At 40.7% G+C, this 288,358-nt stretch overlaps 5 protein-coding genes across 8 annotated transcripts in view; 2 read left to right on the plus strand and 3 right to left on the minus strand.

Moving 5' to 3' along the window:
* Positions 1-16,980: 16,980 nt before the first annotated feature.
* On the plus strand, positions 16,981-28,468 carry RNF138 (ring finger protein 138). 3 transcript variants are annotated; one of them, XM_058807831.1, is made up of 7 exons: positions 16,981-17,330; positions 18,195-18,360; positions 19,857-19,972; positions 22,746-22,814; positions 23,303-23,408; positions 24,201-24,308; positions 25,684-28,468. In XM_058807831.1, exons 1-7 carry the CDS (start codon positions 17,218-17,220, stop codon positions 25,750-25,752), a joined length of 747 nt encoding a protein of 248 aa, XP_058663814.1. In that variant the 5' UTR covers positions 16,981-17,217; the 3' UTR covers positions 25,753-28,468. The 3 variants fall into 3 exon arrangements, with proteins under 3 accessions (XP_058663814.1, XP_058663824.1, XP_058663830.1); XM_058807841.1 differs by having other exon boundaries at positions 22,749-22,814; XM_058807847.1 differs by lacking the exon at positions 16,981-17,330 and adding an exon at positions 17,424-17,654.
* Positions 28,469-40,996: 12,528 nt separating this feature from the next.
* MEP1B (meprin A subunit beta) lies at positions 40,997-67,355 on the plus strand. The gene is made up of 18 exons (XM_058805833.1): positions 40,997-41,001; positions 41,286-41,431; positions 42,562-42,613; positions 42,716-42,791; positions 46,809-46,827; positions 47,013-47,063; positions 47,162-47,203; positions 48,188-48,268; positions 49,183-49,300; positions 53,125-53,303; positions 54,764-54,982; positions 58,089-58,241; positions 58,973-59,188; positions 61,478-61,945; positions 63,481-63,663; positions 64,107-64,368; positions 66,043-66,244; positions 67,186-67,355. The coding sequence occupies exons 1-18, from the start codon at positions 40,997-40,999 to the stop codon at positions 67,201-67,203; spliced, it is 2,490 nt and encodes an 829-aa protein (XP_058661816.1). The 3' UTR covers positions 67,204-67,355.
* A 20,789-nt stretch (positions 67,356-88,144) lies between these two features.
* Positions 88,145-187,701, minus strand: GAREM1 (GRB2 associated regulator of MAPK1 subtype 1). The gene is made up of 6 exons (XM_058804092.1): positions 187,540-187,701; positions 164,949-165,089; positions 110,379-110,509; positions 99,890-101,068; positions 94,707-94,873; positions 88,145-91,301 (listed from the first exon to the last, which is right to left on the minus strand). The coding sequence occupies exons 1-6, from the start codon at positions 187,658-187,660 to the stop codon at positions 90,389-90,391; spliced, it is 2,652 nt and encodes an 883-aa protein (XP_058660075.1). The 5' UTR covers positions 187,661-187,701; the 3' UTR covers positions 88,145-90,388.
* A 7,329-nt stretch (positions 187,702-195,030) lies between these two features.
* On the minus strand, positions 195,031-227,158 carry LOC131563850 (ras-related protein Rab-10-like). 2 transcript variants are annotated; one of them, XM_058814032.1, is made up of 6 exons: positions 226,953-227,158; positions 220,986-221,046; positions 217,749-217,887; positions 209,466-209,555; positions 204,551-204,652; positions 195,031-195,407 (listed from the first exon to the last, which is right to left on the minus strand). In XM_058814032.1, the coding sequence occupies exons 1-6, from the start codon at positions 227,110-227,112 to the stop codon at positions 195,333-195,335; spliced, it is 627 nt and encodes a 208-aa protein (XP_058670015.1). In that variant the 5' UTR covers positions 227,113-227,158; the 3' UTR covers positions 195,031-195,332. The 2 variants fall into 2 exon arrangements, with proteins under 2 accessions (XP_058670015.1, XP_058670023.1); XM_058814040.1 differs by lacking the exon at positions 209,466-209,555.
* Positions 227,159-259,564: 32,406 nt separating this feature from the next.
* Positions 259,565-288,358, minus strand: part of KLHL14 (kelch like family member 14) — a 56,412-nt gene continuing 27,618 nt past the window's right edge. The window contains exons 3-8 of the mRNA XM_058818412.1: positions 274,172-274,261; positions 269,638-269,716; positions 263,385-263,575; positions 263,064-263,222; positions 260,174-260,331; positions 259,565-259,705 (exon numbers count right to left, since the gene is read on the minus strand). Of these exons, the coding sequence (XP_058674395.1) occupies positions 259,565-259,705; positions 260,174-260,331; positions 263,064-263,222; positions 263,385-263,575; positions 269,638-269,716; positions 274,172-274,261 (818 nt within the window). The remainder of the gene's footprint in view (positions 259,706-260,173; positions 260,332-263,063; positions 263,223-263,384; positions 263,576-269,637; positions 269,717-274,171; positions 274,262-288,358) is intronic.

Below are 288,358 nucleotides of genomic sequence, written 5' to 3' on the forward strand. Positions count from 1 at the left end.
GTTTAGACTCTCTGTCACTGTAAATTTTTATTTTTTTTTTGCAAAAAAAAAGTGATTGAAGTGGAAGAGAAAAGCAAATGAGAAATGCTACTCAAGAGAGTTATAATATTTTACTAATGACATTATCAAAAATGCTCTTGGGAAACATTATAGTTACATATTCCTTTTATTCTCTGTGCCTAGAAAGTTTAGTGAAATATGAAACTGTCCAAATAGCCTGTAAAATCTATAAGGTTTTCTCATTTTAATATATCTTTCAACCATAGTGCTTGTTGAATTAGATCAGCATTAAAAATAAATACTATTTATCTTAGGAGCCATCATGCATATTTTAGTCTATGATATTATTCAACATCTTAATTGCTGCATTATAATTTGAAGCACAAAGGAATGAATTCTGATCTGAATTATATCAGAAGCCACTGGATTTAGTGTGCAAGACATGATTGCTCCTATATTTTTGTAAGGATATAGGCCTCAGCTTGGGAAGAGATGGGCTCAAATTGGATAAAAAAATCAGAGCACTCCACTCCAGCAGCTTCCAGCAATGCATGATGCAGACGCATGAGAGAACCATCCTCGCTCCTGAGAACTAGAATTGAATGCATAATTATTATTTTACTGTTTGGAAAGGAAGGGTAATGGAGGAAGGAAAGGAGTGCAATAGATTCAGCATGACAATACTGGTTCTCAAATTAGAAAGCCCTGAAAGAGGATATAATCACTTTTTCTTCCATGTCTTGTGTCCTGTACCAGACATGGCAAGGTAAAATCCAAACTTTCCAATCACTTCTAAACAGCCTGCTTAATTTTTTTACATTTATTAATTCTGTTTAATTCAGAAAGGTATTTCACATTCCTAACTTTTTCTACCCCAGCTGGTAGGAGATTTCAAAATTTCAACTCTTGTCCCAGTTTGAGGGGGAAAAAAATTAATGAGGTAATTTCTTAAGGAGCAGGAATTAACTGTTAGTTCTACACCTACAATACTTCATCTAAGTCATCTTATGCTCCTGAGTTGAGCCTGGCAAAGAGGTGTAATGTCACTAATCTGAGTGTGGTTGCTGTGACTATGCCCTTCTAAGGCAATTTGAAGTTTTTGTAATAGCTTGCTTCCCCTTTCCCTCCTATTCATGATTCCCCAGGGCCTCTTTTCACTCACTTGGTTCACTTTCCAAAAGCCCAGCCTGGTGAATCAATCAAACTGTCCAGATTCCTCAGCCAGGCACCAGCTCAGGCCTGCTGGTTCTTTCCCAGGAAAAGTTTCTTCAGAGGAAATTGCAGGGAAGATGCACAGAAAAATTGAACATTTGGACAAGCATGCATTCTCGCATGGAGGAAAATAATTTACTCATTGCAAATAATTTCTACTTCAAATTGATCAGGAAAGCAGTGAGTGCTTTCACTCCCCAGTCAGGCAATAAATGCTGCATGGCAAAACAATAGACAAATCTAGAAAGCTAAGCCAGCAGACATGGGTCACTAACTTGTAAGGAAACACAGGATGGAGAAAAAACCACACAGATGAAGAAAGCTGGATTTGGAAGGACAATAGTGCAAGGAAAAGGCATTGGACTCAAATCACAGTTAGATGAGGATAACAGGGCAATACTCTGCAGGTAAGTGAAGGACAGGCAGGAGGGAAGGTCCTCTTGAGGGTGGTCAGTGAATCTGTGTGGAAGCCACAGCAACAGATAGGATCAGAGCTTGAGGCAAATATGAGCAATGGGGAAATCAAAATACCGAAGGAAGTTTCAGAAGTTTTCCTAAATGTTGATACCAAAAAGTAAATTTTGGGCAATGTATTGCCACATTGCTGTGAAAAGTGATTTCATAAATCAACAAAAGGATTTTGTTAATTTATGAAATCACTTCTCTTAAAATCCTAGCCATTAAAGATATCAGTACTTACATGGCTCATCTTTTCAGCCATCTTTTCTTATTCACAAGGGTTTTCCCTGGGGGAACTATAGTTTCTCAAGGTACAAGCAGAAGCTAGAGATTATACCATGATTTTATAAAACCAGCTTCATGTCAACGCATGCTTTCATCAGGCACCATGTGTCTACTTCAATTGACCTTACCCAATTAATTAATTGTATGACTCACTCTAACAAAGGTTAAGACATTAAGGTTTTAGAAAGTTACACCAAATAACATACTTGTCACAGATTACTTTCTCATATAATAGTGTCATTAAAATCAGGTAAATAGATGAAGGGTCATGATGTAAATAAGCTTGCTGAAATTAAAATTCTCATTTGAAGGCAACAGCACTGCTGCCTGACACGCATGGTGTAATGTCTCCTTTTTGGGAGTAGGAAATCCTTGCCTCTTTCTGACTTGCATAAATGACAGGAAACTCATATGAGGAAATCCTCTACAATCTTAGCATTTTCAACTAGGGCAAGGGAACAAAGAGGAAAGGCAACTTGGTGTGCTCTTTTCAGGGTCAACATCCCTTGCTGTGCTTCAACGTGTGTCCTCAACTGTAAAACCACAGCTTCTGTGTGGGTGGGAAAATGCCCTGTGGTTTAACAGCAGTGCTCATTATATGCATGCCCAGGTTACACCAGAAGAATGTATCCCTGATCCTGTGCTTGGGAAACATTGCCCTGTTTCTCATCCCCTTCCATTATCCCCTTGTCCTTGTGCAGATTATTTGTGGGCACAGGTTATCTGATATATGTTATGCCTTGGATAAGAAAAATAAATTAGTCAAGTTGCACTAGCGGAGTTTCTTTCACTTGCTCTCCATTTAAGAGCAGTGAATCCAATGCAATAAATATCCTATTTTTCAGTTTACACTGTTGTTTTTCTCATCAGAAGTAATTTGGCTTCTTTGATAGCAGAGCTACCAGGGAAGTGCAAGATGCTTCTCCAACCTGCTGCCAGGTTGTGTTCAGCCACTAGTTAATCTTCCAGAAATATAGCACACATTTTTTCTTCCCCTGGATATATGAGATTGCACTTGACATTTCAGGATCTGCTTTCTCTGAATGGGTCCAATTTATCCTGGAATGCAGATTGTGCTGTGCAATCTACATTGCCATCATGATTTATCTCTTCATCTCTGCTTCCAGCATCTGCAAATACAGTCACTGGGTGGTTGTGTATTTGTTTCCACAATGCCCATAAAAATATTACCTATGGTAAGGTCAAGTATGTATGTTTCTGATGCTTCTTTGTAAGATCTGCCATACAGCATTTATTCTTTCCCAAGTACCTCATTTATATTATGTAATGTTATTTTATATTAGTTGGAAGGCCATGAAAGACTAATTTAAATACCCTATAGAAGTGTATTACATCAGCACAGTTACAAAACCCAATTATAATTGAAGTTCATCAGAGTACAGCCTGAATTGAGGTTGCCAAGTCCTGTTTCTAAAACCAAATTAGTGAGCATCAATATATTTCTATTGATGGTGCTTCATATTTTACATTTTATATCTGATGGGGTCAAACATGTGGTTTGAGTCCAGCACTGGAGGACTTCCATTGCATGCTCAGAATTATTAACAATGATTAACAGCAAGATAGAAGACTCTTCAGCTAGTTCATCTGAGGTTATTTCTCTCCCTTCCTTTTAGAATATTTATTTTTTTAAAGAATTTTTATTAATGCAGTTTCAAACTTACATTTGCGTTTTGGCCTAGCAAATTATCCACAATCCTGATCAGATGTAAATACATCCTTTCAAACCTTACCAAATACTGTAGCTAACATTAGCACTCCCCTATTAATTTAGCACCAGATCTTACCTGCAGCTTTACTTTCTCTTGTTTCTACTGTAGATTTCCTTCTGTTGTCCCTCATTTTACTAGGCTTGAATTTTCTTTGGATTTGTGTGGTAATTTTTATTGACATATTTATGTTTGCTATCTACTTCGAACTATTATCTTTCTTTCCTTTTCCAGAAAAGGTTTTAAATAAAATTGTTCATTTTAATATTTCAAATACTGCTTAACAGCAAGTAATGAAGTCTTCTGACACACATCCTAATTTTCATTAATACTGTTAATTTTCTCATCTAATACCTTCTCTGTTTTCCTTTTTTCATAACTATTTTTTTTCTAGGAAACTTAAAACCAGGCATATGTAGAACTTATTTGTGTGTGTGTCCCCACATTAAATGCAAACACTCTGTAAATGCCTACTCAGCCGTAAACACGTGCACATGTAACAGAGCTTGGCTGAGCCTGTTCTCCCTGTGACCTCACTTGATGTAATTGGTTGTGAGCATTGTGTCTCTCTTCAGACCACCACAACCTTCCAGCCTGGTGCTCATTTCAGCCCTTCTCACCACAGTCAGGTTTCCGTGTGTGCCATCTATTGAGAACTGGAAAAATATCATCAGTAATCCCTGAAATCTCAAATGCAATTTTGCCACTGTCTGCATGAGACTTCCATTCTTCATATCAGCAATGACAATGCCATTTCTGTTTTCACATATTATTGACAGGCACTTAAGGGCTTATTTGCTGGGTATTTTAATGTTGGTTTGTTACTCTGCTCTTTTTTTTTAACCTCTTTACTTTTAACCTCCCTGATTTAATGCTTTCCATATATTATTAATTCTCACATTAAGTCAGATTTTAAATGCGTGTGTGATTTACCAGAAGAAAAACCCTACAGATTTAGTCCCTGATTGATTTTTTAAATAATCCTAGCACTTAATTATCTTAGAGTGGCTAATGACCTTTTATCACATTAGATTATTAATGCAGTCATATGCAAAGAAATTGAATTTGGGTGCAATTCAGATCTAAATCTTAACCAAGTGACACCAAATGTAATGCACTAATAGACAAAATTAGAGTCCAGCCAGTGGCATGGTATTACTGTTTTCCTCCTGATTTATTGGATACTAAAAGAAACCAGTAGCTGTCAGAGGAAATTCATTAACTTGATTCTGACGGACAAGATTGCACATGTGCTGGAACATACTTTGTTGCAGTTTCTATAACAATGCATGCTGCTATCCTGGTTTTTGTGGGTTTTACCTATGATGACATACAATTCTTAGATCGGCTTTTATTATTCATTGGGGGATAGCATAGGAGTAAATAGCAAGGACAGGATTTCCTGTTCTTCTGCTGTCATTACATGTTTGATTTAGCAAGTTAATAACATGACTGTAAAGGCTGTTTATATGAGATAATAATCACTGCAGAGTTTGGGTCCAGAAAATGCTGATAACTTCTCCAAAACCAAATCTGTGATGGAAATTTCCAAGAAAATCACTTTGACAGGAGATTACTAGTTTTACTGCAGGCCAGATGCAAACCGAAAGATAACTGAATGTGTTGATGCTTTCATCTTGGAGGTGCCAAGTCTACTGCATTTCCCATTTTATTTCTTACTCAAAAGTGGGTCATACTTGACTTTGCTTCTGTAAAAATATCAAACTGTGGAAAATACATTGGATACTGGAAAATATAATAATAAATTGCCAGATATTATTTTTTATGATTCTATATTCAAATTTTCCCAATAACAAAGAAAAAATAATATTCTGTCATGACAAAAAAGACACTGCCCAAAAGATATTGCAACCTTTTCCAACTGTATTTAATAGGGCAGATGCAACTTTTAGCCAAATGAGAAGAAGCTAGACAGATCCCTAAACATTTAAATGCATTACTGAATGTATCATATATATCCCAGTGCCTGCAGAAATAAGTAGAACACTACTTTGTTCTTTGAGTGTTCACATGCCTGAGGACACCTAGAAGGAATCTGCCTCTTTTTTTGCTTCATTACAGGCAAAACCAACCCAACACTTGCTTTGGTAGATTGCTTTGACAGCTGCATTAAGGTCACTGTGTGATGTTTGTACATGTTCAACTCCTACCATGATTTTTGCTTGGCTTCAGCACTCATTTCCACTGTTGGCAGAGAAGCTTCATGCGCAGGGATGAATGATGTGAGAGAATATGACAAGAAAAATCACAGCTTTGTTTCCACAGCCCAGCTCCTTGAGCACCTTAACTTCCTGCTAAAATTAACCTACATTTGTTAGCCAACACAAGGACATGTCTCATATGTTTTGTTGCCCTATCTTGTCATTTGCCACAGACATCCCCATCACAGCTATCATAAGAGTACTGGGTAAAGAAATAACAGGCTGAAAACAGAAATTAGAATCCTTCATAACCTTTACAAATAGAGCAAAATAAATTTCTCTGAAATATCTGTGGTCATTGTTTATAACATTTAGCCATTAAGCCTTTCCCTATTTTCTTTGACAGAGGTAGTTGATGGTCCCTCATGCTGGCACAAGGAATGTGGGCCACAGCTGCCCACACCCGAGGAAACGCCTTCTCCAGTGCTAATGGAAATGTATTTTTAAAAGTAATCGATGACTGAATCATCAGCTTTGAGATAACCTACCTCTGCCTACCACTATTCAAATGCCTTGTCAGTTACATCTGTGCTCAACAGTTGCTCCCTTTCCCAGCCTGACACTTGGCACAGGCCTCCTTCTGCTGCTCATGGCAGGCAGAAGTGTCACTTAAGCGAGTGCTCAGGAGTTATTCCAGGGGGAGAAAAATGAGAAAAAAGGATGAAAGTTTTCCTTGCATGTTTCTGAGCTCCCTTGTTTCCAGGATCACTCATTGGCCTCAGAAGCTAAGTCGGCTTTGCAGCGTTCCTTCCCCACAGTGATCCAGCTAAGCAGTTGGGCCTTTTCCGCTATTCATCCGGCAGGGCTTGTTTTCACTATTTATGCCAGGTGACAGATTATGGAAAATTAGGTGCTCCTGAGCTGAGACACACAAATATATGCATGCATGGCTAAAAGTACAACTGTTTAGAGCAGCCTCAATATCTCCTAGATGAAGTAATGTATTAGCTTTTGTGGGATTTGGGAGGTGTGAGGCAGCCCCTGGCTAGAGATTCATGGCAATTGTTTGGAGGCCAGGCAGGAAGGGAAAAATGTAGGGCTTTAGCAGTGTTCAGAGTCACTATCCTGAGATACTTAGGTGTTATTTAATCTATCTGCACCGCGTTAAGTTTTGTTTGTTTGTTTTATGTGTTTAGGTGCAGTCTGAGAAAATAAAGTGATAAATTGAGTTAAGGGTGGAGGGGTTTTTGTGGCTGAACCTGAACTTTTTGCAAATTGCTTTTATAGTCAAGGTAAGAAATCACTGGCTAACAGCATAAGACAATTTGCATATAATGCATGAGTGCAGTTGTTCTTCACCAATCCTTTATATCAACTTTTTTTCCTACTACTGACAGTTTTAGAGGGAGGGTGAACAAACTGGCAAAGGGTAATCTGATTTTATATTCTGTTACATTAAAAGGGGAAAGCTCTCAGACAGCACTTGTGAACCTTGTACTGGGTTATTTATAGAAGATTCATCTGTTCCTCAGGGAAACAAAGAAACCTTTTCAACCCTGTCTAAAGTACAGGAATGATCTAAGTTAAAACCTGCCTGCGGGCAAACAGTGTGTAACAATTCAGAGTTTATCCTTGGACAGGGAGCATGTCGGGTCTCTGCTGTACCCTATTTGCACCTTGTGCAATCATTTATACTTCTGTGAAATAACTGCAAAATACCACCTTTTGTCTGACTTGGACTTTGATTGTATTTTATATGGCTCCGTGGAGCTATGGATGATGGTGGCTTCCAAAGAAGAGATTACATCTGAAATGCTCCTGTAGATCGATCTCAGGCTGTTAAGTATGTTAGAAATGCTGTTGCAGAGTGCTCTGGCAAGCTTGGCAGGTTGTTTGACAGTGGTTTACAATGGCTGCCTCATTATCCAACCCCACTCCCTGCCGGAGCTGCCGGAGCTGCCTTCTACATTGCAGAGCTGGTGGGAGCAAGGTGGACTCTTGCCTTAGTAGCTCTGGTGCAAAGATTAGCATTTTAGCAACGGGGAAAACAGGTGGATTCGCTCTAAAATGGCCAACTGAGTAGAAGTATCTGAGGAAAAGTCTGTGATACACTGAAGGTTACAGTGTGGTACAACAGCTTCTTCTAGCTCCTCCAAAAGCCTGAGGGGCTGCTAGTGAGTGAGTCAATATGCGTCCTTTCTTTTGTCCTTCCATGCAGCCCCAGGCTGTTATTTTGAGCTTCAGATCCCTATCTCGACATGATAGAAAGCAGTAAGCAAGTGTAAAGGAAGGCCTTTTCCTCTCCCATTAGCATCAGGAGTTTTCAATAGTGCACATAGCAGCAATGTTTTTTCTACATCTCTGCAAGAAAATTCACCAAAGCTTATCCATCATATCTGACAAATTTGACAAAAGCTGAAAAAAAGCTTTCAAAAGCAGCTGCAGTGACCACTAATTCAATCTGTTGTTATTCCTAAAACCAGAGACATGGCTCAAATGTTCCCAGAGGCAGGTATGCCTTTCCCCAGTCCAGACCCCGAGATGGTTAAATCAAGGAACCACTTGACACACAACAGCCCAAAGCTTCCCCTTCAACTGCTGCCTAAAACCCCGAACGTAACTCTTCATCTCCTGACTTCATCATGTGCTGGAGAAATTGCCTTGTCTCAACAACCTGGATAGTTAATAGCTTATATCATAGAATATCCTGAGTTTAAAGGGACCCACAGGGTTATGGAGTTCATGATCCTCTGCACAGGACAGTCCCAAAATGGTTGTCTCTTATAGGAGCAGCATGAAGTATTCTGCTGGTTCTGGGCTCAGGAAGGCTTTAAGTAAGCTGTTAATGTGCATATTTGTGACATTGTCCAGCAGCAACACTACAAAAATGAAATCATCTTTGCTGTGATGTCGGGTTTTCAATCACTAACTGGAGGCTTTGCCTGGCCCATGGGGAATGAGTTCCTCACTTCTGCTCTCAGTGAATCCTCACATTCATTGTGCATTTTGGTGCTACCAGGAGGCTCAGCTTGTCTGTTTTCAGCTCTTTGCTTGATGCAAGCAGGACCAATTTGCACAACCTTAACAACATATTCTAAGAAGAACAAATATCCTGCATGTTACACCAGGGATGTCATGTGGTCCAAAATGTTTACTGTTTTTTATACACCCTGCCTTATGGAAAGCCTATTTTAAAGCATTTGGTTTTGTTTCTTTCTATGTATAGATTCTGTCATTTCTGTATTTCTGCAGGTTTAAATAGTATGGCATAGATCTGTCCTTACTGTTGCACTTTTCTTCCTTCTGCAGGAATTCCAGCCACTGATATGGCCAAGACAGAAAAGCACATACCAAAACTGAACAGAATGCAAAATATGGCTTTGCAGCCTTGAACACTCACTGCTAAATAATTCCAGAGATGTGTCCATGCATGAGAACTAACACTACTGAAATCCCTTTTTAATGACAGGTATAAACAGAAATTACACCAGCATAATGACGGAAGAATAAGTTTTTGGAATTCATCAAGCTGATATCTAAAAGAGCACTAAAACATTCTGCCAGTGCCATTGTAAATCTTAATCTCAGACCTAAACCTACAGAAGCTGAATCTTCTTGACCCACTACATTGGCTTTGACCAGATAAGACACAAAAAATACCTCATAATTGTGCTTCATCACAAGTATAGTAGTCCATTGTTATATAGAGGTTCTGAGTTTGTGGAAATCAGACAGCCAGTAGCAGCAGCAATATCAAACCCCTATTATCCTTAATGAATCTGCAAGAAAGTTTGGCTGAAGACTACATCGAGGTCAGAATCAGGAATAGTTTTTGCTTTTAGTGCAGTTGGTCTAGATTTTCATCACAAAAAACAAGCCAAATGTGATCTGGGAGGGTCCTCCTCCCCAAACTAATTTTTTTTTCCTTTTTGCCTTCCAGATTTAATTCAAAAATATTAAGAGCCAATATAGTGGACAAATAAATTCACCACAAACTAATAATCATTTCACCCAAATGGACTTTACTTTTACAAGTTGAATGCTATTATTATATAACATATTAGTGCAATATTGACCCAGTAATAAAATGCTTGAGGAACTGAGCCTGTAGTCAAAGGAGAGCCTTCCCTAGGTATAGCCACAATGTTGTAATAAGGTTTGAACTAGAATATGTTGAGTAATGATTTAGCATGAATGGGTCATGGTATAAACCATAACAAGCTGCTGCTTCTCGCTGCTTAGGTATGTCTGAGTAAAATAAAACCTCATTTAAGAACTCAGGAAAAATACGTAGAAAAATACAGACCTATACAGAAGCTTGGGCTTGCTGTAATAAGGTAGACATCAGTGTTGAAGACTTTTTAAAAGCACTTTTAAATTTGTTATCTCAATTTAGTGAATTCAATTTGATAGAAGAACTCTTTGTTGATTTTGTTCTGTTTTGTTTTGTTTTAGTTGGACTTGTTTCTGTTTCATATAGTTCAACATTAATCCTTTACTAATATTTTTAAATTATAATATTGGAATAGTACTTCAGATGCATGCTATTTTTTGTGCATGACTACAAAGCAATACATTTTACTGGCATTTAGTAGTTTGATAGACTTTAGCTCCACATAACCTGCTTTTTAGAAACAACCATATTTTTAAAAGTCAGCAGTTTTTGCTGGTTTTCGGGGGGGAGAATTATGTTTACTTTCAAATAAAACTCCTTGAAAATGCTGAATAAGACTGATCATAATCTGAATGTAATTGACCGTCTCCTAAGAATTTATTCTTCAGAAATAGTTTTGAATTATGAAGATTGGCAGCTCTTCTTATTAATATATAGTATATAGAAATAATATATATATTTTGAAAATATATGCGTGTTGTATATCAAAAGTTCAAATTCTATGTTCCTTTCATTCTCTTTCAGAGCAGAACATGTTAGAGAATTTGATTAAGTGTGTAGCCATTCTAAAATTACTCAGGTCTTGAAATTCAATGGCCTTTAGTTTTGTTCATTAATGATAAGAAGCAACTTTGGTATCATTATTGAAATGTTTTTGTTTATGAATTTAAAGTGCCTATACTCTGCTGTGTAAATTCCTAAACTACATGCTATTCAGGTTGCTGAAGACAGACTTACTTCCTTTTCAGTTACTGTTCTGATGCTCAGAAAAACTTGAACATTTGTCCACATACATTTGAAAACTGGACTGAGCTGAAAAATTGTCTCCACCATGCAAAAGGACCATGCTCTGTACTGAAAAATGAGTAGGAGTCCTCTGCTAAGAGGTGTCAAAACTCAATGAGCACTCCTGAGAATTGATAGTTTGGTCAGGCCTGCTCCAAGAATATCACAGCAATTAAATTATGCTTTTAGAAAATGCCTGTGGTGGTAGTGATCAGTATTTTCATCTGTGCTTCTCTAAGGTCATGGATAACCATAACATAAGTTGAGTGCTTTTCTGGATCGATATCCTGACATGTTGGCACAGGGAACTGTGCAGCATCCATTAGCAAGGCTGACCTCTTGCCAGCATAGCATACATCAGGTGCCTGCTACACACTCATGCTGCAGTCTGGCATGGCAAAAGAAGGATCCTTATGATGTCTGGCCAAGGAAATTTCAATACTTCTTTTCTAGTCTGTAGTAACAAAAATGTATCAGTATCCACTAAACACATACAACTTCTTATTTGCAGATCCTCTTTTCCTTATTGCCCATGCAAAGTTGTTGAGGGTGAGCTAATGGGCTGTGCCTCATGCACCACAGATCAGAAGGGACAGCAGCAGTAATGCACATAAGCATATTATTTTACTGAATTTGCAGATTAAACTGATTAATTCTAGCAACCATTGCTGATAGGAAATAATCAAGAAAGCGTATTAATTGTTTAATTGATTTTGACAGCAGAGGACAAATGTACCTATATTTTTTCCCACTCCCCATCTCTCCTAGACAAGCAGGTATGCACTTAATATTTAAAATTTTAGCACTCCTATCATTGTAAGTGCTGCCTGAACCACTGAAAATGTGTAATAAGTCTTATTATGGTTACAACAAACAGTTACTTACAGCCAGGTCAAAGAGCATTGTTCAGTGACCCACCTGATTTTAAATCCAGCATGTGCTATTTCTACTGCCCTAAATCAGATTTGTGTAGCATTCCTTCTGTATTCTTATCTGGGTTTTGTAATCATAATTTGAAAACTGCTTATGTGGTCTAATGTAGGAGTCTGTCATAGTGGGAGGGTTAACATTTTTTTCCCTAAGTTTTGATAACTTCACATAAATGACTCCATTCTGAAGGTCCATGGAGGCTGCAAGGTCTTACTGCGACTCCATTTGTAGGTTTGAGGTCAACAGGGTGTAGACTTGGATCTTGATAAATGTAATTTACTTCTCTGATCATTATTTGCCATGGCATTTTAGACTCTGACTCTCACATCTCACAGAAGAGGTCTTTTAGAGAGGTTACAGACTCAAGGACCTGTAGACAAATCAACCAGCACTCCCATTTCTCACCGTGGGTGGGATGGGGGAACACACTCTGTTCCCTTTAACACTGCAGCTTTATTTTCACCACTTTAAACATGATCATATAAGAGACAGAACCCCAAGTAAATTAAAGGAATTCACACAGAGTCTATACAGTCTGCACTTTTATATGAGTTAATGCTTTTATGTGTACAGTATACAGGCACACTGGCTTTTACAGCAGCCTCTATTTGTCTGCAGCTCCATTCCAGGAGCAGGCCAGTCTTGTGTGTATTGAGGATGGCAATGCAATGCTGGAGGTAGATGACAAACAGCAGCATTTGAGATGCAACAGGACCAAACAAATTGGACCAAATCACCCCCCTAAACAGTACTGGGTGTACCACCTACTGCCGAGGGCTGCACGAAAGTTTCAATTTAAAATGCAAGATGAGACTTAAAATAAGCAAAGTTGGTTAAATGAAAGCTGTTTTGAAAGGATAGCAAGGAGCAAATATTCTATTTATAGTAAGAAAAAATTGAACCCTGTTCGAGAGAATAGACTCTTTTAACTAACCTCTGTTCTTACTGTGCAAGTTTAAAAAAGCATGTCCATTTTTTTGCATGCACAGTATAACACAGTATCTTTCAAAGATGCTCTTGAACTGTAAAAAATTAAAATTCATGTTCATTCATTGAAGCATATACAGTGATTAAAGTGGCTTTACTCACATGGTAACATATTAACAAGGAAACTGGCCTCTACACTTAAGATTTTGGAATCAGAAAGCGGGTCCTTTTTGGCAAGAGAAAGGCTCAATGTTTCATGTGCCTAGGAAAGTTGCTTTCCTCTTCTTTGAGAATTGCCCTCACAAAAGAAAACTTGGTCAGAAAGATGGACAGTGTTGCTCCAAAGGTGTTGCAGTGTTGCTTGATATGGTGGGAAGATCTGTGTAACTAAAAAACCATCTAGTCTGCTAGAGCAAAGTAGCCTAAAACATAGGGGAAAAGATAGTTGATTTATGGCTTCCTGGACACCCAGAAAACTTTTTACATGTATGAAATAAACTGTAAGAGTGTTGCCCTTAGTTTTGTCTGTGGCTGCCAGTGTTTGCAGATACATCTGGCAAGAGCAAAAGAGATGTCCTTCCCCTTGCACATGGCACCTTTTGACCTCTCTGCAGTTACACAGCTTTGTCTCTTTCCCCTTCTGCTCACATCCGTCTTTGTTCCCACAGAACAAATCTCTGCATTTTTCATATTGGCAAGTAGATGCACTGTTCTTGCACCAGCATTGTCAAGAAAGCAACAGAACAATAGTTGTACAAAAATATTTCTACAAAGTTGTGCAAAGGTGATCTAAAATGTACTTTTTGAGTGGCAATTTACCCCTACAAACAGTAGTTTACAAGCAGTTCTAAAAGTTTTCACTGCTGAGATTTCATTTCACAAAAACATTTTATCACAAGGAATAAAAAGTTGGAAGGGCCATTGGTTTAATTTAATCTAAAAAGTCTGACTTAAAATGCTCTCCTTCAAATAAATGTGTTTCATAAACTTCAGCTGCCTGATTTCTCTTTACATGTTTTTTATGTGAATGGCAAAAACTACGAAGGATTTACAAGGCTTGTGCCATGCTCTATATTGCTCCACGGTGCACCAGTTGTCAGCTCCAAGGTCACAGCTTTATTAAAGGATCAAGATTTACAATAATGTTAACAAGAGCATGAATGCCTTCACAGACACCTTCCTGTAGTTTACTTCCCTGAAGTCACCTGCACAATTTCTCCCCCTGCCAAAGCTACTAATCAATAAATACTGCAGTCTCCTGAAGAAAGTTCAAGTGGATCTATCATATTGCTTTAGTAATAAATCTTTGTTTTTGTTTAACACCTGCCTTCAAAAGACATAACCTTCTTTACCTGCAGTAATTAAACTTCCTAACAGTCTTATTTAGTGATTAAAACCTGCTCCCTTTTTAAAGATTGAGAAACTGAGGCATAAGACTGTGAAGTCATACAAGAATAGTAAAAGATCTGGAAGCCCATCTCTGCTGGCCTCCCATGTGCTGAGGCTGAAGGCCATGCTGCCTGTACCCCAATGGCAGTTGTGCAGCATCTCAACTGAAGCTTCTGTAATTTTTCCTTTTCATGTACTGTCACAGCCTGTCTAGGTTGTCTCTGAAGGTGTGGTGTCATCCTCACAGACACAAGCATGTACAAGAAGCTTGTGTCTGCAGGCTACTTAGCACTTAAGGTGCAGCTCTGTCTTCTTCTGGCCATCCCTGCAGTGCTGATGTGGTTACTGCCACCAACTGCTGCTAGTCACCCGCTCTGATTGACTGGTCTGGCTGCCTGTTCCATTCCATGGAAGATAATCAATCACTTTAACCAGTAGGGGGTTTGCCAGCCAATGAACATCCCAGATAACCCTTATCAGCAGGGATGAGAGCAGGATAGCAGTAACCTCTGAGCTAGCACAGCCATGGTTACCAGAGGACAACTTACCACAGCATCTCAAATCCCAGGCATGTCTTCTCCTGGGAGATCCCTGCCCAAGGAGTTCTGCCTTTTCCACCAGATTTTCTCCCAACCTGAAGTATGAGCAGCAAATATCCCAGCCCAGGCAACTCCTTTCACTTTGGGCCAAAGGCTTTGGAAGTGCTTCCCTTGAGACTTTCAGAACTCTTGGTACTTAGACGCATGCAAATTTTGTCTCCATGTGGTCTAATAAGAAGGTATTCAGGCAGTGACTGGCTTTTGTTGTGCTGTGTCTGCTCTCCCTTAGGAAGATGCTAACATTAATAGGTAATAGTCATTGTGACAGATATAGAACAAGAACATCCTTCACAGAATCACAGGATGGTTCATCTCTCTCATCTTCACCTGGAGAAAGACCTCAGCTTCAGCTTCACTCCCTGCAGGTCCCTCTCCCCTCCAAACCAAGAGCCCCAATGGTGTCATGGGCATTGCCTCTTGCTGCTGACCACTAGCAGCTACAAGAACCAGCTCTGATGGATGCCTAAAGCATTTAGGTTTTCATTTGGTTTTGAAATGCTGGAGTCTGAAAGCATATGTGAACCACAGGTCCTAATGTTTTGCACTCTCTCTTTCCCACAAGTCTAACCCCAGGCCCAAGAGAGAAGGGGATCTTCCCACCCAGAGATCTCCTCTGAACATCTGACTGTGGTACAGACAGCTGCAGTCAAGGACACAGGGGAATTAAGATCCATTTTCTCTCAATCCTGGCACTGGAAGGTTGCCCAGAGGAGTTGTGGATGCTTCATTCCTGGAAGTGTTCAAACCCAGGTTTGGATGGAGCTCTGAGCAACCTGGACTAGTGACAGGTGTCCCTGCCCAGGGCAGAGCAGATGGAACTACATTACCTTTAAGGTCCCTTCCAAACCAAACTATTCCATAATCTCTGAGCAAAAAAAGACAAGGCCCAATCTGAATCTTAGATTTATTATGATTACAACCTTCACAAATTAATATTGTTGATATAGTCTCTTCAAATCTGTTTATTTTAAAAGCATTTTCAACATTTTAGTTTTTGCTTATATGCCAAGAGTTATTTCCAGATGAGGTCAGTACTAGATGTGCTTAACAGGTCCAAAGTCTTCTCTACCTGGAGAAGTCTGTGGGCATCAGTATAGAGCAGATATTCTTTAAAGTTCTTATTCTGGTAGAAAAACACAGTCATACAGTCATACCACTGAATTAAGTTTTTTGGTTTGTTTTGGTTTTTTTTGGTTTTTTTTTGGTTTTTTTGTTTTTTTTTTTTTTTGTTCAGGATCATTCAGAAGGCCTGCCCCGACTCTCAGTAATGTCCCTAAAACTACCCCTTAAAATCACCGCTAGTGCCAGTCACAGAATTCCAGCATCAGTTGGGTTGGAGAAGACCTCTGAGATCATCAAATCCAACCTACGACCGAACGCCCCCAAATCAGCTATAGCACAGAACTAAGTGCCACATCTTTCCTTAAACATCTCCAGGAAAGCTGATGCCATCACCTCCCTGGGAAGCCCATTCCAATGTTTAATCACCCTGAAGAAATTCCTCCTGATGTCCAACCTAAACCTCCTCTGGCACAGCTTGAGGCTAATTCCTCTTAATCGGGAGAAGAGGTCGATCCCCACCTGGCTACAACCTCCTTTCAGACGGAGAGCAATAAGGAGCCTCCTTTTTTTCAGGATCAGCAACCCCAGCTCCATCAGCCGCTCCTCACTGGTGCTCCAGACCCCTCACCAGCTCTGCTGCCCCTCTCTGGATTCGCTCCAGCACCCCAGTGTCCTTCCTAGATTAAGGCCCCAGAACTGAACACAGATTCGAGGTGCGGCCTGACGGGTGCCGAGGACAGGGGACTGGACGATTCCACCCACAAACACTGCGGAGCCCGGCGCTGCCGCCGCGCAGGGTGCCGAGCGCCGCTGTTGCGCGGAAGAGCGGCGGGGCGGGCGCAGCGCGGGGGGCGGAGCGGAGCGGGGAAGCCTCACGGACAGGGCGGAGCAGGGCCCGCGTCGTAGCGGCCCCGCCGGGCCGGGAGGCGATCGCCATGGAAACGCCGGCCCCGCCCCTGCCCCCCCGGGTGCCGCCGGGAGCGCGGCCGGAGCTGCCGGGTCCCTCCTCCCCGGGCAGCGCCAGGTAGAGCGCGGGGCGGGGGCCGCCGGGGCCGGGCGGGCGGAGCCGCGAGGGGCGGCGGGCGGAGCGCAGGCCGGGCTCGTTCCGCTGCCCCGCCGCAGCTCGGCCCGGATCTCACCCGGCGCCGGTGCCCCCAGCCATCCGCTCTCGGACCCCCGGCAGCGCCTCCCGGGAGCGAAGCGGGGCCGGGCTCTCCTCGGCCCGCCAGGGCGGGGCTTGTTCGTCGTCCCCGATCCTGGCGGAGAGGCCCGTACGTGTTGCCATGGCCGAGGGGGCCGCGGCGGCCCCGGCGTGCTTCAACGAGGATGATTTTTACTGCCCGGTGTGCCAGGAGGTGTTCAAAACGCCCGTGAGGACCGCCAACTGCCAGCACGTGTGGGTATCCCGACCCCCCGCCCCTTCCCCAGCCTTTTCCTCGATTCCTCCGGCTCTCCGCCTTGTGCTCCTCGGCTCCCCCCGCTCCCGGCGCACGGACCCTCGGCCTGGAGACGCTGGCGGTGGGGATGCGAGCCCGGTGCTGCTGCAGCCTCCCCTCGCCTCTTTCTTTTGTAGCCTAAGAGGACCGGTGGTTTAGGAGGAGCCCCCCCACCTCCCCGGGTGTCTGCTCGGCGCTGGGGGAGTTTGGCTGTGCTGTCTGAGCCGACTCGCGGTTTTTAACTTCATGGTTTTCCCCGTTCCTTTTCGAACAAGGACGGTAGTGTGAGTTGTTCTCTCTTTTCAGTTCATCTATTCAGCATTTTTTTTCCAGAGGGACGTTTGATTACAACGTGCTACTTTGTAGAAAAGCAAAATAGCTTTGGCAGCTGGTGCGTAAGGAAGGAGGGCTGCAAAAGCTGGTGACCTGAGGTCTCTGGAAACGCGTGCTGAATGAAGCTTTGCAGTGGTTTTTGGCTCCGCTTAAGGACAATAAACAGGAGTTACGCTGATAAGATTGTCCAAAATCACGTGCTTGCTGCACCATTTAATATCTCATTAGTGATCAATCTGGTATGCAGCTCGGTAATGCCAGTCAATAAATAAGAAGAGTTTTATCTAGAGTGCATTGCCAAGCTCCCCTGATTTCCATATGCTTCATCGTAAGCACCATTGTTTCTTTTAAATGTCAAACTTGTATTTGGTAAACTATTTCTCTGATACTTCTCTTTTTTTTTCCTGACAATCGTCCAGCTCTCTTCAAGGACAAAGTATCCAACTCTGTATATTTTGCTAACCTGTGTTTGTGGTAACTTTTCAATTTAGGTTTTGCAGGAAGTGCTTCTTGACAGCTATAAGAGAAAGTGGAACACATTGTCCTCTCTGCCGGGGGAGCGTGACTAAAAAAGAAAGAACGTATCCCAAAAGGGCTCTAGATGTTGAAAACAGTATGAAGAAAGCTTCTGGGGGCTGTAGATGCTGTGAGAAGCAGGTAGAGTAAAACTTTTAAAAAAGTTGAATAAATTGTTTGTGGTTTTGTCCAGACACGCCTTTACTATGTGTCGTTCTCATCTTGGAGCTGAAGAGCCTATAGCAATCTGAGCTTAGTTTTGTATGGCTTGTGCATTTACCGGGCATGCAGTGCCTGCTAGCTGTAGCTAACAGGTGTAAACTGAAAGAGCATCTTGAATTGTCAATAAAGGCATTTTAAGTGGAGTGCCAGTTTTTCCCTGAAAAGATGGAAAAAGTGGATATAGCTATAAAACTGGCAAAAGGAAAGTTAAGGAGCTGAACATGAAAAATGCAGATATATGGAAAACCTCAGAAAATCTCAGTATGGAAATGTAATTGAGATTGAGCTGCTATAAAATTTAATTTAAAACTGAAATATGTGAGTTGATTAGTTGCAGTGCCCACATGATCAATCATATGTAATTTCCTCCTTCCCCATCAGTCCTTTTACATTCCTTTCGTTTCCTTTCTAAAGGGATCATTATTTTTGGAACGCTGGGTGAAATCTTGACCCTCACTGAAACCAAGAGTTATGTCTCTTTTGATATAAACACATGTGGGATTGCTGCCATGCTTTTTGTTTCTAACAAAATGCATCAAATCCAGGTAGTCTTTATGTTGGTTTCATTTCACTTGGGACTTCTGCCAATGTGAAGATCAGGACTAATGGAACCCTCAGCTGCTTGCATTGTTCCATATGATTCATTGGGATGAAAAGTGGGGAGAAAGAAACTGATAGCAAGTTGGTAAACTGGACAGAAGAACCAAACAGAATAACTGTAATGGAATTTAGGCACAGGCACGTGAGATATGATCTTGTCCAGCCTCTAGACCTGTGAGCACCTTCTGACAGTGCTGTTGGACCTGAAATTCAGGGGCATGTCCAACATAGCTGTCTTCTGGCAAATATAAGCAACTCATTCTCTTAATTTGAATTAAAGGTCGATAGCCAGCCTTAAGTTGGTGATCATTCACCTGTTTGTTTCCCTCCCCTGCCAATGAGTAAATGAACACGCCTAATGCAAAAAGGAAATGTTCCTTGCATGAGGTAACAGGAGGCCAGAGAAGACTGAAGGAGCAGTGGTACTTATCCCATCCTCACCGCCACTCTCTGTTCTAGCTCATCACCTATTGATCCTTGGTCTGGGTGGTGTAGTTCCAGTGACTTTGTTTCAGTTAAATGGTGTTTTCTTGCATCTTTTATCCCTGAGAGAGCTCTCAGATGTCCAGCAGTTTGAGTGGCAGTGTTCTCAGTCTCACAGAGTGACACTAGCTCTGAGGAGAGAGGAATTGGAGATGTCCTGTTGGTGAAGAAAGTGTTCATGCTCAGAAGGGAGACACAAGTTCTGGTTGCTGCTGCACAGGAGGTCTAAATAATTCCTGCATGGATTGCTTTCTGTTGGCAGAATTCTCTCTTCCTTCTATCTATTCCTGGATTGTTTATATGATTTCAGTAATTTGGCATTTTATTTTCAGGTTAGATTTTCATGGATGAGACAGCATTATAAAACATGTAAGAAGTATCAGGATGAATATGGTGTTTCTTCAATTATGCCAAACTTACAGATTTCCCAAGATGCAACAGGGAACAGGTAATCAGGGTGTTCTGTGTGTAACAGTGCATCTTCTTTCCCCACCCCCTCCCCCCATGGAAAGTATTTTTTTCCAGGGCATTTCTTCTTTTTTGCATTAATTATTATCCATATCTTGTGCTTCAGAATAGGAGTTTTTCCAGGTCTTTTTCTCTACTCTTAGCAGACAGAAGAAAACTTTTCTGCATGATGGCTTTGAAATGTCTTCTAGAGACTCTCCTGAAAAGTATTTAATATTTGTAGTTTGCTTTCCTTGCCTTGACAGCATTTGAGCAGTTTACTTTGTAACATATTTAATAATATTTACCTCTGGAGAACTTCCTGTCTATTTTTATTCTCCCTCCCCTTTCCTAAGTTTGTTTAAGTGGGTATCCTGTTTCAAAACATTACTGTGCAAGCTTTTGCCTTCTGATTGACTTTATTTTGAACAGATTGCTTAGGAAATATATAAGGAATTCCACTATGTTACACACCATAAAATCAAATGACACTTGCCATTTGTTTTCAGGCAGTAAAGCTAACCTTTTTTTTCATATATTCTCACTGATGTAGGAGCTGGGAATTTTGGGTTATTTTTGAAAAGCTTTTTATATGTCCATTCCACACATTCCACAGAGCTTTATTATATATATCTTTTTTTTTTTTTGCCATTGATTTTCTATTTTTAGTAGTCTGAAGTTCTCTGTGCTTGGTTTTCAACCCATCAGTTTATTGAAAGTGGAAGCTGTTACTGGAATTAGCTGCAGCAATGTTTCACTGAAGTGTCTGCATATTCTGATATCACTGTTTATGCAGTTTGCTACAGTAGAATACCTGTGATTGTAATATCACAGAAGTATAAAAAATTTACCATTACTGTATTTGTGACTGTAAATATTCGTGTTCTTAGCATGTCTGTACAGTTGCTTCTGGCTTAGCTACAGGTGCATATACAGTCAAATTTACTTTCTAAAATGTTCTTCTGCTTTACCCTTCCTTTAGGAAAAAGGTTTATTTTGTGCTCAGGATAGGAAAACGTACCTTGCTGTAGTTGAAAGTTGCAAATTGTTTGTGTGAATACATGGCAGTTAAAGGCCTTTTACACCTTCCTAAGTCAAAAAACTTAGAAATTGCTATCTGTCTTACATTCATATACTTCATAATGATTTCATAATACTTGGCTGTCACCTTCATTGCCCATCTTGTTGACTAAATGTTTGTTGTATTATATATAATTTTCCTGTGAAGTTGTGTAGTATACAACCAAGCATCACCATGGTAGTTACATTATCCAGAGAGGTCCCAGTTGATTGGAAATTAGCAAATGTAATGCCCATCTACAAGAAGAATCAGAAGGGTAATCCAGGGAACTACAGACCTGTCAGACTGACCTTGGTGTATCAGGGAACATCATGGAGCAGATCATCCTGAGTGCCATCATGTGGCATGTGCAGGACTACCCAGGGATCAGGCCTGGCCAACATGGGTTTACAAAAGTCAGGTGCTGGTTGATGAACCTTGTCTCCTTCTATGACAAAGTGACCCCTGCATAGTAGATGAGGGAGTGACTGTGGATGCACATTTGACACCATCCCACTGTATTCTTCTGGGGAAGCTGGCAGCCTATGGCTTGGACAGGTGTACTCTGGGTGAAAAAAACTGTGTTCATGGCCAGGCCCAGAGGGAGGTGGTGATTGAGGTTACATCCAGTTGGCCCCTGGTCACCAGTGGTTCAGTTTGGGGTCACTCCTGTTTAATACCTTTTTTGATGATTTGGATGAGGGGATTGAGTGCTCCCTCAGTGAGTTTGCAGATGACAGCAAGTTGGGTGGGAGTTGATCTGCTGGAGGGCAGGGAGGCTCAGCATGGGGATCTGGACAGGCTGGATCAATGGGCTGAGGCCAATGGTGTGAGGTTCAACAAGGCCAAATGCCAGGTCCTGTGCCTGGGTCACAACAACCCCAGGCAGTGCCACAGGCTGGGGGAAGTGGCACCCTGGCCTGTATCAGAAATCATGTGGCCAGCAGGATCAGGGCAGTGATTGTCCCCCTGTACTCAGCACCAGTCAGGCCACACCTCAAATCCTGTGTTCAGTTCTGGGCCCCTGAATCCAGGAAGAACATGGAGGTGATGGAGTGAGTTCAGAGAAGGGCAGTGGAGCTGGGGAAGGGTCTGGAGCACAAGTCCTATGGTTAGTGGCTGAGGGAGCTGGGGTTATTTATCCTGGAGAAAAGGAGGCTCAGGGAAGACCCCATTGCTGCAGCTACCTGAAAGGTGATTGTAGTGAGGTGAGGGTCAGCTTCTTCTGTCATGTCTTGAAATGAAAGAATGAGGTGAAATGGCCTCACCATTTAAGTTGCACATGGGGAGGTTCAGATTAGAGAGTAGAAATTTTTTCTTTTTTTACTGAAAGCATGGTCAGACATTGGGCTGAATTGCCCAGGGTGGTGATTGAGTCACTGTCTCTGGAGATGTTCAAGAGATGTCTGGATGTGGCACTTGGGGATATGATTTAGGGGTGATTATGGTGGTGCTGGATTGATAGTTGAACAGATGATCTTAAAGGTTTCTTTCAGCCTTGGTGATTCTGTGTTCAGTTCTGGGCATACCTTGATCCAAAGGAAAAGTTGTGAGGGTTAAGATATGTATCAGGATATGTATCATTGTGTGTTGCCTTGAAATTCATGGGACTTAATGTGTATTCCCCCCCACCATCTCTGTTACTGTTAAACTTTTAAAATGTTGATAGTTGAGTAAAATAATCTCAAGTTTATTATTTTTCTTTCATTTAAAGTAGCAGGAGTGATGCTATACCTGATACTGGCGAGGTGGCTAATAATCAAATACTTCAAGGAGAAACAAGGTAGGTTGCTTACTTGTCTGTAGTTGTTATTAAAATAGATTCTGATAGTTGCAGTGAAAACTTCTGCTAATGCAAAATCCAAAACACAAAAAACCCACACAAAAACACCAGGAGCTGTATTTATAGAATCCTGTAGTTTCTTGTACACTTGTATCTGTTAGAATTTGGGTATTTTAGTAGTTTCCTGAAGGATTTGAAAGGTGTTACAAGAAAGCAAAACTCAGGTGTAGCTGCAGTGGGAACAAAAGAAGCCCAAGTCTCAGAAGAGTGCATTTAGGCATGCTAATTTGCAATTAGTAAATTCAAAATTGCAATGTGGTAGTAGCACTGGGACACCTTTAGATCTGCTAATATGTCAGTGGGGGTGTGGGGGTTTTTTTGTTGTTATCAAAGCAAGGGAAAACAATCATAGCTTCATTCGTATGCTTCCTTAACACTACTTCTGAAACCCTCTTTTCTGTTTAATGCTTTTGTATTTCTGTTTACAGTGGACACCCAACCTTCAAATGCCCCCTGTGTCAGGAGGCCAATTTTACCAGACAGCGCTTGCTGGATCACTGTAATAATAGACATCTTTATCAGATCGTTCCTGTGGTAAGTAGAGCTGCTCAGGTGTGTTTCTTAAGCTACTTTCATTGTAATTATGTGGACAATTTTAACTGTGCAGTCGCTATTCTATATCTGTAACAATCACCGTGGTTTGAGAAGGACAGACAATATACTTCACGCAGTGCATTTAAATTGAGGAGTGACTTTGATGTGAAAACGTTTCATGTCCAGCCTGCTGGTTCTAAGACATTTCTGAGTTAGTTGTCTTATTTATCTTGGTGTGAAACAGGCTCAGTTTTTGAGCCCGATGCTTAACTCTTCTTTATTTAGTAGTTCAGGTCTGTTTCTATAGAATCCCAGTTGTAACGTAACTACTGTTTCATGTGAAACCTACAGTTACTTTAAAAGTAATCCAAGGTAACCAAAGGGTCTGCAAGAGAAAAATCTCTTTGGTTTTCTATTATTTTCACCTGTATAGGGCTTGTTATTTTTTCTTTTGGCTTACTTGATCATCTCAATTGTATGAAAAATCTCCCAAACAATGAGTAGGATGCAGTAGTTAATTTCTTTTCTAAATTAACTCAGACAGATATGATAATCTTTCACTCCAAAGAGAAACACTCTAGAAATCTACCAAGTTGAAATGTAGTTTATGAATGTTACACAATTGAGGAAAAACACACTTAGCAGCTTGATTTGATGTTAATGTCTTACTGTATTTTGATAGTGGATGAGTAATAGACTAGTTATTCCAGTAGAACATGTCTTTAATGCATTCGGTATTGCCAATAACATTTTTTTTTCATTCTGTATCTTCTCTTCCCCCTCCAAATTCAGATCTGTCCTATTTGTGTATCTCTTCCTTGGGCAGATACTAACCAGGTTACTAGAAATCTTGTTAGCCATCTAAATCTAAGACACCGGTTTGACTACGGAGAATTTGTGGTAAGCTTTTTCTTCTTTGATGTGTGGAGGAATAAATGGTAACTTTTTTCCTAAAAATCAAAATGCCAAATAAAAAATTTGTACCTAACGTGTTCTGGACATGCTGTGTTCCTGTTCTTTATGGAACTCATAAACAGACAGGTCTGCTTCTTATCAATATGAAGTGCTACTGGGAATAGGTGTTGTCAGTAGTCAAACTGCTCCAAGATGATGAGTTAAGTATTTGGCTTAGTGTTCTCAATCTGATCTATTTATTTCTTTTATTCAGTTTATTAGAACAGTTTATTACTGCTATTTCTGGGGGAAATAAAATAGATGCTACTCTTTTTATGGACATTATTGACCTTTTAATGCAGAAATTGTGAAGTTATATTCTCAGGACTTAATGTGCAGCTTGACTAGCTGGTATTGCTGCTACAGCTTCTCTTCCTGTATGTTGTGAGAGAGACCGAAAAAGAGATGTGTCACTTAATCAATGTTTAGGTTGTCTCTTTTCAGGCTCTCTTTGAGTAAATGACCTTAAGTAGATGGAGAACTACATAAACAGATGTAGTCAGTAGCTGATTCGTAAATCAAGCCAACCATTTGGGTTCTGCATGTGGGATCAGAGAGCTGGAGAGTTTGTGGCTTTTTCTACAGAGTTTGACAGGCTTTGGGGTGTGCAGCTGGTATAGTATTTGAGTCACAGGCAGCCTCACTGGGTCAGGTTGGCAAAGATTGTGTATCTTGTCCTCTGAGCTGAGTGAGCTGTGATAAAGGCCTGAGGAGCTCGGGTTTGATAGTGGGGATTGGGCTCTTCACTGTGAGTACATGTATGATGACCTAAAACTGGTGATAGGAATTCTGATTTGGGGAGACTGCCAGAATTGCACTTACAAGGTTCATCACTCTGGCATATTAAGAACCTGGAGGATATTCCTGCAAAAAGTAGCAGACTCTTTGTGTTCTGTGTTTGCTTTCCCATTTTAGGCACTGTGTTCTCAACAATCTATGATTAGTGTTGTCTGGGGATCCCATTTTGGTTTTATTAATGGAGGATGTTGTGGCTGGTTAGAAGCCCTGTTAAAAGAATTGTGTGACACAGTCAGCTTTCCTGAGCTGGCTGTTCTGTGATGCAGTTGAGCCTGGGAGAGAAGATGGACCCTTCTGCTTAATGAGCTTGTCCCACTCTACTGATTCTTCTCCTGTCTCATATGTCTCTTGGTACTTGGTTCAATAAAAAGATTCTGTGCAATATAAACAATGATCTAGTAGCATAGAGTCTTTGTCTGGGTCCCATTTCCTATGTAATAACATAGCAGATGAATGATTAAACTAATGGCTATGCTATATCTTGAGTATTTGTCCATTTTGATGATGTTTTCATTTTGTTTAGAATCTTCAGCTTGATGAAGAAGCCCAATACCAAAATGCAGTTCAAGAATCCTGTCATGTGAACTTTTAAAGTAGAATCCCCTTCATCTTCGTACTGATTATCTGAAAGAAAAATTACTTTATTCTGTTGGTGATCCGAAGGGTATTTTAATAAAAATGTTTTTCAGTACCCACTTTTTGGGCTAAGCTTCTTTTCACACTCATAAGGACTTCTGATAAATGATTTTGCTGAAACTCGGGCTTGACATCTTGACTGAGTTCTGCCCCTATGGAAGTAGGGACATTTTTGGAACTTCTCACTCTTGTCTTGATTTTCTCTAACTTTTACTACTCTGTTAATTACATGTTCATATGATTAATGTAGGATGTTTTAATTCAGCAAAACCTACTTTGAAAGTATCTTTAGAAAGACATGCAGTGATACTCTGTTGCACTGTTGGGTTTCTTCAAGTTCAGCTGTCTTCTAAGGTATCTTATGAGATGATAATTTATTTTTTTTCTCTTCCTGCCAAGGACAGGCATTTGTCCTGCCAAGGACTAATTTTATTTTGATATTGTGATTGTTTTTTACTATTGCTAAGTGACTGAAAATAACAACAGCTTAAAATATTAAAAAATTGCTTTTCTACTGATCAACAATGCAGAGCAGGGCTTTTTTTTCACTTTTCATTGAGAAAGAATGATGCCATTGCCTAGGAATAACTAAATCTATTTTTTCCTCTTTGGGAATAACTAAAATAGGATGCTTGCTTACTAATGTGATGAGGCATATTATCTGTACTCCTAAGGAAGATTACATATTTTCTGAGCAATTCAAGATGACATGCAAAAGGTATACTATTTTGGCCTATACCTGTGACCAGGTCTTGCTGGAGTTTTTTAAGAACTTCTAGTTTTGTATTTGGAATTGAAGTTTTGGTCTGTCCTGTCTTTCATGAAGGCTGTGTAGCTAAATAACTAAACTGCCTTCACACCTACAAAAACCTTTTATTTCTGTAAAGCTGTTTAAAACTTGTACATCTCCTGCACCTAAAGGCCTCAAAAAACTGTTGAGAAGAAAAAAACTTACTCTAAAATAGTGACCAACATACTTTAAGAGTTCCTGTTCTAGATTTCCACCTTCCCAGCAAGAACATTGTTAAAATTGGAAAAAATGCAAATAATGCAATTTTGAATTTAGATGGAAAATCCATTTGTAAAAACTTTAGGATCCTTTATGTTAGATTGAGAGGGAGAAGGGGAAAGAAGGCTGCACAGTATATGTTTTGGTGTTTTAAATAGTGTTCTGAACATACACCTGTTTGGACTAACTGCATTCTGTGTTTCCATCACCCATTGTCAAGCTATTGTTATTAATGAGCATTGCATATGTTGTGGTGGAAAATATCCCCAGTAATTTTTTTAGTCTAGATGGTGCTTTATGTGTCGTAATATCAGTTGTGCAGCCAAAGTACAGTCTGCTTCTTGTGCCCTGCCTCCCTGTTCCTCTCCAAACAAAGGTTTTGATTATTCTTTAAATGCTGAGATATTTCATATTCCAAAACTGGTAAGGTTGAAATGCCTCATTTTACAATGTAATGTGTTTCAGAACTGAAAGTTCTAATTTACTGAGTGTTGGAACTAACCCACAATACATTTTAACTTGCCTTTTCTATCCTAATTTTGAGTGTAAAACGTTACTAAAGGCATTGCTGGCTAAAATTCAGAGAAAGTTGTTTATTTCAGAAATAGCTGTCTATTTCAAAAACCTTGTTTGAAGCTTCTATACTTTTTTTATAACTACATTTTTTGCATTTTGTTACTGTCTCACTACAGTATTTTGACAGCAGACCACACTTGGAACTTGTATTCCAATTTCCAGTTTGCCCCCATACACTGTGTATTCTCACTTGTCTGTCATCTCTAGTGCTTGTGTGACCACATTGATTTGGAGTGGTTCACTGAGCCAACAGAAAAAAATGTAGATTTTTACTACAACTACAAAGCCAACTATTAAACAGTGCCCTTATACAGAAAAGAACGTCAAGGTACCTGATGATGAAGTTTTACCTTTTTAAAATAAAACCACATACTATGGTGATTTATTACTGCATACATTTCCTAAGGAGTTTAACAGTTAGATGTAAGTCTAGTTAACTTTTTTAGATTCAACAAAATGTTTATATGATCTGGCAATAAATGCCTACAGCCAATACAGATTCTGAATGCCTCATGGATGCTGGAACTAGTTATTTCTGTTACTTGAATATATCTTGGGAATTACGAGTGAGATGACATCTGTTTTAAAACTCTGGGAAACAATGTTTTCTATAGCAATAAATAGTTGTCACTTGATGCATAGTTCTGAGCATTTTAGTCATGTTTAAATGTTGAGAGACTTGAGTAGACATTTTAAAGCAACAAGTGTGTATTAATGCAATACAAAAAAAACCTTTCAAAACGTTTATCCTCTTTATTTAAAATCTGTATTGGCAGGTGCTGCCTTGCTTAAGATTTTGTACTTTTAATATTAAGATATTGCATCCAATACATTCACTAGGTAAACGTTTAATGAAAATTAAATTATTTGAATATGTTGCTGCTGGTCATGATCTTTCTCACTGAAACTCAGACATGCTCAAAAAGCTGTGTATTTGTGATGGGTGATGCCCAAAACATGAAATCTTTACTAGAAGATTGCTTCTTAACAATGTTTTCATGTTCATGTTGCATTATGTATGGTTTCAATATGTTATGTTTGAATTGTACCTTCTGGGTTTTTTCCTATTAAAATATTTTATTTTCTATTTGTCTTTTTGTTGCATAATAAAGATGATCAGTTCCCTTGGTGCTACTTCTTCCTTTTCAGAGGCTTTCTAAAACTTAAATATATGATCAGTGTATGTCTTCACACTTTGAGTTATTGGAACAGTGTGTATGCTGCTGAAATGATGAGATGTGACTGGTGATGCATCTGTGAGCTGAGACAAGATACCTTATATCATATCTTGGGTATTTCCAGCAAGCAGAAAAGATTGTAGGTTGGCCCAAATCTGGTTTGTGCATATTTTCTTGTTTCCATGTTTGTTTGTTGCTGTTCTATGTAATGTAAATAGAGAAATTACATTCTAAAAGGAGACAGAAACAGGTATGTAACACTTGGGGTCATGAACAAACCTTGTTATTTAAAGGTTTTCAGAGAAGATTTAATGCTTTTCTGAAGAAAGGATTACCAGTAAATTTGGGCAGGTTACAAGTTTTAACCAGCAAAGTGGCAGCTAGATGGTTTCTCCTGCCCTTTGTTGTGCTGAAAAAAACTGGTTATTTCTTGTGCTTTTGCATTCTTAGGACACACAGATACAGTAATAAAATTGACTTAATGTGTTCATTTAAATGACGGAAATGTAACAAAACTATGTAAATTTCCTTTTTATTAATTTATTCTTTCCCCATATAATCTAATTTTCTGATCTCTAAGTAAACCACTGTATCTCCTGAATCTCTTTATTAGCCCTTTGTTGGAGATTTCATTTGATTTGATTTTATTACAGCAATTCATATTTCACTACTTAGAGAGAATGCATGTGGTGTGTTTAATTTTCTTTGGCAGTGTCTTGGTTATAGGATACTTGAGCTCTGTAAAACTGCCCTTTGTTCTCCAGCCTTAAGCCAGGGCCTCTTTCCTGGGGAGAGAGGGGGATCTTTGTGCACCCAGTTCATCTTCTGACAGGTAGTTGGGACTAGAAGGCTTTCTGTGTTTGGGAAGCATTTCTGGGCCCCTCTTTTTTAGATTTGACTTTTGAGTCTAGTGAGATTTGAATGAGTGTCTGTGACTTTGCTATAAAAGAGTGAATGGTGTATTCTGTTATATCCTTTGTTTTATGCAGAAACAGACACCAACTCATGAATACTGTTAGGGGATGGGACAGTGTTTACTATATGTGGTAAAGTGCACATTTGTGAAATGACTACTTAACCTAGCATCCTTTAAGGCTGCTTTATTACAAGATAGAAGAGCCACAAGAATGTCTGATGAAGACATTTTCAGGTTTCTTTTAGAATTGGAGAAACAGGCAATTAAAGGGCACAAAAATGACATAGTCTGTTCTCCATACAGTGTACATTGTAAATCATGTTTCTTTTGTTTTCTGTTGTGGCTGTATTTGGAAAAAAATGAAAAAGGAGACAAAATTCAGGGTGTCTGCAATGAGGAGGCATTTCAATAATGTTAAAACTTGTACTTCCCAGGGAATTGCCAGACTTACTAGGGTCAAAGCATGGGGGGTTTTGTCTCATGAGTAGAGTAGGTCTGTACTGTTTCTTATATTTCTCAAACTCTAGGTCTGCTTTGGGAAGAACCAGTTTCACCTCTTCATTTTCCAACTCTAACCAGCCTTATTTTATCTGTAACATTTTTGTGGACATGATCAGGAAAGAGCTAAGAAAGTGAATTTTACATTTATTGCCTCACCATGACTCACACTGTTAGGAAATTGAGGGCAAGGAGGGAGGGAGGAGCCATCACTGCTGAATGCATTCTGTGGAGTAGCATTTAATTATATTTCAAATCTGTGCCTTAAAGTACTCTGTATATATTTTAGAGGCATTCCTCAGCACTGTGAAGCTGTAGGTTATTTCCCAGGGCTTAGAGACAGAATACTTTTTATGAAATTGCTTAATCTTACGAGGATGTGTAGTCACTGAGAAAAGTGCATCTCGCTATTAGTTTACATTCTTTTTCTACTGTTGTGTTCCTGTCACTCGTTTTTTCACTGAATGGCTTGGGTTAGAATGAACCTTAAAGATAATCTCATTCCAACCCCCTGCCATAAGCAGGGACACCTTCCATTGGACCAGGTTCCTCAAAGTCCCACCCAGCCTGGCCTTGAACACTTCCAGGGCTGGGGCATCCACAGCTTTTTTTGGGTAACCTGTTCCACTATTTTCCTCTCTGTGCATTTCCCTGCAGCAATTCTCATAAATATACACTACCCATTTCCCTTCCACTCCCTTTTCTCTCTGTTAGTAGTCACCAATTGAATTGCTTGATAATAATATAATTGCTACAATTATATTACTTGGCTACTGTAAATTATTGTTTCATATTCTGTATGTTTTATAAGCTCCTCTGGCTGTGCCCTTATTATGGGGCCTGTGTGGGCCACAGGGGTAAATACAGTAACTAAGAAGCTTAGCACCAATAATTTATGGAGTTCTTCAGGCATGTTTACTTCTATGGCTGGAGGAGTTTATGTTTCTCAGAATGTGTTTGCACTTGGAAAGAATGGGAAAGTCTTAGCAGATAGATTTTGTTGTGTTTGAACACATTTTAAAGTGTTTCCTTTGTTGATTCCTGCAGGAGGAGGATCTGGTTTAGGATTGGAGAGATTTAGAATCAGGTTGAAAATCAAAAAACCTTTCACAAGCTCAGTTCTTTGATGGTAATAGTACCCTTTTTTGCCCAGAAAACCTTGTGTTAGGCTCTCTGGTTTTGCAGGTATGGACTGAAGCATGTGGGATGTCTTTTTTCCAGGGTAACTGCTGTGGCCCTACTGCCATAGAAGGTGAGATTCATGTGCCATCTTACTTGTGACTCTGATCAAACTTGAGTAGTTTCTTTTTTTTTTTTTTTTTTTTTTTTTTTTTTTTTTTTTTTTTTCTTTTTGTCTTTCATAATTCAAACCACCAGAGGGCACTGAGTATTTTTGGGTACTCTCTAAACAAGTATTTAAGGGTGCTAATTCAATAAGTAGTTGTACTACAAAACACTATTAGATACGGAATTTCTCTCCTGATGTTTCATAAAATGCAATTAATCTTTTATGGATTTGGGTGGGGGGGGGGGAGTTAAGAGGCTGGCTGGGGTCATTCCATTCTACAGAAAGACTACTTGCAACTTACTTTAAAATCTTACAGTTATAGGTTTACGTATGTTGTTTTATCATCTGTGGCAAGTTAGCAGCGTTGCCCCCTGGCCTCCACTCTGGGAAGAATGGAGCGCTCCCCTGCTGACCAGGAACACTGAATGTGACACGTTCCTGCCAGCGCCGTGTACTCGCAGGACCTCTCCTTGCCCGAGGGCGTTCGGCAGGCTCCTCCCGAGCTCGGGCGCTGTAGTGCAGGCAGGAGGCACACGGGGGCAGCTGGGGACTGATGCATTCCGTGACGGTGACAGTGACGAGGGGCGAGTGCTCGTTCCCGACTTCTGGCTTTGTGAGACTGCACACTTATCATCGCCCTTACTGATTCATTCCATCGCCGCGGTGCTGTGAGGTCTGCCAGGCGCCCCGTCCAGGTGCGCTGCCTTATCCCTTCTTAGCGCTCCTAATAGTCTGGGGCTGGGACAGCCCTCTGGAACGAAGGGAGGAATTGTAGCAGCTAAGGCTTCTGTTGCCTCATGTGAGAAAGAATGAAGTCTCCCTGGAGTGTGCTCTGCAGTGGCATGATAGTGGCCGGCCACAGTCCCCTGAGTGGCTGCTGAGCAGGGACAGTTTGTTTCACACGGTGATCTGATTCATATTTAGCATGAAATGTGTTTGTGTAAAACCATGTCAGACGTGATTCAGCACCCTGGGAGAGGGAGGCAGGTGTAATCCTGTAGTTATTGAGTAGTTATTTAGTTTATGAAATACTGTTTTCTTGCACATACAAAAAATGATGGTTTAAGTAGGTCTGAAGTGACAGTGGGCAGGAAGGTGTGCAATGTCATATCCAAGTTTCTGCCATTTGCTTTTAAACATTGTTTTTTAATTTACCCGTAGCTAAGCAGTGCGAGGAAGCTGAAGGTCTGCTTCATTTTCTTGATAAACTCTTAATGAAAGCAAACCTGCCTTGTTTGTTCCTCTGCAAGCAGTTGGAACACTTGTATTTGATATCTGGTGTAATTTTCACTTTTTTTCATTACATCCCACATGACACTTGATAGGTTTGTAAACACTGGAGCTTCCTAACTTTAAATATTTAGGTGTTGAACTTGTAGCATTCTGGATTTCTTTGAGGGTCTGTTATCTTACAGGTTTATCTGACAACTCTTATCTTCATTGCTGCTTTTTGCCTCATCAGCCAAGGAGATAACACTGCAATAGTATCTCTATTTGGGAGATTAACCTAAAAAGTGAACCCAATTTGTGCAAGATAACGTAGGAAGCTTAAGACAGGGCAAGGGACAATCCACTATCTGACAGTAATAGACCATCTAAGTATCTTCCTGCTCTTTTCACATTTGAACTATAAGCACTGCTGTGAGTGGAACACGTAGTGTTCTGCAAACCAGCACTTTTCCTGTTATGTAATGAATCCGTATCACTTGAAGCTGACACTGAAACTTGCCATCAGACAGGTATCCACCCAAATGTCAACGAGCAGTCGTGAATCACCATTGTTTGCTGAGCAGTATACAGATGGCAAAATTACCAAAACATCTCTGCTGCCTTACAGAAGATTAACAAAATTATTCAAATATGAAACTACCTACCAAAAATTCTAAAAAATCACTGTATGTATGGAGCTAATTTTACTTGGGTTTATGATTCTCAGTAGTTAGCAGAAATTGTGTTTTGCAATTAAGTTCCTTTGGCTTTTGAAAGAGCATTCTTGCTCTCCTCCACTCATTTTTCCCAATCTCTCTGTCTCCATTATTGTCTCTTCCCCAATTATTACAAAGCTTAGTAGCTTTACAAAGAGGAGTAAAACAGGTGATGCTTCCCATCTGCACTGGAAGATGCCTGATTAATGTTCCTTCTTCTGCATCAAGGCAGGGGAAAAGCACTGCAGTATCTTTATTGCTGTGCTGTGGAAGAGCCCACATACAACAGTGCCACTAGGAAGGCAAGATGCCATGATGTCTGTCCCAGGGAACATACAGTCTGCTCTGGGCTGCTCTCCATCCTTCTGGTGCTTGCAAAGTAAGCTCAGCAGGAGATCCAGGCAGTCACTTGCAATAGATCAGCAGCAAGCTCCACAGCAAGTTCTGGTGTCTTTCATTTTCCTTGTTTCTCCTAGCAGCATGAGAGTCTGTGGGGAAAGAAATGTAATTGACTGGCAAAAGCTCAGATTTTGCAGGTGTCTCTTATAGTTACTCAGGGCTCATTAGACATCTTAACACTCATAAAAGTTATGAAACATGTTAGAGGCAAAGAATTGCAAGAAAGGAAAAAGCAATTGACCAGTTAAAGACCTGTTCATCCTCCTTTGCATTTAATGTTTTTATTTTTCTTCAAACTCAGAGCTTGCAATCAGGATACTGGTGGTCTACTTGTAGATCAAAATGTTAATGGAAATAGCATTCCTGAATTCCACAGATCCCTGACTGTGCCAAGAAAGGATGTGCATTATTTTGGCTGTCATATGTTAAGGAAACTTCTCAGCCTGACCATTCACAAGACTCTCAGGCATCTCAATCTGCAGCTTGTAAGCTGAGCTACCTTGACCTCAACATATATGCCCTGGTAGCTGTGGAACAAAGACCTAATCTAAGACTGCCATTCTTTTTGTTCTTATGAAAATGCACACTGTCTATTTAAGTAAGTTGCACCACTCTTTCCTAATTAATCTGAAGTAATACTCAGTTATTTCTTGTTGTGGACCTCAGTCTTGGAGGTAACACACAGTTGTATTAATCTGGTAAGAAAAATGCAAGTTCTGTAGGAAAATCCTGAAGAAAAATAAGGGGTAGGTATATTGTCTGAACACAGACATTAAGTCAGTAATAAGGCAAGATGTTTGCCATTGTAGAGAACATGGTCACAAAAGCAGATAAGGTCTGCTCCATGGTTAGACAGAAGAAAGCTTCCTGAAGACTGCCCCTGTATGAATTACTTTCATCTCAACATAAAATAGTCTCAAAAACTATTTTGGCTACTTACTGGATTGCACTGAATTTTCTGCCAAGAGCTTCTATCTTAAAAGTCCTGATGTTCTGTAATTAGTATAGTATTTATTTTACCATTGCATCTTGTTTTATTTTACCAGATGACCGGTTGAGGTGTCAAAACTCTGAGTTTATTTAATGAAACAGCAATGTGTGTTAGCATATAACTTTCATGCCTTCTCTCTTTGGAGTCACTAAATGCCAATTCTCACACCTGCTCATATTTTCTTTAGGTAACTCACTTTTTAGCCAGTCCTGAAAGCAGCAGTGGTCATGACATGGAGGTTCATATAACCCTTCATTCCTCTACCTACTATTGACAAGAATTTGGTGCAAGCTCCTAGAAGTGGTTGATACATCTTAGAAGTGGAGATGGGGAACAGAGAGCAATTGTAGTGATTATTTCCATTAAAAGGGGAGCAGAAAAGCAGAGTGTTAGGCTTTCTTCCCAAATCAAGTAGTAAGACCAAAATTGGGCTATTTCTGTTGAGTTCACCCTCTACGGAAAGCCCTTGTAAGTGACTATAATCAAGAAATAATGGATACAGTTTTTCAGTTTTGATCAGTTTTGACCAGTTTTGAAAAGATATGACACTGAAGAAAAGACAATGAAGAAAACCTTATTGTTTAACTGGTGGGAACTTGACCCTTAAGAGAAACAATGTATTTGGTCAATTGATGGGAACATAACCTGTGAAAGAATAATATACAATGGAGCTGTTGTTAATATGGAGGTGGTATCATGAGCTGTTGTGGCCTCATCTCACACTCTGGCCAAGTGTGAGATGATGTTGTAAGTAGAAAAATTCCACTCCAAGAGGAGGAGATATGAGGTGTGGTTCTGGGGTGCAGGGGCTGAAGAGGACAAGATGCGTGCATTTTGATCCAGGGGACTTCCTGAAGGTGCAGTGCCTGCCTGCCCCACCCACCTGAGCACCATGCTCCATCTCCTTCTCCTGCTCAGCAGCTTTCCAAAAAATCCAGGGGTTGGTATGTATTATTTGCTATTGCGTGTAATTAAAAAAAAAAAATCTGCTTTGCAATCTGAGTTGGGTTTCAGGGGTTTTTGTGCATGGGCATCCTCCAGAACCCATAACGTTAATGGTGATGAAGATGCCCAGAGAACAAAGAGTGATGTAAAGAAAGGACAGGGCATGGGCAGTGGGGCATGTGGTTGCACCAACAAAGTGAAATGCACAGCTGTACTGAGAGACACTGATCCATGTTGTGTATAGCATATGGGAGGTCAAGACTTAGTCTGAATACCCAGCTGTGTATGGAAACTTAGCAATGTTTTTCTGTGTCCAAGTAATCACTGTTATACACTTGTGGTTGCATGGTGTATTGTAAACATAGCTCAAGTACATTTCAGATTCTGCTCGGAAGAACTCTTAGTCCTTTGCATTTGTGGTGTCTCTGGATGATGTCTCAGATTTATTGCCCTCACTATTTATGTTGTTATTATGGCCTAATGTGAGTGCATTGGTAAAGATGTTTCACAAAAAGGACACTTGAGCCTTGGCTCCACCGGTGGAGAAACTGGGGTGGACACTGGAACTCTGGAGCACATTGTGGGACAAGCTAGGAATTTGTATTGTGGGATCTCAGCACCTCAGGACGGAGGTGCAGAGTGGCCGAGACCACCCTCGGGGGGCTCGGGAGTCCTGGAATGTTGCCAGAAGTGTCTGGTGCCTGGACTTTGATCCTACACAGGAGACGACACCTGTATGAGGATAGGAGGAATTCACTGGGTAAATGGTGAAGGGATAAGTTAGTTAGAGTGTAAAACACAGGGTTTAGGATTTCTGTACAGGGGGGTCTAAAGAAGTAAGATGGAGGAATTGGGGCGTGTCCTGTTCTTCTTCTTCTTCTTCTTGGCCTCCATCTTCTGTGGTGATGGTGGCACTTTGGGATTGGTCATTACTAAAAGTGCACCGGTTAATAAGGGTAGAAGGTATTGGGGAAAAATTATAAATATTGTACACGTAACTTCAGGTATAAAGATAAGTGACCGCCCCGGGGGCTCGCAGTGTGCTCATGGCTGGCTTGCTGTGCAGACCTCTGTTGGGCTGAAAGAAAATCTTTTAGATAAACAATTAATAAACACTGAGACTGAGAAAAGATCAGAAGTCTCTCCTCGTCCTTTGAAGCGCCGGGCTCTTCAAGGCCATCCCTGGGCCTTTCCAGGCCACCTAAACAGCCGAGAAACCGACATTGTATGAGTATTGAGCCCAAGCCATGGGAAAGATCCCATGGGAGTGTTGAAATATTGGGGAAAGTTTGTGCAAATCTCCTCAAAAATGCTCCAAAGAGCAGCTTTTTCATGCTGGATGGATGGGTGAATGTCTGTTATTTGCATACAAAGTTGCAGATGAAAAGAATAGAGAGCTTGAAAAACAGACCAAAAAGACAAGGACATACAACAGCTGAGGGTCAATATAATGTTGCAAAGGCAAGTGTTTGTAGCTGCTGCTGCTGCACTGCAATCTGAGATGTCAGTAACCTAGGCCTGTAAGTAAGGTTAAGCTTTAAATTATAAATTAGTTTAAATGCTGTTAAGTGTGATTCTTCTGTTAAATGGTTACAGTTGAGGTGTAACTTAGGTTATAAGTTCAGTTAGTCATAAGTTGTGTTGTTCCTTTGTTAAATTTTTAAGTTTAAAGTATAAGTTAAAGTACTGTTGAGTGAGATTAAGCTTTTAAGCCATATTCCTTTTTATCCTTGCCTCACTGTTCTTTTGTCTCACACACACACACACACACACACACACACAGTTTCTTGTTTAATTCTGTTTTGATTGGCTTTTATGCTTTTATTTGGCTTTGTTGTTGCTTGTTTTAACTTGGGGTGCCTTAACTGTTCTGTAAGTAGTAGAGTGAATCTTGTCAATAAACCTTGTCATGCTGTCATTTAATATTAAATCTAGATTTTGCTGATACCTTTGCTGATGATTCTTTAAGCAATCTCTAACTCTTATTCATAACCTTGGATGCTGGAGATTGAAAGAAATTCTGGGTGCTAAGCCCAAATTTATTTTAGAGAATGCATTTAAAACTTATGCACAGGATACTAATTTGCTAGCCACAGCTACTCAGGGATGTAGTATTAGATACCCCACAGAAAATGCATAACCAGGGCTTGAGTGTCTGTATATACCTTGTGAAATTATATACAGTGAATGAAGGAGGAAGGAATGAAAGGGTGGTTATTACTGGGGACACTGACGCTCTGATGCGAAATCCCCGTTTGTTACCATGAGAAATAGACTGATTAAGACTGCTCCCTCAACATATAAAATGCAATAAAGACCCTTTTGATTAATGAAACAGGAAATTCTCTGGATGAGATAATTGAAAAAATGCAGCAGCTAGGTAATCTTGGGGAATGGAACCCCTGGGGAAGTGCTGGGAATCGAAAAAAACCTGCCGACTGGGCTTTTGACACCACGTGGTGGCCACAGGCCAGAATTAAGATTCCAGGAAGAGATGCAGAAATCCAAGCAACTATTCATTATTTGTTGCAAGCAATTTTTTTTTATATTTTGCTTTCAATCCTGCATTAGTAGCAAGTGGATTTGTAGTGTTAAATTCTCTATATACACAGCACAAGAGCAGTCTTAAAAGTTGCTATTTTTTATGTGTTTTTCCAATCAAAGTGTATAATGTAATTTGTGTTTCAGTCTTTTGGAGTGGAGGTTTCCTTATATGAATCTTAAAGTATGTGCTGCAAGTTCTGAATTATGACAGAAAAGAGTGGTTTTTTGCAATGGTGTTGGAGGTTCTGCTGAGCAGAGCCTACAGAGTACAGGTTGGGCTGTGCTTTCTTTTGGGAAGTGCTGGTAGTGAGCTGCCCACAGAGCTGCCCTGGTGCTTTGGTGTGAACAGACCTAGCTGATTTCCTTCAAAGAAGAACTAGAGAACAAGGTAGCTGGGTGACCTCTACCTGGGAAATTGTCAAGGAGCTAAGCACAATGTGAACCTGTCCACTGAGGTCCTGGAGTGATATAGTTCTTCTCCTAAAAGATGTGATGTCATGCTGGGATATTGCGGGATACAGAGCCAAATACCTAGCTCCTACAGCAGTTTTCTGGAGTTGTTAGTGCTTCTAATGTATATCACCAAGTTTCATCTGGTCTGAAAAGTATGACTTTTGCTGTTTCCATAGCCTTGATCATTAGCCTATCCACAAGGACAATAAGGCTTAGAGCAGCATAAGAAAATTAAAAAACACTTGCCATAGCTTGATCTAACATTTTAATAATATTACTTTACTTATAATTATCACTTTAAGTAATTTTCATACTATTTCTATTTTTATGATTTGTAATATTATACTGAAGTGCCTTCACTATTGATTTAAAACAAAACTCAGTTCATATTTCTCACCATTGTTGAATAAAACTATTGTTCTGGAAGTTATCTTTCCTCTCCTTCACAGTGTATGCCAATATTGAAACAATACTCCCTATTGTCCCTACTGACTGTCCTTTGGTTATCATTGTGGGATGGTTTTGGCGCATATGGGCTTGATGCCTTTGGATAAAACTAAAATCCTCCTGATTAAAAGCCTCTTTGTGTAGAGGAAGGGTGAGAAAAGCAGAGACATTTTCAGATGTATATAGTTTGTTTTTAAGTTTATTTTGCCTTTGTTTCAGCGGAGTCATTCTATAGATGCACTGTTTTAAACAATAGGAAAATTAACATCCACTCACTTTAGGCATTAGGGACACCACTCCTTCTACTCATTTGCTCCCCAGTGGAACTATTGGGTCAATTTTCTTTTGAATTATGTCCTCCCTATCCATTCAAGGTCCTCTGCAGTTTTACTTTTGAGATGCAAAGGTAGAGTATCAACCCCTCGTGGAACATGGTTCTATGGCTGCTGAGGTGATAGCAGCAGAAGCAAAGCAGGTTCCTATTACCATTCCAGAGGAACAGTGCTGCTGCTGAGGACCTGCTAAACACTTCTGCCAGTGGAAGTAACAGGTGGGAGTGAGAGAAGGGGTGAGGAGGTGACTTTTATTCTGCTTATGTTTTAACAAAGTACTTCAGACTCAGACCCCCCTTGGAAAAAACATCTGGGTGACTTTGTCTAAGACAACCAGACTTCATGATGCCTTAGCACTGCTGTGGCTCAGAACCCATTTGCAATGTGTCTGATCTGTGTACCTCTCACTGCCCATGAGCTGCAACATTTATATAACAGCCCCCCTGCATCTGTGGCCTGTCCGGCTACTGGATTCTGGCAACAACTGTCCTGCCTTAGGAAATCCCCTGCTTTACCCTCAGAGGAGTTGTGGACTTTAGGCACCTTGAATGCAGATAGTTGTACCACCTTTAAATTTATTAGCACAAGAAATAGCCTTATAACTTGGTGGGTCAATGACACCATTATTTTAAAATGCTTCACGCTGGTATTATTCAACCACAGCACAGCTAACCCTGAGTTTCAGTACATGTACGCAACTCCCACAAGGTATCCTCTTAATCTGCAGGGTATGAGCCTAGGCCAGAGTGACAATGGCAATTAAATTTCCACGTTAGTTAAGAAAACTAACCCTCTTATCTCCAAATATAACTACTTCAGTATGGATCCAACGAAACCAAACTCGCCACTGTCGTACTGAGAGCATACATGCTTTTACTCCTGGCTACAGAGATACAGCTAAATTCTAGAACACTACCAACACAATCACTGCCTCTTCGTTGGCTCCTGGGGTTGCAAGTGCACAAGCCCTCATGAGCCTGGATGGAGTTAGTTGTTGGTTAGCAAAGTTTAGCAATACTACCAGCACAGCTATATCTGATTTGTTAATTGATGCAAACATGCTACACTACAAAATCAAGCAGGAATTGATTTTTAACTTTTAACATATGAGAATTGGTGTGAAGATTTTTTGAATACGTATGTTGTATAAACTTAAGTGACCCTTCTAACTCTGCCCATGCACAACAACAGGAATTATGGACACTTACTCAACAACTTGTAGAACACACCAGTTGGAATCCGTTTGCTGGAGGGACATGGGGTTGGAATTGGTTGAAAAAGGGATTAATATTACTTTGTGCCTTACGTACTGGGTTTCTATGTATTATTTGTTGTATTTCTAGTTTACTATCGTTGAACTGATCTTTAATAGATAGTATGTTGCATTGTACTGTCGTTGGTATGGTGGAGTATCGACGTGTTCCAACCATGGACCACATGGTCGCTCTGTCAGGGACCAAAGTCGTATTCAAGGCCCTGCCATATTTTTTCTGCTGCTGGGCATGTTGACCAGATAATGAAAAAAAGGCAATGAAGAAATCCTTATTGTTTAACTGGTGGGAATTTGACCCTAAAGAGAAACAATGTGTTGGGAACTTAACCTGAAAGAAGAACAATATACAATGGAGCTGTTGTTAATATGGAGGTGGTATCGTGAGCCGTTGTGGCCTCATCTCACACTCTGGCCAAGTGTGAGATGATGTCGTAAGTGGAAAAATCCCACTCCAAGAGGAGGAGATATGAGGTGTGGTTCTGGGGTGCAGAGGCTGAAGGACAAGATACCATTTGATCCAGGGGACTTCCTGAAGGTGCAGTGCCTGCCTGCCCCTCCCACCTGAGCACCATGCTCCATCTCCTTCTCCTGCTCAGCAGCTTTCCAAAAAATCCAGGGGTCGGTATGTATTATTTGGTACTGCGTGTAATCAAAACAATTCTGCTTTGCAATCTGAGTTGGGTTTCAGGGGTTTTTGTGCATGGGCATCCTCCAGAACCCGTACCAATCATCTCCCGGCAGCTGGAGATGACAACATGCAGAATTCAAGGGCTGCTGAACTTGCAGAAGAAATCTTGACAAAAGAGCTTTTTGACCTACCAAACAACACTGATTTCAGAACAATTGACACCATCAGTATTGGTGAGTAGGGAATTATAATATTTAGTTGCTTTCATAGAAAAAGAACATACCGTCATAAGAACAATAATATCTACAACTGCTGCTTCTCAATGCATCAGTAATGATGTAACAAGTATGGATCTGAGCAGCTATAAATGGCTTAGGTGTCCTCATTACTAGATTAGGATCTTTCTTTCTTATCAGCTCTGATAGTTAAAATACAATGCAACATACTATTAATTTTGATATAATAATTTTGTGAGTCTGAATTTACAAAAAAAACCACTTTTGTGTTGGTCTATACAAGTAGTTGGTCTGGCAAAGTAAAAGGTTAGGAAAGCCTGACCATACAATTACCACAAGAACCTGCAGTTTAACCATAAGAAGAAACTGTGGCAATCCCAGCACTCACTGACAGCTAGCAAGTAGAAGAGATGGTTAAAGTTGAAAGAAATACCCAAGAGTCACAGACAGTGGTGACAGTACAATGTACTGACATTTAAAAATTAATTTTTAAATGGAATCTTTAAGTAATCCAGAAGGATGCCATTATTTGCACTAGTGATAAATGCAGTGTCTCACATCTATCAACACTAGAAATAGCTTTGCATTTTCCAAAAGCAGGCTACTGAAATTATGTTGCTGACAGATTTTTTTTTTATGCACACACATTTCTCATTTTCAATTTCTGTCAAGAAAATGTATGATTATTAATATATTAATATCTTGTCAAGAGTCCTGCTAGTTTTTTGTTGTTCAAAATGTTTTAGTGCCAGCTTTATTCTCTGAATCACAGAATGACTGAGGTGGGAGGACACCTCTGGAGATCTCCTAGTTCAATTCCCCTGCAGTTGTGCTGCAGGGTTACCTGCAGCTGGTCACTCAGATCTCTGTCTGGTTGTGTTTTGATTGTCATCAAGGAGACAGATTCCACAACTTCTCTGGGCAATTTGTGCCAGTACTCAAAAACACAATGAGAAGATTTTTTTTTCTTAAATTTAGATGGAATTTCCTGTGTTTCAATGTGTCTTTCCCCTATATTTCCTTTTTCTTATTTCTATTTCATCCTGTATTTCAATTTCTCTCTGACACTTTTTCTCACAGCAGTTCTTAAAAAGAATTAAAATGTTTCTTTAGTACTTGCTATACAGTAATGGTGTACTTACTTGATAATGATATGCTTACTCAACAAGAAAAAGATAGGTAAGGTGAGTTCATTGTTGTTGAGAGGACAAAGGTTTTGATTTATGATAGTTACTATTTTAAGTACCAACTTGGTGTAAAATTCTGTCCACACAACTATAGACTGGAGAACAACATGGGCTTGTTTTCTGTGCCTGGGCTTCTAACCTGCCTTCTTCTTCAGGTGGTCTGGAGTCTGGTAAGAAAACAAAGAATCTATATTCTTTATATGACTGAGAAAATAATGCAGATAGGATGAGATTGAGAGGAAAAGACTTATTATTTTGAAAAATCAATATAATTCTGTTTTTGTCTGTGTGGGACAGATAAATGATTTCTGCTTCCTGTTTCCTTGGGGTTTTAGTGTTGCTATTTTTCATAGATTTGTCAATACATGGAAAGAGATTACCTTGTGTTCCCCAACTAAGCAAAATGTCCATTAGTATTCCAAGTTACCAGAACAACAAGTCTGAGGTTAAAATCCAGAACTGAAATTTATTTCAATTGTCCATGTCTGAATGTTTTGGCTTTTTTTTGGTTGTTGTTTTGGTTTTTTTTTTTTTTTTTTTTTTTTTTTTTTTTTTTGTGGTTATTTTGGTTTAGTTTGGTTTTTGGGTTTTTTTGGTTTTTTTTTTTTGCTACAGCACAATATAATTGATATTGGAATTTATGCCTTTTTAGCCCCTGGATATACTTAGAAATGACTGCTCCCTGTTCCTCCAATCCAGCTGAATTTTTTCAGGTCAAAAAGTAACGGTTGAGATTTTGATATTACCTGTGTTTTTTAGTGAAATGTAGCATTTTGCTTATGTTGGGAGGCTTTGTTGTAGAGGTCAGGAACTTTTGGTGAAGCACAATATAATTAGCTCAGAGAACAAAAACCGAAAGGTTCATGAAGGTTTGTTTCAGCTGTTCGTATCTTCAGGGCAATCTACACAGTAAGGCAATACTTTTTATGACACTACATAAGTGCAGTAACATTATCAAAGTTATAGAGCATAACCACCTGTGGCAGCCTTGTCTTCTTCCTCTCCACTGACACGTGCTCATATGTGCCCTAAATTAAGCTCTCAGCCTCACATTCCAAACTTTCCCATAGTCCTCCTGTATTCCCCATCACTCCAATTCCATCCTTCCCAACTATGCCCTCTACCTGTCCCTCTGCCCCAGTCTTTTGGAAACTCAAACCTCAGTCTTTTTTAGATTCCACAGCAGGCTTTTTTAAAACCTATGGTAGGTGATACAAGTGTTACTAAGATGCAGAAGTTACCTGACATCAAAATCTTGTCTCTTGTGAGGGAAGGGCTTCTGACCACCAGGGTTAATTATGTTCTGTGGCCAGGAAGAGCTCATTTCAAATTTCTGGATGCCAATACTAAAATAATATGGTCTGGAAAAATCAGTGGTAAGTTAGGTGTCTCATCCAAACTAGATTAATAAATTCCATCTGAATAGATGTCCAGGCTAGGTGAGGTGGATCATCTTATGGTGATGCCAGGGCATCATGGTGGTGTCATAGATATTCTTGGCACATAAGAATTATCCATTTGTTTCTTGATTGATGACTGAGTCTCTTTACCTGATTTTTACATGATTACAATAGGTGAGATATTTCCCACTTGTCCAAGATGCACTTGAATTTTTTGTCAGTTTACTGTGCTCTCACAAGTGGTTTAACCAACCATTAGAATGTCTTAATTCACATGTTGTCCATGTCCAAAACTAGGGACTGATATTAAAAATTATCAGTATTTTGTATATGTGTAGATTAGACTAAATTAGATTCCTCTTTGGCACATTGTAGCTAACACAACCTTCTTCTGCACAAGACTATGAACTGTGTATTTGTTGTGTGTTTACAATACTTTCACAGCCTAGAAATGGCATCATATATTTTGTCAGGCTGGTATTAAGACCAAAATCACTGCCATGTGAACAAGTGATATCTGTATGCAGAGATGAAGCTTTTGAAACAGAGTATTTTGCAGTGGAGATTAACAGGAGGAAAGACCTAATTCTGTTGGTAACACAGTAGCAACACCTTGAGAGAATTTTAGTTCAAGCGAATCATAAAATTAAATTTCTGGCCTTTCTATTTACAATATTTTTTTCTGACATTTGCTGAAGCTTTTAAAAGGCAGTAATTTCAGATTAAAAATTAATCTTTCGTGTGATAGAAGGAATTCCTTCAGTATAAAAGATTCAGTGGCAGTTTTCAGACACTGAGGACCAGCCTGGACTTCACTGAATTGCTGCATTTGATATTGTTCAGACATGGACTCATATTTTGATTTGTGCACCAAAAATACCACTGTACTTGGCTACTGATCTCAGTTTGTGAGTCAAAAAACTTCCAAAATGCAAAGTGCTGAAGCAGGGCTGTTCCAGGACAAATTCAGTCAGGAAACAGATTCTGCTCAGTGTTTTCTGTAGCTGACCTGTCAAGGATGGTTAGACTGACCTTGGTCAGGGTCAGGTTTGGAGTGGACAAGGACATACGTGAGTGGTAGTTTGATTAAAAATAGAAAAAGGAAGCAGGAGAAGCTGATTAAAAACTTTGGCTCTTTATAGAATAGTTAGCTACTAAATGTTTGCTGTGCCAGCAGATACCAGTTAGGAATTGTGTTTCTTAAACATAGAAATTATAGCCTCCATTTGGTTTGGCAAAAAATTATTTTCATCTCTTAGGCAATGAGATTAAATGATCAAAATCTGACAAAAACTGTGAAGCAAGACCTTGAGTGAATTTTAGTTCAGGTGAATCATAAAATGAGATTTCTGGCCTTTGTATTTACAATATTTTTTTTCTGACATTTGCTGAAGTTTTTAAAAGACAGTAATTTCAGATTAAAAATTAATCTTTCAGTATGAAGCTAAACTGGGACATTCTGACAATTTCAAAGCTTTCTTTCTGAACCTTGAAATTTCATGGGAGGTAGGATTTTTTTCTGTATTTGGTTAAAATTTTTATATGGAGTCAGTTCTAGGGCTCACAGTTGTTTCCCTCAAAATTGTTCCCATCATTATGTGTTGAAACTTAGGTCTAGAAGCACATGTACATTTGAATCTCTCTTGAATATTCTGGCCATAGGGTTGTCTTACACATTGTACAGATACTAGAGATTATCACAATTAATGTTTCTAGGTACTACATGGACTTGATTTTTGCTGCTTTTCAGTATTCTGATTTTGTTTTGTTCATTATTTCTACTGGAAGTTGCAGATGTTTATCACACTGGAAAAAGAAGTCCTACACGCAAAGCTGCATGTACAGAAAATAAATTATTTATATGCAGGAATAAACATAGGGGGAATACTGTGGTAAAACAAAAAAAGTAAAAATCCCACACTTTTTTCCGGAATTGCTGTTACATTTCTTTTAGAATATAAGGATGTCTTTTATCTTCAGTTTGTGAACTGCTATTCAAACATACAAGTACAAGACACCCAGGAACAATTGCTTAGAAAGGCTGTTCATGATTTTACTCACTATGTGGGAAACACTTGTGTAAGTATGTCCAAGGCAGTCCAAAAATGAAGTGTCCAGTTAAAGAAAAGAATTAAGATTACATTCTATAGGCATGTTATGGCAAGGAAATTGTTCCATGTATATGTTATCATATGTCACTTTATCTCATTATGGTCTGTGGATTCTCCATGTTGCAAAGGGAGTGTTTGAGTTGTTATTACTCAGGTAAATGGAGTCCAGATAGGGCACTGAACTGGGGCTGAGGTGACCTGGGCTGTGTACCCGGCCCTTCAAAGCCTCGCTGGGTAACACCAGACCACTCATTGTCTCCCCCAGTCTTCACATTTGTGATGGGAAGTTCATCACAGATTCCATTGGCTTTGCCCAGCTGCTGACTAGTAGCAATACTTGATTCCACAGAAATAATGGGCTCCTTTTTTTCCCATTTGTGAAGGACACAAATGAGTTATGGGAGAAAAGCAGCTGTGAAACCTCCACAGGAGCAGTTCTGGCTGAATTACTTGTTGGGCACCCTGAGGTGGGGAGGGCACGGAGCTGCCACACCAGCAAATACAGGTTTCCAGTCGAATGAGGAGGCAGTGGGTGCAGCCAGTCCAACACAAAGCAGTGTGCTAAGTGCTGTCAGTTGAGCTTGAATCACATCTCTAATGCTGTTGACAAAGTAACGCGAGCTGCATTTCATTATCTGCCTTTCTAATAATATCTTTTTTTCTTTCCCCTCCCCAGCCTTCTCCAGAGACAACTGGTGAGTTCTGTTTAGAGATCTATTTGTATGCACAGGAGGCAGTCAACAAAACCAGCTGCTCATAAACATGGCTACGACAGACACAGATTTATAATTACTGTTATTGTTATTGCATTAATTTTCACACTTCATAAAGATAACAGCAAGGGCTAATGTCCTACCTCACTTGTCTTTTTGTTTTTCAGAAATAGACCTAGATGGAGGAATTGATCAGGACATCTTCGACATAAATGAAGGTTTTTCAAAATTCAGTCTCAATTTTTTAAAAATAATTTTCATTATAGTAGTCACAGACCAATACCATAACTGAATGATAATCTCCTTTTCCCTTTAGCTTTAGGACTGGACCTTTTTGAGGGAGACATCAAACTTCCTGTGGTGAGTTCAAATATAAAATACAAAGCCAAAAATGTGTCATTGACTTAAATGTAAAGTATCACTGGCATGGAAATAATAGATGCATCCTGCTCTTACAAGCAATAAATGCTGTTTATGTAATAATAAACTGAAGATGATTGGAGATGGAATTCTACAAAATGTCATAGACAGTGAAGGAGTCAACATCATTTGCAGAAACATTATCCAGCATGAGATCCCATCAGTGATTAGATCAATATTATTAGCTTCTTGTTTCCCTTTTTACATTGTCACTTTTAAGAGATTAGGCAGCACTGATCATCATCCAGGCAGGTTTGTATAAAAAGAATTCTTTGTTTATCTGTACAATATTCTGAGCCAGTTAAATTTATTGAGCAGTGCTGCAAAACCTTCATCCTGTAAGTAGATTGGCTAAAACTGATGAAAAATTTAGATCCCTAATATCACATTTTAAGGCATCTGGCCAGCATCCTCATATGATCAATGAAAAAAAATTACATTTACATCTCAAAAATATCTAGTAGGAAACCCCCAAGGTGTCTTGCACTCTGAAAGTAGTCTGAAAATAGTGTTTTACTCTCCCTTTTGGGAGATATGCCGAATATGTCTTTGAAAGCAAGGACAGCACTTGCTAAAGGTACAGAAACAAATGCTGGCATTATGAAAAATTACAAAACTATTAATCTCTGTACAGTTTTCAGAACTTTAGATCTTAAGGCTTCCCATAGGAGCAGAAGCTCCTGAGTACATGCATCAAAAACTTGGGTAATTTCTATGGAGAAAATGCAGCAGAAGTTGAAGACACCAGTAGAAGGGCATGAAGGGACTTCAAACCCAAACCTCAGACCTCTGAAAAATCTTCTGAGGGTTTTGATCTCCTTGTTTTCCTTTATGTCTTACTTGGAATTGTAGGTTTGCTTCAGCACTATTGTAGTCCCTGATGCTAAATCCCTTTTTACTGAGGACTGCATGTTTTCTTTCTGGATACAGGATCGAAACTCCATCATTGGTGACAACTATCGGTGGCCCCATGTCATCCCTTACGTCCTTGAGAACAGCCTGGGTACGGTATTGCCCTTCCCACTGTCTGTATGTTGTGTTGGTTGAGCTGTTCAACACAGGTTGATAAAGCTCCTATGGTGTCCTTTCCTCTCTTCATCTAGAGCAGGCCCTTTCCCACAGCAGGAGTGGGGCACAGTGTGCACAAACAGGATTTATAATCTTGGTATCAGAGCTGGCTCTCACCTCCTTTCTTGAATGATTACCCTGCTATGGCCCAGCAGATGGTTTTGGTTTTGAAAACTTGTGTCTGAGATGTGAAACTCTACAAAGCAGAGGTGAAAAGAGGGCACTGAAGATATTTTTAAGGAGAGGAAGCTTACTTGGCCATTTATATAATTTCCAGCAGTGAGGGTAAAATGACATTCTGACAGACAGTTGGCAATGGTACATTGCTAAGTCCCCTGTGTGAGTCAGAGACACATCATAATTTGACCCCATCCTTTAAATCTTTGTGTTGAAACTATACAAGTTTCTTAGAGGAGATAACACAGATATAATCTGAAAAAATCAGGTCCTGGAGAAATTCAATGAAGGATCTGTAGCCTGCATTCTGTACTAGGTAAAATTTGCAGTCTTAATTTCCTGTATATTTAATACTTGTTTACATAAATCCCCAAAAAACAAATGAAAGAACCTACAAAATTACCCCCCCCAATATCCTTCTATATACTCATAATGTCATATTTGATAAAGTACCAAAGAAAAATTACAGAGGAGAAAGACAAGAGCAAGATACAGTGTTGCAAGACCCTGATTTATGTTTTTTAGGTCCCCCCATTGATTTTAATCCGAGAAAAAATCCGTTTATTTTGATCAAAATTGCTGGAGCAAGAGCCACCCTTGAGACTTGCTCCATATGCATAATAGTAGAAATCTTTCTGTTCAGTATTGACAAGAGCACTGTTTGCTTTGCAGAAATGAATGCTAAGGGAGTCATCCTCAAGGCATTTGAACAGTATCGACTGAAAACCTGTATTGACTTCAAACCTTGGGAAGGGGAGGAGAATTACATATCTGTGTTCAAAGGAAGTGGGTAAGAGAAGCAATTAAAAATAACTTTAATTATGTTTGCTTTCAGACTATTCTCACGGCCAGTATTCAACCTAAAACTCATATATCTGGTCATAACTTTATGTTTTTGTTGTCACCATTTTCACAGCCTTGATATTTATTCTTAAATATAAGAAGACATGAAGTCCTATAAGAGATATTTTACTGGACATGGTAAAAGATATCAGAAACAAAACAATTGTGTTCTTGACTGATCTTTAGATATATGGAGTATTACTTTCAGGTAGGCATTCCTAGTATACCTTGGCTTCTAGGGGAAAAGAAAAACCAAGGAGAAATATGACAGTTCTCACTGTGGGGCAATGAATTTGTTTGAATGTAACAATGGAAATGCACTTGAACAACTCCACATAAGCATTCAGATAAAAGAGCAATATTTTAAACTCTGTGCAGCACTGAGATATTTTGCTAATATTTTACTTTATTTACCTCTTTTGATGAATAGTCATGCTATTTCATCTTAAATATTGCAAAATAAGACTCCAGTAAAGAAGTCAAAATTGCCCCAACTTCTTTCCTTCTAAGACATTCTCTGTCAAAACAGTGCAACAAAAACAAATATATTGTTCACTCTGTGCTGAACCATTTCTCTTATAGAAAAGGAGAACAGGGAGAACTTGATAGCCTGGTGAGGAAATTTGCTTTCAGAAATTCATTTCCTGATATGAGAATGCATTCATAAATGGGAAAAGATTTTCTGATAATAAAAATGTTTCTCTTTCCCTTTGGCTTGTTCTGACATATTCGTAGCAGATAATTGTTTCAAAATTTCTTTGGTGTCTGGCTCTTTGTATTTGCTGCTGTTCATGCTGTACACATGACACTGAAACTCAGCTCTAAAAGATGTATAATTGGAGACTCAGGGAGCAATGCATTTTCCTGTGCTAATGACTCCAGCTTTTTGAGCTAAATGGAAAACTCATGTAGCTGAATTTTGTAATCCTTCATCCCCTAAAATATGCATTGAATTTGCTAATAATTGTACCTGAAAAAGAACCACAATATTTAGCCTATGGCAAGTAGGAGGCCTCTGTGCAATGTTTCATTTATATGTCTATTAAAAATAGATGAGTCATGGTGATGAAGAAGATGAATCCTTCTAGTTGGATAGCATATCTTGCCCTCACTGTCTGGTGTGTGGCTTGCCCTGAAGTGTTTCCATCACCTTAGCTGACACATCCACAGCAGAACTTTTTAAAAGATTGGAGCTAAATGGTGCAGTCTCCTGAAAAGGTCCATCCAGTTTCAGTGAGTCATCTTGGGTTGTACAAAGAAATCAGGACTGACCCTGAATGAACTGCCTTCATTTCAGGCCATTCCTTACTTCTGGTGTAATGGGTGCAAGCTGGGCAAACCAACCCATTTTTGCTCCGCTGTTCCTAATATTTTGGAGTTTTTAAAATCAATTAAGACTCTTCTATCTGCTGACTAAGGACCTCAGCCCAGAGGGTACAGTGCAGAGAGGCACACAAAGTTCCTGGCAACATAAAATTTTACCACTTCAACTAAAGGTTGATAAATCACATCTTTGCCTTTCTGATCTTGGCTTGCATCTATAAAAGAGAGGAATGTGGGGGAACTTTTGTATCAAAAGGATTTGAAATAAGCCATAAAGTTCTCATCTGGATTACCCTTTTGAATTCAAATTAAGTCAGCCACAAAAGAAGCCAGCGGTCTTTTATTGTATTGACTGCCCTGTGTGAAAATGCATCTGTAGTCTCTGGTGTATGTAGAGAGTGTATCAAGGCCCTGCCTACTACTGGTATTATGTTAGCTCCTGCCTGTGTGCTGGGCAAAACATGAGGTGTGTAATTGTGAATTACAGAAATGCAGGATAATCAGATGTGGCTGCAAAGTTCACTGAGGAGTCTGGAAACCTGCAATGGAAGTGCTATTTCAGCTTACTGTTCTCATGAAGAGCAGGATTAATTCAGCAGGAAAACTAACATGGTGTGGTAGGATCAAATGATTAACAGACCAGGGGGGATGAATATCATCTCTAGTATTTCCACATGGATTTTCATGGAGCACTGCTGGGAGGCTGCTTCAGCTCTTTGCCACTGTTGCACACGGCAAAGGGAATCCATGCAGGAGTAGATTGACACAGATCCCTGGCTCTCCAGCTTGCTGCTGGTAAGTCAGGGTGTCTGTGAGCTGATATTGGTGATCTCTGATACTGTGGGAAGAAAATTAGTAGCAGGACATTAGTATAAAAATGTGCCTGAAATTAGTGGCATCACTGCAACTGATGGCGTGTGTCTATTTGCAGCCCCAAAAGGAGGATGGTGGGGTTAGTCAGAGCAAGTATTTCCATGTTCCTCCAGCCTCTGATAGCAATGCAGGAAGCATTGAGTCACAGGCAACACAGCTCTCACACACCTGGGGAAAGCTGAGACTTTCTTCTCCTTTCTCCCCTCCAGAAGACACAGGATTCTATGTGCCCATTGCTCTGGAGTGCCATGTCCCACTCACCTCAGCTTTATTCTCAGTGCAGGGTGGCACAGACTGTGTATTTGCCCCCTCTGTGGCTGTTGGGTGACAGTGTTGTAGGCATCTGGCAGACCAAAGGCAGCTGCACCTACTGTCATTTGGGTGTTACTTCTGCTAAGTGTCGTGGGTGTGCCTGCTGTAGCCTGCTGTGCACGGTGCAGCAGCTGTGAAGCCAGAGGTGGCTTTGGTAGGAGGTGGACCCAAGCCTGTGATGGACTTCTTCTGCACGACACAAGAATCAATATGATCCTGTTCAAGGAAAGACATTGAAATTACAAATGCTACATGTGCTCCCTAACAGGTCTCATGTTGTGATTTTAATGAGTAATCAATAGGCAAGGCCTGTGTTGCTCTGTGGACAATGAAATACTGGGGAATATGTTGCACTATTAAGTCACAGAGTTTGAAAGCACATAGTGTGCTTGTATTTTTAAATTTCTGGGGTGATAGGATTGCAAATCCTATGCATATTTTGTGCCCTATTAATTTTATGTACTTCATTGGGTAAGTATTGATTTATTTGCTACATAAAATATCAATTTAAATGTAGCTCTCTGTGCCTACTAGTTTGTGGACATGGGGTGCCATTTTATTGGCCTGTGCAGATAACTCACTAAATTCTTTCACCCTTTAATATAAACTTGCAGCACAGCTGCAGTTTTGCTCTTACTTGGGAGTGTGTAAGAGCAGCAAGTGCTCTAGCATGGCAGCTCACAGAGAGCCAGAAAGAAAAGGGCTTGTTAAAAGTACTGTCAAATCCATCAGCCTGTCAGAAGGTAAACACAGCATGGAGAAGCACACCTTGCCTGGCAGCCACAGCCCCATGCAAAGTAAAAGACCAAAATAGTACAGGGAAAAGCAGGCATAGGAGACAATGTGCATGAACACATTTCTCCTTATGATAGGGACATGCTTGAAGTGTGCTCACAGTCACATGTTGTGGTCTAGCTGAAAATTGTTAATTTGCAGTAATTTAATTGCTCTAAATTATGTGCTCACAACCTTTGATGTTCCGGAGTACCAAAGAAATCATCCTCAGTTTTCTTTTGTTGCAAATAGCTCAACATTTTTCTTCTAATAGAGCCAGAGACAAGGACCTTCTTGTTCATCGAAACAAATCTGAGAGGAAGGGGTATGATAAGGAACAGATGAATGGAAAAGTGCTCTCTGTAACAAAATGTGACTTCAATGCTCAGGTTAAAACTATACCTATTGAATAGACTAGTTTTGAGGTTTGCATGGCATGGGGAGGGTGTGTATCTCACAGAGCCCTCTCTCATTCTGTGTCAATGACAGCTGCTGGTCGTCAGTGGGAAACCTGCAAATGGGCCTGCAGCAACTCTCCATTGGAGCCAACTGTGACAGGATTGGGACAGTCCAGCATGAGTTCCTGCACGCCCTGGGATTCTGGCACGAGCAGTCTCGGTCTGACCGGGATGACTATGTGACCATCGTCTGGGACAGGATTCAGTCTGGTCAGTCACTCCTCTGCTTTCCTCTCAATCTCTGGTGCTAGCAGCTTGGATGTGGAACATCCCTTCCAGCCATCTTTTGGTGGTCATGCTGTTCTCTCACCTGGACTTACTTTCCAAAGCCAGTATATCAATAAATTAGATATAAAGGGACCTCTGCTTGAAACATAAATTCTCATTTGTTCTTGCTGTTGTAATTCCTTGTGCCATGACAGTTTCTGAAGCTCTAATTAGAGATCTGTATCCTCTTATGCTACGTGTTGTACCACAGGGCAGCAGAAGAGGAAAATTTAGTTTGTTTAAATGAATACTCTAGAAATATACTTACTCTAGAAGCCCTTAATGAAATAAAAATAACTAACCCCCCCCAGTCTGAAAAATCCAGTGTGACCAAACCCAGTAGAAAATCACCAGTGAAAACATTGGTCCTTCTCTTTCTGCCTGTCTGCTACACCTGGTGCTGGCAGCAGAGCGGAGAGAGCAGAGTGTGCAGAGGGTGGGCAAGCAGGAGAGACATTTCAGGGTCTGTGTCACACCAGCAGTTACTTTAGAAATGCAGCTTGTGAATTGTAAGTGTTGGTATATTTGGCACAAGCCTGAGACATTGTTAATTTGCTCTGTTAATTCCTCAGGACTTTGCTCTGTCTCTGCTTCTTTAGCTTGTTGTTGTCCTCTGTGACTTTCAGGCTGTTCAAAAACAGAGTTATATACACAGACTTGATGTTTTCCTAACATAGGTAGACACAGAAGACTGAAAAACTGGGTAATGATTAAATCTAATGCATTCTTATTTAGTCCTGATCAATAGTCAGGTGCATATGCAATTATATATTACAGAAAATTACTTAGACTCTGTTATTTGATTTCCATTATATTTTGCTGACTCTTTAGTGACAAGCTCTACTATTGTGAGACATTTGAAACTGCTGCAATTTTTTTACACTGACCAGAATATAGTTACTGTATTTTGACTGATTTAAATTTTGACTCCCCATTGGGTAGTAAGCAACTGGTTCTTTGCTCATACTCCAGAAAACATCTGTAAAGCTACATTCTGGAAGTTTATCTGATGACAACTCTAAATTGTTTATTATTACCTAAAATGACGAGCAATTGAACATCAGAGAATACAGATTAGAAACAGTTGCAAATTGCAGTAATTTGAGTACTGAAACACTCTCCACTCTTGGATATCGCAAGCCCATCAAAATTTATAAGTTGTTCCACAGGAAAAATTTTCTGGTATCAAAAGATTTTCTCCGTCCAGCAGAAGTCATTAGTGGCTGAAAGAGGAAAGTAAATATCCCTAGACTGGAAATAAAAGTGTTTTACAGAATAAGTACAAGTAAATTACTACAAAAATATTTTGAGATGTGATAGATTCTCTGTCACTGCAAGTCTTTACATTAAAATTTGATTCCCTTGAGCAACAGGCAATCTTTCCTTTCAATTTTGCCATTTAGGTAAAGAACATAATTTTAATAAATACGATGATAATAGATCAGACTTCCTGAATGTTCCCTATGACTACAATTCTGTGATGCACTACAGCAAGACTGCATTCAAGAATGGAACTGATCCCACCATCATCACCAACATACCAGACTTCATTGATGTCATAGGACAGAGAATGGATTTCAGTGAGTACGACCTGAAGAAACTAAACCGGCTCTACAACTGCAGTAAGTGTCTCCATTTATTTTATATTACTTGAAAGAATCATTTGAAAGAAATGAGGGTGATACATACATGTTGGACCCATCCAGACACAAGTGAAAGAGATGCTAACATATTTAGAGAAGTGAATTGTATTAAAAACACCAGAAATAATGGTACAGCTAGAAATAGCATTCCTCCTGCAGAAACACTGCTGAGTAGCAGAGGTTTCTGTGCAATTTTATCTGACCTTTAGTTAAAAACCAGCTTTGCTCAGCAGCTGACTTTTGTTCATCCCTTGGGTGGCTGTTTAAAATATGAGCTTCTGCACAAAGCCTTTTGTTTTTTCCCTGCATTATTCCACAGCTGATGCTCAGACACTGCTCAGAAATGAGCATCTTTGCTGCGGCTGTCATACCTACTCCACTATCATGGAATCTGTGAGACAGATTTATGCCTATTCATATATACCCTATCCATGCAAATAGGGCACAGATGCCATTCTGAATAAAATGCAAGCTTTCTAAATTTTCTTGTTAAGCTTCAAACCCGGTTTCTTAAAAAAGTGGTCAAAAGAGTTATTTTGCTTAGGTGGCATTTATTTTGCAAAGCTGAAGGAAAGTAAGAGACAGAGAAATCTAGATAAGTCCATTATCAAACTGGAATATAATTCTGTAATTGTTGCTGCATTCAATGTGCCCTGACACTCAGAAGACTTTTACAATATCCCAAATAGTGAGTATTGGCTTACAATTATATTTTAAGCCTCATAATGCAGATTCCTTAAACAATTATCAAACTGGTTTAATAATGGTGCAGTTTTTGAGCATAAAATTCTGATGAAAATATTTTTATTCACATAGGTCTAAATTGAACACACACACACACACACACACACACACACACACACACACACGCAGCCTTATCTTCTAGCACTTGCTACACAATCACTTAGGCATTATTAAAGTGCTTACACTAAGGATGTCTTTCACAGAGGATGGGGTCCCTCTTCCTCTCCATTAATCTTATCTATTTTCCATCATTCTTGTGCGTTACAGCAATACTTCATGATGTGTTAACTTTATTCTTAACCCACAGGCACATTCCCCAAATGAAAAAAAGCCCCAGTCCTGCTGAAATCAGTGACAAAACTTCCAGCACGTTCAGTGCAATCAGGACCTGCCCTGCTCCCCAGTCCCTCTCTTGGCTTCATGTGATGTGTGTAGTGTGGATGATATTTGCAGAGACATAAATATTGTCAGATCATCCACCGCTGCCAGGGAGGATGGTGTTTCACAGGTCTCAGCCCTCGCCCACACAAAAGATTACTTCATTTGCTGAACATGATTTAAGGAAACGTGTAAGCAAAATTTCTGCTACAGGCCCATGTGGACAGGAAATTACATTAAAAATGTAACTCTTCATTCCTAAATAGAAGAAAACAACCCACAGCATAAGAAATACTGACAGATTGTTTAGTGTTGCTCCACTCTGTAATTCAGTGCTTTCTTTGAGGCCATGTAATAACAGTAGATTTTAGTCTGCTTTCCCCTTGGAGCACACTGCTCAACAGAGCGGACCATGAGGTTTCCCTCAGCCTCTGCAAGTTGGGACTTGGCACTAATGCCCCCTGTGTTTTCTTCTGAGTCCAGTCTTTAACTGCATACCAAACAAGTGTCTGCCTTTGGTGCAGACAGAATTCACAACCTGCCTCACTCATTGCCCCTTCACCTGTTTAAGTAGGAACCTCAGAAATACATCATAATCTACTGAGTCTTGCTTTTCTGTCTTGCTGGCATTCATGTCAACTCTCCATGCCAGCCAGCACTTTCTACTTAAGGTCATTCAGTTACTTCCTTCCTGTTTGGCCAAATAAATTTCATGTTTTGTTTTGTATTTTGATTTCAAAGAGTTCTTTCACCTAATAATTCTCCATTTTTGCTTACCTTTCGCCAGCAGTTAGCATAACATTTGCTGTGAAAGCCTCTTCTTAGCTCTTACAGCATTGTACTGAACTGTATCTTAAAAAAAATCTGCCATACACTTCTGACTACCTTGCAGCCTCTAGAGGGTTTTTAGCTTTCTGTGAGGACAGCAGTAGAACTGTCTATATCTCATATCTCAGCAGTGGAACTGGTTTGGCAGCAGCTCATACTTAAGTGCTTCCCAGAGCTGCAGCTTAAGTGAAGCATTTGGTATTTTATTGAGGTTGAGTTTTTGTGATACTCAAGGTCTTTCTTTTATGCAAGGAAACCTTTAAACCTTTGAGCCACAATATTTTATATATAGTTTTAAAAGTATTTAATTAACTTGGCTCTTTTCAAATTGTGGCTGGTATTACACATGAGCTCAGACATGGTGCAACAAAATAAGAACAGGGATAAACCTGGACTGTGCTATCTCTCACCTCTCCAGAGTTTGCTTTAGACAGAGAAAATATTTCATATGGTATTCTCCCTTTCATATTTAACTGCACAGTCTTCCTTCACCTAATTTTTCCCTTGTTACATGAAAGATATTGAAAAATTTGTATGACAAGAAATATCCACATGAAAGGTCCCAAATATACCTTTGCCAAATGGGTTTTTTTGTTTAGTTTGTTTGTTTTTGTTTTAGTTTGTTTTTGTTTTTTTAATTCTGTGTTTGGAAAATCAAGGTTTGTTTATTCCAGCCAGATAGCTTCTGCTTTTCTATATTTCAAAATAAGCACTCCAGCTGATACATTAGTGAGTTTGTATCAAAATCTGTGGCCATGTGTGGGCTGGCCCAAAGAAAACAGAACAAAGAATGGTAAGTCTCAGGATCTTTTGACTATTATATGATGTGTGGATTGGGTTGATATTAGTGTTCCTTTTATAAATAAAAGACATGATATGATAATTAGCAGATGCCCTCCTGTATTTGCTGAGGGCCCAGAGTGTTCCTGACGACATCTTATTAATGTCAGTGTTAATCACCAAGTGTTTTGTGCTTTGAGTTCCTGAACATTGTATGTATCAATGCTGATGGTATTTGAAGCCACTGATTACTTGGTGTTTGCATTTAGTCTTTCTCTGCTTATTGTTTTGGACCTTCAGAATTAAAATGTTTTATGTAATGGAGATTCACAATTTTATTTTTTTAATGTCATAGCCTCCTCCCTAAGTTTCATGGACACATGCAGTTTTGAACTTGAAAATATATGTGGCATGATCCAAAGTTCAGATGATAACAGTGACTGGCAGCGTTTGTCTCAGGTTCCTGCTGGGCCAAATACTGATCACACCAATATGGGAGAATGCAAAGGTATGAGAAAAAAACTCTTATCTTTCTGGGAGGAGTTTTCTGCAGAGGCATGAGGGATTCCTTCAAGATTGGCCTTGTTATCTGTTTATTCTTTGACAAACTGCAGTTTATTTTTTAACTAAGCAGCATAAATCTACATACCTAGGGACATCATGTGATATGTTGATTTTCTGCTTATTTCAGAGTCCTTATCTCTTTTGATCAGTTTTTTTGGTCTTAGTGTCACATCCTGTCACGTGAGTTATATAAAGCATTGAACCTGTGATACAGGCACACCAAATAGATTGCTGCTTTTCTCAACAATTGCTCAATAAGTCCTTGGACAGAAGTAGGACTTTGAAATGTGTATTATCACGGCTGAGGTGAAAAATTAATTGACAATCTAGCTAAATGTATCTCAACCTGTCAGAACAGTCCAAGAGTTCAGGAGTTTAAATCAGTCCTCCAGGGTGTCAACTGTGAGTAACTGGGTAAAGAGTAAAACCCCATGGTTTGGGTACAGTCTCCTAGAGGTAATTAAACAAGGACAAAAGCTGCAAAGAGAATAGTTCTACCTTTGGAAAAGGTGAGCAGGTAGCAGTCCTCAGTCAGAGATTTGTACAGGATCTACCTAACCCTGACCTGACTGTATCCTCTAGAGTTATTACAATACAGCATTAAGAAAGCCAGTACATCAGGAAAATTCTGTTTTCTCTCCCCTCTACTGCTCATTTCTTATTGACTTTTGGCAGATTCTGGCTACTTCATGCATTTTGACACCAGTGCTGGAGGAGAAGGAAGCACAGCTGTCCTGGAGAGCCGAATTCTGTATCCCAAAAGAGGTTTTCAGTGCTTGCAATTCTATTTATACAACAGTGGTAACGAGAATGACTGGCTGAATGTCTGGGTCAGGGAGTACACGTCAGCCAATCCAAATGGCACTCTGAGATTCATCAAAGAGATAAAAGGTATGGAATAAAATTGCATTTTGTTTTAATCTATCCCCAGTATTTTTCAAAGTACTGGGGAAAATTATTGTGGCAAAGTCACTCATTTCCTAGTACTGTTCTTTGGCTTCTTCTCTATCTATGTAATTGATTCATTGCTGCTGAAATTATACCTGATGGATCCTCAGTCAGCTGCTTTCCTATAATATAATAAATTACCACAAATTTCAAACTCTTGTATTATCAAGATAGTTTTCTCGCCAAACTAGCTAAAATTCCATGAGCAATCATTTTAACTGTTCTAGAATTGCTGGTATCAATAGCAGCTGATGAAGTCAGAATATTAGAGTAAATTACTATTAATAAGAAAATCTAATACAGAAATGGAAAGCATAAGTGCCCTGGAATATCTAAGTTAAAAAAAGAGAAATAAAATTTAAATGACTTAACTGAAATATATGAGCAACAGATCATGATTTGAGCTGTAGTTTGAAGAAGACTAAATTCTTGTGGTTTTGGGAGCCTATGGCCTACACAATGATCAGCTGAGGTCAGCTAATGGACAAGAGCTCTTTAAGCTAGAATTGCCAAAGTCACCTTATGATTAAATTACTTTCTCAAATACTGAACTATTATGTGGTCTCCATTTCACCCACACCAACTTCAGAAGGATCTGAGCAAGTTTTTTTTACTAAATAGGTATAATTTCTGTCGCTTTTTGTCCCTTTAGGCTCAGCTGCTGCCAGTGCCTGGTTTTTTTTTTCTACTCTTTTCTTCACCTCTATGGCGTCACCCTCTGTGCCCTCTGAGCTAACAGGCATCCTTAACCTAAGAGCTGCTAAGGCAGGTGTAGGCTTCACATCAGTCTGAGCCCTCCAAACTCTTTCAAACCCTGCTTTGATGCCAAGAGTAATTTCTCCAGACTTCAGCCCTCCTCACAAACACTCTTTTGTGTCTATTAGGCCCCATCTCCCATTCCTGCTTTCTCAAGTCCATAATTTCCTTTGAAGACTCTGATCTCATAAGTGTGTCCAAAGAGGCACCCTATTTTTACAATCTGTGGCAAAACTTTTAGCAATGATTCAAGACCACTTTCCCTCCAAGCTGTTTCACTTTTTTCAAGCAAGAAGTCGCCCTCTCCAATGCAGTCAATAACCTGGAAGTAACAGTGACATTACAGCCCCTTCCATCCATGGTCTGACACCCTGGCTGAGCTGCTCATGAGTTGAACGATGATGTTCACATAGTTCAGTGGCTTAGGGACAATCCCTGAGCCCTTCCCTCTGGTTTGTGGCAGCTGGAGATTTTTGAATTGCATGTATTACATGTAAAAATCCTTTAGCTTATGCTGAAGGCAATTTCATGGAAATCAGTTGGGTGCTTTTCTTCTTGTTTCTTGGGTAATTGTTTCCCTCCTAATTATAACAGTAACGAAAAATGTCAAGAAATTAAGACATATTTGAGATCCATTGTGCTGTGTTTTGGGTGTTAGGAGAGTGATGCAAGAGTTCTGTACCTGCTCATTCAATAAATGCAGCTGGTCTTCTGTGCAGATGAACCAAAACCAGGCCACAAAAGAAACTGTTTTGATGAACATACTTTTAAAAAAGGGTGTTCTACTTTAATTGTCCTCACAAGGCCCCTGTGCATAGGTCTTTGCTTTTGTGTACACTGCTCTTGGAGTTAAGTGGAATTTGCTAGTGCAGGCACTTTAGGATGCAGCATCAAACTTGCAGCAAGGTTCTCTTGCATGAAGTAGGTTTGCAAATGACTGGCTTTAATTTGACCTTAGTACCATTAATAACGTGATGGGTGAATAGTGCTTCTGCATAGGCAAGCTTCCAAGAAGCCATTTAGAAATACAAAAACAAATGAATGAACTAGTCTTGCAGTTATAGGTTCCCAGAATCCTCTGGAGCATTTTCTGTTGAGGCATGTTGTTGTTCAGCTATTTGAATATGACTTGTTCTGATTTTTTTTTTCTTTTTAACAATACACGTGAAACTCGCTTTGTGGATTTAATATTCGCAACTCCTGGATTAATTTAATGAAATTTTATTAAAAAATGTAAAAGAAAAAGCAGTGTTATAACCCATCAACAAGTGCTATTGTGCATATTAATTCTGTTAAAATATTGTATTGAGCAAATATGATCTTGAACTGAAAAAGTAACATCTACAGAAGAAATATTCCATCACATTAGTGCTGGTGGAATTGAAAGATTCTTACACAGTGTTGGTATGGGGTTCACAGTCCTGTGCAGTGCTTGACTGTATTACTGAGTCAGAAATCTCTACCCTTCTTTTTCAGGTTCACCTGAGACCTACTGGCAGCTCCATCATGTTTCTTTGAATGTCACCAGTAAATTCCGGGTTGTGTTTCAAGGTGTGCGAGGAAGTGGCTTATCAAGTGGAGGCCTCTCTATTGATGACATCAACTTGTCAGAAACTCAATGTCCCCACCATGTCTGGCATATCAGAAATTTCACGCATCTCCTCAACACAAGTCCAGCAGGAAAAAAGGGAATACTATACAGTCCACCTTTTTATTCTAGTGAAGGATATGCTTTTCAGGTCAGCTTGTATGTAAATGGTACTGCTGATAACCCATTTAATTTAGGAATATACTTGTCCTTGATTTCTGGAGCAAACGATGATCATTTGAAATGGCCCTGTCCATGGCAACAAGTTACCATGATCCTGCTTGACCAGCATCCTGATATTCGTCAACAGATGTCAAACCAAAGAAGCGTAACAACAGACCCTGAGAGGCTTTCAGGTTAGTTAAAATCAAACGTGTAAAACACAACCAAAAGACAACGGGTCACATCTCCTCTTTGTTAAATTAATACATATTTTTTAGCTTCTGGAATGCTTTATATGTTTGCAGCAACAATAATATTGATCCACAGACAAGAAAAAAATGAAACCTACAAGCAAGTTAAGCTGGGACTCAAGATTTCAAAGTTGCATTTGCATAAGAAACAGGTGGATCATCTATTCCTAAAGTTTATTTCATATGCTCTGTGAGGATACACATGTTTCTGTTTTAATGAGAATGGAAGTTTTCCAGAAGTCATGAAAAGAAAAATATGGAATTAACAATACAGGCAGTTTATAGCAGATAAAAGTGAAGCAACTATCAAACAAATCCCAGCCCTCCTTGTCAATGATGCCAGCAAAAGCTTCCAGATGGACAAAGTACTGATTCATATTATGTAACCTGTACTTGTTCAAGGTGTGAGAAGATAAGGGCTGTTGTCCACAATAACTTGGAAATGTGACAGCTGAGGTAAAAAGTAACTCTGAGAAATTATAGGAATCTCTACAGAGAGAGATATTAAAGAAAACACCCACATTCAGCATTGGATAAAGTTTGGATTTAAGTCATTGTGGCTTTTGTCTTCTTTTTGCCAAAAGAAAATTTGGCAAATTCTTCTTTTTGCCAAAAGAAATCATCTCTGCCACTGAATTAGTTTTCTCACTAGAAAGGAAGTAAGGAAGACACAAAACCATCCAATTCGTATTATTATTTTAAAACCAGTATGTTTTACATTGCATTTTCTGTTACACTGGCTCTACATGAAAACAAAGTGAGTAATCAAGAAAGACTTAATGTCCTCTCTGTAAATGAAAGACACACCACCCCATGTCCTCCACAGATGTTTGTGAAAGCACATTTTCCTTGTGCTTTCTGCTGTTACAGCCACAGTGCCCTTTTCCTTCTCTGACCCTGTGGACGTGCAGTCTGTTTGCTCTCTGCTCCTTCTCTCTTGTTTATACATATATTGCAAAAAGTCCACGATTTCCAAGGGAAGCCTTGTAACACACACTCTTTATCTAATCAGAGAGGTGGTGGAGCAGGCAGATCTTTCCCCCTCTGTCAGATTGTTTCATGGACAATCAGGCTCAGCTTTGAGCTTTAGAGCAGGGTTTGATGGAGCAGGCATCAGTGATTGTGATCATTTAGGTTGTTCAAATATCTTGTGCCCCACATCTACTTCAGGAAGTGGTGTCTTTTGAGAAGCACTGCATTAACTCATGTTATAGATGATTTATGTGCTACTTATCTTCTTGACCACCTCACTTTAACAAACTAAAAAGAAAATACAACAGGTTTTCAACTAGCTCTCCAATAACCTCACCTCCAGCAGGTTCTTTTCTCAGTACCTCAGGCTAAACCACATAATTGAAGATCTCCGTTGTCTTGTGCCTCTCATCAGTGGGGAATCCCAGGCAATTGAGGTTTCTGCTGAGACACAAATCCAGAGCAGTCTCACATTCACATTCTTTTTTTCTTTTTTTTCCTCCCAGAATCCTCATCAAACTATACTTGGGATAGGCCAGATAAAGTAGGATCCGAAGCAACTTTTCCCAATGGAACTAAATACATGAGAGGTCCAGGAGTTGGAACAAGTGCATTTTTAACTCATGAGAGACTTAGAAGCCACAACTTTATAAAAGAAGACAGTGTTTATATTCTTTTAACAATGGAAGGTATGTAAACATAGCTGTTACTCTTACAATGCAGCAAACAGCGTCAGATACCAAGTCACTAATGCTGTCGTTATAAATACACATGATGTACTTTGCACTTGAGCACTGTTTGAATTATGCCTGTGTCTAAAGTCAAATCATGTGTTTGAATAAATTTGTGAACAGGTACATACACAGTATAATTCCTTTATCTCATGTGAAGGTGTATAAAACAATGCTAATCCTGTGAAAATTAATTTGAATATATTAATTTGAATAAAACTATCTGTTCCTGGAAAAAATTCTAGAGGACATTTCCAAAATACATCCTGATCCTAAAATGCAAAAAAGACTGTTTATCTGTTAAACCTTTGGACAGGCTTACTGCTCTTTATTATTAGAAATTATCATTAGAATAAGAAGGAAAATAATGTGGAGCAATTGTCTGTGCGTTCACCGTGCAGATATATCACATCTCCTGTCAACTCAGCCGAGCATTCCACCCCCTCTTGTAACAACTGCAAGTGCCACCACCACCACCAAAGCTGGGCCTGGCCCTACTGCCGCCACCAGGCCCCCCAGTGGCACTGAGATCTCCACCACCACTGCATCCACCACCAGCACCACCAACCAGCCTGGAGATCCAGAGATTCCGGCCTTCTGCCCAAACAACCCCTGTGAAAACGACGGTGTCTGCGTCATAGTAAACAGAGCGCCCGTGTGCAGGTAACTGCCTTTGTCCACCCTCAAATGCTGCTTTAGGATGAGTAATGAGAGTTTCTAACAAAATAAGTCTTTGCTCCCAGTGAAAGGAAAGACAGACTGTAGCTGATTAAGGCAAGTATTTGCAACTGCTCCTGTGAGACTGAACTTATGGCCGATTTGGGCAACAAAGCTCCTAACCTCAGCATTTGATCATTTTGAAGTACTCTGCTTGACTTTCCTGTAAATTATATTTTAAATGTGTTTATTATTTTCAGTAATGTATTACTCCAGGTCTTTAGAATTCCCTATAGCAAAATGTAGAGGAGTTGAATGAATGTAATTGAAAGAAAAGAACATTTATATAATTACAGTAGATTTGCAATACTTATCATGTAGGAAGCAGTGTAGACATTATTTTAAAATTTGCCTCAGAAATATTGTACAGTGCAAATTATGACCATGAGTTACCAAAGTGTAGTCGCTCGCCTTTGAAATCAGCAGTGAAAGCTGAGGAATAAAAGATTATTTGCCCTGCAAGAAGATTAATATCAACTTTTATTTAATTCTCTGTGGATACATTTACGTAACCTACCTGCCTGATTAGCATTGTTCCAGCTCTCAAATAACCTCTGAGGCTGAAGACAGTAACCTTAGATGCTGTTCCAGGGCAGGTAGACTGGGGGAGTGCTGTGAGGAAAGTATTAAGGCCAAGAGCTACAGGAGTCAGGATGACTCATTAAATGTTATATATCCCTATTTAGAAACCTTTAAAAAAAAAATTCTTGTGCAAGTCGTTAGAAGCAGGTCACAAATAGGAGTAAATGTCAAGAAGTTGTTCCAAGAAGACAAAAATAAAATATATGCTCTATGTTATGCTTCATTTCAAAATTATGGGAAGAGAACATTTATTTTCTGACATTTCTGGACTCTTAGAAGCTTTAGTGCCTTTGCAACCTACTTTCTGTCCTACAGAAATGTGTGGCCAGCAGTCGGTTTCCACCCCAATTTTCTGTTGGGAAATGGATGGGAATGTGATACATCCCAGGTGGAAAGCTGAATCACCTGGAATCCCCCCAGCAGGCAATATCTTGGCAGTGCACTGCAAACTTGTTTTCAGGGCTGAGGTAGTCCTGAATGAATGGCTCAGACAGGAGCTAGAAAATCAATACATGAGGAATAACCAAGGTTAAAGATGGAGGTGGATGTGCTGACTGTGGTGCTGGGGAAGGTGATGGAATCAAAGCCTGGAGGTCGTTTTCAGTCCTAAACTGGATAGCTGCTGGGCTGTGAATTTCTTTTCTTACCTGCTTGTTGGGTGAAGGCAGAGGCAGCTCTTACAAGTTCTTTAAATTTGAAAAAAAAAAAAAAAAAAAAAAAAAAAGCTTCATAGATCAGCTGCATCCAAGTATTAAGAGGTCAAGAGGATCAGGAAGGCATTTAGGATTTCTGGCAAAAGCTCACTCTGAAGGCACAACCTGTGAAACATCAGGAAGCTGAAAGAAACACCTTTAGGTGTGTGAGGACAGTGGGCCACTCGGGCCACTAAGAAAACTTTAAAATAGAAATCCATTTTAAGATTATTTCCTTATGCTTTAGGATATAGAAATTACCTCAGAGATGCCATTTTTTGGAAGTAGATATTTTCACATCTTTAATATTTAGGTGATAATAAATGTTAGTTCTTTTGCTTTCTAGATGTCCAGCAGGTGACAACTGGTGGTACATGGGAGAAAAGTGTGAAAGGAAAGGCTCAACTCATGAAAATACTGTAATAGCTGTTTCTTCAACCATAACTGTGTTTGTTGTAATGCTTATTGTCACCATCACAACTGCAGTGTGCCTTAAAAAGAAATACAAACAAGGAAAGGAGAATAAGGAGAGTGTGACTCTAGAAGAAGTAAGTATCTCGCCTCTTTCAACAAGTATAGACACATGCACACATATCTATATTCACTAAAAAGCAAACAATCAAATTAAGTAAGAAGTAAATGGAAGATGTCAACTTTTTGAAGGCTAAAGACTACAGGTTAAGAATTAAAGAGCTCCTTTAAGTGAAACTAATTTATCAAACACCAAAATCCCACTTAATTAAAAATCTGTTCTCCTCTTCCACCCCCCTCCACTCTGCCCCAATGACAGCTTACATTGAGTGGGATAGTGTGAACATAGGGGTTCATTTTCAATTTGTAATTAAACCATGTTTTCTGCTCAGTAAATTTGTATTCCATCTATTGCTGCCTATTCTACTAAATCCCCCCCTGGATATGGTGCTAAAAAATGCATCGCAGGGTGTCAAAACAAAAAGCAAATCTAAAAAATAATTTTCCACATTCAAAGGCCTTTTTTATGCAAGGCATGAAGTAGCTGTGGAAATATTAACTTAAGAAAAGGTTAAGAAGACAGCAGGTTAAAACTGTTTAGATGACAGGATCAGAAATGCCATGTACTGGACAGAAGCAGCATTTGGGCATGTTTTCACAGGACATTTCATGCCGTCTGAAACACAGGGACTCTAAGTAGAGGCTTGTCCTGGAAATAGCAAGCGTGACATGGTTTAGGGGGACTCACAGGGTACAGGAGAAATTTTGTAAACAAACTGAAGAGGAATATCCTTCCAGAAAGCAGAGTTCCATTTTAAATTTTGTCCTAATAGTCTCTGTGTGATACCCCATTGAGTTGAAGTACCTCTGTGCAGTGTCAGATACTTGACACTGCTACTTTATGACCATCCAATAAATAGTTTTGGTTTCTTTGCAAGTAATGCTCTTACATTATACACATACTTCCATTCCCTGTACACTTTTAAGATGTGGGTTTGGTTTTTTTTCCCTCACTTAGACTAAAACATCCTTCTGAAGATAATGCAAACAAGCATCAAAGATACAAGATGAACATCACTGCAAAACCACAACTACGTCATCACTCTTTCTGCTCCTTTTATCTCTACCATCATGATAAAAGTTTGTAAAGTCTGGAAAATAATTCATCATCTGGATAAAACACTGTGCTAAAGTCAGTGGAGTGTCTGACACTGCTGTGTATCATCATTCAATAGAGAAAAATGGAAATACATTGTGTGACATGGCAGCCTTGTCCTTCAAGTCTATCTAAACATGAAGAAAGCATGAAAACAGCATCTTGAATTTTAGTTAACACAGGAAAGTCTAAATTTGCTAAATATAAAATAAATATTATCATTGTACTGCTGTCTAAAATAAAGGGGAGCCGGACCCTGTGTCCACAGGATACCCAGCAGTTCTCAGTCCTGTTGCAGCTGTCAGTCAGTTGTGTGAGAGTTTGTGAAGTGTGGGAGTATCTGGTTCATTTGTTATTTGGTTGTGATCTACTCATTGTAAAAGAAATAACAAGTAATGAAGAAAGTAATAAATGAATCTCACAGACACACATTAATGAGGAAGTCAAAGTAGAGATAATAATGAGGATCCAGAATGCTTCAGCCACTGATTGATGGTCAGTCCATTAGAGGAACTACTCAGGCAGAACTCTCAAGAATGTCAACCTGAACAATTATTAACTGATAGGAAGGGGGGAAATATGATCAACACGAGTGTTGTGGAAAAGTTGAGGCTGCTTGAGATACAGGCTATCAGAAAAGGCTTGTAGATTTTTGTAAAAATGACTCTGGGGTGTTTAGGGGAAGAATCAAAAGAACCAAAGAAAAGTGGGAGAAAATGGGGCCAGAAACTGGAGAGACCTGCCTGCAAAAGAGAGCTGGATGCCAATGGCCAGAGGAGACCACACGTCTTGGGGCTCATGGATCTAGGTACTAGCACATGGAGAGACTTGCATGGGAGGGTCTGTGTGCCAGGAACTGGAGGAACTGTGGGTCACAGGGCTTGTAGATCTAAAGACCAGCAACTGGAGGGACTGGTATGTGTGTTTTGTATGTGTCTTGAAAGGTCCTGGCGCCAGCAGCAGCTGGAGGGATCAGGTTGTGTGCTGGCATGTAAGGAGTCTAAGTGCTGGCAGCTGGAGAAATCTGTGTGTTAATATTTTTTCAGTGAATTTAATTCTCTGTGTGTGTGTCTGTGTGTGTGCATAATTCACTAGCAAACTTCAAGCTGCACTAGCTGGTGAGTTGGAGGAAGAATTTCCACATCTGGAGGACTCAAACATCACACTGCCCTACCTGGCAAGCAGAAGGTGACTTGTATACCACTGCCAGAGCTCCCAAGCAGGGATATTGAAGAGGTTTGGAGGCCATGCTCACATTTAAGGGGACTGTGCATGTTTGAGTGTGTTTCTGGATGTGGAGAATGAGGCCACACATCTTTTCAACCAGAGAACCAGCATTCTGGTTTCCTGGAAGGGAGGAAGAGGACAGAGCTGTGTGCCCTTCTCTGAGTTTGGGTAGCATTACAGAGGGGCTGTGCAGCCCATGCTGCTCTGTGTGTGTGTGTGTTCAGCAGCCTGAACCACCAGGCACTTCAGGGACCCGTGTGTGTGTGTGTGTGTGTGTGTGTGTGAGTGTGTCTTGGACACAACCCTGCTGCCAGCCAGACCTGGGAGCAGCAGCCACATCCTTGGGACTGGGATGCAGAGATCACCTGGGACCATTCCTGGCTGGGCATGTTGGCTGGGGAGCTGGATCCTGGGTTTGGGAGGTTTAGCGACTTCCTTAACACTCCTGGCAAACAGAGCTACGACTCAGTAGGATTTAGAGAAATAAGTAAGCATGGAAATAAAAGGGCCAGAGGAAGCAAAATGTCCCTCCCTGAGGACCCTTTGCAGGGGGAGATGGCAGCCACCATGGGCACAAATCATCACATTTGTGGTGTTTTGCAGGGGGGCTCTGAGAGACAGGAGTGCCTGTAATGGAAATGTCAGGTCACACCAGATGGTTGGTAGACTAGTATGTGAATGTGTTCACATTTAAAGGTCAGCAGCTACTTTGATTGCCTGGGATGGGTGTTGATGATTTTAACATTTGTCATGCAATTTACCCTAACTCTGGGCAAGAGCAGCTCAAATGTATGGAAATTTGATGAGGGAGCAAGTCTTCCTCTGAATGCTACTGCACAGCACAAAGCAACAAATGTGTATTCTTCTGTATCAATGCTATATATGTAGTCCTTCTCTGATTCATATTCTCTGAAATGTAGTTGTATTTAAAGCATTCATAGCTGGATTTATTAGCTTTTGTTGGAATCCAAAGATTCATGAAAACAGCCAGACAAAATTAAGAAAGATTTGTCAGAGCTAACAAACATCCTGGATAGGAAAATACCCTACTATAGCTGTCTTAAAATAACTTTCCTATTTCCACACGTCTTCATCAGCAGTTTTCATGCAAATAATCCTCCAAATGCGCCTTCAATTAAGATATGCACATAGATTTACATGGAGTTAAGAAGACACAAATGAGACTGTTCATAAATTCAACCCTGGCTACAATCCTTAACATTATAAACTGCGAGCATTTGATAATTTCAAATGTGAAGTACCAGATTTGTGACAGTGGAGATCATTTATATTTTTGAAATCTAGATTACATGAGATACTTACCTGTACTTTCATCAGAAGAGAGCTTAATATGCAGAGCTGTATTACAATATGATTTCAATACATTGCAGAAGATACAAATTCCACAGGGTATATCCTGAAATGTTAAATGTTCATGGGAAAAAATCTTAAGCTTCTGCTTATTCATTTCAAACAGGAATCAATGAAGAGCATGACTTAAAACTGAATCTCCCTGTCAGTGAGTGTGAACAACTCGCTTCTGTACAGCCAAAAGAGAGGCTTTTCAATGTCCTTAACTGACCTAAAAATACTCAAGAGGAGTACTTCTTTCCAATTTTACAAAGCAGAAAAATTACTCGGGAAATGCAGAAGGAGATTAAATATTACACTCTTTTGTTTATCACAAAGGTTATGCTACTAGCTCAAGTTCCTGAACAAATACATTTTTCTTCAAAAGCTCCAGCACAAACGATTTAATGATCTCAGTTTTGGAGAGGTACATTTTACACATTTACAGATAATATGGGTACTTATCCCAGGTCAGATACTGTGTTGGCTGGTCAGAGAGCTACACGTGGGCTTGCAGCCTGGGTGCTTACTTTATTTTCCTGGAGCAAATTTATTCACAGAAAGTTTTACTAAAAATCTTCACTGTAGAGGTCTCTCTGTAAAATCACTGAGATGTTAATGTGACAGTAAACACCATCAGCGTTAAATCTGCACCAATACATTTCTTTCCTGTCCTCACACTGTAGTGATTCAGGTTGATTTGGAACAAGGATTTATTCTGCCCACATGCCTGCTCAGGCACATTCCACTCTCTACACACCAGGACTAGTGTGAAAACCCTGTAACTGTGTTCCCACAATGTGCAGTACAAAGATTTGGGCTGTGGACATTGACTCCTTGGGTTGCCAGCTCTGTTCCTGTTCCACATTCAAGAGCATCTCTAGGAAAGACCCAGACCTAAGTGAATGTTTTCTTCTCTGCTCCTCCTTTTCTGGGCTCCAGATTTGCTGTACAGCCAGACCCAGCAGAGTATGTGCACAATGCATCCAGAACTGTGGGCATGACTCACTCCCCACTGCTGAGCCTATCAAGAGTCACAGCATGGGCTTAAAAATAAACTAACTCCAACATTCAAGTCAGTGGCTCAGGTGTGGAATGATAAAGAAAGAAAAAAACCAAAATGTGGGTCATCATTCTAGCTACTTCTTGGTCTTTCTTCAAGAATCTCAGCACTTTTAATCCTGCTACCTACTATCTGTGCTGAAGAGCATAGGAAGCCTCCTGTTCCTGATTCAGGCAAACCAGCTCACTGCTATTTGCATCACACAGAGTAGCTCTGCTCAGTTTAGCTTTTGCACAAGTAGCAAATTACTGAGTCATAATGTCTCAGTCTGGCTGGCACAGCATTGTCTAAATGCAAAAAGGGACTGATCCCAGACACCAGCCCGTGGGATTCACATTTCCTACATCCTCCTGGTTCAGCTGAGCGTCAGGTGTCTCGTGCCACCCACGCCAGGCAGATGCAGTCCCTGGGTGCAGGGCAGGAGTCATGACTTGTCATTTTCTTTAGGTGCAATTCAGAACAGAGAAATGGCTTTTTCCCTTTTTATGTTCCCCACGGGTCTCTTAATCCACTGCTATTAGAGCTCAGGGGCTTTTCCTAAGACACAGATGCCATCAGCTGAACTACCTTTGACTCTGATAAATATGATTTGTATTCTCCTCTCTTCTTGGAGTGCATTTTCAAGCTATCTTTGGGGCTAGTAGTACAGACAGTTATGTCTAAAAAGGAGATGATAACCAATAACTAAACTGCCTTTTCTGAAACAGTGCTTTTCTAAAGTTATTACCTAGAGACTTTTGTAATATTGATGCGGTAATGGTAAAACACCTGTATTTTGCTCTGTGTTATGAAATTATGAAGAAATACACGGTGATGTCATTTTCCCACTTCTTTCAATTACATATATTCTGATTTATTGCAAAAGAAAACTCCAAAGTTGATATTTAAGGATTTGTATCATGCAAGAGGATTATTAAATTTTGCAGCAGACAGATTCTCTGTGATTGCTCTCCTTGTCTTCTCTCTCTTCTAAGCATCAACAGAAATAACTAGGAAAAAGCAATGACCACAACAACTCAGAGTGATTACTACTTACACCAAATACAATCTAACTGGTATCATAAAGGCTGCAGACAAGTTAACATTGGAGTTCTTTTGCTCATAAATTCCTAAACTTCTACTGGAGATGAAAAGCTCCATGCTTGATCTATGCCTTTGACTTCACCTGCTGTGGAAACAAAATAGCATCAAAGAAGTTTAACTGGAATGTCAGAACTTAAAAGAGCAAAACCAAGCCTTGTTGTTTCCCAAGGTTGCAATGCTTAATCCTACAATACATAAATATGGTCACTCTTCTAATGCAATACTCATGGGAAAAAAGACCTGTGTGCTCTTCATGAGATTTGAATCTTATCTCTAAACCATTTGATGGAATACTTTGATTAACTTCTTAATGATAGCCTTTCTATTTCACAGTTAGTAATATGTAACTAGAACAGGCCACCTTCTTCTGCTAGGGCTCTGTGTATGTGCACTTGCCCTTGATTTTTTATTTTAACTCCATCTGAATCTACAAAGTCTACGATACAAAAAAGCCAGATCCAAACTTCCCAGAGGCACATCTCCCTCTTCATCTCTACTTTCCACCCTGCCCCCCCTTACTTCTCATCATATTGTGAACACTTGGCTTTGCAGGCAGCTTTCACTCATGTAAATGATATTTGCTTGTTCAAAACAGAACATTATAAATTACATAAAAGTATCATTGCAACTCCAGTTTTGCTTGTTAAGAAAGCTATTAGTTTATTGAGTTTGGTAGCTATTAAGTTGTTTAATAAAATTTGTTTATTAACTGTGGAAGGAGTCTCTATTGCTCCTTAGAAGAGTCAGGTTTCATTCTGGCAGCTACTGTCATGCTTTCATCACCAGAAAAGATTTGCCAGTGTAAGCAGGAGGTAAGGAGAGAAAAAGAAAATTAAAGGGTTGCCTTGACCAAAAGACAAATATCCATACTTAAGCCTTAATAGGTGCAATTGGGAAGAATGGAAAAAGAAAAGCTGCTGGGATAACATAGTATGAATTTTCTTAAGGGGAAAAAAGCTCTAAGGAAAAGAAAGAAACTTAAATTGAGATAGTGAATACCTGCTATGGGCTACTGCATGATAGTCTGTCTACAGGCCATGTCTCCCAAGCACACTCCTCCTACTCAGCAGCCCCCCCAGCTTTAGCTCTGCTTTTCACAGGTTCCAGCTCACAGCAGGATCAATTGCCACTACGTGTGTCCTTTTAAAGCTATTTCCATCAGCTTACAGCAATGCCCATGTCTCTCAGAGGTGAGACCTCCAGCTGCCCAAATCCCAGGGCTGCAAAGCCTCTTTAGGCAGCTCTCTCCCTTGGGAAGATCTAGGAAGCTGACAGGCAGGGAGGTGCAGAGCTGGCATAAGCAGCACACAAATCAGACTTAGCCACTGGCAGCTGGAAGACTGAGGGAAAACCTGAAAACCTTTTCCATGGACAAAGCCAGTGGTAGTACCTTGTTGTGCCAGCTCTGTTCAGTCCCTTTGGAGGGCTCATCCCTGCATAAGCTGCAGCTGGGAGCAATAAATAAAAGTGGTTCTTACCTTGCAGGATTTGCTGGAGGAACTGGTGGAAGCCGAATCTCAGTTTCACAGAGACACCGAAGACTGGATTTTGTCCTGCTCCCTTGGGAGGGCAGTCACCATCCCACATCCAGTACCCCTGCCAGGAAGCCACTCCGGCCCTTCCCAGCACCCTGACCCACACTGGCTTCCCTGGCCAGGTCCCCATAAGGTCACATGGTAGAAGTGACTGCAAATCAATTTGATTAACATCAAACCTCCACTGGCTATAGCCTGTCCATGGAAGATCTGAAGAGCCCTGTCAGCAACCGCCTTACTCCCAGGAGTTTATCCTGAGCTTTGGAAGAAATTTGAGTTTCTGAGAAATACAGATAGCCACAGATGCATTCATTTTGAGTGCAGTCCCATCAGCCTCTAAGACATTTTTGAAGTGAAATGTGGGGGAAGGAGAAAAAGAGGTTTATTTACTTTTTTTTCCCCCTGGAAGTTCAAATGACAAAGCCACTCCGCCCTTTGTGCTAAGAAAGTAATAAAAATGTTTTTCTTTACTCCATAATAATACCTGGGTGCCTACATCCAGTTGTGCTACTCATTTTCCTAAAAGCAAGCCATCTGGGCTTGCACTTGCCTTGATTTATGCCCATACTGCACAAACTACTTTGCAGGTGTGTCAGATTGCTCTCAGATTGGCTGTGGTCAGGCTCACTTGTGCATTGGCTTTCTCACTTATTTCCCACATCACCTCAATGATCTGGAGGACTAGGATAGGCTGGGTTAAAATTATTTTGTTCTTTTCCATTCCACAAATATTCTTCAACTATAAAACACTTCCCTACTTCTTATTAGGTGTCATCAAAACCATTTTGAGGCTTTGTAACCCAAGCCCTCATGGGCTGGGGTGCAGGAGCTCAGGTGCAATGGGTGCTGGCTGATGCTCATGGGTGCACAGTGTGCAGCCCCCTGCATCACAAGAGGGTTTTAAAGCTCAGAAGATGGAAAGTTTGATATCTTTGATATGCAAGGTTGAGCATCAGTTTTTTAATCAGCAGTTACAGCTGCTGTCAACTGCCTTGCTGGCAGCCCCCTGCTGCTGGTTGAAGTGGTTTAGGCAATGTTTCACAATACAAAGATCACCTCTTAAAGGGGAAAGCAGAGCACTTTGCCATCTTCCAGCCTTTTGCACACTGATTTTAGAGCAATGGGAAAACCAAAAGAGCCTAATAAGCAGTAGAGAAATCCTGACCTTTGTCACCATTTTATTCAGCATCCATGCAAATGATTAAACTGTGCTGAATAACTGGTGCAGTATCTGGGAGTACATGACTCCCCTTAGTTTATTTAACAGGAGTGCAGGAAACCCTCCTTCCCCACCACTTTGTCTTTTGTCACAAGACGTGCTGAAAGTATTTGAAATTTCAGTAGCTACTGGTGAAGTAAAATATTTCTTGGACATCTCTCTCAAAGGTCACTGTCTAAGACATAGTAGAGCACTCCCAAGGGTCTGGATCATCTCAGATGGAGCCACACATTAGCAGGATTACCCTTGCCAAAGATCTTTTCCCATCTGTAGAAGGGCTTATTTGTCAATAAACCTCAGACTTCAGTGATATCTAAGAGCACAGCAACTCCATAAAATACACAAAAAACATTTTATGGAAGGGAAATGTGTGTTTCAGCAGTCAGTCTCCTGACTCCTCTCCATGGATGTGCAAAAGAAAGGGCAGGAGGAGCATTGTGGTCACCTCCTTCAGGTTCAAGGACTGCAGGATGCAGGTCCAGGCCTCTGAACTGGATGCTAGTGATAGTCACTAAATATTTACTTATGATGTTGGGCTAATTGTCCCAGCACACCAGAATCTTGATACTTCCAATCTCTGGTAGGAATGAACTTGAATGAGATGAATATTCTAGCACTTGCAAAGTAGTTTTACAATTAATTACCCAAATACTTCTGGGAAATGGGAAATCAGTTTCCTCATTATTGGAAAGAGTTAAATCAATACTATTAGGAGGCTTAAGGAACTGCACAGAATAAATTCCTGCCAAATCAGATTGAGAAAAGGCAACCCATCAGTACCTGTTTGCTGGTCTGACATTTCCCAGTGGTGTTGTTTAGCCCAGCAGCCACAACCAGGGAAATGCCACTTGTGGGGAGCAAATCCAGGACCTGTGTCAATGCTGCTCTGCCATGGCCACAATCATTGACAAGACACTCCTTTCCTCCTGGTCTCCAAAATCCCACAGTTGTTAGATGACATTCCTCAATAGCTGGATGAAGGTGGTGGCACTAGGAGTACCAGGAGTCCCTGATGATGGGTCAGGTGATGCTAACCCTGACCTTGCTAAATCCAAGGAAGTGTGGGACTGTGGTGTCAAAATATGCAGCTTTCCAGGCAACTGGATGACATTTACTGAAGCTTTTATATGCTACCACCTGATTTTCAAAGTAAGTACTTTTTATTCAGTGTTTTCTGAGCTCCTTCACTGTGAAAAGAGGAAGATGCCTTTGACAGTGTTCCAGGTATGTTGAGGAGTGTCAAAGGTTTTCCTGTTTTCAAGTAATGAAGATCAAAACTTACAAAGTTTAAAACACTCACTTAAACCTTGTAAATACCTTAGAACATCTTTACTACATATTTATTCCTCCTTTTATTTCATTCATTATTCAAAAGCAGAGCTTCCATATAAATGTAATGAATATCCCGTCTGCTTCAGCTTAACGGGAGAAAATTGTGAGCAAATCAAATCAACATTTTTCATGATTCCATGTAAAGGAGCCTGCCGTGCTTCACCAGGATCTCCAAAAGCACAGGTCCAGGCAATGGAAAGAAGACAAAGCATTAGAGAAACATGTGCTTAAGCCTTAAAGAAGTTCCCAAAGTTGAAAAGTTCTGATTATAGAATTTTAATTTGCTTTATTTCCTCCTCAGTATTTCCTCTCTAGAATGCTCCTGAGTCTTTGCAAGCTTGGAAATCTTGCGCCACTGATTAGCTTCTAAACTGCTTAATTACTTGTAAGGTTGTACCAACAGTATTGGTGTGTATTGTGATTGCAATTTTCATTTCAGTCTCAAACTGGAAGGAAAAGAAGCAGAAGCTGACATTTCTAAGATCAAGACTGTTAAAAAGTATATATAAAATAACTAAGTCTGTTTTCTTAAGCAAAGTTTATATTACTACAGTATTATTGCATACCTAACACTCCTCTAGATAATAGTACAACACAGGTGGGTACTAAAGACATCCTCAGAAATTCTACTGTTTCAATAAATGAGACAGAAATGCTCAAAATGTACTTTCCTCTAATTAGAGTTCTTTCTTCAGAATCCTCCCAGAATAAATATTTAAAATTTTTAACTTAAGATCTTGTTCCATACTTCAAAGAATCTTGCCTATGTTCTACCTAGCTTTGCATTTCATTAAGGGACCAGTTTCTGGCTTTATTAAAGCTTTAGTAGACAGTCCTTTGGAAAGCAGCAGATCCATTAGCATGTCATTGAGTGCCATTAGACACCTGCTTTGAACTTCCATGGCTCCACGTGTGCCACTTTTGGGTACCCAGCCAGGCAATGCAGGTGCTGAGCAAGTGCTTTGGACAAGGGGTTATTGGCCAACAGATCCCACCTGTACTGACATGGTTAAAATGCCACAGCAGCGTCCTGGGGAGGAAGATTTTCAAATTGCCCTCTTGAGGAGAGAAACTACATACCCAAAGGATTTGACAAGGATTATTGTTTCAGGCTATTCTATTTTTTAATGCAAGTTATCAAATATTTGATTGAAACTCTGCAGAGAAAAAAAGAGCTTGATTTATGTAAGGAAGCTGACACCTCTGCCAGGAGCTGCTCTGGAGCAGGCTAGAGTCTGCAGCTAATGTAACTGAATTATGGGTGCTGAAAACAAAACACTTAGGAATGAAGTCACAACTGAACAGCTACCATGATAGCAAGTGACAGAAGTAGAATAGTTCCATCAGCTTTGGAGATGAAGTGGAGCCCATTGGTGAAATCAGTGGGTGTCTCACCCGAACGAGCAGCGCAGGATTAGACGCGATTGTGCGTCGTGCCAGCGCTAGCTAGAAACATAGAACAGATGTCAAGTAAATGGGGAAGTGTGGGACAAAACAGAAATAATTGTAAAAATGTGCCCAAGGATAAAATAAATTGATCCTAAGACACTAACAAACATTCTTGTATAAGGCAAAATGAGTCTTTGTACTGGGTTGGCTTTTATTTTCTTGCTAATATTGCATAACAGAGCTACGCTGGCATGATGAGGAGGGGGGATAATAAAATAACTTATCAATGCACTATTAACTCTACACGCTCTTACCTAATAATAAGATATTGATGTCTCCTTTAATGCATGCCCCATTGTTGAGAACATTGTCATTACCCTGCAGTAGCATACAAAAAATGGCTTTTTTAATATACTCATGGCCATGAATGTTTGGTGCTAAAGGCTTGCTTAAATGGTCAAAGATACCCTATTTAAGAAACAACAAACACTTACATTGCACATTACCAACATTAAATGCAATCTCATTATCCATTAGCCAGTATTAGTGCAATTTATATCTTACTTTGGTTTGAGTTTTGCAGAATTTCTTGATCTTTGCCACATCATCAGTTGAGAATGTGGGTGCGATTTCTTTGCTCATCAGTTTGATATTATTAGGAAGCATTATTGTCCTGGGCATTTTCCTGCAGATGCAGAGAAATGTCATGAGATTAAGTATTAAATAAATACTGGACCATTGTTTTACACAATACAAAAAAGAATTCAAAGAAATCATTAGGTTTATCCATTTTATTATGGCTCAGCAAGGGAAACCCACACTGCAAGAGGTTTCAATGAAGTTCTAACATCAGCCCCTGCAAAGAGGGCTCGTGGAAGAGCAGGGACACAGCAAGGGGCATCAAGTTGTTACTGGGGAGGTCCCAGGGCCAGGTAGTGGGAGGAAATTTGTCAAAGAGGAGATGGTATTAGGTGGAAAGGGTGGCTGTCAGCTCCAGTGGTGGTGTAGCAGCCATCTCCAACAGGTACAGGCCAGGCCAGCCCCTGGCTCTGAAACAGTGGGAAATTTTTAACTGTTTGGTAAATGCCAGTCCCTGCCTCTCCTGCTGCCATGTCTGCCCATGCAGAGTTTTATGACTGCTTATTCCTCCTGCACACTGGCCAAAAGAAATTTATTTTTCTGTAAATACCTTCCACATGATATCTGTGATATTGTAAGCAAACCATTTGCTCTTGAGACATAAGGTATTTGGGTATTTCCTCACTGAGAAGGAAGAGGATGAATGGCAACTCTGGCAGCTGCAAAATGGTACATTGAGGAAAGGAGGATGCAATGGCTCACAGGTTGCCCATATTTCTGTTCCAGTACCCATTCCAACCTGAGCTGCAGCCAACACCTTAAAGGATAAGGACACCAGGATCTGAAGAGACATCTGCCTGGACATGCCAGCTCTCCAGTGAGGGACAGCAGCTCCCACAGGACCAGACCAGGCAGTGGGCACCCAGCGAGACCAGTGCTACCAGCAGAGCAGCGGGAAATGCTGTATTAATTCTTGCCAGTAATACTTTCTGGGTAAGGAAACCCAACAACCAGTGCATATTGCCTTTTATACAGTTGAGAGACAAAACACAGACCAAGTTACAACAAAGCTTAAATCCAAAATAATTACATTTTGTCACAATTCCTTCCACACAGTCCAAGCTACCAAGGAAGTGAGCTGCCAGCACCCAAGGAGAGACATGATTTGCTCCATGGCTCCCTTCAATCCCGCTGCAAAAAACTTCCAAACGTTTGAAACAGCAAGCAAGTAAATCTTTTAATGCTCTCCGAAAAGCAATCAGCTCACCGAACGCATCATTCAGCAGCCTCTAATATAAAATAATTAAACCATGAAAAGCTGCTGCAGTAATCTTACTTAAAAATCCTAAATTCCTTTACATTTTGAGGATCTGATGGCACTGATTCCCAGTCAGACACACACAGGCAGGGCAGAGACTGCAGGAGCTTCTCACAGCCTGAGCAACCTCTTCCACTCCTTGAGCAGAGGCAGCTTAACTTTATGAAGATTTGTTGTTGCAGCACAACTATCCAAGAGATACAGCTAAATCCAAATTCATTTCATTTCCAGCCAAATTATGTTTTGATGCAGGTCACTAGAAGCTAATCTTTCATCTCTGTTTTTCATACATGAAAATGACAAGGAAAAGAATTTCAGATTAAGCAGCATTTATCATACTAAATAGAATTAAATCAAATGGAAAATTGCATAAAGAAACTCATTTAAAACAATTAAATTAAAAAGCCTTTAACCTGTTTGAATGTAATCTTTGATTTTCTCAGAAGAGGAGAGAACCTTATTATTAAGCAACTTAAAAGGGATCCTGGATTACCCTTTCCCCACTTCCTTGCTCTTGAACTGTCAGTCTGTCTTCATGAGCAGACTTTGCTTTCTATCTATCAGGCAAGTTCACTTGCTTGCTCTCACATGCCAGAAAAACTTGAGTTTTCAGTATTGCAGGAGCACTTAAGCTGTATAATAAGCAGCAGATGAATCTTTTCTTTGTTAATTTTTTGTTAGCTACATGCATATATAGACAGACACACAGGTGCATACACACATCTGCGTTCAGTAATATATAACACAGCTTCAGCAAAAACCTGAGCTCACTGGAAGCTTGCCTGCATTTAGCAACTTTTTATTGATGCTTTGACAGCTCCCGTCTGAAATAGCTTGTGGTAAGTACTAAAAATGAAGAAATAGCAAAGCTTTCTAGAAGACACCTATTTAAAATGATCTCACAAGTATTTCAGCTTAACTGAAGAAATTATAGTTCTCTTTTTTTCCCCAAAAAAACTCCAAGACTTACATTACATCAATTAAAAATACATTTATTATCTTGGCTTATGGCAAAAGGGAGAGCAATAAGCAGTTGCTGTTTTGGAGAACAGCTCTCTGGGAAGAATTTTTCTGATATAAAACACAGGCCTAAGAGGCTTAATAATGCCTTGGGACAAATTTTTGCTGATGAACATTACCTTAGTTTCTTGGCTGGAATCCCCTCTGGCTTCTAAAAATCCAATTTCATTTCAAGGCAAATTTTGTCTTAGATATAAATGCAGAAAATCGTGCAGTAAGGTTGGTTTCACACAGAGCTGGAGAAATGCTGAGATTTGGGGTCTGAGGCAGCATTTTCTTTGTTCCTTGGAATTTGGGACTTTTCCTTTAGATCCCCATGAGTTGGTGCTAACTGCATCCTTTGCCAATTGGGAGAGTTACTTTACCAGTCAGAAACAAGCATCCCCTAATTCCAAGTGCTCCACACGTTACTGCATGAATGTCAAGCTCTGTGAGTACCAACAGAAAGTTGTAACACCTTAGAAAAGCATCCAAGGACAAAAATACCAGAGGCAGAGTCACATACTGTTTACAGACACAACATACTGTCACAGTTTTAGTGGTGGCACTGGGGTCTTTGCATGCATCTGTTCCCATAACCTAAATTTTTGCTTAGTGCTTCTGAACAAAATCCAACACAAGTCACAGGTAAAAATCTGCATTTTAGCATGAGACTTCAAAGCTCATTAGTGCAGACAGTGACTTTTAAGCACAAAATACCACTACTGTCTCTGAAAGCCCCTGAGATGTAAATCATTAGAGGTGGGGAAAGCAGTCACAAAAACCATTCTGGTGTTTCCTGTTCCCATTCCTTTGCCATGCCCTTTGCTTGGGGCTGCTGCAAGGGAGGTGATGCCAGGCTGCAACCTCAGGCTGAGGTGCTGCAGCTTGGCTTACATTTGTTCTTTTCCTATATGTCAGTCCTTTGTGTTTGGAGATGAAAGGTGCAGTGTGACAGAGAGGCCTCTCCTCCCTCCTTTAGAAACTGCTCCTCATCTCTGGTTTTCCACAGTTCAAACGCAAGGCTTTGAAAAAGATTTTGAAGCTGCATCTTGGATATGGAAATTCATGGCTTTGGGCGGGTTCATGATCAGGCCTAAAATTTCAAGCTTAAGATTATGAATCTGCTGCCTAAATGTAATTAATTTTATTTGTGCTTTGCCTTTCTCTGTTTTTTTAAACAGCAGTGGGGTATTTTATAAGCATTACTTACCTGATTTTATATGTGGATATCACTGTACCTGATTCATTCAGGATTTGCAGGCATGGTGGAAGCCAAACTCTCTGCAGTGGAAGCTCAGAGGGTAAAGATCTCAGAGGAGGAGGAGGGGTGCAGACAGCCACAGCAGACCAGGAAGAGGATGAAGTTTGCCTGGACATGGCAGTAGGGGTCCACATGGGAACAGATTTGGGCAGCCACCCACCCCTGCAACCACACCACCACCCATGGCAGGAGGCACCCAGTCAGGCTCTGAAGACCAAAAGGTAGCAAAGGAGGGTGACAAAATGAAAGGATATGTTGGGTTGGCTTTGTAGGTGAAATTGGGAAACCTGGATTTGTACTGTTTATTGCTTTTTAAATTTGTATGCTTTTTATCCTTGGCCTGCCACGTTCCTTCTGGAGGCTCAGTTTCCAAGTCCTCATTTTCAGCATTGTACAAGGAGCTCAGATTGAATTGTATAAAATAAAAATGAACATTGTGGAATCTGTGAAATGACACTTCATTTTTCAGTAAACCAATGGTAGCAGAGAAGAATCAGAAGAAGAAACAATATTGGATTTATTTTTCTTTTTAATCAGGAAAGAAGAGTTATTGGAAGCGTCACTCAACAGGTAAGATAAAAACATGTTAAATATCACTGCCTTTTATTAAAGGAATCAGAAGAGAAAAATGTTTCAGCAATCAACAGTAAGGCAAGAGTAGCTGCAGACCTACAAAGATGCAGAAGGAGCACTGTGCCCATCACTATTGCAGTTTCACTCGTTTGTTATGAAAGGAGAAATTTCAGAGCCATGAAAATCAAACACCTCTCCTGTTAAGACATGCTGAGAGTTTTGGTTGCTTAGCCTGGAGAAGGCTCCAGGGTGACCTTAGTGCTGCCTTTTGACATATAAAGGTGGATCCCAGGAAAGATGGAGAGAGGCCTTTTATCAGGGTCTGTAGCAAGAGGACAAAAGGCAGTGGTTTTAAACTGAAAGAAGGTAGATTAAGTTTGGACAGAGGGAAGAAATTTCTTATGATGGGGCATTGGAATAAGTTGCCTGGAGAAGCTGTGGATCCCTTTAAGTAGGTTGGATGGGGCTTGGAGCACCTTTGTCTAGTGGAAGGCAGGGGGTTGAATGAGATGATCTTTAATGGTCCCTTCCAACCCAAATGATTCTATCATTCAATGAAATACTAATCCAGTGCAATTTTCCAGTCTTTTTGAGGGTTAAAAACATCCATGTTTTTCAGAAGGAAACTGGAGGGCCAGTTACCAGGATGGCCAGAAAGGCTTCATTCATTAGGAGCAGAGGCTACTGTCTAGGACTAGCACTTAGTATAGTTTCTAGCTGTCATATGTTTCTCCCACTTGCAGACCTGCAGTTAAATAAACAAGATTAGCCAAGATATATGCAGTTCTTCAGGGCTCTGCCAGACATTCTGCCAGGTCTTACAGTGCTGACCTGCTAGAGTTTCCTCCTGCTTTCTGCTTTCACTAATCCACTGGAAACCCAGACCCGGAGACCTGCCTCGCTGACCCCCATGTTCGTTAACCGTAATTGTTGATTCTGTACAATGGAATGGCACCAGCACAATTAAAACAGTTCCTTCTCATGCCAAAGCTCTTGTGGGGTTGGCAGAGAGTCCTAATGAGGTCCCTGAACCCATCCATCACCCACGGCAGCCCCTGCAGCAGGTTCCATTCCCAGGGGCTGTGTGCCAGTCTGACACTGTGTGGCACATACAAGTACTACAGCAACCGCTGCCACACACAGCCAGGGGACACGTCCCTCCACTTCACGGCCAGCTCCTTAGCCTTGGCACCTTAGAAATGTTTTCTCCTTGTCCTAAAAAAAGTATCTATTTTTTTCCCTTTCATTCTCTTTCCTCCTACCCCAGACTCCCAGTGAGGAGTGGTTTTCATTTATTCCAAGCGTGTTTGGCAAGAGATTCCTTTTGTCCCACCCAGGCGTCAAGGGCATTTTGAGGTCTCGTTGAGCAATAAATAAATGTCTGAGTCTTATTTCTGTTGTCTTGCTGTGGTGGCCTGGTTATCCATCTTGAGCTTTCCACCTTTGGAATCTGATGGAGAGAATGGTGAGAAGACACCTACTTCTCAAAGCCACTCTTCATGTCAGCTTTTCATTATGCCAAGTAAGAATGAATGTAAAATGATTTATCCTGGGGGTAAAGGAGAAATGCTGGATCCAGGCAGCTGAATAAAAATATAAATCCTGCCAGCTTTCAACAAAAATTGCTCTTCATTGAGTGAGACAATCACAGGAAAGAGAAAAGAATTCTATACACAGAGTACAATTAATAGTGAGTTTTTATGGAACTACCACAGCTGCTGTCCCATACAGGCTGTGGTCAATGGTCAGTAAGGGAAGCCCTAAAAATAATGCTGCCATAGAAGTGAGGCTGCTAGGGAAATGGTCCAGCCGCACTGAGGGCCTAAGCAAAATCACCAAGGGCAAACTGCCCAAGCAGGAGTGATTTTATGTTCATTCTGCAATGGCAAATCCCATCATGCACCCACGGCAGAGAAAAAGGGGAGAACACGGGAGCTTCGCCCAGGTTGCAGCTTTGAGTCACTCAGTGCACAGGAGAGAGTGGTTACATGTGACGTGTGCATCTGGTGACATAAAATGTGTTTGTACCTGGGCAGCAGAGCGTGGTGCAGTGCCCCAAGCTAGTGACGACCTGAGCTAGCGCAGCCCTCTGCAACCAAGGACTTCAGGGATTAATCAGCGGCCACACAAGGCAGCATGTCAGGCTCTGTCAGCACCCTGGGTCCCACAGCAGCTCAAGGACTGCTTCAAGGAGCCCCAGTGAGAGGGAGGACAGGGGATATACACACCTAGCAGACCCAGGGGAGATCTAGTTGATTGTATCACACCAAGAGAAGGAGCATTAAGCAATGTCCAAGAGCATTAAGTTTGTACTTTCCAAAGAGAAGAGAGCTGTGATTTCAGGTCCCAATACTGCCTCTATTCTTTATTCATGTTTATAGGTAACCATGGTGACTAATCAGGAGATTTGTGTCAGGCTTGGTGACTGCTGTGCATAATATATATACAAAAATAATATACCTGCCTTGTTTAGAACAGCACTTTCCTTATAGGGAGATGGACATATTTTGATTTGGATACAGCCCTTCACTCCCCTTTACATGCAGTGAATGCTATCCTGTATCCTGTAGATTTTTTTGCTCAGGCTGGACCCAATTGACTGGAGCAGTCAAGAAGTTAAATATTTTTCTTTCCCTTCTTAGGAGAGGGGAGCACAGATGTGCCCTAGACAGACCTGCTCATGGTGAATGAGATTTGTTTTAACTTGTGAAAGCAATTCTGCTTCTCTCTGTCCCTCCCCTCACCCCTCTGTGATGCACATCCTGCTTCCAGACACATTTCATCCCTCCCAGGTGTCAGGGTTTGAGGCAAGTAAACCCCGTCTGTCTCAAATCCATCATACTGTGTCAGATTCTGCCCTGCTTTATATCTCATAAACATATATTGATGATTCCTTCCATAAACCCTCCCACAACTGCTGCTGTGCTGTAGTAAACTTTCTCTTGGCCTGGTATCAGCCAATGAAGCTTCAGCCCAAAGGAATCTGGCACAGTAGCAACTTAGCTGCACAACACCTTGATGGTTGTAGAGCTGACATTTCCCTCCATTGCCAATATCGAAGGAAGTGAGAACAGGCAATGTGCAACCTTACAGCACAACATTGTTTCGTCTCTGATTTCCTTCCCAGCCAATAAATGCCTCAGAAACTTTCTGCAAAGCAGGAATATTTGCGCATGATCTTGCACTTGAAAGCATATCAAAATTATAATGGAATGCTTTCCTCCAAAACAAAGATAATAGGGCTTGGGAAAATAATGTTTTAGGTGACGTCTACTAGAGACTGACAAGCTGTCTGGCAACAAATTCTTAGGGGAAACACAGCTCAATACTCTTGCTGAAGGGGATCAAGTGAAATTACAAGACAGGGAAAAGTAACACGTTTTGAGAGGTTAAATGCAAAAGCCTGATTACTCCTCTCAATTTTCCCAATCTTATTTTGTGAAATTCACTATTTGAGAAGTGCTTATTTCCAAATTATACTGAGATGAGCAAGAGGATAAGTCAGTGAAATTACTAAATGAAAACCAACCCTTTTATATAATACACACAACCCGACCAATTTAGTACAACAAAATCTGTAGGCATTTGAAGTATCATGAAAATAGTGTCTTTAATATACAGTTTATATACTTACAATACGCAGTTTAAATTTGTTCATATACATTACAGGGATATTTATTTGTACCTGGTTTAAATAACAATCTGCCTCCAGCCTTTTACACAAAAGCCCAAAACAGCACAGAATTCCACAAAACCCATGCTTCGTTTTATAATGGAAATGTACTAAGCCAAAGTTTTGGGGCTTTCTCTTTTTTTTTTTTTTCCCCCAAGTGTTACTTTTTTGACATACTCGAAGTGAATCTAAAGAGCTAAGAACAAACATATTTTTCATACAATTCAGAAGATTGTCCAAGTCAAGAGAATCACTCTGCAGATTTTCACACTGAAAATTTGGTTATTACACACAAAAATTGTGAAGTCTGAACAACTCCTGGACCACCAGGAGTTTAAGACATAACAAAATGGAGAGTCATTTATTGCTAGGTCTCAACAAGGGGGCCTGCATTTCCCCACTGCCCTGTCATCCCTATAAATAAGAAGGGCGATCCCTCTCGGTTATTAGGATTTGATTTGTACCTTCTGGTTTGCACACAGGAATGGTGCAATTTCAGAGCATCAGAAAGAGGAGCCAGGAGAGCTGGGCGAAGCTGTAGTCCTCTCACAGGGCTGTGTTTGGCTGTAAAGTACCACGGTGTGACCTGGCCTGCAGGCAGGACTCGGCTGGCCTGTGCTACAGGCTGGCAACCCATTGGGAAGCACACAAGAAGCTGGTGCCAGCACAATTTGTTTTGTGGGGGGACAACCAAGAAGTTGATTCAAGATGAAAACATAAGAGAAAACAATTATTTATAGACAGGTTTGAAACACAGCGTGTTTTCAGGCAGCTTTGCTGTTTACGCTGTTTCTCTTGAAGCTGTTGTTAAGGAACAAAGTTCTTTTAAGTGGCAAGTAAACCTGTTCTGTTAGAAAATACACAGCAAATTCTAACCCTTGCTTCTAGCTGAAAAGAACACTTCAAAATGTATTTCCCTTCTAATTTTGGATGGACCAAATGTTTTCAGTCTAAGTTTCTAGCCGTAGGCAATTTTTAAAATATGGCAAGAACAAGAATGCAAATATGCACTTTGAGTTGCTGTCAACACAGCTTTGGTTAGCCAGGCAGGCAGCAAGACAAAGAATCATCATCCTAGGCACAATGAGCACTTGAAAGAGACTAGCATTTCCCCTCAAGTTTCCTCTCCATCCCTTCCCTGCCCAATTCAGTGTCCACCTCCAGGAAAGCCTCCATGCCAGAATCCAGCTTTCACTGCTGAAGACAGCATCAGTCCTTGTGCCAATACATGACAGTTGCATAGAAAGGATGTGGTTCCTGGTGCAGGACAGAGAGACAGCTCCATACAGAATGACATGATGTGTTTTTTGCTACCAAAACCCCCAGACAAACAAAAACCCCAAGGATAACACACAGCTCAGACACCGATAATCAAGTAAGCACCAGAGGCCATACATTTATTTAATCTGAAGAAAGAAATCCAAGGTTAGAACTGGCCTATTTTAGTGGACTGCCTCGAAAATGTAAGTGATTTTAGGCCCACTCTGGCACAATGCTCAATTGTTAGAGCTCTCAGGCCCCAAAGACAATCAACACAACTCCCATCAACATGGCTGGACTCCATTACTTCCCAAAATCAGATTGGTTTTCCCCACTGCCACCTCAGTGCTGTGCTTGGGAGCTGCCATAGCCTGGCTACCTAGTGAAAGGTAGCTCTTTCCATAACCAAGGATCCAAAGGCTGAGCCACAACACTCCACATACCCAGTTTGCTCATCACTCTGCTGATTTCACCAGAGCAGACACTTCAGTTCAGCTTGGGTACCACAGCAGGCAGACTGACACTGGAGCCATATAATTCACAAAACACAAATGTCAGGAACACCTAAATCCCCAAAAATGGCTTGGAAAGGGAAGGCGATGAGTGGCTAAGGGCAAAAGAAAAAGTTAAATGCTAATACATTATGCATGAAAGTAAGCAAGAAGTGCCAAGCAGAATGAGACAACTGGAAGGCCATCAATAGCAAGTCTGCAGTTAGAGGTTTTAGCTGTACTTTGGCACACAGGATCAGCTTCTGCAATCAATGCACATTTCTAGGCCTTTCTGTGAGCCACTTCTATTTTGGTTTATGCACATGGGATGTTAATGCAGCATGGTCATGAATGCAAATTCCACCAGTCTCTTTGCAAGAATAACCACCTCAAGCAGGTAAGCAGAGATAATAGAATAGGTATGAATCCACAGTGAAAGAAGACTACTTTCTCAGGGATGTTAATATTCTGGGGTTGTTATTGTGTTAATATTATCCAGATTGTAGTTTTTTTTTTTTTTTTTTTTTGAGATATTTTGGGTTTTTTTACCTGGAATTAACAAGCTGAGCAAAACAAGGTACCTGACATTAAAGATTTGGCCCTTTCATATTTGAACACTCATTTGACACAGTGAGGTTTAAAAGGCAGTTGGTTTTGACTTGCATGTGGTCTACCAACAAGTATACACATCTAAACAGTATCTGAATTTGCTCTAGTCTTATTTGAAGCTAAAATATTTTAGAATGCTAATTAACAAGCATTTGGAGAAAAATATTGATCTGTTGCTTAAAGTCAATACATTACAAAAAATAGGATTATAAACTCTTGGGGGATTTTCTACTGGGATATTTATTGGCTCTATAGTACCCACAACAACTGGGCTTTGCTTTCTAGGTGGGAACTGGTGGTTTGCATTACTGGAAGACAAATAATGCATCTTGGCTTCAGCATGGCAACATGACATGAAATGTGTCCCAACAACAGACAGCTCTATTTGCTAATAAATTCTCTTTAATGAGTCAATATGGTTGAGAAAACAGGCAACTCTAGCATTTTTGTCTCTGCTCTGTATTCTCTCTTGATGCTCCCAACTACATGCCCTACCAATGGAGATATTTTTTAACACATCAAAAAGGTAAGCAAGGCAGGTGATAGTGTTCTCTTGGCCAGGGCTCTGCTCAGCAGTAAGTGAAGGTGAAGTTCCTCTAGCATTCCTAGCTCTGAGGATCCTGGGCATGTGCACTGAGGAGGAAGGGATACCACAGACTGTTTCCTGAGGACCTCCACAAATCCAGTATATAAAGGCAGGGGGATCCTGGGGTTATTTAGACACATTTCAGAGAGCTCTATCAACTACAAGAAATCCACAAAGGATGATCAAAAGTTAATGCTACTCCTAGCCCTTTGAGCAGTTAAATTTGAGATGTCTCAGGGGGCAGAGTAATGCCCACTCACCATCTCTGTGCTCCCTTTTAACTGCTGCTTCCATGTGACATGTACTGCAGTGAGTTTTTGCAGCTGGGCAACTGAATTAGCACAGCCTTTGATGCTACACCCCTCCCACTTTGACACCCACATCGCCCTAGCCCACTGCAAACAAGTCAGGTGAACTGAAAAGATCACAGGCATTTCCTGTGGCACGGCCCAAAAGCTCCCTCAGCCCATTCTCAGCAGCATGCCATGCTCTGTTTCCGATCCCTCCCACCTTGCCAGCACTTCATTTCAAAGGCATGACACAGGAGCACTGTCACCTTCCCACACAGGTCTGACCACAGGAACAGGAGAGCAGACCAAGCACATTTTCAGACAATCAGAACAGCAGCAGAAGAAACACAAGGAGTTGTTACCTTTCACCACAGCAGGGCTCCTGCAAGGGCTGTGCTAGCAGGCTGCTGCAGCAGGCAGGATCTGCTGAGGAAAGAGCCTGTGCACTGAATTGCTTTTCCCATGAGAAAGCTGCACAACCAGAAGTCATGCTATTTACTCCAGTCATCCAACTACAAAAGCAACTTTTGAAATCTACAGGTCATAAACTTTTAATTGGCCAGGGCAGAGTGGCTCAGTAGAAAATCCCCCTTCTCCCTCCCCTCTGGGCAACGAGCTAAGCTTGACTCTTGGTTTAAAAACATTTAACTCTTTTTTGCTCAAAGTAACATGGAAAATGCATCCACGTTACAGATAATCAGGAAGATACTGTTAATAAAAATAATGCTGCAAGAATAGTGTATTAGTGGCACTTCACAGCAATTCATAACATTTTCAGATGTAGTGTCAAAACCAATGCTTTTGTATATCTGCAAGTCACAGCATGTTGCCAAATATTATGTGAACAGAAATAATCCTGTAAGAAATATTTTTTTTTGCAGTTAACACAAAACTGTAAACTGGATTGGTGTGTGTCTTTCAGCATCAAATCGTTCAGTAATAAATACGACTAAGTCTTAACAGACTATGGAGTCAAAGTTCCCTTAGTGTCCTGTTTTTAGCAGCTGTTGAATGTTCAGGGATGCACAAAGGCACACCTCTGCAGATTCTCTACCTTTATTATTGACATAGAAAAAAAAAGTCCATTCACCACTGAAAAATGTTTATCTGCATAGTAAGAATTTTTCTACTACTATTTACAAGAAGGATTTTTAGTGCAAAAAATCAGGAAGTGATGTATTAGCTCAAATGTATCAAGTACAGTTTCACTAAAAACTAGCCAGCATCACATCTTGGGCCGCCAGCCATTAATGAACTGTAATATTTTCTTAACCTGCAATTTGCTTAGCTTGAAGTCTTCTGATAGGATTTCTTCTGTAAGCTGAACCAATAAATTGCCATCAATCTTCTCTGTGACAAAAAATGATATGACATCTTCTGACAGACCAATAAACCTCAACGACTTAGACACTTCCTCTATGGAGAGTCCAGAAAGGTCTGTGGGTGGCTGCCAGGGAGAGCCATCCCCACAAGACCTTGGCGCTAACTGGAGGTGGAGGGGAGATGAGAAGGGGTAAGACACAGAGAACGTATCCTGCATGCCCTTTTTAGCCAGATACTGATCTTCCAAGACGGCTGGAGAGCCAGCTTTTGATTCCTCCTCGGCACCATCTATTTTCAGTGGCAAGGGACACATGTCTGTAACTGTCTTATCTTCGCTTGGCTTCGGTGCCCGAGGAGGTAAGGCAGGACACGAATGGCTCTGCTTTGTGTTGCTGACTCCCAGAGTTTTCTCATCAGTGCAGTCTAGAGAGTAACTTGCTGACTTTGGACAGCTGGAGATGGTGTTTGTGAGCTCTGTTGGAGTCAGCGGGGAGTACCCTGTTGGGAGCTCACATCCATCGAAGTCAAAAGTCAAAGGTGCTGGACAGTTTCTCTTTGGCGTACCTGGAGTCTTCTGTCTGGGGTAACTGTAGCTCCTGCTTGGATCAAGCAGGAAATCACTCCTATTCAGGCCTTCAGCAGTTCCTGAAAAATGGTTTGGCCAAGATAACCTTGAAGGCAGGGCTTCAGCTGAGGGGCTTCCCAAAGGCATTGTGCTGTCAGGCTCTTTGGATTCAGTTTTCATCATGTTACATGGGTAGCAGGAAACAGGTGTGCTCTCAGTCAGGTTGGTGTTGTCGCTCTCTGTGACATTACTTAAAAAACAAAGCAGAAAGGATGTCATTAGTAAGAAAAAAATTGGCATTTCGATGAACTCATAAATCTAATAGAAGGTGACCACCACAAGGAAAGAATCTTCTTTCCTCCAGCAGAACTTTTCACATTTGAATTAACATGCTTGAATTAATGTATTGACAGTTCCTTCACCCATTCTTACAAGCCTGACAAGATGCTGATATACCCAAAAGCCCCATGTCTTGTTTTTCAAACTCATAAAAAAGTTGATGCCTCAATTCAGTTCTGTGTCATCTCACAAATACTCAGTTTTTCACTGTTGAATTTCTGAGGGACACCACCATGGATAACAAACAGTCTCACATACACCAGAAAGATGTTCTAATCCAGCACTTCTCTATATTTATACCACAGATGTGTCATGGTATGCAAAAGCTCATATGAGGGCAGGTCAGCACTGCCCTAGGCCATGTGAACCAGTGCAGAGTACAGAGACATGGAGTGAGTCAATGCTCATGGCCAAAGGAAGAGTTTTAGCTGGAAGGATAAGCAGACCTGGCTGGATGTGCTGAAGGATCAGGCTTTAAGCTTACCCAGAGTAACTTGTTGGTGTGTCTGGATCTTTCAAAAGCTTTGATGTTAAACACTTGCTCTTCAAAGGCACCTAAAGAAAGTTACCCTTGATCCACTTCTAGGTGGTGAACTAAGCTCAGCCTGTCCAAGGGAGCTGATGGTTTATATCCAAGTGTCCCCAAGAAATGGAGATGACAACAAAAGCACACAATCTGTTATCAAAAGCAAATGTTTGCTGATTTTATGCCACCTTCTACAAGAAAATCTGAAAGATCTGTGCTGATCTTTGGAATTTTAGCCAACTAAACCAGAACACTGGAAAAACAATTAGCGGACTTATAAAATCCTTACTCAACACAACAGAGAGAAACCAACAGCTGAAAAAAATTGCTTTAATGACTTGTCTCTCTCTCCTGAAAACTAACTACTCAAGTAAAAACTTAGTAGTCACCCCATGACAGCTCAGTGAAAACTGCTTGAGAATTGATCAAGCTATCAAAATGGATCAATAGAGCTATCAAAAAAACAGCACAGTTTTCAATGGATTGACACAAAATTACTTCCTTGTGTGCTTACAGTGGATCAGAGAGGCCAATCTGGACTTGCCCAGATCAAATACAAAGTGCAGATGTGTAAAAACAGTCCTAATCTACATCACTGGAAAATATCTGTCCCAACAAATACTGTTTTCCCTCTTTCTAACCATCTCTCAGTCTCCATTCTGTGCCTTCCAAACTTTTCCTCTGTTTATGTCACTAATACAAGTCTGATAGGTAAAGCAGCTGGATGTTTTCAATATGAGACATGGAGTTTTGCCCCCTCAACAGGCATACACCATCAACTAGTTATTTCTGGCTGCTTAAAGGCCAACTGGTGTATTGCACACAGTGCAAATCATTTTTCACAAACCAAGCCATCAAGCTGAGACAATAGTCAGTGAGGTGTTGTAAACAACAAACAATGCAGAGCAATTAAATTGATTGATCTCGTTTCTGTTCTCTAATTCCATACTAGAACTGGAACATTTATTGAGTTCAAAGATTAATGGAATTTCTGAAAACATTTTAACACTTTCAAAGTGCTTCCTTATTTGGCCTCCACTAAAATGAACTGCCTGGGACTCAGAGTGAAAGGATGCAAGACAAGCCTCAAATACAGCTGAAGTCAGGTATCAGGCATTTTTAGAGACAGATAAGGACAAATCATACTGACTTAGTTTCTGTTTAAAATGCTGTCTGCAACCCTTCATGATCCAGAAAACAAGTTTATTGATATAAATGGCAAAGCAATCTGGTTAATCTGCACAATAGCAATTTTCTAGTAGCTTCCTCTGCAACACCAGGTCAGCTCTACAAAAATGGAGACACCTGGTCTGGACCCAGCTGGAGATGAATTTCATGCAAATACTGTGAAAGTCAAGGCTTTCTTTTCATAGAATCACAGGATTATTTAGGTTGGAAAAGACCTCTAAGATCATCAATCCAACCCTTAATCCAGCACTGCCAAGTACACACTAAACCATGTCCCCAGGTGACACATCTACACTTTTTTTGAACACTTCCAGTGACTTCAACACTTCCCTGAGCAGCCTGGTCTAATGCTTGACAGCCCTTTCCATGAAGAAATTTTTCCTAACATCCAATCTAAACCTCCCCTGGTGCAACTTGAGGCCTTTTTTCCTCATTTTATTGCTTGTTAGTTGGGAGAAAAGACTGACCCCCATTTCACTGTAACTTTCTGCATTCCTGAGAAACTTCACTTCTGTTTTCCTAGTTTTTTGAAAGGCAGATGTATTCTTTGCTACAAAGAGAGAAAGCAGCATTTGGTGGGCCCCTAAAGCTGGGAGGTCTTGTGTTCAGCCTCCTGTGGAGTAGACCTTGACAGAACTACCCAACAGGCTTTCATAAAATAAGCAAGCAGCCTTGATTTAGAGTGATCATTGCCAGATCCACAACACTAAGCTGCAAATGTGCAGTACGACTTAGTAAGGCAATTTCAGCCTAAGTTATTATTCCAACTGCATCCAGGCTGAAATTAATTCAGTGATTTTTTGGATGAATTTATAATATCCACACAGGTTGCATTGTGTCATTGAAGGGGTACCAAAAATAATGGCAAGAAGACATCCAAGGCAAAAAGGAGGTGAGGCTTCAGAAGATGAATATACTTTCTAAAGCTGAAGGAAAGACACTGTACCACTAAGAAAAGCTGTGCAGCCACATAATTCAGAATTTACTGTCAACTTTCATCAAGCCTGGGTGGATTATCTGGACTGTGGGTTGGGTTTGTGCTGAAGTGTGTTTGATGTGGAAGCTGTATGGCCTCCCTCTGCTACACCTCCCTTAGCACTCAGTGGTGTCTGCTGGTCTTTCTGTCCTCCATCACATCCACCCTGTAGGTGTCCATGCAGTTAGCACAACACATTTCTGCATTACCCCACTCTTTCTGCGTCCCTGATTATCAGAGCTGGCTGCACTGCGTGCAGCACTGAAATCCCACCCAAAAACTAGCTTTGAGGTGGTCTGGTTTGAAGATTCAAACCTTTCAAGAAACATGCAGAACTACACATGATCTCTTAACTAGACAGCCTATGTCACCTACAAGTGATATTACCTCTAGCAGTGCATGCAGGTGTTTAGTATAAACTGCTATGTCCTATCTAGTAAAATATAGTTTTGGCTGGAGCTTTCTTTCCTTTTCAATCTTTAATAACAACTTGACAGTTAAGCCTGTTTTACTGCAAGTCTGACACCGCGCTGTGCCTTAGAAACAAGTGCCTTCGAAAAGAACACTGCTAAATTTAACTTTCTCAGAAAGTGCTAGCACGGTGCTCCCACAGCTCAACCACATACATGTTGTGCAGTCCTGAAGAGTAGTAGGACAGAGTGGGGCTGGGAGAGCGGGTCTGCTGTCGGGCAGGCTTCGCTGTGCGAGGAGGGATGGAAGGGCTGGTGGAGGACGGCTTTGAGCTCCGTGGCGGCACAGGGGGAGCGTTGAGGAGCCTGCATTCCTCTTTCACCTGCACAAAAGAAGAACATGTAAGCAAGCAAGAAAATCTGGGCAACAGCAGCCTCAACCAGATGAAGCACATCTGGTTCTGCCTTATTCTTTGAAAGGAAATAATTAAATAGGGAGGAGAAGGGAGAAATGAAAAAGTATATACGTTCGCAACAGTGTGTATCTGTCAAGGAAGTCCAAAAGAACGCTTTGCCACTGGTAGAACTACCAGCAATCTTTTTTAGGGCACATTTCAGCAGTTTGATAGCCACTCTTTCAAAAAGTAGCAACAATGAAACCGTGTAAAAGAACCTTCCAGTAACACATAAAATCAGACAGACTGTTCCTGACATTATACATTCTGTAAGGAGCAATTCATTACACCTAAACTTCATCATTACACCTAAACTTCATTAGTGTTGCTTACTTAGATGTAACAAACCAAGCTTATGTAATGAAAATATCTCAATGTTTGATGTTTCCTGACTTACTTCACCAGTGACAGTCAGTCATCCAACTCTAAGATGATTCCCAGACTCCCTCCCTCAGGAATAGTACATTCATCTCATATTTACCAGCTTCTGGGTTCAAACTAGGAGCTTCAGTCCATCTGTAGCTGCCAAAGCAGTGCAGGATAAGGCTGTCCAAAATGTCCAAGTGGAAAGGTGTATACCCAGCTGACAGGTCTGCTCTGTGCAGCCAGACAACCTCACAGCTTAAAATACACAGCTGTAGCACTATCACCTGAAACTTACTGTGGTGTGCCTGTGTAGGAGCAAAATGTCAGGATCCATCCCCATAAAAAATATGATGGAATTAAGGACTTAATCTCATCAGGACATATTTGGGAGAGCAACTTTATTTAGTAGGGCTAGAGGTGAGAAGGCTGCTGAGAATTCGGCTGCCAGGCAGGATTTTTAACGATTCACCACCTGCCCCTGGGCAGGAGGAGACCTCTATGTTCTCCTTGTCTGAAACAGTCTTAGATGCATCAGAAAAAAAGAAATTATTTTTGTGTTTGAAAGCTGAAGTTTATTTTTAAATTTTACAACAATGCAGAGCTAAAAGTTATCTTAGCAGTTCTGCAACACATAATTAGCAATTAAAGTGATTTAATTTATTTAAAACAAAATAAATGTGGAACCTTTTGCAATCCACTTCAGTGCTTTCAAAATGCAACAACACATTTAGTACTTCAGTGAAATGGAAAACTGGGGACTAGGACATTGTAGTACATTTTTTCCCTAATTCAAAACAAGTCAAAATTACAGGAAATGCCCGTCAGCATAAAACACTGAAATAAATCTTGTTCTAAGGGATCTTATTTGCTCTTTCAAGGAAAGGGGAAAAAATGAATCAATTTTATTCATGTTTGTTATTGAATTCAGGCATAAAATTCTTCAACTGAAGACTTTTTCTCCCCCTAAGTCAGAATAGGCAAAGTTAATAGTGAATGCTATTGAATATATATATCCATGGGGTTGGAGAGACCATTCAGGGGAGCTCTTGGAGCACAGCAGATGGTCAAAGGCTTAAAGCTTTTCTTTCCTGGAAGACTGAGGAATTCAAAGGTGCTGGCATAACAAACTATGCCAAACTCCCTTGCTTGACCCAGATTGCAGATGAGAATGAAGCCATAAATAATACCTGTGTGCAGTCCCAATTGGTCCCTGTCACAAAATCACAATTACAGCTGCCACATACAGCCCCCAGGAAAGCCAGCAGAGGAATAAAAAGGAGAGATTTTGCAGATTATTAATAACTGACAAGAGCAAGGGGAAGCTTCAGGAAAGCCATGCTCACTAGGTCCAAGAGAATGGCAATGAAATAAATGCAGGAGATGAGTGGAACAGCCACGGTGTGACAGGACAATGACCTCGATGGCTGCTGCTCTTAGCTGGAAATACTCTTTACCCTGGAAGCACTAAATGTCACATGGCTGTCAGGTACAGATAAAAAACACTTACACTGCACAACCTGAAACTTGTATTTGACATTGAGCTCTCTCATGCTCCAACCCTCCTTCCCGTGACCGAGGGATGGTGACCTGTTTCCATGAGGTGCGTGAGGTGCTACGTTGATTTTAAGACCTCTGCTCCTTTTCCTTGCTGCCAGCCCAAGCCCTGCCAGCAGCACCTGGGCCCTGGGGTGCCACTGCTGAATGTGGGCATCACAGGTGCCCATTGCAGTGACCAGCTCTGAGGCTGCCTGGATAAAAGCTGCCTGTCACCAGCCTGTCTGTGAGTGTAACACAGAGCAGTTCCACACTCCTCGCCCACAGGAGCCCGAGCTTCCGGCGCTCTCCATTAGGGATGTGCTTTGTATCAATCAGGAAAACAGCTTCTGATCTTATGCAAATTAGTGTTTGGGGAATGAAGAAATCAGTAATTTACAGGCCTTAATTCAGAGGTTATTCCCCCCTACTCTGCCTTCTGTCTGCATGCTACTTTTATTTTCTGAAGGGTATTTAGAAAATACAGATAATGTATCACAATGCTTCATCCTGCTGGAGAGAAGACAACCAGAACAGCTTCTGAAATACCCAGATGTCCTTTCCCATCCTGCAAACAGCTCCTGGACACACATTTTAAATTTAGTGCAAAAATACAATTGCCAGCCAACCTTTACACAGAAATGCTATGGAATATCATTCTAGAGGGAGTGATGACTAAACCAGCAGCTTCTGAGATTTACTTACTCTATAAATACCTACATGGAAACCCTGCAAACATCTCCTCAGCCCCAGCCCACAGATGAATTCTGTAGGTCACTGATACTCCAAAGCTGTTCCAGGAAGCCATAAAAGCAAGTCTAAATTTTTATAATCCATGAAAATGTAGGTTTTTAGTTTTGTTTTATTTTTAACGGGGTTACACCCCCTGCCCACCTCTAAATTTCAGCTAATATCTTCAGCAGAAGTTATTTCTCCAAAATGGCTAGAAAGCTACACTGACATTGCTGACAGCACTCACACATTACCTCAGTAATGTAAGACACACATGACAAAATTGCACATTTTCCAAAATAACACTAAAGTGTCTATCAGAGTGACACTTGGGATATGCATCTACCCCAAGTGTCACCCTGCTGTCTCCAGAAGGGACTCATGGGGATTCCCCAGGTATGAGGGTCCACAATGATGCTCTGCAGGTGCTCCACAGCTCTCCCAGTGCCCACAGCTCAGGGGTGAGACCCTCATGTCGCAGGCATGCCACAAGGGCTGCAGGGACAGCCTTCCTCCCCCACCACCCACCCCCAACACTGCAGCACTCCTCTGACCCTGTGCAGAAGCAGTTCAGCTCACACAAATCAGCAGGAAACGAATCATTTTCCAGATCCAGACCTGGCCGCCTGCCCAGGCACAGGAGTGCCAGAGCCAGCACAAAAGGGAAGCCAGGACGATGTGTCTGGGAAAGGAGGAGGAGGAGGAGGTGGAGGAGGGCGGGACCAGCCCCACTCCAGTTAACGCCAGTGTAGGCTGCCAGGGAGCCTCATCTCCACATGGTGCTGCTGGGCACTTGTCCAAGAGTCTGGACAAAGTGTCAGTGCATACCTGACCTCAGAGGCAAGGAAGTGCTCTTGGGTTCCTGCACTTAACACTGCACATAAACACTTTGCTGAGAAGACACAATGTCTTGCCTTCCCTGGCGGCTCTAGCTCCTGCATTTGCTTTTTGGGGAAGTTTTGGTGGCACAGTCCAAGGGCTGTAGCTGGGCATTTTGTGCCTGCCTGGTGTCCTCCTCCTCTCTCCTCTCTGCACCTCCCCAGGCACTGCAGAGCCTGGCCAGGGGCATCTCCACAGAAATCCACTGCAGCATGAATGAACGCATCTTAGCTTTCAACCAGGCTGTGACCCGACTCATGAGGGCAAGGCTACAGCCAATGCTACTGGACTGTTAGATGGCAATAGGAAAGGTATGGGATCATCATGTTTTGCTGCAGCTTGGTCTCAAATTATTCTTAATTTACTGTACAGCCATGCTCTTGAAATCACTATAAGACTTGCAAGTGGAATGGTATTTTTTTAATTCCAGAAAAACCCTTGCAAAACAAATTTGTTAAATAATGATATACATCAAGATTCACGTGATATATGTATCACTGACATTTTGCTAAAGACTCCTAGACACTCTTTCCTGCAGGAATCTTCTTCCTTACTTTCTTTTCTTTTTTTTTTTTTTTTTCTTAAATAATGCTTAGGATTATATCAAGACTCCAGATAATGAGTGGATTCTCCAGCCAGCCTGCAAAAGGTCCTGTTGATAAAATACATTTGCATTTTTCCCTCCTAAGTCTCCATGACATTTCAGGTTTGGAGAAGTGATTTCTTCCATGAGTTTTCATTAAAAACCTTAGGCCAGGAAACATGGTCTGTTTACAACTGAGTCCTCTAAAAGGCTCATTTATCAATTCTGCAGAGCTCCTATTTAAACATATTTTCTTTCAATAAGCAGTACAGAGCAATTAGTTCAGGTCTAGTTTGATAAAGTTTCCTTGGGGACAATGACACAGTGTTCTTCAAAATTTGCTACAGGGTCACAATAGAGAAGACAATTTCTCCTTAAAATCTGTAAAAATTCTAGCTGTTCTCATTATCAGAGCCTGTTAATTGAAGACACACTAAAGCAATCTGAGGCACTGCCAAGCGGGTCATGCCCTATACACTCTGGCCACAGAAGATATGAGAAAACATGGAGGTGACATGGAGAGATGATGTGGAAAGCAAGAGAATGAAGTGACTCAGCAATTCTTAGACCTTGTTTGTGTGAGGAAGAAACCCAAAATAAATATCATCTGAAAGTATCAGGATTAAGCTATTAGATCAGTAATATTAAATATACTCCTCTGATTTTTAAGACATGACTTACACACAGTAGGAAACTAGCTGAAGTGGCACATCTTGCCAAGTCTGACTGTTCCCTTGCCCTGTATGTGCCCTTCCCCCCTCCACCAAGTATTCCCTAAAAAGATCTGCATGCAAACGCTTCACCACCTAAAAAAGGAAACAAGCAAACAAACATAAATAACCCTGACTTACTGCTTCTGATTTGGGAGGCACTGGAGGTGGAGGTAGGGAAACATCTGAAGACTTTGTGGTTGTTCCGATAGTTGCAGGCACAGGAAGAGGCGCGGTGCCACACTTTGATCGGAAGGATCCTCTGTAGTTGTCACACTTGCTCTTCTCACTTAGCGAGCACGAGAGAGGCTGATCACCACCCTTTCCAGACCCTTGGTCCAACCAGAGCTCTTCGTAAGGAAGCTCCGGTTTCGTGGGCAGAAACATGGATTCTTCGCTAACTTCAGGGAAAAGGTAATCACTGCCACTGTCCCCAGACTCCTGGTACTGAAGAGCGTCGTGAGAGAACAGGGCCCACTCGTTACACAAGTCCCTGCAGCCGTGGAGGTTCACCTCGCTGTTCCCATGCAGGTTGTTGCCGTAGACGCAGACGGAGAGCCGGTGGAAGGACTGCGTGAGCTCGTCCCGCGCGTAGCTGAGGGAGCTGGGCACGTGGCTGTGCCCCGCGCACCGGCTCTTCTTCGGGCTCTTGCAGTCGTCGTTCCAGTCAGTCTTCACATCCCGCACGGCACGCGAGTACTCGTCTATGTCAAACTGCTCCTGGCATATGTTAAACCAGTGCTGGATGAGGGGCTCGTGCCACAGCTCCCCCTTCACCACGCTATCGGGTAGAATAAATTTCGGAAGTGTCAAGTGCAAGGGAAAATGCATGGGAATGATTTTGTTTCCACGAAGCACGCAGCAAACTACCACAGTCTTGGTCTGAATGTTGACAAACTTGTACCTGTGCCCCTCACGGATGAAATGCAGGTCATAAGGGTTTCTTGGTGTAGGACTTGGCACAGTCACGTTCACAGGCAGCCTGGTTTTTTCTACTATATTGCGAATCGTGTGCTCGCCTTCCTGCATCTGCACCTCCAGCGGGCTGCGGGTGCTGAACTTGCCCTTACACTGGAAAGGGAGACTGATGCTCTCGTTGGTTCTGTGGTTCATGCAGATGAGGCAGGGCATTTTGCCTCTGCCTAGCTTACTAATTGAATTAAGCTTCCCGATTTTTTTGAAGATGGTGTTGAGCCGTGACTTCTCCTTAGAAGATTTTGCATAAAGGATTTCTGCTTGCCCCATTAAAGTGAGCTCATCCCCAGTACTAAGGGTAATGTTGTAAACTTCAGTGTCTTCATTGCATTCACCTGAAGCAACCTGCAAAATAATAATAAAAAATTTGGTCTTCCTCCAATGAAGACAATACTTCAAATCACATCAAATCTCTTGAGACTGAACTTATAAGACTATGTATTGGAAAACATTAAAGTAACTTTATTTGAACAGCTGACCGGTCAAGTGCAAGGTGTTTAAGCTGAAGTAACCTTTCAAAATTGTTCAGCTCATTCCTGCATCTTACTTGAGAGGAAAGAGCCACCTGAAACTTGAGAACAAACATAACCAGAACCAGAAAGGGCAAATCCACATATCCCAGCAGTTCAAATAGCCACTTGTGTCATTCAGCTATGACAGACCATGTCTGCATTCCCTTGGGTATCTTTTCCCACCTTTGTTTTTGCTGTTTGTTAGAATGTATTTGCCAGGCTCTTGAGGAAAACAAATGTCTTTCACCATCATCAGCTCCCTGGGGAGCAGAAAAGGTGATCTCATCATTACAGATGAAGCATATCCCTTTGATATAATTTTTTCCAGGCTAGGGGGAATGACAGATGACATCTATTCCATGAAGGAGAAATCAAGAATATCAGTCTATCCCATATGCCTACCTCCCCCCCTGCTTTGCTCTCCTAGTCATAGACTTCCTTCCTCATTTTTTGATCATAATTGCAATTTAAGAGATTAAACAACATATGCACAGCCATGTGTGAGCGTTTCTAGTGTGGAAATTGTACCAGGAAAAAACCCCCAACAAAACAGATGTCCAAGGCTCATTTGCTTCTGAAGTTATTTCCCTATGACTGAAATAACTCTTTATAGACAAGATGGCTCTGCCTCATATTTGAGTGGTTTAATGTGAAAAGCCCTTTTCAGGGACCTAACAGAACCCACCCAATTCTTTGGTAGCAGCAGATCCCTACTCACAAATGAAAGTGCACCAGATAAACACTACTGGTCTGTTATAGACCATTTTATTTGCATTTTATTTGAGAAACTGAACCTACTAAAGAAATTGCCAATGAAAACATATGCTAAAATTGTATATCCCTTCCTCACCTCCAAAATCCCTAAAGACTTCATGGACTTGAGTGAAGTTCAAACTCCAAGCTTCAAAGCCTGGTATCATCACACAACTGCACGAAATCAAAGCTGTAATTCCAGTAAGTCAATAACTGACAAGCGCAGTGAATAATGCTTCCTCTTCTAAGACATGACCTGCAATCCCTCTGTATTTGCAGAGCTGTGATTATTTTCTGCAAGCCAGAATTGCAGTTGCACAGGCAGCTCGGGTGAGGTGCGCCGCCTTAGCACTTCAGGCTCGGGGCTTCCGGAGAGGAAGTCATTCAAACTCTGAATTATCTAAACAAACACTAATTGGTCTAATCCAGGAAACCACTAGGGTTTATGGTACGTAATACTCACTCACAGTTTGCACCAGTGGCCTGGCAGCATTTGAAACACCCTGACATGAAATGAAAGCACTGGAAGTTCTTTTGATGATAAGGCCCATGTGACATTCATTGCTGGTTTCTCCTCACACTGTCACAGATCACTGCACTGGAGCTGCAGCCACACAGCCCTGCCTTTGAGGGGCTGATAGGGCCTGAGGACACACAGGGCTCTGTGCCTGTACCATGCCATCTCCCCGTTCTCTTTCTGAGAGGGTATTTTCTGTAAGAATACTGGTTTCTAGAATCAACAAGTCCCCACAAATGGCTGCTTTGACAATGCCAGCTATATTGTTGGACTTTTCACTTGATGCTGCACCATCACAGCTTTTCTTTACTACTTGTGGGACACTGTCTGGAGCAAGGCAGGTGTCACAACCTGCAGCTGTGGGAGCCCCTCCTTGGCCAACTTACAGTTCCCTGGTGATTCCCAAACAAACAAGACACTGCAGGAGGAAATGGTGGGTCAGAGTGGAACCACAGAGGTAACTAAATGGCTGAGCTTTACAATGAGGGTCTTATGGAGCAGCTACTTATTGATGCCATCCTCTTCAACCAGCCAAACAGCAAATGGGCTTTTAGAGTCAACTGACATGTTTAAAGACAAAATTATTTTCAATTAAAAACATTGCAAAACATTTTTTTCATTGTTTAAAAAATACAGTCACAGGATCATTGCAGGTGAAATAAGGCTGAATTTAACCCTCAATCTGTGTACAGATGGGGGAACGAGATACAGGAGAGCAGCAGAGTAGAAAGGGACCTGGGATGATGGCAAGTTGAACATGAGTCAGCAGTGCTCTGGCAGCCAGGAGAGACAGCTGTGTTCTGGGGTGCATCAGGCACAGCACTGCCAGCATCAGGCAAGGGAGGGGATTGTCCTGCTCTGCTCTGCTCTGCGGCGGCCTCACCTTAGTGCTGGGGGCAGTTTTGGGTGCCACAATGTAAAAAAGACATGAAGCTCTTAGAGAGCATCCAAAAGAGGATGGTGAAGGGCTTTGAGGAGAAGCCGTATGAGGAATAGCTGAGGTCACTTGGTCTGCTCATCCTGGAGAAGAGGAGACTGAGGGGAGACCTCACTGCAGTTACAACTTCATCATGAGGGAAAGAACAGGGGCAGACACTGATTTCTTCTCTGTGTGACAGGAGTCAAGGCCTGAAGTTGTGTCAGGGGAGGTTTAGGTTGGATATCAGGAAAAGGCTTTTCACCCAGAGGGTGGTTGGACATAGGAACAGGCTCTCCAGGGAAGCGGTCACAGCATCAAGCCTGACAAAAGTTCAAGAAGCATTTGGACAGTGCTCTCAGGCACATGGTGCAATTCTTGGGGTGTCCTGTGCAAGGCAAAGAGTTGGATTTTATTTTCCTCATGGGCCCCTTCCAACTCAGTATATTCTATGATATTCTATGAAAAGAAAGATGATGCCATAGTTCTAGTTTAGCACGCTAAGAAAAACACTGTTCTGCATTCTTTCTTCTAAACAAAAATATAAAGTGTCACTTGCTGCTCAAAATTATAATAAAAACCAAAAACATGAAATGAAAAGTCTAAGATCTCATAAATTTATCTAATAAATTCTACTTATGGTGATGTTAAGATTGCTGATACATCCCACTGGGCTGCTTATACTTTAAAACTGGTAGGTAAATATGTGTTCCAGCATATTGGCAACAAAGATATACCACACATATCATATATATCTCTCTCAAAAAACATAACAGTGCACAGATACTGCTCAGCTTTTGTTCTGAAGATTACAAAGGCTAAGGATCATTAGGCTAAATGATCCTTACTTTGTCCTTGTAGCAATGACATATGAAAATCAGACTTCCTCTTCCTTGTTCAAACATTTCACTTTATCAACAGCCACAAAACTTACAGACCAATCAACAAAGAGCCATGGACTCTAGCTTAGTTTTATACTGCCTTTGGTGAGCTTCACAGGCCTCCAGAAGCCCAGGAATTAGTCATGCAGAGCATTTCCTGAGAACAGATGGGACAGGAGGAAACGGCCTTGAGTTGCACTGGGGGAAGGGGGGGTTTAGATTGGATATCCGGAAATTTTTTTTTACCAAAAGGTTTGTCATTCACTGGAACAGGCTTCCCAGGAAAGTGGTTGTGTCACCATTCCTGGAAGGATTTATAAGATGTGAAGACGTGGCACTTGGGGACATAGTTTACTGGTGGACTTGACAGTGCTGGGGTAATGGATGGACTTGATGATCTCAAAGGTCTTTTCCAACCTAAATGATTCTGTGGTTCCATGCCAAATAGTACACTTACAGACAACATGAAAGTGCATATCATAAATTATTCCTGGAAGGCAGAAAGGGAAGTCCCACACCAGCCTTATCTCCCTCTACCCTCTAAGCTTTCAGCACTGACCCAGCAGGATTTGCACCTTCACAACCCTGCTGAGACCATTCCCTGGGCCCCCTCTGCTTCCTGCAATGCAGCTGCTGCTGGGGTGTAGCAGAGCCCTGCACTGTCTCAGACACTTGGACCTGCTAGTGGCAGGTCCCAGCTGGTGAATGTGACACAGCATATCCCTGGTATATGATGGACTCAAGCAGCAGTGCACACTGGCAGAGTTAAGGTGGTCCAGATCACAGACTAGTGCAGAAATAATCATACATTCTTGTGGTAAACTCCTAAAGTCTCATAAAAATTCTGGAAAAGAGGTAACACTACAGAAGGCAGAAAACACCCAAGAGGTTTTCACTCAGCTGCATCACATATCCAAGGAGGGCTTTATACATTTTAACAATAATGTTTCGTGCACTGTAAGAACTCCTGCAGTTTTATTTTGCACTCGCTCCTCTTCTGCTCTTCTCATCCAGTTTTCATTGGTAACAGGTGAGAATAACCAGTGATCTCAGCTTTGTGAAAGAGGCAGCGCTTGCCTCTCCACACCACACTCCCAATTACACCTAGGAATCAGGAGTAGATATTCAAGCTGAAAAATAAATGCAGAAGACCCAGAGATCCAGAACTTCCTCCCTATTGTACTTGCCTTCTCCCTTCCAACTGCCAGCTGTTAATCCATACTATCTGCTCACTGCTGATGCCAGGATGCTGACCAGAAAGTTTACAGGCATACAGACATCTTGCCAAACACACTGCAAAACTTCAGTGGTCTAAGTCACTATAATATTTTATATTTTAAGACTCATGCAATTTTTCAGTAACATTGAAAAGCCATTGAAAAGTCCTGCAGAAGACGGGCATCAGAAAAGCAAGGAATGATTACTTAGAAAACTGTTTTTTGGAAAAGCTCAGGTAAAATATTCCTTTTGCCTAAGGAAAGGGTAACTAGCAATAATAGATTTTGGCAACACCCGAGTCAATATGCTGTCTTGGACCTCAATTGTTCTAATTTGTTATAGTTTGAAGCAGAAGTCTTTAATTGGACACATAAAAACACCTTTATAAAAATTATTTGTGGCTTTATATAGGTAGGTATAGCTGCTAGACTTTATTAGAGTAATGCAGGCATTGCGTTCACTTTAAAAATACAATTAGGATTTTTTTTTAATTGTTAGAGCTCTTTGTAACTGAAGACTCTGATTCACAGCTACTGCATATGGTTTTTACTGTTAGAGCCAAGGGACCAATTGTAGCACTACAAATATATTTAATAGATCATATATATTAGATATATATATTTTTTTTACAGGGCACAAAAATTGGAAAAGATTTTAAAATGTAAAACAGTGTCTTCAGGAGAGCTGTCGGCAGAAAAAAAAAAGAGCAAACATTTTCAAGACAGTTGGCTAAATTCAGTGAGACAGTATCCCATTTTTCTTTTATAAATGTCTGTTTCCCCAAGACAGGATCAGCAAGAAAAAGTCTTCATGCATTTCCCTCTGGGATAAGAGGGACTTTGCCTAATTGCTACATTAACAGCTGACTTCAGTGCTCTTTAAGGAACGTCTCAAATAAATCAGTGATCTAAAACTGCCCCAAAATGTGGCAGGTAGCACTGCAGAGCTGTAACATGGAGTGCCTCTTTATGTGGGACGTCAGGAGCCACCGAGGCAGTGGCACTTGCCATCCAGGCTTCTTTTGGAGCAGGACCCCCACACAGGTACCTCAATGCAGGCACACAGCAGCAGCAGCTCTGCTTCCAGTGCTTCCCTTACTCAAGCCATCCACCTTTTTCCAGGAGGAAAAGAGGCAGCCACAGGATTGCAATGCCAACGCAAGACACCAGGGTTGGAGCCTGTGTGTACCGGGGGCAAAGGGGAAAAAGAAAAAACCCAAACTGCTTGGAGCTGACTCTTGCTGCTTTGTAAGGCTGGCATCAAGCCACAAGGCCACTAAAGCACTAATTCTTGAGGTGAAGTATTATGAATTGCCTGAAACTCCGGAGCCAAAATCTACACAGCACCTCATTTCAAGAAAGTCACTACTGCAGCACTTAAGAATGTCACTGTAAGTTACAGCCTCCTATATATGTGCTTTATGGCAACTCAGGGTGAGTTTATCAGAGCCACCAGAATTACAATCAGGAAATCAATTTTGCTCCACTGTACTGCATTACCATCTGCCAAAAAAAAAAAAAAAACCATCAAAAAAAAGGGCGAAGTTTTCACTACAGATTTTTTTCTGCCAAAATGCACATTGTATGGGCCAACACAGTTAAATCACTGTGAAAAGAGGATTACATTAAAAAAGATGAACAAATCAGGTATCAAAAGTTCTCACCAATCATACAATATCTTTGATAGGTAAGAAAAGAATCATTATAAGGTTAATTCACTAACCCATTTTTCCATTCTAGAAAGTGTCTGCAAACAGCTTCGCAGACTCTCCAGGGAGACCAAGTGATGTATTCAGAAAAAAATGTTATTCTGGAAGATCTGAAGGCTCCTGCAACACTAAGTGAGCTGGTTCTCAGAGTGAAGGAACTCCTAGTTTGTCTACTGTTCAATCTATCAGACAATACTGCTGCTTTTTTAAGGGAACTTTTTGTGAATTGCCTTCAGTATTATTTGGGTGGGGGCTGTGTTTGTTCCTTGTCTTGTTTTTAAGACCTGGTGCAAATAGCTTCCTGGGTGTTTGTACACACTGCCATTTGTATGAGACCAGAGCAGTTGAAAGCAGACATCTACTGCTGTTGCTTCAGCAAAAGACAGGGTCCTGGGGTAGCTCAACATTCTTAGTATTTTGTTCCTAGCAATAGAAAAAAAAATTCTTGTTTTTGTAGCATAATTCTGTAACATAAACAAAATCTTCTTCAATTATGCACTGAATGCTAATACAAAAAAGGTTGTCAAGTATCTGGTCAGGGAAGAAAGGACAGAATGCCTCTATTTTTTAATCAGGAAGAGATTAAACTATTGACTGAGTGAAATTATCCTCAGAACACTCTAAATTACTGTGCCTGTAGATGCTGCTGGCCACCACTCGAAATGACCAAGTGGGTATCCAGTGCGGTACATATGGCCAAAAAAGTTACTAAGTACTTTTAGCCATTACAGAAGTTTTATTTAACCCAAAATTTTTGTTTGCTAGTCTCTGAAAAGATACCACCTTTCCCTCCTAGGGGCATTTGCTTGCATGTGTTACAGCTGTTTTTCAAACACCCATCAGGTCCTCAACCCCCTGGATCAGGACACTGCCCAGAGAGCCTGTCCAGCTGCAAAACCACAGGGAAGGAAAGGAGAACCATCTCCCCTGCTTTGCTAGGATAAGGTGGCTGAGTTTTCCCTTTAACAACTATTACAAGAAACAAAAATAAAGTAAGCCCCTTGGAAATGATCTTGCAGCCCACCTCAGCGAGAAGGCAGTCTGGAGAATGGCAGTGGTAGCTGTGAAATCCTGCTGGAACTGCCAAGGATTTACACTCAGGAGCAAGGCTCACACCAAGTGGAATCATAACCATGGTGTACTGGCACATGCAGACGCACCTCAACAAGCACAGACAAAAGAACACAGCGACTGTCTGGTCACTTTGGAACTCTACAGGCTCCTTCTTCAAAAATTATCCACTGAAGAGTTGAGTGTTTGGAATAAGAAATAATTCCTGGACTTCAGAGCTCCTTCTCATCTTAAGTGCTTCACCAGATATTTTGGGGACTTTTTTTTTTTTATTTTTTCTATTGGATTAGCTGCCTTCTGATACTCTCTTCTGAATTTAAACAGGCACGCTACATTGGACAGGAATCAACTGTACTTAGTATTCCTCCCTTTGCTCTAATCAGCTTGACAAAATCTCTCCCATATTAAAATTTTAGCGTACATAATTCTCTTGCATGTAAAGGGTTATTAAACACTTTAATAAATCCTGCTAAGTTCATTTATTTTTTGGAAGATGATAACCTTGGAATAGACTTCTATGAAACTGGAAAAATTGCCAAGAGGAATACTGCCAAGATAACTGTGTAACTAGGTTAAACCTGGATTATACTACTGTTATTTACATTAAGGAGTATCACTATAAAAACCTTAAAAATGGATTTGATATCTAACAGAAAGCTTTGCTTATTTCTCAGTTTGCCATATATGAAAAAGAGTTCTAAAACCACTCATGGTAAACTCAAGATATGGCATTTTAGGTTTAAAGAGGCCTGTAGACAAATACTTTTTTGCACTAGAAAATCAAAGCTGCACATTCTACTGTGCCATTCTCTTGGTTTGGTCATTGGTCAAAAGAGAAATAACAGCACAGCTCTGGATAAGGCCAGCAGTCACAAGGATTTTTTCTGAGCAGAGATAAAATTTTCTTGTTCCCTTGCCTAAATTTACAGAAGTGTTCCAACTTTCTCACCTAGCCTTCATTCATGAAAGCCTCTGTTTTACAGGCTTAGGTTAATGCAGAGCACAAATGAAAACAACCTACTGTCTTGCAAGGTGTGAGTCTTAGTCACTGAGTAAATTAACTGATGAGCTCTTCCACTTACACCTATAAAAACTGTGTGCTTGCTGGTGTCTCCCAGCTGTAGCAGTGCAAGAAAGAGGAAAAAGCCATTAAAAGGTTGTTACACAAAGCCCAACCGGATACACAAATGACCAGGAAATTCCAGGCTGGTTTTGCACCACCAGTATTAGCCAGTTTCCCCTGCAGGTACACGATGCAGATTTCCACCATTGCACACCAGCTCTAGGATGCTCTTCTACCAGTCTGAGATGGTGCTGCTGCTCAAACCAACCAGATAAGCCTGGAGACCACTCTGCTCTCACGGCAGAGCTGACCTACCTTGTGCAGCGTCACACGTGTAGGTAGGACAAAGAAGAACAAGCTGTGATTTCACTGTTTCGTGCCCCTGCACTGCAGCATATTTGGTGATAGCAAACCCTCTCGTGGGATCAGTGACCCTTTCATGAGCCCAAGAGCTGTGCACAAACACACACATGCACAGAGAGAACAACTGTGTCTTTTTATTTTGGCATGGTTTGGTTTTGGGTTTTTTTTTTTTTTTTTTTTTTTTTTTTTTTGTTATTTTATTCACAATGGTATTTAGCTGCAGTAATTTTGAGACAAGCAACCTCATCATTTCACCCTGCGTGCTCTCTGAGAAAGAGGCTTTCTGGAGAGGGATTTGAGCAGCTGCTGCTTAGCAGAGAATGAAATTCAGACTGCTGGAGGGGGAGGAGGAAGGGGGCAACAAACAACATTTGTTTAAAATCTGGCAGGAGTATCCTAATTAGATGAATTATTGAATGGATCATCAGGATTGCTCCCCAAAGTGCCATAGGGCAGGAGAGCCCTTAGAGGACATGTTGATTTAAGACTGCAGAAATGATCCCAAAGAGCACCATCACTGAATGTGGAACACTAAAGGCTCGTTTGTCTCAAAAATCACACTTCCCACTCAGCGCCACTGCTCACTTGCCATGTATATAAAGGTTGCAACAGTTAATCATTTAGACAGGGACAAATATTTATTCAGGGACTACCTTAACGTTGAATGTTATTTCCTCCATGACGTAAACTCGTTCAGGAAATGCTTTAGCCACCTCCTCCACACTGTTAAAATACTGCACTGGCTCCTTAATATCTCGGTCTTGCTCCAGCAGCTTAAACTGCCCTGAAAACAGATGATAAACAGAAGAATTGTAAGATATTTATATTGGACAACTGTCACTGTGGCAACTGCTGGCTCAACTTCTGCACCATTTTGCTCGGTCAATTTTTCCAGTTATTAGCAACCAAACAAGAAGACGAAAGATTGTAGAGTCTCCTGAACCTGCCATGAAAGACACCCACTTTCACTGGCTTGGAATAAAAAGAACATGTAGCAGCCAAAGTGAAATTAAAAAAGATTGGTTTATCACATGCTCTCTAGAAATAGTAAATAATCATGGAGGCATTTGCATTTGTGTACTTAATTCAGTGTCATAGTATCTGTACAGATAGCACTTTTGGGCCTTTAATATTAAAAGTTTTACAGAAAGAAACCACACCTACAAAACCCCAAAACAATAAACATAAGGAGTTTGGGTTTGTTTTTAGCATCATCAAACAGTAGGCTTTTACCCCTGGGCTTCCCTAAGAATGCAACAGCATCTAACTTTCCTTAATGATAAACTGAAGCCTTTGAGAACTTTAGCTAACATAAGATATTAAACCACACACATTTAAAACTCTTTTGAAGGTGTCTGCCTTCAGAAGAGCACGAGAAAGAAGTGTTTCTTGCTAATTTTACCTCCCCCCAGCATGAAAACTTGGGCTATTTTCTATCTCTTGTAAAAGGCAAGAACTAACATGGAGGGAGCCACCCCAGGCAGACCTGCCAGGGACAGCCAGGCATATCAATCACCTGTGTGCACTATGAACACAAGATTTAAAACTTTATTTTATAAATACAGAGATAAGAAAAGTTTAGACAGTTTACTGTTAAACTTAAGCTTTCTTTTTTTTTTACTGACTTAAGCTTAAAATCAGTGGAGTGATCTTTCCAAATTTAGAAATGGTAACTACTACTAAGTTAAAGGCTGGTCTCAGCAGGACTTGATGTAAAAAACAACTTTAGAAAATGAGAAAAAGGTTGAACAAAATCTATGGTTGCTGCAGCTCCTGTAAATCACGTTTTAAAATCTGCAATACATGCACTGGATTATTGTTCCCAAATAGCACTGAAATTCATTAAAATACATCCAGCATGTGAGGATGTCACCAACCTACAGAAATATTTTCTCACTCCTTCAGCATTCTTGTGCTCAGCACCCTGCTGCCCCTTTACATCCCATCAGGCTTGAGACCTCTGTGACACGCTGGGAGAACTCACCCACACTGAACTATTTCAGGCCACACAAGAGCAGAAAACAACGCAAACTCAGCGAGCCCTGGCGCCCACAAGAGAGAGCTGTCCTGCCCCTGCCAGGTGTGTGCACACACATGTATCCACTCACCCACCCCTCAGGAGAGGTGCCACAGCAAAGGCTCAGCACTGCTGCCCATCCCCAGCTGTACCTGCTGCCAGGGGCACACCCTTTTAATCAGTATGTTAAAAGCTCTGTGGCTGTAACCCTGAAAATCAACTTGTAATGCAGAGTACTTCCTTTTATACCCTTCCATATATTTTGTCTTTCTAAAGTGATCATGGTAACTTTGAAGTATTATCAGCAGGGTAACTACAGATGCTGGTATTTCTCACTGCAGGACGATTTTTCAAGTGTTTTAATATCCTTCATTACGCTTCCCAAAATCAGTTGACTTTTCCCAACTTTGTATCTGCTCCAGAACATGCTATGATGTGACATTCAACCAAGGCAATTCATGTACTTTGGAGACCAGCACTGGGTAGAAGCCACAGGAATTCTGGTCCGACCTGAGGAAGCCCTTCCTATAATGTACCACAGCAGGAATGGCTTCTCTGGGTCAGAGCACAGGTCAGCCTCATGCAGCATTCCACCTTAGACAGGAGTAAGCAACAGCAGTGTAAGCAGGTTGGAGTTAATGCACAGTTAGCAATACTACCCAGAATCTCCTTCCCAGCTCTCAGAGGAACTCATGGCTGAAGGATGAGTGACAGTGCAGGGATAAGGTTTTGTGCTTAGCAGGCCCAGAGGTTTTCTTCCCTGTAAATTTGTTTAATTGCTTACTGACGGTAAACTTTCATTGTAGATACACCCTCTTATCTTGAAAAACTCTGGCAAACTCTTTTTCCATAAGCTTTAAAGAACCTCTGGGATTAAGACTACAAACTGTAGGAGTGATAAAGCTATACCTGGCAGACAGTATGGGTAGCCACAGGAAACCTGACAGCAGACAAGCATTTGGAAAATGCTTCACATACTCAATAGAAACATGCCAGCATACTAAAGCTGAATTCCTCAGCCTGTCTGCTTTGAGCCCTTTTGGGTGCAAAGCAATAGAGGGGCCAGGCAGCCAACACCTTTGGACTAAGGGAATCTGAAAAATTAGCAGGAAGCTGCTCAGTTAACTGGTGCTGGGAAGTGTGTTATGACTGATGCCAAAGCACGCACATGGAGACGAAGAGAGAGCTGTGCTTTTCAATCCCCAGTCTGCCACAGACCATGAAAATCCTGTCTTCAGGAATTCACTGTCAGCCACAGCCTAACCAAGAGGAAGATGCATTCCCTGGCTGAACAGGTCCTTTTCCTCACAGGCACCCCACTTTCCTCTAAAAGAAACTGAGGAGTGGGGAAGATGAGTGAAGTTAGGTGCCCTTGTGCATGGAGTCAGGGTGTGCCAGGACATCATGTAGCAGCAGAGACTATGAGCTGTGCCAGGGAGCATCTGACAGCACAGAAAAGCCACTACTCAAAAGCACAGAGCCAGTAGATGTACTTCAGATAGTCACTAAGAGCAAGATGCTCTTAAATTTAACAGATGCCACACAGTGTTCCTTCACCATGGGCTGACCTGAGGATGTGTTTATATTCAATTGTTATCCTCTTTGACTACCAACACAGCCACTGGGAAGCAGCCCTAACTGATTGCCCAGTTTGGGATCCAGGGGTCTGATTTTCAGGATTTCTGGCTGTGGCTACCACTTGAGGCAAGCTATGATTAGAGTTTTTAATGACAAAAAACCCCAAACTCAAACTACAGCAAGTTTAGGTCATCTCAGACAGATCGAGACTCAGTGGATTTACTTCTGATTTGATACTCCATGCTTATGAACAGAACTGAGGTGAATATGATATTGCATGGAAGCTAAATAGTTTTTTGAAACTGCAGTATACTGCAGCAATAAAATTTTACTAGTTCAGAAAGAAATTGAGAATTCTCACTTCAGAGTGGGAACTGAGTTGGCCAGAGTAACAAAGCATGAATTCACACGAACAAGTAAAGAAAACAAAATACTGAATAGTAATACATGATACCAGCAATACTCATCCAGGCCTTTGAATGAGACAGTGGCCTTTAATTCTAGGTTCTCTAGTTACTCTGTTTGGAAGCATAATAATACTATTTTTCTATGACTGTTATATATTTAACAACAGTGAATCTGGTGGCAAGACAAGGCCAGTTACTCCCTGCAACCCTAAGTTCTACAAAAAAAGTCCCAAATTCCTCAACACAGAACAAACACTTTAGGCTGTGTGCAACTGAGAGCAGAGTCTGCTCTTTACTGCAGAATTACACATTCCTGCAAAAAAAAAAAAAAAAAAAGGAAAAAAGAAAAAAAAAGAAATCATCATTGGGAGCTTTGGTTGGGTACAAAGCGACGCTCAGAGCTGTCTGTGTCGCTATCTGTGCCATCCTCCCCGTCCTTCAGCTGAGCCTCACAAACACAAAGCCGTCTGTGCCCTCCCTGCTAATAAGCAGCAGTTCACGAGGAGGTTGACGACAGAGGAGTACACACAGATCCCAAAGCACAGAAGAGAAGGGCAGCATTAATCTCTGCCTGTTACGAAATCAAGAAGCATGCTGTGCATGGGAGCTGTCAGGGCTAGACGTTAAAACGCCTCTTCCGTGAAAAAGATGGGTTTATAATTTGAGATTTTCTATAGATAGTTTTTAAAAATTCATTCCCTCACTGAAAAAAGCAGACTTTGTTTTATTGGAAGGAGAGAAAGAAGGGCTGAAGAGCCTACAATACACTTTGGAACCAGACGTCAGTAACTAACTAGCTAGCTAAGTAACTAACTAACTAACTAACTAGGAGGAAGCAGACAATTTCTTCCTATGTTTCTACCTGGTCTCTATTCAAGCCTCCATAAAAAAACAAAGCATGGCTGAAACACAAGTTTAATGGACATAAGTATGGCTTGATTGCATGTTAAAGTGGAAGTTTATTCCACTTTGAAAAAGGCACAATTTCCACAATTTCTTTGGAATTTGACAAAACTGACAGAAAGCTTGAACAAACCACAGGGCAATTTCACTTTGTGTTAATTAGGAATTTAACAAAAAAAAAAAAAAAAAAAAAAAAAAAAAAAAAAAAAAAAAAAGCTAAAACTATACTTTTATAGAAGCTCACCCCTCTCTCTCACTAGCACAAAAAGAATAATGAAATGTTTCTGTAGTAAATCAGTGAAGGTTCAGAAAGATCAAAGATTCCTAATACCTGCATAGTCCACTGAGCAGGTATGGCTATTCCTCTGCAGCCAAACGCTAGGGAGAAATGAACAACTCCTGCAACCTTTATATCTCTTTATCTTTCTCTCTGGCCTCTGGCAGGCACAGTATTGGAACAGTTTCATCCTAGTATATATTATCTCTGTAGATTATGAATTCTTATTTCTCTCTGAAGGTACTTACAGCAAAGACAGTAAATCTACTACTGGTGGAAATGAGTCTGGAAAAATAAAATGGCAAGGAAGGACCTAAACCAGTGCTTTTTCTCCAGTTTATGAAGGCATTTATAAAAACCCATTAGGAGCAGGAAGATCAGTCCATCTTCCTTCTTGCCAGATTGGCCCTGGAATGGCTGTGAGCAGGGGCATTAATCAGCCCTTTCTGTCCCAGCTTCTGCTGCTTCCATTGCTTAGGTTCTTGCAGGCTTACACACATTCCTAACTCCAACCCAGCTCATCCAGGTTACTTCTGTGATGTAAGATCCCCTGGTTTCTGCAGTGACTTACCCCTTACCCTCAAATAGTCCAGCAGTTTCCCACAGTCCAGAATATTTCCAAAACAGAAACACTCTGTACAGTGACTGCACTGTACCTAGACCCAGGCAGTCTTTATCTATGGCAGGCATTCTCTGGCTGGACAAACTGTCAAGTTTTCATTGATATAAAAGCATGAGAGCATGCTTATCCTCATACATGAAAAAGAAAAGCTGGAAAAAGAAACTGTTAAAAAAAAATAAATGCATGTCATCAATAGGAAACATGGGAGGTCACTGAAACATCTGCTCAGCTGTGTTAGCTGCTAAATGCTTCTCCAAGAAGGCAGGAGCTGTATTGTCTGTCTTTGATTATTTAGTAAATCTCACAGCCCTCTGTGAGGCTGTGTGCAAGGCTCAGTGCTCCTCAAGAATGTGCAGACAGCACAGCAGGGTAGTAAAAGTACTGCAGAGGTTTATGCTTCATATTATTTGTTGACTGCTGACTGCATTTTAGTATTTCAAAGAACTGCAGAGCTACTCAAAAAGGAAAGGTTCTACCTGCCAGAATATACATAATTTTGGAAAAAGACAGTTCTTGCCTATATTTTTCAGCATTCCTGTGCATAACACTGATAGCAAATGACTTTGTTTTTCTTCACAAAATGATGATCTTTGATATAACTGGGCAGAGTTCAAGAGCATAAGCCAAAAGAACACTTCAGCAAATCTGGTTCTTAGATGCACCTGTGCAGTCTTTATCTGACTGTGTATACAACTCTCCTCAATGTCTCATAAAGATATAAATTCATTTTAGTGGGGGACAAAGGAAGGAAATCTCAATTTATGTTCTACCATAACTCTCAGCCCATCAACTAGATCATATGGTAGAGCTATTTAATCCCTAACTAATCCTTAGATAAGGCAGCCAGTCAAGAGAGAGCATGGCAAAATAGACTCTAAAATAATAGATTAAGCTATAACCATAACATTGTAATTTAAAGAAAAATAGTCAACTTTTAATTTAAATTGACATTTGCCAATATGTCTTTGCATAGAACCTAAATGTGTCATTTTGTTGTTGCAAGCAGTGTTGTCCTAGCAGTGACTGTAGCTGTCTAGACCTGAAAAAAGGAAGAAAAGCCCATCACAATCTTTGACAGAACTATCATGTGGCTAATTGAGACCACAGAGTAAAATTAATACTGAAGCTCATTCAGGGACCTATCACCAAGCCAAGGTGAAAGGGTTTGGCAGACATGCAGAAGTCATGATGAATGGGAAATAAATGGCTTGCTTTACTTCCGTCATCTTCCAGCTTGTCAACATTGAGCATTCGTTCCCAGCCCTCCAGAGGAGAGAAGAGTGCAGGCACACTCAGCAGCAGAGTCCCACTGCAAAGAGAGGAATTGCAAGTGTAAATGGAAGTACAGAATGCTGTTTTCAACAGCAGGAGCTGACAGCAGGCCACAAATGGACTAGCACAGGCAGGCTCGCTGCTCACAGAGGAGACAGGAAAGTGAATCACCTGCTCTGCTGTCTCTGAACTCTCCACTGAAGGAGCTGCTGACTCCATCCCAGGCTGGGATGTGGCAGCAAACTAACATGGATGCAGTGCCATGGTAAGTTCAACCCCTCAGTCAAAGAAAGACAAGATAGCCCAGCAGCACAGGTTCATCCTTGTCTGCCACACCAACAGCTTCGGAGAGCTACGGAAAAAATGGCTCAGGGGCAGAGAACATATTTTTTGGAGTTATTCATGAGAACTTCTTTGTTTATTTTCATATTGTAGCCTGCTGAAGGCATAGAGGAAACTATAAAAGGGTGGCGAACACAACAGGAAATACACAAGTATATCTTTGGTGCACAGCTTCCAAAGGATGACCACTGGGATACAAACAAGAAATGCTATGATTGATTCTTAAGGCATAATCACTGTGAAACAGGTGTAAGAAATAGAAAGATTCCCTCTGTTTTTTTAAGAACTGCCTGCCAACACTTTTCTTGAGGAGACAGGTGAAGAAGAGGATCTCCTGTGTCCCAATCTACACCCAATCTTCCGGAAATTTTGGGTATGTATTGAAAAAAATAGACGGAATATGAACTAGAAACAGATCTAAGTAAACATGACACCAGTAGAATTCATCAAGTGTACTGGAGCTAAACTTATCGCACTGAAAAGCAGAGGGCAAGGCACAAAGGCACATTCAGTCAGCAGATATTGTGTAACATTTCATGGCGAAGGAGCCCTTCAGAATGAATAGTTTTACTTCCTGGAAATCTTATGAAGATTTTGAAGGCTTAAATGCCTTTATTCCTCACTGTGTCATGTCTGTGGCACAAATACCCAATCAAAAAAGAAAGAATGAGTCAGGCACACTGACATGGTGAGACATGTTGAAGCAGAGCATCAGCCCACTGACACATCACCTGTGCATATGCACAGACACCATCTGAGAGATCAAGGAAGGGAATCCAACCAAGTTTCCCACACATCCACGCAATGCTTGCTAATCAAACCCTCTAATCCTGTGCAGGCAAAGCAAAGGGGATGGTACAGCCTAGCATTCTCTTTTGTCTTATCTTACTTTTATGATTCGTAAGTAGCATAACAAAAAAAAAAAAAGAAAGATTCTGTTGGCAGCATAAGAAAGAAAAATCAGTTCAAATGGTGACTGATGATAGCTTAAAGCAGATTTAACTCACAGATATTGCAAGAGAGGGAATTTTAGGTTACAGATCATGTAAAAAGACAGACAGGGAAAACAAGCCTAACCTCCAACCTTTGTTTCATAAGTTATTACCATCACAAATACAAGATTACCACAATGAAATGTTCCATTTTACAGGGTCACATGTTTTTGAGTGTCTGGACTGTAAGTTAACTAGATTTAACTTACTGGGTTATCATCAATCTAACCTGTAATTAGCATAATTTTCTTCCTTTCCCATGTGCTTCCAACAGACATGAAGAGTATGTTCCATAAGCAGTGTGTTAGTTCACACACTCGACCATGCAGAGGACTCTGGTGAGTTCCACACTGTCTGACTTTACTAATTAGTGTTAACAACAGCTGTGGCAAGTTTCCTGTTGAAGAGTAACAATATAAAGACATACAGATGAAGATGAGATGGTCTCCTGGTGAGTATCAGCACTTACCCTGATCACAGCTAAAAAAGGGATTGAGAGAAAGAGGAAGAGTTACAGAAAGTCCAGCTAAAGCAACCCAGAGCTTTCATGAAACAGTATTGAGGTGACTACATTCTACAGCAGCTGCCCAATGGCAAAATCTTTCCTTGTATGAGCATCATCCCCTTGGTACTGGAGTGGATAATATCCCTGCAGATCTCAGTTATGACAGTGTTTAACAGTCATTGAAAGCTTATGGCTCCAAACTACTGCAGCAGCATCCAGGATCCTTATGGAACATCCAATGGAACTGCCTGCATCCAGACAGGAAGACTTGGTAAGAAGACAAAGACAACTTAATCCCTCACTTAGAAGCCTTTAGCAAAAACTACCAGAAAATAAACTGAGGCAGAATCAAAGGTGAGAACATATATGGTTACAGTTCTTACTATACTTTGAAACATTTGCCTCACTAAGTAAATGCATTGCTTTCACTTATACATTAACAATGATTTGGGGCTAAAAATCAATCCTAAGGAGCAGAGACTGAGCTTAGATATGTCAGTGCAAACTGGACATCAAACCCCTCACTGAGTGGCAGATAAGACCCTTAACAGAACCTCACACTGCTGTGCCCATAGATTTTTCTATTTGAGTGAAAGACATCACATACCTTTAAAAGTAAGAAGCAACACAGACCTAATCTGCCTTTGGATCTAGTCCTAGCTAGGTGACTGCCGCCCAAATCATCTGTGTACATCCATCCCAAGACATACAGACATTAAACAAACAGGGTTGTCTACAACAGATTAACATTTAATTAAAGCACAGAAGAAAGTTGAGATGAGAGTGACAGAACAAACTCCTGGTTAACATTTGAAATTAGTATTTCTAGTTTCAAGCAGGCTCAAACAGACTATGTTAGAATACCTGTTAAAGGTTAGCCAAGCATGCTGGGATTCTCTATCACAGCTGCATCCAAATATTTTGCCTTTATACCTAATTAAAACTGATTTCAGAAGAAATTATGAATGTGTAACTTTTCCTCCTCAATGTTGGCAGAGAAAATCCCTTTTCCTTTTATTCCAGGACAAATTTGTAATTAATAATTTGGAGAAAACACAATAACACAATCTGTTCCTGTGGGCTGATGCCCACACCAGCAAGAGGGCAGTTGTAGTCCATAATCTGCATGGGGATTATGCACTCCAAGTACCTAATGAGTACAGAAATCCAATGACATCCGTCCCTTGCCTCAGCAGGTGCCTCCTCACAGAAAATTCACCTTTTCACCTTGTCAATTTGGTTGCTAAACAGAGAACTTCAGTTCCTTGTGCAAATGAAGTGTCAATGAAACAGATGAGAGTATTTTCTGAGGGCAGCAATATTTCAAGACCTGAGTGCAGTTCTAGTGGAATAGTTTTTTTTTTTCCAGCGCCTAAATTTTTTCAAAAAGATGAAAATTAGTTTTTGCACTGAGAGAAAGATAAAAGCCAGACAGCATTCAAAAGAGAAACTGTGTTCACCTGTGGCAACAGAAAAATCTAACAGTGACAGGTGGAAGAGGCTTCATTCTTAGAGAAACAGATGAGGTTGAAAACAGGGCTAATAATTTTAGGGGACCAAAATTTGATTGCATTGAAGAGAGCCAACCTCTGCAAATTAGAAACAAGCAAGTTCTAGTCTCTGTGTCAGGCCTGTTCTAAATCCTAGAATTTCACTTTGATTAAAAAAGAGTGCACTTACAGGGAGAGATTTAAGATGTGCAGAAGTGCATTTTTACCACAATATGGATTCCAGGGATCCTAACCACAAGCAAGTTGTGGATTTACACCAGACAACTTTTTGGATTTGGTATCCACCTCTTAAAAAATAAACTTACAAAGTGAAAGCAGCACTCATGAACAAGTTCATACACATTCTTCTATTTCTTGGTAAGTCAAAACTTTCACTAAAATAACAGTAGCAACCTCTGAGTTTAATGATTAACTTTGCCTTTCTGAGTAACAGCTTTTATTTATTGATTTGGCAAAAGCTTCAAAGCCAGCACTCACCAAAACTCAAGCTCTTAATGGTTCTGCCTCAGTGCAAAGACATTTTCTTCAATTGCAAGCCGACCATCCTTTACCCTTTCTGCTCTTTTGCTGACAGATCTTTTTCCTCCTGCTACTCCCGCATGAGCATCCCCATCTCTGTGGCCTGACCTGAGCACCATTCACTGCCTTCTTGCTCACTGAGAGCCTTTTGTGCCCTTCAGGTTCTGCCCCCGTCCTGTGGGCAGCACACCCTGGCCAAGTGTAGGACGGTGTGTCCTCCACCCAGGGAGAGCAGCCACATGCACAGCACTGCCCCTGGCAGCCACTGGGGCTGCAGTAAACAAAGCTAAAGAAATACTGCATTCACCACGCAGAAATCTTTAAAATGCACATAGACCAATTCTGTATAAAAAGTGCTTTTGTTCCCTGCTCAGGAACAGGTTTTTTAATTAACTGAATGGGAGGAGTTGTAAAAAAACAGGAACAATGACTGAGTCAGAAGCTCAGTCAGTTCTCAGTAGCTTAACAGGGCTTTAATATGAGACAGAATAAACTTATTTCATTCAGTTAGACATTTTTATCAATGTGTAGAGAGACTTCAGAGCTGAGGCTTGGTATCCTGAAAGACTGTCTGTGCATTATAGAGCAGCTTATTGTTTCAAAGCTTGTATCTCATTTGCTTGCTGAATATATATATGTAGTTTCTAGCAGAGCCTGTATTTTTCCCCCTTCTCTCCTCTCCCTCAACATAAATCTGCTAAACTATTGTACTCAAATTACTGCAGAACCTGTCACTCAAACAAGTTCCCAACATTTGTGTATCTGCAATGGGAAGAAGCAGTTTCTGTTATTCTGTGTAATTAAAAAAACAATTTTCTTTGGAAAGGTACTATCACTTTGTATTGCCAATGCCTGTCAATGACTGCAGACTATAGCTCAGTTTACATATTTATAATGTGTTTAAATTAGGAAGGAATTCAATTTATTAGGAAGGAATTCAATTTATTATAGCTCCGACCACCAGCAATCATGACCAAGTTATGAAAAACCAAGTTCACTTTACTTCTGGAACAAATTAAACAGCATTTTAAAAACTGAAATGAAGCCAATTTCCAAAGAAACTCTTTAATTACACAATAGGTCTGGTTTATTCAGCTGAGGTTTGCTGTCAAGGAGAGTATTAAGTACATTCATGCTACAGCTAAAATTACATTAAGGAGAATTTGAAACAAGTGCAGAGCCAAAATAATACATGATCTGAAAATCACCTTGATGAAGTACACATAGGAGCTTATGCTCCAAAAACTGTAATGCTGGAATATCTATCAAGCATACAAAGTAACTTGCAGCAAGCAAACATTTTTAATTTTTTTTGGTTTAGGATCAGCAGTCACGTTTGTGTCACCGCCTCAGTTGAGAAGGTGTTTTGATCCCTGCATTCTGCATGAGCTAAGCCATCTCTTCACTCACTCCCTATGAATGCAACAGAGTTTGTCAGAATTGTCTGGTTTCCAGTACAAGAGGACATTGATTCAGTGCTGTGCAATTTACCCACAGAGCAGACAAAGCTCTTGATAACAGCTCAAGATGAATGAAGGCAGCTTTTAAGAATGAGCTTTTTGGCATATGTTCTCAGCATGTGCTGAAGTGTCACCAGAAAAAAAAAAAAGGGAAAAAAAGGGGGAGAGAGAGATGAGCTGAAAAGGTGAATAGAGATGATGAGTAATAGCACATTGCTTCAGCACTGCCACTTCATTTAATTTTCACTGCTACTCAAGAAGGCAACAAAGATGATAAATCTAAAATGCAGATCTAAGCAAGATATGCATCTGCCTCAGTTCTCTTGAATGCATTCTGTCACACACCTTAAATAAGGAGGGTACCATCTAAACCTCTCCCTGGCAGTTCAACTTACCATAGCTGAATCCAAAAGGTATAAAGAAACAGAATGCCCAGCCAAATTTTCCCTCTTGTAAGATGCCTGCCAGCTTGCTGAGAGCCAAATGAATCCCGTTACTAGAGGCTGCCAGCCTAGCCTAAAACAGCTTGACGGAAAAAAAATGCTACAGACTACACATGGGGTGGTATAATTCCAAAAATGTTTTCAGATCACCACTTATGGGATTTTGTTTTCTCCATCTAAATGATAATTCATGAGTTAGAGTTGTACTTGTGAATATTTTCCCTCTGTGTGTTTCTAGTGAAAAGTTCTCACTTATACTGGGCATTTCCCATTAAAAGGCATTTTTCCACCAATCCCACTTTGTAGCCTTTCACTGAAAGGGCTATGAAGTGGTAATTATCAGTATGGCTGGTCTCCTGTTTGTCTTTGAGTGCTCATGGACTTCCCCAGCTGCTAGATTATTATGAGATATGTTATTACATACTGATTTCTAAGTATGAATTCTAACATTAGCAGCTGCAAGTGTTCCAGGGCAATTCTGTGCTTTAAATCTCTGCAAAAGAACTTTAGTTGTAAAACAAAGTGATCTTAAATCTGCCTCTAAGATTAGGAAAAATATTAAAACTTTCATTTTAAAAAATTAAGTTATTCCTTGAATAATGAAGCTAAATCAATACTGGATAGTTTGCCTTAGCACATAGATTTAAAGTTGTAGAGATGCCATGGATAGGAAAAAAGCATATTAGGGTTTCAGACAACTAGAATTGGTTACTGCAGGTATTTAGAAAGAGAGGCAGATGGTGCTTAGAGACTAGAAAAACTGGGACATCCCAAGCTAAAAGTAACTCAAAACCAAAACCCATCATAAGATCAGTCTGCTAGAGCTGTTACAAAGTTTTCCTGACAGTTAATATTCCTTTCAGGAAAACGACTATTACAGCTGAGATTTCTGAACATAGAGAGGCAAAGATGCTTAAAAACAAAAGCAGAGAGGCAAAGATGTTTAAAAACTCCTGCCTTTGAAATGACATAAATTATGCTCTTTCAAAGCACATTTTTCCTCAAAAAAGTCCAGTCCTTCCTTTTTTCAACTGCACTCCTGCATGCCCAGCAGAGCAAAACCCAACAGCACACAGGGCCCTGACAGACACACAGTGGCACGGTCATCACTGTGTTGCAGAACGTCACTTGGAGAAGGGTCACCTGCCCCAAGGAAGCAGAACAACACTCATTTTACCCCTTCATTCTGCCACCTCCTCCCACCACACCAAGCTGCCCTGAGGGGACAGTGTCCACGCCACCAAAACCCTGCCACTGAAGGTGAGAGTCTCAGCTTGGCCAGCAGTACATGCAGGGTTCACAGAAAGAAGCTTCAGTGCCTGCTTCCATAAATCAGTACAAAACACGTGTAGTTAAATCATGAGAAAGACTGTGACCACCTAACCTGGTTTACAATCTTTGTCTTTTTGTCTGCTGGGGGCTCTCTTGAGAGACTGAGTGATACCAAAGCAGGCAATTCACTTTTCCTCCTTGCAGTCACTCTCCACGCTTTGAGCACGTATTATTTTGGCCTCCCCAGCCACTCTTCAAGTTGGAATTGCCCAAGTGGCTGGGAGTCTAAATACCTGCAGCAGCTATTCGATGGCTGACCCGTGTATTACCCCGCCCCAGTGATGCAGCCCTGCCTGCTGCAGGCTCCTCATGGCTGAACAGGCAGCTCATTTGCCAGCTCTAGGAAGACTCAGCTGAGCCAGCTCTCAGAACGCTGGATGCCAGCGGACCCAAGGTTTTCCTTGGACAGGAGTCAGAAAACCACTCTGCACACTTTCCATCTGATCCACACTAAACGAGCCTTACAGTAGCCAAACACCACAAAGTGACAAACATCTGCACTACGGGGAAAAGGCGGCTATTTTCGTTTTCCACAGTGGAGAAGACGAGTGGTACATCCAGACACAAGTGTCACATCCCACGCTCTGCTCCCCTGAGGCAGCACGTGTGGCAGCAGCGAGGCAGACATGGCAGCAGCACATCCCTCCCCCAGCAGCACAGGATGCCTCCATTCCAGGGACACCCAGCACACACACCCTGGCTGCCTCCATGTGCTGGGCTGCTGCTCTGTGCCTGCTGCTGTTAAACGGGCAAGGAGTTGCTCTTACACATCCATGGGGAACGTGGTAACCTGTTTTTTCAGACCAGACCTTACATGCTTCACTTCCAGGGTTTCTAGAGAAAGTCTCAGCCCTTGCAGACAGCTGATCTGCAAAGCCTGCACACATCTTCATGCATGCTGAAGGCATGGACCTTTATATTTTATTTACTCACTTTTTCCCTGACGAAAATCATGTGCACCAACGCCTCTCTGCTACCCTTCTCCCTCATCCACAACTATTTCCCTTTGAAGAAAAAAAAAAAAAAAAACAAGCAAAAGAGTATGTTTGGAATCATCTTCTGTGATTCTCCTCTAGGAAGGGGCATACCCAGGAATCAGAGTATGACCCAAATTTCATAGTAAACTTATGAAAACGTAGAGTAAAGAAATCCATGCTGTACAAAATGATTATTTTCCTCTACCATTAGAAAATGCTTCACAGTTAGTATTAATATTTAGAGAAATCAAAATTTAAACACATTCTTCCCAGAGTAACAACAGAGGATAACTTTATCTATGACCACATAAGCACACCAACTCCGACAATCAGTGAAAAAAGGAAGGTTAATTAGTAAATAAATTGAGCCAGATACCAATCCTTCACAATAATAAAAGTTTACATATACCAGAAATATCAAAACCACATACTTTAGATCTTCGTGCAAGATTAGAGCATGAAGCACTATGGGCTAATCCAGGAATATCAGACAATTTAATTACATTTTCTAGTGAAAAAATTAAACCATATGCATAGCTCTTCAGATCAAGCTTCCTAACATGTGTCTGGTTTTAATATCCAACATCTGTCTGAAAATGAGATTTTCATTTCCCTTATGAAATCTGATTCCACCTCCACGGTCAAACTCAAGGAGCAAACTCAGCTCATCTTTGATGGAAAGAAGTGAGTGAAAGAGAACAAGTGTTGGGTCATCTGATTTAGCCTTATAGCTGAGAGTTCAATCACTAAAAATCCTAGAATACAATAATTATTTCTTCACAGGGGAAGGCAACAGGGAAAGGCAAGTATATTTTTTTTTTTCCTCAAAAAATATACCCTACATTTTCTTCGTTTTCTCTTGTTAGGACTCCAGCTAATTACAGTCTCAGCCATTATTGAACAATTTCTCCCACACTGTAGTGCTCTCTCTCACTAGTTTTGGCTGTCTCCTTGAGGAACCCTTGCAGAAAGACTGCACATGTGCGAGGTACAGACAAAGAAATGACACAGTGCTTCTGCTGGATCAGCTCATCGGTCACCTTCAGCACCCGTCCCCTGCTGTCACTGAGCAACACAAAGCACGGGGAGCTTCAGAAACCTGCCCATTGTGAGGATCCAGAAATATCAGTGCTCCAGCTCCTGTCAGCTGAACAACATCTCTACAAAGGAGAGCCATGGAGGTGGTGGTGTAGCTCCAAAAAAACAGTTGCTGTAGGTGTTATTTTACAAAGCTGTAACACCAAAAAAAAAAAAAAAAGAGTGCTTTTCTGAAGGAAGAACACAAGCCTGCATATTCCATCTGTATTTTACCTTATGCTAGTAATTTGCTTGCCATGTTTTTCAGCAGCCTGTTTCCAAAGGATCTTGAAGCCCCTCTGAAAACTTTATTTCACTGAGTGTACAGATAAATTCTGTATTCAGAAACTTGGTGAAACTTCTGTGTCCCTCATACTGATCTGAAGTTTTAGAGTTGTTTCTTTTTTTTCTGCAAAAGAATTATTCTGATATACTTTCCCAATGCTTTGAAGCCTGCATGGGATGCCTGCATGCACTCAGTGCCATCAACTAGGCTTAGAAAAACCTACATCTTTTGGGTAGATGGATGTGGTGGGCAGCTGGAGCTCAATCTACCACTCTTCTGTTTCATTTGAGCTATCAACCTGAATTTATTACATCCCTGGTACAAGTTCAATCTTTCTGCCATAGTCAGATCTGTATATACCTAAGAATAAAAAGAAAAAGAAAACAACTGCTCCAAATACAATCCTTGGGGCAGGGTAGATGATGATACATCTTTATGGTCAAGGAACTGTGAGCATGGAAAGCAAATTCAAGTCATTGCTCCACATCCAGCAGGACAGGAAATGCATGAGTATACACATCTTATATGTTATCTGCAAAAGTTTTAAATCACTAATTATTGTAGGGTATGATTTTCTATTTCTATTGCAGATCTGAGAAGCTTTTCAATTAAGAAAAATCACCCAAAACCAAACCACAAGCCTAACTATTCAGATTGAACTCAGCATGCTACAAAAGTGTGAACAGTTCAGCATTCTCAGGAAAAAAAAATGGAATAGCTAAAAATTAATTCTGCCAAGTCTAATTTCAAACCTCTACAAAGAAATCATTATGAATGTTCCCTCGCACCATTCACCCACACTTACACTAATAGCTGTATCTGACGGCACATTTCCTGTGATGGAAATGCAATACACAGCAGCAGCAAAATATCTTGCCCCCACTGCTGTCAATTTAGCAGAAGAAATTAACCTGCATCCTCCTGGTTCAGGAAAAGCTTCGTCAATACACATTGGACAGCAGGGGCTGGAGCTGTGAATATGTTCTTTTAATGATTTCCAAGCAGCGTTTGCTCATTACATTACTTAAAATAATAGCTCAACTCTTTCAGGGTTGATAGTTGTCTAAAGATGAAACTGCTTTATTTCAGCTTCCATCCAGCACCAGGAGTAGGAAATTGCTCTTACTTCAGAAGGGAGTTCCTTCTGATGAAGCAATTAACAAGATAATCCAAGCTGCTGCAGCATTTGGAGAAGCCAGCCAGCACAAGGGGCACATTGTTAGCAGCCCCCTGCCTTGCAGGGGCACCCTGGCTCCCCTTAGGGCAAGGGTTCAAAGCCTTTGTACAAAGCTGTGGAAGGGGCAAGCTGCAATTCACCCTCTGCCCTGTTTTTCCTCCTTGCCTGGGGTGCCAGAGCTGATGCCTTGGAGACAGGTTTCAAGGATCAGGTCTCCACCTTGACTTTCTGCACTCTTCTGGCTTGACTCTCCTGAAGGCTGGTGGCAGAGAAAGGGCTGGGGCTGCCTTTCCTTCCCTGTCAGGACTAGTCCCACAGGAGCACACAGCTCAGGATTACACAGAAGGGAGTTTTGTTTCCACTTGGCATCTGAACTGATACAGAGAGACAAAGGGAGGATCAGCACTGAAAATTCATTTGTATATGAAGGGGAAATCCAGAAGCCATTGAAATTGTTTACAGCAGGTTGAAAGAATAATACTAAGAACAAACATTGTGCTGACAGATATCCAGATGGCTTTTGCAGACAAATCTCAATGCCTTTAGCCCAGCTAAGGCTCATTAACATTTACATATCATCTCAGGTTTTTATTTCTATAACTTATAAAGCATCAAATCAAGAAGGTTTCAGAGAAATGGGAGCCTTCAAGCCTTCTGTCACCCCCTCCTGACTCTGCTTTGGGATTGAATTGAGTTTACATGGCTGAGCAAAATGGTTCAAACAACTGCTGCAGACGACAAAGAGGGGAATGGGGAAAAGGTGTAATGCACTGGGGAACTAAAGGATGCTGATTGTGCAGCCCTGTGGACAGGGCTTTTCTGTGACAGAATTTCACAGAATTCCTGCAGTTTCACACTGCCAGAACAGGCTCCTGGAAGTTTGGAAAAGGAAAATCACATAAATGGTAGGAGAAGGCAGGTCCATCACCTTGTATCCAAACCCCTAGTTATTCCTACAGAAACTCACCTGGCAATTCCTGTTGTTATTTGAAACCCCAGTATCTAAGAGGATGATGGCAAAGTACAGCAAGAGATGTTTCCCTACCAGACAAGAGCAAGTCAGGAGTGATGTGTCAGGGAGTTGCAGTATCGCACAGTGACCACGTTCCTCAGTGGGAATCAGGCACAAGTATCCAGACTTTAGACAAAGAGCTATGAAAGTTGAAATATTCATCCACATCCAGTTTGTGTGATGGAGAAGTTTACCTGGCAACCCCTTTTTTTCCATGGCCCTCCCATTTTGTGATACCAAAATTCCCTGAGTTCTGTACCAATGCATTCTGGCCACACCACTCACCACTGTTCCATGCACTGGGTACAGATGGAGTATAAACACTTAACATTTTTCAGCCTATCAAAATAACTCATTCCAGTCTGCTGCTAGAGGTAAGAAAGAGTGAAAAAGTAGCATTGAATCCTTCACCTTCATGTAATGGTAGCAAAGCTAAAAATAGATTTATAAAGCATTTGTAATCCTTAATCTGCCTTCAAATCAAAGTGATGCTGAGATCCACCAGTGTTTAGAGACCCCAAGAGATTTATTTGTAAATGGTTGGCTCAGACTCAGCTAAATCCTTCTTCTTTGTATTTAGCCAGTTTGGTGACCTGGTAACTATTCAAAACATAAATTTTAATGAGAAAAATATCCAACTACCTCCAGCACATTAAGGTTCTGTAACAGAGGGAAAAAAAAAAAAGAGAGAGAAGAGAGAAGAGAAAAAAGAGGAAAGGTGTTGGTTCACAGAAGCTGGGGGAGGGGAGACCTTTTCAGCAGCACATGAATTCAGTGTTCAGAAGAGGCCTGAATCTTCCACACAGGCAATGTGTTTTGTGTGGCTCCCTGCACAACTAATCTGTTGTTACTTATTCTTTTCTCCTGCAGTATAGATGGACCCTGTGTAACAGGGGACAGGGTTTTGGAGAACAGCCCTCATTTTGTTCAGTACAATACAGCCTTCTCAACTCCTCATGCTGCCACTTGAACCCTCAAACCCTCAAAACAGGCGAGGGAAGAACAATTTTGAAATGAATAAAGCAAATAACTGATTTGAGTCTCCTTTGGGTGTAATGTCACATCCCAGCTTAAGGGCTAGTAAAAGCTTTTATGGAATATTTTTCTCACCTGGTACTTCATACAAACGTTCCCTATGGATATTTCTCAACTTTCCAAAGAAAAGAGACAGTTGCTATTGTCCTGAACATATTTCCAATCAGATGTTCGGTGAAGATCCAACAGGACAGGCATTACATGCCTGCTTGCACATGATTAATTGGCATCACTGCAGACCAGTGCATACATTCATTTATGCAAAGACAAGGTTTTAGGCTTTATCAGTGACATTTTATATCACAGCCATGGAACCATTGCTGATCTACCATGACTCACCAAGATTAATACTTCCCATAACAAATTTTGTAATACTGAAAGAAGTATAAAAAGTGCCCACAATAATCCAGAAAAAAAGCCTACCACTGAAAGCCATTTTTGGTGCATGATGGTATTTTTGTATCACAACACCCAAGAACACAATTCACATGCTAAATCTGTTTCATGTAGATAAAGTTTAACAGATTTTTATCCATAAAGGCATAGAGACATGCAAGCACAATTCCCAAAAGATGAAGGAATTCCCATTCTCATAGTTAGAAGTGAAAGGAGTGGGCTGGAGAGGGAAATGACTGTAGTTAAAACTGTCAAGGAGTCTCAAGGAATGAATATGCATTGCCTGACCTGAATCTATTCCAGTTTCACATGGTACAAGAACAGAACATTTGTTTTCACATGAAAAACAAAAAATAAATGTGTTTCCATGGCTTTCCTAGGTAAAGCTGCATTTGAATCTGTTTTGAGATAGCACTTTGTAAAATGGTTTGGTTACTATTAAATGCTTTAGAGCACTTCAAGCTGGTAAAGGATAAAGTACTTGGCTCCCTAAAACAATATTCCTCTCAAGTATTGTAAAATAAAACAGAAGGACATCCTTAATTTCAAGAAAAAATCCGACCGAACACGGCAGCAGGAGACCTCTGTTCATACTTCATTAAACAGGGTGGAATTTATTGCTCAGTAAGGAGGTTCAGGATGTCAAACTTTTGCCATTTGGTGCAAGGCTGGAAGTTGCTGTGTGAAGCAGGTGTGACAGAGCACGGGGTTGTTCAAGCACGCTAAAGCAAGAACGTCCTGTGAACTCCTCCAGAACACCAAGGCTTCATTTACTCATTTGTTATCTTAAGGTCATACTTGTCAGCTTCAGGTCTCTGGACCCAAATGCTCCCAAACACAGTACTGGCACTCGTGCACTTGCCCCTGAGGAGAATGTATGACTAACCTACCTTTTAAGGACACCTACGCTGAGCTATGAGACGTGGGATTCACTCTTGTACAAAATTCTGCACTGAGAGGTATTTAATTTTGTCTTTTATTAGCAACTCTTGGCAAGTGTCACTATCAGCACTGCAACAAAGAAATCGTGGAAGGAAAAGGAAAAGGAAAAAGAGAAAGAAAGATCGGTGATATTAATGGTCCTACCTACCAAGAAACTAAATTCACATAAAATTATAAAATTATGAAGCTTAGAAATCATAGTCTTTCAGCTACAAAATGGAAACTCTACCCTATTTAGCACAGTAAATCTATTCTATTCCAAGAAATGAGGGGAAAAGAGAGTTGAGGTGAGGATTCAGAGGAAGTTATTTGGCATCCATCCCAGAGAACTGCTAAGCCCTCTCCTTCCACCCCTGCCTGAAGCCCCAACCCACCAGAACACAAAGAAGAGTTTCCAAGGAACTAACTTATGCCCCAGTTAAGAGGAAAATCTGGAGCCACGCTTACAAAATTGGAAACAGTGAGGCTCAAGGATACCGGGGTCGTTATGTCCGATTGCAAGAAAGTTTGAGAGTACAGATAGTTTACAGGAGGTGATATGAAAAATAGGTAAAAGGCTGTTTATTCTTAAAAACCCCTAAATCCTAAAAACATAGAGCTTAGTTTCTGCTTTGTGAAAACCATGCAGTCGCTTTGTGAAAAGCTGTGGATGTCTGAGTAGCCAAAGAGGCAACCTGGAAGGGTAGAGAAGATTTTGTGGGTGGAAGCAGGAAAACAAAGAGGTTGAAAAAGAAAGAAAACTGTGTACATCAGCACAACTACTCAGAAGAACATGAGTATTCTCAGCTTGGATGCATAAGGGCTTAAACCAGTAGAATCCAGTTTTCACAAGTTCACAGCCATGAGCAGAGAGACCTTCTCTCTCTAGAGAAGGGAAGAGAGGGGGAGGAAAACAAGCAAGTTAGCCAAGGAAGGCCATCTGTTAACTGAACTTCAGCTATGAACTCAAGACCTGCCCTTACTAGGCTCAAACATTAATAGAAGTGTCCAGAAAACACCAACAGCTAAACATAAAAATTCCTTTAAATCAACAAAACTGAAAAAAAAAATAAACACGGAGGTGTATTATTTTAAAATAAATGCTACAGCCACTTAGTCACAAATTCAATGTAAAATAAACCTTACAACCAACTCCAAAGCAAAAAATTCTTAGTAATTTCGAAGGTGTATTCTGATCAATCAGGAACAGGAGAACAGTTAATGCTACGTGCCAAAATTTCTCCTGGCAGCATTTGTAAAGTTTAGGAAGAAGTATTTTGGAGAGATACGAGAAGAAAAGGGAGTGGGACAAAAAGCCTCCCACACACATCCCCAGCTCCCTACAGAAAGGAAGAAAACAGTGGATCTCAACACCAGCTCCAGATTTCAGGCAGTAATTCAGAAAGCTGGGAAACATGAGAAACTAGATGGCCATAACCCTTACCACTACACCCTGCGGTACACCACCAAGCTTCCTTTCCGACAGAAAGAAATGTCACCGGTGTACTGCAGGTGATAAAGACACGTTCATTCCTTTCCCCATCTTGCTGTTCAACTCTTAAGAGCATCTCATAAAACAAGACAAAAATCAGAATAAAATTATCCATTTCAAAGTAAGGTTTCAGTGCTACAGATACAGCATTTAGTAATAAGCAGGAAATAAAGGGAAGGGATGTCTGTTCTTACAAGACAAATCTGTAATGTCCTTAATCAGGCAGGGACCTCTGGAGGTCATGAACTGCTCAAAGCAAGACTAACTTGAAAGGTGGATCGCAGGCCCAGTTCCATCAGGGTTGGAAGGTGTCCAAGGATGGCACCTCTGGGAGATCCTTTCCTAGCTTTAACCACAATGATGGTGACAAAGCTTTTCTTTACATCCAAGCCTACGTTTCCCTGTTGGACATGGCATATGTTGCTCTTCCATTGTGCACCTCCAAGTGTTTCACTTGTCTTGTCTCAAAACTCCCTGTGGCTGGTGGACACTTGTAGGGGGATAGAATATAATAAAGACAGTGTAGAAAGTAATCTTACCTCTAAGGAGTTGCAGCTGGGCCAATTATCAAAGATTGGGAGCAGGACTGACCTTAACAGGCCACAGCTGTAACCAGTGAGAAGAAGAGTACTATAAAAGAGTGGGGTGGCTGCTTGAGAAGGGAACTGGTGTCAGCTGGGTGCGTTGTGAAGAAGAATGAGTCAGTGCTCTGAGGAGCTGCCCATGAGGAACACCAAGATGGTATGGAACTTTTGTGATAAGGAGACAACAGTATGGAACCACTGCAATAAGATGACAACAAACACTGTCACCCCCTGTGTTTCTCTTATTCAGGCTGGACAAGCCCAACTTCCTCCAGCTTTTCTCATAACACCACAGGCTACACCCTTCAGCTATCCCAGTGACATTTTACTGCTCATCACTAATTCCAGATAGACCAAAATTTGCAGAGAGCTCTTCACAGCTAAATAATCTTGCCAGTAAGATCATTCTGAAGTTAGCAGCTTTCCTTCCCTTCATATAGTACATTACTGCAATTTCCCTTAACAAGAAGGACATATAGTTTCATAGTTGTATCTATAAATGGTTAAATACTCGAAAATGTAAAACAAGCCTTTTTTACTCCCCTTCCCCCCCTCCCAAAATCATTATATACTTAACATATCCACACCATCAACTACTTGGTTCTGCCTTTTTGTCATATTTTACAGTTTTCAGGACATATTTGTATAGTAGTTTCCTTATTACGAAAGAAGACTGCTTGTAATTATGCAACTCCAGAAACTATGGTGTTCAACACAATAACAAATGAAACAATTACAAAAAATAAGTATAATCAAGAATTGAGAGGAGTTCCCTTGATGGTAAATGAGCAATGCCCTCCTTGCTATGAGAAGGATAAAAGCTAAAATATACTTCCCTGATATGAAAATTCATAGAAATACTAATTACCTAAAAACAGCAGGCACAAAGACTGAAAACACCACTTTCAGAGAGATATTACAAAATGCCAGTCATGGGAAAACCCTCCTTTCACTCCCACCAGAGCTGCTAATCTCCCATTTAATCCTCCCCCTCTTCCTCATTTTGCAAAATAAATTATGAAGCCAGAAGGAGCCAATGTAATCATCTAAGTCTTTATCTCTTTGATAGAACAAGCCAGAGGATTGCAATGAATTATTTCTTTTGAGTTAAGGCTTATAGGTTTTTGCTTATTCCAGAAGGGAAGAAAAAAATTCCCCCATCAATCTTGACTGAAATGTTTCCAGGGAAGGAAGTTTTACCCTCAAATTAATGTTTTTGTCCTCGTACTGATTGCTACCATTTTGTTTACTTTCAATTCCTGGCCTGGCAGGCTCTTCTAGCTTTAACATTACCTGGCTTAATTTCACTGCTTCAATAAGGGAAAACTCTTCAAGATTACAGCTGAATAAAACCAACTTTCCTTCCAAGCCCCCAGAGTTTACAAGTGATATTATTGTCCAGCCCATCATGTTAATGTGCCTCTTCTAGAAATCCTGCTTTTCCCCTAGTATCTGCTCCACTGTGAAAACTAGACATCAATTGTATTCTGGCTGCAGTCACATCATTCCCAAAGACAGATCTGTATATGCCTCTGTTTTCTCAACCCATTGGTTACTATAAGGCCCATTTACCACAGAAATTAGATTAAAACATCTCACAGTAGATAATCAAAACCTTTTCAGAAATGATACTTCTTAAAATAGTGGGTTTTAATCCTGTAAGTGTAACTTACATGTCTTTGTTCCCACATATATATTTTTTGTATCTCTCTATAATGAAATAAATGCTGTTTTAATTTAGAATAATATTTAACCTAAATTAATTTTCTACCCATGCCTGATCCTTTGTTTGTCAGATATTCAATTCATTAATAAAAATGCTGAAAAACACACACACATTTGAGAAAGAATGGGTATGAATGGGACTTTAAAATAGCTCAGTTCCTTATGTCACAGGAAAAAGGTTCTCTTTTCCCTCCCTTCTCTCACTTCCAATGCAGAATTTGTTATCTCTAAACCAATTCTGGCAAATATCTGACCTGTTTTTAAAGCTTCTAACATAGGAGATGTTTCAAACTGTCGAGGCACTTTAAGCCAATGTGTAGCATCCTCACGTGGAGAAAAGGTTTTTGGGTTACTTGGAATAATTCATTTAAATCTCCTTTGCTAGGACTCTTCCCTTCAGAGGTGGTGCTTTCCAGCTCTTGGTTATTCTTGCTGCTGTTGTCTGGATTTCCAGTTGCCTGGATTTCCAGTTGCACTTTTCTTGATATTTGGTGTCAGAAGTGAACGTGCTGCTCGGCTCCTGCCTTACCAAGAGCTGGGAGAGCAGAACTGTATCATCCCACAGAGTGACTTCCATCTCAGACACTTCACCCCTCCTCTTTCCTTGAGGCAGCAGCATGACACAGTTGACTCATGTTCAGATTTATAAACAGAAGTAAACTATTACTAAATTTGTTTTCCATCTCTAAATATCCAGCTGAAAATAAAATCTTTGATGTCTGCTGCCAGCAATGTGCTTGATATCTGCCTTTAACCTTTATTCATGCTCTTGTTCTAAAGAGGATTCCATTTCAGCTGTCAAGAACTCTAAAACTGGAACAATCAGGAGCTTGGATGGTCGATTTTCAGACATATCAAAAGACCACTTTCTTAATAAATAATAACAAAAAAAAGCAGAGTAGAGCAGTAGATGCAGACCATAAACACTTCTTGCTTGAACCTCAGTTGTCTGTATGTGTGAAAGGGCATTTCATTTTGTTTGTCCCCATGCACCCTCCAACATACCAAGTCCACTGGATAATATCTGTTATTTTTTCAGGAGAAATAAAATCTATCATTAAAATAAACAACAAAGAAACAACGAGGTAAAAGAGCTGCTGCAGCAAACACCGTATTTAAAAAAAAACTCAAGTGTCACATGGAACAGCAAAAGAAACACATTCTTTATTTGCCCTCTTTAGAGCTTCTGTGAGGTAGAACATCTTGGGGAACTGACCAACAGCTAGAAAAAACAGGCACCAGCAATGATCACTGAGATAAACAATCAAAGTGTTCAGTAGCACGCAGAGATTTCTGTCTTTGTAGTAACACCAAATTAGACTATAAAAACCCAGCAAGGGAGCACCCAGGCTACAACCCTCTAAAACATTCCTGAGTTCAGAGAGCCTGTGTCCCTTGCATACAACAACAACAACTGTTGTCATCTCAGATATACTCCCCATGTTTTAGAAATGTGTGTAAATAACATGCACTACAACCTGTACTGCACTGCAGCTTCACAGAATATATGATGTTTGTACTAAACATCCAATAGTTTTCCAAAAGGGATGCTGGTGTGAAAGAGCAGTGAAATGGCCAGTGAGTTGAGAAAGAGCCAAAAGAAGCATTTTCAATACATGAAGCATTGGGTAGGAGATATATCATGTATATGTGTGACTTAAGTCTCAATAGTTCCTAATGAAAGAGATGAAAAAACACTATGAAGGAACTGTAAAAGCCTTCATTTTGATAAAAAATATTCTATTTTTTTCTAAATGCCGTTAGACACACAGATAGTGACAGACACAATCTGTTGCTTGAAGCAATTGAATGTATGTCTTTGTTCATCACCTAGTAAGATGCTGTTAAAATCTTCCTAAAGTTCTGACATGGTCTTTGAATTCCTCAAAGTCAATTAGTCCAAGAAACAAACAAACAAACAAAAAAATCCAAAGAAGCTTCTGTTGAAATGTATTTCTCATTCTGAAATGTGTCAGGCAAACATGCTCTATTTTTTTTCCCTCCTAAGGAAAGTAGTCACAAGAAGCATTAAGAATACGTAAGAATTTACAGAAATAACAACTGAAGTAATACCATATAAGGCAGAAATGAGCCATAACATTAAGAGCTACAAAATGTGACATCTCCATGATGCCTCCCAAGTAATGATTAATATTTTCCTTGCCTCATATACCCATACAAGTTCTAGAAGCTTAGCAATATCCTTCTTTCAAGAAAGAAATAAAAATCCCTGGATTCTTCTTTCAACTGTTGTAAACAGAGTAGCATGAAGGAGCTGAAGTGAGCCAGCTCCTCTCCTTTGTACATGGAGTGCAGAGGCCATTCTTAAACCAGCTTGAATTTCAGAGCTGCTTTCAAGCAGCTACACAGTGCAAGTGCTCCTGGTTCTAAAAGGGAATATCATTTAAGAAAGAGCTCTACCTGGCTCGTTTCTGAATTGCTACTTAGGGTAGATTTTATCGAAAATGTCCAAATACAGCATTGTCCAACACTCATATCTGACAGGAAAGGGAAGTGCTTTTAAACTGTAGTAAGTATTATTAGAACCACACTCATTTATAATGAAAGATGCCACTGACTTACATGAGACCAACAGATAGCAATTGCACTTTCTGTCAGTGAACACAGTTCAGCCTTTTCTACAATTTTATTATTCACATATTTTACTAAACAGGTTTCTACTAAACCATAACTTGTCCAGTTTTCCTGATGTGAACCCATTTCCAGCTGTAGGGTGAAACTGACTTAACCACAACCAACATTTCAAAGTCTTTTATGGAAGCAGTGTTATTCTTACCAAGATAAACACTATATAAATTTCCACAACAGTCTTGTCTGGAAGCAGCATAGGAAAGTGTTCTGAGTTCTAGAAATATTTCTAGATGTCCAGCAGATACTCTTTTAAATCAAGTGAGTAAATCCCTCTGCCCCCTAACCATCAGCGAGAAGAATCTTGGCTCATCTGACTTTTAAGAGCTGTTTAAGAGCTCCTTGGCTCATCTGACTTTTAAGGATGCTGTTTGCTCAAAAACTACTAAGCCTACTACTCCCAATAAAGACTAACAAAACACATCTAGAACTCTATATGCATGTAAGACATCTTAACACACTCATCTTCTGTTACATGCCTCCCACACAATGCTTATAGTGACTATACTATCTAGGGTGTGCAGTAAAATGATGCTAGGATGTTATTTAGAGAATCAAAATTTCCTTAAAAATCACTCTGAGTTCTGTCCTGTTAGAAATTACCAGTAGGGTTTTTTCACATGGTTAAAGTGCCTAGATTAAAACCTTGCATATGTGACCTCTTTAATCCAGATTAATCACAGATGGTGAACACATGCAATATAAAATAACATTCACCCAGATCACTCTCTGAACCCTTCTTACACTGGTAGCTGATAAATGAATGCTTTTGAGGAGGACTTGCAGAAGTCCCCTTCAATCCATTCTCAATCAAGTAAGTGTAAAACTACACAGTAAGCAACCACCTTCACTCTTCTGAAGAACGGGTTGAGATTAGAGGGAAGGAGGCACATGCAGTTAGTGACATATTACAGCACAGGGATACATTAGTCAGGGTTTGTTTGGCTTTTTTGTTTGCTTAAAAAATATTATTAGAACACCTTCATTTAAAAAAAATCTATTTTAACTGTATAAACCAAAAAGTAATGGCTATTTCTAAGAAGTCTTCACTGAATTTTCTTAATACAACATCCTTCACCATGGTTCACTTTTTAGATTTGGGAGAAGAGGCAGCATCCCTCTTTCATGCCTCAAAAACCAGGCAGTCATCAGGCTCCCCTGCAACACAAGAAGTCTGTCCTTCCACTCAGCTAGACCAGGAATTGAAGTGGAGATGACTCATGTCCAGGTAAGCACTGCTGGCTACTTGTGAGAAGGTCTCCAACACAGCTACTTTTCTTCTGCCTGTGTAACAAGAAAGCCTCCGCTCCTCACTTGCACCTTCCCAGAGAATGCAAATTTCTCAGATGCCAAAGAACCAAGACCCAGAACTAGTCTTAGCTGAAGGCACCACTTTCCATCCAGGCTGGATTGGGCTTTGAGCAACCTGGTCGAGTGGAAGGTGGCCCTGCCCGTGGCAGGAGGCTTGGAACTGGATGGTCTTTAAGTCCCTTTCAAGCCAAACCTCTCCGTGCCTAAAAAACAACACAGAGGACTAAACTGGGTGCTTTCTACACTGCTACCTGCTAGTAATAACAATGCCTAGTCACAGAGAAAAGAAAGTGTAAAATCCCACCCTGTAGAGATGAGACTAGAGGCTGAGAACATTTTCTGCTCTACATCAAACTGTTTTGCCCTCCTTCTTCAATACTCAAATCCTCCATTTACTCTTCCCGCCAAGGACTCCATGTGTCTCATCCCTCCCATGCAGTGCAAAAATAGCTGTTCCTCCCTAAGAGCCATGTGCCCAAAAGTCTGCCTGCCTTTTCCAAATGTATCTTGTGAAATTCCAGCTGGTCTAACAAAAATATTATGCCTCTCTATATAACTTGTTGTCACAGAGACAACATACCTACAAACACTACAGCTACTGCCCCTCTCTGCCTGCATATTCCCTTCCTTCCTCCTCACTTCTTCCAGAGAAAGAAATAGGACATTCCAGGGTATCCAGGTTTTAAAACTTTAGCTAAGATTTAAAGTCAGAGATTAGTCAGCTACCCAAAAAGCTGTCAGTTATTTGATTTACAGGGAAAAGCCAGAAACTGGTCAGACTGCTTGCCAAAGCTCTCTGATACCTCAAATATCAGCTGGCATTTTGGCACTAGCAAGATGTAGAATCCACAGAAATGTGGGACAGTGAAGTCCCCCAGCTATTAAGTTCAGGTTTCTGATCAATCACAGACCATCACAGTAACAGCTCTGTAGTTCACCAAAACTGCCAGAAAGAGAGAAGGTTTAGATTAGATTTTAGGAAGAAATTAGTTCCTGTGAGGGTGGTGAGATGCTGGGACAGACAATCCCTGTAAGTATTGAAGGCTAGGCTGGATGGGGCTCTGGTCTAGTGGAAGATCTCCCTGTCCATGGCAGCTGGGTTGGAACTAGAGGATCTTTAGGGTCTCTTCTATAATTCTATGATGTAGCTCTCCAAGAGCCTCAGCAGAAAAGTGACTCATATTTGTGCACCCAGGTTATAAAAGTGTAGGCCTCCATCTTCTCCCAGGCAACCCATTCACATCCCAGAGAAGACAGCACGCTCCCTGAAGAGCCAGGCTGGCTTCTCAACCCTTTGGAAGAGGTGCTTGGCAGCTGTAGCTCCAGGTAGGGTGTCTACCACTGCTACCAAGCAAGAGTCACTCCAGTAAGATTTTAATTCTGAGTTCCCTCCCCATCTACAACTAGCCAAGTACTAGTAATCTGTCACCAGCTGTAAGTCTCAGACCTGTGCCTAGGGCTGAGTTTCTGCTTTGATCACAGAAGGTCAAAACCACCTCAACTCTCCTAAGGACAGAGTGGCCACCCATGAAAAGCTAATTTTCCTGTTAATAAACAATATGGGGAGTATTCCTCAGTTTTGGCTCATCTGTGAAGGATTAACAGCCTATGAATGTGAACATCCCATAGAAGTCATGAGCTTCTAGTTTCAATTCAGACAGAGGACAAGCAGAGACTTTAAGCTTCAATTGGAAGCTTTCATCAGTCTACTTACATTTATTCGCCCATGCAAAACTGTCAGGCAGTTTTTTCATTTGCTCCAGGACAGCCATAATTATCCATAAACCTTAAGTCTTTATATAGATTTTAATTAAATGTGTTTACAAACTGCTTTATAAGATTACAGACAACATCTGAATCTCCAGGAAAGCCTTTAGGAAGCATTTAGTAAAGTAAGAGAATTCACAAACAAAAACACACCTGGAAAAAGCCAGATAACCCAATGCTTTGGCAGGCCCTCAACAATTCTTTTACTGGTAGCAATCAACATCCACTACAGATTCTGATTTATCATCTACTACTTTTAAAATAATGGGGCAAATCCATTAGCCCCAAATACCATCTTAATCAAAAACTTCAAGTTTTCAGGAAAACTGTGCTAGGAAATCGACTCTTCTCCATTCTTGTCACTACTGAAAGTTTATGCTTCAGAGTAATGATGTGAACAAAATCAAGCACTTGGTAGTTATAGTTATTCTTGATTACTCCAGAGGTAATATGCAAATTAATTCAATTTAACGAGGTAGGGTGTCATCACAATCAGCTAGGCATAACTGAGTCAATATGCAATCAAGACTCCTCATAAACAGAAGTTTCATCATCCAAGTTAGACCAGCTTGTCCTTTGATTGATGTAAGCAGACATCAGCCTGCAAAGGAAGTGCAGTTTTTATGTATAAAATAACCTCCAGAGAGCAACCCCTGCACATCCTACTCACTCACTAGGGAAGAACTGAACTGAGAGCAATCAACATGTTTAGTAACTAAAGCTCAGTTCTGTCCTCCTACTGTGCTGTGCTTCCTGTTCCTACCATCACATGAAAGACGTCATCATTCAGTAGTGCCAGGCTTGCTCCATCACTATTTCCATTCTGTTTTCATTCAGGTTCTTACATCAGTTCACTACTTAAATAGAAATGAACCCAGTGGACACCTTTGCAGAAGATTTCCAGGTCTGTGCAGCACCAAGCAGCTCGCACCTACAGCAGCAGAACATGGTGAGAAGCACCACACATTTGGCTTGACAAATAGTTGATGATCATCACATTACTCAAAAGACAGGGTATTTTTTTCAGGTGTGTTTAATCAGTGAGGCATGACCCTTAATTTCTGCTTTGCATTCGATTTTCTACTACTTGCCTTTTATTTTCCTGCAGAGGCTTAGAGAAGTTATGTTAAGAGTACACACAGTTCATACACAAGAGACTTGGGAGGGAACAGGAAGGCTTCCAAGTTTGTTACCCCTGTAGTAGCTTTTAATGTTTTATTGACTACACTTAATGCAATTGTGAAAAGCAAGGAGTTTTTCTGTTGTTGTTATTCAGCTTATACTGGCCATAGAAATATCAGGATCTTTACAGAAAAAAAAGTCAAGTGGGTCAAAGACGTAACATTAAAAAGAGAGCCCTGAACAACTTCAGCAGCAGGTAAGTGTTCCAACCTTTCAAGTGAGGTTACAATGACCATCTCCATACATAAGCCCACATGAATTTGCTGTACTAAAATAGCTTCCAGGGTAGTCCTGGTTTTTAACTTTCAACTATCAGGTAAAAGCTGGAAACCAGGAGCAGCACAGTATCACCACCACTTTGCCAGTTCACCAGTGACCAGCTTGTAGGTGGTCCCACAGAGCATAACCTAAAGGCCTTCTGCTGGAACCAACCTCCTCTAGGAACCAGCTAACTTGGCAAGATTTGTGAAGAGAAGCAATGAATGAATGAATGAACTCTTAAGAGGCTCAGTTCCACATAAGCATAATTAATGGATCCAACTACGAAGCATAAGACTGACATTATCTTGGAAAAAGTCCAGGGGTCACAGGCACGATACAGGAAAGGAAGCTACAGAAGGAGCTACTGTATTTGCTTAATAAATCTATTGCACAGACTGCTGTCAGTGGATTTTGTTCCAAGGAACTACACAAACAAAACAGTCTTTACAGACAGAAGAGAGGGAAGGGGTGGGAAAGTGGCGAGGAGCCTCAATCTCATGATCTCTAACAATGCTGAACAGCTGAACCAGTCGTGGACAATGTATGTGGAACTCATGAATTTTCTGAATTATTGTGACAAATCTCAATTTCACAACCTGAAGGAGAAAGTAGCCACTTCTTTACGAAACCAAGAAATGTCACAGTTTGTCATTTAAATATGAGGTTGCATTTAAACAGACAACTTTTCTTGTTGAGCCATTTGCATTCTTTGAAATATTTTTCATCATTTTCCAAGATGGGAGTCACTCCCATGTTGTCTTCAATTGCTCTTCTAGTAAAATAAATGGGTCAAGTTGTATACAATCTGCTTTCCTATGAGACCACTGGAGAACTGTAAATATACACCGATGTCTGATTTTTCACATTACCTTCTCAAACCACTTTAGTTTAGCTAATAAGCTTTAACTGTGCTGTTTTTGCATGGAAGTATAAATGTTAAGAATGAAAAAAGATGTCTGTAGCAGAAATTCTCCTAAATTTAAGACTGCATACACTGCAAGTGTAAGGATGCCTTAAAATTACACAAAAATCATGTTTTTTCATTCAGATTTAGGAGTATGAAAAGTGCCAAAGGATAATCAATTCTTCTTATATCCTTCAGCTGCATTGCTTTTCAATTAAATTTAATTATTATACCCCTAAATGTGTTACTTTCATATCAGACTGTCTGGACATTAATCACAGAAACAGAGCATTAGTAAGATATTTATGTAGGGTACTACTAACTCTTTCAAAGTTTTCCTGAGGAGACATTATAGACACGACTCTCAGATGACTCAGTAGATGGCAAAATTCCCTGTACTCCCAATTATTAATTAAAGCTTATTCTAGTGAATAAAGCTTATATACAAGTGTCTCTTGTAACTCAGAAACTCCTTGCAACTGGGTCTTGGCATGTGATTCTGGAGCTCATTATCTTCCAAACAGGCTTAATTATTTTGCAGAAGTTTTTTTTTTTTTTCTTTCACTTACTGCTGTTATGGAAACTTGGTATTACTACCCCATTGTTCTGTTTGCAACAAGAACTTGGCCTTCAGAAAGAACATCGTGCAACTCTGAACTGCTAACAGGCATAAAAAAAAAGGTGGCAGTAGTAATTACTTATCACAATTTCAAATAGATGGACAGACAGATGTGTGTGTGTATATTTGGATATGTATGAGCATATGAGCACATATATAGAGAGAATTTTAAATAAATTTTAAAACATGGACCTTACATAAATTTTAAAACATGGACCTTACCTATTAAACCCCTGCAAAAAACAAAACCAAACCCCCACTTCATAAACCCATAATCTCACACCTTCGTTACCCCTGCTTTCCCTTTCCCACATCTACCACGACACACTTAAAGCATCTGTCGGTGTCGGAATAGATGTCAGAATAGCACAGCCCTCCCTTCTTCAACACATAACCCTGACACACTTCACTGCAGAAAGCCAGTGAGACAGGCTCCAAATATTTTACTCTGCAGCTGGTCTTTAAGCCCTAATAACCAAGGGAGGTTGAAGTCACTCTCTAATCTCCTAATGTGTAAGAATCAACAGAGCTCCCCTTTGAGCAGCCAGCCTACGCCAGAGCACAGAACAGATTGTGTCAAGTGACAGCTGCTTTCTGGCAGAACACGCAGGCTCCCTACCAATAAAGGGAGGCAGGAAGCATCACTCAGTTGAGAAAGAGGTTGCCAAATAAAAATAAAAATAAAAAAAAAAAAAAAAAAAAAAAAAAAAAAAAAAAAATTACAAAAAAAAGTCATATAGCCATTTGAAGAAGATCCATGCAGCTCTGAAGAGTTACCAGCATATACCCTGAATATATATACTCTGTTGTCATCTTCTCTTCCCCTCTCCTCTCTTAACTTGCCTTTAGCAGGAAGAAAGTTTCCCACCACAAGAACTACTTGCCTACGTATCCGAATGGTGTTTCAGGTATTATGGCTGCTCTACAGAGAGAAATAATAAAGGACCGTCAAGCTCTCTAACTGGTTAAACCAAGTTTGAAATTGAACATGTCCTACAGATACTCACTTTTCTTCAGAAAAGAATTAGGTGTAAGAGAATGAGCTGTAGTCTGGTGATTGATCATGGGTACTACTGTGTGCATATACACACGTACAAACACCTGGAAACACATTTCTTGCTATGCGTCAGCATGCAAGAACAAGGCATGGAATAAAAAATGGTTTCATGGCTCCATGTTCTGACCAGCTTCTGCAAGTATTATTTTAATTTTGAAGTATCTACTAAATACAGCTTAAGACCAGTCACAGCTTCGTTCACGTAAGAAGTTTCTGAAGTTACAGTAGCATTTTTTCTGGATGCCTACAATGTTCTGCAGCACAAAGAGTGTTTTTTTTTAATGTTATATTTTTAAAAACAAGTTGTCAGAAGCACACATTTGTACATCTGGATGTATTACCTTCCAAGATGAGGAGAAAAAAGCTCAGCCCAAGCACCTTTTCTGCCTCTGTTAAAGAAATATAAACAAAAGAACCTCCTCAAGAAAATCTTGGCAACAAAGCAACAATTGTTTCTTAGAGGACTATTTAGATATCAGGGCTACAATACATGGCAAATTTGCATTCATATCCTTTAGCTGTATGATTTAAGCCCTTGTCAGCTTGATTTCAGTCCTGCTTAAAACCTGTGTCAGTATGTTAGACATACAGCAGGCTAGCAACTAACTGCTTTGTTAAATCCACATTTGTGTGTAAGCAGTCAACATCCAGATCATGTGGAGGGATTTTTACCAGTTAGTTTCAGCAGGAGGAAGAAAGGACTAGAAAAGGCTATGGAATTAAGCATTTTTAGAGGAAATGCACTATACAGATTCACAAATCACAGGATATTCTGGGTTGAAAGAGACCCACAGGGATCATCAAGGCCAACTCTTAAGTGAACAGCCCATACAGGAATCAAATCCATAACCCTGGTGTTATTAGCACCATGCACTAACTAACTGAACTAGGCTGGTTGTTCCTCTGAAAGGTCATATAAATCAGATTCAAGAAAGTTCTAATACTACATGGTCAGTGAAGAATGCTAAACTGCAGACTGCAATCTTTCAAGGACTCAAAAATGGCAAATGGGTGTAACGTAAATGCACCAGACATTAACAGTTCAGTTTGTAGATGAAAGAGAAGTCCCAGCCCCTAAGAATAAACATACCTACAAACTGATCTGATAATAGGAAGAGTTTTGCAACACAAGATAATACTAATAAAACAGGAAAGATGGTTACAAAATCTGTTCTTGCAAGAGTCCTGATCACGTCATGAATTTAAGAGATTATAAATTATTGTCTTTACTACTTCCTCTAGTGCTTTACATTCTGTTTACCACACAGAAATAGCATGCAAGGAACTCATATAGCAGGTGTTCCACTTTGCTGTGCTGCAGCAGTGTCCCACTTGGCCACCACAGGCCACACACAAGCAGTGGGGCACCTCTGCTGATGCAGGACAGCTCCAGAGATGAGGCACAGCTGGGGTATGAGAATGGATTCAGAATCCAGCACTAGGTAACCAAAAGCTGCTGCTGCTTCTGAAATGTCAGTACTTGGGCAGACATTTTCCACTGGAATTACATGATGCTCTTCTAGTTTTGCATCTGTGTTCATGAATACACTGCAACTCAGTGCCAGATTGCAACTGTTCTCACAAATATTCCTTTCTAGCCAGAGACCAAGTACTTTTAAAGCTGGTCTCTGGTCAGGATCAGGCTAGTTCAGTTACTATTCTTAATTCTGCATCTCTATTACACAAGCCCACACAAATACTTCAGCCCAGAGCCAGGAATTCCCCTTCATTTTCCATCACCTCAGCCTGTAGCATCTGGTAAATAAAAATACAGAGTCTCTCATCTAAAAGGAGCAGTTTATCTAGACATGGGTTACAGCACTTTCTTGCTGTGTCCAGCCTGTGGAACTTCAGCCTCAACTGCCTTCTTGTTTCACCTGGGAAGTTCTCATTTTCTCCTGGCTGGATCTAAATGTTGAGATGCCTCCAGAAGAAGACTTTGAATGGCACATTCATAGCCAAGAATGCAGTTCATCTCAAAAAGAACCACAGGAGTAGCCCCACTGCCTTGTCCTTACAAGACTACCACAATAAGTAGCCTCTTACTGGAAGGTTTACAGAACCTAAAAATCATAGAAAACCTACTGCCACTATTCTGGACCTGAGAAGGATTTATTCTAACACAAAGCACCCTTTAAGACAATATACTAGTAACTTTGTAGGAAATTAATAATGGATTTTGTTTTGCACAGAATAAGTCAATTAGACAATGTGTTGGTCTTGTTATCTGCACAATGAAATAGGGGAATGTTTAAGGATTCTTTAAATGACCCAAAATCTACTCTCACAGTTAACAGCTATAAATATAATTACAAATTTTTCATAGACAAGTACAGAATAAAGTTATTTTTTCCACTACTGCTTTTCACAGATATCAAGATCACAAAGATTTTACTCAAAACTTAAATGCTAAGGTATTGAACTTGCAGGACAGTGGTGCTTAACAGATGAACATGTATCACTGAATGACTGCAAAACAAGAGGGAGAGAACAGTCTAAAAGTGACTTTGCTATATTTAGGAGCAGCACAATCAATACAATACAAACATCAACTCCACAAATATAACTCGGGTTAGTCGCCAATGCCTGCATCCAGTACATTTGCAGACAAAAAAAAAAGTAAATAATTAAATAAATTAACAGTTAAATCAGTCTGATAACACAAGGGGAAAGATTCCAGTAAAAGAATTTGCCAGGCACAGAAGAAATTTTTTTGATTTGGGGAATTTTTTTCTTTTATTTAGGGGAATTTACCAAATCTTTACATGAGTTCAGCAATCTCTTAGCTATTCTTCACACATTTACTTTGATTTTGCTTTAGTTACTGTGAGACTGTTAAGCAGCCAAAAACATTGAGGTGATACCACACATGGGCACAAAATAACAGGAAAAAAATAAAATAGTGGCAATCTAACAGCCTCTACTGATTTTGCAGCTCAGAGGGAAATGTTGCACTATAATCTGGATGCAATCAAATCTCTGGTGGGTTTGTAAATCATTGCTAAGAATAATCTGTCTGGTTGTTTACACTGTTTAGAAGAATACTGGTGTCAACACCCAAAGTTTGATTTCCACGTTGGCCTGAACTCTTTCTTCTGTAACTATTCACAGACAAAATTTTGCCATCTCTATTAGTCAGACCTTCTGGAATAGTCAGACAGTGAAGTTAATAGGTCTCCACAAATCATAAGTGATAACTCCCATGCAGAAAAGGAAGAAAGAAAACTTTTTTCCACCACTGGACTGAAAGATATTCATGAAAACAGCACTGTGGGGTTTTACATTTACTGAGTTACTGACTTCTGCACGGTACACATTCCATTTACAATGAAAAATCCTACAAATGTACACAAAACCAAGGACTACTAGACTACTAGAGTTTGGATATATAGGGTTTTTTTGTTCTTGTTCTTTTTCAAACTAAAAAGATCATACACTATTAACCTCTGCCAGCTAGTTTTAATGTTTGCAATTTTATCCACTAGAAGGAAAGAGAGAAGAAACAACAGTTGAAGGCATCTGTTTCCAAATGTTTGATTGGATATGGTTCAAAGAGTCTGCAGTTCAACTCTTCAAGAGGTGCTCTCATTAAATAATACAAATCCATTGTATATGATTTTGCACCTGCTCTTTTCAGTGGAAACCACATTTATAATGTTCACTCCTTAGTGCTTCTGAGATACAGCAGCCAAGAGTAAGGAACCTAAAAGGTGCTCCCAAAATGCAACACACATAAATTCATTGCTGTGGGAGGTTCGGAGTGACTAGTTCTGTGCATTTAAAATTAGTAAATTGTACTTACATGCTCTGAGTTTGTAAGGACACATTTTTTTGTTGCTGCTATTACAACCAAACTAAATATGGAATACGGAATCATATGTAATATGGAATCACATTTTTGTTGTTGCTGCCATTACATTTGAATTCATATGTATGAGTTCATATGATTTCATATGAAATCAGTTAAACAAGTATATGCACCCTCCTATCTGCATTATCTCCATTCACCCCTGGGCATTAAACTGATACTGCTATCATTTATTTCTGTATATAGATGGATGTTCTTTTATAGCCACTGGATTAAGCTTAAATATTTAAGGCAAAAAGGCTTTTGAAACTTAGTTGTCCCTGAGTAAGATTTGGAAGCCTTGCCATCTGTAGCCTTCACCTCCTGTCACTGAGGTGAATCCATATATCCAGCACTGTGTTCATATAACAAAACCACCCACATTGCTTCCCTTATATTTCTCACTTTTTGAACCACAGCAGTATGAGCAGAACACCAGAGAGAGAATACAAGTATTTCCAAATACTCAGAAACAGGGTCTTCTCAAGAGCCCTTATTAGTAATCCAGCTCTGCTCCCATTGAATTTACTGGGACTTTTATCACTGTCTTGGAAAAAGAGAAAGATAAAAAAATAAATCAATGGCTCAGCTAAGGAAATGTTACATACATCCACAAAAGTTTCCCTGAAAGGCCAGTGAAGAGTTTCACCCAATCCTTCCCTGATGCTGTTTGCTTTTTCACTCCAAACATTCCCCAGAAGTCCTGACATCACCCACGTGCCATAGCCACTTCCTTCTTACGGCAGAGAAAGAAGAATTTTTCCTCCAGTGAGGAATTACCAAGGGAAACAACTTGCTGAGCATTTCAAATAAAGACAATACTTGCTGAGGAACTACCTGGCAAGGGTTACTAAGTCCTAGAACAACAAAATCAATCACTCAAGATAAACTTCAGAGTAACAGCATTTATTAATTTAAGCATAATTTACTAGTGAAACTCATCTGGCCTAAGTAGCCATGATACAACAGGCTGTAGCATGCAACAACATGGAGCCTAAATGTAAAAAGCACACAAAGCTATTTTTAAATCTATTTCAGAGAAACTGTTTGAGGACATAGGTAAGAGGGTGTGTGTATTCATTTTAATGGTTCCTCACATGTAAGAACAAACTTTAAAACCAGTTTTGTTTATTTGTTTAGTACAGAGAATTCCTGCAAGGGAGACTAATAGTTATAACATTGCTAGTCAAAGTATTCAGTCTCTGTTCCCAAGATCATCCCTCCAACTGAGGAAAGCAAGAAACAAAAAGTCCCATCTGCCAAAACCAGCCCAAATTGTTTCTATTGTTGATTTCTTTTGAAGTTAATGATAATGAAGCCTTGGGCAAATGCTTACCAACCAGGTCCCCCATTTTAGTTTTCCAAATAGCTATCCAAACAAGGTTTTGAGCTTCATAAACAACTAAGCCTTTACAAAGAGAGTATTTTTTAAACTGATCCAACTATATTATGAACAAGATCAAGTATTACTCAAGTGCTGCCTTTCAAAAGGCAACAGCTGAAATGTTTGATTCAGATTTGGAAGAGCAGGGCTTACTCAAGGGGAGCACCCAGGCAGTAATGCTTATTTTCTCCTCCACTTCATTTAATAAGTGCATCTAAGCATCACTGTGGCTGGACCAGCAAGTAGGGAAAACAATCAATACCCATCCTCACCACACACAATGCAAACATTAGAAATATGCACATAAATCCCACATAGGGCTCCTATGACACAGCCCCTTCAAAGGGAGGGTCTCTGTTTACATGCAGTACAACTCCTATCCATCAGAGCAGCTTATGAGCACAACAGGCGTTTAAAGCTGAAAATGTTCTTACCCTGAAAAAATAGCCTTCTATTAAGCAAGGCAGCAGATAATTCTGTGTGATTTGGGCAGAGCAATCCCCTCAGAAGCATTCATATACTGTCTTTGTTTTCAAAACTTGGCAAAGAGAAATTTAATTTTCACAGCCCTTAAACACTAAGTTTCTAATTCTAGGACTTCACCTTCCTTCCTCACTCCTTTAAGAGCTTTTTCCAAAATGGAAAGCAAGGACTTCAAACTTATTTTGCAGAAACTTTCTAATGGAAACACCAGCTTCCTTGCACACCCACTCAGATGTATACAAGTTGTGGCAATATGTCATAGAGGAATTTCACAGCATCATATACTTCTTTCACCATCTCCCTCAAGCACATCAGTTAACTTTATTCTGTGCCCATAAAATTTGTGACATTGGACACCTGAAACTAAATGAAATACTGAAATATATTAAAATACTATAGTATTCTTGAAAACTGCACATGTAAGAATTCTTCTGGCTATTTTTCGAGAACCAGAGACAGAAAGTGCAAAAACCTGATTTTGAATTGCCTTGAATTTTCTTCACCCTTTTTCATACGAGTTTAAGACAAAGGAAATAAGCTAGATACCTTAAGAGCTTAGTCCCAGGTAGGAAATTGTCAACTACTTACTGTACAGTCAGCAGGACCTACCAGCTCCTCATTGATCCTATTTGATTCACCATGCTACAGGAGTGTACACACCCTTTACACTTTACAATTGAAGACCTAGATTAAAAAAAAATTAAATCCCCTATGAGCATCCCGACAGCAAAGAACACAGTTTAGGTTAGCAACATTAAAATTAGGTAGGCAATTTTGCTACACTGGTTTTTTAGTTATCTGCCTATAAGAGCATACCTTCCTTAAAATAAATTTACATTCCTCCCCTTGAGAAGTTCAAGCTACTCAGACTGAATGATTTTTACTGCTTACAGACAAAGAAGTATCTGGGAGTAATCTGCCTTCAGATATAGAGAAAAGTATGGAAATCAAATCAAACTAAGATCTGCTATTGCGGTGTGTATATATATGTATATAAAGAGAGAGAGGCTATTACTCACACCTTGCTATGATATTGTGACTTGGCAAATACAGAGGGTCAAATGCCTGCACTCTCCCCCCCTCCATATTGTGCTGCTATAATTGGTCACCAGCAATGTGACATAGAAAAGGTTTGTACGTTCACACTCAGCTGGCACATGTCCAGGCAAAGCTTGGGGAGGGAGAGCTTCCCAAGAGTCCCTGCTAGACACACACAGTTGGAAGAATGCCTGAAGCAAGACTGAAGATTAACAGTCTACAAAAAGACCTCCAACACCCAGACTGTGTTAGCCAGCTGAAAAGCTCATCCCCAGATTTTAAACCAGTCTGCAGACACCAGACCTGGCAGTGCCTGAGGCCAGCAGCACAGCTCTGCTTCCAGGCTGCTTAGATAACAACTGTGCAGCCAAGGGATGGACGGGGAGAAGTTATTTTAAGTCGCAATTACGAGTTCATAGTTATCAAAAGAGCCGGATGAACACAGTCATTGCTGCTAATAGCTTCCTCTTCTCTTCTGAAAGAGCCACAAGGGTTTTAGTAATGGCAACTAAAGACAAAGTAAATAGCAGCAGGTGAAGGGTTAGGTGCACACTGCTGTCGCTGCCACCCCAGTGAACTCCAGTACCTCCCATTCTTTTTTCAGGCAGTCCTACTGAAACAGGTCTGAAACATCTCTCTCTTTTTATCTTGTATAAGTACTTAACCAGCCTCCTTCCTACAGAGGATCCAACAAACCCACCGTGTAGTGGCAGTGCTCAAGATACAGGACTGCACAAGCATCCCTCACTCTTCAGCTCAGGGCTGGGTAGCCACAAATGCACATGGGGAGGTAGCAAAATACTTTGCACTTTCAAAGCAATCACTGAGTGGCTGGGAAAAGTGTTAGAAGTCACAGCAAGAACGAAAAGCAACACTACTGCACAAGAGGTGAGGCAGAACTTCAGAAGGGGTTAGCAGCAAGGTGATGGAGCACGAGGTATTCCCCCTTTGCTACACACAAACTAATTCCAACATGAGAACAAACACTAATGGCAGAGCCAATATTAAAAGTCACTGCCACAGCACAGAATATTCTTCAGCAGGCAAGGTTAAGTGTTGAAGGACAGTCTGACCTTGCCACAAGTTCATCTGAAGTCACAAGGCTGAATGAGGAAGTTGGGCATAAATAAGTAAGTTTTTACTTGCACGAATCCTTACACAGCTCCACCTTGGCAATGGATTTCTCTTAGATCAGTCACACAGCCATTACTGACAGCAGAGACTGATCATCATAAATTTTATGCTCCCACACTGGTGGCACCCATGGTGCAGAAACAATGGTCCCATCAATCCTCCAGGCCCATTACTGGCTATCAAATACAGTATTTTCTGACAAGTATTTACTGAAATTAATTTTAATAGGATTTTATGGACCAGCTGCAATCATTTACTACAGCCTTTCGGACTACTGTGACTTTCAGAAGTCAGACATTATGTTACTTTGTTTTATTCATCATTGAAAATTTCACATGCTCTAAAAAAGTATATATGGTACCTAGCCAACACTGAGAGCTAAAGAACTCTGTGCTTTCCAGTTTTCTAAACCAAGTTCTGGAATATTTTCTTACAGCTTTGGTAAAAAATTGTTGCAGAAGCTACAGTGAAGTTTTGTCTTTCTCTAATACTTACATGATGATGTTTCCTAACCCCTTTCCTGAAAGGAGACTCACCAAAAAGTTGCAGGATTTTCACTTTTTTTTTTTTTTAATCTGGCAAGAAGATGCTGCTCAAAGACTGTGCCACACACAAACTGAATGAGCAGCCAACTGCTGAGTGGGAGGCTCATTAAAAAAGGCCATTTGCTTGCCATATGTCTCTTTCTTCTAGACAGACTAATTCTAGTCATTAAAATTTTGACCAGAAATGCAGATTTGCAAAGCAACTTTTTGCTAAAATGGCACCAGAAATTTTCCTAAGCCAAGCATTGAGAGCTACTCAGTGCTCAGAACAAGTTATCAGTTTGACAGGGGAGCCCTGATCCCAAAGCAGGGCTGGCACACTGCCTCATCCTTGCAAGGCTGGTGTTTCCTGACCTCCCAGTAGGGAGCCCTTGTCCTTCCATCTCCTCCTCCTGCTGCCATCCACCACCACCCATGTTGCTGCTGCTCCTGTGCCCTACTTCCCCCTCCAGCAGCACCTCCTGTTCACACCTCTCCCTCCCACTACTGCCCTAACACTCCCAGAGCCAGCAGGGTGACAAAAGTCAGCACAAGCACATCTGGTCCCAGCCATCTGCCTGGAACAGCTCTTGCAGACCTTTGGATTCACCAGATCCATCAGATTCTTTGATGCCTTTGTGTGTCTTTCACAGTGTGTGTACTGACACACCAGCAGATAACAAACAGGTAACCCACAGGCAGCCACAAATTCCTAAAGTGGGACAGTGGTCAAGTCAGCAGCAATCAGATTGAAAAGAAAGGAAAACAAGCAATCCACCCCAACCCTTAGGATTTGAAGTCCATCTCAGCCTTTTTTACACTCAAATAAAGCAGTTTTTCAGATAGGAACATATGCATACTAGATCTTATTATAAATGTCTCTCTCTCTTCTATTTACATTCTGTTTTAAGACACTACCAGTCTGAACTCAAATTCAGGTTTTCTGTTGATTTTATTTAGAAAGTTTGTCTAAATTCTCGTGTTATGTTTCTATAGCAACTCTCCTCTTGGATGGCTCAACAGCACTGCACAGAAATAATCTGATACCATGAACAGTTACAAGTATTGACCATTTCCCCCATCCAAAGTCCCACAGTGTCCCCCATCCAAAGTCCCACAGTGTCTAGTGAAAACTAAGGCTGATTTAGTATCATACAGCAACTTCATTCCTACTCAGATTATTTCCCATCCATCCCACACCCCAGGACATGCTTTAGCTTTTCTCCTACACTGACTCAGAGGGACACATCCTTCCCAGCAGCTGGTTCTGCGTTTCTAAGCCACATTTGTAAGAATCTCTCAACTCAGATCCATGAATATAATGCAGCACTACTTTTTTTTCTTCTATTTTTGGCAATGCCATTTGTGTAGCCAATGTCTTAATTCTCCCACATACCTTGAGCCCATGTAATTAATTCAGCAGAGACACAGTAGCTAAAGAACTGGATTATTCAAGTCATCCTGCCATCCATCTCACCCATCTCATCCATTTCACTTTTCCCATCAAGTTTCACAGTGATCCCACTTGGCCTACACAGGCTTTACTTTTTGGGTCTGGAAATGCAGAGGCCCAGGCAGCATTTTATCAGAGACAGCTTTCTCAGTCAGTACATTCTGCTGAATGCTTTCTTCTACACAGACACACACCGCACACTCGCCTATGCTCAAAAAGTTATAAATTGTTTAAAAAAACTAAATAAAGTACACAAACCAATTATTCTGGCAGAACACAACAAATGCACTTCCCATCATTTTGATGAAGCACCTCAGGTGGGATCTTGCATCCAGCTCACACATCCCTCTTCCTTTTTGAGCACGTGCAGCCACCATAACAAAAATTGGGCCTTTCACATGATGAGCTGGTCCAGACACAGCAAAAGAAGGATCAGGTGAGTGCCATGAAATAAGGCAACAAGGAACAGATGCAGCTGGTTTGAGTTATTTCAGGCACTGAAATGCAGCCAGCCAGCCTTGGCTGGCTATTCCCAGTCCACTGCAATATAGAATTCATGTGAGATGAACCAGAAAGGTTGAACTGGTGACAAATATTTAAAGAGCGTGATGTCAAGGTGCCTCCCCTGAAAAACATAACCTCAACACATTGATTTGAAAGGTCTTTCTTAAATCTACATAGGCTATCAACCATCCAAGATGACAGTAGCATCTGTCAGTGCTGTAGATTTCGTGACAGGTGGCTCAGCAGCCTGGTGTTCCTAGTTTGAGGACATTTATGAAAGCCCTTTTACAGTGTACAATGGATTTCCTTCTTTGCCTGTGCTCCACCCAGCTATGGAGCCAAACTGCACACTTGGGCTCAACAGAAGACCTGGGGCTCACCTGCAGTAAAGGGGATAAATGATGAATGGAAGATAGAGCTTCATGTCTGTACATAAAACTGCAAAAGAGTAAGTACAGGCTTTCAGTTTCTCTCTGTTGCACAGGTCCTTCAGAGCAAGAAGTTAAATACCCATGTTCCTCCTATGCAGGTAATAATGATCACCTTTGCTATTAGTGTTAATAGCTTCCCTCCTCTCCCTGCCACTGAAACAAGTTCATCTCTGCCAAGTGAGAACAGAAAATCCCTGCACAATAGCCCACAACAGTGGAAAACGCCAGTTTTTCCACTTCTTTAAATTTCAAAGCTCACAGAAGTGCCTTCCCCTGACACAGCAAAATCACTGCCTTGGATCACAGGCTAAATTAATCACACAAATTACATTCTCCATATAAACAGTTATACATGACTTACATAGCATGGTTTTATTTTCCTATTGGCACAGTGGTTCAGTCAAAGCTTAGGACATCCATGATGTCAGCTGCTTTAATTGGCAGCATTGACGTGACCAGCTCTTGTTCCCAGACGTTAAGTGTGCTGGTTTCCACAGGGAGGATGCTGAATGAAGAATTCCTACAACACTTCCTATCAGTTGTTTTCAGCAGCAAATACTGGCTCCAGCAGGGAAAAAAAACCAAAACAAACCAAACAAACAAAAAAACCATCTGTTTGGGCATCCAAAAATTCACAAGACGACGTCACCCTGTGAGATTTCTCTACAGCTCCCTCCCTAAGCACACATGACCTATCAAAATTCCTGCTCCACATTCCTGCCAGCTGGGTTCTGTATTTACAGAAGGGAAAGACATCAATAATTTTTGCCTTGCTCGTTTGCCATGTCAGCTCAGTTGTAACAGTTCCCCCTCCGGCCCCCAGAAGGAAAAGGGACAGTCTGTCTGAAAGAGATTTCACAGACTAATTATAGAAAGCTCATGGCAATTTCTTCCCTCACAAATTCCCATGCAGATTTAGTCCATGTAACAAGTCATCAGTAAAGGAAAAAGTGGGGATGAACTTGAAACAAAGTGAAACCAAAAGCAGAAGAATCAACCAAATGCAAAGAGATGTGCAGTAGTCCATAACCAAATTCCCCAAGCATTAAGGGCTTTATTTTTTTGCAAGTCTTCCTCCACTACTAGCATGAACTGTGATTCAGGTAAGAGTCATGGGATAGCTACATTGGTGACTGCTTTATTCCTAGCAGTCACATGTGCTGGCTTTCTACTGCACCTGGTACTCTGTAAAAATGAAAGTTCATGCAGCCTTGCAGAAGAGATTAACAAAAGGCATCACTGCCCATATGAACCATCAACTCAAAATATCCCATTTCTCAGAATTTAATAAAAATTCTTCCCCCAAGTTTGCACAGAAGAGAAAGAATATTTTTAACTGATTAAACATATCCTTTACAGCTCCCTTTACCTCATTAGGGGATAACTTCAAAGCCAGATGGGTGGTGTTAAAACTGTAAAATTCCTACTTTAGGAAAACTGGTGTGAAGTTCCAGATTGTAATTACAGAGTATAGAGTAAGAAACCCTCTTTTTGAGCTCTTTCACTATCCTTAAGGACTTTTAACTGTATGGTTTTCTACAGGCCTGTCAGGCAGGCAAGGGGTGAAGCAGCTCCTCACTTTATTCATGCCTTGCTCAGTGCCTAGAAACAGGAACTGCTTCCCTGCCCCAACCTTGCTGGCAGGAGCTGACCAGCTGGGTAGGCTGTAGTGTTCAAGCAACTCCTCCCTTCTGAAGTTAGACCTCATGAAAGAGGGGAACAGCTGTCTCTTGGGAACTCAGGAGCCACATTTCCAATTTTCTTGTAGCTAGTGCTTAGGGTAGCTTCAAATCGATAGAAATGTGGGATCAGACCAGAACCTCGAGTGCAGCACTGAATACACCTCAGATTCCCACTGGGGATCAGCCTTTTTCTCTCAGCTTCCCAGTGGCTAAGTCAGGCAGCTTTTAAGACCCTCTCCCAAGCACTTAAGTCTTTCCAGCATCATGCAAATGAGCCCAGCACTACAAAGTACCAGCCAAGAGCTCAGGCAAAGTAATTCAAGCAATGCCAAGCAAATCCTGTGTGATTCGGGCCATCTCCCACTCTTCTGGGAACCAGTTTCCTGGCTGCTATTCTACCCTGCCCTCAACTGCAATCTTTGAAAAAGTCATCCTCCCCAGTTAATTTCTTTTGTATGAGCCTCTAGAACTTTTTCCTAATTGATGCAACTCCAATTGGCTTTTTTTGCTGCTCATGGAGATCTGAAACAAGCAAACAGAATGAAACAAAAAACCCCACCAACCACCTTACAGTGAATGTTTGTAAGGTCACAGCTGAATTTCAGCAAGTTTCAAGTTTGCAGACTTTGAGTAACAGCCAAGAACTGTGGAAGTCTGAGAGGAACATGTGATATTAGGAGTCATCAGTTGTAAAAGTTGCAAGTTTTCCCTCTCTCCTCCTACCTCCCTTCTCACAAATCAAACACAAGGTTCAATGCTGAGACAAAACTCAGGGTTTTTCTTTTTAGAACAAGGATAAGATTATACTTGTGCTGAAGTCAAGGTAGATGGGAGCAAGAGGGCAAGACAGCTGTAGTTAAAAGCATACACCTCTTCCCACCTAGTACCTCACTGTAACAGGATTGGAAAATGTCCCCATCATCACAAGCTTTTGGTCCCTTTAAGGCACCAAGCATATTTTAGGGTAGAACCGGTGCCTACAAACCACAGACTCTTAGGTAGGTAGGAAAGAAAGGAAAGGAAGGAAGAAGTGTCGGAAGGAAGGGAGGGAGGGAGGAAGGAAGAAAGAAAGGAAAGGAAGGAAGAAGTGTTGGAAGGAAGGAAGTAAGTGTCAGAAGGAAGGAAAAAAGAAAGAAATATAGAAAAGAAAGAAAGAAAAGAAAGAAAAGAAAGGAAAAGAAAAGAAAAGAAAAGAAAAGAAAAGAAAAGAAAAGAAAAGAAAAGAAAAGAAAAGAAAAGAAAAGAAAAGAAAAGAAAAGAAAAGAAAAGAAAAGAAAAGAAAAGAAAGAAAGAAAGAAAGAAAGAAAGAAAGAAAGAAAGAAAGAAAATATAAGTATTTTCTTTCCATGAACTTCTGTGACACATATTTTTCCTCCATTGCTTGGAATATTACTACCCTGTGAACTAGTGCCATTTTTTTCATTACATCAAAGAGCAACAGTCTTTGAGGGCTGCAAACTCTTTCAGCAGTTCCAGTTTTGCTGTCTGGCCCATCTGAAATACCTAAAAGGTAAATTGGAACTAAAAGAATGTTAAATGTAGCATCATTAAAAAGCTGGATGAAAATTTTGATATATCCACCCACCAAACTGAACATCAAGCAAATTCTACAAGTTCTGTAGGGGATACCAGACATCAGTTGTATATACACAAAGAAAGAAACATAGACATAAGGTTGTATATACACAAAGAAAGAAATAGGGGGAAAAAAAAAAAAAAGGAAGACATATGTATACTTTCCTTAGCAGTTATAAAACAAAACACAAAGTAGACAAGATTCTCCAACACAGGTGATCTGACAAAAGGGGAATATTTCATTAAAATTAGGTAAAAAGCTGCTGCTTCACCAGACTGGCTAACAGGGGGAGATGAAAGAACAGGAAGAACAAGTGCACCCAGAGATGCAAAAGAAATAAGCAATTTTTGCCAGCAATCTCATTGACTGCATTTTGATTCTGCAATTTGATATTGCACTGTAGATCAATGGAGAAGTGTTTGCCAAAATTTAAATGGGCACAGAAAGTGAAGTAACAGACAGGACCATGGGAAAGTCTGACAACTTGAAGTTAACTCTCGGAGGAAAAAAAAAAGAAGACAAATATGGATATTCGCTTGTATAGAAGAAGAGTTCATCCAGTTTTTCAAGGTGACAGGTTTGAGAAGCTAGGAATATGAAAAATTTCCAGACTACAAAGCAGTGATTTCCTAGAATAAAAAAAATAAGTCTTTGTGGGGAAAATGAGATAGCAACAAACTAAAATCAAGTCAATAAATATATTTTAAAGCAAAAACATTTCCAGAAAAACATGTAATGATGCTGTATGGGCAATTACAAGTGTTACAGACACTACTGATCTCAGAGTTGAGGAGGCACAAACTGTCAATACAATGAATGCCCTCTCTTTACAATCAGACTTTTAAATGAATACCAAATACACTTTCTTCTACATGATTATGGGGAAAGGTTGCTGTTCTCAAGAAACTTCATGCAGTCAAATATTCAGAACTACAGAAGTCATATTTCTCTTTTAAAAGCATGAAGGCTATATGCTGGTGGCAATGCTTTCCTTTATTAGAAGTACTTGTGAAAAGCTTTCAAACCTCTTTTCAAACAGATTGTTTTGCAGATGTACAACTCTTCAGAAAAAAAAGAAAAAAACTAAACAAAACTTGAGTACTGGGGGGATTAAATGTGTGGGAAGGTTGTTTTCTTGGTTTTCTTCTGAGGAAGAAGATATCCATTCATTAATCATTTACCAGCCCACGTACACATGGCAGCCTGCCTCTCTCAGGAGCATTGCATTTGGGCCCTGCTCTCTAGAAAGTGATATTCAGCTGCAGAGCACAAAAGCCTCAGGAGAACTATGTGATAGCTCGGTGCCAGCCAAGTTCAAAGCAAAACACAAATTAAAGTGCAAAACATTTCATATCAGGGAGTGGTGTGCCTGTTGGCTGGAAAGGACTCACCTAAGTTCTTTACTCAGTTCTTTCTCTAAGGCAGTGTCCCTCCCTGCCTTAGATCTCACCCACCTCTTTGAACTTAAAATTACCCCATCAGGGCTGTGCTGCTCAGCTCGCTGAGAAGAACAGGCATCGCTTTCCCTGGCACACCCGCTCTTCCAAGGGAGGCACAGCACCAGACAAAGAGCTCTTTGTCCAGCACCACCTTCCTCAAGCAGCAGACAGCATGAAATTGCATCTGAGGGAGTGGAGAGGCTGAGCTGAACTTGAGCAGGCTCTGTCCCCAAAGTAGCACAAGCTGGCAGCAGATACCATAATGCTGACAAGAAAAGGATGCGTGCCAGTCTAATGCTCGCTCTTCTCCCCAGGGCCAGGCAGAGAGCTCCACAGCAAACCTACAGAAGACTCAACATAATATAAACATCTCACAACATATTATAAACATCTCAAAGTGCACAGCATCACTGAAGGAAAACTCTGAGCTCTTCCAGACCTCCCAAACCACCATGCAGCAGGTTCAGGGTGGCTAATGAGGAACAGCAGCTGCTGTCACTGTCATAATCTCAAGACAACTGGGAGATACCAAACTCACACCATGGTCTCCTCCCCCAGTGTCCAAGGGAGAGCAGATAGCAATAAACCTCTAGGAATGGCCAAACTGTGCCTTGGAGGCAGCCATGCCTTTGGACCTGAGAGAGGACTTCTGCAGGTGCAGGTTGCCAAATCTCAGGGAGCTGTCCTGCTCTCCTGCTGCCAAGGCAAGCTCACTCCTGAGGAGACCTGCAGAGAGCGTCCTGCTCCATGTCAGCAGGACACGGGGAGGAGCAGGCACAGCTCTGTGAGTAACTAATCAAACCAGTAGAAACAGGTTTCAGTGGGGTGTTTGTTGCACACCCCTTCCAACACCAGAGAAGGGCCTTCTGACTCATTCCCACCCAACACCCCACCTGTGGAAGGTTCACATGACAAGGTTTTATATTTCCTCATTTAAAAGACATTAAGAAAGCTATCAGCTCACTTAGGTAAGCAACCAGAGTGATTACTCTGTATTAGCAATTGCACACCTTCAGTCTGTGGCAGGGAGGTGTGAGTTCACAGGAGTATTTTCAACATCCTGGATGTGTTACAGTGTGGCACACCCTGGAGCAGGGTGTTACTTTCTAATATCTTTATAGAAATATTTTTGTTATTAGTTGCCTCCTGTGTGCACACACATGGCGGCAGAGATGTAAGAGGCATTCCCTCCAAACTCTGGGCAAAACTGAGTAGAAGACTACAGAAAAAGAAAAGGATTTTTACATTTATGTGTTTGCCTTTTTTTTTATACATAATCTCAAAGGAACAGCTTTCCTCTCAGGATGGAAATAACCAGACAGTTGAAAAAATGAGCCATCAGTTGCAACAAGAGAGATAAGGTCCTGAAAAACCCCAACATTAAAAGTCCTGTTATGATTTGATTAAACATGGCAGTAAGTATTTGGGGCAAAATGACCTGGATGCTGCCAATTCATCCCAAAGTACTTTTTTCTTCCATTGCATGCACTCACCAACACTAGCATGGCCTTTGAAAGGGAAGACTGCCCTGTGTAGGTGGGGGTATGCACACACTCCACAGCCTTCTGTGCCACTTTTCCTGTGCAGCAGGTTTTTAGCAACCACATCCAACCTGATCATCCACTTTCACATCCATAATGTGCACACATAAACAACTATGGCCATGTAGCAGAGGCATTTACAACAGACTGAACCCAAGCCATTTACAGTCAGAAGAGAACACCTCTGTGGCTTGAGCTGATGAATCCTCAGAAACACAAACACACAAACCTCAGAATCCTCAGAAAGGTAGTTTTGAGCTGTAGAGTCCTGGAAAGTAATGCAAGAGGAATCAGACAACACCTGAGGGCCACAGTATTAAAACCCTGAGAGTGTCTTCAGTGCCTCTCAGTTATCACAGAGTACGTCTGAGTTGTGGTCACCAGCATGGCCCTGGCACACATCTTCCTATGCAGAACTTTTGCAGAAGACTGAAAAGTATCTTTCTTGGCAAGCAGCAGCACAGCAAAGTGTAATTCAGCACAGCAAAGTGTAATACCAACAGGCCCTGTATCTTCCAAATTGAGATCACAAACCAGTATTTTCCAGAGGCTGCCAGGGGAGACATCTATCAAGGTGAAGGTTAATGTGCTGCCTAAGCAAAATCTAACAGTAATATTTTATGTCAGCTAGAGGGTATTGGTAACACACACTTGCTTTTAGAGTAGAAATTAAGGATATCAGAGTACCAGGAACAAAACATAACTAGTTCAGACACAGAGCTGATAAGACCTTCCTTGAAGTATCAAGTGTGAATTGTGAACCTGAAGAAAGGAAACAACACCAAAGGAATGTCCATCTGCTGTGATGGTTTACCTTGGATTCTTGTGAAACCCATTCTTTCAGGCCAAGACAGAGCACTATCAGGACATTAATTTTAATATGCTCTCCATTCCATATGCATGTGAAGACTTTTGTTGTTTTAAGTGCCAGAAACACATTAGTTATTGGTTTTAATTACATAAAAATTTAACTTGATGCTACATTAACTTTAATTTTTACTCTAAAGAGAAGCAGACTGGAGAGCATATTCCAGAGAGAATGGTTATACTAACAGCTGTCATATATGATCTTTAACAGCAAAAGTTAACCATGTCTGCCACCACCAAAAGAAACAACCAGGGCAGCACTTTCATAGTAGGGAAAGCATCACCAGCAAGACCGCACAACTCAGGTTCTGGTAATAAAACTTCACTTAAATGTAAAATACAGCACTCTCCCTCTTTAGTAAGGCTTTATTGTATTTGTTTTGTATTTGCTTTATTGTATTGTTTAATAAGTGTATCAAAACCTGATTTAGCAAGTAGCAAAATAAGATTTACTTTATGGTCATAGTTATATATACATGAGTGATGACTTTGTGGTACTTAAACTGTAATCTCAGGAAAATAAAATCAATCTCAGTGTCTCTTCCTGCTCAACTGTTACAATGAAAATCATGTTGCAATTTGCGACATTGAAATTCTTCTCGGGTTAAAGAACAAAAAATGGCATTCTATTAAAGCCAAAACAAACCTTGAAAGTCATTTCAATGAACTCTTATATTCCATCTCTAAGGGTCATTCTGGTAGGTAGTACATTTCAGCTGACAGAAGTTTAAAGTTTAACCATGTCCCATAATCCAGGCCAGCACCCAGCCCAGCAGGCTGGCTCAGGCAGCTCCATTAAAGCTGGCCTCTCCAGCAGGGAATTCTGGATCCCAAGAGCAGTGAACTGAGACACTGCACAGGGCAGCGCTGACAGCACACTCAGTGCTGGCTCACACACCTCTGGATGGTCTCCACAGCAGCACAAGCTCATCTTTAGGCTATGGAAGGCACCTCTAACTGCATTTAGATGTCAGCATCCAAGTGCCACTGCAGGGCTTCACTAGCTAACCCTTCACATGTGTAGATTCATCTCCCCTTTCATGGAGGCAAGCCCATCAGACACACTCTGGTTCTGCAAATTAGCCCAGACCATTTTTGTGACGTTCCTTTGGCAACATTGGAGCTCATCTCGTGTTCAGTAAGTGTTCTCACTAGTGGAAGCTTCTGAACTTTCAGGTATTTTCATGTCATTAATGAAGGTTTTGTGGCAAGGAACTTTGACAGAAAAACGTATTTTGCTAACTAAACACACCCCCTTTTCCTGCATTAACACAAGCCAGGAAGAAAAGCACTTTGACACTTTTGCAGTACCTCAGGGAATGGATTTTTATTTTTCTGGTGTCTGTGCAAATTTAAGATATGAATGAATGGAAACATGAAGAGTCAGGAAACCCTGCTTAGCATATCTTTGTTAACTTTAAAAATGAAGAACCAAACCAAGCCTTCAGTAAACCCATTAAGATCTCTTATGCCATTAACCATTTTATTTTCCATTCTCCTTCCAGGAATCAGTGTAAGGATTTAAAAACATGGCATTCAGTTCAAAGGAAATGAAGTGTTTATCTGTCCACACCACTGGAGCTTATGCAGCCAGGAGGTGTAAAACAAAAGAATCAACATTACTAAGCATAAGCACCAGAAAATGTTTATCCTAAGAAAGTTAACTTCAGAGAGTTTTAAAGTCACATACATTATAACACTATATGCGATCAGACCAAAATTTTTAAACATATCATAGAAAAATTAACATTCCAGCAGTGAACTCCAAGGAGAAACAGTACCTAAGAAGGCAAGTGGTGTAATTTCCATCACTGGAATAGGGTGCATTGCTGCAGCTGCAGCACTGGTGTGACTGACACAAACCAGCTCAGCCAGGTCTTGTCCAACTCAGCACACCCTCAGTGCACAGTGTTTTAAAGGAGACTGCAGCAGAGGCAAGAACATTATTCCATTGATAACTGTTTATACAGAACACTAATTAAAACTAAAACTCACATCTTCACTTTGTAGCCATGACTCTTTCAGTTCACACTTTCCAGCTTTGAAAAGTTTTCTACCTACTGCTGTAACATAAACAGTTCCCACTCATTGTATTGCTCTGTTCAGCTTGTGATAAGAACAATAAACAGCAGGAAAAAGTATTAAAAATAATTTCCTAGAAAAGTAAAAATAATTTCAAATAATAAAATAAATATGGATTAGTTGGATCATAGCTACTTGGAACAACAGTATTACTCTATCACCCAAGAAGGCAGAGAAAGACAAGGCACTAGTGAGGAGCATTAGTTTAAAACTGCAGTATTATTATGATGTGTCCCTGGTGTTTAACATGAAAACATCAGAAAATCCCCCCCAGCCTGAATGTAAAATCCATTCCATCTTTGACCAAACATTTCAAGGCAATTTCAAACTTTCACACTTGTGTCTCCACATCCACACATGAGAAATGCTGGCAACTCATTATGTTCAAATTGAAATCAATTCCTCTACACAGCTACATGTTCTGTCAATGTGCTGCTCAATGAAATACATCTATTTAGCAGCCCTGCAAGCAAGTCAGTATCTCTTGCTCTGTAACATTACCAAAAAGTTAACTCACAGACGACGGCATGAGAGGCTTAGCTTCACCCTCTCAAATATAACCATCAGTATGAGTGGTAGGCAATGAATTATTTTTGAATTTGTATTTCAGTGAACATTAGCTTTACCTGCATAATGCACAGGGATTTCTATCTTTGGCCCTATGACGTAGTGACCCTCCTCCAGACTGTGAGCTGTGATTGTTGTCCACTGCCGGCACGAATGAATCAGAAGATAATCGCTCTCCCGAAGACCTTCTATAGCTTCTCCTGTAAAACAGATGTAGGTTTTTTTTTTTTTAAAAATAAAACAAACCACACTTACTGCATGATGAATTAGGAGAACATCACAACAAGCATTTTATTCTTATTGGTGTTAATTTTTTTCCGGACTTTTTGATAATTAAAAATGCAATTAAGTAAATTTCAACTCTATCCAGTATTCACTTTTGCAACTTAAGCACCTTACCTTCCAGAAAACAAACAAGAAGCAAAACACCTCAGTGCACGCATACAATATCACAGAGATGTAATCCAGATTACTGAGTAGTGGCTCTGGGGCTCCTTTTTCAACTTTCTGCATAAACACACTTTTCATATTTCTATTTCAGTCTGCCTATCTCACTTGATACAAATACTCAAGAGGTCCTTTAGTTTTTAAATAAAGAAAGAAAAAAAACACCACATTTTCATATTTTAAAAGAGAAGCATCACACTACCATACAGTAGAAACTGGATATCACACTTTCAGACACAGAGATTTCATCTTTGCCATTCTATCCCTTTGCAAGCCACTGCTTAATTAGCCATTCAGATGTCTATAAACTTAATCTGATCACTTAAGAGAAATTAATAAATAAATATTTTAAAAATTTTCACAAACATCTAAGTCCACTCTCAGACTGAAATTCAATGAGAGGCCTACCCAGACAACGTGTTGCTCACCTTTCTAAGGCACTCTCTTATACTTTTCTACTCTGGTGTCTGTCAAACCCATCCCAAACACAGTCAAGGATCAAACTCTTCTTTCTTCCCTTGCCCTCACAGCTTTGAATTTCTGCAGAGTATCCTCCCCTGTTCTACAGCTTGCAGTGCATGATCAGGTCTAGAGTGCTTTGCTAGGTTTTCCAGTAATTCCAAGAGCCATATTAGACAGACCACCTAAAGTGCCAGCTAAACATCTCAAGTGTGATATGATGTGTGAACAAAATTTCACAGAGCAGGAAACTGTTCTGTGTATCATCACAGAACTGCTCTTACACACCTGCAGTCCTGCTCAGTACATTTCTGCATTAAGCACACAAAAACCCAGCCTTTCTCCAGGTGTCTTCGAAGCAGTCACTTGGACTTTCAGGAACACTCAGTAGACACTAAACACGGTCCAAGAATAATGAAACTTTAAATTTCATTTTCCTTCTCTCCCACCAGCTCTCTGCAGTTATAGCCAAAAATAACACAAATAGTTTAGCCCTGGAATCAAGTTTGGACAAAACCCATCCTCTTCGGTTACTACAACAAACTGAACTTTCTCCACATTGTCCTGATATCCCTAAAATTCAGTGGAAGAATGAGAATTTCCTCATTTTTTCCTGGGGCAGCAGATATTTCCTCTGTTCAATCTCTGCAGGGCTACTTCCCACTGAGCTATTTTTCTGCCTGCAACAGGCACTCTTCCACCGTAGGCAACAGCTTCTACATAGCCCATTCCTGCCTGATTTCATGCTCCCATTCTATCAGAAAGCACCCTCCCACACAATTTTAAACAGAGCAACTGGTGTGTGTGAGAATTGTTAAGATTTTAAATCAGAATACAGCATTAGGGCCATCTGCTCTGACAGCCTTTGGCCACAGGATTCTGCTCGTCTCCTCCAGAAACTCGGATCTGGCTAAACGAGAGAGAGACATGGCCAAACCTGCAGAGTCCAATAGATGGACCTCCATGAGTCTGCTGTTCCATGGCCTGCTAAACTTTAGAAACACTCCTGCTTTGCCCATTCGTGTCTTTAACTTAAAACCATGGGTAAACTGCTATGATGGGGGTGTAAGGGAGAAACAAAAGGAAGTCAGAAGGAATACAAAGCTCCTTAGTAGCAGTTATTCTTGCTCAGATGAAAGCACATTTCTAGGTTCCCTTCTTTTCCACAGCACAGAAAGGAGCTTCCAGGTAAACAGGCCATTTCATGAACTGGCTTCCAGGCGTTCCTTGGACCACATCCCTTGGCAGCCCAGACAGGCAGACTGCATAACACCAGGTCCTGATCCTGGGAAGCACCACCCCTCCACCCACAGCACACTGGGATAAAGGATCTCATAAAGCCCAGGGAAGAGTGGCAAAATTACCATGCAGCACCAGGGAACTCCTTTCCCATCCATATCTTGAAAGAAATTCACATATATTTGCTGAAGGAATTACACATCTGCTAAGTTTTAGCAAATTATCAGATCTCGAACATCTCATGTTTTCTGCTCACAGGGCAACCTCTAATATGTATAAAAATTACCTTCCGCTTGCTGCAAAGTTTTATGATTTTGAGGGAAAGCACAATAATAATAATAACAACAGTAATAAAAATAATAAATGGTGTTATTTGAAACTCATGTTTCAGTTTTGAAAGTTACACTCGTGCTTCCTATAATCCGTGGCAACAAGTAATTATTCTGTCCCACAACAAAATCCAACCAATGGCACCTAAGGGAAGACTTAGCATTTTACTAGTTTCACTGACAGTGGTGAACAAATGTGGAACAAAATACAAAGCCTCTCTGGTATACATTTTCTCTGCCTTACAATCTGTAGGTATAATTTCAGACTATTACCTAAAGGAAGGCTGGACTCTACATCCAGAATTGCAGGGAAATAATTATAGTATGGGTCACCCTCGAAGAATCTGAGGAAGATATTCTCAGGAAAATAAAGACACCCATTATGAAAAGGTGCTTCCAGCCATGGCTCACATGCTGTGATCTGTTTAAGTGGTTGCTCCACTAAAACTGGGTGGGACAGGTGAGTGTAAAAAGAGATTAGTAAGGCAGGCCCAAGAGTGACTACATCATTGAGTCTGCAGCTGGAAGTATCTGTATTTTCTTAAACAGAACCTTGGAAACCACAATTCTCATTACACCAATTATTTGCTGCAACTGATTACATCGGAAATGAATTTCATGCTATGCCACAGGAGACTGGAGGAGACAAGGTGAAGCAGATGTGACGAGGGGTTGACACTCCCCTTGGCTCCTTAACAAAGGGCAGGTGTGCCCTTACCAAGCCCTGATCTTTCCTAACCATTGGTGAGACAGATTCCTGGGGTTTGCTTTATAGGAAGAGGCTCCTTGTCACCAAGGGATTAAAGGAATCAAAAACACTTGGCTGATCATGGTATCCAATCTATGCAAGGAAACTGTGACTGAGGACAACAAAGCAACTCACTTCTTTCTTCCATTTTCTTCTACTCTATCTCCCCCACAAGACTTGCTCACTGATTTTAAAGTGCTTTCTTCCTGGAGGGGAGGACTTTCCAGGCTGGAAACCCCTCTGACCCTTGCTACAAGACTCCTGTCCCAGCCCAACCCAGCCCAGGCTCAGTTATCCCTTTACACTTCTCTCAGCCAGCCATACCTTGCAAAACAGCCACACACACTCCATCTGATTTCCCCCCACCCCAGTGGCATAAGTTGTGCAAGCCTTTCATTAATCACATTTTGGCTGTGTGGGAGAGAACCCAGCAGCCCTCACATTCACCAGCTATGCAACTCAGTTCTCACTATTCAACACACTCCTGGGCTGCTCCTTACATAAAAATAAGACAACATGAGGAAACAGAGAACACAGGCCACTCATCTTTAGCAACAGTTTTGTCTCTCATGATCCAGTGTGGATTAGGTGCTCTATCTTTTCACCCTCTCCTCCCTGCCCCACATGCCTGCAATATAATTAAACCACTACAAAGAATCGACAGGCAAATACTTGTGCTGGTCTTTTACTCCCCCAAATAAAAGTCAAGAGAAGCAATGAACTACCACATGCAATTCCCCACCCTTCCCCAAGCTGCCTCCCTCCTTCCAAAATATGAGTCAAGTTTATTCATAATAATGCCTGAGACTAAGACACCCATGATTTGCTAGCAGCTCCTAAACCCTACATCAAGTGTCAACACCCATCCTCGCCTGAGATTAAAAGCCTCACACCCCTAAACTAAAAAGTTAGCCAGTATGTTCCAATACAAGCTGATCTCCCACAAGTCTTCTGACCACAATCAGTATCTGGGTACTTCACTTAGCACCACCAAAACAGCACTGCAATAGGTCTTCAGGTGCTCATTGCAAATAAGATTCACTATGATTTTTGAATTGCATGACCCATTTCTGTACAATTCCTAAAACCCTCTAATATTGCCAACACCACACTTGTTGAAGGGTAGTTGCAAGGGAAACACTAACCAGGAAAGGAAAATCATTCACATGTTGATACAGTCATTACAAAAAAAGGTAATTGCTTAATCAAGAGTCCCATTCCTATTAAACACTATCTACATTAAATACCAATACTACTTTAATAATTCTTTCTAGTTCCAAAACTAGATCATCCATATTTGGCAAATCTTGACTCTCTCATTGTAAATATTTCAATTTCAATTTAACAGCTAACAACTGTAGCAAAACTGATGAAGGAGCAACAGGATTCCTTCATCTACAAATTCAGAGATGAAATTACGTCTTCATCTCCACTTTTTGAGAACCAGGTGAGAAAACAGAAGTCAATTACATGCAGGGACTGAGTTTATATATGCCTATGCTGCAGCACAGAAAGTAATTTCTCTTGAAAAGAGACATTTCTGCAAGTTGTTGTCACTGCCTACTTTCTAAAGACACACGCATTTTTATTTAGTTTAGCATTTCACAATTCCAAAATGTGAATCTATGAATTCCCCCAAAGCCTTAGGAGAAGAACTGAAGACCATTTCAGTTTTGAAGGATCTGAGCACTCCTGTCTCCTCTTTGCTTCCTCCTGGATCACAGAATATCTCAAGTTGGAAGGGACCTGTAAGGATCATCAAGCCCAACTGTTCATCCCTCACAGGACTGGCTAAAACTAAACCATACGGGTAAGTATCATCAAGATACTCCTTGAACTCTGACAGGTTTGGTGCCCTGACCACCTCCATGGAAAGCCTGTTCCAGTGACTGACCAATCTTTCAGAGAAGAGCCTTTCCCTAATGTCCTGCTACAGTCCACAAAAGAAAACTCACAGGTCCCACGTACTCTGCTTGCCAAAGACAACAGTGACTTTTCAACACCAACCACTAAAGAAAATTCATGAAACAAATGAAAAGAACCAACCAACAAACCAACAACAAAACTTTTACGGTTCTCCTCCTAATATTGGAAAAACTAACATTCAAGTCACTGCAAAATGTTCAGGCCAATATGACTCACTCACTCACTCACTCACTCACTCACTCACTCACAGAAACTACACAGCTAAAAATAGGCAGTGATGTGAAGGAATATAAATGCTTTTTAATGCCACATACTTTGTCATTGTGGCTAAGAGTTTGCATCACTGCCTTAAAGCACAAGCTTTGCATCTGGAGACATTAAAATAGTAGGTAACCAGGTAATTCAGAGAAAGAGAAGTTGTTGCATGCAAGGTTCCAGTAATGCAAGAGATTCCATTTTCACACACCAGATGAGCTAGATACCATTTCCTTCTGCCAGGAAGATGTTATGGACACATTCCATTCATCTCATTCATCACAGAAGACTGCAAAGTGAGCTTAGTGCTGTCCCTTGCACATCAGCTCAAGCACGCTGAACTTGCTCTTTCTGCGATGAATAAGCTTACAGAAAAGAACCAGGAGCTCACAAGAAACTTAAGATGGCTTTTGTGAAATAACTGATGAAAAAGATGCCTGGGAAAACCCCAGGGAAAACTCAGCAAGACTTAGGGCCATGTGTTTTCATTAAGCCTGAACACCATCTGCATGCAAGGTAACAGATGCCATACAATTAAGTGCATCACCCAGACTGTCTTGGTCAGTTAAGTAGGTGGTGAGTTTAATTATTCCATCTAATGTTCCATAATCACATTACATATCATTACATAGAAAAATCTCAGCAATATTAAAAATCATGACTGGGTGCTCAGCCAGGTACCAACCAAACCACACAAAAGAATAACATCCACCTTATTCCCCCTCATGTTTGCACTAACATTTGCTAGGAATGATGTGCCAACTGGAAAAAGAGGTGGCTGGCTGGTCAGGTGAGCACCTGTGCTGTGAAATAATTAGGCAGAACTATCAGCATGTGCCTACTGTTACAAGGGAAGGAGGTCTATCTGGCAACAACTGAAAACTAAGAGAAAGCAAAGCTATCGAAGCCAGAAAAAAGGAAAGAAGTGAGGTTCTTATTCATCATGCTCCCATTGCACTGTAGAGCCCTACTCACACACTGTGTGCTTCACCGGGCATGCAGCTTGCCTGGATTTTCCCTAGCTGAAGACCAAACGAGCCATGCATTAAGATAAACCTTAACATTACCCTACCCCATCATGAAAACAAAAGGACAGCCCCACACAGCATGAAATGCAGTTATAATCTATCTCTTGTTAAAAAAAAAAAAAGAAAAAAAAAGACAGTACTACAGACTTGCATGGCTCTCTGCAAAGAGATGTTTTGGGTCAGAGGGAGGTCACACTGCTAGCACAAATATAAATGCCAGTGCTGCTTTTTCATGGCAAAAGAAGGAACATACAAAATCTGTCACTAGCAAACAAATAAAAGCTGTCTTGTTTCTGGAAAGGCAAATTTGTGTTTCAACAGACACAGTTAGTCACATAGCTCCCACACAAGGTAACACCTTAAGATGAATTCAATTTCTTTTCATCTTATTGGGAGATCCACAGAAGGTAAAAGATGAAGCCAAGGCCTCCTCTCAGCACAAAAGCTTTGGGGAGACCCCATCTAAAACCCAGAAGCTCAGGGCTGAGCAGTGATGAGACAGCACACCTGAGGAGACCACACACAGGTGAGAAACACCCAGCACCTGTGAGCAGCTGTGAACTGCAGGCATCACACACACTTCAGTCTCCTTGGCAATGAGGGTCTGGGAGCACCACAGGTACCTGCAAGCCTTTCCAGGGTATGTTTGCAGTACCACCAGGTGTTAAAACAAGGCTGAGTACCACAACATTTTTTTGCTTTTAAAAAAAATAAAATAAGAAAGAAAAGATCAAAAATAACTGAAGAGCCATTCTTATCTGAGAGTCTTTGTTTCCTCTCACTGGTGGGCTAATCCTTTACATAATCTTCAAAGAGGTCTCAGCACTTTAGTTCTTGTTTAGTCAGTTGTTTGTTTGGGATTCTGATCTCTTAAAATACAACACAACAAAAACCAGGCATAACATCCACAAAAAGACAGCAGATGGCAACTTCTTGTCCCACACAAACCAAGTAAGCAAAAACAAAAATATGTACACCAGGCTGCATCACAAAGAGCATTCACTGTTGATCTGAATTTGTACTCATTTGATTCAGGGACTCACAGAAGCACCAGCAGCACTCAAGCAGCACTGCACTGAGTTTTTTGCTTTCATGGTATTAAGAATACAAGTTCTCTGAAAACACATGCACAAAAAAAGCCTCAGAGTGTTAGCATGGGCAACAAGCTATTGAAAGAGAACTCCAAGTTCCTTGTAAGAGTGCAGGGGGCAGCTTCCATCGGACCTGCACAGTGCTGTCAACACATGATCCTTCACCACCCCCAGCACTCAGCTCTGTTACTGCCCCAGCTTTTCCCTGGCACAACAGCTGCCTCCTCTCCTACAAAACATTTCATTGATACTTAGAGCTTTCTTCTTTTGTAGTGATGATTTGGGATTTACGTTTTGGGTGAAGAAACAAAAAGTTTTTGCTAAGTCTGAATATTCAAGTTAGGACAAATTATTTTATTATTATTTAGCAGGCTGTGCCACCTCTCCTCATGAGAGCTCCATCTGAACTCTGAGGAAGGGTGGAGGGAGAAAGTCAAACCTTTTGTTTTCTGTACACTGCATCACACTGCACACTATCTGCTGGGTGTTTTATCTATGGAGATGCACCTCAATGAATGTCAAAGACTAATAAATATTAAATTAGGGTGGTTTGCTTGCTTAAGCTTTGGCACTGTCCTCTGTTACTGAGTCAAATCTCCATTGAGCTGTTCAGCCTGTCAGTGCTATTTCTTTGGCAAAAGCACTGATCTGTGATGTAGGTCAGCAGAAAAAGTTCATTAGGTAGAGAAGAGCATCTGAATTTTTCAAGGCTGAAGTAGCAATGGAAATTTGTAGGGAAAAATTCACACCATTGTAATGTTCCTTAAAGGAAGGGGAAGAACACCCTAGAAATATTTTCTACATGATGAAGCCCACTTGTAGCAACATTAGACCTACAAAAATTGAATTTTTTTAATGTCACTGTGACTGAACAGATGTTCAAAAGAGTTACTCTTGCATTAAATGCCTAATGGCAGAGAAGTAGAAAGAGCATGCAATTGGAGAAAATACTACTACTATGGAAGAAAAGCCTTCTCTGAAAGCCACTTCATGTTATCAGTCTGACTTTCTGATTTCATACAGAGACAAAACAAGGTTGATTAAAAAATTAAAATCAAGCTGATCAGAGAAACTTCCTTGTTTAAAAGAAAGCATAGCAACCTGCGTGGGAGTATATCATGCAAAGTCTAAATACAGCCTGCCAGTAATTTAAAAGGGTAAATATTATAATTTCTAGGAGCAAATATTGTAGTTTCTAGGAGTAAGATGAAAAAAAAAACAACCCAACCAAAACAAACCACATTAAAATTTAAACATCTCAGGGCTATATAATGTAGTGTACTAAATTTTTAATTTAAAGTGGGCAGATTCATTAGGCAAGCCTGACAGTGGTCTCAACTGACTTTCTGTGTCTGAGCATAGTGGAAGAGATGAAAACAGAAGGCTCTGTACTCAGCTACACAATCTTTTGATCTTTCAACACACGGATCTATAAAAATATTCCAGTTATATCTAGGGCTATTGATAATAAGCCTCACTTTTCAGTTTCCCTTCTTCCTTCTCAAACAAATTGCCAAGTAGTTTTCAATATGTACTTCCATTTAACACTTCCATTCCTGCAGCACATTCATTTGTGCTGCTTCCCATTATCTGGATCAATGAGCATTTCTGTCGTGATTCAAACTCCAACTTAACACCCTTCTGTGCAAAAAAAATAAACCCAAAGCAATACTGACTTGACCTTCCATCAGCAGCACAGAATTCATATCTTCCAGTGGGTGAAAAGTTTCCTTTGACAGCATAAGGATTCATACTTAATTTGATTTTAAGATGACTTACATACTTCCTTTTTTGCCAGAAACAAGAAGTGGGGAAAAGTTGTAAGCATAGAAGTTCAGTTAAAATTAGTCTAAATTCTTCTGTGCTGTCTGTCAGATTAAGGCTCAATCTACCGGTGTTCAGCGTTGCTTTTTAATCACAAAAAGAGTTTAAAACAAGAGGTTTTAAAAATTATTTTTATTTGAGAGCTAGGCATCAAAGCCAGCTCAGGTTGTGCCTCACAAACTCAACAATTTCACATCATCTCTTCATTAATTCACTGCTGAAACAATGTAGGAAATGTCAATGAGATTTGTCCAGCCTCATCCAGTGCTGCCCAAGAGCTGCTCATCTGCAGCAAGGTCTGCCACCAGCAATTACACTTGTCCCCACCTTGGATGGTGGAGGGAGGGACACTGAATCTTCCTGCAGCTTCAGGGGAGCTGGGCAAGATGCATCTTCCCAAGAAACAGTTTGTCCCAGATGAAGCCTCTTGCCACTGCACACCTTGGCTGAAACACAACTGCTGCTGGCTGCACTGCAACAACTTTCAGCTGTCTGAAGAGGGAATGCAGCTTGCTTCACTGACCCTACCTGCTCAGCAAGGAAGGAGCAAGGACAGCATCACCCCCAGAGTGCCTTCTGTTACCACCTGGGGTACTTTGTGCATTGATGTAATCCTTCAGCCTCACAGTACTGTGATCAGACTTTGCTCTGGGCAACCATTAAATATTTCACAATCAAGAGAAAGGAGATAAGGCTTTATTTCTGCAATTTCCAATCCCTCTGCAAAAGCGTGATAAAATCAAATTGCTTCAATCCAACTGATGCTGAACTTAAGCTATCACCCACTAATACCTAACAAGAGAGCAGAGACTCCCAACCACCTATTCTTTTTATGCCTGCCAGCAAGAAGACAGATTTATTTTTCTAGGATTAGAATTTTGCTATTGGAATGACTGGATATACCAGTACTGTTGCAACAAATCAGCATAAACCATAATCTCATTACAAAGCTATGGGACAGATTAATCCACTGAAAAATCCAGTTTGTTCCAAGGCAAGCTTTTCCCTAGCTGCAAATATACAGAGACAGCATCTCAGTGAGCCTTCAAAAAAACCTCTTTGACCTACTGCAGGGAAGAGAAGGACAAATATTTTATAAATAAGCAGTAACTGGAATTTTGGTGCCACTGCCACTGATGGTAAACTCTCTGCTGACTTCAGCAATCTCACAGTTTGAACTTTGGCATCTTGCTTTCTTTGTGTTCATAAGAAATCTAGTGAGGAAAAAAAAAAAGAAAGAGTAGTAACAACACAGATTTCATTGAGCTTTGTTTGTGTTTATTTCAAGCCTTCAGAGCTAACATCCCAGAATGAGAAACCTTACTTTTTATGAATTCAAGCCAAACAAGCCAAAACACATCTTTCAACACAGACTGCTCTTCACTCCCACACAGGGGGAAAAAACCACTCAGTACAACAACATCTTAACATTCACGTTCCAAAACAGAGTAACTTGCTATTGCTACCATAATTACTCTTCTTATTAATATTGAGCATCATCAGATGTAACTGCAGATTTGCTGTATCCTCATGACAGATTTAATTCTATGATTGATCAAACAAAATAGTCAAACGCCATGGTTACTTACAACAGCCTAGAAAATATCAGCAATTCTTTAAACTATTCTGATACTCTGCAACATGTTGAAGTCTGCCAACTATTAGTGGCAACTATGTGTCATGGTAAAAAAAGGAAGGAAAAAAATCATACAACCATACAATTCCTTAAAAAAATTAGATTCTTACAGAAGAGAGCTCTTTGGTTTTGAAGTCACCTAACACCACAAATCTGAAGTGCTAAGAAAAACAGCAAGGAATGACAAGTTTAACGGCACTTAAAATGGCCACAGGTTAGAAACATTGAGGAGAAAGCTAAATAACTTTTCATTGCATGCAAGGGAGGTTCCAGCCTAGTTTATTATTACTATAGGGAGTGAAAGGAATTGTATTGATCTCATATGTTGTTAACTTTCCATTTTGAATTCTCATGGCCAAAGTCAAAGGGGTAAAAAAGTTAAAATGTTTATCTGCCCTTTGCAATGAAGGCACCAGGCCTGGAAATGAAGAATGCAAAGATCAGCTTTCAAAAGCAGTCTGATAGGTAAAGAGAACAACAGCACTACCTGACCAAAGGAAAAACACAGCAGTAACGAGATCTCTGAGCAGTTTGCTGCCATACAAATAAGCTCCTTTAAATACTTCATTCAGAGAACTGAGGTTCTCTTTCACTAGAGGCAGGCGTTCCTCATTTTAGAGAGCTGCTGCTCAGATGTGTCTATAAACACTGTGAGATCCACGGCAGGACGCACTTCCAAGTGCCTGTTTAGCATCAGGTGCCCAGCTGGAGAAGCTTAATACTTAAGGGGTGGGAGGTCAGCATTTAGCATTGCACTTAACACACTGTCACTGACTTCCTATTTATGTCCAAGCACAGATACTGAGTGGTTGCTTCAGCTGATCAAGCCAGAGGCAGCTGCACACCTTTGGCTGCTGCACAGGTCTGGGGCAGTGAGGTCAGGGAAGGCTGGGGAAAGCTCCCCAGAGTTGGGATGCCAATGGAGAAAATGTTAACCCTACCAACCTCATGGATTTAAGAGCTAGAATTTGATTCCAGATTGCCCTGGCAGACAGAGAAACAGTCTGTTCATTCAGACTTATCCTGGGCACAGCATGAGAGCTGGGGAGCTCTCATTGACAGTTATTTATAATTAGATGATACTTTAAAATAGCATCCAAGTAAACATGCTCTATCCTCTCATTATCTATCCCAAGTCCTAAAGGGACACCATGGCACTTTGTGTTGCACAGCAGTGATCCCTGCTTGAACTTAGGGCATCTTGGACAAGTTCCCAATTAAAAATAAGTACCCCAAATGCAGGAGCTGCTCAAGCATAGTTTTCTTTGGCTTTCAGAGAACTCATCATTACAATTTAATTTGTCTCTCATCTTTCTTTCAGCCCGGGTTTAAGGATGAAATAAAAACAGCTGGAAGTGAACAAAAGTTCATCTCTGCTCTGAAGTGGGGCTGCCACCTGGCTGCTTGCCCAGTGGCCTGGCCCACCTCCCTGTGCCCTCTCAGTCCAAGCAGGCACTAATGGCCTGTGCACACAGGGCCCCTGATTGCTGGAGCTGCCATTGCCTCTGCTTTTTAGCTACATCCACCCCACCCCTTCTGCTCAACCTGCAAAAATTCAAGTGTCACTAACAGGCAGGTAATGCCTCTTCAAACATGGGCTGACTGCATACAGGGACAGAAGCATCGATGTTCAATTTTAATTGGGCACTTCTTTGGTCTGCTTACATCCTGGAACAGTATCTGGGTAATACAGGAATACTAACAGGAGGAACACATTTAGAGCAGCCCTACACCTTTTCTGATCAAGAACAGTCTTAATCCTGAATACAGTTTATTTCCATTGTTTCAGAGAAATCTACACTTCAGTTGTAAAGTGTAAGAAGAATGGATTTTGCTTTTAATAAAATATAAGGGACAAGTGAATAACAGCTCTTAACAGCTCTTTGATAATATTTCTATCACCTTAAGAAGGCACACACAAAAATAAAACCCAAAAAACAACCCACCCTCCTGTGGAAAGGAAAGCTTTTACTTTTGGCAAGCAGCATGCAGAACACAGAGTGAATAAAAAAGCCCATCATGCCTCACTCTCCCCTTGAGGGCACATTTATCTTTGCCCACAGGCAATTTGGTCGTAAGATATTTTGTTATATATTGACAGGAATCCAAATGATATTTGACATTGCAACCCATAAGACATGCAACAGAAAACTCTCCTCCTCCAGCCTGCCCTACATTTGGCTGCAGTGCTGTCACAGCTTTGCTCTGCAGCCACATCCTGGGTCCAGGGGCTGCAGCAACACGTGTGTGTGTTACTACATTTTGTATTTTGAGCCCTCTCACCTCTCTGAGTCACACATGTGAAGATGCTTTTTATATTTTCCTGCTTTACATTCAGAGATTAAGACAGGAAAAAAAAAAAGTCTGACCATCATGAAATTATGTTAGTGCACCTTGGGTAAAATCTCAGATTTAACTCTATGTGTGTGCCTGTGGCCCCTTCAAAGAGGAAACAGGGCAGTTTGTCCTTGGAATACATAGAAGCCTAAACAAAAAGAAGTAGGAATATAATAAAGTGCTTTGGAAGCCAGTGTTTCAGCAAGGATACACACCTAAGATTCTCCTTTTGGCTCAACACATCATACCACAAATTGACAAGGATTACTGTTATTCTTACAAACACACAGCATGCCCACTCTCATTCTCTAGGTCAAGCCAACAATCAGAAAAGGAAGCATTACATGCAAAGCCTATCAGTTCACATTTGAGTCCTGCCAGCAAAACTCCCTTCACCGAAGTGAAAGAAAGAAGTGATCATGTCAGTAGCACAGTGCAGGACTCCACAAGGGGGGAGATGCCACGTTTTCTGCACTGATAGCAGCCACCCCTCTGCAGCAGGGAAGGAATTGCAGCTCCTTCTAACAGCAATGAGCTGCAATTCCAGCTTCTGCTCTCAGTGACCAGAAACACTCAAGTCTCTAGAAATGCCTAAAATTACTTTGCTTGCTTGCTTTTCTATGTCTGGTAGCATATAGGCAGCTATTCCTCCTGGAACACACACAGCAAAGCACCACACTGCTCTCTGGTCCAACAGAGCCTGACCTCCTCCAAGCTGAGGGAAAAAGAAGAAGGCAGAGCAAAAAGATGAGGGCATGGAGGGATGAAGAAGCAGAGTTTGCACAGGTGCTGGAAGAAGACAGCACAACAGATGAAAGGGGTGAAAGACTGTCCTATGTGAATAAAAGAAAGGATATGAGAAGCAGCTCCTTTTGCTGCTCCATCATGCCACTACTGGAGTTTTACCTGACAGTGACCTTGCAGATAACCTTGCAACACCTCCTGGAAGCCCACAAATGCAGGACAGGGCATGGAAAAAATGACACAGATTGGAACCAAGGGCTCCTTGAACCCACCATGCTCTAAAGGGACACGCTGAAAACAGGAAAGCTGGACAAGAAGAGATCTGTGCACAAATGCCATTTTCCTCCCCCTCCTTGAAGAAAAACTTTCGTTCATTTTCCCACTCCAATCTTCCCTCCTTCATCTCCAAAATGGTGAGGTGCCAGGAAGCAACAAGACTAGCTTTCAGTGGGGCAAATAAGCAAAAATGCCAGTTGGAACCACAACAACAGAAAAGCTGCAAACTGAAAAACAAACACAGGAGAGGGGGTATCCAAGCATTTGTGAACTACTTGGAAATAGCTCCTGGAAGTTAGTAACTTGACTATTTAGACTGCATAGCTTTTACAAACCCAGCTGCAAGGCAAACATGCTCTGTTTCATTCTGGCTGCCCAGCCCAGGCAGTGCTGAGCAGTAGCCCTGGCAGTGCAACAGCGAGTGGGGGCAGCTCTGAAATGATTGCTGATGCTGCACACAGGGACCTTCCTCCCCTCGTGCCCTTGGCTCAGCCTTGGGCACACAGCCTGTCCCTTCAGGACAGAGTGAAGGCTTATGCACTCTGTTCAGGGTGGTTAATCTCTGTACTCTGCGCACCTAGCCCACATCGTCCTTGCTGAGCAGAACAGTGTCCCCACACAGCCTCTCGTCCAGCACACTGCCTTTGGAGGGTGCACACCCCCACACTGTATCCCAGCCAGCAGCTGCTGATCCCCAAAACAGTGGCTGCAGTCCCCCAGCCTGTCCCTGGAAATCTGTCACCCATGGAGCCACATCCTTGCCCATGTCAGGTAGATGTTTTGCCATGAGGACACCAAGACAGAGAGCAAAGCAGTACATGGCACAAAATGGCCCATCCAAAGGGGTTTCTACTTCTTTACTCAGCTCTTCTTCCCACTCCCCCAGCTCTGACTGTAAGGAGAAATGCCCCAACTTCCTTGCCACCACCACAATGTTTTCCCTGCTCATTTCACAAACAGAATTGCAGCATGCTGTGTTTTATATAACATTTGAGTCACTAGGGTTCAGCCCTGCTATGAAGCAACTCCAGCATCAGCTTCATCAGGTTGAGCTCTTGGGCATCTTCCAGCCTCTGAGACCATGTTTAGATCTTTATTCTTGGTTCTCTTAGAAGCCCAGGGACATTCTCACAGACCAAGGAAATCCAAGTTCTCTGTGATTACAAGATTACAACATCCTGAAAGAAAAACCCCAAAACCAAAAAGGACACTTTTCAAGTAATTTTGCATTTCTTGAACGTTTGCACTTTCAGGAAGCTCCAAGTGACCTTCCCCACAGCAACAAGATTTGCTGCTTTTCCTGGGAAAACCACCATTCACTCCTCTGCTGAGGATGCAGATGCTGCAATCCCTGGCACAGGGCTCCCCACACCCCCGAACACACAGCTCTGGCAGATATTTCTCAGCATTTCCCATCTTCATTGTGACTTGATCCACTCAGTGTGCACCTTGCAGTCTCAGGAGCATCTCCCTCCACAGAACAGGCAGCCTGAAGGATTAAAGGATGAGGAAGCTGGACTCCACAGCCTCCCCAGCCCCAGGAAGACCCTTCTCCCTACACCAGCATTCAGCACCAAGCCTGGCAGGGCAATACCTCACACAGCAGCAGTACAGGGGAAATTGAGACACAGCAGCTACTCTTGCTGGTGCAAAGCCTCAGCCAAGCAGGCAGGTGTCCTGACAAAGCTCTGATTTATTAGTTTTATGCCGACTTGCACACCGCCTCAGAGACTGCAGTGCAGATGTGGCTCTAATCCTCAGCAAAGACACTCTTCAATCTGCTTATACACCTCAACTTTACCTTTCTGTGCTAAGCCCTTTAGATGAGCAGACATGGCTTACAGGTGGAGGCACAGTGAAGTTTGCTCCACAAGTTTTTCATACTGCAAACGGTATGAAAATCACAGACCACAAATGCTATGTAAAACTTTCCAAAGAGAAGGACCATTAAAAGCAAAAAATTTCAGACTTGAAATATTGGCTCACTGAGTTTTATGAAGGTTGGTTTTGAGTCATATGCAATCCACATTAAGATGATGAATATTTTCCTATAGGGGAGAGACTTAAGCTGCCCTAATCCAACCAACTTGTTACTCCTAATGCCAAAAGGAAATACAGCAACACCCATGCCCTTTGCTTCTGACAAACCACCACTGGAATGACTGGAACACACTGCAACTCTTCCCACAACTTCCATCAAATCCTGTTGCACCAGACCATGCTGTCCAATATCCTCCAGCATTTCATCTTGGCATAGCTGCCTTTGCTGGGGCACTACAGGGAGTGCCAGTTCACGTAATCACCGAAGCCAGGAACACCTAGTTCCAGAACAGCACTTACAGACAAAGCACAAAACAACCAAGCCCTTCTTTCCTATGCTAGACTTATACCATTCCTTGCAACAGCAGCATATATTTTCATCACACCACATTTGTTTTAAGCTTAGGGGTTTGACTAACTGTTTGAGGCACCTTAATACCTTAGATTTTATGTGTACCTTGTGCTTTATTTGAAAGCTATATGTAATTTAAATGGGGAGAGTGGGGGGATGGTGGAGGAGAACTTCAAGTTTTAGCACTTGAATTCCAATTAAGAAAAGACTAATGGTATTTCACCTTCCAATACCTGAACTACATAATTATTCAGGAAGTGTTTATCCAGTTATGTACACGAAGGCTTCACCTCACAAAGTCAAAACTTTAGAAACTGGAACAAAGAGCTAGTAGTTTCACACCTTGAATAACAGAGAAGAATATGAACATTTATTAAGCACATAAGAAGTAAGAGCAATGTAACTATTTTCCATCCTAGCAGCCCTAACACCCTACCAGGGTTCAAATGTCTGGTTAAGAACATACAATACACACTACTAAAATGGGTATGATGCTGAACTCTATCTCACCCTCTCCCAGGGTACTCCTAGGAGCAGGTTTTGCCAAGCTACTGGCTTCCATCTCCAGAAAGGCATGATAATCTTCACAGACACCATTCACTAGCTGCAGGTTTTAAATGAATTAAAAGCTTTTTCACTAAAATGTTTCTGGAACACATCTCTGCCAGCAGGGGAAAAGGAAAAACCAATCCAACCAAAACAAAAGCCCAGGAGCAGTGGTTAGTGGCAACCTGTCAATTGTTTTTTTTCATTCAATTGTCTTGATGGAAAAAGCAGACCACACAGTGAAGGCAGAAAGAAGAGGAAGCTAGCAGGAGATGCTACTGGAATTACTCTTCAATGGCAGAACACACAGTCAGAGTTTCAAAGCTGTTCAGCACCTCAGGAAGAAATCAAGCCATGTGGACACAATGGATCTTGAGGATATTTGTTGCCAAATCAAACACTTGTCTTGTCTGCCCCATACATAAGAACTGTTACCTGCCACACCTCAGTGGACAAGGCAGCCACACCTACAGTTGGCAATCAGATCATGGCCATTACCCAGGGTCTGAGCATATCTGAAACTTCTTTCTGGTCCGTTCAAAAGCTTTGCCCTACTCCCACATGAAGCCTTTTAAAGATTTCTTCAATAGGAGACTACTGAGACATGCTGCACTAGCTTAGCAAAAGAAGGAGGTCATTCAAGACAATTAAAGCACAGATAGCAGCATTCAGACCTTTAAAGAATAAATCTCTTTGTAGTTTCAATGTATTGTTCAGCTGCACAGATAACCCACATTTGTGGAGTGACGCAATGCAAAATTTTCATTATGTACATGGCCACGCTGTTCTATTGAGTATGATCGTCTTTGATAAGATGTGAGGGTGCTCAGTTTGCAGAACTGGAATCAGCTCTGCAGTAATGTGCTGAACAGAACAATAGTCCCGTGAACATGACTGGGGCAGACAGTTGTCACCATGAGAAAGTTTTGCAATGGAAGAGAAAAAGAGAACCTGAAATACAACTAAATAAAATCCCTTTGTCCCCAGGAGCAACAGCAGTACGAACTCACTACTCACCCACTACTGATATACACAGGAGTTCACTTAAGGGTAAGAAAGAAGAAAATCACCTTTTAAATCTGTTACCCATTTAACAGATTTTTCCTTTCTTTATAGCCACCAATTCTGCCATTTCATCTTACAGCACATTTACAATGCGTAAGGAAGAATTTCCTTCACTGCCTTGGTGGCTCACTGAGATCCATCATCTCCTCCATAGGAAAGTTCAGCAAGTTTTCCCTGCCGTGCACAGTAGGGAACTTCTCTGTCAGTTGAGGTCAAGTGCCACTGTATTTGATCCCAACAGAACCACCACATTTTTTTTTTTCCCCTAGATATTACTTAGGAAAAAAATTAAAAATAATCACAGGACCACATGGCCTCTTAATCCCATAAACCTTAATCTTTGTACACAAACTGAGAATTTCTGTGAACTCTTCCAGTTCAAATTCAGTATATGGGTAAAAAGTACCTACAAGCAAAGGCTGATCTTTACTTGTGAAAACATATCAACATATCCATGTCTGGGAAAAAGGGAGTTCCACTAAGAAAAAGAATGACAGGCTCTTATGAATCTGAAGGGAGCAGTAAGCTTACAAAAAAAAGCTTGGCCTAAAGCTCAGCTCTATGCAAAGCAATATTTTCTCGATCTTAACCTTGATAGCATTTCTCTTTTACTCTCCAAAATTATCCTTAGAAAAATAATTGCCAGAAATCTAAAGCCCTGAGATCACCAGGCACAACATCATTTATGCACTAGCAACAAGACACAGTCCCAGCTTCGCCATCAGCTTTTTGTCCTGATGGTCTGAGGAGAGCCAAGCCCAGGCTCACGTGCAGCCCCGGTTCTCACAGGCCAGCCACGCTCACTTTTTGCCCCGTTGCAAAAACCACACTGTGACAAGATCTCTTTCTGCTGCGGGTTCCCAGAGCAAAATCTTTCCCCCACTGCACCCACCCACAGGTCTCTCACTGGGGTGGTATTCAGCTGTGACAATGCAAATCGGGACTAGGGGGCACAAAGGGGGGAGGACAGGAAAAACGCAGCACAGAGCTCGTTCCTCTCTTGCTCTTCAAGTCTTGCTTCTTTTCATCTGAAAGAGCCCACTCAGTGAATTCCACAGCGTGAGATCAAGTCCATGCATTTTCTCTGGTAGGGTGTTCAGCACTTTTTTAGCAGCTTTGTATTTGAGTTATTATCTAGAAATATTTAAGTTGTTATGGAGGTTGGGAAAAAAAAAAAACATACAAAACCCATTTGCTCCCTTCAAGAGTGACAAGTTTGGGTTTCTTTCAGTCTATTTGTTCAATTAATATAACAATATTCACCAAGAAAACAATAAAACATTGAAACAAAAAAAAAAATTGATTTATGACTTAACACCATCCAAAAGCATAACATGAAACATAACCAGTCTTAAAATTCAAAATAAAAAACCTGAAAAGTTTTTCAGGTTTTCAAACGCAGAAGGAAAAAACCCCCAGAAGTTGACATATTTATCATTTCTAGATGGATAAGGGAGGCATGAATGCCTAACTACTTCCAACTATATCTTGATGTAACAAAAGACTACTTCCTCCCATACCATCAAGAAAAACCCTCCCTTCTCAGCAGAGGACCAAATTTAGTGCACATAAATATTTCATAACTTCATCCTGTCAAGAAATCAAACTGAATTACTTAGGGCAATTTTCCAGGAGCTGCACATCCAAGCTCGAAGAATAAAACTGAACTGATCATACTCATTCTTCTGCTTCATACTGAAAGGCCAGAAAGTGAAGCAACAGTGCAAAACTGGACATCTTGTGTGGTGTCATCTAAGAACATCATCCACCAAGTGCTAAACTCTATGAAGAAATGTAGAAACAACATAGTAAGACTGACATCTTCTGAAGAGAATACAGCTCCAGCTTTACAATCCTCTCCTACAGCCTGGTTTGCAGGAAGGAAAAAAATTCTGGCTTTCACAAAACCTCATGAAAAATGAAACAGCAGCCAAGAAACAACTTGCTGCTACAGACAGAGGCCAACCACAGAATCAAAAGGTGACTGAAGACAGACATCTACAGGTGGCTTGATTTCCAACAGCATGAAACACACGCAGCTACCACTGACCTGGAGAGGAATTTAGCACCTGAAGAAGACATGAGAGCATTTCTGTGCAAACAAACCCTGACCCAAAGATAAGAGCCACACCCTGATAAAACTGGCACACGACACTACTTTGCTAACAGAGGTAGCCTTAAACTTCCGAAGCACTGGATGACACACTTTTGGATTGTCCTCTGCATTTATTTTCTTCAGCGTTGCATCAAAAAATTTTCTGACTGAGCTTCACTTGTTAACCTTGCAAGACAAGAACTGGGATGCAGAACAACCACCCCGCCAAAGCCCGTGCTCCAGTCAATTCCACAAGCATTGCACACTCCCAACTTTCCTCCTTTAGAAGGCTATGCACTGATTCATGGCTGCTTTCTCTTACTGCAAGACAAGCTTCTCTGGAAAAGGGAAAAGCATTCTCTTCCTATCCCCAAGACCATGGCGTCTGCGTTCTTTATAAAATATTGATTTGTCTGCTGTCTGTAGTGCCCCAAGTTAAAAGTACATCCATTTGAGTAGTAAAACCAGAGCCATGAGCTGCTGAACCAGGCAGACTTAAATCAGCTCCAACCAGAAGCCCTTCACACAGAGCCCCACCTGAGCCTGCCTCCTGGCAGGGCTTAGTGCAGGGCTGAACCACTGCAGCAGGACACCCACACCAACAGCTGCCTCCTGTCTGGCCATCTCAGGCCATGGGCAGAAGAGCTCACGTCTGTTTACATCCACTTGCCTGTGCATATGCTCTTCAATGTGGCACATAGGACAAAGAAGCCTTTGCACAAAAGCCACAATATTTTTGTCTCCCCAACAATTATGGGATATTCCCATCAACAGCTCCAACACAAGGACTCCCCCTCAAGAAAAATCCCAACAGCTGCCTGCTTCAAAACCCACAAACCTTCTCTACTCACAAAGCTTTTTCAGGTACCTTCCAATGAAGAAAGACAAGAGGAGTGAGGAGATTTGGAGGCGCAACACACAGAGAGGGAAATTAATAAGTCATCAATATATATACATCCTGTTAGAGCCTGAATCTGTGCTAGGAGCCTCAAGTAAATCAACAGCCTTAAGTGCAGTGACTGGAGGCCATCTTAGCTGTTCCTAGTGACAGGAGGTATTACCATGAGGAACTCCTTAACATACCAGCTTTGCCATTCTCACAGGACAACATACATTTGACAGTATGATGAACAGCCAGATGCAGTTAAAAAAGCAAAAAAAAACCCTTTTATTTAACCTGCTCCTGAGTGCCAGCTCTGAGGAAGTACTACGAGTGAAAGGAAAAATACTGCATAATCCAGGGGCAAAGTCAAAAATCATCACTGCAGTATGGAAATTGCAGCTAAGTAATAAAACAGTCTTGGTCTTGACCTGTACACTGGGAAGTAACAGAGGATAATGCCTGTGCTCATTTTTAACTTTCCAAATCAATACAAAACTTGATAAATCAATAACTGTTCTATTATATCATAAAAGTACGCGGTGACTTCATAAGCTAATGAATTAAAAAGCCTAGATTTTTTTTTTCCAATTTCTGAGTTACCTTTGGCATTCCTTTAGAGAGCTGGACAGTTTTCATGGAGCTACCATGCAATGCACATACACATTATTACAAAGCAGCTGTCTGAGCCTTTATAAAAAATTCCCATATTTCCCTGGTTCTCTGCACCGACACATTACTTTCCAAGGCATGGATCTAGGAACGGTAAAACGGTGCTGTCATAGCTGTTCTGTCAGACCTGATTCATATTTCCTGGAGTAAACAAAAAGCTGCACACTTGGAAACGGTAGGTGAGCACCCAAGTGAACTGTAATAAAAAGTTATCTGGAGACTAAAAAGGCTTCATACGTACTCCTTTTTTTTTTTACATGTCCGTGGCCTTCTTAGGGAATTGTAACACAAGGGATTTAGCCCACTTGGCTATTTTGTATGCCTTCTTATTTGGCCTTGTTGTAGCATCACTTCATCAAAACACCAGTGCTGAAAGTGCCCTTCCACGCTGAATTGGGAGGGCGAGGACCTCTCTCAGCGGGGCAGGCTGCTGACAGCACACCGGCTGCACCGAGCTGCCCTCCGCACCCACGGAGGGGGCACAGCACCCAGATATGTATGTGGGTGCACAGCAACGCGCGGAGCCCGCGGCGAGCGGGAGCCTCGCACCGAGCCCCGGCAGCGGCACATGCAGATCCAGACCCAGAGCGCTCCCGGCACCGCGTCCGGCAGCCCGCCCGCAGCCCGGCGCCCGCCCGGCCCCGCTCCCCGCCCCACGCACCGCTGTCCAGCCGGGCGATCTGGGGCAGCCGGTAGGTGCTGACGAGCAGGTCCAGGGGCACGGCCACCGCGCTCCACTTCACGTCCTTGAGGTTGCAGCCCAGCGGCGGGCCGGGGTCCATCTTCCCGGCCCGGGAGGGGAGGGAGCAGCCAGACAGGCAGCGCCGGAGGGGTGCTCCCACCCGGCGGGGCGGCTGCCAGCGGGGCGGGCGGCGGAGGGGGCGCCGGGAGGGAGGGAAGGAGCGGGGCTCGCTCCGCGCCAGGCGCCCGGGACGCGCGGGGCTAGGCAGAGGGGGAGGCCCGCCGGGCGCCCGCTGCTGCTGCTGCGGCGGCTGCTGCTGCCTCTGCGGCTGCTGCTGCTCCCGCCGCCCCCCGGGACCGGCTGGGGCCGCCCGCCGCCGCCGCCGCGCCTGGCCCAGGAAGCGCCATCCCAGCACTGACTAATCAACAGGGTGCGAGCAACGCCTGCGCAGCTGCCGCTCCTCCCCGCGCCGAAAAGGAAAGTGCCGGGCTGCCCGCCCGCCCGCCCGGCGCGGAGAGCCAGAGCCAGAGCCTGCCAGAGCCGCCCAGCCCGTCCCTCTCACTCCACCCTCCGACCGCTCGCCCGACGTGCAGCCCGCACTTGGGCTATGCATCTCTTATTTCAGTTTTCACCTGTGAGTCATGTATATACGTGTGAGCTCATGTATACAGGCTGTGCACTGTTACTGCACACGCAGGTATTACACATATTGCGTATTCAAAGGTCTTCAGACCATGGGAACGTTTGTAGACATTCGTTCTTCAAAGTCGCTTCTGTGATGAAATCTTATATGGTCTTCGTAAGATATTTTACTTAATGTTATCCTTTATTTTATGCATTTTGATCTCCAGGCTGCCAGACTTCAGAAACGCTGGGAAATGAAACCAGCAAAACTCCTGGGTGGTTGCACTGTACTGTGCTCAAGTTTGTTCCCTTCTGTGTCAAAACTGTTTATTTTATTGCAGCAAACTTGGCTACATTTAAGCCTTTACTGTTGACTAGAGACATAAAAGTGCCTTGCAGTGATTAGCAAAACGACTGACAACATCCACAGCCAACATCTCTCTCCAGGCTCCAGCTTCTCTATCTGTCCTTGAGACTACTGGGGATGGCAGAGCTCCGGGAAGAGCTGTGGTTCCAGAGCCTTCCTGCAGCTCACCCTTCCTCACGGCCTGGGTAAAGGGCCACACACTGCTGCGTGCCTTTGTCACTGCTGGTGGCACAGCACTGCCAGCACGAGGAGGGCTGAGACAGACACGCTCTTGTTCTGCTCTGCCACAGAGACTGGGACTTTATCCATGGCCTCCAAGATGAAACAGAGCCCGTGGAAACTAGTCAACATAGAAGATTACAGAAAAGCCAAGTTATCTTGCTTTTTGTGGATCAAGGTTGGCTTGAAGCTCATCCTACTGTGGGTCCATGGTTTAGCTATAGCGTGGCACTGGATTTTCACAACACTGAAAAACCTTTGTTCTTTACAAAGAAAGTTTTTCTGCTGTTGGATCATACCTACTAGAATAGGTAGCTTTAATATTTTTTTAGGTTACCTTGAAAAGATACTTCTTTTCAAAGTAGTTTTCCTTTTACCAAGTGCACCAAATGCTTTTCAACGGGCCGAGAGGAGTTTAATTCACTGATGTTTTTAACAACAACATCAGTGAATCAAGCTATTGAAGTGCAAAGCAATATCACAGACTGGCTCAGGTTGAGAGGGACCACATTGGATCATCTGGTCCAACCTCCATGCTCAAACAGGGTCATCCCAGAGGACATGGCACAGGATTGCATCCAGACAGTTCTAGAATAGCTCCATTGAGAGAGGTTCCACAACTCCTCTGGGAAATCTGTTCCAGTCCATGGTCACTTACACAGTAAATAAGGCATTCCTGACATTCAGGGGGAACTTCCTGTGCCTCAGTTTCTGCCTGTTGTGTCTTGTCCTATTTGCTTGGCATCACCGAGAAGAGCCTGGCTCCATCCTCTTGACAGCTTCCCTTCAGGCGCTTATAAACATTTTAAAGTCCCCCCAGTTATCTCTTCTCCCTTCTCAAGGCTCACAGGCCTGGCTCCCTCAGCCTGTCTTCATAAGAGAGATGCTCCAGCCCCTCAATCACCTTTGTTGCCCTCCACTGGACCATCTCTGGAAGCTCCATGTCTCTCCTGTATTGAGGACTGGACACGGCACTCCAGATGTGGCCTCACCAGGGCTGAGTAGAGGGGCAAGATCACCTCTGGATCAGCTGGCCATGCTGTTCCTAATGCACCCCAGCATACCATTGGCCTTCCTGCCCATCAGGGCACCCTGCTGGCTCATGGACAGCTCGTTGTCCACCAGGACTCTCAGGTCCTTCTCCTCAGAGCTGCTTCCCAGCAGGTCAGCAGGTATCAACCACTCCACACAGCTCTGTCATCAGTGAAATTGAGCACTGTTGCTAAGAGCATTACTGCTGAAATATGGAACGCATGGGTTTAGCTCATTCAGGTTTGATGAGGTGTCCAGGTGCAGTATGTAAAATGAAGTAGATCAGATCAGACTGAGATTCACCAGGACTTGAAGCACTAGTCTGTCAGGAATTGTTCTTAAACACTATCTTGAGTACCATTAATTCCAGGAGAGATATCATCTCACAGCATGTGTCTCTCTCAAATATCAGGCACTTCTGCTGTCTGGGAAGAAAAGCATCTTTCACATAGAAATAGTTACTCTTGATTTTTCTTGAAACATTTTTTCATTCTTCTGTACTAGATGTCCTACGGCCTCTAAATCTACCTTCCTATAACTGTGTTTGTGTTCTCTCCAACCAGTGAAAAACTTGTAACCACTTGTAACCATTTTACTGGAACAATGTGCATTTTAAAAAATTGTAACTTCTAGATACTATATAAATTTCATTCAGTTGTCTCCAGGCAGAGTTCATAATGCTCAATAGTACTTAAATGCCTTGCTCTTGCTCTTGGAGTCACTTTGTTATGTGTCCTAACTGTACTCCAGCTCCACCTCCTTGGAATATATTCTAATAGTACATAAATGGCATTCAAATCACCAGCACATAACAGAAATTTCTTGTTCTAACTGCGCCTTATGTATAATTAACACTTTAGAGATAATTTTCCTGATGTCTAGCAATGCCTTAGTGTGATCTCTTAGCAGTCTCCTACTGGTGTAAAATGCTAATGAAGCCACCAGACCTGAAGAGCAAATCTACCCTAGGGCCAGGGCCTCAGTTTCACAACGTCTTAGTTTTTGTCTATGTGACTTTCAGGTGATGTTCAGGGACAGTCTATGAATCAACAGAAAATTCTTGACATAAAACCATAAGCAGTGGCAAAAGGACCCAGAATAATTCCTGAAATTATTCTTAAATGCATTTTGAATTGACTTGCACACTGATTTCACAACACATTGATGCAACAGTCTGTAAAATCTGTACTATGTATGTATTCCATTGCCAATAACATTATTTTTAAAGCATTTCAGATCATCCTCAGTTCATATATGTGTTAACATCTGAAAAGGAACTGTTCACAACAATTTCATTTTGTATGAGTCTGGTAACATGCTTTACAGTGTTGTGTGCATACATCAAATAAAACTGAGCTTTATACAGTAAGTTTCATGGGAAACCATAATATTTGATATTTCTTTTAAAAAAGCCCCAATAATTTGCATTCCTTGTTCCTATGATTTTTTTTTAACCAAAGGCCCAATTTTCCTAATATTTACAAATCCTGTGGGATATAAAGAGGATGCAGTGATCATTTCAGATTGAGATCCTAAATTTCTTTCTCTGAATCTCAGAATTATAAAATTATTTCAGTTGGAACAAGATCATTGAGCACAACCTTTGACCAAACACCACTTTGTCAACTAACCCACAGCACTAAGTACCACAAGCTATATCTTGGAACACTTCCAGGGATGGTGTCTCTACCTCCTCCCTGGGCAGCCTGTTCCAATGCTTAACAACCCTCTCCATGAAGAAATTTTCCTGATGCCCAACTTGAACCTTTGTTGGCCCTTTCTAGCGAGAGTGGTGTTTATTCCCCACTGGCACACTCCTGTATTCTACAATGAATGTATTTGGAAAAAAGCAGTTGTTTTGTTCCAGGAGATGTGAAAAGGAGAGCACTCATGGTGCTCATGGAGTGTCAGGTGAAGCATCAGCTAGCAGGAGTTAGCATCTTACAAAAACTGCCATGGGAACCTGAGTATCTGCATTTCCCTCAGGTGGGACTGGATCATACCTACGCACAAATAGTAGGAAACTCTGCAGGAAGGAAAAATGAATTGAAGGAATTCCTTACTTGAAATTCTCATTTGCTATAAAGAGAAGAAATCAAAATTACAAGTTAATCTGACCCTTTTATATCTATTTTCATCATTAGAAAAAGAAGGAGGAATTACATGGATGCTTAAACCTAGAAAACCAGTTGATGAACTGTGAGTTCAGGACAGCTGAAAGTTTATCACGGAACTACTGTTGAAAGGCAAAACTGCAGAATTTGATCTCTACAGAGGAGGGAAAGGATGTGAGATAAAGATTAAGTTGGATGAATCATGAGATCTTCAATGACCTGAAATAAAATAGAAAGTAGGTCAAATAACTAAATTATTAATATAGATTATGTATGGACAAAACCTGAAAGATAAGCTCCCAGAAATATGAAAAATTGGATTTTAAAGAGAGTAAGCCTGTTGATAAGATGCATAGTAAGAATACTAAGGAAAAAATGGTCTCTTATTCCACAGAGGGGAAACTCTATTAAATCATCACTGGTGATGCTGATACTTTCAACTTCAGCCTTGAATTTTAGAAGGCAAATGATTTCACTCTACCACCACCAACAGAAGTATAAGGCTAGAAAAAGGAACAAATAAACTGGAAAATACATAAACAAGTTAAAGATTTTTGGACAGACTGAACCTGGTGAAACTCCGTTATGGTTCAAACTATGTTAAAATTGCTACTGATTATTTCCAAGAATTAGTAGAATGAGTGCCAGAAAACACAAAAGGAATTGCATCTCTCTCAAAGGAGGGAAGGAAATACCAAACTGATACAATATACAAACTGATCAAGTGATTTTCTACTAAATAAAGGTGATTTAACAGGCTTTGTGGATGGGGAGAAAGACTGAGGATCATAAGAGTTTCTTATAATTTGCTCCTATTACAAAAAAACTTCCAAATGAACGGTCTAGGCAGTATAAATACAGAATTATTTGGAAATAATTAGTACTCCAAAGCTGAAAGGATACATTGAACAGAATTTCACTTAGATCCATCTTGGATCCAGAACTATCCAGGACCTTCATCAACATCATTGATGACTGAACAGAGTGCACTTATATATGGAGACAGTATTTATAGCAAGAGGCTCCAACTATGTTGGAGTACAACATTACAATTCAGAGGGATCTTGGCAGACTGGAGCAACTGAAATGCCACTGAACAAGGAGAAGCAGAAGGTTTTACACATCCAAAGGAAAAATCAACTGCACAAGTATGTAACGGATAAAAAAAGCAGTTCTATGGATCACAAGTGGTGCTAGGCTACCTTGCGTTATGCTGATGCTGGAATGCATAAATAGGAGTATCACAAGTAAGATAATGAAAACATAATTTAAATCTATCCAGCTGTTTTTATTTAAACTGGAATAGTCTGCTCAGTTTTGAGGTTTACAGTCCAGGATAGTTGAGAACCAACTCAAGAACCTTAAGAGGAGAGAGACAAAAAGGGCAAAAGATTCTGAAAATCCAAACTACAAAGGAAGATAGGAAGGTCAGGAGTTCTCGAGAGGAGAGGAGAGGAGAGGAGAGGAGAGGAGAGGAGAGGAGAGGAGAGGAGAGGAGAGGAGAGGAGAGGAGAGGAGAGGAGAGGAGAGGAGAGGAGAGGAGAGGAGAGGAGAGGAGAGGAGAGGAGAGGAGAGGAGAGGAGGCAGCTAGAGGTGTTCTCCTGCATCAAGAGGAAAGGGAGAACCTACTTTCCATGTGTACCAGTTAGGTTAGGTATTAGGAAATTTCCTGCTTACCAGACCAGTTAAGTAAGGACTGTTGCCACTCAGAGACACTCTGAAATCTCTACCACTGCAGGTCTCTGACCAGCTTCTTGCATTTCATCAGGGGCAGCTGATCAGAGGTTGAGATATGATGAGAACCCAGTCAGACTCTCAAAATCCCTTCCAGCACTATTTCCTTCCTCTGCTATGGTTTTAATGAAGGCAGGGGTTGTCCTTTGTTCCTTGTTTTCATATTTTGTGAAAAGCACTAGCTTCAGTGCCTGGCCATGATGAGTAGTCAGGAGCAGCTGTAAATACAGAGCCCAGCCCATCCTTTTGTAACATTTCTGCAGGCACACTAACTGGGCTAGGGGCGTATAAACCTGGCACTATGCTCAGGCACACTTGGTCCCGTGTGCTCCATTTGAGCTCCCTTTCTCAATACCAAATTTAGTAATATTTTGATATTATGACAATCTGCAAACAGCCCTCAAAAAGAAGCAAGAGTACTTCAGAAGGTTAGTGGCATTTCAGAACAGTACGCCAGTGGGGCTAGTTATTTTGGATGTGCTTGGATGGATCAAAACACAGTTCTGCACAACAGCATTAGTCATTTAAAATGATGATAAAACAACCACATCTCCTATGCAAGGACAAAAAAAGAAGACAGTGTAGTTGCCACAATTCTTCAGATTTCTTAACCTGTGTTTGCTTTTTGCTTATCTTGCAGGTTTGAGTTGTGCTTGCTTTGCTTTTGATTAAAGAAAAAGCAACCAGCATCCTGATTCTGCCCTTATTTAAAATTAAATAAGATATTCTCCACAGATTTTAAAAACATTTACAAGTCTGTATAAAACAAATCTATGTGAGCAGAATCAGATACCTCCTCGATTTACACTTTTAGAAAACAACAAAAATACAATAAACACAATATCAACGAAAGCCTTTCATTGTGATCATTTGTGACAAAAAGAACATTTGAAAATGCAGGTATGCTGCTAACACCTGTCTAAATTATTTTAAGGAATTATGAAATTTAAATAACAGAAACATTATTATTATTACTGGATGTATTCTGTTGTTCCATGGTTTCAGAATTCTTAGGAAGGTCCAGAAACACACTCTAGTGGAAGGTGCCCCTGTCCATATCAGGGAGGCTGGAATTAAGATGATCTTCAAGCTCTCTTCCAACCCAAACCATTCTATGACACCAATCTTTATATGGTTTATCCCTTTCTTTCAGACATCACCTTTGCAGAGTCCCTATTCAAGGGTATTAAAGTAGCATGTATGTGTCTGAAATTAGTATAAAATAAACCAAGCCAAAAATTCTCTGAGATTTGTCTCAAGGGATTGCAGTAAATATCAGGTACTTAAAGAGATGTTATATGATTTCATATATCAGAAGGTTGCTTGTGTGATGATGTCAATGTTCATTGTATTACAAATCTGGTATAAATAACACACAAAAAAAGTGAAGGGTGTTTTTTAATAACACAAAATTAGTACCCTTAGACTTCATTTCTGCAAACATTTACATTCAAGCACTGTCACCCTGTGAAGCACCTAATAATTCCTAAATCAGACAACTGTTTTATCTTCACATTAAGAATATGAAAATATAATATAAACATATTAAAAAAATTGGCAACAATGTCTGTGTAATGCTTAAACACTGTATTTTTGGATTACAGGCTCATCTTTAAAATCTTTTATGTTCCTTTGTAACACTTGATATTTCCTGAAGAGAAAATGGAATAAAAAACAGTACTTTAGAATGCACAGCAGGTTCTCTTCTTAGTTTCATTTAGAGACACAACGTCTAACTCATGTAATACACCGGATTTCTGAAAAACAAACAAAAGCAAACACTTCATTAAGATAACTAGAACATAACAGTTGAAAAGTTTGCTTTTTCACATACTTTAATGTAAAATATTTGGTGCAGTCACTGGATATGTTTTTCCTTTGAATATTTAATTAAATGATTGAAGTTTTCTAATAAATTAGATGGAAACTGATGCCTATGCAAGTCCCATTTGGCATCTTCACATTCTTTAGCTGCCTCAAACACCTCTCCTAAATCTGAAGGTAACAGAAAATGTCTTTTGAGGAGTCACTACAAACCATATGTGCCAATCCTGTAAATCTTTACTCATATGAACTGTTCTGTAAGTACAGGTTCTTCAGCTGATTACCAATTTTAGCTAATTTTCAGTTAAGTACCCTTATCTTTGAAGTATTGAGCATGGTTTGGAAAAGTCCAGTTGAAAGGAACAGGTCACACAGAATATTAGTACTCACTGAAGAAAAGGCACAGGCTATTAACTATTATAAAGGATGTTAACTTGTTTTGTGAAATTCACTAAAATTCTGTTTTCTTGCCTCTATTTAATAACCAGGAATATCCCCGAATGGAAACAGCTCAGTCTTTATCATTATAAACTATCAAAATAGCACTCCACCCTTGTAAAACATTTATGTACTGATTGCAAAAGCAGATTGTAACAAAAATGAAAATCATCAAAACCAGGACTCTTCCTTTCAGCAATGAACTCAACTAGATAATTAATGTTGACCAGAGAAACAATCAAACCCAGTTGTGCAGTGCAGAACATGTCGCAATCTTGTTCTCTGAAACCATGAACACTGAACCCTGAACTAGGGCACAAAGACACACAGAATATTGTCACATGCCCAGGAAAATGAAAGTCCCAACTTTTCTACCTGCCACTGTGCTGCCTGTGTCTGGGCAGGTTTAGCAACCAAGCACAGAGAAATAAGTATGACCTCTGGATTCACCACATTCCTCTCTCAACCCAAACAGCCATAAACAACCATGTCTGACAATGAAGAAAGCTTCCAGAGACAACAACCATCTAAGCTGAATGAATGAAATCCAAAGCACAGGAGAAAAAGAAAGGAAGAAGGGGGAAAAAGGCATAATGTAGTACAGTACTAATCATGACTCAAAATTGAAAACTTACACAGAGAAAGTCACAGGGTAGTTGAACATTGACTACATCCAGAAAGAGTCACCTAAAATTACTCAGCTGCATCAGAAGGAGGGCAAAATATAAAGTCTCCCCCGTGCTACAAATAAGCTTTATGCCTCTTTGGCTGAGAATATTTATCACTTCTTAAAATTCCGGAGAAGATGCATAGAATTTGTTTCCTTTTTCTTTCTGTAGCCATAGTTCCAGCTCTTCCAGAATGCTGGCTGCCCTGTGCCAGAGCTGTCCCCACAAAGAGTGGCTGAGCTCATTCCTCCCTGAGGCTGCAGGGACCCAGGGAGGCTTCCACAGTGCATGGTGCTGGGGGGAGAACATTAAATATCTGGGAAGGGATCAAAAGTGATGGATGGAGGAAGGAGCAGAGGGCAGGAAATGTATTGTGGTGTCTAAACCCCAGGATGAATGCTAAAGCTGTCATCAGCAAAATTATTAGCAAATATGGTCTGACTAGAATATCTGAAGACTGTTGCTTACTGATTGTAGAAATTTCTTGTCATAATGAATTCTCCACATAAGAAAGAAATACAGCAGGTGCACTTTTACTTGGGGTTGTTAGTCTGTTTTTGGTTTTTTTGGCTTTTTTTTTTAATTTATTTTTTGAGTGGGAAGGACCAAAAGGCATAGCATTTTTATTACCCCTGAGAATTCCTAGAAATACTACCATGCAGCTTTATAGCTTCTGATTAGTTTTAACTTTTTACACAGTTGTGGCTATTATGATTTCTGTTAGGCAGAAATAGGCACAGTTTTTGGTAGTGTGCAAGGATAGACAGTACAGTTTTGTAAAATATTTTTTTAGGAAGACCTTTTTAAAAAAGGGAGCAAGGCAGATTCAAAATTACACAAACATAACCTTGTCATCTCAAGAAACAAGATACCACTCTGGTTTAGAGATAAGATTCTGAGGGGGAAATAAAAGCGTTGGAAGATAATGGTATAGTAAGAAATTTAATTTCACTCAATTGAGACTAAGAAATAACACTGAGCATTGATTGTTGTGAACATCAACTAAATAGGTTTTGTTTCACCCATGCTTTTTCTGGAGAAAACAATCAGTTTAGGTAGTAAAAGAGCTCTAGAAAAATCCCTGTTTGAATTACCCTGTGACTTTCTATGTGTGTTTCAGAATTCAAGTTTCACTTACTTAGAGGAAACAGGTAATTTGAAGATGTTGCAGATTATAATTCAAGACCAAATATCCAGTCAAAGGGGAGAAATTTACATTTCCTTAAACACTTAGGGTACTTATTTGCATCCTTACCATTTTACTACTCAATAGTACTTTTAGATGGTAAGTAAGCTCTTCATATATGCTTGGCAAGGATCCTCAGTACTGTTAAGTGATTAAGAACGATGAAACATATTTGATAATGCAACAGTTCTTATCATTTCTAAAATCATTATTTGTTAGTTCATCTACAAACCAGCCAGGACAGACAGACAAGAACCACCATTCCACAAATAAACAACAGTCATTTTAAAATTAATTTCAAAGTTGAGGACTATTAATCACTTCAGTTTGTAAGACTGTTCCATATAGGGCCTTTGTGAAGCAAATAAGGGTCTGGGATCCATTTAAGCAAATGTGCTGCACACATATTTAAAAAGTGCACATTCATAATCTAAAGAGATACTACAAGTCCTGCATAAAGCAACAATCAGATTTGGGCAATCCCACGTAGTGCTCAGCCTCAGCCAAGCCTTGGGAGAGGTGGAGCACCCCCTCTGCCGAAATTACAGCAGGGAGGTATGCAAATCTCCCACCTGTGAGAACAAGGCGGGCAGCATTCCTCCTCCAGGGCTCCATGAACACCAACCCTTCCAGCTCACATTTCAGCTCAGCTGCTTGGAACTCACTGCCCCACAAGTCAGCCAACAAACAGCCAAAAACTGAAAAGGTGAGAAGATCCAAAATGGTACCAAGAAGCTGGAGTTTCCGTTTCAATATCTTGGGCAAAGTGAGGTTTTGAAAATACCGCCATGGACACAGATGCCTCTGTACCCTGCAGTGATTTCAGTAAGATGTTGAAATTTCCTGCTATTAAATACTAGTTTTTCCTGTTAAATAGCACAGCAGACATGTCTCACCTAACTGGCAGGCATCTCTGCAAGCCAGTTTTAAACTTCCTGCTTAAAACTCCCCTTCTGGCTGTCCCTCCTGCCCACTTCTAAGCAGAATTTGTATCACTGGCATGCAACAGATACCTAGACACAGGAATTGTGATGAGATGGCTCAGTTACCTTTTTTTTTTTTTTTTAATCAAGGCAAGAAAGCTAGGGTAGAATACAAAGGAAAATGTAATGCAAAAACCCCAACAAACTCTCTGAAAGGTTTCTAATGGAGTAAATATATAAATCTTCATTAAGCTCAGCTGCACATTCCTTGCTGAAAACCTCCTCAGGTTAATGGTGGATCCACCTTCTCTAGCACCAATTTTTGGTATTTTGATACTGGTTAAGTTATTTTGAAGGTGGGGCTCACTGTGGGTTTGAAAGAGTGACAGGATTTTACTTTATCCATATCATGTTCCCAGTCAAAGTCAGACCTAGAGTGCTTGCTGAAAAATTAGAATCTTTGGAGAAACAAACAGAAGAGACTGGAACTGAGGTTACTATTATTTATAACTTCTTTAAATTTGAGGATTTTTACTCATATTAAAAAATGATCCTACTTAATTACTGCAATAATTTTGTTTATATTTAACAGTGATAGCTGACAAATACTGGCAGAGAACTTCATGAAATGAAGTTCCATATGACTTCAGTGCCTGACCTGCCATTACATTGAACTCAGTTATTAATAGTCCCAACACTTTTTATGTATTTCCCCTATATTTGGGAATTCAAATTACCAGTTCAAAATACAAGAGAGTAGTCTCACAACCACAATGGGCTGGACATGGTACAAGCAGTATTAAGCAAGGGCTAGGGATGTATTAGCAGGGAAGGCAATCAATCACTGTGGGAACAGGTAGAGGAGCAGGACAGGAGGATATGAGATCTGGCACAGCAGGATCTAACTGCTGACTACATTCCTCAAGGAATGTTGATGAAGGTCTTGCTCCCAAAGCCTGCTATTCCACCATGGCTGAAACATCTAACCCACTGGCAAACCTGGGGCTCTATCTCCCTCTCCTGTTACTACCATGTAGGCTGTAACAATGTTGTCCTGCAATTAGTTATTCACAAACTTGAGAGAACAGGTGTGGATCTCCTGTGAGGTTCATCAACTGTACAGATCATCTAGGTGATATCTAATATAGTTGCATCATAAAAACACTGTTTAAGAAAGCAATATATCTTCAAAGTCAATAACCCGCAGAAGCAAATGCCAGAAGTAAACCAAGTCTGTAACTTTCTTTTTTTTTTCTCCTGGAATTTAATTTGTTTAATTTGAATCATATGAAATCATACAGGCTGAGATATGGAGGCCTCCATAATCAATGGAGGGAGAAAGGCACCTCCAAAACACAATTTCATCCTAAAGACTCATCTCTTTCCAGACAACCAGACCAGTCATGCAAATTCTAGCTGGCTAAGATTGCATGCTAAGATGAGTCTCATCCCCTATACACAGATGATGTGATTAAGTTTTGATTTACATGACCTAATTATATGCTACTGTTTCCAGAAAAATATCTGGCTCATTCGATGTCCAGAACAGACTTAAAAAAAATTAAATAAGATAGCGTAGTTAAATTTTGCCTTACAATTGCACCAGCACTAAGTGGGTTGGTACCATTTATCCTCTTTGCTTTAATCTCTGTACCTCTGTTCCTACATGTGCAATGCTGAATATACCTAATGTTACTAAGAAAGTAAAGGAGATAAAAATCTAAAATGGATCTAAAGTACAGCAGTAGAAGCATTATGAAAAACCTCTCGAAGGAATTATTATTCTGTGGTCAGTACAAGATAAATAAAGGGCAAATAAAGCCTGGGGCTCCATGCATGACTAAGGGTAATAAAGAAACACTGAGTATGCACTGCAGGAGACATAGGGATCTTTTAGACAAACTAACAATTCCATGAACCTCAGCAATAATGAAATCCGATTTCCTATGGATTTAGGTCTTGAAGTGAATTAAATTTGATATCTGTGATGCATGTTCCAGCTGGAGTAGCTGGTTGGAGCATTTTTCAGTCTCTCTGTGTAGTGGTCTCTAATATTCTATGAACTAATGCTGGAGACTTTCCTTCTGCAGAGTACTCTGCCTCTCCCCTTATTTTCAAAAGGAACTACTCAGGAACTTAATTATCTTTTAGTTAGATCTGTCAAATTTGTTTAAAATCAGCTAAAAAGTTCCAAAGGTACTTTAAGAGCAAAGGAATAGAAAACACGGTATAATCACAACAATCTTGTTGCCATAGGAAAGAAGTGTAAAGAAATGAAGGAAGGGCAAAATTGAGGCCTGTTACTTCTGAATGTTCATCTCAAATGACATCCAGCTGTTAAACATTAAATGTTACTCTCAACAGCACAGGGCAAGGTCTTAAATGGATTTTCACTGCTCTCTACTCAGGAGATGTATGTTTATTTAATATGATTAAAATAGTCTTATTTTACTCTTGGGAGGTAGGCAGAATATAAGTTTTTGGTTAGTTTTATTGCAATTTTCAGAAAAAGGTGAGAACTTCATTTTTCTTTTTTTTTTTTTTTTAAACAGAGTTCTCTCCCAATCCTAATTTAGGAAAATACCAACAATCATACCCAAAAGGACACATACAAAGGCTTGTAATATTTTTTTGAAAACCTTGAGAACACTACTGCTTGACAGGCATGAAACCAAAGAACACAAAAGAGCAAATGTTAACTGCATTCTGGGTGGTATTTTTTTGGTTTTGGTTGTTTTTAGAGGACTGACTCACAAGTTCAAATAGTTCACTGGCAACCAGAAGCATTGTTAAAGAACAGCTGTCATCTATTAATGAACAGGTTTTGGCATATCTGAGATTCATGAGACTTGTGAATAAATAAAATACTGTTATTTGTCAACATGTCTAAGCAAACTCCTGGAATAATCTATGTCATTAACATTCATTTCCAGTGCAGCCTTTCAATGTAATCAAATTGGTTATTATTGACCTTTTCCAAAAACTCATCAGTCAGAGGAAGTTAAAACTCCTCTGCATTCACTTATTATTAACTGATTGGTTTGAATATTGTCAGTTCTCAGAAATATGGCATGACTCCTTAGTTGTTACCAATGTAAGCAAAAAAAAACTAAAAAAAACCATCTGATGATTTTCATGAGATTGCCCATGTAAATTAGAGCTGCAGGACCAAGACCCAGCATAGAACAGTTGAGATGAAAAGTATCTGAAAGGTCAAGCAGCACTTTAGTTATCCAGTTCACTGGGATGCAGAAGTCTTCTCTCTCCCTTAAGCCTACTACAAGAGAAACTGCAAAAAGAGATGGGAAAATGCACTACAAAATAGTGACAATACACTGAAACACTTGTGATTTTTTGTTTTGTGTTGTTTAAATGTCTTTAATGTGAAACTTTTTAATATGTTTTTTTTCCCCAACCCACCACTGAACCACAACCTGTTCTAAACTTTGAAAGAGTCAAGAAGTTCAGTACTTCTGTATGAGCTCTATAACTCTGGATATGAATCTTCCCCATCTACAGGAGTGCTTTGTGTAAATGAAGTTAGTAAGGACATGTCCACAGTAGATGGCAAGCAAGAATGTACATAAAAAGTCCTAGATTTCCTCAGATTAATACAGTCTACTGCAATGCATCTCAGAATGGTCTACTGCCTGCCAGCCTACCCTGCTTATTTATCTTATCTCTGAGTAGGCTTCACGCACTTCCCAAAAGCGTGGCCATAATAGACTGTCCTAGGGAGTTCCTTTCTTCTGTGGGACTGGGAAAGCAATGATGTGCTCCCACTGAAGCATCTCATCAGTCTGGAACAGATGGTCCATTGCAGAGGGCAGGGAGGTCTGATATCCCCAGGCACAGGTGCCTTGGGCCAAAACACTGTGCAAAGCTGTATCTCCTTTTTACAATCAGAAAATACGTATTTCAGCACTACCAAGTGGATGTATGACTGAAATTATCTCAGACTGGCATCTATCATGTCATTTTTCACAGCTACTAGTCACATTTGCTACTGCATTTTCCATTCTCCAAAATTTCATCAGTTAGAGGAAGTTAAAATTCAAGTAGTACATTCAGATTTCACAGTTTTGTGAACAGGCAAATTATTTTGTCGAACCTGAAAACCATGATGAAACTGTATAGTGGATTTTTTTTTTCCCCAGCAAACTCTTTCTTATCAGGCCAGTGGTAAAACCAATTGGGCTAAAGGGCCTTTTGTTTAAATCAACAAATGCATTTTACTAAAAAAGGCAAATTATACACCAAAGAAATGGTACATGATGCCTCATCAGGATTCCAAATATTTTTAGCTGAGGTGAAATGTTACTACAGACAAATATGACAAATTCTCATGGGCACATTTTCCAAACACACATACATGCAGGGCATATAACTGTTTAAAGCAGTTCTAATTAAAACCAAGCAGTAGTGTAACATGTTCAACGTGGCCTGAAGTTTTTTGCCATGTCCAAACTACAAACCCCATGAATTTTCATGAAGGTGGGCAGGAATACTGAAGTTTCACTTACCATAAAGTAAGAGTAGCCAATGTTAATGTGAAAAATACCCAAACATCATTTCTGCATGTGCAGAGAATTCTCTTAGATATCATCCAAACACACTCTGCAGAAATGCTCACTTCACACATATTTGTCTTTGCAGTAGTTATGATCAGAACTATTGTTTTGTAGTTTTCATGTTTCATACTAACAATATATTCTCTATGTACAGTAGACAATGTCTTTTCCATTTACAGCAAAATCAGAGTTATTTTACTTGAGACTTTTTTCCAACAAGCTCAGTAACTCAAGGGCCTGCCATTTTCCTCCTGTTCTAAACAATATTTAACTGTTCAGTTGCTGAGCTTCACTTTTATGTCAAAGTAACCAAAATATTTTTTTGCCTTTTTTTTTCCTTCCCCAAAATAACCAACTACAACTTGTGTTACTGTGTAGTATGGCAAGACCCTGATTTAACAGCACCATCCCCTGACCAACCCCTATGGCTACTTAATCAAAACACTGCTACTTGTGACTGTGTCAGTAATTTTGCTCATTTATCTTTATTATGATTTGAAGAGTATTTGGAGTGGAAGGTTAGTTTTGTACAACTAATATTGGTGATGAATGGCAGTGATAATACATTGCATGAAGAACATCTATTAAAGTCTAAAATAATACTATGCTGCCTAAAAATAAATTGCAATGCAAAATATTTTCAGAGCTAATGAACAATAATTCAGTCCTACAAAAAACCTGCAACTTTGAGGAGTAAGGACCTTTAAGCCAACACACTCAAGTTAGAGAGATGCTGATTCTGACAGATACAATATTGATTCTACCACTAATTAACTCAAATCTTTAGGCCCTGATAACTCAAAAGCACTAGTGTAAATCAACCAAACAAACAGCTATGAACCTTGGATAAAACATTTGATTGCTGAACATAAAGCTCCACTGATTCCATCATCATGTAGCATTTTCACTGTGTGCACACTCTGCAGAAACCCAGAGGAAAAAGGAATCTTCCTGGCACAGAAGTGGAATTATTTGGGAGCTGTTAACCTCTCCCTTAAAGGAAAGTATGAGAAATAAAGCCACAAATGCAGACTTCCTGAATTTTCACTTTCTCTCTGAACTGTGTTGTAGCTACTCACCTCTTCTATTTTTCTCTTCTCCCACGATTCTTCTCCCCCATGTTCCTCCTCTGTATGCCTGCAGCTACAGGATTCCCCCAAAATACTAACTCCAGAATGCAAAAACAGCATCAGCTGTGCTTTGCTCAAACTATTCTGTAGTTACAACCTTATTTACCCAATCTGACAAGAAAAATCTCCCATCTTCTTTCTCCTTGGAAAAGAAGCCTACCTTTTCCAGGATTTCCTTAGTCAAGACTGAGAATGCATGCTCAATGTTCACGTTTTCTTTGGCACTGGTCTCAAAGAATGGCATTCCGTATTCCCAAGCAAGCTGAAAAACAAATGTAGGAAATGGGATGAACATTCTTCAGGAAAAAAAACAGTTCCTAATACTAGCAGCAAGCAATATGAAGGTGTCCTGACTGCTCCATAAAAACCCTAATTGAGTACATGACTGCTCAGTAAAGTACTCTATATTCATCCTCAGTTTATAAATTTCAGGTACCTTTTAAAACATTCTTCTTAAATTTTTGTGTTTTCAAAACAACTTTTTTAACCAATCTTTACTTGCAAATAACAAAAATAAAATCCAGTGGGTCTGTTCTCAGTGTTTTGATTTATTTGCAAAATGAACTGTCTCCTAAGCAATTATTTAGAGGAAACTAATGGAGTGCCTGCAGATAAAAATATGACAAGAACTGTTGAAAAAAAGTGGCAGGATGAAATACAAAAAAGAGATGTTCCTTTATGCTAGACAGAGAGAAGCACAGAGATAACAGACAAGCAAAGAAAACATATGCATGTAAAATGATATTATGGTAAAAGGAAAAGAGAGAAAATACTTAGATGGGCAGCATAGACTTTACATTGGTTGGTTTTCTTTAATTTATTCCTGTTGTCTTATTTCCAGTGTATTTCCATTGCAGATAGCTTTGAGTTATGTTGGCATGAATAAAAACCTTCAACACAATATATATACAATAATCAGACTTCATAGTTTTAGTCAAAATGTAATAAAGATTACACTAGAGGTAAAAAAAATCAAAGTAAGCAAAATGGTTTCCTTTCCAAAATGCTTCAAGAAGTTGTAGTTCTGAAAATAAAGATGAAATCTAACTGATTCATTAGACAGAGACCACTTCATAACTTCATAAGGGATTCTGAAACTCAGTGGACTGCTGTGAACTGTTTTTGGTACTGCAGCAACTTGTTACCGAAAGTTAAGATCATTCAGCTATTGCCAGTACAAAACAATGATGCATAAGGGTTCATAAAGAAAAAGACAAGCAATAAAAGAATACTGGGCTAATAAAGTAGAGAGAACTACTGGCTTGCTGATTATAAAGTACTATTAAATGCCCTTCTCTTTCTTGTGTCATGTAACAGGTTCCTAGAAGTTACCTATTTACAAACTTTGATGAACACAAACCAACCCTTTAAATTGTGGAATTGCAGAAATAATTATGAAAGACAACCCCACTTGAAATGAGGCTACTGCCCACACAGTACTGGGTCAGGCATGGCTTTTCCTACAGAAATGCTCAAATCCACCAACGATGGAGATTCTGTAGCCTTTATAGGACCCTCTTTCATGGCTACATCAACATTCTAGTGCAACTGGTTCTCCTCAACTCCAACCTGAACCTCCCAAGCCAGGACTTGTGTCTGCTCCCCATCTGTTTATTGTCTGTCTCCACTGAGAAGAGTCCATTTCTGTCATTCCTTTAGTGCCACTTCAGCTGCAGCAGACCAGTAACTGCTCCTTAGCCTGTTCTTTACTCAGCTCCCTCTCCTCATGGAATACCAGTACTAGACACCAATCACCTTTATAGCTGTCTGCTGGACCAGCTGCAGTTTCTCAACACCCTTCTTGAAATAGGAGAGCCAAAGCTGGACACAATATTCCATGTGGCCTTGTCAGCACTAAGTAAGGGGGGGTAATAATTTCCCCAGATCCACCATCCATTACCCTTCTAATGTAGTCCAACACCTTTAAAGCCATGAGGGAACATTGCTGACTTATATTCAAGCTGGTGCTCATTGGAACTCATCAGTCTTTTGTAGCAGGGCAGTGACTCATGCCTTGGGTTATTCCATCACAGATGCAAATCTTTGCACTTCATGAACTTCATGATGTTTCCCCTGGCCCAGCTCCCAGGTTTATCAAGGTCCCACAGAATTGGTGTTCTTTTGTGTGGTGTGCCAGTCACACCCCTTAACCTCATGTCACATGCAAATCTCCTTCTATCATCAGCCAAATCACCCATGAAGATGCCAAACAATGTGACTGAGGCAAAGCTGACTGCCTATAGTTCCCAGAACCTTCTTCCTTGCCTTTTTTAAAAGACACATCATGGCATCAAAAGGGATCTCTTCTAACCACCATGTTTTCAAAGTTGACTGGCAGTGGCTCAAATCACAATGATGAGCTCTTACAGCACAACTGGGAGAACTTCCTCATGTCTATAGGCACATCCAACTTTCCTAAGCAATTTCTAATCCAAAGCTTTCACACTGCGGGCTGACCTGCTCCTTCCCAAACCATCAGGGACCTGCACAGGCCTGAGAGCAAGCTCTATTTGTGAAGACCAAATAAAAGAAAAATCAAATCAAATAAAAAAACCTTGAGTATTTGAGCCTTCTCTGTATCATGTTACTACATTCCTCACCACACCTATCAATGCACCCCCATTTTCTCTGTATGTGCACAATATTGGTCACAGAAGATTAATGTCTGTATTTTTTAACTTCACCCTGCATACTGCTAAACTCTGTGGCAAGCAAGTCCTCCAAGAGTGCAGCTCAGTGCAAAACCCCTCACTGGTCCAGTTGAAAGTATGAACATGTATTTGGCTCCTCCCTGTCTGAAAGACCATAGAAAAGTGTATTCAAATAACTACTTTTTTTCAGCTTTGGGAGCATCTTGAATAGATTCATAACTAAAATACCTAAATACATTTACAAACCTGTGGGAATTATGCTACTGAGAAATGATATTTTATAATATACTTGATAACCGTTTGGAGAACTTGTCTTGAAATAAGCTTGTATCTTACCAACAACAATAAAATAAGTAATGCTAATACTACTTCCTAGCAAAGTGCTGGTGGGATTTCTTAGTGTTGAATCAGAGAGATATGTCTGAAATATTCCAAAAACGTGCAAAGTTCTATTATGTGTGAAAAATCAGCTTTTAAAGTATAAATCAGCTTCAGCTATGAAGACAGCAAAAGCAAAAAAAAGAAAGAGGATTTTACTTGGCTTTTTCTGTTAGAGAGATTGGATAGGAGAAAACCAGCCACATTCTACCAAGTCATATAACCTTCAGCATTTTTTATCTTTCAAGGAAATTGATAATCATATTGGGGGATGAACAGAGAAACCCAAGAAGGTTGAGTTAGAACTTTTATGTAAGTGAATAAGAAGCAATTAATACAAGAAAATTATACTTCATAGTGTTAAAATTAAATATCTCAATTTCTGAGTGATCACAATTACATAAGTTTGTACAAAATGAATTATTACATGATTTTGAGCAAAAAGAAACAACAGAATAATTTCTCAGCATTAAACTGAAATGAAATTGTACATGACAGCCACTCAGTTTAACAGATTTTTACAGAAATGCCAATATAGATTATGAGATTCCCAGGGAACCTAGAGTTCTTCTGTGCAAGAGACTGAACAGAACAACACTTAAAGCTCATTCTATCAGGATAATATGAAATATGTAACTACAAACTATTATTTGTCAAAGTTAGAATCAAACTGTTTCCCCTCTTAATTAGGATATTTTCTTCTTTAGAGTGGAAGGACAATTACTGTCTCTCTCTCTGCTAACAAATCTTTCTCCAGCACATTCAGTCAGATCCTTTAGCACTTTTAAATCATATTAAAAGAAGAAGTATTATAACAGAAGAGTTGCCTTGACTCAAAACACGGGCGAAATCTAGAAAGCAGACTCACTGGGGAGGAGGTAATGATTTCTTTCTGGAAAAAAAAAAAAAATACTACATCAAGAGGAATTTTGGTTGCATGGTTAAGGACCCAGAAGTCAGAAAATGTCATGGTTAATACCCTAAGCAAAACCCTACTACTGCCCTCTGGTGCACATGCATCCAGTGACTCTCTCGGTTTCTGACAGTGCATCTTTTGTGTGAGACTACAATGTGTATTTTTCAGCAAAAATATTATCATTATTATTATAAGGAAAAATCATTATTCCTTGTACACAGATAGGGTACATTAACACTGAAAGCATCTTGCATGTGAACTGTGAACTCTTAGGAGTGCAATGCGGTCCAAAAGTTGATCTTATTTTTTTAAAGTTTCCTAATCTGGGATTATATAATTGGCAAGAAGCTATGAGTGTGTTTTTCTTTAAACATGAGACATCATGCTTCACTCACTATGCCTGAAAGCATAACAGGAGGGCTAATTCCAAGTTCCAGAGAACACATGCATACACTTTGCAGCAGCAAAATTTACTGGTATATAGGACACGCTGTGCTGCAATATTTAATTATTATTCCAGTTTCTTCTGTCATAGCATGGCCTCTGAATTTCCTCACTGGCTCTCAGTGAGAGACTTTTGCTGTTCGCCTTAGAACAGCACTCCCCACTTATTAAGTTTTACCCCCACCCATGATCAGCAGCTAGAAACTCTACTGCAATAGAGTCAATTATATGTCACAAACACAATTTTGGGGAGCTGGATGTTCAGTATTTGTCCAGTCTTATTCAAGGCTTTTTAAGAGACAATGCAGATCACTTTGCAAAGTGCCAAAAATAGGCTGCCAAAATAGTTCTTTCACTGATGGGTGGTATCAGAAAAAGTATGCAGAATGTATTTCATTCTAATATTCTACATTACCACAGTACTCTGAAAATGCAGTCTATATAAGATTTCTGTTGTAACATCTAAAACTTTTAAGTCCATTTTAACCTTTAAAAGAAAAATTGGTATTCTGAAGAGATCAGGGAATCTTAATGTATTTCTAGCTCTCTAGAACTTCACAACTGTTCTTCTAGAGCCAAGTCCTAATAGAACTTTTGGAATTCAGGAGCTTTTTATCATTTTCAGTTTAATAGCTCAGTCACATACTAAGAAACTCAGGAGGACCCAAAGAAAGTACTAAAGATACCTTTTCTCCTTTCTGTTTTGGAACTACCCGTTCTGACTCCTTATCACACTTGTTGCCCAACAGTATTACGTCCACTTCATCACCTGCTTTCTAAAAGAGAACCAGCATTAATAAATGTCAAGTAAGAAAAAAGCAAACAAAAAAAGCCCTTCACCTAAAGTTCACACTAACCTTCAGCACTCCATTTCCTTGAAAGCAAAGGCTAAATTCTCTCATGACCTTCGTATGTGCAAACATTTTCCACCACTTATTGGGATTTGGAGGAAAACAGCAAGAATGCAAAGAGCAGGAAAAAGCTACTTGGAAGTGCCACGTATAATTTCCAACCTCTTTCATGAGATATAAAGTATATGGTGCATGGGCACCATCTTCTGATGAATGCTCCAGCTAGAGGCTACAAAGTGACTGGAAATGCCCCGAATTCACAGACACTGCCCTACTAAAAGTAATAGATTCATGGATTAGCATATGACTCTGCTCTACATCCAGCACTCACAAGTAAAAGGGAAGGAATTTGCTGCACCTGAAAGAGCACCTCTCTGTGCTTCACTTTTGCACACAGACAGTAAAATTACTTTCAAAGTGTTCAAACTCAACATAAAAGTCTGATTATTCCAAGACACTAGGAAGAAGGCAATAGATTTTAATGAAGTAAAATTTTAAAACCTCATTGATTTCAAAAGGAAGAAAAATCTACCTTTTTGACCTTGTCTCCTTCTCTGTTCCTCTAATCCACTCGCATGCTTGATGACTGTGAAATGCACTGGGTTTTTCACATCAGTGTTATTTTAAGATAAGTCATTGTAATTCTACGTGACTGGAATAATGACAAGAAAAGGGAATAATTCTGCAGCAGCATGTGGAATTTGAAAACTGATATTCATTGTGAAAATCATAACATTTAAAACTGCTTTTGGTACTTAAATGGAGGACACTGAGGGTCTCAATCTAAAAACAATTGAAGCTACTGTAGTTGATGCCATGGCTTTTATTCTGGAGGTACATGCTCCCACAGCTTCCCTGATGACTCAAAAGGCCTGGTCTCAGGCTGCAGATCTCTCTACAGGGACTTTGATGAAATCTCTGATCTCTGTCAAATGCTTAACTTTTGTAAATTTGCTATAAGACAAAATCCCCTACAACCATACACAGAAAAACCTCTATTCATTAAAGGATGAGAGAGCACTATTTTTAGTCTGTTTCTACTTTCATAACAATTTGAAGACTTCATCAGTAGGCAAAATTTAATATTAAAGGACACTGTTTCTTTTTTCTTATTCCATTCTCCTCTTAGAATCATCTAGACTTATTTCATACCTACAATTTACTAAAATGAAGTAAACTTCATAAGAGTACAAAGTAGAGGCCTAAAATAATGAAGTATTCTAACCTGGATTAATAGACCAAAACATTGGCTGTTTCGGAATGCATTGAAGCTTCACTCATTAAAATCAGTGGCTCTCCTACATAAAACCACATATATCAGTCCCAAAATAGGCTAAATAGAAAATTAAATCTCATTATGTAATCAACCTTTAATTTGGAAGTATACTGAAGGTTGATGAAGGTTTTACAAGTGACATTTGACTTCACTGCGAAGTTAATGTCTAGAGGGAAATATTTTTATACTGCATGCACAAACCAACTAAATTAATTCTGTAGCTTAATTTCTGTATTAACAGCACAAATTTTTGCAGTAGGAATGTTCTTTCTAAACAGCTTCAAACAATAACAACATTTAAATGAGGTTTGAGGTACCAGGCCTTTCAGGGAGTATTTATTACTACTACCAATCACAAAGTATTTATTTCTGCAAATAACTGCTGTTTCTACATCAATACAATGTATTAATGTATTTTCACTTTGTCTGGATCCTCCACCAAAGCACTTACGGTTCTCCTTTTTTAAAGATGGTATCTTGCAGTTTCATGCATTTAGAAAACTGAAGACTGTTAGTCAAAATTATGTCCATTTTAAATTCTGAAAACTGATTATGTAGGACGTCTTAAAAAATTAAATCAATATGTCTAGGCAGAAGTTTTACCATGTGCTCAGCTGGCATAAAAACTGCACAGATACACTGATTTCAACTGTCCAAAAATATGGCTATTCAGTGCTTCCAAAAGCTTGCTGTATATTTTCATGCTCTATTATTTATAGGTCAGGAATAAGCTTTCCAAATGCAAAATCTATAGCTAAAAAGATGAAGGCTATTTTACAGTTAAAATTCTATTATGCAAGTCAGCACTGAATAAGCTCATAGACTCAGGAAACATTTTCCCCCCATATTATGGAAAAGTACTATTAAAAATCATCAATTTCATCAAGACAGAAATATTTTTTTTCCAGATAAAGTTTTACTCCAGTATCTCAAAAAATGCCAATTTTTGGTTCACTCCCTCAGCTTTTCTTTGCATTTTAACATTTCAAAGTTCACATTTTACTGAAAGTTAAAACAAATATAATCTGAACCTGGAGAATACCTACAGTACTATATTTTGAGAAGGAAAACATCATCACTGTATTTTTCTGAAAAAAATGGAGCCAAGAGATTTACTGAGACTGACCAAGTCTTCTCAAGTATTTCTCACAGCTTGGAGCCACCATGTTTTGGCAGAAGGGTTTTTTACCCACTGGGTTCCCAGCCAGCTGGATGTGGCAGCAGCAGGAGCCAGGCTGCTCTGAGCAGTGGCCACGGGAGGGAGCAGCAGCAGAGCATCAAACTGAGCAGTGCCACATCCTGGACTCGAACACTGGACACTCACATCACAGTCCCACAGCCTCTGTAGCACACTGCTGACAGGGGCCACCCACCCATGCCCTTCACCCCACTGCTTAATGTCCACCCAGCCAGGGAAATACACAACCTCACTATGAGGCTATTCACAGAAATCAAAAATGCAAAAGCGAAAATATCTTGCTCATTCCTTGTGTATATAATTTATCTGGGGATTTGGGTGGGGTTTTTTTCAAATGTCAGGTCTTTTATTCCTACAGATTTTATTTTCCAGAAGTGCTGTGAATTTATGTGCGTATGAAAAGTAGCAGATACCTTTTCTATGAGAAAACTACACCATATCTGTACTTAGAGACTACTGGAAGAAACTATCCCTTCACTTCTTAAATGGTGAACACAGACCTACCAAGAACGATCCCAACCTCCCCTGCAGCAAACTTCCCATGACGATTATGAGCGCCTTGTATAAAGCTATCTATCCAGGGATACATCTTCCAGAACACCACATTGTCCCTTCACTGCATCTCCAGTGTGTAGCTGTGAAGGGCTGCTTGATATTGATACTCATTAATTACAGTTTGAGAAGGCAACAGAAGTTTGTCTGTAGGTCCAAACAGTGAAACTGAGAACCCATACCTGACAAATAAACTATGGGAATTCTTAAATAGTCTGTATTTGAGGAAGAAATATAGCTTTTCACATTTGAAGAAGATGTACATGGTCAAATATCAAGATGAAGGCAGAGCTGGAGCAGGCCATAAAACTGGGAAACTTCATCTTCTTATTCATTAGACAATGACACTAGAAACCTACCCTTTGCAGTATGAAAAACAATTTGTTAGAAATAGATTGTCCTCATGTCCTCATGAAAGCATCACATGAGCAGTGTTCATATTAGGATTGCCAAACATGTCTCTTCCCACATATTTTCCTAAGTGCTACCTTATGACCTCAATTACAAATGCCTGGTTTCCAGGACTTCGGTGGAAATAAATGACTGATCAAATTTACTTGTCTACTAGTAAATTTAGAATGTATTAGATATAAACCAATTTATCCCAAACCCAGGACTACAGACAAACCAATTTAATAAAATTACAAGAGCAAGAAGTTCTAATCAGAGCCATAACAACAAACCTATCTATGAACTGGGACAGTTCATTCTTTTGACATCAAGCTTTCCCACCAGAGGAAGAAAAACTGAGAAGAGTTTCTAGTCAAACTAATTTGCAAACTTGTAAAGCAGTTTGCTGTGCTGCTTTTATTTAAGTATGATGCTGAAATACAGTCTAGTCTCCCAAATGCACCAGAGGAACCAAACCAAAAAAGGCCACTGTGCGGAAATGAGAGCAACTCAATAATTCATACAGTTCATATCCTGGTTGAGGGATCACTCCTTCAGGTAGGACAAATAGAAAGTTAATGTATTAAAAAAACACTAAACTATTGTCACCAAGACTTGCTCAAGAAAAGAAAATTATCTTCTTCATGCAGAAAATTCTGTGATAGCAAACAATTTCCAACACAGAGATAATTATTAGGAGCTGGTATTGCCACCTTGATGGCCACATCAGGAGACTAGCACAATTAAAACCAATTCAAGGTATTTAGAAGTAAAGTATGACCTACCATCTATGTCAGCCATTTTTGGAGACCCAGAAGCTAATGAAGTGATTTAGCTGGCAAGGAAAACTTGCCAACTTCTAGCTAGCTTCTAGAAGCTAACTTCTAGCTAGCTTCTTGAAGTTAGCTGGTCTAGTCTTCCACTCAAAGATGGGCCAACTTCAAAATCAGGTCAGGTTGTCAGGTTGCTCAAGGCCTTGTTGAATGGGGTTTTAAGTGCCTCCTTTAAGTGATCCTCTCTGGGCACCTATTTGAACATTTGAGCCACTCTGTTGTGAGGAACCTTTTGCCAATGTTAGCTGGAATCTTGTTCAAAATACCCTGGAAAAAAACTGTTTTCTGCAAAATGATTTGGTACACAGCTGCTTATTTAATTTTCAAAGGCCAAGCAGCATCAGCCTTTCAGAGCAGGTGCATACAGTAGCTAAAAGCCAGGTCAGCAGGATGAACACTTTCACAATTTGGACATAACCTGCAATTATACAAATAAAGAATGGTTTCAGGTTCCAAAGTTATCTTCCTGCAATTACCATGCTCCTAATGAATGCATTACAAATCCAATATTCCTATATTGGACTTGCTAGTAACATCCTAAAATATTAATCTGTGTCTGAGTATATTTTTCTAGCAAGCTTTTAAAAAGTACAGATATGTTACTTAGTTCCCCCTAGTTCTGAATTCAAATTTTACAGCAATACAGACATGGAAGCATATTTGTGTCTTGTACTTCCTTGGACAATAATTCATTTTTAATAGTGAAGCTGCTGTATTCCACACTTAAACTAACTGAAATATAATGAGAACATTACTGGTAATCTGATTGTAATTGCACTGACTGGCCAGTTTTTATAAAATCAATGGGAGTTTTTAAGAATACTAAATTGCTTGGATTGTTGTTTTCAACTGTTGCAAAAATGGCTTAGCACACTGAACAGATTTTTTAAAAACTTTCTGTTTTAAAATCTTTATGTGCAAAGAACCAAAAAATGAGAGCATAATGTAATAACTGAATAGCCTCCAAAATTCCTGTTTGACTGGTTCAGGTGCAAGCTTTACACCTATTAGTCTGGTATTTAGTGAAGTCTGGATTCTCTCTGTTTCCCTTTTAAAAACTTATTTATTTTTTCTACACTTGCATAATTTAAATGGTGCTGTGGCAACAGTCATTTTAATTTTGGGTATTTGTAGGGAATTAAATACTGGTTTACATTCACAGACCAAAGCAAGTGCAAGGAATGTCACCAACCTCCAGGAAGTAATTAATTTTCATGAAATGCCCTGTCTTTTAACAGTTATTGCTTAAAAACATTTCTTTTGCAATGAATAGCCCCATATATTTTCACCAAGACACTTCAGAAATTGATATCCCACTAGGACTAAATTAAATTTTTTATTACTATCTAGCTCTATTACAACACTAATTGCTGGTTTTGAGATTGGTACAATCAATCATGCAATTTACATTCCTAGAAATTGTTTTAGACTGAGTATTTTTCCATTTTTTAAACTTTAAACTTACAGAAGTACCTTCAGATTTTAAGAATCTGAAGGTACTTCTGTAAGTACCTTCAGATTCTTAAAATCTGAAGGTACTTTAAGATTAAACAGTCTAAGTTTCAATACCTTGAGTACATTTACACGAGAGCTTTTAAAATGTCACAGGGAGCAGGCCTGTGCAAGTGTCATTTCCTGACTGACTCAATCAGATCTAAACCTTCATGGTGGCCACAGGAGCTACTCTCATCCTTCCCTCCACCCTGGCCATACAGCCCTGATACCTTCTTGCTGGTTATGGCTGTGCACTGTAGGCCACTGATCCAATCACCCTGTTAATCTAATTGAAGATGACGGGACAATATGACCCCACTGGAGCCAGTGTGAAGCCAGAACAATATTCTATGTTGAAAGACAGATAGATAGATAGATAGACAGACAGACAGACAGATGGATAGATGGATGATAGCTAGACAGACAGAAAAGGATATATGCAGGTAATCTACATTTTCAGTTTCAGGTAACAGTAAAATTCCTATCATACTGTTTGCTGAGCTAAATCTATGTTAGCCATGAAACTGTACAACCAGTGGCATATCTGGCTGTGACTTTTGTTTGGCCAACAGAAGAAAGGCGCATGCTTTTTTTAAAAAAGTAAAAAACAGATGTGTTAGTTTAAAGTTTGTGCAGACAAGCCAATAAGAATATTGTGTCATTGAATCTCCTTTGTAACACACTACTGAAGTTAGGCTTTGTTACCACTAAGACTTTTAAGATGCCTCTAAGGTCAAGAACAATGATTTACTAGGTTACCAGAGTAATGTTTTTAAAAATGAGATAATGTGCATGTAATGTTTTCCTAAGGGTATAAGATATCCCATATATATACTATTAGATATATGATCATGTGTAATTCATTAATTCAGCTGTATACTGAGGCTGTGAAGGGAGAAAATAATGCATTTGATGGTTTTATTTCAAGCCCCCTTTCCCAAGATGAAAAGCCTCCTTTCCCATCCATCCCCACCAAATCACAAGAGTATTAAAAAACTTGCCTTAAACTTTACTTGATTTTGATCAATGGAGAGCACTACCTTGCTTGTATTCTTACACCACCTTCCACAAACATACTAACTACAAACTGCTGTGCTACTGCTGAGGGGCAATACCACTGCTCCTTACAGCCTCCTCAGGAGGGAAAGTAGAGAGAATGATACTGATCTTTTTTCCCAGGTATCAAGAGACAGGACACATGGGAATGGCTCCAGGTTGTGCCAGGGATATTCAGACTGGACATTGGGAAGCATTTCTTTACTAAGCCAGTGGTCAAACACTGGAACAGGCTTCCTAGAGAGATGGTCAATTCCCCAAGCCAAATTAAGAGGCATCTGGAAAATGCTCTTTATAATATAATTTAACTTTTGGTCAGTGCTTAAGTGGTTGGGCACCTGGACTAGATGATCATTGAAGGTCCCTTACAGCTGAACTATTCTAGTCTAAAACTGCCTTGCCTCTACCTAATAGAGAACACATTCAGAGAGACCTACCAAAAAAGACTTGGAATACAGGGTTAGAGTCAGCTGAATGATCTCCTGTCTAAGGGCTTGCCCAGTCCCTTCACACTGTTTCCAGACACTCATCTTCTGGTCTTCCCACTCTTACTGGTTTACCCTCCTGCAGCTCCAGTAAGTGTCAGACCTTTCTATGAGCCTTTCAAACTCACTAATAGAGCAGAAAAACCACTCAGCTTCTTTTGCTGTGTTAGTTTTCTACCACATTAGGAAGTCAGAGCGAAGCACAGAGGGCTCAGACAAGCTCCAGTGGAACACATACCCTGTCTGGCAGCCATGTGCTGTTGAATCACTTCCCATGTCACATGAAAGCACGTATTCCTGACTGCAGCACCACGAGCAGCTGAGCTAACCAAACAGCCTCCCACCCCACTTCCTCCCTCTTGAAACCATCCTCTCCAGGAATATGCAGCAAGGACAAAGAGGATATTTAATTCCTTTGATCTTGGGATGAGGTAACTACACTGAAGTAATGAAATTAGGAAAGGGAAATCACTGGCTGTGATACAGAATTTTGATATGGAATCTAATTAAAATCCCAGGATGAGCTCGTGCAGATATCTATGCATAGCCACACCAGTGATGAGAGCACCACAATACAGCATGCACAAAGAGGGACTGGAAGCTATGTTTTAGAAGTACTTCAGAAAACATTCCTCCATCAACATGGGCTTGCCTAAATGTAAACCATGTTCCAGTTTCAGATGACAGTAATTCTACTATCATACTGTGTGCTGAGTTAAATGCAAGAAATTCTGATTAGAAACATACAGGAACAAGAATACCTCTCATGCAGTCGTTTAAAATGACACATTAATTACCTTCATTTAGTGATCAATTGCTGACAGATATATTTACCTCATATATGTCATTTATCCAGATTGTTATACTTTGAAAACTCTTCAGATTCGTGATGTCGTATACGAGAACAAAGCCTTGTGCACCACGGAAATAGCTGGTACTAAGTGTGTGGAACCGTTCCTGGCCAGCAGTATCCCTGAAGGAAATTGTGACAAATCACACACATACAAACAAACGAACAAACAAAAAAGAGATTATCAGACTGCAGAACCCCCAAAAAAGATTACTTTACTTTAAGGAGTATTGTTCAAATTTTAAATTACGTACTCTAACATGAAAGGAAAAAGAAAAAACACGGATGACAGAAAATCTGGGTGCCAGATATAGCAATTAAAAGGAATACACTGGAAATTCATTCTGTATGATACAGCCCTACTAGGGAAGCCAAGCCAGTGGCTGAAACCTGAGAGTAATGTCAAGTCCACCATTCCTTCTTTATATAAATAATTCAGGTGATAAAAAGATAAGATGTCAGATGACATCCCTATATTTTGACAACCCCTTTCTCAACTGTGATACAAACAACAACCTGGTTTAGATGGAAGACAGGTTTTGGGAAAAGCCATAAAATATAAGGATATGCTCATTCTTACATGTAATGCCAAAACTTGAGGAAACAAAGACAAATGGGATCCCTCAATCTGCTTCAGGAGATGTTGGCTACAAAGCACCATCCCTGAAATGTTTCTACACTACTACACCAAGCAAGAGGAACAAATGAGACAAGCTCCAAGCTTTGTCCCAGTCCCAGAGACATGACATCACTGGCATGAGTGAAACCTGATGGGAAATAAAATTACCAAGGAAGGTGCATGGCCAGTGGAAGCAAAGTCAGGTGACATGGAAAGAATACAGAGATTCTGTCTGCCATGTAGGGAGAAACTCTGTGTGGAGTTGAAGCTGGCAGAAACATGGGAGACAAAAATTATTTTCAAATATATGAATGGCAAAAGGCAGTGTAGAAATAACATGAGCTCTTTACAGGATGAGAATGATCACCTCACCTAGAGGGACATGGACAAGCAGAGGTGTTTAATGTATTCTTTGTCTTCAACACAGCTCTGACAGACCAAGGGGGTCTCAGCACCCTGAGCTGGAGGACCATGACTGTGTGAATGATCAACACCCAGTTGATCCTGAAATTGTTCTGCTTCTCCAGCTGAATCCCTGCAAACCCATGAGGCCTGATGGAATTCATCTGAGAATTCTCAAAAAGCTGGCTGATGTCATCACAAAGCCTCCCTTGGTTTTTAAGCAGTCTTGGGAGTCTGGAGAGGTCCCAGCTGACTGGAAGCTGGGTAAAGCTGTCACAGTTTTCAAGAAGGGCAAGACCCTGGAAACTACAGGCCTGTCAGTCTCACTTCAGTGCCCAGTAAAATAATGAAAAATATTATTCTGTGAGATAAACCTGCACGACAACACAGTCACTGGCCACAGACAGCACAGCATGCCGAAGTCCTGCTTGTTGAACCTGACTTCCTTCTCTAGAATGGTAATCCACCTAGTTGATCTAGGAAAGCCAACAGATACGATCTCATTGAACTTCAGCAAAACTTTTGGTACTGTCTGTCACAGTACCCTCCAGACCAAATGTCCAGCACAGAGCTGGACAGCCACGCTCAGTGATGGGTGAGCTGCTGGCTCACAGGCTGGGGACAAAGGTTACAGTGAATGGGGTGATCAGGCTGGGGTCTGGTCACCGGTGGGGTTCTGCAGGGCTCCATCCTCAGCCCACTGCTCTTCAACATCTTCATTAACCACTGGGATGCAGGATTCAAAGGGACATCAAGTTTGCCAAAGATACTAAATTGGGAGAAGCTGTTGACTCCCTCCAGAGCAGAGAGACCCTGCAGAGAGACCTGGACAAATGAGAGGACTGGGCAATCACCAACTGCACAAAGTTTAACAAGGGCAAGTGCCGGGTTCTGCACCTGGGATGGGGCAATCCTGGTTCTGTGTGCAGACTGGGGAATGACTTGCTGGAAGGCAGGGCTGCAGAAAGGGACCTGGGGGTCCTGGTCACTGGCAATTTGAACCAGCAGTGCCCTGGCAGCCAGGAGGGCCAAGCATGTCCTGCAGTGCATCAGGCACAACAGCACCAGCCAGGCATGGGAGCGGATTGTCCTGCTCTGTGCACTGGGGCAGCCTCACCTCAAGTGCTGGGGGCAGTTTTGGATACCACAATATAAAAAAGGCATTAAACTCTTAGAGAGAATCCAAAGGAGAGCCATGATAACAGGGGAAGCCATACAAGGAGTCTTGGAGGTCACTTGGTTTGTTCAGCCTGGAGGAGACTGAAGGGAGACCTCATTGCAGTCCAATTTCCTCACAAGGGGAAGCAGAGGGGCATGTGCCAATCTCTTCACTCTCATGACCAGTGACAGGACTTGAGGACATGGCCTGAAGCTGAGTCAGGGGCAGGCAGGCTGGCTATCAGGAAAAGGTTTTTCACCCAGAGAAAAACCTTTGTCACCTATTGACCATGACGAAAGTTCAAGAAGCATTTGAACAATGTTCTCAGGCACACGGTGTGATTCTTGGTGCCCTGTGCAAGGCCAGAAGTCAGACTTAATGATCCTGATGGTTCCCTTCCAACTCAGCATATTCTGTGATTCTATGAATTATGCCTTAAGAAAACTATAAACAAGCCTCTATTATTTTTGCATTAAAGCCTGAGATGAAATAAGTGCAGATCAAATACTGGTCAGATAATTCGTACACAGATTTACTCCTTGACAAGTTAAATACTGGTATATAGAGATAATCTTTAGTACTAGATGCCTGGAGAGCCAGGTGTCAGAAGCTCTACATAACCTTTAGAAAAATTTCAAAACCATAAAGAGTGCACATTCCCAAAGATTCCTCTTATCAAAAGTAATTTTTCTTGTTGACCCTTTTGAACATATATTTGATGGGCAATGAAATGTAACATCTTCTTGCTTTGTCACTTTCCTCAATGCTCCTACACAATTAAATACACTTCAAAGGGATCACAGACCTGCACTTGTTTGCATGCTGCAAGTTTTATTGCTAATGCAACCCGGTGACAGCCCTCTTTTTAATGTACATTAGTTGTTGCAAAAAAATAATACTCTCCCAGGCTAAATTCAATTTTTAAAATTTTCTAGTAGGAGCAACTGCACATTATGAAGTCACACAATTCAAAGTAGATGAGATTTTTCACGTCACAATGCAATTTAGTTCATTTCTTTTGTGATACTAATTAAAACTTACCATATTTGAAGTTTCACTCTTGTATCATTAAACATTACTGGCTTTACTTTAAAATCAATGCCTAGAAGAAAAAAGGAAAATCTGTAACATTTCTCATAATAACATGGATTCTCTTTGAAGATTGTTTTTTAACTCTAGTTATCATGCAATTTTAAACAGAAAGTGAAAAGGAACAATACCATAGAAAGAATAACTAGCCAACCACATACACTCAAAATGGAAGCTTTAAAAGGAAATTATTCACTACTGAGTGCCAATACATTGCACAAATACAATAGAAACCAATGCCAATACCAAGCAAAGAAAGGGCAGGTCAAAGCAAAGGTGAAGATACTCTGAAACTACAATTAAGTATTACCATGGATTGGCAAGGGACATGACAGCAGTTTCATGGCCTATGCACAGCAGCACATTGTGCAAATACACTGGTAATTTTCAAGAGCATGGCAGCTATGAGTGGGAAGGTAAAAATGCTTACAAAGCAGCTGTCACATGTGCAACACAATTTTTCTGTCCTTACTTCCAAATCCCTAAAAAAATATCCAGGTGTACATGAGCAGAAATAGGACTGGCCTGTACACATTAAATGCAAAGCCAAACATACATGGGATTTGATTCAAAATTAAGAGGAATGGCTCTACAGGCTAAATCAGATCCAGAAAGCCAATGCTAAAAGCAAGCATTGACACTTAAAATCAATTCACACTACGTACACTACAGATCCTTCCTCAAATATATTTTCCTTATGATTGACAGTGTTTTCCTTTATTGAATTGTCAAATTAGTACTCCAGATGTGTTAGATGATATCTAGATTTATGAGCTGTTGAAGTTCCAGTTCTAAAATTAGAATCTGCCAGCTATCACTGGTATCTTACAGTGACATATTTTTGCAGAGTAAAGCATTGTTTCTCCTATTACTTCATTGTTTGAAATACCATTTGATAATTTCCATGACTGCTTTTGTCCCCCACTGAAAAACAATTGGGCTTCTTTTGTCAATTATAGTAAATGAAGTTAAGGTAACATTGTGACAGCTGACCATACTGTATGGGCAAAATTCCATAAGATCAAACTACAGCTACTTAAAATGACATTGTCTTTACACCAGTAGTAATGTCATTTGAAGGAACCAAACAGATTGAAAAATCACAAAAATTTTAAGTTGATACCACTGAACTGACTTCTGTAAGAATGTGCAAGCCAAATTACTTTATCAAAGGAAAGTGCCCATGGCAGCAAACCAAAAATGGAGAGGAAATACTCCCTTCCTTTTTACTGACAGATGTATTGTGCACAAAATTTTGACAAGTACACTCTCACATGCATGCACTCACATGCACTTTCAATGCTATTACCATTTTTTTGTGTGTATGTGGTAAGGGACTTGAGGTGGATTTTAAAAATTATTATGATAATCATGTCCTCCACTTGATGAATTTTCATTGAAGCTTCAATGAAAAGGAAAGACGAAATAATATAATTGCTATTGGTAATTAGTATTACACAAAGCTTCCTTGATGGAACTAATATTGTCAGAAGGAAATGTGATTTAAGTAAAATTTGCTCATGTAAGGTGAAATTCCAACGTGATGGAAAACATTTGCTCCTGAAATTCACATGGTTTTGTTTAATTATCTGCATTATTTTCTACAATTGATGTTGAAGCAGTTGAGAGGGACAGAGTATACACTGGGAGGCTGGAATGTCACTTACAAATGGTGCATTGGGAACACAGCAAAAAATTATATTCCAGACAGGGATTACCACAAATATAGGGAAAAGTTCTTATTTGACATACATTTTAATAATAAATTGCTATAAGCTTTTTTTAAAAAATTGTAAAAAGGGAAGCAGAGTGCTGAATCAGACTAAAACTTAATCTAAATTAAAATCAGGCATATTGACTTCTTAAGTCAACTTCAAAATTTATTGACCTAAAAGGTCAATGAATGTTAGTGAAAAACAGAAGTCAATATGTTCTGCATGCATGAATTGTTCATGTCTTTATATGAAATTTCCAGCAAACTTAGCAAATTGGAAAGACAGAAAAGAAAAATGAGATACACAATGCCAAAGACAGCTCACAGATTTCAGATGCTTTTAAGGCCTACCTGGTATATAACCTGATCAACATAACAAAGCAAGCATTGATTACAGCTCTTGAGATAAATGTTATTGGAATGCAACAGCATGTACTTGCTTCTTTTAAGCTGTCAAATAAAACCAAGAAGGAATGATGCTGTGTGCAAGCTCTAATTCTGGTTATTTCCAACTTTTATAGCCATGAAAATTTATTTTCTTTATATTCCAAAGAGTAAATAATGCCCATACTAGGACTGAAGCACCTTAAAGACAATTAAATCTAGAAAGCATAAAAATAGTGAGCCACAGGGTAATTCAGCTGTGAAATGCCCCTCTCTTCCCTCCCTCTGGCCAACTGCAGAAGTCCTCTTCAAAGAGGTCTTTTGCAGCTGGCTTGGAAAATCACAGAACACTTTGCACCCAAAAAGAGTTGGTGGGCTCCCAACAGAAAATGCTCAATAACGTATGCCTATCCAAAGAAAATGCAAGTTTGAGTAGCTTAGCAGGACACAAGAGTGAAAACATGGGCAGAGGGTAGTGAATGCCCTTGTGCAGGTTCTACCCAGCCCACTGCCTGTCATACAGCATCTCCAACTCCAGGAACAGGGAAGCAGTTCCTAGCAGCTCCTGTGCCCAAACTGGGCAAGGGCTCAGTGAGATGTGGTGGGTTGTTACTCCTGTTACTCCTAACCCATATTTAACCCCTCCTAGTTGCTGGTGCATTACTTGCATCAGATTCTTTTCTGAACACATCAAGCAATGCCTGAAGAGACATGTCTGAGCAGTCACAAGTACTGATAATTCCTGGTTTGCTGAAAAAAGAAACTCATTGGATAAGATGGTTTGTTAGTAAAACAAAGAGTGACAAAAATATCCAGTTTTGTTAAAAAAAATTAGTATGTGGATTGCTACTGGCATTCTTAACACAAAGCACATTTACCTTCAATATGGTTCATTTTTGTTGATTACTTTATTCCCTTCTAAAGTAAATATCTGGGAATCTACATAGACTTTTTAATCCAAATGTTGAAGTTTTACCGCTTTCAACTATAACAGATTTGGGAGGACTCACAGCTCTGCAGAAATGTTTCTCACAGAAAACACAGGTGCTGAATACAGCAACCATAACACAGCAAAATAACCTCACAGCCTGTGAGATCACAGTTCTGTTAACTGGTATACAAGGAGGTCCTGCTGTTCACAAACCTCTATGAATTTATAAGCAATACTATTGTTTAAACAAAACCATTTATTCTTTACAATCTATTCATAATACAATGCATCCACCTTATGATGCATGTAAGTTTAATTAGAAAACTGTAACTGCTGATAATTTTTCCAAACTATGTCATTGAAGAGGAGGAAGGGCACCCAGCCTTGAGTATTTAAGTGCTGCATTAAAATCTTTCAATGAAAGTTTACAGTGGATGTATCTTTTGCATTTTCTCATAGAATACATAATTTTAGAAACTACCAGAGCCTACTACAAAATGCTTGTCTGGTTTTTTCTCCCTTGCAATAACACTAAGATCTCTCCTAGTAACACAAATCTGTGATTCATGATGACATAAAAATGAGACTTTCAACAACCTTTTAACTTCTGTGCCTATGACCCTCTGCCACCAAGGAAGGGGATGGCACATGATCTTGTCAGGGAACTCAGGAAGTTGCAAGACTGCACAGTCAGGATAATCTTCCCTCTACTCAAATCACTGTTTCAATTGGACAGGTGAACTGAAAAATCACCTGAGAGCAGTTGAGCATTTAATAGGCTGTACAACAGAAAGGAATCATTTGACTGAGACGCCTGATGAAGCAGGCATCCAAATAAAACCAGTTATTTATTCCAATGGTTATCAACAGTGAGGAAGGAGACATCACAAACTGAGAAAGACACTATGTGTCTTCTTCCTTTACATCACTAGGAGCTACAATCTCTAGGGCATCCTCTCCATTGCAGCTGTCTCCAGGAAGAAGGAACCTTCCACTTCCAACATTACTCTTTTGGAAGACACCACGCATAATCCCACTTGTTTTCAAAGTCCCAGCACTAAAACACATGGTAAAATGGAATTAAATGGAACACAGTATTTCAGAAATAACTTTAAAAACATATTCAGGTAGCAAATACCATGTTTGGATTATTCATTAACATTCCAGATAAGCGTTTTTAAAAAAAAGTTTTTAAATATCTCAATAATAGGTGTCACTAATGAAACTAAAGAGATTAATCTTAGTCCATAAACTGTCACAAAAACTATTATCTTCACTATTCCTTGAAATAGTTCAAGTCACAACTTGGGAAATACATACTTAATAGCATATAAAAGTTTTTTGAATCTGCAGTGGACTGAATCAGGTGTAAAAGAAATTACATCTCAAAATAGTCATCTCATGGTCAGGAATCTCCATGTAAACCACATCAACAAAGCTGTTATTTATTTTTACAGCCATTCTTTGGGGTTTCTTGCTAAGCCTGGCAACAAGTTGCCTATTATTAGGATCAATTTCCTGACCTTACTGTTGCACTCTTCCCTCTTTGTCTGTGCTGGTATCAGAAACTGCTTTGTAAGAAAGGGCAAGAAAATAAAAAGTGGTTAAAGTTCAGCCATTCTTATGTGGGCAGGTCAAATCATCTTGTGTACATTAAGTATTCCCTGAACCAACTACTGCCACAGCTACTGTCTGGTATTTAATTCCACTATGACAACTCCTTCCAGATTGAAAGATGTGTAAATGAACTATGCATATTCCAAATGCAGTAATACACAATTTCCTGGCATAATTTAGTTTTTTTCTTCAAAATCAAATCAAATCTAATAAAAGAAAAAAATATTCTTACACACAAACTCTTAAAAATCAAAATTTCCCAATGAGGATTTGGGAAAATGTCCACAGCAAATCATACCACTGTGCTCATAAAACACATCTTCATGCTGGAGACAAGGATTTCAGCACATGGACAGGGCAGTGGGGAGCTCCCCATCACCCACCAGCTGCAGCATGCCAGCACAGAACAGACATGGTCTGGCAGGGTTAATGATTTCCATCATTGCAACAGCTCTGCTTTAATCATCATGCACGCTGCTAACTACAGTAGAAGATATCCTTAAGCTATTAAAATTATAAACACAAAGTCCTTTCTAGCCTGAAATATTGATGAAATGGGCTCTTTTTACTGACATCTGACACCTCTCTGAGGTTGGTACCTGCAAGGAGGCTGTAGCCAGATGGGGATCGGCCTCTTCTCTCAGGCTACAAGTGACAAGACAAGAGAAATTAGCCTCAAGCTGTGCCAGGGAAGGTTTAGGTTGGACATTAGGAAGAATTTCTTCACAAAAAGCATGATTAGACATTGGCATGGGCTGCCCAGGGACGTGGTGGAGTCACCCTGGAGGTGTTTAACTCTTGGTTGTTATTTCCAACTTTTCAGTGAACGGCCTGTTTGACATGGCAGTGTTTGGTCACAGGTTGGTCCCGATGTGACCAGAGGCCATTTCCAGCCTAGCTGATCCGGGGCTCTGTACGGTTTTCTCTGCACCTGCACCGATGTACAGCAGCAGGGCCTCAGTGGGCAGTAAGAAGGAACAAGTCTTCAAAAGTTTACCCCAGGAGCAGGTTCCCAACGCCCAGACGAGCAGCAAGGACAGTGTAACCAGCCAGCTCTTGGCAGTGGCTCTGGAGCCAGCGTGACACACGTCCTGACACCCCGGCAAAGGTTTAAGCCGCTGGAGGCGGCTGCAGACCTGCACAACTCAGCGCCCGGAGGTTTGACACGTCCTGACAGCGCCGGTCCTGCGAGTGCCAGCCGCGGGCACCGGGAGGGGAGGGCGAGGGGCGGCAGCGAGGCGGGGGGAGGCGCACGGAGCAGGCGGGCACTCACCGATCGTGGCCATGTACGAAGTGGCGGGAGAACCGGCGGGAGGCGAGCCGGGCTCGATGTACCTGCGCACGATGGAGGTCTTCCCCACGCAGGACTCTCCGGCCATCACGATTTTCACCAGCAGCGGCCGCGACTCCGCGGCCGGGCCCAGCCTCGCCATGGCGGGCGCCGAGTGCCGGCCGGGCCGGGCCGCGCCGGGGCGGGGCGGGAGCGGGCTCGGAGCCACCTCAGCGCCAGCCACTGCCCCGCGCCCGCGTTATGAAATTATGCAAAGATACTCCCCTTTTTTTGTTGTTTTTTAAAGAAGTTTCATCACCAGGGAGGAAGCGGGGAACTTCCATAACCCCCATGACGCTTCCCCCGTGAAGTACGGAAATAAACAGTCTGGTTTCACATTGCTTCCTAGCATTAGGTCAGAGGCAGGGGAAACAGGTTTTAAGAATTTCCTCTTTTTCACTTTTAATTTATTGTCATCTGACAGTCAAAGTGACCTGTAACACACACACATACACAAAGCCCAAACCAAAAAACCCCATATCAGCAGTGTAGTTTTGCTGCACGTGTGTCTGGATATTTTTTTTGCCAGAATCCCACATTGTCCAGATTATAAGGCCGTAGCTATTTGCCAGCATGGGCAGGGAACTCATCCAGTGTCATAAATTTAGAAACAGGATATATTTGAATGAAAAGTGCTAATGTATGTTTGCAAATATTTGTGTCTATCTAGGCCTGCAATGACTTCCCATGGGATTTCACCTTCAACCCTTCAAGCAACAACTTGATGACTTTATGTATCAGAGCTGTAGATGTGACACATTGGATTTCTGTGGAGGACAATATAAGATTCAGTGAGCTCCACCTAGCATGATTCAGAATGACAAAAGCAGGACCATCAAGGTTGGAAGAGCCCTTTGGGGTCATCCAGCCCTATCATCAACCCAGCACTGCCACTGTAACCCCCAAACCACTAAACTCTATCACCAGGACCAGATACAGACGCCTCTTAAGTACCTCCAGGGATGCTGACTCCACAAATGTCCCCTTATCAAAGGCCAAGTATTATTTCAGGTTTATGTCTCCCTCACCCCCCACACCAACCTGCACCTCAGCTTGGTCTTGGTTAGCTTTAGGACTTTGTAGTAGAAAATCTCCAAAGGATGTCATCAACCTTTTTCTCAGTAACATTTCCTTCATTGCTGGAAAAATGAGAATTTTTGTGACAGGCTGAGAAATAAGGAGTAGGAAACAACAGATGAAATCAACTGCTGAGTTTGGTGGGCTTTTTAGGAATGATCTCTGAAACGTGCAAAAACCCCAATGCTAGAAAAAAAGGCATCAGTTAAAGTGTTTCCATTAGGGACAGAGTAAGGTTGTGTATTGAGGACTCTTAATACATAATTGAGCAACTGTTGGAAAAAGTTGAGCCCACAGGACACTTTCAGGTGACATCTCACATTATGAAGGTGTTTTGGGAGCCTGACTTGTACAATAAAGCAGCAGGCATGTGGCTTGCTTGATTCAACAAAATAAAGGCTAGGGGGGAATATGCCTACTGTTTGCCAGGGATTCAACTAAAAGCAGGCAAAAAAAGCTGTATAAAATAAAGAATATAGTGAGGAGATACATACACACTGACCATGAATATGGCTAAACCAAAACTTGTGAGTGTTCTAATGATATTTCAGAAAATTCTTGCAGTTGAGGTAACTGAAAGAAAATTCTTCATAAAGGCAAAACAAGAAGAACGTGTTGGCAGGCTGTAACTGTCTGCAGTAGGGAAGGAGTGGATTTCATAAACCAGAACATTTCCTGTGAGAAAGATCCCCTGCTATCTCAGCAGCCCTGTGAAGTTCTGCTTTCCCATGCGGAAATTTGAAGTTACCATTGTTTATCCCGAATCTGAGGGAAGATCAGGTGCTGGCATCTTCTGCTATTTCTCATGGGTCAGAGGTGGTGGTGTGGGTAGGGGAACTCCAACACAGATAATGTAACATCAGCAGGCACAGACAAGTGCATGCATGTGGGCAGCACACTGCTTTACAGATACTCCTTAAGGCTTTGTCTTTGCTGTGGAGCCTTCTCGATTGCCTGCTCTGAGGTTGTCCTTCTCAAAATAGCTTTCTTCAAAGGCAGGCAATGCTGCAGCTGCCTGCAGCACTTAGATTTACATGTGAGCCTGGAGTGATGGTGTTAACAAGGATGCTACATTAGCTCAGTCTCTACCCTCTGCTGTCTGTCAGGCCAACCAATTTCAATAAAAAGGCTCTCTATAGCATTTTGTACATTCGAGTGTTGATTTATGAGCCATGCGCAAGGCAGGATTCTAGCCAAATTCCTAATGAGACTCCAAATACCCGGGGTTACTGCTGCTCTCAGTGAGTTACAGTATCACTTTTCCTCATATTCCTATCCACAAGGGGACAGTCTTTCCATCTCTTACCACCGACTGAAACCATTTAAAAGTTAGCTCCTTGAAAAACTACCATTCAATGAATGAAATTTATTTTTTTAAAATACATGTTTCGTGCTTCAGAAAAAAGTTCCAGAACTTTATATATATGATATTACTGTACTTACAGGGCTAATCATAAGCAAAGTTAGTTTAATGAAGCTAATGACTTGAAAATAATGACTGTGGCTACAAAATAATCAGTGCAAAGCACAAAATGAAGTTTCCATTATGCTTATTTAGGTATCTTTGGAAAAGAATGTATTTTCTTCTCATTCAGCTTTTTTGATTGTTCACTGACATTTCTTGACTCTACTCAAAAACATGATTAATAGTACTCATAATAAAGACACAATTTTAAAGGGGGTTTTAGTGGAAGATCTTTGAATTTTCATACAGAAAAATTACTAGATTTATTATAATTTTATAAAATGTTAGATTATGAAAACATCACATTCATTTTTCTTCAATATTTGTGAATTGTTCCAGTTGCTCTCATAGATATGATTCTTACGTTTTTGCTTGTTACCTGAAACATTCAGTTTAGAAATAGCTGCTTAATTTACTCTGAATACAGAATACTTTGGGCGAAGCAGATAATACCATAATTTTAAATTTTCAAACTGCTCACACCTCCTAATTTTCACTATGTGACATATAGCCCCAGTCTCTGCTGATAAGATGATAAAGAAGCTGATTTTTCATAGAGCCAAAACCCCACAAAAGTGGGCCAATTCCTCACTGCTGTTACAGAAAGTACTGTAAAGTGCTCTGAATGCAGGAAGGAACCACAGAGATTCTTTAGCAAAATATTTAATGCAAACCATGCAGCATAATCTTGTCACTAACCCTGCTTTGCACATACTTGCTAGCTACCATCATTAAAAAAAAAAGCTTAGGAGAAGAACATAAATATGAGCCAAACATGAAGAAGCATTCTTTTGAAACATAATAGTATTGTTACAGATGCCACAGGGTCCTTAATAAATGAAGCTTCCTCCTTCATGAAGTAAAGCTTACAAAATATTGCAAAGTGGTTCAATGTATTCCATCTGAAATTATTTCAATTGGAATATTAGAATACTAATGCAATTACAAATATTAGCAGCATATTCATGAAAGTTTTCCTGAGCTGGAGATATAAGCTAAAAATGATAATGAGAAGAGTGAGGCTTAATTTGGATTTAAAATGCTCAGTACTAAATCACTGCTCGTGTCAAGATTACTCACTGAATAGATTCTCTTAAGTGACCAAAGTGGAACTTTTTGCTTTCATTCTGAGTGGACAAAATTGAGGTAAATTACTCATGATAGGCAAAACAGGGTTCACTAATCCTTAAATGAAATTTCTAGGCCAACTCTAAAGTATTTTAGTTATTTAGGAGACAGGATTCTCTGTCAAACCAGTATATAATTTTTAAGATTTCATCAGAGAATAGGACATCTCTCTTTACACATCAGAATGACAAATGTGTGGTTACTGATAAAACCAGCTGAAAAGTGATTGCAATGAGTTACCCATTGTAACAGCTCATGATCCACTTTGGATTTGCCATAGGTTTTAATTTTACTTCCTTCAACAGCACTATATTCTGCCTTGGCTTATTTTCCTCAGTTCATGTATCCCTTGATATCTCTCAATTCAAAGCCATGTTTCTCAATATGTTTGAAAGAGTCAGTGCAGTGGTCACAGTAACAGGCAATTTCAGCTGACTGAAGAACAGGAAGGAGAATAAATGAAAGATGTGAGGATTTCTGTAATCAGAGGGAGAGGTAATTGAGGCTAAGAGAAATGTTTTAGTTATAAAGACAGTAAGAAGGATTCTGATACATTACAGAGAAAGAAGCAGGATCACAAGTCCTGCCAGAAGCTTGCTCCAGTGCAGGCTTCCCATAGGGTCACGGCCTCCTTCAGGCATCCACCTGCTCCAATGTGGGTTCCTCCACAGTCTCTAGGTGGATTTCTGCTCCACTGTGGATGTCCATGGGCTGCAGGGACACAGCTACCTCACCATGATCTGCAGGGGAATCTCTCTCTGGTGCCTGCAGCTCCTTCTCCCCCTTCTTCTGCACTGACCTTGGTGTCTGCAGAGTTATTGCTCTCACATATTCTCACTCCTTTCTCTGGCTGTGGTTGCCCAGGGGCTTCCTTCACCCCCTGCCTTCTTGACCTGGACAAGCTTGGGAGTACTGTCATTGTTCAGCCTGGAAAAAAAGAAGGCTTCACAGACACTGTCCAGTACCTCAAGAGGCTTTATACAAAGGACGGGACTTTTTACATGGGCAGATAGTGACAGGACAAGGGGCAATGATTTTAAACTGATAGAAGGCTGGTTTAGTTTAGATGTTAGGAAGAAAAAGAGAATAGTGAAGCATTGAAACAGGTTGTCCAGAGAAGTTGTGGATGGCCCATGTCTGAAAGTGTTCAGGTCCAGGTTGGATTATTGCCAGGAGCAACCTGGTCTAATGAATGGCAGCCCAGCCAGGGCAGGGCTTGGAACGAGAGGATCCTTAAGGCTCCTTCCAACCCAAACCATTCTGTGGATCTGTGATTAACGCTGCTGTCCCAGTGTGCTACCACCATCGCTGATGGGCTCAGCCTTTGCCAGCTGCAGGTCCATTGCCAGCTGCAGGTCCATTTTGGAGCAAGCTGGCATTGACTCTGTTGGATATGGGAGAAGGTTGTATCAACTTCTTATGAAAGCCACCCATGTGGCCCACCCCACCTACAAAAACCTGGCTTTATGAAAACAATACAGAAGATATCTTGGTAAACGGCATCCACAGGAATTGCCACAGGAATCTATTATTTGAAAAAAAAAACAAACTTGGGAAGCATCCTCGCATCACAGAAAGAGCCCTGTAATAGGAAGAGGAGTGAAAAGAAATGTTATCGTTGAGATATTAAGAGTAGGAGGAAGACACTAAGTACATGTGCTTATTCTGATAAGCACATGTAGTGCTTAGCACCTGTAGTGTCAGGAGCAGTGTGGACTAAGGGAGATGATTGATCTCTAAATCAGGGGGATGGAGAGTAGAAGATTAGAGCAGATGTAGAGGTGAAGGACTGAATTCATCCTCGCAGGGGCCTTTAGGTACAATTTATGGGAATTACTTCCTACAGCAGTTTTAGAGGATCTAAATGGAGTATGTGGCTTAGAGAGGTCACAAACTAAAGGCCAAGCAGCCGTGACAGTCATCTTTGAAGGTAAGCTTTGACGTACTCTTCCGATTACTTTTTTTACCCAGTGATGGAAACAAATAGGAAACCATGGAAGCAGACTGCTTATAGATGAGCCTGAGAATACACAGGCTACATCTGTATCACCTTCAGTAGAAATATCCATATTTCAGTTCAAGTTCACCAAGCGAAGTTGCTAGAGATGTAAACCAGTGAAAACGTTCCATCTATCCTGTAGGCATTAGCTCATTTCCCCTGGCTGTCACTCACTGGCTTGCTCTTGTCTCCGTGTGTTGGGCCACAGCTGGTCCTGCTAACTCCCATGCCACATGCTCCTCTTCTATGTTCAGATTTGCTATTCCAGCTTTGACGTGTCTGTCAGCCCATCACAGACAGTTGAGGACACAGCCCTGCTGCCTTTGGTGGAGAGCAGGGCTTTTTGAGAGGAGGTGTTGGTAGTTGCTGATGGTGGTGTTTAATCCTCTGAACCTTGATTAGCAAACTGTAAGGTAGCTGGCAGCTCTCCAGACAATTCAGCTTTCCATGTCAGGAGTCTTCATACATGTCCAAAAGCATCCAGCTACCCCAAAACTACATACAAATGGCAACACAAACTTGCATCCTCTCCTTTTCATCCTGGTGAGGAGCTCTCTCATCTGGACTGTACCATTCCCCTGTGAGATTGCCCAATTCCTTTGATCTTCCAATCTGATGGCTCCATCTCCAATCCCCACTAGTTATGGAACACAAAGCTGGGACTGGGTTGGGTGTACTCAGAACTGGGCATTTTTTAAATGCTCTTAACATTTGAAGCCTCCTTCTCCAAGTGGCCTCGTGGTTTTGGTTAGTGGAGGTTATCTGAATGACTGTCTGGAGCGGGCAATGGTTTTTAATTTACTTTTTAGTGACTGTTTTCTGATTTAATGGAGGTTTCTGGGTTTATACTTGTTGTCACTAGTCTGACTATATCTTCCTATATATCAAAAGCATGCAGAGTTGCAAATAGACATTTTTATGTATCATATAAATCTATTTAAGTGAATAAATAAATAAACACTTCCAGAATGGAATAAGAGTGAAAGATTGCATTGATGCTATTAGGAGTAGAAATATTTTGGAAGTATCACTATCAAATCATCTGTGAAAATGCCACATAGGCACATGCACATGCCTAACCCCCAGAGAGTATGTTTTCCTTGGAATAAATGTCAAAAATTCAGGCATCCATTTTCATTTAAGAATCTGACATACTCTTCAAATCCACAGTGCTTGACAGATACCAAGAGCATCTTCCACTAATGGTAAAAAGGTTTAAATTGCATTTTATTTATATTAGCCTTCTGAAGGCAAAGTAGGGAATAGTAAGATTATTTGATGCCTAGATCCTATAGACTTTTTTTCCTGGAAAAGCTTGGTAGAAGAATAAGGCTAAATCAGTAGCACCCTAATCTGTTGTAGATAATCTAATTTATGTTGCTATGTATCATGTTAATGACTCTAAACCAATGTGCACATTATATTTCTTTTTCATTTGGGATTCTCAGAATAGGAGATGCAGAGACAAGGATAACCCATGTTTTCCATGAGAGATTCATGGAAACTGAAAAATAAGGTCTTTTAATATCTTTCATGATAACTGTTTTTCTTGGCTTAAGTGTAGGTTTTAAAAAATGGTGCTCATTGTTTTGCTTGTAGTTCTTTCATGCATGAACAATCATGCTGATGATGCATTTACTTCAAGTGAATTTTCCAATTGAAAAAGTGCTCTTGAAAAGTTTAAGTACTATGAATCACCAAAACCTCATCTAAGTCCCATAAAAGCACTGGCTGCAGAAAACAGCCTTGGAAAGAAGACATATTGGGATTGTACTGCATGATTCAGCTGAAGGGAAGTATATTTGGTCAACACAGAAGAAGCTGAGGAACCTGACAGTTCTGTAAAAATGAAATTATAATATTCTAGACAGACAGAAATGAACTGCTGCAGCCCCCTCTTATATGCCTCACTTGTTCCTCACAGGTTTAAAGCAGTGATTCTAAATGTGAGAACCTCAGCCCTTGAAACACGGGGGTTTTGTGGGGCATATTTCATTCCTTTCCTCTTTCTTAGCTTGTTTCACTATTATCTTTCTTTCTCCCTAGTTTCCCTTGTAGTCTGACTGCTGGAAGTATTTCTGATACAATGTTTTCTTAGTATTAGCAAATGCAGTCTATTTATTTCTTACATAATAACATGTTGACTGAAACAACTTTGAGTCCTAAGTATTTGTCAGGGAAACATTAGTGATTTTTCAGTTCTTATTCAGCTTTTATTTAAGGCTACTTTTGAAAGCAGATAAAACTATTCAGTAAACTACAGTGTTTGAAAATTGTAAACTGTTTAATGATAACTTCAAAATATTAAGCTCTTGCCTTAGATTTTTTTATTTATTTATGATATAACTTAAGGTTGCAAGTTCTTAACAGTATCTTAAATATTTTGGGAGTTTAAAAAAATTAATGTAGCTTTCTGTATCTTGTGTAGTGATGTATTGTCTTAAATGAGCAACACAAGTGCAGTGGGTTTCCTTATGCTTGGAATTTTTGTCAGGATCCAAGGCTTTGGGGCCCAGATCTGGTCACAGACTGATGAGCCCTCTGGTGCTCCTGTAAAGGCTGAGAGGGTCACTGTGGCCACACCACCTCTTCTGCTTGCTGTCACTTATGCAGATGCAGTTGCTTGTTGCTGGAGTAGATGGCTTCCATGTTGCCCTGGTGAAAAAAAAGTATTTTTGACCACATGAAGCCATGTAAAACATCTACATTTTAGTTGTTTTTCCAAGAAAATTTGGATACAGTTAAAGATGTTTAGTAAGAGCCTAGGGGACTTTGCACAAGAAGTCTAGCCAGCAGTTCTGACAGGCTGACCACTGATACCCGGTATCCATTTGTGATTGGCACTGCTCCTTGGGAATCTGGAACCAGAGTGCGTGAAATGCACCTTTAGGGTAGAAGATGCCTGAGAAAATTTGATGGTTTATCTCATGTTTTATTTTTTTGGTTACATCATTGATGCACAAGCCTTACTTTAGGGATTAGCATTCTTGTGCTGTTCTTTGAGATAAAGCACTTGGTGAAAGTAAAATGTAATTAATGTAATCACACCCTCTGATGAATTATCAGAACAATAACTGTAAAACAAGAAAGAATAAATAAATTGCCTTTTGGTCTCTACAGCTTCCTAAGCAACAGGGATGGTATCTTCCCCTTCTTGTCTAAAAAATATTAAAAATGCCTTGAGGGTGGTATGCAAGGGAGGGAAGATATATGAAACATGAATGCTTACTACCCATTGAAGAGAAAAAAAACCAGAAGGTGCAGTTTTGCCACAAAGGTAGGAAATAATCAATGCTCACTTCTAACTCACTCTAACCCTTTTAAAGGCATGCCTCCCTTAAGTAAAAGCGACATCTAAATCAAGAACATTTTCTTTGATTTAGAGTTAAAAAAACCCCAAACTTTCATCCAGGTCCCCACACAGACACAAAGGTGAAGGAGCGATTGTGCACATCATTTGAAATATTGATCAAGCAGTTGGAAGTTATTTGGAGAGAGAGTAAAAAAATGTTGAGAATAGCAAAACAGACTCTTGCAGTGGGACACACAGGTTGTACACCTGTGCATGACAAGCTCTCTTCCATTCCAACAGAAAGCATATTATCAGTTTTGCAGTTCTGTATTAATTCATGTTCACAGTTTGCCTGGAAACCTTTAATAGAGAGAACAATCCAATCAAAGTGGTGCTTTCTTGGGCAGCAACATTCTGCTCAATATTATTATTGCTAACCTCCTCTGGTTATTTGTACACCAAAAATTCTGAAGTCACTGCTAGGACTTTTTAAAGGAGCATGGCTGAGGAAGCTGATGTTGTTCTGCCCAGTGTGCCACAGACAGAGCATTTTCCCCATATGCTACTCTTGAAAACAGGTAGTTTAGACCACTAAAAAAATCATCACCAAAGGTATTAGAAAAGGCAGGTTTTAATATTGATTTACGAAAGTATGGCTGAACAGAGTTCAATGGCAAGGGTCACTCTATTACTCACTACAGAAAAGAAGAATACAAAGGAAATTCAGTTTAGAATCAATTTAGAATGATTTACACTGAGACTGAGGATACAAAAGGGTAAGAGTGCAAATAGGGTAAGGGAGACCCTTCTGTTAAGTCACAAAGTTCAAAGAGGACCCCTTTGCTTTCTAAACTCCTGAAAGATCCTAGATGTAGCTAAGTCAAATCTAAGTCCCATATCTGACCAACAATTCTAAAGGGCTTAGCAGCACATAATTATTGATTAATATTTATAAAGTGATACAACAGGATTTACTACACTCACAACAACTATTTAATTACAGATTGAGGATGGCAACATTCATACTATGCATGTTAGAAGGAATTTGGATCAACTCACAAATGCATATACACAGATGCAGATATATATATGTAGGTATATAGGTACCTGTTAAAAATCCCCCTTAAGTTCAGTGAAATACTCCTATTGAATGTTTATGCACTGCACTTCTCAAAGAGCTGAGCATCGGAAGAGTGGAGGGTATCAGCCCATGCCCCATCAGCTTTTTGTGATGACCTTTCAAGTATCACAGACTTGAGAGTTTGTGGGCTCTGAGAGGCATCCCCCTCAGACAGAGGTACTGTCCACTACAGTCTGTCAGAGTTCAAAGGACTTCATTTGAGTCCCCTGTTTATAGGGTCACAAAATGAGTGACTTTATCAATATGGCCATAATCCTGGCCACAACCCAAGTCAGTAACTACTGAAGTTTTTCAAAAGTCTGATAACAATGGTGCCATTCCACTTTGGCTACAATTCAGCTAAGTAATGTTCCAACGCTGTCAGGGCATAAATGATTGTCCCTTGTTCTCCACCTTGGTCAGGAAATGGATGTCCTCTGTATGAACAGGGCCGCTCCCAGCTGTGCAATTCAAGTAATTCTGGTCTGGTCAAGGAATGCTTCACTGCCCAACTCGTACAGTCAAGGGACGCTTCACTGCCCAGCTGGTATGGTCAAGGCTTAATGGCAATTGCTGCAGTCACAGAGCAGGTCCAAGGGGACTGTGAGGGTGTGGGAAATGCACCACCACAACCCACACCATGACTTAGAGTCAATTCGTCTTGCTCCACAGAGTGGTGATGGGGTCACCTCTTGCCTCTGGGCCTATAAAGGAATTAATGCCATATTCCAGATGTAATTTGAGGGAAATTTTTGGTTGTTACGTAATTATTTAGGTTTTATTAAACATGATTGAGTAGCATTGCTTATGTAAGGAGGACTTTGCAACTGTGCCATCCATCTAGCTATTTTCCACACTCTGTTAAATAACAAGCATAATATGAGATAAATAAATAAAATTACAATGGTATTCAATTTAGGGCTCCTGTTGGCGATAAGAACCACCCAAATAAAGTATCCTGCTAGTGATGTTCTCCATCCTTCTCTGCTCTTTCTAGGGCAGAGTACATATCTTCTGTGGAGTAATGAACAGTGCTTAGATTCCTATGTTGATGGTTTTAGACATATATGTTGTGCTTTTTGACTCAGGTCATCATTTTCTAGTAGTTTCTTCACCAAGGTAAAATTCATGCCAGTGGGGGTAAATCTTGATGTGAGATGCAGTTAATTTGCAACAATTGGTGGGTTGTGACAGGAGCTGAATGGTTAAAATTGCTTTTAAATTTGGTAAAATTACAGACACAGATATTTGACTGGTTGCTTGTCTCTACAGTGGTGTTGTCTGTAAGTACAGAATCACAAAGAGTTCTCAAAATACCCAAAATCAAATTCTGACATATACAAGTACAATTTTGGGGTTTCATCAGAATACATTTCAAAATAACAATTTGTTCAGTGTCAAAAAAATGTCTTGGGTCTTAAGGGTATTACTTTCACAAATAAATCCCTGTTGTTTCTGGTACCAACATCAACAGCTTTGTGCCCATTTTGTTGGCCCTATAGTCTATGTTCTATCAGATATAGTTTCATGCTGGTTTAATCTCATCACAATGATTGACTTTATGGTGTATTCCAAAATATTGTCAAAATGATGTCTCCTTTAGGTCCATTTAAAGATGGAATTTGTTGGTTATCATTTTTATCTGTATTAATCCATTCCTGCCTACAAAAGGAGATGTTATTATTTAGTCCTACTGCTGATATATTTAGATCAGGCATAGCTACATTTAGAATTACATATGCATCAACCCACAGACACCCTCTTGTACACAAATTCCACATTTTGTGCTTAACAATAATGAAATCAAATAATAGTTCTACACTATGTTTATCCAGAGGCAAAATGTGAGTATGGATTGTGTAAAAGTAAAATTGAACCAATGGTCTAGTTCTGACAATTTATAGAAAGATTTCTCATTATTTCTTGGTTTGAAAAAATCAGTATAGTGTGTATTAATCTTGATGGGACTTTCTGGGGTAATAATTGATTGCTTGGTACCCTATTTTTATTTTTTATCTCCTCTTCTAGTGTTACAATTTTTATTATTCCAATTATTTTCCCATGAAATGTCTTCCATCTTCACTTATCTTCTAGATATACCTCATTTCAATGTATAAACAAAGTAGCAAGGCTTAAGCTTGCCTTATCTTTTGACAGGATCCCCCAATGTTCCAGTATAATGCAGTGCAGGATCCCAAGGCTTTTGTGTTTGATCTGGAGGGATTATATTTTCTCAATCAAGTGGAAAACCAAGACAGTGTTGGGGCTATATAGCTGTTTTCATTGCTATCAATATAGATTCTTTTTCTGCTGTAAAAGAAAAGAAATAGAAGGTTTTGATGAGGAAAGTAGAATTGGTTATCCCTTTTGTGATGCAGGATAAATCCACTGTGCATTGATTCTGTTTTTTTTCAACACTCCTATCAGTAGCTTCCCATGCAAGTAAGCCATAGGGCCTAGTCAGAGTCACAGGCACAGTTCCCATTTGTGGAAACTTTACCATATTGGGTTGTCCTGGCTGTAATGCTATCTGGTATTTTCTTTCATTGGAAGGTAAAGCATCAATTTCAGCTTTTGAGAGAGAGAATGCTTGACTCACAGATTGCTGATTATTCAATTAATGAAGCACTTTGGAAAGTCAGGTATCACACTGAACATTGTGTGTCTTTGAGCTCTTTTACAATAATCCCTTAGGTCTTTCTACCATCTCATTTTATTTGGGGTAATTTGGAGTGTGTAATATCCACTTAATTTTATCCTGTTTGGCCCATCTTTCCACCTTTGTACATGAGAAGTGTGAGCCAGTATCACATTATGGGGAGTAAGTAGATTCAAGAACCAAGATCATAACCCCTGCACTTTCATCCATCAGCCTTTCAGCACTTAGTCACTGTAGGTAAGCTGGAAGACTACTGCTACACTCTGTGAGGATAGGTTGGTATCCTAGAGAGGATCTGAGTGGCCTGATCCAATCAATTTGCCATGTAGACCATAAAGTGTTTGCTTGATTGATGCTTTAGCAGGGTGATCTGGTTGTATTTTAAGCTGCATTGATGACATTCTATAAGAGTAGCTCAACAAGTTTTTCAGCCTTTGGTCTGTGCAGCAAAATAATGTGCTGATTTGCCATTGTGACCTAATTTCTGATGTGACTGTTCCCCCAGTTGATGCCACTCAGGATTTAAAGAGTTCCCTATTTTTATCTCCATAATTTTAGTCAAATCATCCACCTTTTCATAACAGTTTGTGCCTGGTTTTTTACCCCTGGCATGAGCTTTCACCCATCCCATTTTGAATGATGTTTCCTGTATATATCAAAAAGTGATTGCCAGTCTTGAGTTCTCCAAACTGAAGATCTCCCTACTTCCCAGTTCAGATATTTCCATTGACTGAACCATTGTGTGATGCCTATCTACACAGCATAGGACTCCACATATATAATTTTCCCTCCATTTTGTGCTTCCAAAATAATTGCCCTTAATTTCCCTACTTGTGCACTACCTTCACCTTCCTCTATTATTTGTTTGCCAGTGTTAATGTTTAGTGCAGCAGCCTTACATTGCCATTTACCATTTATCTTTTTTGCTGAAGCATCAGTGAAACACTTTGAAATAGGTTACTGGAAGTACCCTGTTCAGCAAATCCCCATTCTGTTATGACAGGGTCATGGAGGTATACTGGTCCTAGTGATTGATGGTTTTAATTCCTGCATTAAGGTTTTGACTGCCTCTTCATGTTCCAAATTCCACCTCCACAGTTTTCCCACTCATAAAAGCGAGTATAATGTGCAAGCAGTGGTAGAAAACCCAGATACTTGTTTTCTCCCAAGTTCTCATTAACTTTAGTAACTCTTTCCTAGACTGGGACGACTGCAGCTGTTCTGTTTTTCTTAAGGTATTTTCTTACTGCACTGCCTGCTATCCACCAAGTACCCAGAGTCTTTGCTTCTTCACTTGGCCCTTGACGTGTGTTTCTAGTGAGGTCTCACCTTCTTTATGCAGGGCTTGCACTGTTGCTGATGCTTCCCCATCTTTTGAGGTGAATCTCCTGCAATTACAATATCATCTATATTAACATAATTTCACATTTGAGGAAGTGAGACTGTCTGTAAAAGTTCAGCAAGTTCAGCAAGCATAGCATGAGCAATGGTGGATGAATGTTTATACCCCCATGGGAGTCTTCTGAAGGTACATTGGACACCTTCCCAAGTAAAAGCAAATTTCTCTTTATTGTCTTCCTGAAAGGGGACCATAAAGATCATATCTTTTCTATCCAGTGCTGCCATCCATGGATGTGTGGCTACTTGCAGTGTGGCTGCTGGGTTTGCAGCATTGGGTACTGCAGCTTTTAGTGCAGCCATGTTGGTATGTAAGCACCAATAATCCATAGAAAGCCATCATCTCCCATCTTGTTTTTGAACTGAAACCAATGGTTCTGGAGACAGTCTGTCATTTTTTCAAATAAACTATAACTTCCTAAACTCTGCTTCATGCTGTAACAGAAATTGAATAGGGAGTCCGGGGTGGGGGCAGGTGGGGGTGGGCTGTGGGTGGAATGCACCACCAGAGATGTTGCACACAACTCTTCTCTTTTCACTGCTGCCTCATCCATCATCTTCCACACCCTCCTGGGTTTTCCACCTTGCATATTTCTCCAACATTGTGCTTCACAAGGCATAGATAGGGCCTGGTGAAATGGAAAGACCAAAAGGGTGAGAAGAGCCAGGGTGGGAGACACAGGGTCTGGTGAGTTGTTAGAAGATTGAAGCAGACTGTGAAACTTAATCCATCTGTCCTTTACAAACCACACTTGTTTGTGCTACACGGGTGGCATGACATTTCTTAAATTAGATCAAAATCCAAGAGGTCACCTGCCTCTTCCAAGTCACCAAGATGACTTGGAAATTTGGAGTTTGTGGTTTTTAAGATGGAGGAACAAAATTACTGTGGGCTACTGCAGGCTGTGGCTAAGCAAAGGAGAGCAGTCAAGTGGTGCCGTGGTTGTGGAGACTAAGGCAGCTGTGGCTGTAGTTTATCCACAAGCATGAGCACTGATACCTTCTGTGAAATAAGGATAGTTAGCACTGAGGGAGTGCTCCAAAGCTCTTCTGGAGCCATTGATCATGCACATTACAAAGTGCTCAGGAGTGTGTCAGCTTAAAAGAGTGCTGCTTGATGACCGGTGAAGTTGACCAAATCTCACCTTCAGAGGAAGCTGGAGAAGAAAACAAGTAATGAAATGTGTGCCAGATAAGTTACACAGGATAAGCCTGGAAAATGATAAACGTAAAGCTTATCTTTAGAAAGCAGGGAAAAGAAGAGCCAGAGACTAAAGGAACAAATAATCAAACAAGCTTCAAGGACAAATGGGATTTGTCAAGTACAAATTGTATTAAACTAGCCTAATTTCTTTCTGTGACAGGATAACAGGCCTGGTGGATTAGGGAAGAAGGAATAGGAGTCTGTAAATCACAACTTCAGGGAGATTTTTTTCATGGCTACACATGGAATTCCCATAAGCAGGCAAGGAAAATACACTCTGGGTACATCAGTCCTAAGCCACTTCAAAAACTAAAAAGAATAATTAGTAGATGGCTGTCACACTGAAGCATGTTTCAAGAGAGGATGTCCCAGAGATCTGTCATTGACCTGGTATTAGTGTTGAATATTCATTCAGGGTAAATTTCAGCAAAACATGGGTGATGAAGTAAATAGTGAATTTATTAAATTTGCAGAAAACACCAAGTTAAGAGAGCTGCACACAGTTTTCAGGACAGAGCTAGGATCTAGATTATTCTTGGTGTCCTGGAGGAGATAAGAAAAAAACACTGGGTGAGTTCACAAGGAAAAACACTACACTCAGAAATGAGAATCTGCATTTCAAACCCCACAAACCTGGAAATAGCTGCAACAGCATAAAAGCCATGGAGATCTGGAAGTTACCGTGAATATGAATTAATTATATGGCAAAAATGCAAGTATTGTACTGAAATGTATTTTTAAAAAATGCCCTTTGTCTTAAATGTAGATGAAGTTTTCTTCCTCTGCTCAGTGCAGGTGTGGTGTTCAGCTGGAGAATGGTGTCATTTAGCACTTAAAGAAAGATGAAGGTGATGGAAGTAAGGTGGATCTGGGAATTTTCTTTATTTTCCTCTAAACAAGATTAAGGGAACAAGGCTTTTTTGATCTAAAGCTCACTTCTTCGAGAAGATTTTGCCAGTTCTGCAGAAGAGTGAAATGCCATTCCTGATAAGTGATAAATTCTTTTCTCTCTGTGACTTTCCCAGCTGTCAAAATTTAGCGATTCTTTTATTTGAGTCACCTTTGTCTGATGAATACAGACATGTCAAAGGACAACCTGAGGATGTAGGGTGTCCTTCCCTGTGATCATGTGTTAAAAGCCAACAAGGATTGTGAATTGAAGATAATTGTACCCACAAATGAGCTAAAGACCCGTGTGACAATTACTAATTCTAATTAAGTAAAGCTCTAATTCAATATTTTTGGTAATGGAGCACTAAATGCAATAGAAGAAAAGAATATTTTCTTTCTCAGGTTTTCACAGGTGAGTTAGACTAACCCTGCCTGCAAGCTCAGCTTGACATCAGCAAGGCAGTTGGCAAGTATGCAAATTAAAGGGGATGGACAAGCATGGATTTACAAGAAGCACTAAATGGCACTAAACATTCCTTCTAATAAGGAAAACAACAGAAGTGGAGTAAAACCAATACATTCTTGTGCCATGTGATGTACCAGCACTCTTTTAACTGCACAGTCTCTTTGGATTCTCTCATTATGATCAGAGTTACAGGTAGGCAATGGTGCAAGTCTTCATACATACAGTATATTTCTTTCTTGAAGTGTAAGACCACTGAACATTGAGTTTCTCTTGTCATTAAAAGTAGAGGCTTATCAACTGGGTTCCTTCCTGTTTTCTGGAGGCAGAAACATTCTACATTTATTACAATAATATGGAACTCCCTGGGGCAGAAGTACCACAACAACGAAGAAAAAAGCAGCTGAACCTTTGCGGTTCCACTGTGTCCCTGGCGGAATCACAAGACAAATTTCAAACCCCAAATTGATTTCAAGTTTTTTGAAGAATCTATTTGGTGATGATTTCAGGTCTTCACTAAAGCTTTTGACAATAGTTTTAATATCAAAACTCTCTCAGAAACATGGATGTATAACATCAGCAAGAGGAATGATTTGCAGATTGCAAACCTGTTCTTTGCAGTCACAATTTAAAGGTGAAATGCAGATATTTTCTGTCAATCTTGTCAATTCTGTCAATTTTGAAGTACCTAGCCTCCACTAAGCCACTTATCTTTGCTGCTATCCTATCATTAGTTACATGTTATATGTAATAGTTATATGTAAAAAATATAGGTGCTTCTCTCATGTAAAAAGGAATCCCAATAGCATGTTAAGACTTTCCAGGCTTCAGTTTCAATGTTCTACCAGTTTCCATGCTGTGTAAATAAATTCTGGTGTCTGTAAAGGTCAGGTTGAGCATATACAGGTTGCAATTAAAAAATGGTTTGACATGCACTTGTGGCTCTTGGACAGTGTTTCAGCAGGCACAGATCTGCAGCTCACACTGAATGGCATGTGCTAAATCCTGAATCATGATGTAGCTGTGAGACATATCTACAGATATGACAGACACAGATTGCAGTAAGAAATTAAACTTTTTTTTTTTTTCTTGGAGCAACTGATACAGCTGGGAAGAAATATATTTTCAGGTACAATTTCTCTGCAGATAAAAAAAGCTAGGAAGCTTTTCTGTGGTTTTACAACCAAGTAATGGGTCAAACAAAAAATATAGTTTCTCCTCACAGATTTGCCCCACTGCAGCCTGGGCAGCAGGACTTGTCAGTGCTTGCTGGTGGTGTGTGCTGGGGCTGAGCTGGGAACTGCTGTGGGACTTTTCATGGGAAATGTGGTCCTCCCGACCCAGTGGAAGCAGGACAAGGCAGGGATGTGGCAGCAGCCAGTGAATGAGGAGATAGAAGGAAAAACCTCATGTTTGCATCCCCAAACCCCGTATCTATCCTGCAAATCCCATCAGGCTTTAATTTCCCCTCAGGTGCCCCAGCTTTGTCCCATGTTTAGACTATGTCCTGCCATCTCTATCCAGTCAGGCTTTAGCCCTCTTGGTCTTGTCCCATCTTTCCAGAAAGCCCACTCACCATCCCAGCAGCAGCCACCTGCTCCATCACTGCCAACAAGCAGCCATCACTTGCCACAGACACCAAAGGTGAAAAAGGAGGAATGCCACAGCTCTTCACTGAGTTCAAGTGCAAAGCATTGCTTTCCAGGGAGAGGAATTATAGCAGAATAATCCATACATATGCAAGACTGATTCAAAAGTGCTAAGAGAAGCAACACAAAATATGAATGTTCCCTCTTAAAGTTAAAATAAGCAATCTGAAATTATGAAAGGGGTCTAAGAAGCCACTTCTACAAAGGGCAAATATTTTAAGTCACATGCTGCTTTTGCAGACTTGCTGACTTCAACTTCTGAATGCTTTACTCAAATCCAGAAGTACTTAATGTCCTGCATTAACTAGACTCTATTTCCACAAAATGTAGCCTAAGTACTGTTTTTTGACCCCCTTCATATATTTACTTAGACATTAACTTGTGGTAAATGCAGAACTGGGAAATTTTTGAATGCTGAGTCAAGCTTCTAATGAGGAAAACAACAGGATTCATAAAAGGACTGGTATATACAGAGAATCTGTTTCACCCTGGAGCTGCTTCCTCCTCTGTCTATCCCTGTGTATGAGTCTGGGAAATGGTGTCTATTCAAAACCATCTATTTCTGCAGCAAGCTGGTGTTGAGCGAGTGAGGCGTTCCACAAGGCAGTGCCGGTACTCCAGAGGCTGTACACACTGGGGGCCGGTTCTTGTGGAGCAAGAAGTGTCATCCTGTGCCCAAAGTAAGAGCTTTGCCTTGCAAACAGCAGCTCTGTGTCCTAGCTGGTGCCTCCATCCCTTTATTCAAGGAAGCCAAACCAATATTGCCCTCCACTGGTCCTGAAACTAGTTTAACTGCTAATGTGAGTTGGACAAAATCTTTGTTGGTACCATCAGGGGCACTTTGAAACCAGAATTTGACTCAGATTCCTGGGGCATTGGTGTTGTCCCTTCTGTGCCAGGAGCTTTTTTGCTTTTCAGTCCCAGCTGTGGAGGCACAGTCATCACAAATGGCACTGGCTGTGCAGCAGGAGGGGGGTACAAGCAGCATCACCTCCTGTGAGGGATCTTTGATCGGGGGATCTGTGGCTCAGCTTTTGCTCCAAGCAGATAGAAACTTCACTCAGCACGACCTCTGGCACTGTCCAGCCTGAGCCTGCCCAAAGATTGGATTTGCTCTTGACAGTAAACAGTGACATTGCCATCAGGTAAAACCTGCAGGTCCACAAAGCATTTCAGATTTCTGTAGTTTGTGAGGCTGTGGTGAATACCTGTGTTTTCAAGCATGATGTCTGCTGCTTCTCACTGCTGGCTGAGGAGGAGGGGAAGTACAGATGTTACAAAACATCAAGGTCTTGCAGGCACCAGAGCTGGCTCTAAGGCACCCAACAAAGCCACTTAAGAAACCCAGGCAAACACCAGCATCCAACAGCTTCATGCTAACAGCAAAGGGCTTTAAATACTTTCCCTCATGCTTTGAGGATCATCTGAGGATGATGCAGGCTGCAGGTTTATTCCTTGCATGTGAAGGCATTGGTGGGTTTCACCTGTGTGCTGGTGGCACAGGAGAAGTCTGTTATATTATAGGGATTTCTGGTGTGGTGAGCAGCAGTGCAAAGATTAACTGTCCTGGCATTTAAGTGACCAAAATTAGGCTTCCAGGAAAAACCCTTTGAAATAAATAATAGAAATTCACACCTATCTGGGTTCTATAGCTTTTCAGACTATTTGGGGCAGACTGAAATTGGGTGTGTAAATCTCCTTGAGTACCTTGGGCACTCTGCAGTTGGCTTAAGGAGCTCTGGCAGTTGTTGGCTTTGCCTCCCTAGTTCAGTCTTTTAACCTGCTGTTCCCAGCACCACCTCCATGAATAAAAGTGTTCCTGGTTTGCAAGGCATGCTTCCCAGAAAATTACTCTTCTAAGCACCCACAAATCTTACTACTGTCTTGATATATCTAGAATAGCTGTGGGAAATAAATCCAAGACCACTGTGAATGGTTGAAGTAGGAAAGATTTTAATATTGATACATTTATTGTGGCTTATCACACATCAGAAAAACTTATTTCATTTCCATCATTGATTTCTTTCAATGAAGTTAGAAGAGATGCATGGGAGCAGCTTGGATGTCAGAGAGGTTTTTGCAGACTTAAGGACTTAATTTTAGAATAATTTTCAATAAGTTGCTAGGAAAGATTATGGGCTGAGGGTTTTTGCAGGATATTAAGAATTATATCACCCCTTCCAGAGCTATCTGCAAATCCCGTGCTGTTGTGATAAATAACCCCACACTTGTCAAAAGACAGGGAGCAACCAATGTCCTTGCAGACTAAAAGAGGTCTGTTTTCCAGACTGAGAGGTAGTGAGAGCTACAGTTGTTGTTCTAATGCTGTTAATGGGTGACTGTATGCTAATTAGTCAGATTAACTAAGCGGGTGAGTCATGCACTAACCCTTCTTGAGAGAAAGTGCCCATTTTGAGATGCTAAATGAGAACATAAATGCAATCAGGTAGAGAATTCTTGAAAGATAAGACGAGAGCAGACCTGCTTGTTAATGCAGTTAGTGAAATTAATTCTGCTCTGGAAAGGGGTGCACATTTTCATGTTCAGGGTTCATTTTAATGGGGAAAGCTTCAAAACCTTCAGATCTATATAAAGCATTTTGCTAAGTGGCTTTCATGACCTAACATAATCAAGGAGATTTCAAATATTCTTTGTTATGTTTGCACCTTCGGAAAGATTTCTTTCTTTTTTCTTTTTTAAATTTTTTTATAATTAGAGGCATTCAGATGTTTCAAATGAAATCAAAACTATAATATTGTGAAAAAACACAAAGCCCTCTCATCTGTGATTGATGGAAAAGTATTAAAAATGTTTATTGTGAATGCTCAAGCTATTATACAGAAAAACTACAGTCTTGCTACATTTGAGAAGTCGGCATCAATGCTGACAGGGATCACAGGTGTGGTTCTGCTGTGGTGTTGGGAATCACCACTGAGGGTAAGGGAAAGAGGGCTGGGGTGCCCTTCTTTGGAGAAGATCTTCATCCTTTCTTTGGTGTATGTGATCCCTTCCTGTCAGGGTGGCCACCCACTATGTGTGTTTGCCTAGTTTTACATTTTTTTCTTCATTGCTCATAACACTGCAGGCATCAAGGAAGTGTGGCAGCGGTGCTAGCAGCCATCCCACACTGTGTGAGATCCTTTAGGTCCTGAGCTAAACAGGGCTCAGACAGCCAGGAAACCCCAGTGTCTGCTCTGAAATCCCTGTCAGGGTCCCAAGTGCCTGGCATGGTGAGAGGAGGAAGCACCAGACCTGGCTCCCAGTAGCTGTTCAGTGATCCAGCCTGTGCATGGCATTTATTCATGGCAGCACCTGCAGCAGGCCTTTGGGCACCGTGAGGCTTGTGGGGACACGCTGCATGTGTGCCGTGGAGCCAGTGGGGAGGTCAGTCAGTGCTGCAAGGAGGCTGATGCTGGGCAGAGGTTCTGAGGGAATGATGCTCAGGAGGTTCCTGTGGTCTTCAGGACCTCCTGAAAAAAACACAGGCCTTGCCACAGACCTTGGGCACTGAATTCACCATGAAAATATTTTGCCTGAAGCTTGCCTTTGAACATATTCTGTTGACTCATTATTTACCAGAAATAGTCTTTTTTTCTTAAAGTTTTTTGACTCTTTTAGTCTGATAGTAAGGCAGCAGCTTGGCAGTAGATCTGCTGGAAGTGTTGCTTCCACAACCCTGCTTTCTTTTCTAACCCAAACTCTTCCCAGCGCCACTGCAGCGGCCACCAGTTTCCAGCCCAGAGGTGGCTGCACTGAGGTGATTGGTGAAGTGATCCTTATATATATTTTCAACTCTCTGAAGTGCCTTGAGGCTTGCAAAAGGCACTATATAAATCAATTAATAACAGTATCAGAGGTCAGTCAGCCAATAAGAATACAATTTAGTTTAATGAGAGATAAATAAGACAGACAGAGTGAGAGGGAAAGGGAGCTACAGTGCTACAAGCTGGCTCTAAGTACTGCAGCTCCTGGCTTTATCACAGCGATCATCAGAAACACCAAAGATAATTGTGTCATTGCCATTTCTTAGTCCAGTGTAATATCTATTACTGGTTTTGATGTCTTACTCAGCTCTGTACCAGTATGATTTTAGGAAGAGTGTACATTATTTTCATGAAAACAAATATGAGCATGAGGAAGCATTTTTCCCTTGCGTGCAATTCCTACTAAAGAATTTACATTCTTCTAATTTACTGGTTTACTGCACCACTTAGTGCACTCCTGAGATGTGCAGAATGTCCTCGCAGTTAAGAATGTGCAGATGAAATTTACCCTTTTTGCACTGAATCACTCACTCTTCCCTTGGAAGTCACCATGCTCTTTCCTCCCTCTAAATCTCCTTTAACCACTCTAATAAAAGAACAGATTATTCTGCACAGTTACAAAATGGATCCAAAACGGATGGTTGGCAGTTTATTTGGGTTTTAGGGTACTTATATATTTTTGTAACCAGTCTGGTACTAAATAGATGAATGGCAAGACACTGTTTTACTCTGATTCTTCCATTTATAAGAGACTGTGGATGTTGAAATGAAAATTCTCCATTGTAGCCCCAGACAAAATGCTGGGCTACACCACCATCATCAAAGCACTATTTGTTAAGTTGCCAGAAGGTGCAGAGAACATGGAATAATAACCCTGAGGGGGCAGGAGAGAGGATTGGGGAGCCCTGTGTGGCTAAACAAGGAGGTGTTCCATGTTTGTGCCACAGCAGAACACAAGCAGCAGAGCCCATCGCTGTGTCTGTGTCCGCATGGAGCTGCTGGAATGCACTGAACATTCCTTGGGCCCCACTGCCTGGGACATGAAGCCTTAAAGCTGTCAGGGAAGGCAGCAGCTCCTGTCCAACCTCTGCACATGCCCTTCCTGTGTGTCTGGAGGGAGCCTGTGCATTGGTACACATTGGCACATGGAACACTGCTAGGGAATGTTCCAAGGCTCAGTATTATAGAAACTGCCATTAGCAGCAGAGCATGAAACATGTATCTAAAGCAGATTTAAGTGCTATGAAGCACTCATGGTGAGCAAGTCCATAGCTGTAGGGCAAGGCTGACTTGGGTTCAGATTTGACACAGTTTAGTGTAGCATCATTACATGCAGAATTGTCTCACCTGGTTATTCCTAGATTCTTTTTTTTTCCCCAGCTGTGTCTGCACTCACTGTGTCTCTCTTTGTCTGGCATTTGCCTGCATTGTACTCCAGGGGGGATGGGTGCTTGTTCAGACCTCAACCTGCAGCCATGGCAAGGGGAGGCAAAGGAGGAAAACAGACCTTCCTAAAGCTCTTTCACAAGAATCCAAAGCCAAACAGTGCTGACTTCAAGCACATCAGCACTTCCAATGCTGTGCCCCCAAAAATCCAACTTATTTTTTGAGTCCTTTCACGTGCCTCAGAACAGCAGCCTGTGGGGCTGTCGCCTTCACACTTAGGTAATCCATTTTCAGCCACTCAGACCTGGACATGAAAACATTTCTTCTGCAAGGACTGCTCTTTGTTCTCTCTCCCCCATGCCAAAAAAATCCAGCCCTGAACACCGTGACAAAGGATTAGCTCAAGCTGAGGCCAGGCTTTAATGTAAATAGCCAGACAGAGAACAGAATGGCTTCTTTTATCAAACTTAACATCCCAAAGCTCTACTGATTTCATTGTCATTATGGTGGTGATTAATTTGACCCAGAGTACTGCCACCCACTGTTAAAGCCTTCGCTGCATCCCTGTTGATAGCTCTCATGACAGAGATTACAGTCTGCCACTGCGTTGTCCATAATTAGTACTTGTCAAAATGAGATTTGCCTATGGTAGCCCACTGCTCATGAGAAACCCATTCAAAATTAAACATGCTTTAGAAAATAGAGGACAGTTCATCCTCTAATTGGAGCCAACAAGTAGGGAAGGACAACTCTTTCTCTCATCTGTTAAATGTTGTTCAGTTCTTAAAAATTATTTTTTGAGTTACCTCCATAGCTACCAATAAGTGCCCTCTGGTAAAGTATGAAGGTGTCAGTTCTGTTCTGGAGCTGGGTCCTAAAATGTTTGCACAGTTAATTCCCCAAAGCAACTTAGTTTAATTACTTCATCTGAAACAGGAACATGGTCAGGGTACAGTGGCAGACACTGACACATGGCCAATGCCAGCCCTGCTGCCCATCCATAAGTGACAGTGAGCTCTGGGAAAGGCCAGGGCTGGGCACAGCCTGGGGAATACCAGGAGGGACAGCAGGGAGAGGGCACTTGGAAAGAGCTGAAGCTTATCTGCAGGGAGTGGAGGAGAGAGGAGGGAGTGAAGCCACACAGCCCAATGGGCTGGCATGGAATGTGGTGTTTGCAGTGGCTAAGGTGTGGGCAACTCCAAGGCTTCATTCACTGATGTTTTGGGTTGGACTAGGCATGGAGTATAATACACAGCTTCACTTTGCAGACCAAAGCTACAGCGCTTTGGGGTTTTGTTCCTTCACTGTAAGAGGAATGGCCAATGTTACTGCAACCCTGAATGCAAAGACTTAGTTACTACATTCAGTATCACTAAGGATTGCAACAAAAGGTTTTCTGATTAAACTCTGAACTACAGGGCCAGGGATGGAGTAAGTATCCACACTGGAATCAACTGAAGTTGATGTCCAATGACATTTTTTACAGGACAAGCAGGAGAGCTGGTGTTTTTCAGAAGCATGAATACATCAGTCTATGAAAACAATTGCCCTGAGCAACTGCCTAAAAACAAGAGCAAGCAGTCCAGAGCATGAAACCCTTGTGCTAGTCAAAACAGACCATTGTTGGAGAAATATATCTTTTCAGTTCAGGTACCAGAAGTGCTCAGCAGCTCTTGAAAACACTGGAATATATCATGGCAAAAGTGAATGCTCGGAGAATAATTCACAAGAGGTGATGATGTGCCAGTCATAATTCTTCACCAATATCTTTCATTTTATTCCACCAGAAGAAGCAAAAGAACTTAAAAGATATCAGTAATTTTGTTCTGAATGCCCACTGATTAAAGTGCCACACTTTCTTACAGCAGGTTAATTAATCACAGTCCTGTATGTAAACTCCATTCACTAAAGTTTACTGGATTCCCTACTTGAACCTTGCACAGCCAGATGACAGCTTTCATCCTTATCTTCAGTGGAAGCACTGGTAAGAGGGAGATGTTTTGTCTTGTGCCAAAATATCAGTCTGATCAGATGTGACCTGGGCAAGTTATAGGGAGGTTTCCTAGGGATGGAAGGACCTCATTGCAAAGCTTCAGTCCATTGCAATGCTGGGCTGCATTACTCCAAGTTAGACAGAAACCTCCTGGTGAGGATGTAGGCCAGGTGGAAATCAGCTAAAAGTGGAAAACCAGAACTGCTGGTGGATATAAATTCCATAGTTAGGGAGAGATTGAGTCACAGGCTTAGCAAATAGTGAAGATTGGTAGTCTTCGGGTTTGCAAAAAAAAGCTGTTGCAGAGTGAAAATAAACAGTTCTCCTGTTTATTCCACTGAAAGCAGGAGAAGAAAAAGCATCCTTAAAGATTCTGTCTGTTGTGAAAGTTTTAGATTATTCAGTTACGGACTTGGACTTTTGGAAAATATTTGTTTTCTATTTTAGGTTTTTCCAGGAATCACCTCTTTAAACTAATGAGACATTGAAGCGAGCCATTAGGAGGCATTTTGTGATGATGACGGTGACTCCATCCCGTCACACATGGCTACGAAGGTTAGGCGAGTCAGCAAATGTCTGCTGGGAGCGCGCCGGACACCGCCGGCCCCGCCGCGCTGGGGGAGGCAGCGATGACCTTGGCAAGCCCCAGCCTGTGCTGTTCCCTCTCACTCCGGCAAGTCTGAAGATTTACTTTCACCCTGAAGGTAATCAGTCAGTCGTGATTTTGACCTACAGTTTAATGTGCTCTCTTGCTATAGTTACAGACATCCTCCTTCTGGTTATGCTCCCTGCTGTGACTAATGGCATCTTCGCAGTTAAAGAGGTGGTTTTTAAAGAAAAACATCCAAGTTTCAGTGCTGTTACTGAGTTAACAGTTTTAGCAAAAAACAATGTCACAGCAGTCCTCGCTATGGCCTATGCACTTGTCATTTTTTGGGTGCAAATGCGTACATGTATATTTGTATACTTTTTGCAAAACCCCTACATACACAGGAAGCAACAATTTTTTTTTCTGCTAGTGATCATCAGCCTTGGTATTCTCTATTCACAGTGAAGAACCTCTTAAGTTCAGTTGCCATTCATATAAAACAGTCTTGGTCAGTCAAAGTTTTTGAAAACTGAATTATTTTGCACAAATGGCAACAAAAATGGAAATCAATTTTTTTCAAAGATCAGGACCTGAATACCACACAACATACCAAGATATTAAGGATATTTTATAAATCTGATCCTACAAGTGTGATTTTCTGGAAGATGTTTAAGGGTGACATGAGAAACCATTTTTTTAAAGATAAAACCATAAGGATTTTCACGATATTTTGCAAAATACCTCAACCATTCATAACTACTCCTTTTTAAAACACTGCAATGATTGAAGGTTATTCTCCAAACTGAAGAACACATTCTTGGATTTAATGACAGGGCCCCTTTAAATAAATAAAACGGTTTTTTTTTGTCTGTGTAGATGCTGATGAAAATATTGGGGAAATGTTACATTCATTTAAATCTCTTTCTCCTTTCCAAATAGGTTCCCTGTATCTGTTCACCTCTAAGCCCAATTAAATTCAAGGGCAGCAGATCACAAAAACTAATGCTACTAGACCAAAATTTCTACTCTGTGTGGCAAGAAAATCAGCAGAAAGTAGCTCAAGTTCTTTTTTTCTTTGCCATATAAAACTGCAGATGTCATTTGGACACTAACTGGAGTCATTGTACAATCATGTTAGATGCCCTGTTCTCATTCAATATGTGGCAGGTAACATAGCACCTATGTTCTTAAAGAAAAGATCAATGACAAAAAGGTAGTTTTCTGCTGCAGGGAGAAGACAGACAATTAGAAAATCACTATTTGTATTCAATCTCTGTTTACACCGGTTGACCACATCTCTCACAAGTGCACATTTCTCTCCAGCTTCAGAAATACACAAATATATCAGCACCAGAAGTCTCCTCTCGTTTTAGTTTGCAATTCAGGATTGCTTTATTAATCAACACAAGATGCATTCATTGAACTGGATTAATCCTGCATAAGTAATTTTGAAATTTCCTGCTGAAGTTATTTTTCATTTCTGGGAACAAATCATTTATTTGGATTTTCATATATCAGGATCACAGAGATTTGCCACAGTCAGATTTTAATTTTAGTTACATCTGAGCTGGCTTATATATTAGGGTGCATAGTTTTGCATGAGAGCATCTTCTAAAATCTGTAATTGGTGTGGAACACTGACATGCACAGAATACATCTGACAAGGTCCAGAGACTTAGGTTCAGTTTTGCTGATCTACATCTATGCTGCAGATTAACTGAATCTTTTATGGCATTACAAGCCCTCCAGAATTCATTAGTGTGCTTTCCCTTCCTGCAAACCCCCCTGACCTCCAGTGCTGCTGTCACTGCTTCCTTGGACTGGGCCCAAGAGGCTGAAACACTGACTCCTCTCCACTGCTGCACTAATAACAGAAATTAAAAGTTTATCTTAAAACTGCCCTGGAGTGTGTGCACTGGCACTTACCTTGGGCCTTTTAGCACTGCTGGGGATTTCTTTCTCCTTTGTCTGTACCAGAAAGCTCTATTTAAACTGAAATATGGCCTCTCCCTTAAAAGCAGGGGAAGTAGAGTACTTTATTGATGAGTGATTATAATACAATAGAAACCAGTATTTATAATGAGGTTTGGCATGGATTTTTTTTCTCACAAATTGGCTCACAGATGTAGCTAGCAGAGGAAATCATTGTATTAAAAGCAGAAAGAGGGATAGGCGCATGAGAGAAAGCAATGCCAGCTTTTGGGAGGGGGGTGCAGAGTACCTTCAAAGACAGCACTGTAATTATTGAAAAGCATATTTTTCAAATGCCCCCTTTGGGAATTCTTAAGGGCATGGGTACAGGCTGGAAGTCACCAGCAAATCATAGTTCTCACACTTGTCACCCAGTGGATGGGACCATAGCTCAAGCTCAGGAAAACACCCTCAGTCACCAATCTGTTGTTTTCCAGGTCCCACTCTGCAAAAAGCACCTAGGCAAGTTTGTCATGCTGAGGATGAAATGGAGAAGATTAAGGTTTGGCAGGAAGGGCAGCAGAGAAAGAGAAATAGGGAACAATCCATGTGTCCATCTCCCAAATAGGACTCTCGTCAGAGAATCAGAAACAGAAAGGGCTCTCAATGCAGCTGGGACCAGGAATTGTGGCTCATCTGCTGCTCTTGTGCTTCCCACCACCAGCATCAGCTCTCTTCCCTTGTCACAGGGGCTGGCTGTGGTTGGGTGTTTGCCACAGCCCAGGCCCTGCAGAGAGGTGTCACTGGGCAGCTCTTTGATAGGTTTTGTTGTGCTGAAGTCTGTGCATTAAAACTTGAACACTGCAACACCTAAGTACTCTGCTGATTTATCCTTCTGCTTAACAGCAGGACCACTGAAAATGATTAGCTGAATACTATCACCCAAGGGCTTTTTTAGTTAGTTTCATATTTATCTCATATTGTCTTCTATTGAATTTTCTTATGTTTCTCTTCTTCTCTTTGTATTGCTTTTCCTCTAGTTTTTTTCCAGCCTTGTTCTGATATATGCTTCTCAAAAACCATTTTTGCTTTCCTCATTAATCCTGATTTTTTTTCTGTGCCCTTGATTCTCAAAAACATCCCACCTTCTCCTTTCACAGTCTCATTTTCGATTTTTCCTTTTGTTTACTTTGTTCCTTTCCTTTCTAAATCTTATCTCTGCCCATTGTTTCCAGTTTCTCCTCTTCATCCTTCTCTCACACTACTTAAAAAAAAGAAAAGCATAAATCTCCCTTCCTTCCTCTGCTGCAATAAACTCATTAATGGAACAATTCTATTCATTGTGCTATCTTAGTGCTATCCAGTACAGCCCACACCTGCTTTAAACACAGGGGCCACTTTGCTCAGTGCACCCCTCTGGTTTGCATAGGCAGATAATGGTCCCTGATCAAGGTTTGTAGGCACAAATAAACACTGCATGAATAGTAACCGGCATTGATGATGCTTCTGCTTCCTGGGAGAACCTCCTGCTTTTACCTTATCTTAGCCTCACAATACCTCTTGTCCTTTACAGCACACCCAAGCCAAAGCTTTCCCTCCAAGAACTGAAATACCCACAGTCAGAAGGGTCAATTGTTATAGGAGGAACATTTTGAAGAGGTATGAAGTTGCCACAAGCACTAAATTCCCCAAAGCAAGACTGGGCTTAACAAAGCAGGGTCCTTTTCACTTACTGTGGGACAGAGGAACAAAGGAAGCATTTCACAGGCATGCAGTGGCATCTCCAGTGAGACCAGGCACAGGGGTGGAGCTTTCCCTGCTGGAAAAAGGTGCTGCTTTCCCAGGCCAGGCACTGGGCTCTGGGGAAGACCGACTCACTACAGACCCGCCTTTTACTGCGGTCACTGCACTGACAAGCACTGAGTAATGACACTTGTAAAACAATGAGACCATTATGTAACACCAGAAAATAAAGGAAGTTCACACATCTACATGATAAAAAAGTTCCAAAGAATTTAATGTAGATATTATTTATACATACACTTTATAAGTAGGAATATGGCAGACAGTTGAATTAGTACATAAAGTTTTATTTAAAGTTTCCCCCCTACAAGCAAGCTTCATTTACACAGTCTAGTACTGTACAAAATTTACATTCTTTGTGTGACTTATTTAGTTAGCATTGTTTCCTTGGTCATGCCTTCCTGATAGATAGAAAGATTTAGATACAGTCCTCATAAATCTTTAAATTATCTTGGTAAAAAAAGGAACCATTTAAAAGGACAAGAAGTATCCTTTAAAAATGGTACATTTTAGTAGAGATAGGTGACAGTCAATGTTCAGTGGCAGACCTTTTAAATGTCATACAAGGTTTCCTCATTTAGTATCTTAATGGTTTCCTTTTTTATATATATTTATATTTATATACTTTCAACAGGAAAGGAAAAAAAGTCATGATTGCACAAATATATTTTACAAGGGATCCCTTGGATCTGAACAATATAAATAAATACAAAACCAACTAAGATTGCACTATGTAGGAGAAATGGATTGAGATTTCAGGACATACACTCCACCTTTATGAGTTCCTTAGTGATGCTCACTGGAGAACTCCCCAAGGGCACATTCAAATATTAGCATCTTCAGATAATTATTTTGTTTAAACATTTTTTCCAGGCGTGCAGCTACCTCATCAATTGGATTATTGCATTTGTGTGGTACCAATCTTTACTGCATTACCCCAATTTTACAAGTTGTGTAATTCTGCTGCAAGCAAGGGAGTTGCAATAAAATTGGACAGACGCCAGAGAGTCCCAGTCCCATGATATTTGCTCTCCGTTATTTATATTGCTCTCAAGCATCAATATATAGTGTAATTTCTGTGTACATTCACCCTTTTTCTATTTTGCAAAGCAAATAATGAAGTATTTTTCCCATCTATTGCCTCTGCAGCTGAAACCAACCTCCAGAAGCTGCCTGCTCCTTGTTTAATGCACTAGCATTAAGTCCTCTCGTGAAAGATATGTGCAGGGCTAAAAATGCAGGATCGCAGTGTCCTTTGCCTTCATCTGGTGCAGCCAGCTACAACTAGGCAAATTAAAGGCAAGATATTTATCTGACATAAAGTACATCCATTGGCTTCGATGGAGCAATGTCAGTTTACACCAGTAAAGAGGATGGTCCTGAGAGTGATGGATGCAGCACTAGTAAACCACAGTGGAAGAATTATGCACATACTTTAATGAGGTGCAGATGATTATGTCTGTTAGCTGCAAGGTGGTGAAGAATCAGGCTCAGATTTTGTCACTGCTTTTGCAAAGCCAGGACAGAAAGACATAAGCTTAACACACAGACAGTCTGATTTGTGCAAGCAGCTATGACTTCATGAAGCAAGTCCTAAATGCTGCTGGTCCCATGTGGGAGCATTCTGAACTCACTTTGCAATGTGTAAATAATTACACAGGCTATAAGGCAGTGGAAAGTCTAGCCTTATATTACTTTGGATCAATAGTAAAACTCTGTCAGAGTGCATCTTAAGATCAACCACACAGGACTACTTTAACTACTTACCAGAGTCTCTCCAAAAATGTGCATAAGCATTTTAGAGTCCAGAGCAATAAATTTATGATTAAATGCAGTCTTCTTGTCTTTGGAAAGAACTTGCACAGATGCTGATATCTAACAGGTTAGTGAAAAGGAAGTAAGGTTTCTGGTGCTTCGTTAAGTGGTCATAGAAATAACTTACTTTTCAAAGACAGCTTTTAAGCTGTAGGATCCAAATTCTGTTATACTAATGTAGAACCAGTCATTCCATGTGATTTCAGTGAAATGGTTCTGACTTTACACAAGTGTGATTAGCAAAATTTGATCCTAATCCCTAAGCTGCTATTGCAAGAAGTGCTCTGTAAAGCATAGCTTTCATTGTAGTCTGCTTTCTGCTGCACTTGCACATGGGGACTTTGAAGGCAGAGTGTATTAGTTGCCAAGCTGTGCAAAAACTGAATGATATTTCTTTACCTTTTATAATCTTCTGATGCTGTGTTGCTTGCAGAGCATACGAAGTAGTTGTAGGTTGGGATTACAGAGGAGGAGACAATTCTGCAATGCAGTGTGAGCTTTTCACTATCTGAATTCTGAAACATTCATGAAAACAACATCCTCATGACTTCAACACAGATCACATGCAGGTAGATACAATGCACAATACTGATCTTGTCTCTTCAGGCTCTATTTGAACAGTTAGCCATCAATTTTTTTTAAGTCAAATTTGATGTGAGGAGTGTCTCTGCAGCAGGAAAAGTTTAAATCAGTCTGAAACGGCAGTCTGTCAGCATGTAATGTTTGGTGTGTTTTAGCTTCTCGCTTCATAAGACACCGGCACCTATCTGAGATGGGACAACGCTTGGTTTTTCTTTTCTTTTAGTTTGCTCCTAAAGCATAAACATGGAATGAGGGGTCAATTATGGTAGCTTTGTTTTACCAGGAACTCTGTTCTAATAAAATATTTACGTCACCCGTCATTATTTTCCCAAATGCACTCAGTGTTCGTGTCAGTGCTCCTGGCCCATCACTTGTTGTACGGGACGCAGGCCGGCAATACCACAGTTGAACACGCAGGTCCTGCCAGGGGCTCCGCAACGTCACCTTCCAGCTCTGTCCAAGTCCCCTTCTCAGGACTGTAGCAAATGGTAGATGATTTGTAGGCTCCCTGGTAGTAGAACAAAATGTCATATTAAATGTGGCTTTGGTAAAATCCAAGTCACACATCAGCCCTAATGATGTTTGAAGTGACTCGGGGTCACTCAAACTTAGAAGCTCTTCAAGAGGTTTTGGTTGTTTCAGCACCCAGCCTCTGAAAATCAGTCTCCTTTACAAGCACCTCATATGCAGAGCTGTAAGCATACAGTCCCAGCATACAGTCCCATCAATCACTTTTTCAAAATTCCTTCTGATTTTTAAATTACTCCATATCAGTGAACAGGGTGCAATAATAACTTATCTAAATAGAGAAGCACAAAGGTGAAAAAACACTCCATGTTCTCCATGAGCTGAAAACCAATCCAAGCCTGCCCCTGAAACTAATTCCCCTCTTCCCTCAATCCCATCTGCATACTATATAGACTGGCCACAAAACTCAGAAGGAATAGGAAGGTGATTGTAGAAAGCAGGTACACACCATACTCCAGCTGTAGCCTCCTACAAGGTAAATACTGTCATCAAGGACTGCACAGCCAGGGCCACTGCGACCCTCCAGAATAGGAGTCTGCAGGATATTCCACTGGTCACCTTTTGGATCGTAACATTCCACAAGCATTACGTCGAGATGGGAGAAACCTGGATGAGGGCATTCAGGAAATAGAACATGTGTTATGACATACTGTTTTACTGCTTATTTTACTGTTAAACGTATTAAATTATAGTTACAATTATACTACTACAATTATAACATAATTGTAAACATATTAAAGAAAATATTTTCATATACATTTAAGCCAACTTCTGTAACATTAATGCTTTGTTATTTCAGTTCAAATAAATCTGTTGAAGGTTTTTACCATTAGTTCTACAATCTTCTACAAATCATGAGTGCATATAAAATCTGACCACATCAGGAAACACTCAGTAATAACTTATCAGTGACACAAGCAGATTCAAACAAAATTCCTCCTTGTCTATCAATGCTAATACAAGTTTGACCATGTAGGAAAAGATTGTCCTGGCAGTCTTTCTCAAAATTCAGCAGATCCAATCTATTCAAAATTGAACAGATTGAATTTTGCTCAGAAATCAATGTCTAACAAGTCCAGGGAGAGCTTAGACAGCTGAAGCCACTTGGTTCTAGAGGGACAAAGTGCTTAGCATGATGGACATGATGTGCAGGACCAGTTTCAATTTTCCAGCTGACTTAAGGTATACTCTAAAGCACACAGCTGGGTTAAAGTCTTTAAGGCAACAAAAAAATGTAACCACAAAAATGGCGGTCCCATCTTTCCCTGGTAAGTTAAAAAATGCTCCAAGCAACTGCTGCTGTTTGATCACCAAAGGGCAGAGGGATCTCAGCTCAAGATTCTCAAGCTGTATCAGTTAATATGAATTAAGTGAGCCAAACACAGACATTGAACACAAGAGTCCTGGTTCCTGCTCTAATTTTAGGCAATTCCCTATTTCAAACTACCTTCTTTATCAGAGCACTGCAGTAAAAGTATGGCTTTCTTAATATGCTGAAGTGCTTTTCTTAACCCATTTGTCTTCTCTTCAAGGTATGACAGCAAAGAGAAGTAAGATTTTCTGTAAAAAAGGGTATTTGGTGATATTGGCACTTCACAAGGGAGCTGTTTGCTTGAATATTATTTATGTCTGGAATGAGTATGAAATAATAGGATATAATTCATAATAATATGAAATAATTACTTGCTGCTTTAAGGTTTTCAAGGCACCATAAAAAGGCCACTGCTGTGCACCCAGAAGCTGTCAAAAGCTCTGTAGCAAACTGCAGTATGCACATGACTGCTGTGATGTGGTAAATGCACAGCTAACACTACTACACAGCTCAGCTTCACAAAGGAGCGCTTTGCCATGGAGCCCTGCTATTCGGCCGGTGGAGAATTTGTAACATTTCATCCACATTTCAGTCCCCTCCCTGCCCTTGCAGCTCTTCCTTTTGTTTCACTGTACAGGAGAAACCATTTTTTTCCAAAAAAGTTCTTTTACCAGAAAGCCACATCTTTCCAGAAGCCTGGATGTTAAATACCCCTCACAACAGTGAGCAGTTCAAGCATAACAAAGGCACTCAGACCACAGTTGCAGAGGCAAAACTGCAAGGCTTATTAGAAGTAGGTGAAACTACGGGGAAAAAAAAAAAAAAAAAAAGAAGGAGGCAGAATAGAAGCAATTCAAGCCTCTGCAAACCAAAGCATGTGCTTTAGCTTGAGGAGAGCTGTGACAGGTTTTACTTTTGTAGGAGGAAAAGCCAATACTGGGAAGCACTGAAACCTGGCAGTTGTTCATGTGCAAGCAGCTTCTGCCCTCTTCACCTTATAAGGTCCAGTCCATAACCACCCATCCCAGCTGGGGTGGGGAGGGGAGGCACCGCAGCACTGAGCCTGCCTGCAGGCGTTTATGCACCAGTACTATTTATCAGGGAAAATTTACATCTGGGACTGTCCCTGGCATGCTCCACAGACACTCAGCTCTCCAAAAGCAGCATGTGGCTTTACAGTGTCATGGGGACCCACGGACTGGAGTCAGACATGACCTGGTATAACTTGCAGTTAACACATTTTTTGACTTTTTCTTCTATATTATGATTTTATCTTTTGTTGTTGGGAGTATTTTATTTTTTTGGTTTTCAACTTTAAAGGAGAAAGAATTAAAAAAGTGAATATAAACTATCAAGTATTATCACAGGAGAAAGGAGCAGGAGGTGTGCTTTTTGTCTAAGTGGCTGGATTAAGAAGCATCTTTAACATCAGTGACATACAGGTATTAAGATAAAATTACCAAATGCCTAAGCAATAGTTATTTTAATAGGAGACCTTTTCAAAAGATGAAAACAAGAGACCTCTAAAAAGAATTATAATAAACAAGTTGCATTTAATACTAAAAAGGGATTTAAAGAGCCTAGTCCTATTATTTAATGGCTGGAAGTTTGCTTTTTTTTTTTCTTCATTAAATCAGGAGCTTGGGTTTTGTGTGTTGCTCTGAATAAAGCTCTCTTTAACTGCACATTTTGGAAAATGATTTACAGAGGAAAATATTGCTGGTACTTTCGGGTCAAAGAATAATCTGTTTGTTTCATTGAATTCTTGGTAATGACAAATTGTCCATGCCTTTGAGTAATGGAAGCTCCCATTTTTATTATCTAAAGCATTCATTACTCATATATTTAATGTACTGTTATAATTTTAAAATAATTTGCATAAAATGTTTTTAAAATTGCTGGCTCAAGTGTCCTGTTAAATTGTGTTGCTTGGCTTTCAATGTATTTAACAGTGACTGTCTAACAAAAATATTCTTAATCAGAGATGTGGGACACTGAGATACTTTTTTGCTATTAAAAATGTGACCTTTCAAATGGTTCCCTCCAATTGCATACAGTCGATCATTCATTACAGCCAGAGTGTGGATTGCTCGTTTTGTGTTCATGTCCTGTTTTCGGGCCCAGACGTCCATCACAGGGTCATAGCAGTACAGCCAGGGGACGTATTCTCCATTGTGAACACCTCCTGCACAGTAAATACACATCAGCTCATTAATAGAAATAAAGGCATTGTGCTGCAGCAGGAATTTAGCTCTCTGGTTTTGGGGTTCTGCCGTTTGTTTATATTTTTATGGTGGCTTTGGGCTGGTTTTCTTGTCATACAGCAGGAATTACTCAAGACACTGGCCTGAAATATATATCTTGCCATTGTGGACGGCTCCTGCGTGGGCTGCCAGGGGCTGGGGTAGCGAGGACACGTAGCGCCACTCGTTTGTCTCCAGGTTGTAGCACTCCACGCTGGACAAGTAGCCAGTTTCGTTTCTTCCACCGATGACATACAAGTTCTTGTCGAGGCGGCAGGCGTAGAAACTGGCTCTCCTGGAGGACAGGGCAGAGCAAAACAAACAAGCCAACAACAAACCAATTAGCCATGTCAAACATTTCGTTCCCCTCTCCAGCTGACTCCCTGAACTAAGAGAGCTGCTCCTTCAAATGCTACATCAGGGAGAAGTAGCTTCCAGGAACCTTCACAGCTTCATGTGCTTACAGCTATCCTAGAGACTGTGGCTGCTTTGCTAATCAAATACACAATACTCCACATCAAAAAATACTTCATTTTTTGTGTCAAAACAATTAGGCACACATCAAGCTGCCAGAAAATACCCCTTCTCAAAGCTGTTTGTTTCTTTTTCACACCCGTGAAAGATAAAAAGGTGCTCATTAATGTATGGGGCATTACCTTGTAAGGGATATAACAACTCAGTAAGACAAAGTGAAAAATGAGGTAGATAATGTAACAATAATAAATTATCTTGACATTCACTTTCTTTATGGTCCTTCAAGGGTCATTGTTCCCAATTTACTAAGAGAACCACATCATCAAAATTTTTCTTCAATTATCATTTTTTTCTTCCTTCTGCAGTACTGCAAATAGAACAATTTTCCTCATGCTAGCCACAACACTACATTTCCACCCTTTAACTCAAATGAGGTCTGTCTCCATCTAACTAACCCTGATGAAAGTTCTAGCCACCTGTCTGCTTTTACATGCAGCTCAGGTGTGTAGGAAAACAATTAAGTTTTCTGGCGAGGACTGTCTGGCTTATATTAGTTTGTCTTCCTCGTGCCTCCAAAATCAATGGCGAGTGTTTGTTGCTGAAGTAAAAATTGAGCAGTAGATGATTTTGAGAGACCTTGGTTAGTGTAATCCACTCCGGGGAAAGCTCCCTGGATCATTCAGCAACAGGAAGGTTTGCTTGAGTGGAGACCTTTCATTTCAAGCTGCAATAACATGAGAAAGAAAATTGCAAAAGAGCACAGCTGGGCTTGGATGAAGAGCTGAACAAAATATTGAAGGAGAAGAGTTGTCAGTCCCCAACATAAAGTTTTCTCCTGGGTGAAACCAGAATCACATGGGAGCCCAGAAATGAGCAGGCAGGCCAGGCACAGCAAAGTGTAGCTCTGACAGCTCCTGCAAAGCAGGCACTCTGGAGTGTGGCTGTAGCTTGCCAAAACTTCCTCTGTGGCTGATTCAATGCACACTGGTTCCTGCCCAGATGCCTTAATTTGAATCTGAGAGCAGCTGCAGATTTCACTCCTGAATCATGCACTAAATCTTGGCGCCTTGATGGTCAGCTGCACCATCAAGGACTTGAACCTGCAGACCTCTGCAAAGCATTTGGATGAGCAGTGGCACCCACAGCATCATCAGTGAACAGCTTCCATGTCCAACTCCTTCCCAGGCTTCCTGACAGCCATCCTGTGACCAGGTGAGCTGGCAAAGTCTGGTGTGCCCTGTCCCTAACCTGGCATCTAGCCGGGCCTGTTCAGGAGCCTTTTCTTCAGTGAATGCAGGAATAAGATCTTGCTCTTTTGCACAGCTAATTATTTTCACAAAATTTGTAGCATCCTTTAACCTTTTGGAGAATTTTTTCCTCTTAGTTAAAAGTCTGAGACTGGCTGGTGGTTTATAAGTTGGAAGAGAAGTCAGGCAGACACCAAGGGATACAGCCATGGAAACAGCAGGGCTGGCTGGGCATCCAGGGAACAGATTTGATGCATCACTGCCAGTTTCTGGCCTTACTTTTTTGGATTTGGTGCACACCTGACAGGGCTCCTCACCAGCCAGGGTCACTGGACATCTCCTGTTCACTTCTTTGCTTTCACCCTGCTTGCACATGGGCAACTTGGATAGTGTGGGACAGAACCCCTTTCTGAGTGGGGCTGGGAGCTCCACCATAGGGAAGACTTCTGAAAAAAAACTCGGTGGAAATAGCAGGACAGGAATACTGGCAAGTGTCTCCAGATCAACTGATGAATTAAAAAAGACTATTTAATTTATCTGTCAGTGGGCAGATAGAAGCTGATGGCATATTCTGCTCTGCATGGTCGGGCAGCAAATTGTGCATCTATGTTTTTAGCCTGATATTCTATGGAAACAAAGCTAATTTGATTACACTGTACATGTGCCCATGTCTGACTACTGTTGTGTCTTAAAAAAAACCCTTGCTGACGGATTTCACTCTAATTTGACAGAGGCTATAGGTGTTACAGGCAATCAAGTGTGTATAAGCTTTCTGAGAATATGTGATGGGCCAGAGGCAACACAGCATACAGTTGCCCAAAAGTAGGAAAAGCTGCAGAGGTCACCTCCTATTAGATATGAGAGTGCCTGCATAGTCAGGTACCCATTTTTCAACCCTCCTGTGTCCAGCAACCACAAAGCACAAAACCAGAGGGTGCCTGTTGTCAGCGCTCCCACATCCACTCCTCTGACCTTCTCTGCTGAACCCATTAACAAACTACTCTCAGCATGTTTTGCCTTTTTTTTGGTCAGGTTTAATAAACAGAGGTAGAGACAACTTGCATGCATTATTCTCTTAACTAGGGTTTCACTGACAATATTCTGTACATGTACTCCTGGTTTCATCCACACAGTGTCACTATAAGGAGCAAAAATGAAAGCATCAGCATACTTCACTCTTCTGCTTGGATGTGAACATTCACTCAGTAGCTTCTGTCACAAATATTTTAAGCTTTTTGGCTTTTTTTAGTTTACAATGATGCAGTGTGTAAGGGCATGCTGTTACAGCATGCAAAGGCATGCTGTCAAATGATGACTTTTAAACTGCTGTAAAATATGATTCAGATTAAACTGTAATACAGCAATCTTTGCATGACAATGCAAGACACTATCCATTCTAATCAGGTAACTAGAATATACCTCAGGATATGAATACGGACAATAAGACAATTATTTTGTGATTCACCTCAGGACTTGAAAGTACTCGATGTTCACTGTTCTCCTAAATGCTTTTCCTTCACACCCAACCATCAACCCAACCAACTTCTTTCAAGTATACACATATAAAAGGGAAGATTTTCCTCATGATTTTCACACATGATGAATTTATGCCCTGAAACACCAAACAGATCTACCAGTCTGAGATTTAAATTTACCAGTGCTGCTACTGATTGTCACAATATCTAGACCTGATTTCAGAGTAATTTATAGAGTGCATGCTTTGCTTTTTAAAACATAAATAATCTTAATAGGGGTTGACATTACTATTATTAAAGTCAAAAACAAAAATAAAATGTGAAATTTTTGTATTTCTTTTTCGGTGCCTTTTCTCAGCCTCAAAGAGTATACTGACTTCCCACTTCCACTTGTGCTTCTTCAGAACTTGGTACAATGCCATGCTTTTAGCTGGTCTTCAAACAAAAATTTTAAACTCAGAATATAAGAAAAAGCAAGATGTTTCAAATGCTGTTTTGCTCCACACACCTTGAAAAGCTCTGTGTTGAGCTGGCAAGGTGCAACAGTTCTGCCTGAGGCGTCCAGCTGAGGCTCGCACCTCAAGCTCAGATACAGCTCCTACAAAGACTGCTCCTTCAGTAGCCAGCATAGTCTAACTGAACTGTTCTCCAAAAACCTTCCTGTTGTTATGGCATCATCAGGCAGATGTGTATTTCCAAAGCTTATGAGTTATTTGCTGATTCTCTAAACAACAAGCTCCTGAAAATAGTATGTATTTTTCAAAAGTGTTTATATTTGGGATGTTCTTCAAGGGAAAAGGAACCAAACTTAGCTTTAAAGAAAATACACTGGCAACATTGAATCCATGATGGAATTAGACTTTTCTTTATAGCTCACACAGTAAAATCAATCAGATATGGATTTTGGCATGTGAGATAAAAGTTTACTTATCAAATATTTCATACAGATTTTTGACTTGAGAATATACTGCCTGTGAACGAGTCCCACATTTACCTGGCAGTCATTTCAAAGGAGCTATTATAGTCTATGCAGCCAATTATTCTCAGACTAAAATTCCTAAATAGGTTTTGACTTGATGGACCATAATGACTCAGAAAAACCCATTTAACAGTCTGTCTTGTCAATGGTGCCTGCATTATGCCAGCAGAGACAGGGCATGACCCTGTACTCCTTGCAGGGGGAAAATAGCCTGTTGACTTTAATGGGAACTTTATCTCACTAAAGGAGCTAGGAAAGAAAACTGCATAAAAGCTCTCTCTTATTTGCATGATCTTCTACAAACTGGGCCAGTCCATACCACTGGAAGCAGCAATAACTCTGAGGAAGTCATTAGGACTGAGCAAACAAACCATCAAAAACATTTTAGAAAGTGAGTGTAAAATCTCTTTTTTCCAACAATAGCCCTAATGCTTAGGAGCCTTTAAAGAAAAACAAGCCCATGAGCTATGTATCCTGAACAAAAGAGGTGACAATTAAGGTTGTCATAGCAAAGCCCCTTGCAGAAGGAACTATGTATGAGTGGACCATTGTATTCCAGTCCCTCTGTAGGGAGCTGTGGTGTTCATACATTACAGTTTACTACAGGCAGGAGCACAGGGCACAGCTGAGTTTTGGCCTCTTGGCTGAAGGCAGCACCAGAGCACAAGGCCAGCCACCTGCTGCATGGTTTTCCAGGGAAACACAGCTGGCCAATGTGGAGGTGGGAAAATTCCTACTGCTTCCTTTCTCTGACCCTCAGCTCCCTACTTCTGCTTTCTGAAGTTTGTCAGCCAAATAAAGCCAACTGCTCAGCCAGCTGCCAACGCCCCTCAGGAATCTGGCTCGGAGATACCCAGAGGGCCTGATCAGAACTCAGATTAGGCTCCACAGAAGAGCTCCAGGCTCCATACAAACACCAGCTGGTCTCCTAGTCAGTCTCCCAGCTCAGCAAGGATAACTTGCATGGTGATGCCCACTCTGATGCTCATCTCCTTCCTCCCCCATGCCAACACTTAAACTGATGGTGACTCACTCTAGGAAGCTGAACCAGAGGGGAAGGTGTCCCTCTGTTTTAAAGTAAACAATCACAGCTGTGAAGGTTATCCCACAGTGCTGGTGGGAATGAGGGAGAAGGCTAGGTGCTGCCAAAGCAGGGACTTAGGTCAGTCAAACTGAATCTTGAACAAAGGTCCTTCAAAAATTCTTCAGACTGACATTTTACCCCTGGAAATTTGAAAAAACAGTCATATTTCCAAGCATCTCATAAGATACACCTTGAATCACAACACTGCATTTAATTCAATATATTTCTGACTGACAGACATCTGAATAGTGTAGACAGTCAACAAAAAAAACTGTAATAGTGGCGTGGAATAAAGAAATCATTTGAGGGGGACACTGTGAGATCTTTTGTACATGGGATCCATGAGAAGATGGGTGTTTAACTGAAGGAAGGACACTGAATATTTTCTTCAAATAACATTGCAATTTTGGATCTTCTGCCTTTGAGATTCTTCTTACGAAACATGAACAATTCTGTTCAGGTTTATGGAATTTTTTCCTGTGAGGGTGGCATTTGGGATCCACAGTTCAGTTTACATCATCTTTACAAGTCATTGCTCAAGTTCACATCCACCTTTGCTCTGGTACACAGCAAGATTAAAACATGAGCTACTCTAATATGCATTTACTGACAGCAACTTCACTGAAAGACCACCTAGGATTGAGAGTCCTCTGACAAGTGGAGACATGTTCAGGAGAGCTTTTCATAGCTGGTGTGGTGAAACAGGATGGAGTCAACATGTGAAGGTTTCAGTTCCCTCTAAGATATCTGGCTATAATTACTGCTTGTTTACTGCCAAACTCATCATGACACTTCAGTCAGGGAACATGACAGGACACTATGGAGACTTCAGAAAAATCCTTCAGACCGTACTCAGGCAACCAGTAATTGCATAAAGTCCATGGCTTTTGCATGAGTTAGCACTGCAGGACTTGGCAACTGGAGTTCCAAATTTGGAAAGTTTTAAAAATTAGAAGCAAATGGGACACAACTGCATGCTGCAGTTTTGTCTGTGCTTTCAATGCTTCTACAGGCCTCCTTATTCCCAGAACTAAGCCAAACCTCAGCTGCCCCTAGGATGAGAAAACAGAAATTGAAAAACACATAGCAGGTTTTTACCTCTCTTGCATGGGTGGAAGTTGTATCCAGCTGTTAAACCTGGGATCGTATCGGCTAACAAAGTTTGTACTGTGTTTCCCTGTAAAGATAGATTATTTTGACACTCAGCTGTTTGTTTCATGTATTTAACATCATGATTGTAATATATATAACATATACTTCACAAGTTGACACCTTTTATGAAGGGTTCCCCCTTTTACAACAATGTATGATTACACTGTGTGTACAGTAATAATTCAACAAATGGGGCACTGCAAGGCTTGAATTAGCAGTCACTAGCAGTAAAAGCAGATAGCGATTATTCTTGGTCTTTGTAATAAGATCTTGAAAATGTGTATTTAAATTTACTTACACAAGCTGTGGTATTTTCACAGCCACAATAAATCACAGCACTAAACAAAATTACTGCCCAAAGAGGGCATCCCCACAGTATTTTTATGACTAGAATTTTGTCAGGTAAAAAAATTAAAGAGAGAACACATTATTTTCTTTCTCCTAACATTCTCTCTGTGTGGAACGTGGCAAAAACCCATTGTGTAAATAACCAGAAGCTGCATAAGCCATCAGCATGGGGCATGCAGTGTTTGCACTAGATAGTTTATTCTACCATGTACTTTCAGTGTAAGTTAGAAGGAATTACAGATGTGCATTGAAGGGGGAATACACTCTTAAGAGTTTTATTCCAACTCTGTTAGCTAAAATATGAAGCATGAGCAACATACACCAGCTAACTAGCTTCTCCCTGCTGTCAAGCCCAAGAACTGTGTTCATGTCTTCACGATATTAAGATTTCACCTTATTTTACATGCAGATTGACACCAAAGCAAGAAAACTGAAGCAAGAGAGTGCATGGCAATTTCCTGTAACACCTGAGACTTCAATAGATGAGCATTTTGAAAACAGAAACCTTTGTTTATGTATGTGTGACTAAAAAATTGAATTAGAGGCTTCACAGGCCAGCAGAATAACCTAACTGTGTATGTCACAGTTCTATAAATGGTCACTGGGCATTCTACAAGGTGAATATTTTTGCATCAGACAAGCCTCTGCAGGATTGGCTCGCTTTGCGTGCTTCATTCCACACTTACTTCAGCATGTGTAAATACACCATCAAGACAGTAGAGAAGAATAACAATACAGCTAGAATTTATAGTTGTAATAATTTAAGTTCATGTTCTACAAGAAAACAGAGAAAGAAACCACACTGACCTCTTTGGAAGTAAACTGATTTCCCAGCCATGTTATAAGCATGTTCTATATGAGGAGGGTAAAGCAGAAGACTGATGAATAATGCAGCATTTCTCTTCAAAACCAGCATGGTGCCTAACGAGGACCATGCTGAGTGCCATTCAAAGATAAGACCATCTCAGCACCACCTCAAGACACAGGGTGAGATTCCCCTACTGTAAGGGCAACTGGTCCTTCTGCCACTGGGCTTAGTCAAGTGAGGCTTTGCTTTTGGTCCTTATCTGGATTCCTTTAGTTTACACGGACAATTTAGAAAAAGAGGCATCGAGAGCTATAGATTCAATAAACAGCAAAACAGTAACAGCAAGCTTGAACAGGTTCTAGGTTTCATTGTCTAAGACATTTACTAATCTCTTTGTATTCCAAAAAGCAGGAATTCAAAATAATATATTGATCCTAAGTTTAAAATTCTATTTATTTTTTTTTTTAGGTTTTAAGGCTGTTGTATTAAACTACATCCTTCAGAGTTACTGGGACTTCAGTGCTCATTAGTTATACAGCAGCTTGTTCATTGTTGTCATACAGATCTATAGTTTGGCTGCCTAACGTGTCATACACATACTCACTACAAACACCATGTATGTAGAAGACTGTAAAGTGCAGGGTAGAAGAAGGGTTTAGTGAGCCTAAACTGGGAGTGCAGGATACAAATCTGGGTCCTTCATAGGAAGGGAGATGAAATCAAATTAGAACAGTCACAGAGAAGAGCTACTATGGCAACAGGAAGAACAGAAAGTTTACCTTATGGTAGGAGACAAAGAACTTGGCCTGTTGCACCTCGAAATACAAAAGCTGAAAGGGGATAGGAGTGCTGCCTGTAATACTTTAGAGGAACAAATCTCCAGGAGAGGAAAAACTGTTAAACTAAAGGCCAGCCTTGGCATGAGAACAAGGTGATTTAGACAGTCAAAGAATACATTTTGTTGGGTATCAGAATAAGGCTCCTAGTCATTTAGAGCAATTGGATTCTGTAACAGCTTTCCAAGAGAAGTAGTGGGGGCTGGGAATCCAACTGCTTTTCAAATGTAGCTAAGAAAATTTACAAAATGGGATTGTATGATGCCTGTGACTGCAGGAAAAGGACTTGGTGACCCACTTAATCTGCCTGATGTAACTGGTTAAGTCTGGAGTTTAGTTTGAAAGAGAACTCTGTGCTTTGCTTTGCTCATCAGCCAGGAGATTGCACATCTTAGGATGCATCCATTCTGTCAGAACAGAACTTGGGACGAGCGAACAAAAATCAGGATTAGCAAATCAGGATGATGGCACAAAAGGAGTCAGATACTGTTCTCTGCTCTGCAGCCATGCTAGAAGGTGACGGCTCTAAAGGTTATGAAGGTTGGTCTTAAATCCATGCCTGTGTTGTGCACCCTGCTTTCATCAGTGTTTACTCATGCAAGAACCCCTTGTGACTGGAAAGGCATAGCTACTGCAGGATGCAAAAATGTGAGAAAAAATGTCTCCCATACTTTGTGGGTTGTCAGGAAGTCAGTGGAGCATGAAGGAGGCATGAGCACTCCTTGGGGTCCCCACAGTTTCTCAAGAACCAGATGGTCTGATGGCTAAAGCAATGCCTTACCGTTGCCACCATCTCTAATATAACTCTTTACATTGGAAAAAACACCTGGAACAGTCTAATTTGAAGCAGAAGCTTTGTAAAGCCTTGGCAAGATGAATCCAAGTAGGTCCATCTGAAGTCCCTCCTCTGCTCTGAGGATAGCACACAAGGGCCTTTACATAAATTCAAGTGGGCATGTGTGAGCTGCCCCCATGTAGCTGCACATTTAGAGCAAAATGGTTACAAGAAAGAATATGCCCAGCACAGGATGTAGTTTATGATTTCAGGTTCACTTTCAGTGACAAGATCCATTTGATAAAGAGATCAGTACAGCAATGCTCATACCTTTGTTATGGCTATCTTCTCTATGGAAAAAATCCCAGCACTGGTACTCACAGGTCAGGGAAATTGGAAGATGTCTTCATCAACATCTTCAGCCCAGTTGACCCAGATCTAGGCAATCTCAGGCCTTGGGTACTATTCATCTCACAAACAACTGTGTTTGACTCCTATCTCCAATGCAAGATATGCACCCCTTCTACCATCTCTCCATCACCTTGCAAGTCAGTTTCCACATCTTCAAAATGTGGGTAATTACACTTCTTTTCTTTTACCCTTCATGTGACATGGCCATTTAATTATAAACTGTCTGGAACAAGGTCTGCCTGTCCATATGCCTACCACCAAATACAACAGGGGTCCTCACTGGATGGATGTGGCCAACGATTCTAAAAGAAATTGTCATTAGTGATGCTGTGCTGTCTCCTGCTTCTAATTAAAGACATTCAGCAATATTCAACAACAGAACTGAGGGGCCCTTCTCCTAGGACATATAGTGATATTCTTAACTACACCAGAAACATGCTTATATGGTGGCCTGGATTGTTTGTCTCAGGTTTTAGGGAGTGAACAGATGTAACAATTTTCTATAATTTGGTTTGGTGCAGATGCTGAAATGGGGCATTCACAATAAAATATATGCAGTATATGTAATTTCAGCTGGATCCTCTGGTGTTTTAAAGTAAAAATGTGTACCTGCAAGCTGTTTTATGGTTTCTCAGTCATAATTATCTCTGTTACACAGACTGCTACAACTACAACTCTTTCTTCATGTGCAAGCTTTTTAACAGTGTCTTGACAATTCTGTGAATTTTGCAAGGCATGGTATTCTCCTTTTGCTTTGCTCAGAAGCCTGTTAAATTGTTTAATTTCTCTTTGCGGTAAATTTATGAAGTAATCAAATGAAAGAAGGTAGCAGCAGATAATCTATATGAGAAGCTCTTGCACAAGACTGAAAAAAGGATCAGTTTAAGAATCTCAAAGTCTAGATAATTAACACATTAACAACTTGAGCTGCGAGTATCTTGTTTGACAACAGAAAAGAAGCATTCATCTACTGCAATTGCATTATTATATTATGACTGGAAGGAGACTGGAAATGAAGGTTAAAATTCTTAACAGCTGCTGCCTGGTGCATGCACTTGAAAGAGTCTGTTCTGCTGCCTGTGGCATTTCTCAAGGGATGTGGGAGCTGATGAATGACAGAGATGCTAATGCTAAAGTACCAAATATTTATTACATCAATACCAAAGAGTAGCCTTTACTAGGTTCAACAATTAGGCTGAAGGTCCTCAAAATCCCTTGCTAATCACTACACCAGCTGACCTGACAGCCAGGGAGGCACAGGAAGGCAGATGCTCCCTTTGCCTTTTAGTATTCTGTACATACCATTAGGGTTCCACTGGTCTTCTCCTCCCAGCACGAACAAGAAGTTTTCCACTTCCACAACGCAGTGATGGGCACTATTGTATGGCATAACTGCAAACAAAGCAAGAATTCCTTGTCAGCTCAGGACACTGATTTTATAAAATATTTCCTCTTCACCATCTGTACGAAATAATATGAGAATGTCACCCCAGGCATGTATGAACACTGACTTTAGCGGCAGACAACGCCACTTATTAGTAAACTTATGCAATTCAATGTTGCAAATAAATTAAGGAAAAAATCAGGAATTCTGGTCCCTCAGTGCCCCCTCACCTGCCCAAGTACCATACATGCTGATCTAAAAATAACTTGTAAAAGGGAAGTTGCATGATATTTCCCTGGAAATAAGCAGATGCTAGAAATCCTAGTATGCTAGAAAACATTAAAAAAAACTCAGCCATGCTTTGTTCCGCTGGTAATGTTTCCACAAGAAGAGTCAGTATGTTCAGCAGCTTTCTATTACACAGCAATGAACAAGCTGCATTTCCATACAGTTTTAAGTTTTTAAATTAAGGTCCTGCTGATTTAATGCCTTTTCCAAATGTATACGCTTAATTTCCTGTACAATGTCATTAGCAGCACAATCACACATCTTCTATTCATCTAATCAGGAAGCCCTTTGTTAACAAAGATCAAAACTGTGGCATTAGGTTTGCAATATCCCTTTTTTAGGTGGGGGGAGAGGTATTATGATTACTATGAATCAGCTACAGATGCAAACATCTATTTCTTAATATTTACTTTTTCCACTGCAAATGGTAAAATGCGAAAACAAGGATTACATGGCACAGATATTACTGCAGTGTGCCATACCCACTTTAATGATATTATATACCCACTTGTGATATTATATGGAAAATGCAAACTTATACAGCATTAGTTACTATACCACATGGAGTAGTTTTGGCCCAGTGGCACCAGTAGGAAAAATGATGTCCTTGTTCAGCTCATCATATGGGCACCTTAAATCTAGGTGAGGACAAATGGGGAGGTGATGTGCATGTACAGGCAGGGAACTTATTGCTTGACACGGATCAACAGAGCACTTAGGAAACCAGTGCAGTGGGAAATCAATATGACTCAGGGCCAGCTCTTACTTTGTGCTCTTTTGCCAATGCCAAAAAAAAAAAAAAAAAAAAAAAGAGAGGCAGCCTATCTCACACTTGGATTATTTTGGGTGATATATCTCTCATTTCATTTGTTTTATTATCTTTTATTTTTCTCAGAATGCAGTTGTGCAGTATAGCATATGCAAATAATAATAAGAAGAAATACGCACAGCTTTGCTATTTAGAACACATTTTCTTAAAGATCAAGTGGGCTCATTTCAGCTTCTTACTGAAGTTTTTGCCTAGGCAATGATGAATAAATAAGGTATGTTTTTAGTTTCTAGTGAAGGTCGAATATCTTTTTCATAGTCTGTGCTCTTACAAGTCATGTAAGTGAAGCAGTTCTCAAATTAGGCAGCCAGATACAGTGAAAGTTCATTAATTAAGGTTATTTGTTACTGATTCAATTTATATTAACTGGGAACTAATCTCACTGCAAAAGATTTTTATACTACCTAGAGATTCCTACAGTATGATGAAAGAATGAAGTCTGTTTTTGCTATCTTTTGAGACACCATATCATCATTATCTCACTCTTTAGTCTTAGACATTTTACTATTTTAATCTCTCTCAAAACCACAGAACTCTTCTTGATTTTGTAGATGTTTGTAGTAAATAAAGAGTTTTGTCTCTCATGAGAAATTGCTGCCTTTCTTAGATGTTTTTTGGGACCCTGTGAGGGCTTCAAGTTTTAAGTAATACAGTGCTCTATTATGGTTTCCAGTTAGGTCCAAGCTGCTGGTTGCACCCTCAACATCTTCTATTGGTCAGTCTGAAGAGCTCCAGCATTTATAGGAAAAACTGTCTGCAGGCAGCACACATGCATATTTTTTTCCATTATATTTTCACTTTTGCAAAAATTTGTGTTTATTTATCCACAATATTGACAAAAACAGAATCAGCAGAGGAAGAAATTCTGCTTTAAGCTTTTCTGCTGTTACCATGCATATAAGGTATGTAATAAGACTCCCATAATTATTATGATAATTAAACCTTGAAAACTAATGGCTTAATCCTGGCTCCTACTGAAATTGATGGCAACATTCCCACTGATACAGGATTGGGCCCAAACAACCCAAACTACCGTCCATAACTCACAGGAAAGCTAAAAGGAGGCTTGACTTAGAAAGAAGGGCAGTATTTGGCCTTCAGAAAGAAAGGTGACTGCAATAAAACACTGCAGACCTTTACTGTGACCTTTGTTTCTCTCAGAGCTTTGGGGAAAACTGTTCTTAGTCTCATGAATCTACCCATGGGACTGAAGGGAGCTGGACAAAACAGGGAGAATGGAGCAGCTGTGTGGACATCTAAGAGGGAAGGGACTCTAACTGAGAAATCAACCACCTCACAGTCTTTCTCCTTGACCCCTCAGAACTGGGAGTTATAGACAGAAATCAAATGAACAATTTCTTTTTCTTTTTTTTTTTTTGTTATAAAATATCCCTTGAAAGCACAGAAAACTTGCACTAAAAACCATGATTCTTGTGAATATACACCCAGATAGGACCTAACTTTCATAGACAACAGTCAAAATTACATGGCAATGGGCATGTTAAATTCAGTATCTGGTAGTAGCAATCTTCTCAAACTCACTGGGCTTGCCAGGGTGTAACAGGAAGAATTTGGCCCATCACACAGTCTGGCCAAGCTGCTGCTTTCATTAATTTCATATGAGTCTTTGTCTGCTGTTTGGCTTTAATAGTGTGAAAATCCCATCTTCTCATTTTTTTATCTCAACTCATTGGAACACCTGCCTGCCCCACAGAAAGGGTATTTGAAGAGAAGTTTGTACGCCACGCTCAAACACAGCCCTGCATGAGTTTTTAGCGTGTCAGTCAGTGAGTTAGAGGGAAAGGGTAAGGAGAAGCTAATCAGGATGAAATGAGATTAAAGGCTGTCTAATTTTACAGCAACTGTGATCCATCAGCCACTGTGAAAGTGACAGTGGAAATGAATGATGGAGACAGACAGGTGGGGCTGTACATTTCACTGATTTATCCTCAAATGCACTGGGCCTTATTTTATTGAGTGAACATGACCGCATTTATCATGACTGTCATCTAAACCCACTTCCCTCCATTTAAAAAGGTCACTTTACTAGGAGGGAGTAGGATAGAGGCACTTTCAAAACAGATTTAAAATTTAATAACACATGTTTATAAAAACCTGGGCAAAAATTCTTAACTTTATTAAAGACCGATTTAAAAAGAAGGCAAAAACACTGTTAAAAGGAGGAGAAGATAAAAAAAGCCATGGTCATCTGAGAAATATGCCAAGGTGATGGGTGCCAGGGAAATATGTGAGATACACAGATATAAATAGAGTAGTTACAGTGGGCAGAAACCACCTCTCCTAAGTCCCTGCCCCTCACACACATTTCCCAAAGCTCAGGATGCCCATGCTTTCCTGCACCAAGAGCACAAACAGGTGCAAACAGCCCTGCTGAAGACAGCATTCCCTCCAGCCTCCTTCCCTTTCACTGATGTATGATTGGTAGGAGACACCTGGTAAGGTGGGAGGAAATTTCTCAAGTACAGATCCGTAACATGCAAAGCTGTCTAGGTCAAAACCAAATGGAAGACTTATACTTGAGAATGATCTGGAAGGCAGTGGAGTCCAAGACTGCAGTGGTGTTTGCTAAGAAATACTTCACTACACAAACATCTGTGACATTGTGCAGCAGGTGACACTCAGTTGTTCTTCAGATACAGATGAGGAGGAAGACACAGCAGCACTGCATATCAGGATAGATATCCCAAGAAGAAATTCCTCACATATGCCAAAGCTCAGCTAACAAAAAGTACCAGACAATGTTCTGGGACCTACTGTCAAAATCAGAGACTACAGGTTATAGCCAAATGCTCATGAAATTAAACACTCTCAACTATGAAGCCTGTGAGGTCAACCAGATGCAATGATGCTTCAAAGGCACCTCCATGATACACCTCATGCACCTAACAAGCAACAATGTGTGCTCTTTGTCTTACCCAGTTTTGCTTAGTTTCTGCCAATTATTGCACATTTAGAAAACAGCATCTGGTTGTTCTCCACAAATTAATCAAAGGGTCATCAGTTTCTCCTCCTCCTCCTTACACCTTTCCCCATCTATTGTCGCTTCAACACTAACTACCAGGGAAAAAGGGAAAACTAGAATAGCACTTCTCAAGACAGAAGGAGAATGAGCTCAGGTCCCAGGAGATCTGAAATCTGTGATAGAGGCTATACTGATTCCTCTGCTCCGCTAAAAACTCCTTCCAGAAATTCTACTTGATTCCTCTACTCAAAAAAAAAAAAAAACCCAAAATGCAATACCAAAACCAACCAAAAAACCAACCAAAAAACCCACAAAACCCCCCCCCAATCCCTAACCAACCAAAAAAAACCCCCAAAATCAAACCACAACAACAAAAACCCCCAACAGCATAGATTTTTCACTGCCCTGAAGCAGTCAGCTGCTTGAGATACAGGAGGTACTGTAAGGAAAGCCAAGAAATCTCTTCCTCAGCTACTGCACAGCTTGAGCATAGCCCCTTCAAGACTCAGTACACACCAAGAAGTCATGCTCAGCATCTCTAATGACCTGTGCAGATGACGCAAGAGAGTGTTTCCAGAACAAAGATGTCATTATCAGAGGACATATGGATTCAATAATGACCTTCCACACTATTAACAGCCTATCCTATTGACTACATAATATTCAACTACAGCTTCTTGAAAACTGGTTATTTCCACAGCTCTGAAGAGGGCAGTGCAATGAGAGATGTCTCTTTCCAGCACAGAAGGCACCCACAGACTCACTTTAGGAGACTGTGATTTGCTCGTGGCAGAGACACAATAGTCATGCAGAGACACAATATTCATTTCATTCCCAAGCTATCAGCAAAATGCTGGGCAGACCACAGCTGGTCCAATTATTTCCTGAGAATAAAATATCAGATACTGTTCACCTTTCCGCGTTTCATACATCATTTGCAGAAAGACTACGCATTTATTACAGAATGTTACTTGCTATTTCTCACCAAGGAGGTTATATAAACAAACACTACGATTCCTCTGTGAATTGTTCTCTTCAATTGTTTGTTATTTAATAACTGTGGGGAAAGACTGACCACAACAAGTATGAGATTCTAGCCTCAGTGAACATGGTGGTAGTTTTAAAGACATCAGATATTCATCCATGGGTATTTTCTGTTCAAAAGATAATGAAAGAAAGTTAAGAGAATGATCAACATAGATGGAAAATACCCCTGTTAATATTCCTGGCCAAACTTCATTCTGTCACCTCAAATTCAGAGAAATACATGCAAAATGTTTCTTCTAGTAACATACCAATGCCAGCCTTGAGTCAGAGCTCAACTCCTTGTGGAAAGGCTGGGACCATCCAGCAGCACTTACCATAAGCAGAAAGTCCTATGATGAAGCACTGTGCCTCAAAGTCACCTTTGAGGGATTATAACTGATACAGCTCTGGTCCAGCTGCATCACTGAGAACATCTTTAGCTCAGCTGGAAACCTCACCACCTCTTCCTTCCCATGCCAGCTTTGTGGCAACTTCATCCAAGCCATCACAAGCAGGATGGGCACAGAGCTGCTGAGTCCATCTAGGATACAGTCCATACTTCTACTGAGGCTACAGGATAACATAAGCACCAAGAAAGAGTTACCTAAGCAGATCAAAGTCCATTCACAACACAGTGAATGATACTTCATGTCAATTACGGTATTTCTCATTGTGAAGATATTTCTTAACAATTTTCTTTTTCATTCAACTGTCAAGAGTTATTCTTTTATACATTCAGCCAGGATTTTTTAACACCAGCCAGGTTTTTCCAGAGGTCACGGAGTTCCTTGGTTTAGTTGTTTAGGGGAGCTAAAATTTTCATATGTGAGCCTCTAAAACAAGACACTTAAAGTCATGCTGACACAACAGATCAGGCAAACATAACATCAGGAATAGCTGGCATGCTCAGCTCCCTCCTGAGATAAATTGTTTAAAGTTACTTGGACACAAGTTCTGAGTACAGACCTGTCTGTTTCTGCAGGTGAAATTCATCCTATGGGAGAATGTTCTATTGGGTTTTCAGCAACATATACATTTGACTGCTTGCATGGACCAATTTTATCCACACATTTTCTAAGCTGCAGGCACCCATTTGGATTTCCTTTGAATAAAGCTGTCTACTTGGATCAACAGTGTTTAAATAAGGTAGATAAATACTGCACTCACTCCTTGAAAACTGATATTCCTGTATCAAAAACTTGACACAATCTCCCCCATGAAGTGCATAGAAAACCTATGCACACTCTGCTGTGTTCCCTGCTGCTTCCCCCATGGGAATGACTCTGTGCAGCTGAGCTGCTGATGCAGGTCTGAGAAGCTCTTGTAAGTGAATACACCAAAAATCTTGGCACAACTTGGAGCAGAGGATGCATGCATGGTCCTGCAGAAAGGTTCAAAGTGACAATTTTTCTTGTTTTATTACCCCCTGCTTACCCACCTACCTGCTGAAGGTTGCCCCTCACCATCCAGATGCCCAACGGATTTCCAGAGAGCATTTATCAAGAGACACTTGTCCACCACCATGAGTTATGCAATGCTACCCCAGTGATGGCTGCCCCCCAGTAGAATATCTTGTGTACCTACCCAGGCCTGGGTTTGCAGTCGCTGAAGTGGAGCCCAACATGTATTCCTGGGAAATGACATCTCGTCACATCATAACAGTCTCATGATGTGACATTTTGCACAACAAAAGCTTCTCATGGACGAAATGATGAACAGTCCCTGATGGGAGAAAACCACTGCAGAGTTGCCAGAATGCTCTGGAAAGAAATACTATTTTGTCCCAGCGGGGGCTTTCAGATTCTCCAAGATGTCAGCTCAAGGACACGCATTCCCTTCTCCAACAGTGCCACGGGGCAGAACACTGTACCCAGGAGTGGTGTGTTAATGCCCAACTGCTTGTGACTGGTCAGGTATTCATTTATGGCCCAATTTCTATCTGACCTTGAGATGCACACATTCTCCTGGTCTCCTCTGAAGGCAACCTTCCAAGCTCAGAACAACCACAGCCCCTCTTTGTGTTTCCCTGGCTGGATCCTGTTGATGCTCCTTGGGGACCCATGTCTTTAAAGGCATTCATCACATGCAGCAATATCTTACTTGGCCCCTACTACCCCAAGTCTTCCACAATCTTCTCTCTCAGTCTCACTACTCTGCTCTCAGCTCCTGACTGACATAAAATTTTAGAGTTATTTAGGGTTTTGTTTCTTCCCACTAACTCTCGAAGTCATTCCTGGGAAATAAAAATGCGATTTTCCATTAGGAAATCTCTACATGGAGGAAGGATACACCCATATTTCACCCTATTAAAAAAGAAGTTTTGATACACCTAAGTTCATTCATAACAGATGAAATGGAATTCACTGCTAAAATTCACTGCTACAGATTTTTCAAGTTTTGATTTTAAATACTTCAATATTTGCAAATGAAAGGTTTTGTTTACAAGAAAGTCCAGCCTATACCTAAAGCGCTAGACCTAAAGCAGAAGATGGTGGAAGGAACTGTCCCATGCCTACCTCCTGGAAAAAAAAATCTTCCTTTCCCAGAAGACATCTACTTCATATGGGTATCTGAAGAAAAGCCTCAAAGTCCAATATGCCTAACTTCCAGCATGCCCAATCACCGCATGCAGAAGCAGGACTGTCCACAGCTGTCTATCAGTAGCTCGACAAATACAAATACAGAAGGAAGCACAGGAATTGAACCACATAAATTAGGTAGCACCCAAGACTGCTTTCTCCAATACAAACAAGGTAGAAATGTTTTTCTCTTAAACCTTTCTCCACATCTGAGCTTCTAAGGAAGGGAGAGACAGACTCACAGAAAATTTTCAAATTCAGGGCAGGAAATTACCTAGGCAGCAAAACCACAAACGTAAATCTATACACAGAAGACAAGATCAGAATGTATAGCTGGAAAAAAAAATCCATTAAAAGATGTGGACTAAAATTATGTTAATTCTCTTCTGCTTTGTATGAAAACGGTAGTGTTTAATATTTTTATAAAAAAACAGTAGTGAAAAATGTGTTGTGATGCCTACTCATAACAATCCCAAAACTCCACTCCATGTAAGTACTCATACCCCTGTGTTTTCAAAAACCTTTTGTGGAATTATGAAGCAACCAGTCAGGAAACAGACTGAAAACCACATTTCTCAAAACTGAATACCATGGTGAGTATCACAGCACAAGCGGCTGCTATTTAAATCCAGAGGTGTCAAAATTCATGGGCTGAACCACATTCACACAGAATCACAAATAATTCACAAATCACACACTAGTGCATGGCTGTGGGCTGCTGACAAACAGGATAAAAGGTCATGGTAATTCAAATCACTGGCCATGCTGGCGCTGCTGGATTCAACACAGACAGCAGACTAAAGTAAAGCTGTTGTGATCAATCCCTAAGACTTAAAATATACCTAACTGTGTATTTTATAATATAATAATATATTTAATATAAGTATCCTTAAACAGCTTGCATCTTTTGTTGAAGACATTTATTTTGCAAAGAGAATTTGTTCAGGAAGGTATAATTTTCAGTTAGTTAGATGAAGGAAAGTGAAGACTGAAACACAGAGTCTGTATGAACTAAACTGGGACTCGCTGTGCTAGTAACCATGGCTTGGAGCAGGTTCTGGTGGAGACTGAACTGAAGAAGGAGTGAAATGGAAAAGGGCAGGGATGGATCAGGACAGGTCAGAGGGGACACAGCAAAAGTACTGGGTGTGAAGGAAGAGACAGCAAAATCTGCAAACACAGCAGCATATACTGATCCAGAACTCTGAGTCCTGCAGTCTTCACATTCCTCTGCTGTCAGCACATCTGGGTGGAACCCAGTCATGTTTACACCCCCTGGCTTCCAGGAGAACCTTCCTGAAGGTCCAGGCCCATGCACACCAGAGGTCTGTGGAAACTGCCACTGCAAAAAACACTTCAGCCCCTTCTTGTCTCATGATCCATCATTCTTTGTGATAGCCTGTGCACACATGAAGCCAAGAAATAAACAATTGAGAAAACACATTATTTTTTAAGGTGCATTGAATTTAATCCTGATCTGTTCCCCACCAGGCTTCCCTGCCAGGCCCCACAAATTGGAGTGAGCAGGAGTGTGAAGCCACGAGAAGAAGTGAAGGACTGATGTATTAACAGCATCACCAGTTTGGATCAGCTTGTAATGGTTGTGAAACTACAACCTCAGCACATAATACCAAGCCATTGAAATGGGTTTAACCCAGGGTTGCTGTGGCCCTGTCCCTCTTTCAGCCCAGGCAATCCAGAGCCCCCCAATGAGTCCATTCAAAGCAAGAACCTGGCAGAAAAATGATCCTGAAAAGAAGAAAGTGTATTTTCATTTCAGTTTAAGCTGTTCATTTTCTACAGCTACCCATTTCTCCTGTTCTGAGAACACTGGTTACCTGTGCCTCATTTTCAGAGCCTGATTTGATGCCTGATACGCAGGAGCACTCTGTGCTCACTGCTGTAACACAAGTAGGTGGGAGAGGCCAACTGGAAACCATGGTGTGAGTGGTCTTAAAACAGGCACCCCAAAATAAAGGACACCTTTTACTTTAATCACATTGCACCTCTGTTCCTCGTCTGCAAAATGGGAACAATGATAGACCATGCTCCTCACAAAGAGGATGGTACAAAAATATCACAATGAATGCCCATGAAGCAGTTGTTGTGAAGTCTGTGAAGAAAACCTTGTGAAAAGATTCCATCTTCTGAAGAGTATTTCAGAAGCATGTGACAGACAGGATCTACTTGCCGAACACCAGCGGAGAAATGCTGTGAGCAGAAATTCAGCACAGTCCCTTCTGTGCACCGATGTGTGACAAAGAATAGTGTGTGATATCATTGGAGATTTTATCTTAGTGCTTATGCAAACAGAGGCCGAATTAAGGTTGCAGAGGCAGCTTAATTCTCACATTTCTTAACTCCAGAGGGCTTAGTATCGCCGTGCGTCTAACACTCTTTCCGAGCTGGGTGCGAGTCCCTCGGTGCGTGCTTCACCCGGCTCTGACAGACACTAACACCTTCCTGCTGCTTCGGCATCTCCGCATCATCCTCGCAGGTGTCGCGGAATCCGAAGCCTACGAAGCCCATGGCCGGAGCTGCAGGAGCCTTCCTCCTCCTCCTCCCCCTCCTGCTCCTGCTCTCCCTCCCTGACTGCCGCATTTCCCTCCCGCCGGCAGTGCGAGGCCAGGCCGCTAGATGGGGTGCGGCGTGCCCGGCTCCCCCGCCCCGGGGAGAGGCGCTTCAGTCATCTTTTGGCTTCAGGTTTTGCAGCCAACCAAAAAACAAAAGAGGTGAAACGCAGCACAAAAAAAAGGCATAGCCAGCTTCCTCCCAAGCAGTTCACTTCTGCTTGTTCCGCGTGTTCGGCGTGAAAGGGAAGAAATCAAACGGAGTACACAAACGCCCGGGAATGCTCAGCGCGCCGATGCCGGCGGATGCGGAGCCGCCGCCGCCTGCAATGGGCACGGCAGGTGCTCAGGCTTTGGCACGGCTATCACTCATACCTGCCTTGCCTCGTCTTGTCTCAGCTCCTCGAACCCAGACTGCGCAAGGATCAGTCAGCGATTTCCCTGGCAGTCCGCACACATCTGCTTTTCTACTCCAGTCCCAGTGAAACACAGCAGGCACGGTTCCCGTCCCCGCCAATACTCCGCCAAATCTCTCTCCCTCTCGCTCTCAATAATGATCTGGAAGCTGGGTGAAAACAACGTGCTCGCTTTTAGCAGAGAGCATGCTTCCTCACTACAGGGGTAAGGAAGAGGAAAGAGGACATGAGGAAACTGTGACACAAAAAGATAACTACAGAATTAAAGGAAAAAAGTCCTTTCCAAAAGAGTCAGTCCTTTCCAATGGGAAGACAGCACTTTTCTCAGTTAGTCCCCAAGTGAACTGCATAATGGTGGCCAGATTACAGCTCTCTTCTCATCTTCCCAAAGAATGATCTTTTGGAGAAGGTGTGATGAAGCTGAAACTGTCTAGTCCATCCAGGAAGGAGAGAAGGGACTTGTATTTACCTGCATTACCATCCACCACTGCTGAGTTATGCCTTCTCTCACTCTTCCCCAACAGCCTACAAGATGAATTGTCCCTCTGAAGGCACCATCCATCCCAATAACAATACTTATATTAAACCTGTATATAAAATACAACCAAACACTACTTCCCAACATCCAGCTTCTTCCAGCTTCCCCCAAAAATACCAGCACCCGAGATCCCCTACACAGTACTCTCTCATGACCTGGCCTGGCCTTGTAAGCTCCTACAGACTCCTTCTCCATGGCCAAGAGAAGGAGAGCAAAAAGCCAGGATGATTTTGAAGTCAGTCTTTTCTTTTTTTTTTGTATGGTACAAATGGGGAAAGTCCCTCTGCTCAGCAGAGGAAGACTGCCTGAGAGCAGCTGCTGGGGATGCTCCTAACACAGGGCAGCAGTACAGGCAGGGGTAACCCACCCTCCATTCTCCTCTTTACCCCAGCAATGGAACAACTTGAATTTTGCAGTCAGTCACAGACAATACTGCACAGACTGCTTTCCCTGCAAGTGAAAAACCACCTTGAAAGAGCCTTATGCAGGGGTATACCCAAGTGGGAGTGCAGCACTTGGATTTGGCAGGATTGCACTTGAGTTGTGAACAGGGAGAGGAGCACAGGCAGACAGATGTGTGCCTGCCCAACAGTGAGTCCTGTCACATACCCTGCAGGTGAAAACTCAATCTAACTCTCATTCCCGATGAATTTGGACTTCCACAAAGAGAAGCAGATGAAAAAAATGTGGCAGAAAAAGAAACACAAAGGAAATAAAATAAGACAGTGCATTTGAGCTGTTGTTTTTTTTTAATTCATTGCAAAAATGCTGATAGAATGTGCAGTGCATCACTCCTGGACATTAACGCAGACTGATCCTGCCTAACGAGTTTGCAGTCTTTATATAAATTAATAGACAGAATATAACCCCAAGCGCAGGGCATTTGATCATATATATTAATATGGAGACTGCTGATCCACATCTGGCTAAAATAAATGTGTTTTTACACAAATGAGGTTACCACTGATACAAACACTCATACAACAGAGCACAAACAGATGATCAACACTATTGCTTTGGTGCAGCACGGTGCTTGAGGAAGCCACCACTTATCAGCTGGGCTGTGGTAATTGCTCCTAGCCTTTCACAATTAGAAGAAGCCACTAGCTTAAACTACCTTAAGCACTGATTACATTGTTTAAATGAGCACAGTTTACCTTACATTCGTAACCACTTAGGAACAGAGCACTAGCAGGCATTGTGGCTCAGCGACTGGATGCTACCTGGGGAAAAGCAGATCGACTGGATCTCTTGCAACCCTTTGGCCACAACAGAATCACACAAGATCCAAACTCAATAAACTTCCACAGGTGACAAGCAAACAAGAATAGCAACCACCTGCAAAATGAGCTGATGAAAGCAACCTACTCTATATACCCTATTTATACACTACTAAAACTCTGAAATTTTGCACTGACTCTGCACATCCCAAGAAGCAGTATGGAATATTTATTGCAGAAATAACTTTGTTAAAATTCTATAGAGTCCTTAAAGCCAAATTTTAGCCATTAAATCTGCAAAGACAGCTCCACATGATCAGCTGTATGTAAGCTTTTAAATGGTAACTCTTCTGATTTATTTTGTTTTCTATATAAAGTACTTACTGGTGTTCTGCAATATGTGGAACATCTGACCAACTGCAAAAATGTGTTTGGGGCACTTGCTGAGATCCATTTCACTAGATCTTCACAAAAAAATTCATTCCTATTGCAGCACCAGGGTGCATAAACATAGTTTTGATAAAATGAATACTAAGCAAGTTTACAAAATTTTTGCCTTCAAATCATATTACTATGAAGGCTTAGCTATTTGTTCTCTACTCTACAGTACAAGTGCTGATAACCCAAAACATTTTCAAAAATTACAAGCCACACCACTAAATCCTAGACACTACATATGCTTGATGCCCCTTCAATTTACTTTCCTCAATTTGCTTTCAATTGTCTTTTAATTTTCAACTATAAGATCAAAACCTCCCATTTGAAAACAATCAGTTGAATCACACAGCTTTGTCTTAATATACTAAATGTGCAAGATCAGAGATAAAGTTGTTGGCAACACAGCTAATGTAACTCTGCAGCAAGTTCCCTGAAGTAATCAGAATTAGGTACTCAGTTACGCTTTACTTGGGCCCATGACAAAGGGCAGCATTATTGTTGTGCTCTCAGGGGACAGTCCCAGGGGAGAACTGTGAGTACCAAAATTGTTATGGTGTGGTGTAGTGATAACTGAACTTACTTTTACTGACCCAGCCCCAACTGGTGTGCTCTTGAGCTCTCCTTTGTTTTAAAGGTCCCAGCTGGTCAAGGGCCCGAATTCAGTACTGTATCCACCAGTGCCAGGAAAAAATGCATTAAAAAGGCATATAAAATGATCAAAAATGGGTAAATTGAATATTTCTTCCCAGTTTTTAGTATCTGTCTGTTGGTTTCTCTACTGGATAACCACAAGTCATTTACAAGTAGAATAGACACTAAATTCTTAATACACTTCACTCATAGTTTTCACAGAGTGATATGAATTTGGTGCACACCATTCTCTTTTCTTGCCTCTAATAGCCCAGACTCTCCTTTTCTTGCGTGTGTGGGTTTTTTTTCCTGCTACACTTGCCTGACATTTTTGCACCAGCCTCTGGAGGCCACCCAAGAAGGATTCCAGCTCTGGTGTCTGCCCCCATTGTCCAACCCAACCAACCAAAACCAGTCACTCCTGAACCCCAGCTGCACCCTCTGTAGGGCTCCTGACACCCAAAACTGGTGTGTAATTACTCACTCCCCACTTTGGTGCTACTTTTGCTGCCTTGCTTTTGTGAAGAGGAAGAGGATTCCCATCCCTGGCTTTGCATCCCTGGGCCACTCCAGCAGCCACAGGAGCCT

The sequence above is a fragment of the Ammospiza caudacuta genome, chromosome 1 (assembly GCF_027887145.1).
Source record: "Ammospiza caudacuta isolate bAmmCau1 chromosome 1, bAmmCau1.pri, whole genome shotgun sequence".
Classification (NCBI taxonomy): domain Eukaryota; kingdom Metazoa; phylum Chordata; class Aves; order Passeriformes; family Passerellidae; genus Ammospiza; species Ammospiza caudacuta.

Coding starts and splice junctions, on each gene's coding strand:
- RNF138 (XM_058807831.1), top strand. CDS start 17,218: ATGGCCGAGGGGGCCGCGGCGGCCCCGGCGTGCTTCAACGAGGATGAT. Junction 18,361..19,856: donor GTAGATGCTGTGAGAAGCAG/GTAGAGTAAAAC, acceptor TTTTATTTTCAG/GTTAGATTTTCATGGATGAG. Junction 24,309..25,683: donor TTGACTACGGAGAATTTGTG/GTAAGCTTTTTC, acceptor CATTTTGTTTAG/AATCTTCAGCTTGATGAAGA.
- MEP1B (XM_058805833.1), top strand. Junction 58,242..58,972: donor CAATATGGGAGAATGCAAAG/GTATGAGAAAAA, acceptor GACTTTTGGCAG/ATTCTGGCTACTTCATGCAT. Junction 63,664..64,106: donor TATTCTTTTAACAATGGAAG/GTATGTAAACAT, acceptor TTCACCGTGCAG/ATATATCACATCTCCTGTCA.
- GAREM1 (XM_058804092.1), bottom strand. CDS start 187,660: ATGGACCCCGGCCCGCCGCTGGGCTGCAACCTCAAGGACGTGAAGTGG. Junction 110,510..164,948: donor AATCCCTGTGCATTATGCAG/GTAAAGCTAATG, acceptor ATCTGTTTTCAG/GGCAGTTTAAGCTGCTGGAG. Junction 94,874..99,889: donor TGCCTCCCAAATCAGAAGCA/GTAAGTCAGGGT, acceptor TCTTTTGTGCAG/GTGAAAGAGGAATGCAGGCT.
- LOC131563850 (XM_058814032.1), bottom strand. CDS start 227,112: ATGGCGAGGCTGGGCCCGGCCGCGGAGTCGCGGCCGCTGCTGGTGAAA. Junction 209,556..217,748: donor GGATAAATGACATATATGAG/GTAAATATATCT, acceptor GTTCTCTTTTAG/AAAGCAGGTGATGAAGTGGA. Junction 195,408..204,550: donor CTAAGGAAATCCTGGAAAAG/GTAGGCTTCTTT, acceptor TTTGTTTTTCAG/AAATCCGGTGTATTACATGA.